Raw genomic sequence first — 280,372 nt, forward strand, 5'->3', positions numbered from 1 at the left:
ACTTAGGAGAGAGATTAAAGCTTAAAGGATTCCTTATATAAATGCACTTTAAGGTAATATAGGAAGAAGCGAAGCTGGCAACACCTATGGATTAAATAGCCTATGCAGGACTATTCTTAATAGGAAGAGCACTTAAATAGTTTAAGCCTTATTTTATAGAGATATAAGTAAACAGTATAATAACTACTAACTAAAAGGTACGGTTTATGTTCTTAAGCTAAAATAGATTTATAGAACGACTTATATAAATATTTAGAGACCTAGAGGCAGTAACTACGGTAAAAAGAAAACTTTAAGACATTACGTAATAAACCTTAGCAATTAAGTATATAATGCAGTTCCAGATATTAGTAATATAAGTAGAGTGGAATAATAGGGCGCTTATGGCACAGTATAAATAAGGACTTAAGGCTAAAGTCTAGGACGCGATTATCCTAATAAAAGATGCGGATACCCTAAGGGAACTAATAGATTAGGTAATTAAGATTAATAATTAAATCTACTAAAGGGAATAGGCTAAAAAAGGCTAGGATAGAGTTCTATAGTTATATAAGGCGTAGAGTATATAACAATTAAAGCTAAGTTAGAAATTATAGTATAGCGTAGAGCTAATAGACCTAAGTAGTACTAAAGAAGCCTATAAGAGATAGAGTAAAAAACCGTAGAAACCTAAAGGATAAGGATTAAGTAATTAAAGGTCTAAGGAGTAGAGGCCGAATTAGGGATCTTAGTAGTAGAAGACGTTTAGGCGGACTCTATAATAAGAAAAATAGTTTAAAGAGGGAGCTTATATAAATTACGGAAAATAGGGTTATTATATTAGAGACTATAGAAGTAGGCAGAGTTACTATATAGTAAAAGGAATAAGACTAGTAGATAATATATACGTATGGAGGGATAATAATATACTGCGAGGAATAAAGGAATGTTTAATTAAAAGTTTTACATTTTATTATAATAACGTATACCAAATTTATAAGGACATTAAGTATGGCGTAAGCTATTAGCTATAAAAGCTAGCACCTATAGAATATAGAGGAACCAATAAACCAGTTCGCAGATCGGATATTAAGGACGATAAATTTAATATAGGTAAAATATTTTATAACAATAAGGTAATAAGGGCGGTTTACTAGGAACACGTAGCTATTAGAGATATTACACTAGAGGTAAAGGATAATTCCACTATAAAATAGGGAATATTAGTAGGGATTAAGACCCTACTAAACACAATATCTATTGCTTCGCGAGACGCAAGAGAAGTAGGATAGTAAACTACTTTGGCACTTAATAAAGGCAAAAGACTAAAGGCTTAAGATTCTTAAGATAAGATATAAGACGACTAAGATTCTTAAGACGAGATAAGGTAAGCTTAAGGACCTATAACGGACGATAACCAATAGAGTAGAGTAATGGCTTAGTTTAGTAATATATAAATAAGCTTAGGATAAAGTTTCCTATAGGCACAAGACTCTTAAGACAAGATAAGTGAGATTTAAGATTTTTAAGACGAGATGAGAATACTAAGTAAGCCTAGTTAAACTAAGGCTGGAGCTAAGCTTAAGTTAGAAACAAGCTTAGGATTAAAGAATCTAAGGGACTAAAAATTCGGAGTATAAATTAGGACACCTATAAGCAAGAAGTAAGGAGCTTCTTTATAGATCAGAAAATCTATAGTATAAACAGCAATTAGACTAGGAGACAAATATATAAACTTAGAAGATTTACTAGTAAAATATAGTGTTCGGACTAAAGATTAAAAAGTTAATACCAAGATTAAGAAGTATAAAGACTTTAAAGATCTAGGCGCAAAACGCAAACTAAAAAAAACCATAGAAGAATTTAGGTAAAAAATCATCGTATAGCAAGAATAGAAACTAGATAAGAGATCTAGCATATTAGGACGTATAAGGGACAGAGCACTAGTATAAAGAATTACTAATAGGCCTAGGGTAGGCATACTAAGAGCTAAGTAGCTTACTAAACTAGAAGACAAAGAGGATCTAGGGATCCTAACTAGGTTTAAAGAACGATATATAAAGGGCTGTTATAATATAGTAATAAGAAGATACTTCCTTACGGATAAGCTATATATATTTTAGCAGCTATACCAAAAGTAGTATAGATAACGACACAACAATAAGTAAGAAGATTTCTATATATAGTTAGACAAGAAAGTTATCCAGGACCACCTAATTATAGAAAAGGCTATAACTTATATTAAGGGAGCCTTAATTATAACATTAAAGGATCTTAAGGAATAATTAGAGGACTAAAGAAGTAAGAGACGTATCTTAGTACCTGTAAATAAAGTTATAACGTTTAAATTAGTATAATAGAGGTTTAAACTTAAGGATAAAAATAAACTAAGAGTTAACCTAAAGTACCTAGCATACTATACGTTATTATAGATCGCGTGCGTAGACGATATATATATAATGCATAAAAATCTAAAGGAAAAGAATTAAAAATACCCTATAAGAATATATTAGATAATAAATAAGTAATAGTACCGGAATGCTAAATATATATATAGATGGCATCCAGTAGAGGTTTAAGAGGAAGGAAGTTTAGTACTTTAACTAGGAAGATTCCTTATAGAAGAATACTTAAATAAATAATAGTAGTAGAAATACCTAGAGAACACGTGTCTATAGTATATTAAAGATAAAAAGTAAACTAGGCACTAGCTAAAGAGTAAGCTAAGTGTAATAAGATTAAGCAGCTAATAGTTAGGAAAAGTAGAGGCCCATAGAACTAGAGGGAGCTAGTAGTAGAGCCTTAAACCCTTAAAGGAATTTAAGGATAACACCTAAATTTACGAGTTAATTGGTAAGATTAGTAGTTTAAAGCGCTAATAGATAGTAGAGCAACGCGGAACTATATTTTACTAGCAGTAGTTAAAAGAATAGGACTATCTTATAGATAAAAGGAGCAACCTTACCTATTAGTTACGATTTTAGAAGATCTAATAGCCTATAAAGGAGGAATCATCAATCTTAAAACAGGACCTATTTAGATAACTATTAAAGGAAGACAAATTGAAATATCTTTTAATATTCTACCATTAGGACAGGACGAGGCAGTATTAGGTATGCCTTAGTTATAGAAATACAATTTAAGGATTAATTAGATTACAGGTTAGGTTAATATTAGAGATACTTAACGCCATAAGTAGTAATAATAAGCTAAGCTAGTATAGTACTAAGTAGGAACAACCTATAAAGAAATAGAAAAAGGACTAAGTTACGTACTAAAGAGATACTATAAGTACGGCAAGAAACTATAGTTACTAAAAAGTAAAAAGCTGTTAGAGTATATAGTATAGGACTATAAGATAGAATTAGAACCAAGAATAAGTCTAAGGTTCTTTCTAATCTATAAGCTTACCAAAAAAAAAAGTAAAGCACTAAAAGAGTTTATCCAGGAAAACCTACGAAAAGGATACATTAGACTATCGCAGTTATTAGTAGGATATCCAGTACTATTCGTACTAAAGAAAAATAGTAAACTAAGGCTGTGTATCGACTATAGATAGTTAAACAGCATCACCAAAAAGAATAGGTATCCTTTACCCTTAATTAGCGAAATCTAAGATAGGATAGGCAACGCGTAAATCTTTACAAAGATAGATCTAAGATAGGCGTACTATCAGATCAGAATTAAGGAAGATAACAAATAGAAGGCAGCCTTTAGGTTAAAGGAAGGACTATATAAACTATTAGTTATACAATTTAGGCTTATAAACGCACTAGCAACATTCTAAAAGCGTATTAATAATATATTAGAAGAACACTTAGATGAATTTATTATAGTATACCTTAATATTATTATTATTTACTTAATGACTAAGGAAGAACACGGAGAATACGTCAAATAGGTTTTAAAGAGACTATAAGAAAAACAGATACTAGTAATAATTAAGAAATGCGAGTTCTTTACTAAGAAGACCGATTTCATTAGATTTATTATTAAACTAGGCCAACTTAGCATAGATCTAAAAAAGATTAAAGCTATAGTAAATTGGTAAGAACTAAAGAACGTTATATAGTTAAGATCGTTTCTAGGGTTTTGTAATTACTATAGAAGGTTTATAGCATAATAGTTAAAGGATATTAAGCCGTTTACACAATTAATAAAGAAAGAAGAACTATAGGCATAGGAAGAGGAATAAAGGGAACTCTTTAACAAAATTAAAGAGTTGTTTACTCAGGAGCCAGTTCTTAAGATCTATTAACTAGGATTAAAAACGGTTATAGAAATAGATGTATTAGACTACGTACTAGGGGTATACTTTATATAAAGGTATTAAAATAGATAGCACCTAGTAGCATACTATAGTTAGAAGATAACACTACTAGAGTTAAACTATAACATCTATAACAAGGAGTTATTAGGTATAGTTACAGCATTAAAGGAATAAAGAGTATTCTTATAAGGCACGGAAAAACTATTTATAGTTAAAACGGATTATAAGAACCTAATAGGATTCCTAACGATAAAAGAACTTAACTAAAGATAGGTTAGATAGGTAGAGATGCTTACAGAATACTATTTTAAGATTTAGTATACTAAGGGTATAGACAATATAAGGGCAGACGCTCTAAGTTAAAAGGCTAAACTATAAAACGATAAAAAGCCATTAGGGGCTTTACTGCGAAAAGATATAGACAGATTAATTAAATATAATTATCTGAAAATTATAGCAACTTAAGAGGAGTTAAGCAAAGTCTATAAGATACTAGAAAGCTTTTAGGTATAAAGGATTCTAGAGGCATAGCTAGAAGATCTATAAATAGATATATACGAAAATTAAGAAGTAAAGTATATCCTAAGAAGCATAGTAGAGCAATTTATAGAAGAATTCTATAGGGGATTAACTTAAGGACATAATAGAGCCATAGGCTTAGTGTTAAGACTCTAAGAGGAGTATATTATTAATAAAATCTAGAGGATAGCTAGAAGGGTTACTAGAGAGTATCTAGATTATTAAAGAAATAAACTAATAAGGTATAAGCNNTATNGAGGGCTANAACCTATTAAAANACCAGANAGACTATAGNAGGTTATATTATAGGACTTTATTATTAAGTTGCTAAANTTAAAANATCCTATTACCGGACAAGATTATAACGCGATTTTAGTAATAGTAGACAAGCTTATAAAGTGGGGATACTTTATAGCCTATACAGAAGAAATCTTAGTAGAAGATATTGCTAGAATTTATATTAAAGAAGTGTTTACGAGATATAGAGCACTAAATAAGATTATATCGGATAGAAATCTAAGATTTATAGCAGTATTTTAGGAGGTATTCTTAGCAGAGTAAGGAGTTAGAGTAGTAACTTTTACCGTATATTATCTATAGACAAACAGTTAAATAGAAAGATTAAATTAGATACTAGAATAGTATCTAAGATATTATATTAATTACGCATAAAATAATTAGGTATCGCTATTACTAGTTATACAGTTTACATATAATATAACACCTTAAGAAGGAATAGGTATATTACTATTTAGGGCAAATTATAGATATAAGCTAAGAATATCGTTATTACTATAGTAAGCGAAGAAAATAAGTAGCATAGTAAAAGAAAGAATAAAGATGTTAATAAATCTTTATATAGACCTTATAGAATTAGTAAAGAAAGTATAAGAGAAAATAAAAAAGTACTATAATATTAAGAGATCTAAGGGACTAGATCTTAAGGAGGGAGATAAAGTATAGCTACTATATAAAAATTTCAAGAGTCGACAACTAAGCAAAAAGTTAGACTATGTTAGACTAAGACCTTTTAAAATTACGTAGAGAATTTTACTAGTTACGTTTAAATTAAACCTACCAGCTAAAATAAAAATCTACCCTATACAGCACATTATAATACTAGAGCTAGTATACGAGAATATTAAACCACTAGTTTATAAAGTAGACACGTATAGAGGATAAGAAGAAGACAAATAGTAAGTTTTAAGGATCGTTAATTATAAGGACATTAACGATAAAATATAGTACGAGGTTAAGTAGATAGGCTATACTAAGACTACCTAAAAGCTACTAGAAAATTTAAAGAATGCTATAGGAAAGGTATAGGAGTATTGGAAGAAATTAGGTTAGGTAGTATTTAAAAAAAAAGATCGCTAAAGAATAAGTTACCTAAGGGGGACCTAGAAAGAGCAGTTGCCGAACTATTTAGATTTATTTCCTTCTCTATTAGAGGAGAATCTATTCTTTTATTACTAAGTTCCTATAAACCTTATTTTATAAGCTTCTACTCCTTAAAATAGACCTTCTTATAAACCTTCTTAAGACGAAGTAGACGAGTAGACGCCATAATGCGAGTATTTAGGGCCTTCTATTCTGTATCCCAAGAACGTTCTAACTTAATAAGGGCTTAAGATAGTTTACCATCTAGCCGCGCAGCAGTAGATTAAATATAAGACCCTAAGATAAATTAATTAGGGAACTAGACGACTATTAAGAGTAATAGGTCGCGCATATTTAGTATTAGAAGTAGAGCGAACGTTATAGGACGAACGAATATTCGCTTTAGTATACTCTAAATAAGAGGATAGTTATTGCGAAAATGGGTTCGCTAACGCAACGTAAACTAACCCCTTTTTTAAATAGCGAGAATATGGAAACGGTATAATCTTACTAAGAGACAATATTATAGTAATAGTGCGAGCACGACGTTGGGCGTATAAAGAAGAAATTGCTTTAGGTATAATAAGCAATAATATTAACTAAATTAATTAGACGGATATTACACCTCTAGTAAATAACTTAGAGATATTTTAAATCTTTAAGGACAAAGATAAAGAGGAGGAAGATAGTATTACGGACGCTTTAAGTACAATATTATAACTACTTAGAGAAGAGACGGAAGAAGCTAATTAGTTAATTTAGGCACGGTCTAGGATGGAACCGGTAGAACTATATAATAAGGAATGGTAACTAAGGTTATATAATATGCTACGTATTAAACGAGAGGAATAAGAGGAACTTACGTACCTTATATATAAGACGTATATTATATATAAGAAGGATTTTATAAGAGTATAGTTGTGTATTTAAGGACCCTTAGTCCCTACCTAGATAGTTCCTTCCTTATAGTGATTCTTAGAATATAATTAGAGTTAATCTATTAGGCAACCACTCTACCAGTTATTATTACATTGTTAACTTTTATACTTATATTTCCTATATACCTAGCCTAATAACAAGCCTACTATAGTTCCTACTATAATAAATATAGTACGTTTAGGGTTAGGGTTAAGGTAAATTAAATCGCTGTCGAATTCTTCCTTAGCTATAGCTATATTCCCTACTTCCTCTACCTTAAAAGCACCTTAATTTATCTTCCTAGCGTTATTAAATTGGAATTGTCTAAGCAGGGGATAGTCTTTCTAGTAGTAACCTTTCTAATAGTATACTCTACACTTATCTCTTTCTAATTATCTTAGCTCTTTAGTTACTTAAAATAATAAGCTATAATATAATAAGGAATAATTAAATCTACTAGTATAACCTCTGCCCCTTATTTAACCTTAACCTTAGTTTCCCCTTCTCCCCCTAGGTTCGTCTTTCCTCTTATATATAAGTATAGCAGTCTATATAGGGAGAGCAGTCTCTTACTTCTAAAGAAGGGTAATACAGCTCTTAAGGTCTTATTTATCTCGTAGATACTAGGTCTTTACATTCTACTATATAACATCGCTTAATAAGGCCAGGAGGAGTTACTCTTTAATATTATTATTAGTAAGTGCTCGAGATATTAAGGCTAGATTAATCTTAAATCAATTTAGTATATAAAGGAACTCGACAATTTATATCTTTATAGGGTTAAATATAGTGCTATAGAACTCCCTGCGAAGTCTAGAGATGTAAACCTTATTATTAGCCTTATTAAACTTCTTTATTCCTTCCTATATTCCCTAAATATTATACGCCTTTATTATCGCACGTATCTCTTCCTAACGATCGTTTCCTATCAAATTATAAATAATCTTATTTACTTCCCCCCTTCTTCTTCTCCCATTAGCTGAATTAACTTAAGCTGGGTCCTCTGTATCAGTGATAAAATCCCATCCTTCTGCCATAATTAGGGCTGCCTCGCAGGTGCGCTCCCAATCTGCGAAGTTGTCTCCATTGAAGATGGCAATTTTACCGGCCTTGTGATCGTATGTAGGCGTCGTTGAGGTTGAGGTAGGGGAGGTCATTTTGGGGGTCGATTTTCGAGTCAGGAGAGGTGTTGCTACCCGGGCTCATAACCTGTTGGAATTACAAGGTCATGGGGTCACAACGGAGGTATCTTGAGGGTCTAATTGATGATAGAGATGACGCAGACGATGAATATTGATTGATTCGTGATGCAGTAGATGCGGTTGATGTCTATATAGATTGCATGCGGACTTCGTCCTCGCAATGTGTCCAGAGCTTAGTCAGCATCTCTCGCTTAATTCTGACATCGTAGCTAGGGCCGAAACTGGCCTTATCAAGCCAGCGGATGCGGACGCGCCCTAGGCGTACGACAGGACACCCTTGGGCTTGCACTAGCTCTGAGATCGCAATGGCGAGGGCGTAGGGAACCTTTTCTTGTAAGAACCTGTTAAGGTTAACGCGTCGCAGATACCTCGTACGAAACTTGTTAAGGCCCTAAGGCCACCGCGAAGAACTTGTTAAGGCCCTGCCTAGAGAACTCGTTAAGGCCCCTCTACGAGGGCCTATCTGGTATCCGGTACACCCAGGTGACTCAGAAGAGGGTCTTAATAGGCGTGGTGCGCGCGACCTGGACGACAGCGACGCGACAGCGACGCGACGGCGACGCGACGGCGACGCGACGGCGACGCGACGGCGACGCGACGGCGACCAGACGGCTCGACGAGGTGGAAACACGGGTAAAGCTCTAGGCAGCGGAAACACAGGCCAGCTTCGACGGCCCCATGGCGTTCGACCAGGTGACTCACAGGAGGGTCTTAATAGGCGTGGTGCACGCAACCTGACGCGTATATATATATGGGGGAGGCTCTAAGGAAACACAGGCCAGTCGGACGAGGACTCAACAGTTAGAGACATAGGCCAGCTTATAAAAAGGGGGGATACAAGCTTAGTTAGTAGGAGAGGGGGAAGTAGGTTACCTGGCACGGGACCTAGTCTATAGCCCCCTCCTATAAGACACGGTCGGCCTATTATAAGGAGACTCTTATAGGCAACGCGAAACGGGAACTAGCAGTATATAGGGTGTTGCGCCCTTATACTACTACTAGCCTTCTATAGGGCGTAGTGCGTAATAGCCACTGCTGGCTCTAGGGACCTTATCCCTTAACTAGGCCCTAACCCCTAGTGCACCTAGTAGGTAGGTAGGATTACGTCCTAGCTAGAGAGACTACTATATAGCTTAAGAGAATGGATATACGTATTAGTATATTAATAAACGAAACCGTCCGTTTATAGGACGGTATACCGATAAGATATACTTATAGAGTAAACAGAAGTTACTTAGGCGGGAGAGGTATACTAGGCCTTAACCGTAAAAGGTATACCTAACTACATTACAGGATATAGCTATGACGCCCTTATAGGATTACGCTAATAAGCGCGTAAGATAGGAGTTACGACCCCTATAAATAGTAGCTTATGCCTATACTAGCAGAAATAATAAAGAGAGGTGTAAAACTAGAGGCTATATATCACGGCACTAACCTAACGCGTTATTATGGCTTGTGTACGCGTATGCATAAGCATGGACCTGACCCCTAAGCGACGTATATATATACCGCCTTACCTCCTACATAGATCCTTACACGACATCGTTTATCAATTATATATAGTCACCTCGTATATCGTACCTTAATAGTCCGTACGTACTATAACACTATAGAAGGCTCCTAAGCCGTATAAAAGCGTACTAACTCTAGAAGGAAACTCTTATACAAACTACTAGGGGGCGGACTAGTACTTAGGCTAACCCTATTATAAGATATCTATAAGAACTGGTGAAAATCCCTATATAATTGGTGGTAGTAGCTAACTGCTTATAGTTGGGATAAAGCACTAAAAAACTAAGGTAGAGGCCTAAATAAGTAGGCATAGTAAACTCTACTGTATTATTAGTACTACTAGTATATATAACTACCTGCCTCTTTTTTATATTAGAGCTATTAGAGGAATTTTAGCGCCCCAATAGCAGTACGCTAGGGTTTAGCTTTATAGATAATATAAACCTTATTACCTAGAGGGACTCCGCGGCAAAGAACTATTAATAATTAAAGGCCGCCTATAACTGCTATACTGTATAGGCAAATCAATATAGGGCGGCGTTCGCCCCTAAGAAGTATTAGCTTATACACTTTATAAGGCAACAGCGCTACGCCACTATAGACCTTGCGTCTACCGTGCGTATCGCTAGCTATAAGACAGCCCCCTAGAAAACTAGCATATAAGTCCTAGGGATCTAGGTAGACCCTAAGCTCTAATGGAAAGAATAGGTTAAAAAGGCCGCGAGTAAGGGCTTAGTAGCCTTTAAAGCGATGTTAAGGATCACCGCGTCTATATAGGGCCTATTAATACACCGCTTACGCCTCCTATATACAGCCACCGTCCGACTAGCGATGCTATATAGCGCCTAAGTATAGGGAGAACGGGACGACGGCGGAACGCTAGCGAAAAGCTTGCTTAAACTACTATAAAAAGTCCAGAACTAGTATCTCCGTAGAGTTATAGGGGCATACCGGCAAACACTAATAGCTATAATAGAGAAGGAAGCGGCTATTTCCCTAATCCAACTCTATATTAAAATAATAGCCCCCTAAAGAGCTGCTAAGACGGCCTTTAATAAAGTAGAAAAGGAATTAATAGAGGCACTTAACGGTATCTAAAATATATTAGTAAAGCGCTAGTAAAAAATAAAACGGCTACTAGTACTATTAGAAGCGCTTAGGGAACGTATAAAGGACTATAAAAATAAAATATAAGGCTTTCTTGCGCACTAAAAGGACTATATAGAGCGGGAAGCTATAATAAACCCCTATAAGTGTAGCTAGCGGAACGCCGGCAGAGTATAGGCAGAGCGCCGCTATTATATAGGAGGTCACCAGCACTAAAGGCAGGTAACTACCTTTATTGCGAAATGGGCAGATTTAGAATGGCGATAACGGTAGTAGGTAAAGGCTAAAAACTGCACAGAAACTACGTAGAAGACCCTATAGGGGAAACCTATAATCCCATTATATAAAGGCCTAATAAAAGTAGAGGCTATAGTACTATTTCTCCTTCGTATAAAGGTAATAGGGCTTAATGCATAGCTTATATCCGTCGGTGTACTAGTGGTTCTTCCGTGGTATAAATATAGCTAGATAAGGTAGATAGTCTACTATATACTATTCTAGTGTCTATACTACTAAAGGGCGGACTTTTTAGCAAAATGCGCCTCTAAACGCCTTTAGGATGTTTTAAATAATAAAGAAAGCGCCTAAGTAGCAGCAAAATGGCTAGTATAGTTAGGTGTTTTACCCTAGTTTTAGGTAGTAAAGGTAATAGATATAGAGGATATAAGTAGATACTAGCCCTTTTAAAGCCTAGAGGACTAGTAAAAGAATAAGGATAAAAGGATAAGGAAAGAAGGGGGTAGAGTAAAATTATCTGCGAAGCACGGCTAGTTGGCTTAATATACAGACTTAAAGGTAGGTAAAAGGTAAGCCGCAGGCGCTCCGATATCGGAACGCTGCTATCTCTCTAGCGCGGCCCAAGGTGGGGTTTTCTCTAAGTTAGAGTTTTTCCTATAGAAGGTATTAGCCTACGTGGACCCACTAGGGGGACTAGGACGGGCGGTAAATTAAATTTATTATTATTAATAAAGACTCTATATATAGAAGCGGGATAGATAGTAATGTAGATAATATCTAAATTGCGTAGATTTAACTGGTGTAGGGGAGAATATACTAATAAGATATAAGGTATAACCTCTAAAAGATATAATAGGAGTTAAAAGGAGTAATAATAGCGCTAATACCCTAGAAGCCCCTAAAGTCGTATACGCCCTTACTATTATATAGCCCCTCTATAGTAAATATTGCCGTAATTAACGCTATAGCGTTCCACTTTAATATATACTAGAAGGATAATAAGGTCTTTATAATAAGCCTATATAAGATTAATCGAATTATTAATAATAGGGAGAAAAGGCTAGCTAAGGAAACCGATAAGGAACTAGTTAAACGCCTTCTTTTTACTATCTACGCAAATTATAAGGACGTATTCTTAAAGACGGCTTTAAATATATTACTATCTTACCAGATATACAACTATAAGATTTAATTAGAAGCTAATAACTTACTAGGCTTTAGCCCCCTCTACTAATAATTAATGGGTAAGCTAAAATAATAAAGTAGTACTTAATTAATAACCTTAATAAAGGGTTTATTAAGCTAAGTTAAGCCCCTTTTACTTTATTTATTCTATTTATAAAAAAGCCTAATAGAGGCCTACGCTTCTATATTAACTATTAAAAGTTAAACACTATTACCTAAAAAAATTGGTGCTTCCTCCCCTTAATTAATAAGACCCTTATATATCTAAGCTAGGTAAAAATCTTTACTAAACTTAATATCCGTTAAGCTTTTTACTGAATTTAGATAGACCCTACTTCTAAAGACTTAATAATATTCTATACCTATTTATAAAGTAAGGATATAAATAGGAAGTTTAATAATAGAATAATAGGGTATATTATATAGACAGAGACAAATCCTTAAGGGAAAAGGAGAAGTCTATATGCGAGGTAAGAAGGGTTTTCCCTAGGTATATGCAGCGCATATACCTTATAGGCGAGTTACTCCTAAGTTGCCCTAGGGTCGCCCATACCTTACGGCTATATAACTATCTACTTAGGTTTTACCTAATAATGCCCCCCCTTTTAAAAAGGGTCGTCCCTAATCCATTATATACTTAAGCCTTAATAAAACCCTATAAAAAACCTTAGTAAGGAAAAAATTTAGAGGGGAAAGAGCGTTTTAATTTTGTATATAGAGAGACGGGTAGTATATATACGCGGCGCGAAGATATTAAGGAACTTTAACCGGCGGTTAAAGTTGCCTAATTAGTTAGATTTGCCTTACTAAGACTCCCCTATATTTAACTAAGCTAATAGCGATTTTCTATCCCTAGGATGGAAAATCCTAATTAGTCCTTTTAACGCCTAGAGCCTATAGCTTAATATTATCGCCCAAATTTAATAGACTATTAGAAGTATTCTAAAAGCTTACTTATATAGGTAGGTCGTTAATACCTTACGGGTAGGTTGTAGGTTATTTATATATAGCCAGATTTATAGACGGTAAGGCTATATACCTATTAAATCCGCCGCTAACCCTACTTTAGCCTTATGCTATACCGGCGTAGCGCTATATATACTTCGCGGGTAGGTTATAGGTTACTTATATATAGCCAGATTTATAGACAGTAAGGCTATATACTTACTAAATCCGCGGCTAACCTATGCTTTAGCCTTATATATTATCTATATAGTATATAAAATAGTATAAAAGTTATTAGTGCAGGTTACTACTAATAGGTTACTAGTAGGTTATAGACCTTAGTTAAATGGACCCTAGTTATAGATAGGCCTATTCTTTAATATATAAACAGTCTGCTAAGTTAGTATAAAGTAACGGACTAGGGTTAGGAAGGGTGCTCTCTAAATTAAGCTTTATTGCTAGTATACGCCGCAGCTTTACCTATAAGTCACTAGCGTAGCCAGGTTGCGTTAGAGCGTAGTTTATATAGAATAATAATAAATTACGCTTTACCCTATATATATACCGCAGTTCTTACTATAAGCGTTAGCTTATTCTTTAATCCCTTAGGATATCCTCTACTCCGCTTTAGTGCAGGTTATATCTTAGTAACAGTATTTACTTTTCGCCTACGCTTTAGCTGCGAGGCTAAGGTATCCCGCTTGCGGTACTTATCTAACAGTTATTAATAATTCTTAACTTCTATCTTATATTTCTATTTATTATACTTATTCGGCTAACCTAGCCATTTAATAAGGTATTATAGTTATCCAGTATAATCCTAGTAGGCGATAATTACTTCTACTTCCTAGCTACCTTTTTAAGCTTTTTTACTACTGGGGGTTAAAACCTAGGGCGCAACCTATAAGACTCTAGTAGGGAGATATAGAAGACTAGGTAGAGCCGTACTATAGTAAGTAAAAGCTCTAACTTATATACTTACTGCCCTATACACTCTAAAATCTAAAACGGTCCTATAAACTTATAGTTAAGCTTTTTATAGGGACGTTTTATATAGATGTTCTTAGAGGAAGGCAGGACTTGTTTACCAACGGCGAAGTGCTTAGCTAAATAGTAACGATTATAGTATTTTACCTAAAGCTTTTAGGCATATATTATTAACACCGCCGCTACCTTATATATAAGGCGTAGGCGTTATAGGTACATCTCTATAAGTTAGATATTTGTTAACTTAGACTCTTTCCTACCTTACTAGGCGTCCTAGACGCTATCTAGGACTCTATTTAGAATATTTAGCAGCTAGCTATAGGCGAGCTTAATAAGGGAACGCTTTATTATAGCATAGACCTTAGAGTTATAGGTAAAGGCTACTTCTTTAAGTAGGGAGGCCTAATTAGACTATTCCTAGTTCGTAAATATATATAGGTATACCTTAAGCTCCTAGTTCTAACGCTCTATCTAACTATCTATCTATAGGTAAAATGCGGTGCTAAGTTTATGTTAAACGCAAAGATAGTAGTATATAGTACTCTAGTACTTACTTATAAATATACTACCCCTATTAGAGATAATATTATCTAGAGGCCCTATTTATATAAAGACTCTAAATAAGAGTTCTGCGAGTTGCGTAGTATTAATTATCTTATATACTAGATAGTAGCGCACTAGCTTTATAAAATGGTCTATAAAGATAAGAATGGAGATATACTCTACTCTATTAGGAGTTTTAGACTCTAGGAAATCTATAATAAAGTTAAGTAAATAATATTACTAGGCTTAGGTGGGGACCTAAAGGGACTATAGCTTACTATAGGGTTTATAGCGGCGCAATTTAAAGCATTAGTAGGTATTATAATTATCTAGGTATTTACGGAGGTCCTAGGTAAGGCCGTTCTAAGTATACTTTTACGTAATTACCTTAAAAGTATGGTTAAAGCCATAGTAGCCGCCTATAGGATCGTTATAATTCCGCTTAAAGATCTCCTATTATAGTAGTATATAATTCGGCACCTAGACCTTATTATTTTACCTTAGAAGTCCTTAATTATTAAGGGTATAGTCCTTATTACCGGCAGGAACTTATTCCTAAGTTAACTAATTATATATAGAGCGTATAAAAGTGTCCCTTTTTTATACTCTATAAATAAAATTAACTAATAACTTAGGGGGGTGTTCTATAAATGCCGTTTTAGCTAAAGCAGTTACTACTACCTCTTGCTATAGCATAAGACTCTGCGTAAAGTCAGTGCTAGCGAAGTAACGTATAATGCGTAGGTAACTTATTAGGTTATCGCAGGGGATTATAGCCTAGGCTAAGGGGTCTTCCCTAGGGTTAAGTGCCATTAGGCCAGTTAAAGTAGTCTTAAAGAGAATAGTTAGACACTCTAGTCCGCCAGCGCCAAGTTTATAAGGGTCGCTTATATACTATACGTATACTACTTACTAGTATAGTATAGTAGTATTAGGGCCGCCTATAAGGCCTATAGCCCGTAATTTTTGCTATAATATAGGCAGTATAGCATTAAGGACTGTTCTCTTACTACCGTCTTTAAAGCCTTTAGTATAATCTAGGCGCTAAAATAGTATATTAGCGGGATTTACTTTACCTAGCTTATATTTAATCTTAAAATTAAACTTAGCTAGTTCTTTAGCGTACTAGGCCTAATAAGCAGATAAGCTTTTAGTGGTTATAAAGTACCTAAGATTATTATAATTGTAGAGTATACGCGTTATATACGCGGCGTATTTAAGGTAATAGCGCCACGTCTTAAAGTATTGCACTATAGCGAGCAGTTTTTTGTTATATATATTATACCGTACTTTTAGGCTAGTAAGCTTCTAATTATAATAAGCGATTAGGTACTAGTAGAGTTAGTCTTCCTATTCTAAAGGCTATAGAAGTATACCGCTATAGGCATAATTAAAAGCGTCAGTAATTACTATTACAGGTAGGTTTAGGTTAAAGTAATAAAGTAGTAGAGCCTATATAAATATAGCGCGTAGCTTATAAAACGCCTACTAAGCGTTATTAGGCTAGGACTAAGGTTAATACTATTTAGTAGGCCCTTTTAACTTATACTTTTACTTCTTCTCTTTATCTAACCTTAGGTCGTAATATACCTATATAAGATATGCGTATAGGGAGTATATAGTATCTAAATAGTTCCAGATAAATTACCTATAAAAGTTAGCGAAGCTAAGAAAGACCTAAATATCCCTATAGGACTTAGGTTTAGGCCATTCCTTAATAGCTTTTACGCGGTTAGGGTCTATTATAATACCCTTAAGGGTAATAATAAGCCTAGGAACTTAACGTTCTTAGTATAAAAGATATATTTTAATAGTTTAGCGTATAGGCCCTAAGCGCGGAGCTGTCGCAGTACCTGTTTAACGTGCTTACGTTAGGAAAAAATTTAGCAGCATTTTGCCAGCATTTTTAGCATTTCGCAGCATTTTGCAGCATTTTGCAGCATTTAAAACAGACTATACGCATTAAGCAGCATCTAGGCAGCTATATATATATATATTATATAAAAAATATATTTTTAGATAGATAATTGGATATAGTATATTATATAATAATTTTTTTATATAAATTACTTATAAAAAAAATTATTATATAATATACTATATCCAATTATCTATCTAAAAATAATTTTTTTATATATAATATATATATATAGCTGCCTAGATGCTGCTTAATGCGTATGGTCTGTTTTAAATACTGCGAAATGCTACGAAATGCTAAAAATGCTGGCAAAATGCTGCTAAATTTTTCCCTGACGTAACGTACTTATCCTTATTATTTAAGTAGATAAGAATATTATCTAGATAAACTATGTAAATAGTATCTACTAGTGTTTCTAGAGCTTTATAAACATAGCTTTAAAACATTATAGGAGCATTAATAAGACTAAAGGGCATTAGTAGGTACTTAAAGTAACTATAGCGTGTTTTAAATACGGTCTTCTATTTGTCTCCCTTTTTAATATAAATCCTATAGTCTATATTATAAAGATCTAGCTTTATAAATATTTTCGCATAGCTAAGCCTATTAAAGAGTTCGCTAACTAGTGGTAGGGGGTACTGGTTCTTAATCGTGGTCTTATTTAGGCGTTTATAGTTAACATATAGCCGTATTATACCGTCTACTTTCGGTATAAAGAGGATAGGCGCTTTAGTAGGCGACTTATTAGGCCTAATCTAGCCCTTTTTAAGAGCACTGTCTAGGTACTCTTATAAAATCTATAACTCTTTCTATAAGAGGTTATAGAGGGGCATTTATAGTAGCATCTTGCCTTTTTTTAAGTTGATTATATAGTTATACTTAAAGTTTTACGGTAGTATACTTACTAGCTTATTAGAGAAGATATTAATTTCCTCCTTATATATATCTAGCAGGCTAGGGGCCACGGAGGTTAAAGTAACTATTATATAGTAGTTTGCTTCTAGGAGCTAGTAAAGAGAAGGGTATAGCCAATATGCGTTTTATAGGTATACTCGCACTAAAAGTGTATATAGCTCTACTATAGTATACTTAATAGTTTTAGGGTTTTAATTACCTCCCCCTTATATATAGGTGATCCGCGCTAGCACTAGAGGGTCTCTACGGGTACTCACTACTAGTAACGGCAGGTCCTCTACTATGTTTATAACTAGTGTCTTTACGTCTAGAGGGTTTATATGGGTACTCGCTGCTAGTAATAACAGGTTCTCTATTATATTCACAACTGGCGTAAAGGAGTCTTCTAGCTATAGCAAATAGACTATTTTACTAGCCTTAATATCTACTAGGAGAGCGTTAAGGGTAACTATTTAGAGGCGTTTAAGGTCTAAAGTACCCTAGATAAACTATCTAGAATAGAAGCTAATTAATAGATCTACTTCCGCGAGCTAATTCTATCTAAGAACTATATTATAATTATTAAATAAGCTGCCCTAAAAGGTCTGCGGGCCAATAGTGCGAGAGGTACCCTAAGAGTTGCTAGTGGTAACTATTAGATTATAAGCATCCTAGATTATTATCTAGTTGCTATTAAGGAAAAATATAATAGGTTTACGTAAATATAGCGCGTAGCGTATAGGTAGGTTAAACCTATAGACGACGTCTTAATTAATAAGGTTAATTTAGCACCTATTATTATATAAAGTATATAGGCGGACTTTACCCTAGGGTATATCTATTGCAATATATACTATAATACGTTTCTTCTTTCCCTCTATATTAGGCCCTAGTTATAGTTTAAAGAGATACGCTACTAGGGCTTTAGGTTTTCTAAAGGCTAAGCTAACTTTTCTTTATTAGCCTACTTTTAGTGTTCCTTATAGTGGCTACCTATGGTCCTTTAACTTACATACATAGCACTAGCGTCTAGGGGGTCCCCTAAGCTGTCCGGCTTTTAGGTAGTCTCCCTAGGAGTTTACTTAAAGCGTTACCCTTTTTAGGTTCTGTTCCCTAAACCTAACTCTATAAAGCCTATACTGCGACCACGCTTTATACGCGATAATTTGCTTTTACTACTTATGCGATCTTCCGTAAGCTTTATAGTATTAAGCAATTACTCTATATAGCAAATTTTATTAAAAAGGTCTTTAGTGGTTTTTATCTATTAGGCGAAGTTCTGTCGGAAGAGCTCTGCTTATAGGTAGGCTAGGAGATATAAGAACTAAAAGTCTACCTATTATTTAGGATTAACAAAAGGGGTATATAAGAAGAGATCCTCTAAGCTATATATACGGGCTAGGAAGATATTAAACCTTTAGTTCTCCTTTATAATAGCTATATAGTATATTATAGCGTTATTAAAGCGTCTTACTATAGGGTTCCTAATCTGGTCTTAGACTATAGTCTTAAACTTATTCTATAGTAAAGGACCCTTATTTTTAGTACCTAACCGGCAATAAACTAGTTAGGTAATTATCTTTTCTTTTATAAGACCTTTAATAGCCTAGCGCGTACGTCGCTTATAGTTATAGTTAGCGTTATTAACCTTAAATCGGTTCCTAACTGCGGCAATTTACTAGTTAAAATGCTATTAAGTAGTACTGCTAATATTAGGTAGTAACTTTTTAACTAGGGCGTTAAGATTTGTTTAGCGTATGCGTTTACTATATAACTTATACTCTTTACTAAAGAGGTAACGGGAAGGCTTTGTTAAATTAATAATACTTTATAAGTTGGCTATTTCTTAGCCAGCTCATCTAGCTCCTTTATATTAGCGGTATTAGGTAGGACGCTAGTAACCTTACTAAACTTTTATTAAGCCTAGGTATATAAGTTAAACTAGTTTTTAGCGTTTATAGATATCTAATCGTTTTAAGGTTTAGAAAGTAGCTTAAATGCTACTAGTATACTTCTAGTAGTTTTATCTGCACTAGATTCTAAGGCGTTCTGCAGTTATATCGCTAGTGTATTACTATTAGGTATAGGCGTTAGTTTTCTTTTTAGAGGTATTATAGAAAAATTAAACCGGCTATCTTTTTAAGGGGATTAGTAAGGATATAGATAGGGAGTCTAATAATAGAATAATAGGGTATATTATATAGACAGAGACGAATCCTTAAGGGAAAAGGAGGAGTCTGTATACGAGGTAAGAAGGGTTTTTCCTAGGTATATATAGTGCACGTACCTTATAGGCGAGTTACCCTTAGGTTACCCTAGGGTCGCCTATACCTTACGGCTATATAACTATCTGCTTAGGTTTTACCTAACACTATTACAGGTCCTATAAATATAAAGCTCTCCCTTTTAGACTTATAAATAGGCCTATTACGTACTAAAGGTATATAAATAATGTCCTATTTAACTACCTTAATAAATTCTACACGGTATATCTAGACGACATTATTATATACTTAGACGACGAACTTAAGCACTAGGTTTATATTAAGAAGGTTTTAAAAAGACTTTAGAACGTAGGCTTATAAGTTAATATTAAGAAATATAAATTTAGGGTAAAGTGTATAAAGTATTTTAGGTTTATTATTACTATAAATAGAATTAAAGTTAATCTAAGGAAGGTTAAAGCAATCTATAACTAGAAACCCTATTACAGCTTATATAAATACCTCTAAACTAAAGCTTATAGAATGCTATATTACAAAGATACTAAGCTAAAAAGAAGAAAAAGGGGTTGCTAGGACTAATGTAAACAAATATATAGGGTAAGCCGCTAAGGCGCTAGCTTTGGGCGGGCTAATCGCAGGTCGGCAAAATATAGTAGAATTTAGCAGGTAATGCGCGATAGCGCCATTACATCACCCCCCGCTTTAAAAGAAAGCCTGCCTTTAGGCTTAGTTAAAAATAGGGTAGCACTAGGCTTATAAATATAGGATTATAAAAAAATATAAGATAAGAAGATAAAGGGGATATAAGTACGTCCAGACTAAGTATAAAGGGCGATTATAGGCTAAGTGGAAGCACTAGGCCAGAAAAAGTAACCGCTAAAAGTCTTAGCACGGATCTAACCAATTAGACAACTTTAACCGGCGATTAAAGTTCCTAGATATCTAAAATTTTATAGTACTAGCAGAAAACAGTAGAATATAGTAAGATTTGGCAAATAGCTGTATTAGGGCTTTAGGGCGTTTTTATCCCTATATTCTTCCGGTAACTTATTATCTTTATTATACTAGTATTTCATCTATTTATCTAGGTACTTTAGGGGTTTAGGTATATTAGGGTATTAGTTATAGAATTCTTTAAGCTTTTAGGGGTAGCCTATAAAGTTCCATATAGGGTACTAGGTTAGGTTAAAATTATAGCCCTTCTATTAGATACGGTATTTTAGTGTTCCCTATACTATCTTATAGGCTAATATTTTATTAACCTCCTATTTATTATTACCGTTTACTTAAACTAGTAGGGGAGGCTCGTTCTTTTATCCGGGTAATAAGTCGTTTATAGCTTTCCATAACTTATCTAATAAAAAGATAGGGTAAACCCTAATTAAATCTAGAAGCTTTATCTTATATAAGTTACCTATCTTTTTAAGAACCTTATATAGTCCTACTATTTAGTAATCTAGCTTACGGCTAGGTTATTTAGTCTTCTAATTCCGTATTATAACCTAGATTATATCGCTAGAGGAAAAATTAGGCTTTTAACGGTATTTATTCGCCTACTATTTTATTAACCTTTAAGCTTTTTTTAGGTTCTCGCGGGCTACTATCTAAGCTTCTTCTAATTGGATAGCGTACTATTAGGCCTTAGTATAGGATAGCTTCTCTTATATAGTCTAGGGTTCTTTTAGCCTTTTCTAGTTAAAGCTTATATGGGGTAAGTATCCTATTTTTAGCTAAATTAGGGCAAACCCTGTAGAGTTATAGGGTAGAGTTACTTACGCGTAGTTTATTAAGGGTAGTAGTTTAGACTAGTTGTTCTAGAAATAGTTAATAAAGGGCCTAAGCCTCTAGTCTAGGTGCTAATTTATAATCTCTGTCTAACCGTTTATCTAAAGGTAATAAGCCGTAGAAAGCTTTAGCTTAATACTTAGGATCTAGGTAAACTTATTCTAGAAGGCCAATATAAACTATAGCCTATAATTAGATATAATAGTATTTAGTAGTCTATAGATTTAGTAGACGTAATAAATAAATAGCTAGGCTACCTCTTTAGTATCGATGTTTTTATAACAGGGAATTAAAAACGGGCGTTTACTAAAACGGTTAACTATAACTATAACTATATCGTATCCGTTACGGTCCCTAGGTAGTTTATAAAAGTTTATAAAGATATACTACTAAGGGCGCTTTAGTATTAGGAGTGGCTTAAGTAGTCCTAGGGTTTTATCCCGTAGGATTATAGCTCTCTAGTAGTCTTCGCAGTTCTATATATATTAATTAATATCTATAACTATTCTTAGCTAGTAGTAGTAGTAGTTAATAATTTTACGGGTCTTATTCTTGCTAGGGTATACTATAGAGACTTAGTAATAAGCTTCGCGGATTAGTTTAGTTTATAGATTATTAATGTTAGGGACTATAAGCTACTCCTAGTATAGGAGCAATCCTTCCTCTATCTTAAAATTGGGGTTTTCTTTTACGGCTTATTTACGGAGGGCCCTTAGGGTATTAGCCGTGCGGTTTATAGTTAGGAGGCGGTTAATTAGCCCTATTAGCTTATTTAAAAACTCCTTTATTAGTACTAGCTTGTTTTACTAAAAGTCTAGCTCCTTAAGAATTTATAGGTTAAGCTATTCTAAATAGAGGAGGGCGCGCGTCTAATATTAGGTCTTTAGCTTATTCTAGGGTCCTATATCTTATTCTCTTTAGGTTAAAGTATTAGCCTTAGAGTTTTGCTTACTAGAACGATATATAATCGTAAAGAAGAATTAGAAGAGTATTTTAGCCTACTAGGCTTATTATTTAGTAAGCTGCTTTATAGTTATAAAGTACTATAGGGCTTTATAATCTGTATATATCTTAATCCGGAAGTTTATACCTTTAAGCTCTACACACTATTAGAAAAGTAATTAAATAATAACTAGTATTTCTTTATTGTATACTTTATAGTTATACTTAGCCAAGTCTATTATCTTTAAGAAGAAAGCTATAGGGTACTATTCGCTATTTAGATATAACTATAATAGGATTCCCGCTACAACCCTATTAGAGGCGTTTATTTCTAGTATTAATTTAAGGTCCGGGTTATAGTAATAAAGAATTAGAAAAGAAATAAGCCAATCCTTTATCTCTTTAAATACTTTTATATAACGTATTCCACCATCGAGCCGGCAAGTCCATTTCCCCACCAAAAATTATAAAAATCACAATATAATATCTTAACAACCACTTAATAATAAATTCTAATAATTTAGATTTAGACTTTTATATACACTCTACAGCTTCTATTAAAGTTGCATAGTAAATAGTTTAGTAGTTTTTAAGATATAGTAATTTGGCTATATTTTGGCCCCCAAATTTTAATACCTTAAAAACTACTAAACTATTTACTATGCAACTTTAATAGAAGCTGTAGAGTGTATATAAAAGTCTAAATCTAAATTATTAGAATTTATTATTAAGTGGTTGTTAAGATATTATATTGTGATTTTTATAATTTTTAGTGGGGAAATGGACTTGCCGGCTCGATGGTTCTGCCGGCTCGATGGTGGAATACGTTAGCTATTATTAAAAATAAAAGGCGTGTCCTTCCTAGTTAGTTATATAAGAGGTTTTACTATAATTCTATAGTTACGGATAAACTAGTAGTAGAAGTTATAAAAACTAAGAAAGGATTGGATTCCTTTTACTATATAAGGGGGCTTTTAGTTATAGATTACCTTTACCTTCTTAGGGTTAACCTTAATTCCTTTTATAGTTACGATAAACCTAAGGTATTTTATATATTTTACCCTAAACTTATATTTCTTAATATTAACTTATAAGCCTATATTCTATAGTCTTTCTAGGACCTTTTTAATATAAACTTAATACTTAAGTTCGTCGTCTAAGTATATAAAAATGTCGTCTAGGTATACCGTGCAGAATTTATTAAAGTAATTAAAAAGAACGTTATTTATATACCTTTAGTACGTAGCTAGTCCATTTATTAGTCTAAAAGGAAGAACTTTATATTTATAGGAACTATAATAGGTATAAAATATTATTAAATCTTTAGATATAGGGTTTATTCTAATTTAGTAAAAAGCTTAGCGGATATTAAGTTTAGTAAAGATTTTTACCTAGCTTAGACGTATAAGGGTCTTATTAATTAAAGGAATAGAATACCGGTTTTTTTAAGTAATAGCGTTTAGCTTTTAATAGTTAATATAAAAATTAAGGCCTTTATTAGGCTTTTTTATAAATAAAATAGGGGAAGTAAAAGGGGCTTAACTTAGCTCAATAAACCTTTTATCTAGGTTATTAATTAAGTACTACTTTATTACTTTTAGCTTATCTATTAATTAATAATAGAGGGGGCTATAGCCTAGCAAGTTATTAGCTTCTAATTAAATCTTATAATTATATATCTAGTAGGGGGGTAACTTATTTAAGGCCACCTTTAAGAATATATCCTTATAGTCTATATAAATGGTAAAAAGGAGGCATTTAACTAGTTCCTTGTTAGTTTCCTTAGCTAGCCTTTTCTCTCTATTATTAATAATTTAGTTAATCTTATATAGAGTATATATTACCTGCCATATTTAACTAATTAGGATTTTCCATGCCCGGTATAGAAAATTGCTATTAGCTCGCTTACTACTAGCGCCTTGGCGGCCCTCGCGATATATTTACCTACTGCCCCTAAATAATTCTCCTTCTTCTTCTTTTTTTTAGCTTAGTATCTTTATTAGATAGTAATCTATAAGCTTTGGTTTAGAGGCATTTATATAAGCCGTTATATTATACTAAGCTCTCCTTATACTGCCTGGGAAAGCCTTAATAATATTTTACCCCTAAAAAAGAGAAGATCTTTGTCTATAATGACGCGTCGACGCGCTATACTTAGATATTAAAATAACTTTATACTGCCTGCGAAGGCCTTAACAATACCCTACTTTATAAGTTAGATAGGACTGGACCTATACCCCCTAGAATTAAAACCGAATTGTATAATTCTAATAAACCCTAGGAAGCTAACGATGGCACCTAAAGCGAGCTTATTTAAAAGAGCTGCCCCGACCTAAGAAGAATACGAGATTTAATTGAGATCTAAAATTAAAGATAATAATGACATTATAGATATATACAAGCAGATTTGTGCCCTAACGGCTAATTAAGAAGCCTATTATCTCTAAGCTTAAAGTATATAGGAGACCCTATAAGAGATCCTGGATAGCCTTATAACTCTTTAAAGTAGCTTAGCTCCCCCTTTTAGAAGTTTTAGTTAACCTATCTACTTAACTAAGGATAATATACTAGGGAGTATAGAAATAATAATAAAGTAATTAAAGTCCGTTAAGCTCCCTAACCCCTAACTACTGTCTAATGGAATAAACCCTACCTTTAAGAATTAGAGGATTTAAATATAAGGAAAGCTCCGCGTTAACTATAACTATTTCCTTTCTAAAGAAGCTAAGATGCTTTACCTCTTTAGTTGAACTACTGGGGACGCCTAAAAGTACCTTTAAGCTAAGTTCGAGGACGAGTTACCTATTTAGTTTATATCTGTTAATAAGATACTATAGTACCTAGCGGCTATTTACGTGAACCCGAATAAAGTACGCGACTCTAGGTATAACTATAATTGCCTAATAATAAGACTAAACTAATCCTTTGCTAAGTTTTAGACCTAATTCTTATACCTAGCAGGCGAAGGCCAGGTTCCCCTTAAAAACTACTGATTGGACCTATACGATAAACTAACGGTTTAATTATAAGAGAATATTATGGTAGCCCTAGACGACCTACTAACCTACTAAAGACTTACAGCCCGATGTTTATTATTAGATTTAGAACTACGGTAAATTAATGCCCGCACTAATTAGTAGAAGAAATCCTATAGTAATTAAAAACTAATAATTACACCTACTAGGGCTGGCACTGGAAAACTAGTGGAAAGTACCCCTATACCTAAGGTAGGTATAACTGCCCTTTAGTGGGCCTCTCCTAATTAACTATATACTACGCCCCTAATTAATACTTACCGTAACACCCTAATCGACCCTACTATAGCCACGTGCTTTAACTGCGGAAAAGATAAATATTTTACCTTGTTTTGCCCGGAGCCAAAAGATATAGGCGATATTAAGGAGATAGAGGAAGGAGAAACGTCCGACGAGTTAGAAAAAGAAGAACCCTAGGAAAAGACTCCCTTTTAGGGTACCCTATTAATCTTGAAGAGATTAATCTAAGTTAGTTAATAGGTGGAAAATACTTTACGGTTTTATATATAGTATCTTAAAATGTATATAGAGTTAATATAACCGCCCTTATTAATATTAGAGCAAATGGTTTTGCCTTTATAGATACTGCCTATATAATTAACGTTACTAGGTTCCTAAATGTAAAAGCTACCCAGCTAGAGAAGCCTATTTAAGTAAAAGGCTATAACGGCTAAGCCGGTAAGCCGGTTACCTACGTATTAAAGTTATATATTTCTTTTAATGGATGACGCCTATATAGTATACCCTTCTATATCCTAGACCTAGGTTCCTATAACATAATCCTTAGTTAGAAGTAGATATTCTATTTTAATATCTGGCTAAATATACAATAAAGGTAGCTTATTTAGCCGAAGGATAGACCGAAATTACCCTCCTTTATTAAAGAGATCCGAACTAACCGTAGGATATTAGCCGCAGAGGCGGATCCTACCTATAAGTAGGATATTAGGGACCGGGACCTAGCCTTTATATAGAAAGACGCCCGTTACAAAGCTGGTAAGAACCCTATACTAATAAAGATACTCTCCTGTAGTGCTATGGTTAAAGAGGACTCTATATATGGAAGTGAAATAGATAGTAATATAGAAGTCGCCTAAGTTGCGAAGATCCGACCTGTATGGAAGAGGACCTACTAATAGGATATAAGAGATAGCCTCTGGAAGATATAGTAGGAGCTAAAGGGAGGAACGAGAAGGTTAATACCCTAGAAGCCTTAGAAATTATATACACCCCTACTATTACGTAAACCCCCTACGTTGGATATCGCGGCTATTAGTACTATAGGGTTCTACTTTAATATATACCAGAAGGATAATAAGGTTTTTATAACTAGCTTATACGAAATTAACTAGATTATTAACGAGAAGGAAGAAGGGCTAGCTAAGGAAAGTAATAAGGAGCTAGTTAAGCGCCTCCTTTTTACCTACCTCTTAAGCTATAAAGACGCGTTCTCGAAAGCAGCTTTAGATATACTACCCCCCTACCGAATATACGATTATAAGATTTAATTAGAAGCCAATAACTTGCTAAAATATAGCCCCCTTTACTAACAATTAATGGATAAGCTAAAGGCAATAAAGTAGTACTTAATTGATAACCTTAATAAAGGGTTTATTAAGCCTAGCTAAGCCCCTTTTACTTCCCCTATCCTATTTATAAAAAATCTTAATAAAGGCCTTTGTTTTTGTATTAACTATTAAAAGCTAAACGCTATTACTTAAAAGGATTGGTATCCTATTCCTTTAATTAATAAGACCCTTACACGTCTAAGCTAGGTAAAGATCTTTACTAAACTTAATATCCGCTAAGCTTTCTACTAAATTAGGATAGACCCTGTATTTAAAGATTTAATAACGTTCTGTACCTATTATAGGTCCTATAAATATAAAGTCCTTCCTTTTAGGTTAATAAATGGGCCGGCTATATACTAAAGGTATATAAATAATGTCCTTTTTAACTACCTTAATAAGTTCTGCATGGTATACCTAGATAACATCCTTATATACTTAAACGACGAACTTAAGTATAAAGTTTATGTTAAAAAGGTCCTAGAGAGATTACAGAACGCGGGCTTATAAGTTAATATTAAGAAATGTAAATTTAGGGTAAAACGCACGAAGTACCTCGGGTTTATTGTGAGTATGGATAGGATTGAAGTTAACCCTAAGAAGGTTAAAGTAATCTGTAGCTAGAAGCCCCTTTATACTATAAAGGGGATCTAGTCCTTTCTTAGCTTTTATAATTTCTATCGCTGGTTTATTTGTAACTATAAAGTGGTAGTAAAGCCTCTTATATAACTTACCCGGAAAGATACGCCTTTTATATTTAATAATGACTATATAGAGGCCTTTGGAGAGTTAAAGAATCGGCTTATCTCTTTTCTAATTTTGCGTTATTATAACCTAAATTTTAAATTAATGCTAAAAACGGACGCTTTTAACGGAGTTATAGCGGGAGTCCTATTACAGTTATATCTGGACGGTAAATAGTACCCTATCGCTTTCTTTTTAAAGATAATAGACCTAGCTAAGTGTAACTATAAAGTACACGATAAAGAAATACTGGCTATTATTTAATTATTATCCCAATAGCGCGCGGAGCTTAAAGGCATAAACTTTTAGATTAAGGTCTATACTAATTATAAAGCCTTAAAGTATTTTATAATAATAAAGCAGCTTACTAGCCGATAGGCCTAATAGGCTAAAATACTCTCTTAATTCTTTTTTATAATTATATACTGCTTAGGTATATAAAACTCTAAGGCTAATACTTTAACCTAGAGAGAATAGGACGTAGGCCCCTAGGACGAGCTAAAGGCGTAATATTGGATACGCGCCCTCCTCCGTCCTAAACAGCTTAACCTATATATCCTTAAGAAACTAAGCTTTAAAGAGAATAAGCTAGCATCTATAGAAGGAGAGTTCTTAGATAAGCTAATGGGATTAATTAACCGCATCTTAACCGTAAACCGTACGGTTAAATCCCTAAAGGCCCTCCGCGACTAGGCCTTAAAAGGTAACTCTAATTTAGAAATAGAAGAAGGACTACTCTTATACTAAAAACGGCTTATAGTTCTGGATATTAATAACCTACGGATAGAGCTAATCCGTAAGGCCTACTATTAAGTCTTAATAGCGTACCCTAGTTAGAATAAGACCTACTAACTACTAGCGCCCCGTTACTATTAGCGAGGACTCCTATCTAATATAAAATAATTTATTAGAAACTACTACGCCTATAAACGCGCGGATGCCCCTAGGAATTAAAGTCCTAGGTAGTTACGTCTATTGCCGGTTCTAGAACGCCTTTAGCAATATATTATAATAGACTTTAAGTCGTTTCTAAAGGACGCCTACGGCTATAACGCGGCCTTTATAGTAATTAACCGACTATATAAGTAATCCGTCTCCCTCCCTTACTTTAAGACTATAACTATAAAGGATATAGCTCTCCTTTACGTTAACAATATCTATTAATTCTACGACGCTCCCGAATTAATTATCTCTAACTATAGTCCCTAGTTTATATCGGACTTCTAGAATAAATTCTGCCGTATCCTTAGGATTAAGATTAAGCTCTCTACTATATTTTACCCTTAGACTAACGGCTAAACTAAGATTATAAACTAGTACCTTAACTAGCAACTACGCCCCTTTATAAACTACTATTAGGATAACTAGTTGGAATTACTACCTATAATAGACTACGCGCAGCTTACGCTCCCCTATAATAGTATAGGGATATCACTATTTAAACTGCTTAACGGGTACGTACTATAAACGTCCTTTAATTAGGATAGGCCTACTAAACCCACTATAGCTTACGAACGCCTTAGCTATAAAGAGGCCTAGGTATTTGCTAAGAGAATATATAGGGCCTAGGAGACTGCTTAAATAATTATAAAAAGGGCGTAAGAGAAGAAAGAGGCCGACGTAAATTAGTATTGTCGCGAAGTAGACTTCTAAGTAGGAGATAAGGTATAGGTGTTAATAAAGAATTGGAAAACCTAGAGGCTAAGCCGTAAGTTAGACTACTAAATGGCTGGTTTATATAAGATTTTAGAGAAGGTAGAACACTCCTTTAGGGTTAAACTATCAGATTTAATAAAGATCTACTCTGTTTTCTCCTTAGATTAATTATAAAAGGCTACAAACAACCCACTGCCTAGATAGTATAACGACCCTCTACCACTAATTTAGATTGTAGAGGATAAGAAATAGGAAGTTAAAGAGATCCTAGCAGTTAAGAAGGTCCGTAGTGTCTTAAAATACTATATAAGCTAGGTTAGCCACAATAAGGACCTAGAATGGTATCCTATATCTAATTTTAAGTACTCCCCCTATAAACTATAAGACTTCTACCTAGCCTACTTAAACCTCCCTAGACTACTAAGCAAGTTAGATAGCTGGATTAAATGCTAGGAAGAAGGGTTAGATAATTATAATAATCTAGACGATAATAAGGAACTCGGATAACGCCTAAGGGTAGGCTTTTTTAAGAGGGGGGGGTAATGTAACGGTGCTAGTACGTGTTACCTACCATATTTAACTAATTAGGATTTTCCATACCCGGTATAAAAAATCGCTATTGGCTTACTTACCACTAGCGCAGCGTGGTTTTTAATATCAATACTGCCAATAATATTGATCAATATTGTTACTAATTAATATTGGCGCGTATTGGCAAATATTGGCGTATTTATAATATTGGCACGGATATTCTTAGCACCCCTTAAAAAAATTTTACACTTTAATATTATATATATAGTTATTATAATAATAGCTTCTAACGTGGGTTTATCACTTTTTATACCTATATTAGACTCCCTTAACATAGAAGAGTCATTAAACTCCCAATAAAAGAAGACCTCTAAGCTATGGGTATATACCCGGCCACTATACGAAGATAAGGCTACACACTACCAGAGAATAAGGCTTATGTACTATAAGCATTATATAGAGACAGTACATTACTTAAAGTCTACTATAAATTTTTGATATTACCTAAGGTCTAAGTATAATATCCGTTCTAAAAAGCAAGAGGGCCCTATTCGTACGAAAACCAGTACTTAACTTTATAATCTCTATATACAGCTCCGCAATATAGAGTAGGCAAATAATATTAATACGCTTATCCTTCAATCTGCACTTAACTAGGAAGCTATTACTGCAGTACTTATTTTATTAATAACCGTATAAAGGCTACCATTTTAAATTGTTAAATGGCCAGAGTTCCACGCGTTTTATTAGGTCCTTAATCTAGAGGTTAAGGGTTATATTATAACGGCTTATTCTATAATTAATAAAATGGTTTAGAATATATTTGTAATGCAGAAGGACGTTATATAAAAGAAGCTTTAATTAATAATATCTAAGGTTTACCTCTTACTAGATATCTAGACGTCCCCAAACAGATATCTTCTACTCAGCATCTACGTATACTTTATTAATCGAAATAAAAGACTATAAAGAGGCCTTCTTGCACTTTATACGACACTATTATATAGCGGAGAGGACTAGTTCCAAACGCTGCTTCTAATACTTTAGGACTATGGTATCGTGCAAAGACTTAGTGCTATTATCGCCAATAATATATCTATAAATAATGTCTTATGTTGTACGATCTAAAAATATCTTTAGGAAGATTATAATATAGAGTGGAAATCTCTATACTAACAAATTTAATATAATAGCCATATTATCTACCTCGCTGTTAAGGCCTTCCTCTTCTAAAACTTAGTTTAAGAAGATAAGCTTTTATCGTACAATATTAAAGATAAAAAAGGAGTTAAAGTTAACCTAGACTCTAGGAGAAACCAATTTTAAACCCTTAGTACACTTAGCAAACTCTATAATATTATTATATACACCCGGAGCTTACCAGGTTATATAAGAGACTTTATTACTCTTACTTAAAGACGAATCCCATTAGATAATTATATAAGGTAGAATAGCTGGCACTAAATGCTTTAGGTGGCCTTAGAACTTAAGTTACTAATTAACCTTTATATAAAGAAGCATGCTAAGACCTTAGGCGAAGATTTCCTTACTCTATAGGATTGGACTACGCTTTATACAACGCATAATTTCCTTTAGATATTTAAGAGGGTTATATTAGAAACTTAGGGCTATAACGCAATAATCTTAAACATTCTCTTTTTAATAGATATTCTTGTAAGGCATTTTAAGTAGAGTTTTATAAGGAATCTTCTTCTCTTACTTTTAAAAGTTCTTCTAATATTATATAATAGGAACGTTATAAGAAGAATAGCTTCTTTTATTCTAGGATTTAAATTAGATGGAAGGTGTTTAATAAATACTACCTTAAGTTAAATGAATCCCTATTATATACTACGGCAATTATCTTTTATTCTAAACGTTGTACGCAGTATATCTAAGCAAATTAGGAAAAGAAGTGGCAGAAAGCTGCACTTAAAAAGGTTAAATAACTCTAAGAGGATTACCGATCGCAAGCTCTTGGGCCTAAAAGTCTTACTACTCTTTAGCCATCTGGGTTACTGTATAGGCAAGCTAGGCCTAAATAAGAACTTAATTTATACGAACGGATTATTAAGGATCTTAATAAGTTTACTTAACCTTAGAGCCAAGATAAGTACGACGACTATATTAGCGATCCTCTAAGTTATATTAGAAAGCTTTCTGCCCTTTAATAGTAGTGCTAAGAGCAATAGCGCGTACAATGGCCACGACTATCGCTACTAGCAATTACTATCTTATTAATTCTAGTAATAAGCGATAAACCTAAACAAACCTTTTTAGAAGTACGTTGTACGATCTTATAGGAGAGAATATAAATAGGTGTTAAGACTCTTAAACGGGTAGAATATATAAAACAGTGGCACCGAACTAAACTCTTAGTTAAGGAAACTTAACTTATTCCTTATACGAAGCTCTAAATTTAAGGACCTATCTATATACTAATCTGTTTTGGTTTTATTATATAAGACGACTACTAAGCTTATACAGCACGTTAAGCTACAGATTATATATAAGTGCTAGCAATACCCCCAACTAGCTAGGTATATATAGGTTGCTAATATACTAAATAAAAGCTTATACGTACCTAAGCCAGAATAATAGCATTCTGGGGGTTACCCCCTGGCTAGTCTTCCTCCTTATCCTTAATTAACAACGGCGCCGCTGCCGTGCTATTACTACTAGTACCGCCAGCCCCTGCCTGTGGTAAGCGCAGAGGTCCGCTACTACTATTTCTATCCTTATCTCGTACGGAGCAGCGAGCTACGTAATTACGCTACTTGTAATTCCTATATGCTCCGCTAAAGTGCCTAGGTACCCAATAATACGATAGAAAAGGGCGATAGCCCAGGCAAGCGCTAAGGCACGTAGCGTATGGGTTACCTACTACCCTACCCCAAGATTGTATAAGGATGGCGTTGATGTATAAAGGCCGGTGCGTTGCTATTTAATAAGGGGAGATCGCGCCTCATACGAACTCCATATCCTGCCCTAGAAGGGCCAGCAACGCCCGAGCCTGTGGACTATGGCAGTAGGGAGCTAGCTGCTGCTGTCCTATTATGAGGACGGGATTAACATTGGCACCGGCGGCGTTGGCGGCGGTAATGGCGGCGTTATAGAGAATAAGAGCCCTAAGTTAAAGTCAGCTTCGTACGAACTTCCAAAGCTAGGGTATAAGCTGCTCTAAAGCTGTGGCAAACCTATGAAGCTGCAAAGGGCGCCAGCTTCGTACGAGCTGTCCGGAGGATGTACTCACATTGTTGCTGCTGCTGCTGTTGTTGTTGTTGTTGTTGTTATTGCTGCTGCTGCTGCTGCTGCTGCTACTGCTGCTGAGGTGAAGTGAGGTAGAGTGACGTTTAGAATTAATATTAAAATACTGTACGAAGGCGCGCAATTATATGACAACTAATCACATAATTTAATTCGAAAACTTGCCAATATATGCCAATTCTTAATATAATCTTTTATTTTTAAAATAAATACATCACTATTAGAGCTATTTTATTAAAAGTGTTGCAAATATTGAATATTGGCACTGCAAATATTGGCATTTGCCGATATTTTATTGGCTGAATATTCGCTTATTGAAAACCACGCTGCACTAGCGCCTTAGCGGCCCTCGCGATATATTTACCTACTACCCCTAAACGATTCTCCTTCTTCTTCTTCTCCTTAGCTTAGTATCTTTACTAGATAGTAATCTATAAGCTTTAGTTTAGAGGTATTTATATGAGCCGTTATAATATATACTTATACTATTATAAGGGGGACAGTACTAGAAGGAAGGTTGTTACTCCTAAGTAAGCTAGTTCTAAAGCACAAGTATAATGCTAAGGGAGAAGTAATTCGCAAGAAGGCAAGACTGTGCATTTAGGGAGATAAGCAGACCTTTGATATCGACTACTTTGAAATATTTGCGTCTGTTGTATAATATAATACCTTTAGGTTTCTGATGGTAAAGGTGGCAGCTGAAGACCTTAAGCTTAACTATATTAACGTTAAAACTGTATTCTTAAATCCGCCGTTATAAGAATAGATTTATATGTAGATTCCTAACCTATTAAGAGACTTTAAACCTAACCTAAAGGGGGTAAAAGACGTCTATTTAAAGCTGAATAAGTTACTATACGGCCTAAAGCAGGCACCGAGAGAATGGTTTTAGATGGTTAAGAAGTTCTTTAAGAGCATAGGTTTAAAAGCAGCTGATGCTAACCCTAATCTCTTTATAGGAAATGAAGTATATATTTTACTATTTGTTAATAATATGCTAATTATAGGCAAGCGCCGATACCTTAATATTATAAAGATAAGAATCTTAAGAGAATAAAGATGTAAAGACCTAGGCCCTGTAGAAGTATTTATAGGCTTCTAAATTAATTGAGATTGTATAAACCGAACCCTTAAGCTATATTAGACGATGTACACTAAGAAGCTACTTAAACGGCTAAAAATGGACAACTGTAATCTGGCTAAGCTACTAATACTAGCTGGCACTATTCTAAAAGCGGATATTGAAAGTCTCTTTAAGTATGATAATGCGACGGTGTACTAATAGATTATTGGCTCTATAATCTACCTCTTAAATTGCACACGTCCTAATGCCAGCTACGCTGTTAGTTAGTTGGCTATATTTATAGCAGTACTAGGAGAATTGCACTACCGCCTGAGCAAGCAGCTGCTATAATATCTAAACGGCACTCTTGAAACTGGAATCACCTACTTAAATTAAGTAGTTTACCTTCCTCTATGCAAGCTTACGTTGACTGACCTACCTACTAGCTATAGTATCTTTATTAACGCTACGTGGGGAATAGAACACGATCGGATATTATTCTAAGGTATAGCAGTTATACGCTATGGGGGAGCTGTGATCTAGATAGCTTAAAGGCAGAAGTTGACGGCATTAAGCTTAATAGAAGTAGAGATTATGGCGGCATTAGAAGGAGTAAGGTTAGTAGTATAGCTTAAGAAGCTGATGAGAGATCTAGGGGAGAGAGATGACGGCAACCCTTTTATCCCTACGCTCTACTGTGATAATAAGGGTACAGTTAACCTTTTGTACAACACGAAGCACTACTAGAAAGCCAAGCATATTAAGATTTGATACCTCTTTATACGAAACGATATAGTTCTACGAGATTGACTTAAAGTGGTATATATACTAGGTAAAGATTAACCTGGAGACATGCTCATAAAATAGCTACCGATTGACCAATTTACAAAGCATTGTGTAACGCTAGGAATCGGTAACTGACGGAGCAAGTGATAGAGGTTTTTCGCCTACTAGGTTTTCCCTCTGTACGTAGGCCGAATGGCACTTGCAAGGTATTTGGGAATAGCTTCATAATTGCCTATTTAGGAAACAGACGAGCAGACGAGAAGAGCGTCGTCAGCATGGGGGAGTGTCAGAATTAAGCGAGAGATGCTGACTAAGCTCTGGACACATTGCGAGGACGAAGTCCGCATGCAATCTATATAGACATCAACCGCATCTACTGCATCACGAATCAATCAATATTCATCGTCTGCGTCATCTCTATCATCAATTAGACCCTCAAGATACCTCCGTTGTGACCNCATGACCTTGTAATTCCAACATACGAGCTAGGTAGTCGTACGTCGGGTGGTTTTCGTATCCCAGTTTCCCTTGATAGGCCTCCCTGGATGGTAGAACAGGAGCTGCAAGCGGAGGCAGTAAGGCTCCTGGTGTTGTTGAGGGCGATGCTTCGTACGCGTCGCGGGATCAACACCACAGAGCCGCAGCGACAGCGCTGCACGCGCTGCGACGGCTCTCTACCATCGCCTCTGCACTTGGCCATCATAGGAACGATTTCCTGATGATGTTTCCACCCGCGGCGACGTGGACGCGTGCAGTAGGGCTTCGCGGGCTAGAGTCTTTATTAACTATAGCGCTTTAGAAAAATATCTTTATTAGTATAAAAGAATTCCTTCTAGCCTTTCGATAAGCATTTTCTTAGGTAAAGGCTAGGTTACTATTAGTTACATCCTACTAATAGGTGGTGTTACGGGTCTAGTATACACTTAGTATATAAAGCCGTATATACTTATATTATCTTAGACTATAACAGCTAGGACTATATATAGTTAGTATATACACTTACGTTTTCCCCTAGCAAGAGCTGCTGCGGCGCGCGCTATAGTTATTATAAGTATATATCGTGTATATGTAATTATATAACTTACTAAGTATTACCTAATTAGGATTTAGATTTGGAATTAGGCCTATAAGGCTTTATAAGTAGGTATATATATATACTCCGCATATACTTACTATAGTAATAGCTAAAGGGAGACGGATTAGTAGTGGAGGCTACCTATAGGTTATTAAAATCCGTAATTATTAGATTATTTATAGTAAGCGTATATATAGTATATACAATTATTAAATTTATTACTAAAAGTTCGCCCTAGTCTTTCTGTTAGTATATATAAGGCCTATACCTACATTATACTATATATACTTATAGCATATACTATAATGTTATAGAGAAGAAGTTATAGTGCGACTGTTGTTATAGATATGCTACGCGTATATATAGGCTATATTTTAATAACTAACTACCATTATCTTATATAGCTATATTGGGGCATATATATAGCATATACCCTAATTACATACTATAATATTTACGATTTATAGATAATCAACTTTATATTTTCTATTTTATTTAAATTATATGTGCATTGTATATGTAGGGGCTGAGCGTGGTCCAAAGCTGAGCGTGGTCCGAGGTTAAATTTGAAGTTCGGACCACGTTGAACTTTTGGACCACGCCGAGCTTTTTTCGGACCACGCCGAGCTGTAAGCCCGATGGTAGAACGGGAGCTCCAAGCGGAGGCAGTGAGGCTCCTAGTGTTATTAAGGGCGATTACGCGTCGCGGGCTTAACACCACAGAGTCGCAACGACAGTGCTGCACGCGCTGCGACGGCTCTCTACCATCGCCTCTGCACTTGGCCATTAAGAGGAACGGATTCCAGATGATGTTTCCACCCGCGGCGACGTGGACGCGTGCAGTAGGGCTTCGCGGTAATATTATAATTAGTAACCGACGATTTAGAGGCTTAGTAGAAGGTAATCTAATTATAAGATAGTAAAAGAAAAAGAAGGCATTCTTTTGCAATTGTGTTGCTATAACTCTCTTATATACCCCCCTTACCTATAAGGTTTAAATAGCCGTCTTGCTGTGGGTACTACTTAATTAATTAGCCCTCTTATAGAAGGTGGTTTGGTGGTACAGTTCACCTATTAAGTGGGTCAATTAAACCACTATCCACTTCCTTGGTAAGAGTTGTGCAAGCCACCTTATATTACTATGCAAGCCTAATATTAGGGGGGGGTAGGGGGGGTGGCAAGCACCTTGCCCAGTCGGGTAGGTGGTATAGTAGGTAGTCCTCTAGAAAAACGGTCTAATATGCACGGACGACGACAAGGAGGGCGTTTGATCCGTTCTTGCTACAGGCAAAACTCCTTAATACGATACCGGGTATATAACGATATATTTGGTATTACGATCTACACGCCATGATCGAGCCTTTTTTGGTGTAACTAACGATAATCTGACTTTTGACGATATCGTTAAGCTCTACCACCAATATCGTTATAACTAGTTGTATGAGAAGGGGGTATGTCTGGCCCATAAAGAGGAAATCTATACCCTTTAGGCTTTAAGATCCACTTTTTATTGAAGTTTTACTGCTTATTCACCCTACACGTGATTCTTGATATAACAATACCATTGGTGTTACGATATATTTGGCACCAAAACCCATATCGTACGAAGGAGTTTTGCCTGTACCCCCTTGTATTTTTCGTATCTTAGCAAAGCGGCTTTCTAGGCGTCCAGTCCTCACGGGCCGCAATAAGGGCCTCGGCCAATCAATCTGTACGGCAACGGCGAAGGAGATTTGAGCGCGAGCACTGACGCGAGACGACTCGGTTGCCAAGTTACAAAAGATATCCCGGGTACCATAGTTCACTTTTTGGCCTTTCTTGGGATCATTACCGACAAGTGTACAAATAGTAGAACTGCCTCTACACCAATAGCGCTTGCATTCTCATTACTAGAGGTCAAAAATCACGGCTTCAATTGAGGAATCAGTAGCAATGGCGGGCTCTGAAGATACTGAAAAGCAACAATATCCAGAAGAGGTCACCACTGCACCTGACAATGCACCGCCTAGGCCTAATGCTCGCCCAGCAAGCTTCCGCTCGACAGCGCAGGAGATTCTATTCATCCTAACAGTGACAATGGGCGTAGCTATGCCAAGTGTCCTTCAAGGATGCACCATCGTCATATCCTCTTTTGTAGGAAGGGACCTTAACATGACAACTTCTCAGATAACATGGATCACAGCCTCCTCAGCGTAAGTTTCTCAGATTTTTTCCCCAAAACATTCGAAATACTAACAATGATAGCTTAACTTCAGGCTCATTCCTCCTATTCTTTGGCAAAGTTGCAGATCTGTTCGGTCGAAGAACCATATTCATCGTCAGTCTCTTCCTCTTCGCAATTTTCGCACTTGCGACAGGTTTCTCGCGCGATGCAATTACTCTAGACGTTCTGAACGGAGTTATGGGCTTGGTGTCTGCATCAGTTGTCCCTGCTACCCAAGGTATCCTTGGTAGCATATACAAGAAACCATCCAAGAGGAAGAATTACGCATTTGCCTGCTTCAGCGCAGGTAATCCGCTTGGCTTTGTGTTCGGCACTATTTTCTCAGGAATTGCGACACAGCTCTTTGGATGGCGTGCATCATTCTGGCTACTTGCTATTATCTACTTGGTAGTGACGATCATTGCTTGCTCCATAGTCCCCGTGGACGACAGCGAGAAACTTCCTCTGTCAGTTCAGTCGCTGAAGCAGTTTGATGTCATTGGTGCAGCATTGACCATCGGCGGTATTGGTCTTTTCTCAACTGGTCTCAGGTAAGGAAGCTGTCCTAAACGAGGCAACACAAGCTTACAGATACTGTCCAGTACTGGCTCAGATGCTCCCCAGGGCTGGAAGGCTCCATACGTGCTAGTATTCATCATACTGGGTATCCTGATGATTATTGCTTTCGTATGGTGGGAGTGCCGTTTTCCATATCCACTTATGCCAATGCATGTCTGGCGCGATAAGGAGTTTTCTCTAGTATGTTCGCTGACTTTAAAATAGTATTTGTGCTAATGCCATTCAGCTCATCGCAATTTTGTTACTTGGTTTTCTTGCTTTTCCGCCGATGACATTCTTCGTTGCACTGTATCTCCAGGAGCTATCCAGATATTCTGCATTAATGACGGCGGTGCACATGCTTCCTATGGCAATTAGCGGGATCATTGTGAATGTAAGTTCCCAAGTTCGAGCAAGACACGTCAATGTTATTGATGGTTCGTTCTAGGTCATCGCCGGACTGGTGTTACATACAGTTTCTAATAAGTTATTGATGGGCATAGGAGCTGCCGCTTACACCGTTGCCTTCCTCCTCATTGCTGTCCAGCGCTCTGGTGACTCGTATTGGGCATTCACGTTCCCGGCCCTGGCCATCGTTGTCGTTGGAGCTGATCTTGAGTTCAATGTTGCCAATGTGAGTACGAGATCTCTCCAGCTAGTTCCTGCAGCGTCACTGATTCACTACGCCCCAGATGTATGTCCTTTCATCGTTGCCCAAATCGCAACAGTCCATCGCCGGCTCTATTTTCCAAACAGTCACAAAACTCTCTGTCACGATTGGCCTCGGCATCTGCACAGCAATTTTCAGAAGTGTTTCCGAGAACCCTGGGACTTCCGGCTACTACACACATGATCCCTTCGAGCCATACGCTGCGACCTTTTGGTTTGCCATGGCATGCACCTTTATCAGCGTGCTACTCGTGCCGCTCCTCAAGATCGGGACGCAGGGTCATGAATGATGCGATCAGGAAAAATATCGCTGCTAGCATATCAATAGTATATCCACAGTCAAATTTTGACCGCCAGCAACGCCACTTTCTTAACACCCGCTAAGTGCTATGCATAGAGCTTGCTAAGCGCTTTCTGCTCGCACTAAGATGGCAAGAATTGGCCGCGAGTTAATGGAGATACTCGCGCAGTGTGGCCAACAGTCAGCGTCCAGCGAGCTTCGCTGACTGACTGTACCAATTGAACCGCTCGCTGTCCGCTCGCTGGGTAAATGTGTACGCTGACTGCACCGCTGACAGCGCGCTTATCCAAATCGGGTAATTTGTATAGATTTGATGGAGTCATAGAGCCAAAATTTAGATTTTTGACAGCACTTCTGTATATACAAATATTAACATTGCCCGATATCAAATCTACCTCAATCAACCTTGTATAGTATTCAGATATCGCCGCGCCGCGCAGGCTTTGAAGAAGTTCGTAGTGACGTCAGTAGTAGGGACTTGGGTTAGGTGGTTAAGTAGGCTCTGCGAGCTCTATTTTGAAGTTAGATTCTGTTAGGTAGAGAGCTCTAGTAAACGTACCTCTCTTATCTGGTGTTTTTACCACTATATCTAACCTGTAGCCAGTAAGATCGGTTTTCAAACTCGTTAACCAGGGCGTAGCTAAGGCTCCGTCAGAGTTAATGCAGTCAATTAAGCTACTTGGTAAAAGGCCTTTAAGTAGCCACCATTTTTAACATTGGTCTGCTTCAACTATATCGGCTAAAAGCCTATTGCGCTTATCAGTAACAATCTTCTTGGCTTAGCTAAAAGCTCGCTTGTATATAGAGCTTATTACTAGTATAGAGAATAGATCTAGAGCAATCTTGGCGAGAGTTAGATAAAGGATTTAACTAGTGGTGAGCCACCAGTTAAGAGGATCTAGAACAACATCGCTCACCTTACTGCCGTTTTTATCACGGATCTTAATCAGCTTAAGGCCTACGTCGTAGTAGCGATTAAGTTCAGTAGTGAGCTTAATTCGCTTCTGCGAGCGTAAGGAAGTAAGGTTCTCATTAACTAGTAGAGATTATAAATATTCATCGCCCGAATCGTCGCTAGATATATAAGGAACCTTCCTACGTCATGGTTTAACTACCTCCTCGTCTTCCTCGCCTACTTGCTCATTAATATAGTCATCGAATACTGTTTCTATGCACCTCTTGGCGTGCTTCTACCACTATGGCCACCGTTTCTACTTATCGCAAAAGTAGGCGCGTTTAAGAGAGGGATAAAGGATAACTATAATAAAGTAGTACGGGCTCTTAGCTTTTATTTTATCGAAATACTTATTAAGCTTCTATAGAGCTATATTAACGCCAGATTTAAGGAAGCAGTCGTCTGTATTCTTAAGATTCTGCTAAGTTTATATAAGGATCTAGCGAAGAAGCTCTATGTTTGTAATTGACTCCTATAAAGCTCCATATAAGCCCTTAACGCTATAGTTATTGGCATCGCCTTTTATGCGTTTAGTAGCTGATATAAAAGGCTTTAGGATTTTAATAAGCTGCTTAACTTCCGCCCAATTTTCTTTAGTAAGAAAGTCTTGCGTGAGGTCGTAGCTATTATTGGTAGGCTTCCTCCAAGTTAGCAGATATTTGTCAATCCCTTTCTTAAGAAGTAGCGCCCGTTGAAGCATAAAGTAGGTAGAATTCTACTAAACGCTACCGTCTTTAATGAGTATAAGTTCGGCTTAATTAAAGAGCTCGTCCTCTATATAAGCCTTAGCTTAATTCTTAGCAAAGTCCTAGCGGCGAGCCATAGATCGCATAATATATTTAATAATATTGTAAACTTTTCTAACGACACCTTTCTGCCGCATAAGGTTAAATTTAGCTTAATCGCTAGCACTAATCAGCAAGCGTTTAAGCTTGCTAATATCTTTGCTATATAGTAAGGCCTTAACGACAAGGTTTATAATATGGCTAATATACTAAAGTCGTTCCCTTTGTGCTACTATAAGGCTTTACGAGAGGTATTCGTAAAGCTCGTCATTATTAGTGGCGTTATTAGCTATTAGACAGCCAAGCTTATATTTAAATTAATACTTCTAAATAACCGTTGCTAAAGCTGTTATTACGTTCTCAGCTATATGCGATCCTTATATCCGCGGAAGTCCTATAAGGATTAATTGTAACTTACCATCTTTATTAACTAAGTAAGCTACTACACTAAGTAGTGATATTCCATTTATCGACGTCCAGATATCACGGCTAATGTAGATTTTACTTTGTAAGGTAAGGAGGAGGTCTTTAATATTAAGGCGTTGGCGCTTAAAGGCAGATTTTATCTAGTTACTTAGTAATATATACGAACGTATAAGACACTCTTATATCTAAGGACGGTCGAATATAAGCAATGCGCGGGTATAAGTACTTGTAGCTTACCGAAATGTAATATCCTATAGGATCGTCTAATTAATATAGGCTTGTATATAGCTAGCTGCCCAGAACGGCTGGCGTTCGCTGCCGCCGGGTGTAGGAGAGACTTAAGCGCTTGGTTTGGATAGTGCTTATAGAGTACTACTATGGCTATTGTGATTAAGAATAAGACTATATTTTAATTTTAAATGGCCAACGATATAATCTGTGCCGTTAATTATAAGTAATGCAGCTGGTCTTTAAGCTAGATGGCAGATTTTATATAACTAGAGTCTCTTTTTACCCTCTGGCCCATCCCAGAATAGATCTGCTCTATGCTTCTATATTATTGATATAACGGAGTTCTTTAAAAGGGACCGCTTGTTAATAATTCGGTATTTGTATTTACTAGTAAGCTTACCGTGCTTACCTAGGTAAAGATTGTCCTAGTTAATAGGAAAGATACAGCTATAGTTCTGGCCAATTGATGGAGGATCTCGTGATGTAGAGTCATTCTGCTTATTTAATTCGGGCGTGTCTTTAATTGCGAGGGGAGTAGAAGCAATAGATCCGCAACGCCTGTGGGATGCTGAAGAGCTTAATTAACGCGTAGATTGTAAACTTGATAAGGAAGGAGTAGAGGAAGAAGCTCTACTAGTTGGCTGGCTAGTAAAATGTAAGGTACGTTGCATTTTCCATGGTAATAAAAAGGTTAATATAAACGCGTGTATATACGCGACGGGGAATTTGGAGAAAACTATACTATTTTATATGAATATCTTAGGGGTTTCCCGCCCGAATTTTAGCCGAAAACCCTAGATCTTTGACCTCTACTAAAAGCTTCAAAATACTATCCTTTCTTACCACCTATGCAGCGAGCTGTCAGCTCGCTGCAGTCTTACCGCTGACTGACTATTATAACTATATACGCTGACTGACTGCTTATATAAGCAGCTAGCTGCTAGCGACGCTGCCAGCGACGCTGCCTGTTGGCCACACTGTACTCGCGTTTAAATTGCGCGCGGTTATTATATAAGTACCCCACTAAAATAAGCCCCTAAGGGGGCTATTAATAAAGGCTTTGATAGAGAACCCTATAGTATCTTATTAGGAGTTAGATCTAGATAATATATAACTATTTTAAAGCCTTTTTACCCGTATAAAGCCATTTACAAAGCTAATCTAGTAAGTGCTGTATCTACTCCTACTGTAAATTAGCCTACTATATAGCTACTTCCTTACTAACCTTTTAGGCCTATATAACCGTCTCAATCTCCTTAATAACCTTAAACCGTAGGGAGTACTATTAGACCTCTTTTTACCGGCCAGCCCGCCATTTACTATCCTATTTATTTTTAGAAAGAGCATAATAGAAAAGGGTAATTTTATAGTCTAGAGGGTACCTACGTATAGCAAAGACTAAAAAGTCTAATAGTACTTAGGCCAACACTAACACTTCAAATTTACAATAGTGCGTTTAGCTTTTTTTGGTTAATTTTATAAGCAAGAATATAAAGCAAATTCTAGAATAGTTGTTATAGAGGAGAGGAGGATTAATATTAATAACAAGACAGAATAGCTAGTAAAAAAAGGAGAAGATAGGGTATTTTAATAGACGAATAATAAGTAAAGAGTAAACTAACTACTTATAAAAATAAGGACGTAATAAAACGTATAAATAAGGATATAAGTCTATATACCTTTAAGTACTAGCTGTTTAGCGTCTTAAATATAAGTCCTTTATTAATATAAGGCAGATTAATAGGAGTTATTATACAGTCTATATAAGGCGGTGCTCTTATAAAGGGCTTAGCTAAAATGGTAATTAAACTACCCTAGAACGCACTAATAGCTCCTTTACTATAGATAGGGAGTAAATATATAAGATTAACTAGCTAAGATAAGTCTACTACTTAAGCAGTATTCTACTCTATAAAGGGTAGGTGTTAGGAGTAGATTATATAATACTATTTCTACTAGGTAAGGCGTTATTAGGAGGTTATTATTAGCTTCCGGTTCTAGTTTATAACTTTATATAAACGCCTCTAAACACTATACCATTGGGGCTACCTAAAAGGTAAGTTGTTTATTTACCTTATTTTAACCTTAGGCTAAGCTTATTAGCTATTAAGGTGTTAGCGACTTAGTCAATTAAGGTATAGGTACGGTAAAAGGGGACGCGCAAGCCTATACAATTAGATTGTCTATAAACGAGAATCTAAAGCTAAGGAAAGGAAGGGAGAAGAAGAGCGCCGTTTAATGTTTTATAAGATCTTCGCGTCATATAACCGCAATATGCGGTAATCTGTAGTAACTTGCCGGTATAAAGTTCTGCTAAGTTCTACTAAGTTCTACTAGTGCTGTAATATTACCCCCCCCCTCTAAAAAAGCCTGCCCTTAGGCTTTATTACTAAAAGTCTTAGTAAAAGAATCTAACTAATTAGATAACTTTAACCGCCGGTTAAAGTTCCTAGATATCTTAAGACCTTATATAACTAGGAAATTTCTAAAGCATTTTTATTCTTATATTCTTCTAGTAGCTTATTATCTTCGCTATACTAATATTCTATTTACTTATCTAGGTACTTTAGCGGTCCGGGTTTATTAGGGTAATAGCTATAAAACTCTTAAAGCTTATAGGGACTACCTATAAAGTTCTATATAGAGTACTAAGTAGGGTTTAGGTTATATCCTTTCTAACTAATATAATACTTTAACGTTCCCTTTACAAGTTTATAGGCTAGTATTTCTTTAATTTCCTATTTATTATCGCCATTAACTTAAATTAGTAAGGGAGGTTTATTCTTTTATTTGGGTAATAGGTTATTTATAGCTTTCTATAGCTTATCTGGTAAGAAAATAAGGTAAACTTTAATTAAGTCTGGGAGCTTAACCTTATACAAGTTACCTACTTTATTAAAAATCTTATACAGTCCTACCATTTTATAGTCTAGCTTATGGCTAGGCCGTTTTATTTTCTAGTTCTTTATTATAACCTAGACTATATCGCCTATAGTAAAGTTAGGCTTACACCTATACTTATTTACTTGCTATTTTATTAATTTTTAGGCCTTTTTTAGGTTTATATAGGCTACTTTTTAGGCTTCTTCTAAGCGCTTAGCGTATTGCTAGGCTTCCTTATAAGATAGTTTTTCGCGTATAGTCTAGGGCCCTTTTAGTCTTTCTTAGTTAAAGCTTATATAGGGTAGGTAACCCATTTTTAGTTAAATAGGGGCAAATCCGGTAGAGTCGTAGAGTAAGGTTGCTTAGGTATAGTCTATTAAGGGCAACGGTTTAGCCTAGTTATTTTAAAAATAGTTAATAAAAGGCCAGAGTCTCTAGTCTAAGTATTAATTTATAATCTCTATTTAACCGTTTATCTAGGGGTAATATACCGTAAAAAGCTTTAACTTAATACTTAGGATTTAAGTAAACTTATTCTAAAAGGCTAATATAAACTACAGCCTATAGTTAGATATAATAGTATCTAGTAGTCCGTAAATTTGGTAGACGTAGTAGATATATAGTTAGGCCGCCTCTTTAGCATTAATATTTTTATAATAGGGAATTAAAAACAGGCGCTTACTAAAGCGGTTAACTAGGATTATAACTATATTATATCTATTACGGTCTAGAGGTAGCTTATAAAAGTCTATAGAAATATATTACTAGGGGCGGTCGGGTATTAGGAGGGGTTTTAATAGTCCTAGGGTCTTATCTTATAGGATTATAGACCTATAGTAGTTATTGCAGTTCCGTATATAGCAGTTAATATTTATAATTATTTTAGGCTAGTAGTAGCGGTCGCTAATAATCTTACGGGTCTTATTTTTTTTAAAGTAGGCCGTAGAGACCTAGGTATGTGCTTTAGCAATAAGCTAAGTCTATAAGTTCTATTCCTCTACTACCACTAGCCGTTTACGGTGCTTAAGTAGTCTACTTTTAAGGGACTATAGGCTAGAAATATTCTTTACCTTTTCGCGGTACTCCTATAGAGAAGGGGCCGTACGGTTTACCTATAGTAGTTTATTAATAAGGTTTAGTTCTATAAAGTTAATAGGGTATATCTCGGCATCTAAAGAGTCTATATTTAGTTCTGCCTATATCTAAGAGTTAAGGTGCTCTAGTTATAATAGTACTTAGGTTTATAATAAGATCTTTACAGCTATCTAGTTATTTATATCCTGTTTACGCCTTATAAGGGCGTCCGCACGATTAGTGGCGCCTAGCCTATATATAATTAAAAAGTTAAACTAAAATAGGGTATCCGCCTAGCGCGCCTACTAGGCCGTAAGGGCCTTTATTATTATAAAATATTCTAAGGCCTTATAATTAGAAACTACTTAGATAAACTTAAGGGTACCTTTTAGTTAGGCTTGCTAGTGCTAATAGCTAGAAATAATAGCTAGCATTTCTTTATTATAAATTGGGTAGTTTAGCTTAGCATCTACTATAGTCTTTAAATAGTAAGCAATAGGGTGCTATTCTCCATCTATCTGCTTTTGGGAGTAAACGCTAGCTATAACGCTATCTAAGGCATCGGTTTCTAGCATTAAGGGCCATTTTAGGTTAAAGTAGGCAAGTAAGGGAGCTGTTACGGCTCAAACAAATGCCTCTAAACCGAAGCTTGAACGAATGCTATATTACGAAGATACTAAGCTAAAGAGAAGGAAAAGGGGTCGCTAGGACCAATGTAAATAAATATATAAGGTAAGCCGCTAAGGCGCTAGCTTTAGGCGGGCTAATTATAGGTCGGCAGAATATAGCAGAATTTGGCAGGTAATGTATAATAGCGCTATTACATCGCCCCCCTCTTTAAAAGAAAGCTTACCTTTAGGCTTAGTTAGAAATAGGGTAGTACTAGGCTTATAAACATAGGATTATAAAATATAAGATAAGGAGATAAAGGGGATATAAGTACGTCTAGACTAAGTATAAAGGGCGATTATAGGCTAAGTGGAAGTACTAGGCTAGAAAGAGTAGCCGCTAAAAGTCTTAGCACGGATCTAACTAATTAGATAACTTTAACCAGTAGTTAAAGTTCCTAAATATCTAAAATTTTATAGTACTAGCAGAAAAACGGCAGAATATAGCAGAATTGGCAGATAGCTATATTAGGGCTTTAGGGCGTTTTTATCCCTATATTCTTCCGGTAACTTATTATCTTTATTATACTAGCATTTTATCCATTCGTCTAGGTACTTTAGGGGTCTAGGCGTATTAGGGTATTAGTTATAGAATTCTTTAAGCTTCTAGGGGTAGCCTATAAAGTTCTATATAGGGTACTAGGTTAGGTTAGAATTATAGCCCTTCTATTAAATACGGTACTTTAGCGTTCCCTATACTATCTTATAGGCCAATATTTTGTTAACTTCCTATTTATTATTACCGTTTACTTAAACTAGTAGGGGAGGCTTATTCTTTTATCTAGGCAATAAGTCGTTTACAGCTTTCTATAACTTATTTAGTAAGAAAATAGGGTAAACCCTAATTAAATCTGGGAGCTTTATCTTATACAAGTTGCCTATCTTCTTAAGAACTTTATATAGTCCTACTATCTAGTAGTCTAGCTTATGGCTAGGTCGTTTAGTTTTCTAATTCCTTATTATAATTTAGACTATATTACTAGGGGCAAAATCGGGCTCTTAATGGTGTTTATTTGCCTACTATTCTATTAACCTTTAAGCTTTTTCTAGGCTCTTACGGGCTACTATCTAAGCTTCCTCTAACCGTTTAGTATACTATTAGGCCTTAGTATAGGATAGCTTCTCTTATATGGTCTAGGGTTCTTTTAGCCTTTTCTAATTAAAGCTTATATAGGGTAAGTATTTTATTTCTAGCTAAATTGGGGTAAACCCTATAGAGTTATAGGGTAGGGTTGCTTACGCATAGTCTATTAATGGTAGTAGTTTAAACTAGTTATTCTAGAAATAGTTAATAAAGGGCTTAAGCCTCTAGTCTAGGTACTAATTTATAATCTCTGTTTAACCGTCTATCTGGGGGTAATAAGCCGTAGAAAGCTTTAGCTTAATGCTTAAAATCTAGGTAAACTTATTCTAAAAGGCCGATATAAACTATAGCCTATAATTGGATATAATAATATCTAAAAGTCTATAGATTTAGTAGACGTAATAGATAAATAGCCAAGCTACCTCTTTAGCATTAATATTCTTATAACAGGGAATTAAAAACAGGCGTTTACTAAAGCGGTTAACTATAACTATAACTATATCGTATCTGTTACGGTCCCTAGGTAGTTTATAAAAGTCTATAGAGATATACTACTAAGGGCGCTCTAGTATTAGGAGTGGCTTAAGTAATCCTAGGGTTTTATCTTATAGGATTATAGCTCTCTAGCAGTCTTTGCAGTTCTATATATATTAATTAATATCTATAACCATTCTTAGCCAGTAGTAGTAGTAGTAGTTAATAATTTTACGGGTCTTATTCTTGCTAGAGTATACCATTAAAACTTAGCAATAAGCTTTATAGATTAGTTTAGTCTATAGATTGTTAATATTAGGGACTATAAGCCGCTCCTAGTATAGGAGCAATCCTTCCTCCGTCTGAAAATTAGAGTCTCCTTTTATAGCTTATTTGCGGAGGGCCCTTAGGGCATTAGCTATACGGTTTATAATTAAAAGGCGGTTAATTAGCCCTATTAGCTTATCTAAGGACTCCTCTATTAGTGCTAGCTCGTTTTACTAGGAGTCTAGCTCCTTAAAAATCCGTAGGTTAAGCTATTCTAAATATAAAAGGGCATATATCTAATATTAGGTCTTTGGCTTATCCTAAGGTCCTATATCTTATTCTCTTTAGGTTAGGGCATTAGCCTTAGAGTTTTACTTACTAGAATAATATATAATTATAAAGAAGAATTAGAAGAGTATTTTAGCCTACTAGGCTTATTATTTAGTAAGCTGCTTTATAGTTATAAAGTACTCTAGGGCTTTATAATCTATATATATATCTTAATCTAAGAGTTTATACCTTTAAGCTCTATACGCTATTAGGAAAGTGATTAAATAATAGCTCGTATTTCTTTATTATATACTTTATAGTTATACTTAGCTAGGTTTATTATCTTTAAGAAGAAAGCTATAGGGTACTATTTACTATCTAAATATAACTGTAATAGGATTCCCGCTATAACTCTATTAGAGGCGTCTATTTTTAGCATTAATTTAAGGTCTAGGTTATAGTAATAAAGAATTAGGGAAGAGATAAGCTAATCCTTTATCTCTTTAAAGGCTTCTATATAGCTATTATTAAAGATAAAAGGCGTATCCTTCCTAGTTAGTTATATAAGAGGTTTTACTATAATTCCGTAGTTATAGATAAACTAGTGGTAGAAGTTATAAAAACTAAAAAAGGATTAGATTCCTTTTACTATATAAGGGGCCTTCTAGTTACGGATTACCTTTACCTTTTTAGGGTTAACCTTAATTCCTTCTATAGTTATAATAAACCTAAGGTATTTTATACGTTTTACCCTAAACTTATATTTCTTAATATTAACTTATAAGCCTGCGTTTTGTAGTCTCTCTAGGACCTTCTTAACATAAACTTAATACTTAAGTTCGTTGTCTAAGTATATAAAAATATCGTCTAGGTATACTATATAGAATTTATTAAGGTAATTAAAAAAACGTTATTTATATATCTTTAGTACATAGCTAGTCCGTTTATTAGTCTAAAAAGAAGAACTTTATATTTATAGGAACTATAATAGGTACGGAATGTTATTAAATCTTTAGATATAGGGTCTATCCTAATTTAGTAGAAAGCTTAGCGGATATTAAGTTTAGTAAAGATCTTTACCTAGCTTAGACGTGTAAGGGCCTTACCAATCAAAGGAACAGAATACCGATCCTTTTAAGTAATAGTGTTTAGCTTTTAATAGTTAATACAAAAATAAAGGCCTCTATTAGGCTTTTTTATAAACAGAATAGGAAAAGTAAAAGAGGCTTAACTTAGCTTGATAAACCCTTTATCTAGGTTATTAATTAAGTACTACTTTATTACTTTTAGCTTACCCATTAATTAATAGTAGAGGGGGCTATAGCCTAGCAAGTTATTGGCTTTTAATTAAATCTTATAATTATATATCTAGTAGGGGGGTAACTTATCTAAGGCCGCCTTTAAAAATGCATCCTTATAGTCTATATAAATGGTAAAAATGAGGCGTTTAACTAGTTCCTTATTAGTTTCCTTAGCTAGCCTTTCCTCTCTATTATTAATAATTCGGTTAATCTTATATAGGCTTATTATAAAGACCTTATTATCCTTCTAGTATATATTAAAATAGAACGCTATAGCGCTAATTATGATAATGTTTATAATAGGGGGGTTGCCTAATAATAGGGGTGTACGTAACTTTAGGGACTTCTAGGGTACTAGCGTTATTATTACTTCTTTTAGCTCCTATTATATCTTCTAAAGGTTATCCCTTATATTTTATTAATACGTTCTTTTCTATACCGGTTAAATCTATACAATTTAGATATCGTCTATATTACTATCTATCCCGCTTCTATACGTAGAGTCCTCTTTAAACGTAGTACTTTAGAAGAGTATCTTTATTAGTATAGAGTTCTTTCTAGCTTCGCGGTGGGCGTCTTTTTAGGTAAAGGCTAGGTCACGGGCCTAGATATCCTACTAGTAGGTAAGGTTAACCCTTATAGCTAGTGTCTTACGGTTAGTTCGGATCTCCCTAATAAAGGAGGGTAACCTTAATCTATCCTCCGGCTAAATAAACTGTCTTTATTATATATTTAACTAAATATTAAAATAGAATATCTATTTTTATCTAAGGATTATATTATAGGACCCTAGGTCTAGAATGTAAAAGGGGATACTATATTAGCGTCGTCCGTTAAAAGTAATATATAACTTTAAAATATAGGTAACAGGCTAACCGGCTTAGCCATTATAGCCTTTTACCTAAATAGGCTTCTCTAGTTAAATGGCTTCTGTATTTAAAAACTTAGCAACATTATTTATATAGGCAGTATTTATAAAGGTAAAGCTATTTGCTCTAGTATTAATAAGGGCAATTATATTAACTCTATATCCATTTTAAGATACTATATATAAAACTATAAAATACTTTCTACCTATTAACTAACTAAGATTAATCTCTTTAAGATTAATAGGGTACCCTAGGGGGAAGTCTTTCCCTAGGGTTCTTCTTTTCCTAACTTATTAGACGTTTTTTCTTCCTCTATCTCCTTAATATTACCTATATCCTTTAGCTCCAGGCAAAATAAGGCAAAGTAACCCTACTTATTATAGTTATAGTATATAGCCGAGGCAGGGTTAATTAGAGTATTACAGCAAATACTAGTTAATAGCGTAGTATATAACTAATTAGGTAAGGCTTACTAGTATATAGTTATAACCGCCTTTAGTATAGAAGCAGTTATAACTTATCTTCCTACTCTAGCTCCTATAGGTATAGTTAGTAAGTTCCAATTATTACGGAGTCGCTTCTATTAATTCGGGTAGGCGTTAATCCGCTTTAGTTTTAAGTCTAATAATAGGTAATAAGCTATAAGTCTTTTATAGGTTAGCAGGTTATTTAAGGTTATAATAATCTTTTCTTATAGCTGGATTATTAGCTTATTATATAGGTCTAATTAGTAGTTTTTAAAGGGAACCTAGCCTTCTCCTATAAGGTATAGGAATTAAGTCTAGAATTTAGCAAAAAGTTAGTTTAGTTTTATTATTAGGCGATTATAGTTATAACGGGTATCCCGTACTTTATTTAGGTTAATATAAATAGCCGCTAGGTACTATATTATTTTATTAATAAATATAAATCAAATAGGGGAGTCGTCCTTAAACTTAGCTTAAAGGTGCCATTAGGCGTCCCCAGTGGTTTAACTAAAGAGGTAGAGCATTTTAGCTTCTTTAGAAAGGAAATAGTTATAGTTAACACGGAGCTTTCCTTATACTTAAATCCTCTAATTCTTAAAGGTAGGGTCTATCCTATTAAATAGTAGTAGGGGGTTAGGGAGCTTAACGGACTTTAATTACTTTATTATTATATCCGTGCTTCCTAGTATATTATATTTAGTAAAGTAAATAGGTCGGCTAGGGCTTTAAGAAGGGGAAGCTAGGCTATTTTATAGGGCTATAAGGCTTTCTAGGATCTTTTATAGGGTCTCTTATATATTTCTTACTTTAAGATAATTAGCCCTCCAGCTAGGTACAAAAGCACGAATCTGCTTATATACGTCTATAATAATATTATTATCTTCAATTTCTAATCCTAATTAGATCTTAGGTTCCTTTTAGGTAAAGGCAGCTCTCTTAAATAAGCTTGCTTTAGGTGCTATTATTAGCTTCCTAAGGTTTTATTAGTATTATACGCTTTGGTTTTAATTCTAGGGGTATAGGTTTAGTCCTATTTAGCTTATAAGGTAGGATATTATCTAGGCCTTCCTAGGCAATATAGAGTTGTTTTAGTGTCTAAGTATAGCGCGTTAATGCGTTATTGCAGACAAAGTTTCTTTAGGGTGGGATATTATTAAGGCCTTCCTAGGTAAGGTAGGGTAAGCTTAGTATAATGTCACGGCTTAAATAAATGCCTTTAAACCGAAGCTTAAACGAATGCTATATTACGAAGATACTAAGCTAAAGAGAAGGAAAAGGGGTCGCTAGGACCGATGTAAACAAATATATAGGGTAAGCCGCTAAGGCGCTAGCTTTGGGCGGGCTAATTATAGGTCGGCAGAATATGGCAGAATTTAGTAGGTAATGTGCGATAGCGCCGTTACAGGAGCAGAGACTAGTCGTTTCTTAAGCTTATTAAAGGCCTGCCTATATACGGTATTAAAGTAAAAGGGCTGGTCCTTATAGGTAAGTAGGCTTAGTAGCTAGGCAATTTTACTATAGTTTTTAATAAAGCGTTAGTAGAAGTTATAAAACCCTAAAAATAACTACACCCCCTTTACGGTCCTTAGGGGTACCTATTAGTTAATTACAGCTATCTTTTTTAGGTCTACCTTAATTCTATTTATACTAATAATAAACCCTAGGTACTTTATACGCTTAATACTAAATTCTAACTTTTTAATATTGGCTTAGAGGCTAGCTTCCTAAAGCCGTTATAGGACTTTATAGACATGCTTTTTATATTCTAGTTCATTTTTAAAGTAGATTATAATATTATCTAGGTATACTGTATAGAAGTTATTAAGGTAGTTAAATAGTATATTATTTATATATTATTAGTATATAGCTAGTCCGTTAGTTAGTTTAAAAGGTAGTACTTTATATTTATACGTTCCGTAATAGGTCCGAAACGTAATAAGGTCTTCTAATTTAAGGTCTATCCTAATTTAGTAAAAAGCCTAGCGGATATTAAGCTTTATAAAGATCTTAGCTCTACTTATTTGGGCTAAAGTCTTATTAAATAAAGGCAGTAGGTAGCGGTCTTTAAGGGTTAAATTATTAAGCTTACGGTAGTCGATATAGAAATAAAGTCCTCTATTTAGCTTTTTGAGCTATCCCAGTGATTGCCACCCCGTTAAGCAGGAGTTGGTCTGTGCCACAGCGCATGGGGGCTTGGCTTGAGTGGTAAGGTAGCAGAGGCCGACCCGGGAGTTGGAACTTGGTTGAAGTCAGTCATTAGCATGCTGCTTTAAGCACTATGGTTGGCGGCTTTAATTTGCGCCTCTAGGGATGCTTCGGATAGGAGGTTAAGAGGCGTACTTCTGTCGGCGAATGTTGGATAGTCGGCTTGGAAGTCAAAGCCGCTGTACCTCTCGTACTGCTACAGATTAGGGATTTCAGTGATGCAGTTTCGTTTTCCTAGGTGGGAACGTCCATACGCACCACTGTTGACTGCGGAGAATTCATGCCAGTAAGCTTAAGTAATCCACTTTATCGGCCTAGGCCGACTTATGTCTTCATGGCCTCCAAAAACAGCGCGGATGTCAATTGTCTCGATGAGTTCTGCCAGATGGAATGACTGGGCAGGGTTCAGCCTTGGCATATTTTAGCAATATTAGGTATTTACTTCTCTAGTCGCCAGGTTTCGGTTATATTTCTGGCCAGGAGCCAGGATACCTCTTGTTAGCGTATTTAAATTGCCCTCAAAGCGATACACGACGTGTTGAACTGTAGAACTCGTATGTAGATTGATCTATAAAGAAAAGAGACTATATATACATGATGTAGATGGCAAAAGGCTGACGACGATGCTGACGACTATTTGTAATTGTTGCCTAATTGCCACCCGATCGATATTGCCACTCAGTCGATAATAGGTAATAGAAATAGGTCGATAGGTAATGGAAATCCGATTCTGGTCAACACGACGCATTCTAGAACAAGGACGGCTCGTTCCGGAATGAGGCAGAAATGTTCCACAATATTGTGTGTACCAGTATCAGTCCGAACAAGTGGATTTGGATTCAAATCCGCTCCACTCCGATCCAAATAGATCACCGTTTGAAGGAATTCAGTGGTTTCGTTGGAGTAAAAAAAACCGTCCTGTACTAGGAAAAGGCTCGACGCACGGCTCAGGAACGATTTTCTAGGCATGGACTTTAGGAAGAAAACGTATGATGTTTTCCTCTAGCTTTTTAACAGCAGGATACCCAGTTTTACATAACATGTTAGAGCCTATTGAAAGTCTTACTAGTGCTCATCGCGGATAGGCTACAGAGAAATAGTTCGATGGAGCGTAGTGCCTTTCAGTGGGGTATCATTCCAAAAGGCCTTGAAGCTAAGTGAATGAGAGGGCTGAAATGAATGTAGGTCGAGCAAGATTCGAGGCGCACAAGAGTTCAGAGCTGTCCCTCCCGAAAATTTCTCAAGTTCCCATTAAATGACGATAATTCTAGCATAGGAAAATTCGGTCGACACACTCTCATATAATCTTCCCCGAAACTCCCTCAATTTTCTTCATTTTCGATCCCCACCCGCCCACACTATCAACGAACCCTTCCTGCTCTAAATATTCTCTCGCCTTTTCGCCTCGGAACGCGATCTGTCCACCAAGCCTCCACGGCGTGTCTTTCATCTCCATGATGAGCTCAACAATCTGCAGATCTGCTGGGTTGCTCATCTCAGGCTTCTTAAGCACATCTTCGAAATCAGCTTTTGTTGCTACGCGGTGAAAAGATGTGGCCGAATTTGGGTGATGAAAAAGAGGGAGAAGCGCCGAATAATTTGTTGGTACAATGTCGTTGTATGCTGCATTAACAGAACGTATGAGCTTAAATCACTTTCGATACGACGGGAAAGAGGTATGGTGGTACTTGCGCTGCCGTGCCCCCCAGATCAATCGTTCAACAGTGTAGCCATCATTGTTTATAATGAAAATTATCGGCTTTATACTCTGCTTCACCATGGTTCCAATCTCTTGAATCGTCATCGCTAGGCTGCCGTCGCCGGTAATAAGAATGGTCCTGCCATTGGATTGGCTATGCTCTGATTGCAATTCTCTTCGTGCAAGTTCAGCTCCTAGGGTTGCTGGGGTAGCATATCCGATGCTGCCATAATAGATTTGTGTAATGAAGCTGGGAATATAAATTTAGTCTCACTAAATCATCTCCGGGTTTTTCCATTGACGGTGAAGGAGATTTGGTAATTCCATACTGGATGTTTGATGGAAAAGTTGCATCGCATAAACCAAAGCAAGTAGTGCCAGTCTCCCCAACAACAACGTCACCTGGCCGAAAAAACTTTGCGAAGCGATGCCATATCCATGATTGAGTAATGTGCGTGGCTGAATCATCTTCGGGCTGAACAGGTGGTGGCAATTTCGGTACGTTGAGTTCGTGGATCGGATTCTTAGGCAGGGAACTGGTAAGTAGAGCGAGAAGTGGTTTTATAAAGGTACTAGGGTATTTTTGACCTTTGACCTGAGGAAAGTATTAGTGAGAATAGGGGGTATAATATAAGGTGATCAAATGCTCACGATGACGTTGTGGGGATTAATAAGAATGCATTTTTCCGGAGAAAGTTTCCTTGAAAAGCCTCCCGAATTTGTATCTGAAGGGAGATACCCTAGGATAAGGACTATGTCACTTGATTCGCACGCATCCGCAATACCTGGAGAGCTGATTTTCCCGTTATAAACACCAATGTATAGGGGATGCGTCTCATCGATGATGCTCTTACCGCAATTTGCGGCATAGAAAGGTATCTGCAACTTATTGATAAGTTTTCGCGTTTCTTCCACTGCGTCATGACGACGGACTAGAGCGTCGATGAGGATTGATGGATTTTGAGCATCGGTTATGGCCTGTTTGATTGCATCTACCGCTGCATCCTGTGCTTTTGGGTCGACCGGTAAAGAGAGATCGATTTTCGTGTTTAGAAGACTGGCTGGGACTTCTTCCATAGCTAGATCTAGTGGCATGAAGATATATACAGGGCATGACTGGAGGAAGCACTCTCGAATAACACGCTATTTATATTAGCATTCGAGGGGGAAAGAGGTTTCCATAGGCCTACGTCTATTTCGTCTGGAGCTGTTTTCACATCCCAAAGCTCAGCGGCAGCTGCTCGGAGTAACTTAGAAGATTTTTTGTACATCTGTATCTATATCAGTAATTTTGACAGCGTGGAGAGTTGTAAGGAGTGTACCTGATGGTCAGGCTTATCTCCGATTGAATGATGAATCATCATATGATCACTTTGCATCGGTCTCGTTGTCTGCCCGACAACATGAATCATCTTAACTTGTTCTGAGAGTGCCCCAGCAACGCCGTTAAGCGCGCTGAGTTCGCCTGGAAATCTAGTCAATTTTCAGTCAAGAATCCGGATTTAAAGCCCACTCTCACCAACTCCATGAGTGGTAACCACTGTGTGCGGGGATGAATATTAGTCCCATCGCTTCCCCAATTAGGCAAAAACTGTGGTACACTGACACACACCAGGGATGCCTTTAACCCGGGCATACCCATCCGCCGCGTATGCTGCATTTAGCTCATTCTGGTTCCCAACTACAAAATGATAAGCATGATTTGAATCTCACTGTAGGATCGGTGAAATCAGGAGTTACTAACCCCATGTCAAACCCTTTACATGGTAGATGTAATCGAGGAGTTGAAGGTTGAAGTCGCCCGGAACGCCCTACGAGCTGCGGTCAGCAATCGTGTGCGGAGTAACGAGCTCCTTGGGGTCAATGAAGCGTACAAAGATTGCACGGACACCAATCTGGCGAACCCTGACATTGTAAAGAGTTAATGGAGATCCGATAAAAGCAATGCCTAGAAGCTCATAGATGTACCTTTCCCAAAGATATCCGCCCAAAGTGATTGTAGCCATGAATGATTTGGAAGTCTGCGGAATTCGTCGCGGCGAATAGTAAAGATTATAAGTCTAATAGAAGGACTGAATCTAAACCACAGACATTGAACAAAAACTGGGATGGAAGTCAAGTATGCGATGCATGCCGAATTTTGCGGCGAAGCTGGAGACGCCGACGACGATATATAATTGTTACTTAATTGCCACTTAGTCGGTAATAGGTAATAAATAGGTAATAGAAATAGGTCGATAGGTAATGGAAATCCGACTTAGGCTAATATACCCCCCTAGCTATATAGAGCCTTCTAGGCTGCTATAAAAATACAAAAAGTCACGATACTAATTTAGTATTGAGTTAAAGAAATGCCCTATATAGTTACCTGACCCAAATATTATCTAAATTAAATTAAATTAGATCTTTAATAATAACGAGATTTAATTATTAAACGAACGTTTTATACTTTAAATAAGTTAGAGCCTTTGTTAAGCTGTCTGCTATTATATTAGTAATAGGTATCTATTTAATATTAATCCTTTATAAACTTCCTAGCGGAGCTGGTGGTAATAGATATTGATATATCGGAGCTAAGTATTAAGATTAGCGTTGCTTTTAGTTAGGAGTTAAATTATCTATATGTTGTTGTAATATATTACTTATTTCTCCTTAGTTTTAAATCTAACTTCTTTAAAGAATTACTGCCACTAAATTAACTTAGTAGCTGTTACTCAATTGCCACCAGGTCGATATTGCCACTCAGTCGGTAATAGGTAATGAATAGGTAATAGAAATAGGTCAATAGGTAATGGAAATCCGACTCAGGTCAACACGACCCGGGCAGAGATGGAATAATCGCGGTAGTGTGATTAGAAATTGGTGAGTCAAAGGGCGTGTGGGGTCTCAAAGTGTCCTGTCGAGCTACTAATGCAGATTCCTTTATTTTCGGCTAACAGCGGCTGATGGCCTGGGGTTCGTCAAAAGTGTCTGTGCAGAGGTCATAACAAAAGTGACACTTTTCGTCAAAATACTATATAAAGGTCACATAACTAATTCTAGAGCTTTGAAAATTATCTGAAGCTACTTATAGATATATAATCTAGTAATCGCGATACTTTCTTAGTATTTAAAATCTATAGTCCTTTATTAAAAGTCTCTAGTTTTTACCAACTTCCTACCAAAACTTACTATATTTAGTATATATTTTCTACTACGGAGGTCGCTAACAAAAGTTCTTGCACCTTCCTAATTAGGAAAGTATGCGACTGCGCANGCGCAATNACGGGTGCGCAGCTATCAGNCTACCNTACGTAAATTTAGACACGACCCNGCTACAACTGCGTAATTTTTAGCACTGCTACGTAAGCCGTGATACTTGCTGCGTAAATTATAGCACTAATAAATTTTTATAAATTTTAAGTTATAATAACTACGTCAATGCTATTAATTATATAATAATTTTAATTTAGAATTCACATGAAGCTTGTAAAATTATATATAAAAATATAAAAATATAAAAAAATTAATATACTAAGAGAGTTAGTAAATTACTTTCCTAATTAGGAAGGTGTAAGAACTTTTATTACCGACCTCCGTACTAGATATTAAAAATATTTCTTAAAAATTATATATCTTATTGAAATTATATATTATAGATTTTAGATTTTAGTAAAAAATTAATAGGATTTCTAAAAGAGTTATAGGTTTTAAATTTTAAAAAAGGTTATAATAGCTAGATTTTATATAAAATATAAACTTTAAATGTCTTTTAAAGCTTTAGAATTAATTATGTGGTTATTATATAGTAATTTAGCAAGGTAGATTGTCTTAAAAATGCGCTCGCACGGAGACTTTTGACGAGGGACTGTAGAGCAGCCATACGGCATCCAAGTCCGTCACTGTTCTGCTGCGTGCATGGCCTCTTCTAGGGTATCTAGGAACATAAAAAAGCTTTACTATATAAAAATGTCCTTGGAGTGGACGGATGCTGCTCGTATCACTTAGGAGCATGCCATAGAACAGGCCGTTGGCATATCCGCTTGCTAAGCAACATGCCAAAGTATACCTCCAAGAAGGGAGATCAGACTGAAATAGAAATGAGATGCTACAATAAGTCTTTCTGAGAGGCCACGAAGTCACGGACGTTTCCACCTCTCCAAAAACTCCATAGACACCTTTCAAGTGGTAAGATTTATCCTTGTGACAGCGGATTTCCGCGAGCATTATCAAGCACGCATCGATCATTTCCCGGAGAACCCGGAGGTACTTCCCTCAGCCGTCCCAGCTGGAGAATTCTTTGCTGGCGTCATCATAACTTGCTAACCTGAAGTCGTAAGGGAGCTCAAAATCCGCATTTGGGTCGCCCTTGTATGGGAGGAAGTCGACAACAAGGGAGTCCTTTACAGCAAAGACGGCGTCATCTGTGATGTGCTTGTCGCTACGGTCAAAGATTTGGGTTACGATGGGTTTGTAACCAGGAGCAGTGACCTTTTCAGGATGCCGTTAATTGGTATAATTCAAACTCTCTTATAGTGGTGAGACAACTTACGATAAAGTGTATGTGCCCCGGCCTCATAGGATGTCTGTCCAGCAATTGCAGTAATTTCCCGGCGGGTCCGTCGTACGGAATCGGGTAGCTTGTCGGTCTTAAGCAGTAGAAGTTGTATTTTCCATCTTTACCTGTTGTAAATCGTCCCCTTAGGTTCATATCGGGCTGGTCTGGATCCTGCTGTTCATATAGTCCATTGGGTGCTGTATGCCAGACATCGAGCTCTGCGCCCTCAATAGGCTTCCTTGTTCTATAATCCAAGACCTGTCCATGCATGTAAGTTCGGTCACCGTTCTCAATGCCAAACACAATCGTCTCGCCCATTTTGCGTGCCGGTGCGTCTTCTCGCCAGAATGGACCTAAGATCGCAGTGGCGGTGGGAGCGTCCTTAGCGTCGGAAGCAAGTTTGTAGGTTATTTCGTCGACGAGGGATTCAAGGCCAAGGACATCACATACAAGCTGGCCCTCATTGCGCCGGTCGGTAGACATACGGCCTGCTTCATTGATCTTAGATTTCATCAGATTCTCAGCCCTCAAAGAAAAAAGAGACCTATAACCGGGGAAATGAAGCTCTGCAAGTACTTACCAGTTCTACTCCAGCCATCCACTCATCAACGGTGATCTCATTCTCCCTCGCGAAATCATGAAGATGCTGTATCAAGCTTGCCATGACCTTCCTCATTCGTGGAGAAGCCCTCAGTCCCGTAGCGCTGATGACATTCTGCGTGAAGTTTGGATCCAATTTATGGAGACGATTCCTGGCCTCACTATCGATAATGCCGTTTGAAGCCATCTCAAATACACTCAAAAGTACCTCGGTGGTGGTTCAAAGGTAAAGGCTGTGATTTTGCTTTAGAAGTGGTATGTGATTTAAAGAAATGAACCTATTTCAAGTCCGTGGGCCCCAGATATATAAGTCCTCACTAATTGTTAATATTGGGTTTGATTATCCCGACCGATCTATCCGAAACTTCTACGAATTCTCGCAAAACCGCGTGAGGTGGTCTATGTCACCCCGGGGAGCGTTCGCGGGGCAGGTGCTCGTCGGATAGCGCACCTAAGTATATCGGGCATGTCGGATTTGAGCTTGACGAGATATTTTTATGCTGTGCTGTATTTAGGTGAAGCAAATAAGGATTGACACATTCCATGTCTCGGTGCCATGAGAAGAAAAGTGGAGCGAACAGAATGTCATCGTCTCGGAGGCGAATGGCGATGGTCACGACTAGCTCGTCCATAAAGACGGTAATGCTTGTGGGAGAAAGCAGGGCCGTTACCGCTCCAGCTAGTCATTGGGTTTGGAAAAGGTTGCAGTTGGAAAGTAAGTTGATATACGAAATCCTTCTGATACACATGCATAAACCACGTGACACTTTTGTGTACGTTGTCCGGTTAAACGAGGGGTCATTCGCTAGTCCTTGCCATGGCGTGTGAATTTTGGATGAGCATCTAACATGCGGATCGTTAGCCCCCTAACGAAAATTTTGACCCGAGGTTATAAGTAATAAGCCAATCAATTAACCCAAAGCTTTAATTTAGAGCTTTATTATATAGACTTTAATTAATATATATAGAGATAAGGTTTTCTAGGGGGAGACCCCCTGGGACCCCCCTATATAGAGCTTTTACTTAATTTAGAAGTAGTAGTAAGGTTAAGGCGCCTTGCGTTCCCAATTGTCGTCATATAACGTAATTTTTGGGTGACGAAAACCGCCGTTAATGTTGCTCGACTAACACCTACCGGTGTAACGGAACCTTGTAGCAAGAACTACAATGGGCTCGTTAATGGGCTAGGTGTATAGGAAATGCAAGTATAAAAGTCAACAACGTAATAACAACTGGTGGAGTGGTTGCCTAACAGATTAACTCCAATTATATTCTAAGAATTACTATAAGGAAGGAACTATCTAGGTAGGGACTAAGGGTCCTTAAATACACAACTGTACTCCTAAGAAAGTTGTTACTCTGTCTGCTCTGTCTGCTCTGTTTGCTCTATAATAGATTTTATAGATTATATAGATTATACAGATTATATTACGTGACTCTACTTACTATTCCTCGTTACATGGTTCCACGGGTTCTATTCTGGACTGTGCTTATATTAACTAACTAGCTTCTTTTATCTCTTCTCTAAGTAGTTATAATATCGTACTTAAAGCGTCCGTAATACCATCTCCCTCCTCTCCATCTTTGTCCTTAAAGATTCCTATTATCTCTAGGTTGTTTACTAGAGGTGTAATATCCGTCTAATTAATTTGGTTAATATCGTTACTTATAATGCCTAAAGCACCTCCTTCTTCCTCTACAGCCCGTCGGTCTCGTACTGTTGCTGCAATATTGTTTTTTAGTGAGATAATGCTATTTCCATATTCTCGTTGTGCGAAAAAGGGGCTAGTTTGCGTTGCGTTGGCGAGTCCTTTGTCCCGGCAACCTTTCTTTTGTTTAGAGTGCACTAAAGCAAATATTTGGTTGTCCTGTGACGTTCGCTCTATCTCTAATGTTAAATATACGTAACCTATTACTCTTAATAGTCGTCTGGTTCCCTAATTAATTTATCTTAGGGTCTTATGTTTAGTTTAAGGCAGAAAAACTTAAGGGTAATCTTGCCGCAGCGCTGGCGGAAGCCTATTGTTAATCTAAAGAATCTGCTCGTGCCCTTAAGGCTTAGTAGTCTGCCTTTATGAAAGTTTAGCGTCTTTAACGCGTTTATAAGAAGGTTTACTTTAAGGAGTAGAAACTTATAAAATAAGGTCTTTAGGAACTAGGTAATAAAAGAACAGATTCTCCTCTAACAGAGAAGGAAATAGATCTAAGTAGTTTGGCAACTGTTCTTCTTGGGTCCCCCTTAGGTGACTTATTCTTTGGCGATCCTTTTTTATTAATGCTGCCTAACCTAATCTCTTCCGATACTCCCGTACCTTTCTTATAGCATTCTTTAAATTCTCTAGTAGCTCCTAGGTAGTCTTAGTGTAGCCTATCTACTTAACTTCGTACTATATTTTATTGTTAACGTCCTTATAACTAACAATCCTTAAAACTTACTATTTGTCTTCTTCCTGTCCTCTATACGTATCTGCTTTATAGACCGGTGGCCTAATATTCCTATATGCTGGTTTTAGCATTACGATATGCTGTATAGGGTAGATCTTTATTTTGGCTAGTAGGTTTAACTTAAACGTNACNNGTNAAATNNTNTNNNTAATTTNAAANGGTCCTAGTNTNANNTNGTNTAANTTCTTNCTTAGTCGTNAACTCTTNAAATTTTTNTGTAGTAGCTATACTTTATCTCCCTCCTTAAGATCTGGTCCCTTAGATCTCTTAGTATTATAGTACTTTTTTATTCTCTTTTATACTTTCTTTGCTAATTCCATAAGGTCTATATAAAGATTTATTAATGTCTTTATTCTTTCTTTAGCTGTACTACTTGTTTTTTTTACTTACCGTGGTAATAACGATGTTCTTAGCTTATATTCATAATTTGCCTTAAATGGTAATGTGCCTATTCCTTCTTAAGGTGTTATATTGTATATAAACTATGTAACTAGTAATAGTAATACCTAATTGTTTTATGCATGATTGATATAATGCCTTAGATACTGCTCTAGTGTCTAATTTAATCTTTCCGTTTGACCGTCTGTCTGTGGATAATATGCGGTAGAAGTTACTACTTAAACTCCTTGCTCCGCTAAGAATACTTCCTAGAATGCTGCTATAAATCTTAGATCTCTATCTAATATGATTTTGTTTAGTGCTCTATATCTTGCAAATACTTCTTTAATGTAGATTCTAGCAATATCTTCCGCTGAGATTTCTTCTGTATATGCTATAAAGTATCCCTACTTCGTAAGCTTATTTACTATTACTAAGATCGCGTTATAATTTTATTCGGTAATAGGATCTTTTAATTTTAGTAACTTAATAATAAAGTCCCATAATATAACCTCCTATAGTCTCTCTGGTGTTTTAATAGGTTATAGCCCTCTATATGGCTTATGTCTTGTCGGTTTATTCCTTTAGTAATTTAGACATTCCTTTATAACCTTTTTAGCTATTCTCTAGATTCCGTTAATAATATACTCCTCCTAAAGTCTTAACACTAAGCTTATAGCTCCATTATGTCCTTGGGTTAGTCCCTTATAAAAGTCTTTTATAAACTGCTTTGCTATACTTCTTAGGATATACCTTACTTCTTAATTTTCGTATATATCCGTTTATAGATCTTCTAGCTATGCTTTTAAAATTCTTTACGCCTAAAAGCTTTCTAGTATCTTATAGACTTTCTCTAGTTTATTGTCTTCTTAAGTTACTATAATTTTCGGATGATTATACCTGATTAATCCGTCTATATCCTTTTGTAATAAAGCCCCTAATGGCTTTTCCTCATTTTGTAGTTTAGCTTTGCGGCTTAGAGCATCTGCCCGCGTATTATCTGTACCTTTAGTATACTAAATCTTAAAATAGTATTCCGTAAGTATCTCTACCCATCTAACCTATCTTTAGTTGAGTTCCTTTGTTATTAGGAATCCCGTTAGGTTTTTATAATCCGTCTTAACTATAAATGGTTTCTCTGTACCTTATAAGAATGCTCTCTATTTCTTTAATACTGTAACTATACCTAACAACTCCTTATTATAGATGTTATAGTTTAACTCTAGTAGTGTCATCTTCTGACTATAGTATGCTACTAGGTGCTATCTATCTAGATGCTTTTATATAAAGCACGCCCCTAGTATATAGTCTAATATATTTGTTTCTATAACCGTCTCTAGTCCTAGTTAATAGATCTTAAGAACTGGCTCTTAGGTGAATAGCTCTTTAACTTTCTTAAAGAGTTCTCTTTACTCTTCCCCCTATGCCTATAGTTCTTCTTTCTTTATTAATCGCGTAAATGGCTTAATGTCCTTTGACCACTGCGCTATAAACCTTCTATAGTAATTGCAAAACCCTAGGAACGATCTTAACTATATAACGTTCTTTAGTTCCTACCAATTCACTATAGCCTTGATCTTCTTTAGATCTATACTAAGTTAGCCTAGTTTAATAATAAATCCAATAAAATTGGTTTTCCTAGTAAAGAACTCGCATTTCTTAATTGCTACTGGTATCTGTTCTTCTTATAGTCTCTTTAAAACCTATTTAACGTGTTCCCTGTGTTTTTCCTTAGTTATTAAGTAGATAATAATATTATTAAGATATACTATAACAAATTCATCTAAGTGTTCTCCTAATATATTGTTAATATACTTCTAGAATATTACTAGTGCGTTTATAAGCCCGAATTATATAACTAATGGTTTATATAGTCCTTCCTTTAACCTAAAGGCTGCCTTCTATTTGTCGCCTTCCTTAATCTTAATCTAATAGTATACCTATCTTAGATCTATCTTTATAAAGATTTGCGCATTGCCTATCCTATTTTAGATTTCGCTAATTAAGGGTAAAGGATACCTATCCTTCCTAGTGATGCTGTTTAACTGTCTGTAGTTAATACACAGCCTTAGTTTACCATTTTTCTTTAGTACGAATAGTACTGGATAACCCGCTAATGACTGCGATGGTCTAATGTATCCCTTTTATAGATTTTCCTAGACAAACTCTTTTAACGCTCTACCTTCTTCTTTAGTAAGCTTGTAGATTAGAAAGAACTTTAAACTTATTCCTAGTTCTAATTCTATTTTATAGTCCTATACTGCATATTCTAATAGCTTTTTACTTTCTAGTGATTATAGTTTCTTGCCGTACTTGTGGTATCTCTTTAGTATATAGCTTAGTCCTTTTTCTATTTCTTTATAGGTTGCTCCTACTTAGTACCATACCAACTTGGCTTATTATTGCATCTTGCGGCGTTAAGTATCTTTAATATTGACCTAACCTGTAATCTAATTGATCCTTAGATTGTATTCCTGTAACTAAGGCATGCTTAATACTGCCTCGTCCCGTCCCAATAGTAGGATATCAAAAGACATCTTAATTTGTTTTCCTTTAATAGTTATCTAAATAGGTCCTATTTCAAGATTGATGATTCCTCCTCTATAGGTTATTAGATCTCCTAAAATTGTAACTAATGGGTAAGGTTGCTCCTTTTGTCTATAAGGTAGTCCCATTCTCTTAACTGCTACTAGTGAGATATGGTTTCGCGTTGCTCTACTATCTATTAGCGCTTCGAACTACTGATCTTACTAATTAATCCATAAATTTAAGTGTCGTCCTTAAATTCCTTTAAGGGTCTGAGGCTCTACTACTAGCTCCCTCTAGTCCTATAGGCCTCTACTTTTCCTAACTGTTGGCTACTTAATCCTAGTGCACTTAACTCGCTTTTTGGCCAATGCTTAGTTCGCTTTTTATCTTTAATATACTATAGACACGTGTTCTTTGGGTATTTCCACCACTGTTGTCCATCTAAGCATTCTTCCATAAGGAATCTTCCTGGTTAAAGTACTAAACTTTCTTCCTTTTGGCCCTCTATTGGATGCTATCTATATATATATTTGGCATTTCTGTACTACTGCTCATCCGTCATCCAGTATATCCTTATAGGGTATTTCCAATTCTTTTCTTTCGGATTCTTATACATTTTATATATATCGTCCACGTATATAATCTATGATAACGTGTGGTGTGCTAGGTGCTTTAGGTTAACTCTTAGCTTATTTTCGTCCCTAAGTTTAAACCTTTATTATGCTGATCTAAACGTTGCAACTTTATTCGCAGGTATTAAGATACGTCTCTTACTTCTCTAGTCCTCTAAACGTTCCTCTAAATCCTTTAACGTTATAATTAAGGCTCCTTTAATATGCGTTATGGCCTTCTCTATAATTAGGTGGTCCTAGATAACTTTTTCATCCAACTATATATAAAAATCTTCCTACTTATTATTATGCCTTTACCTATACCACTTTTGGTATAGCTGCTAGAGTATATACGGTCTATCCGTAAGGAAATATCTCTTTATTACTACATCGTAATAGCCTTTAGTGTGTCGTTTCTCGAACCTGGTAGGAATCCCTAGATCCTCTTCTTGTTCCAGTTTAGTAAGCCACTTAGCTCTTAGTGTGCCTGCTCTCGGCCTATTGGTAATTCTTTATACTAGTGCTCTGTCCTTTATACGTCCTAATATGCTAGATCTCTTATCTAGTTTCTATTCTTGCTATAAGGTAATTCTTGCTCTAAATTCCTTTATGGTTTCCTTTATGTCGCGTTTTATAAGTAGATCTTTAAAGTCTTCGTGCTTCCTAATCTTAGTATTAACTTTTCAATCTTTAGGCCGAACGCTGTGTTCCCCTAGTAAGTCTTCTAGGTCTATATATCTGTCTCCTAGTCTAATTGCTGTTTGTGCTGTAGATTCTCTAATCTATAAAGAAGCTCCTGGCCTCTTATCTGTGGGTATTTTAATTTATACCCCGAATTCTTAACCCCTTAGATTCTTTAATCCTAAGCTTGCTTCTGACTTAAGTTTAGCCCCTGCCTTAGTTTAACTAGGCTTGACTGGTGTTCTTGTCTTGTCTTAAGAGTCCTAGATCTCACTTATCTCGTCTTAAGAATCTTATACCGTTGGGAATTCTTGTCCCGAGCTTATTTGTATGTTTTTGAACTAAGCTACTGCTCTGCTCTATCGGTTTCTGTCTATTATAGGTCCTTAAGCTTGCCTTATTTTATCTTAAGAATCTTAGTCGTCTCTTATCTCTTCTTAAGAATCTTAAGCCTTTGGCCTTTTGCCTTTATTGAGTACTAAAGTGGTTTGCTATCCTACTTCTTTTGCGTCTTATAAAGCGATAGATATTATATTTAGTGGGGTTTCGATCCCTACTAATGTTCCCTATTCTATAGTGGAATTATTCTCTACCTTTAGTATAATATCTCTAAGGTCTACTCGCTCCTAGTAAGTGGCCCTTATTGCCTTATCGTTACGGAATGTTTTGCCTAGGTTAAATTTATCGTCCTTAATATCCGATCTGTGAACTGGTTCGTTAGTTCCTCTGCATCCTATAGGTACTAGCTCCTATAGCCAATAGCTTACGCCGTACTTAGCGTCCTTATAAATTTGGCATGCGTTATTATAATAAAACGCAAAACTTTTAATTAAATATTCTTTTGTTCCTTATAGCATATTATTATCCCTCTGTACGTGTATATCGTCTGCTGGTCTTATACCCTTTACTATATAGTAACTCTACCTACTTCTACAGTCTTTGACGTAATGACCCTATTTTCCGTAATTTATATAAGCTCCTTCTTTAAACTATTTCTCTTATTATAGAGTCCGCCTAAATATCTTCTGCTATTAAGATCCCTAATTCGGCCTTTGCTCCTTGGACCTTTAATTACTTAATCCTTATCCTCTAGGTTTCTATAGTTTGCTCTATTTCTTATAGGCTTCTTTAGTACTACTTAGGTCTATTAGCTCTGCGCTATACCATAGTTTTTAACTTGGCTTTTGTTGTTGCGTACTCTACGCCTTATATAACTATAGAACTCTATTTTAGCCTCTCTTAGCCTGTTCCCTTTGGTAGATCTAATTGTTAATCTTAATTACCTAATCTATTAGTTCCCTTAGGGTGTCCGTATCTTCCATTAGGATAATTATATTCTAGACTTTAGCCTTAAGTCCTTATTTATACTGTGCCATAAGCGCCCTGTTATTCCACTCTACTTATATTGCTAGTGTCTGGAACTATATCGTATACTTAATTGCTAAAGTTCGTTGTATAAGGTTTTGGAGTTTTCTTTCCGCTATAGTTGTTTCTTTTAGGTCTCTAAATATCTGCGTAAGTCGTTCTGTAAATCCTTCCTAACTTAAGAATATAAATCACACGTCTTGGTTAGTGGTCGTCATTCTATTTACTTATATCTCTATAAGGTAAGGTTTAAACTACTTAAATGCTTTTCCTAATAAGAATAGTCCTGCATAGGCTATCCAATCCACAGGTGTAGGTAACTTTGCTCCCTCCTATAAGACCTTAAAGTACATCTACGTAAGAAATCCTTTAAGCTTTAACCTCTCTCCTATAAATCTCTTAATTAATAATAGCTTAATCTTTGCTGCTTTTATCCCATTAAGTCTTTCTTCTAATACTATATTATTAGCTGTTAACTAGTTAACTATTTCCTGTAGCTATCCGACCGTCACAGGTTACTATGAGTTAGTATCTGCTATACTGGTATCACCTCCTATTCTTAAAGTAGTTGCTGCCGTTGATGGCGTCGTAGTGGCTGCTTTTGGTGGCATGTTGTTCGACTTCTTGTATTGATACTGTAACCGGGTAGTGATTGTGTAACGAAACCTTGTAGCAAGAACTACAATGGGCTCGTCAATGGGCTAGGTATATAGAAAATGCAAGTATAAAAGTTAACAACGTAATAATAACTGGTGGAGTAGTTGCCCAATAGATTAACTCTAATTGTATTCTAAGAATTACTACGAGGAAGGAACTATCTAGGTAGGGACTGAGGGTCCTTAAATACACAACCGTACTCCTAAGAAAGTTGTTGCTCTATCTACTCTGTCTACTCTATTCGCTCTATAATAGATCTCATAGATTATACAGATTATATAGATTATATTACGTGACTCTGCTTACTATTCCTTGTTATATAGTTCCACGGGTTCTATCCTAGACCATGCTTATATTAACTAACTAGCTTCTTCCGTCTCTTCTCCAAGTAGTCATAACATCGTACTTAAAGCGTCCGTAACAACCGGAGGTTCCTTCGTTCTTCCTGTCTCCTCTTTTACCTATCTCCTTGTCCGATGCTGTCTATATCGCTATATTAACTAATAGATCCCTTAGTGGAGACTAGGGAGGAGTATTAGAGCGCCTCTAGCTCTTATAAGGAAGAAGAAAGAAGAAAAAAGGAAGGTATAAAGGAGGGAGTATTTATAGACGGGAGGAGGCCTGCGAATAGGAGATTAGGCAGCTATAATATAGATATTAACGTTGCTTGACTGATACCTACTAGACGCCCCTCCGTCCTTTCTAACTCCTCTTTTACCTATCTCCTTGTTAGATGCTGTTTATATCACTACGTTAACTAATAGATCCCTTAGTGGGGATTAGGGAGAGGTATTAGAGCACCTCTAGCTCTTATAAGGAAGAAGAAAGAAAAGGAGAGGAAGGTATAGAAAAGGGAGTATTTATAGACGGGAGGAGGCCTGCGAATAGGAGATTAGGCAGCTATAATATAGATATTAATGTTGCTTAACTGACACCTACCGGACACCCCTCCGTCCTTCTTATCTCCTCTCTTACCTGTTTCCTCGTTAGATGCTATTTATATCACTATATTAACCAATAGATCCCTTAGTAGGGACTAGGGAGGGGTATTGGAGTACCTCTAGCTCTTATAAGGAAGAAGAAAAGAAGAGAGGAAGGTATAGAGAAGGGAGTATTTATAGATGGGAGGAGGCCCTATAAGTACGTGATTTAGTAAGTACTAATAAGTATAAGATTCTCGTATAAGATGGGCTTAATTACTTACTAAAATATAGGGTATCTCTGTTACTGTAGTGGCTACTATAGTAGTAGAGACGCCTTAAATATTTAATATAACTAACTACTAAGGCTGTTAATAAGTAAAAGGTAGGCTACCCATATAGTACAAATAATGTAGTTATTAATATTGTTTATAGCCTGTTTTTGCTTCTAGTGTACGCGTAGATTATCCTTGTATTTAGCGTAGAGCTGGTTATAGGTAGTAAGCTAATTTAGGTCTAGCTTTGCTATTAATATAGCCGTGGGTAGTATATCCCTTAGTATAGGCCGACTTGGTAGTTCTAGCTTTAGAAGATCGTCTTTCTTTTTAAATAGGTCGATATACTGCTATACCTTATTAGTTTTGGCTATGTTTTGGATAATAAAGAACTATTAAATCTAATTAGATAGCTTATTAAGGATAAGGTTAATTTTTAATTCGGCAGAGGTTGTTATTTTTAGAATTTAATAGGTTAGGAAGGGTCTAGGTTAGGGTTTAGCTAGCGTCTTAGTAGAACCTTATTTAGACGTTCCGAACTTTTAATTTAATTTATTAGTTTGTTTATTAGTTGGATTTTATTACAGGGAGCGCGATTAATAACCCCTACTAATAGCTCTAACCACTAATTTTTAATTTGTAAATTGGCAGATCTATAGGTAATAGTTATTTTAAGTAGCTCTAGGTGCGGTATATATAAAATCTTAATTATAGTATAAAGAAGTTATGGCTGCTAATATGCGGTCCCAAGTAGTATATATTCTCGGAGGTTACGTAACTCCTTATATAAGTGACATTTCCGCCCTTTAAAAAAAATTTGAAAAATTCCAAAAATTGATTAATGCTATAGACAGTAGTAATATTAATCCGGCAATACTACTAATTCTCCCTATATACTATTATATGTATATCTAATAGCTCTAGAAGCGGTAAGAAGGTAGGACGGATAGGGGGGTTAAAATTTAGAAAATTGGATTTCGCGGTTAAGCTGTTTAAAAGTTAGGAAACTAAAACAAATACTATATTCTCCGCTTACCTCCGAGCTAGTATATGATTTCCTAATTAGGAAAAGTCGTTTACAAGTAGTTGCTGCTGCCTTTATATAAAATCTTCTTATTATACCTCTTTGGTCTTATTTATAGATGACTAAAATTATTCTATATTGAACCTATATTTAAATATAAGCCCTAAAAGCTTCTTAACTCGTAAGATTGCTATATAGGTTAGCCTAGCTATCTTATTCTTTTCCTTAATATCTAGAACTACCTAGTTAAGTATTAGGCCCTGGCTTTTATATACGGTAAGAGTAAAAGCCAGAGTAATTAGAAATTAACGCCGTAAGTAAGAGCCTCTTACACCCTCCTACTTACGAAGTACGGAAAATATAGGGATGACTTTCTTACTATCCTGTTAAGTGAATAGGGCAGGTCTGTTATACCCATCTACTATAATTAGTAGTAACTAAGGCTGATCCTTTTTAATATCCGCGTGTCCCTTCTATATAATATCTTTAACTATACTAGTAGTACCGTTTACTAAGCCTAGTTCAACCCAGATATTTTATATTAGTATTACTTTCGCGCTAATATATAGGGCTAGATTCTCTATAGTATTGCACTAATTAGGAGTAACTTTCCGCATACCTACACTAGTATTAATTAACTTAATAGCCACCACTGGCTATAAAAGGTCGCGAAGCTAAATAGCGTTATACTTACCTATAGCAGCGCGTGTGCTATATAGCCGAATTGTGTTATTAAAGCCCGCAACCTTATTGGTAGATAGGCCCTGCTTATACCTAGTTAAAAGAAGCTTTTAAGTTAAATCACTTATAGAATCACTACGTAGCTCTATAAGGGCGGTCCTAAATGCAAAGCTTTTAAGTTAAATCACTTATAGAATCACTACGTAGCTTTGTAAGGGCGGTCCTAAATATAAAGCTTTTAGCGTTATTACCGCCCTGCCGTATAACTTAATCTAGGATAGTAGTTTGGTTAATTACCTTATAGGCTTCTTTTCCGTAGCTAGCGAGCTCTAACGGCCTAGTGGGTAGATTACTATATAAGGCCGCCTGATTTATAAGGGGAAGCTAATAAAAATCGCCTACTAGTAAGATGTTTAAGCCTTTAAAGTAGTCGTTATTATATATAGGGTAGATTTAACGGAGGCGGCGATCGATCTAGGCTAGATATACTTACTTGATTATAGATTTCTTGTTAAGGACGAGATAGTAAATATCCTTAAAAGCTTGCTGTAGAGGCGTAAGACTAGTAGTAGGCAATTCCTTAAACGGGTAATTTACTAGCAACCTTAATAGATTGTATATAGTTCTGCCGTTAATATTAAAGGCAGCTACCCTAGTAGGGGCCGCTTAAGCCAATGGTATTAGCTTGCTATTAACCCTTACCATATTATAGAGCGTAGTAGAGAGGACAGTAATAAGATATAATTTGCCGGTTCCTGCCTCTTTATTAACGTTAATCCGTAGTAGAGAGGGGCCAAGGCCCACTTAGATCTGCCTATAGTAATTAACTATAACGTTATAGATATAACGCTAACCTGGTTATAAGGAGGACGGAGTTACTATTTGGGATAGGCGGCTTTATAGTAGAGGCTATAGCCATACTTCCTACTAATAAGTCCTCTTATTAAGCTGCGGGTACGTACCCCGATATATACTCTAGTTGTAGTTATAATTAAGCTCCCTATTACCAAGCCTATTAGGATCCTTAATTTTAACTCCGTTGGTATTTTAAACGTAGGTATATAGGGCCTTAAAGGACTAATATAACTCTAAGTCGTCTGCGAAATCGCCCTTAAACTTATTAATATTATTAGTAGTTTCGCAACCTTCCTCTAGTTTCTAATTATAGAAGTAGTTAGGTGGGTGCTAATAAGAGTTAATATAAGCCTAATAGGAAGCTATATAATTAGGGGCCCCAAATCTATTAGTATAAGTAGCCACTTCCTTATACTCCCTCTACGGGTAATAAAGAATAAGCTTTATACGGTAGAACTTAGGATACTACAGATAGGAAGGATCGCCGTTATATCGCGGAAAGTATGATATAACTTAAGGCCTTGCTCTTAGTTAACGCTTATAAGTAAAGTAATTAAAATAGAGTAGAAAATTAAGGAAAGTAATATCCTCTACCCTATCTAGGCGGCGCTTATATTTCTTATAGTTAAACAGTCCGTACCCTCTTAGTTGCCTATCTATAAGCTTATATATAGCGCTTCGATTATCCTTTTAGCGGCAGTCTAAAGCTACTATAGTCCTTAAGCCTTTGGAAAGGGGAATGTTAAGAAGTAGATAGTATACCTCCTACGCCAATCAATCGCGTTTAGTAATAAGCTTGTTTATAAACTTAGCTACTACTAAACTAAAGGCATAAAAACTATTGGCGTGCGGCTATACTAATTGGAGTAACTTTTAGTAGGAAGTTAACTTCTTCTCCTCCTTGCTGCAATATTTGCCTATATAGTTAATTATTACTAATATACTTATAGCAGGCGACGTATTAATATTTACCATCTACGCTAGTATTATAGCTGCATTATAGCTATTAAGAAGCTTATTATTACGCTATAGATAGAACGTCTAGTAATATGGATTTTGATCCTTTAATATAGCGGCCTTATTATAAAGAGAGTGTGGAAAGTAAAAGCGGTACTCCTTTACTCTAGCGGAGCCTTTCTTTAGTCTTAAGCAGTAAGATTTAGTGCAATTACGGTGCCGTTAAAATTGATTAAGGTAGGCGGTAAGAAGCTTACTAGTGTTAAGTTATTCCTTATAACTAAGAGCAGAAGGATATTAAAGATTAGAAGGCCTAGATTAATTAGGATTTATTATGGATATAAAAGCAGCCTAGTACTTAGTAAAAGCCGCCCTTAATTCACCAGTTGACGGATCTGGCCTTAGGGCTATTAAACTCTATAAAAAGCTATATATATAGCCGCTACCTTGCACCTACCACTTATATTAAGACCAAAAGTTAGTGCTATTAAACAGACCTATAAGCATGTGCTTCCTAAACAGATTAAAGCGGCGATGTAACTAGTAAGCAGTAATATACGGATTATTGTTAAGATTCTAAGAAGTAATCCGGTAGCGTTAAGCCTTATTAGCAGCCTTATATTTATTAAATAGAGGTATATAAGAGTGTAGATTATACTAATATAGATTAGCTGCGCTAAGTATAAAGAATAGAGACCCGCTCTTAATATTTTTAGCATAAGCCGTAAGCTTATTTCTCTTCTGCTTTTAGTAGGGCCTGGTGCCTTTAAGCTTCTATATATGCCGTATAATCTTATTTAGAACCTAACTACCCCTACTACTATTTATAAGATTATTAAGCTTATCTAAAGATAGACTATTTTTATTTAATTAGCTATAAAGGAAGCGGGTAGTATTAAGGGCTTGCTCTCTTATAATCTAATTAAATATATAGTAGTAAAATAAGGGGTGGCAGCCAAACTGACCGTCCTAATACTTAAGCATATACTTAGCGTACGCAGCTAGGGTAACTATACGGCTTTATAGTATATTAAAGTCGGCTTTACTATAAGGAAATAAAGTAGGAAAGGCGCCGCGTATAATAAAACTAGCTAATTGTTTAGAGAGAGGTATCTACCGCATAGTAGAAACCTCTAGGCCCGTTTATAGGTCTTATTAGTATTAAACCTCGCGACCTAAAAGTTCCAATTTATTAAGGTTAGGCACTAGATTAGGAACTAAAGTATCCAGTATATCGTTATTAAATTCGCTATCCAGTATATTACTGCTAAGCTTGGTAGGCAGAGGATTAATAACAGGAGGACGTTATATAGGAGTAGTAGGGTAAGCCGTTAGGCCACTAGAATTAGACTTTAACTTATTAATATAAGGTAGCTAATCTAATATAGAGCTATTTTTAGGTAAGCTGGTAAGCCAGGTGCTATATATTTTAACATTATAATAATTAGGATAATTAACCTTTAGAAAGTAAAGCCACTATACTATAGTAAAGCGCCTTATAGTATACCGCTTAATAAACCGCCGACTTAGGTATTTACCACCCTCTACTACCATAGGCTTCATGACTAGTATATCGAGTTTAGTAGGTAGCCGTGGTAGCTACCTCTAAGTCTTTAGTATATTCTGGCTAAAGTAGTAGACGTAGCTAGTATAGCAATATTACTGGCCGTGTATACGCACGACTTGCAGATAAACGTATACGCGCGTAATTAGAAGCTCCTCCACTGCGGTAAGTATAGGTAGGAAGCTAGGAATAGGCCCCGGATTAAGCCCGTTGCTTTTACTAAACAGGAGAAAAAGGGTTAGATCTTTAAGGCTATTGGCGTCCTTAATACAGGCTTTATATATACTTATATTATTACCCTCCATAGCTAGGCCCATTTAGAACTACTACTCCTTATAATAACTGCACGTCTCTATATATTTAGCCTATAGTATACTCCTAAACTTCTTAATTCGCTCCTAATTAACAGCCGAAACGGGTAGTAGTGTAGCCGTAGTTAGAGCTTGCCGCAAGGGAGCTTGCCGTAAAAGAGCTTGCTGTAAGGGAGCTTGCCATAAGGGAGCTTGCCGTAAGGAAGGTGGTATTGGTAGTAGGGTAGGTATTAGCGGTAGAGTAGGCATAGGAGCTAGTTCTAGCAAGGACGCATTTAGGCCATCTGGAGTGCCTCTTCTACTATATAGAGCTTCATCTGTGGTATATAGCGGAGGAGTAGGCAAGTGAGCTTTACCCCGTTAATTAAGAATGCGGTGCTCCCGTTGTATTGCCCTAATTATCTTCCGCCGTTAAGCCATTTTAGGGGTATCTTAACTGTTCTAGCCGCGAGGCAGGAAGGCGTTCTCAGTATTATTTTTAGGTGGTGTAGTTCGCTAGCGCCTTATAGGACGATTCCTAGTAGTAGAACCTAACTCTATAAGAGCTCTCCGCTTATTTAAATTATATTTAGAGGCCTAGAAAAGTAAGTAAAAGTAGAAGTAATATATAGGGAAGACGCGCCTTTAACCGATATAACTGGCACAGCTTTAAAATCTTATTTAAAGGGCCGTCTTTAACAAAGTTAAGGCGGGGCTTATAGATATAGCACTTGCTATACTTAATTATAGTAGGATCTGCCATATTTATAATATATATTATAGTATTAATAGAGGTGTTAATAAAAAGGAAGGCGCAATACTAGGATATTTTAATGTTTATAATATTTTAATATTCGTCACGTGGATTCTGCCATAACTTACCGCGTGTAAGTTTTTTTTCTAACCAATCAAAGGCTGGCTTGGCGAGGGTTTGAAAATTTGGACACCTATACACCTGAAAGTAATAGACCACTCGTACCTCGGGTTAAAAAGACCGCAAACCTAAATACACAGGGACCTTTAAAAGTATTTTTAATATCTCAAGTCACTCACGAGGGTGCAACTAGGAAATTAAAGAAAAAAATTGAGCGAAGGCGTTAACGGCGCATGGGATAGAGGAAGTCTAAGAGATGCCGTTTGTTTTAGGAAATGAAAGTATATTTGTCGACCTGAATCAGGTTGTCTTGCTATACCGACTCGGCTACCTACCCAATGACTCAGTCATTGACTCGGTCACTGACTCGGTCACCTACCCCTTTGATTCCATTGCCACCCCTTACCCCCCTTGTCTTTCCTACTTCCTACACCTTTCTTATGTATATAGAGGCTTTAGAGCCACATTCAATAGACAGAGTCCTCATTCTTTAATATTCCGATCGACAATATTATATGTTGAATCTCCTTCGCTGTGTATATTCGATCTGTGGAATTTCGTATATTTTTAAGGTGTGGCTATGAGTGGTTGCTTCAATATTCGTACAATTATCTACCACACACCAATCCTCTTCGATAGGTAAAATCGTATAATTAGGTATCAAAAGTCAAAACAAGCTACAAAAATATCCCAGGTATCCAAGCTTGGCCACGAAATCGTAGTACCAATATACCATTGCAGAAGCCATCCCTAATCCAGGCCCCAACGCCAGCATCGGTTACCATTACTCTTACGGAACTTGCTCTCTTTACTTCTTCGATGCATCTTTGCTTCCCCCGCCCAACCAATCACCTAGGGAACCTCCCGCACCTTTGGCGCCTTCAACCAAGCTCCCTCCGCCCCTCCCTACGTTGCCAGCCAGAGGCACGGTATATACACCTAGAGGACCTTGTTTTTCAATAGGTCTCGTGTACTCCTCTTTCCCGCCCCTCTCTGCATGATTCACACCTTCCTCTGAGGCTAGGTTCCCAATGCTTTCGCTTAGACAACCTCTGCCTAGTTGGCCCGCAGCAAGGTTGTTGACGCCGTCTTGGAGGGTATTGACTTGCTCTATGCCTATGACTTTGATTCTACTAAGTTGCTCTATCGACGAGTTAGTTATTACTTATAATGAGAACAGGAGAAATGTGAGACGAAGATGTTAAAGGGAGATCGAGGGCGTAAAGAGAAGAGGAGAATACAGCTTAGACTCACCCTTAGCAACGTAGGATGTCTTGTTATCCTTGGTAAGCTACTTCAAATACTGGCCCTCCATTCACGGCACCTGAGATTTGTACTGCTTGTTGTAGTATTCCTTCATCCACTCCGTGCAAGACTATGACTGTGACATGATTGCAATATCGAATAGGGAGTATAACGATGTAGGAGCGTCATATGTGTAAACAATATGCCCGATTTCTGAAAACAAACAGAACTTCAACCGTCTAGTTCGAGATAGATGCAAACGTACCACACTGATTTTGCGTCAGAGATACTCAACTTTCTCAGTTGCTGAAGAAAAATATGCTCAATGCCCGCCGATCGGGCTATTTAATAATTCCCCGCGGTCGTCGAAATCGGACTCTGCACCTGTACGTGATGACGGTCTTCGAAGTTCAGACTCAGCAGAGCCAACGTAGAGACGTCGCACAGTGCGCGGGTAGGACCTGGTAGTTGTCGAAATGTCCGTGGGCGGTTGTGAAAAGTTTTCACATAGGATAGTGAGATCTCAAAAACTACTACTAATGGTTCCCTCCTTACAGTAGACAACTACTATGTTCTCCTATTTATGCCTGTGTAATCCTTATAGGTACGACATAGAATCCAATGTCCCCTAACCCCTAATGGAAAGCATCGACAGCCTATATCGACGAACGAGCGAACGAACGAATGAATATACCCCCCTTCCTCACCCCTAGGGCAGTCGCCCGCGGAGCATGTGGCACTCGCCATTAACTACTGTATAATACTGCCTGGCAGCCTAGATAACAACCCCACGGTTTACCTTGTCTCCTCCCTACGACTGGTTACCCTAGGGAGGGCCTAGCAACCGGGCCTAGGCACAAAGTATATACACATATACATCCCGCTCGCCTTTCGGTATTAAAACGGTGGTTAGAATGGATTAATCCCCCTTACGCCTTCGATGGGCCTTAAGGGGGGGGGGAGGGAGAAATAGGGCGTATATGGCAATAGTCTAGAAGAGATAGCACATAGGGGACGGTTAAGATATAGGAAATAACTATAAGTACGCAGCAATTAATTAACAACAAGGCCTAGCTGGGACGTAGTGGACCCTAGCAGTGTGGCCAACAGGCAGCGTTCAGCGAGCGATGACGCCTTCCGCTGACTGACTGTGGCCAATCAAGTCGCTCGCTGGACGCTCGCTGGAAAGGTGTATACGCTAACTGCAGAGCTGACAGCGCGCTTATCCCAATCAGGTAATTTATATAGATCTAATAGAGTCATAGAGTCAAACTTTAGAATTTTAGCAGTACTTCTGTATATACAAATATTGATATTATCCAATCTTAGATCTACCTAAATTGACCTTAAATAGTATCCAAATATCGTCGGATTCAATCAGCACGCCGCGTAGGCTTCAAAGTAGGTATTTGCATCGGTAGTGATATTAAAGGTAAGGATCTAGGTTAGGTGGTTAAGCGGACTCTATTTTAAAGTTAGGCTCTATTAAGGAATAGGCTTTAGAGAACCTACCTATCTCAGCTAGTGTTTCTACTGCTATATTTGACTTATAGCCAGTTAGGTCAGTATTTAAATTCATTAGCTAAGGCGTAGCTAAGGCGCCGTTAAAGCTAACGCAGTTAATTAAGCTGCTTGGTAGAAGGCCTTTAAGAAGCTACTACTTCTAACATTAATCTGCTTTAATCGTGTCGGCTATAAGCTTATTATATTTATTAGTAACGACCTTCTTAGCTTAACTAAAAGCTCGTTTATAAGTAGAGCTTATTGCTGGTATAGAAAATAGATCTAGGGCGATCTTGGCAAGGATTAGATAGAGTACTTAACCGGTTATAAGCCACCAATTAAGAGGATCTGGAAGGACGTTATTTACCTTACTACCGTTCTTATTACGGATTTTAATAAGTTTAAGGCCTGCGTTATAGTAGCGATTAAGCTTAGTAGTAAGCTTAATTCGCTTTTACAAACGTAAGGAAGTAAGGTCCTCGTTAACTAGTAAAGACTATAAATATTTATTACCTAAATCGTCGCCAGGTATACAAGGAACCTTTCTACGTTATAACTTAACTACCTCCTTATTTTCCTTATTAACTTACTTATTAATATAGTTATTAAATACTGTTTCCATATACCGCTCGGCATACTTCCACTACTATAGCTATTATTTCTACTTATTATAAAAGTAGGCGCGTTTAAGAGAGGGATAGAGGATAACTATAATAAAGTAGTGCGGGCTCTTAAGCTTTATCTTATTAAAATACTTATTAAGCTTCTATAGAGCTATATTAACGCCAGATTTAATAAAGAAATTATTTTTATTCTTAAGGCTCTGCTAAGTTCGTACAAGGACCTAGTAAAGAAGTTCTATATTTATAATTAACTCCTATAAAGCTCTATAGGAGCCCTTAAGCCTAGGGTTATTAGCGTTACCTTTTATACGTTTAGTGGCTAATATAAAGGGCTTTAAGATCTTAATAAGCTGCTTAACTTCCGCCCAATCCTCTATAGTAAGAAAGTCTATAAGCTTTACAGTGTGTGGAATTGAACGAGCGACTTAATTATAAATGTAGCTCTAAAGCGTCTATATATACACAAAGTGGGTAATAAGAAGATAGTAACGATGATGCACAATTGCCGAGGTAGACAGCGCTTACAGTCGGCAATAGGTAATGGAAATAGGTAGTGAGACATACGATATAAGATATACGAGGTGGTGAGCCACGAGGTAATACAAGCCTCAGTAGTCGGTTACAAAGTCCTACATAAGGTCGTAGCTGCCGTTAGCGGGCTTCCTCTAAGAAAGCAAATATTTGTCAATTCCTTTCTTAAGAAGCAGCGCCCGGTAAAGCATATAGTAGGTAGAGTTCCATTAAATACCTCTGTCTTTAATAAGTATAAGTTCAGCTTAATTAAAGAGCTCATCCTCTATATAGGCTTGGGTTTAATTCTTAGCAAAGTCCTCGTAACAAGCCATAGATCGTATAATATATTTAATAATATTATAAACCTTACCGACAGCGCCTCTCTGCCGCATAAGGTCAAATTTAGCCTTATCGCTTATACCAATTAATAAGCGTTTAAGCTTGCTGACGCCTTTACTATATATTAGAGCCTTAATAGTAAGGTTTAGAATATACCCAATATACTAGAGTCGTTCCTTTTTTGGTATAAAGAGGCTTTTAGAAAGGTGCTTATAGAGTTTGTTATTATTAGTAGTATTATTAGCTATTAAGCAGCCAAGCTTATGTTTAAATTAGTACTTCTAAATAACTACTGCTAAAGCCATTACTATATTCTTAGCAGTATATAAGCCTTATATCCGCGGGAGTCCTATAAGGATTAATTAGAGCTTACCACCTTCGTTAATTAAGTGAGCTACTACGCTAAGTAGTGATATACTATTTGTCGACGTCTAGATATCGCAGCTAAGGTAAATTTTGCTTTATAAAACAATAAGGAGGTCTTTAATATTAAGGCTTTAGCGTTTAAAGGCAGATTTTATTTAGCTGCTTAGTAACGTATATAAGCTTACTAGATATTCCTGTATATAAGGGCGGTTAAATATTAGCAACATATAAGTATAAGCGCTTATAGCCTACTAAAATATAATATCCTACAGGACTGTTTAATTAACGTAGGCTTATATATAGCCAGCTACCTAAAACGGCTGCTGTTCGCTACCACTAGGTATAGAAGAGGATTAAGTAGCCGGATTAACTAGGCCTAGGGTAGCTAATTAACGTAGAGTACTACTATAGCTTTTTAGGTTCAATATAATACTATACTTTAATTTTAAATAGCCAATAATATAATCCGTGCCGTTAATTATAAGTAATACAGCTAGTTTTTAAGCTAGATAGTAGGTCTTATATAGCTAGAGTCTCTTTCTTCCCTTTAGTCCGTCCTAAAATAGATCTGCTTTATACTTCCATATAGGTAATATAAAGGCTATCTTTAAAAGCAACCGCTTATTAATAACTTAGTATCTATAGTGACTAGTAAGCTTACCATGCTTACCTAGAAAAAAGTTCTTCTAATTAATTGGGAATATACAGCCGTAGTTCTGGCTAGCTAGTAGAGGTTCTCGCGATATAGAGTTATTCTACTTATTTAATTCGGACGTGTCTTTAATTACAAAGGGAGTAAAAGCAGTAGATCCGCGAGGTCTATAAGCTATTAAAAAGCTTAATAGACGCGTAGATTAAGAATTGGATAAAGAAGAAGTAGAGGAAAAAGCTCTGTTATATTACTAGTGGGTAAAATATAAAGTCCGTTACATTTTCCTGTTGTAATAAAGGTTAACATTCGGTAGACAAAACGCGTATATAGACGCGACGGGGAATTTGGAGAAAACTATACAATTTAGTATAAATATCCCAGGGTTTCCCACCCAAATTTTAACCGGAGATCTAAAGATCCTTAACTTCTACAAAAAGCTTCAAAATACTACCAAATTGGTCCTTCCTTACCACTTAAGCAGCGAGCTGTCAGCGCGCTGCATAAAAGTACGCTGACTGACTGCTTACATCAGCAGCGAGCTGCCAGCGACGCTGCCAGCGACGCTGCCTGTTGGCCACACTGGACCCTAGCTCTGGATAAGCTGGAAGAAGGAAGCAGTGGTTACCAAGGAGATCCAACATCCAATGGAGGCCAAGGACGTAGCTCGAGCAGCCGCAGGGGGCCGCAGCTACGTGCAGAGATGGTCAACGGGGTTTTGCCCTACTGAGGTGGCTTATAGGGCTTTTCTCCCCCCAATATACCAGGGGTTTTTTCCTGTCAATATTACTTTTCCCCTGCGTGTAAGGAGTAGTCTACGTGGGCCGGGATAGGATCCATATCAGACGTTAAACAATGAATAAATAATAACCCCCCCTTCCCCAGCGGCATAACGCCCAAGAACAGGGTTTCCCAAAAATTTGTGGCTTGCGGTGGATGTGCTACAGAGTAACGCCATGCACTGGCTCCCAAAATTCAAGATCTGGCTCGGCCGCGCTGCTGCATCGATCGGGGCTTGGTCCTATGCCACTCAACGGTCACACCTTTCGACGGACGTCTGCAGGTAGGAAAGCTAGGGGAGCCTTGTTTTGCAGTGCCATTAGTGCTTTTACGTGGAGGCTTTCAGGGGCCAAGAAGCTTAAAGCTGTCAAGGTGATGTCATAGCTGAACATTCCTAGTCCGCGCTACCTCTGTAACTATACGTAGGTTTCTATTTGGAGACGAACAGATGCCAGAAACCCGTCCAAATGATGCGCTGTACAGTGCAAGCACCAATACCAATCTCAACCCTAAGCCCTGAAGCAATACTAATATCACTACCAACACCTATGCTCATATCATGTTAAATGTTTGAGCAACCAGCAAAAACGCCTGGAAATACGCCATACTGTACTGCTTTGTTAAAGCGCAGGATATACAAGCTAAGGGTAAGAGCAAGATTCACAGATAGTTCTCGTCTCAATGTTCCCATAAAGAGGGAAGTGCTTTGTCCCTACTACTCGTCCGACCGAGATAAGCGCTGATATTCTTTCACGGCTCATCCACTGCCATTGAAATCCCGCTCTCTCATGTCGCAGTCACGACTGAGTTCCTTAAGAGATGACAGTGCCACGCCTCAATCCCCATTCCCATTACCGCCTCTATACCTCCTACCTAAGCTTCCGGTACGACTCAGCCCTCCCCCTCCTGTCGATGCCCTTACAACATTCGTATATTGCCCTAATACCGGCTGTGTCCGTCTCCTCTCTTCACTCGCAACACTTTCCCCTGGGACTGTCTTGTCGTACACTGGCGGTGTTTGTCGATCCAAATACCTTCGACTGCCATCCCGAAGCAAATATGAGGGGGTGTGGGCTCCCTCCGTCGCCGTCGCCGTGTTTGTACCGTTTGGACGCCGAAGTGACGATGTGTGTTGTAGAGATGGTGAGGGCTGTAGCTCAGGCACCGGGGTCTGTGAATTATAGTCTCTCGAGAGGCGGTTCGCACGGTTCGCACCATTTGAAGGCCGAATTTGGCTGAAATCTGTCATTGCGCGGGACGGAGCGCGGAGGGCTGGGTCCTCGTCTTCTTCATTTGTGGCCCGGCGAGTGCGAAGCAAGCTCGTGCCTGCACGGTTAAAGCGGTTGGGGACTTGGGATTGCGTAGGATTGGGAGGCTCCTGGCTTGGTTCGCGAGAGACGCTGCCAGCACCGTTGAGATTCATAATACTGCTTCTTCGGGCTTCGATGCGGGAGAGTGCGCGGCTAGGGCTGGAGCGTGGCACGGTGCCAACTTCAGGTTCGACACTCGCATGGATTTGTTGTGTATGATTCGGTGTATGAGAGTCGCTGTTGACTTGGATGCTGGGTCGGCGAGAGCCGGTAGTTGTGGCTCTGACAGCGGGGCTTGCGGGATTTGTCTTTACTTCGCATAACGCAATACAGAGTTCTGTCAAACTTCGACATAAGCTATCTGCCTTCCTCCGCACTTGCCGGTCTGGTACTGTAACACCATTAATAATTGAACTAGCGGAATAGAGAGTTCCCTGGGGGCCTGCACTGCCGGTTAAAGCGGCCAGTTCTAGGGCCTCGGAGGCAGTTGCCTCAAGAACGCGATAAATAGACGGTGAAAGGAGATCTTTAGCCTTCGCAAGAGCTGCATGTAATAAAGGATGTAAGTTAGAGCTCGTGTGAGCACCAACTGTAGATTCGGATGGAGATGTACTAGGTTTGCGATAGTGCTTTGGTGAAGAAGAAACGGTTGTCATTGTGGTTGTGGCTGTCCTTGGTCTTTCTCCTGAACCGTTTGAAATAGCTGCTCCAGATGTGGCGGGCAGTTTCCCGGTGAGTTCTAGTTTTCTTATTCGGGATTTTAGATCATCCAGTTCATCCCAGACTGAGGAAGGCGCTGCGACTGAATCGACTGAGTCAGTGCCATCAGCGCGAGAATACGCACGGTTGGTGGCTGGTTCAGGAGGGGTATCAATGTGGGGGGTAGAATCATTATCGCGAGAAGAAGAGTAATGTAAGTTGGAAGGACGGTAGGTGTGTGCACGGTTTGGTGGGGTTTGGATAGAATCAGGGAAAGAAGGTCTTCGTCTGCCATATTGGGGTAGTACTTGAGAGGCATCCTGATCCCTGGACTTTGATGAAGGGAAAGAAGGTTGAGGAGAGAGACCAAAAAAACGAGAGCGGGGATTATCTGACACATTTGCTGGTGAGGCGGGGGACTGCTCTCGCAGGGCTCGGGGGTTAAGTGATGGCGAATGAAGATGAGATGGCTTTCGGTATCTGGCGGCTTGCCTGGTGTCCATTGAGGAAGGGGTTTTGTTTGCATTAGGCGTAACTAAATCCGTTTCGGTGACGGGAGATGAGTAGGTATTGGTCGGCAGTGACTGTCGATTGCCTGCACGAGCGATCCGAGACTATAATTGTGGTCAGTCCTATACTTTGAAAGATCATCAAAATAGACACATCGAGAATCCGAGCAAAACTGAATAGACTACATTTCTAGGGAGGGAGCTTCTGCGTGATGATCTTCCCTGTAGTCAAGTAGACATGCGGAGTGTAAAAGGCACAGATATGACGCAATGAGATATGAGTGAGAGTCGCACAGTTGGTATCGCCGTCTCCAACTCTAGATAAACTCACAGCATCGATTTGCACTAAGAGACTCACCCGTCTTCGTTCGACTCGTGTTATGCCTTCCTCTGCATCCTCCTTCTGAGGAGGATCCTGCGCGATATTTAGGAATAAATCCTCCGTTTGATCTCCCTCAATGCCAGAGCCACCTTCAGTCCGGTGTTGGTCTTGTATCGCCAAATTACTTCCACCATGGCTCCGAAAGCTTGAATCGTAATCCGAAGAATCGTCTACTGAGCTCGCCATTTGCTCTTCTCGCCGAATTTCAGACTGCCTTGAACTTTGGTGTGAGCGACTTGGCGTTCGTGACACTGGATCGCCAGCGTTCCCAGCGTTCCCAGCGTTTCCAGCGTTTCCAGCGTTCTCTTTCCGACCTCCACCGGCACTAGAGCCGCCAGCACTGCTCTGTTTTGGTGAATGGGTTGCTCCTGGGGAGACCAGCCCAAACTGGACCAGTTGTTGTTGCGCAAAGGCGAAATCGGATGGTTTCTGGGATCGGCGCGCAATGTCTGCGGAGTAGGAACCTCGAGTTATAAGGGCTATGGGGGGACCGCGGGAGGTGTCTATGCCATGGCCACTGCGCGAAGCCGGCGGTCGTCGGTTTGCGGGCGATCGAGCGTCTGCGCCTGACGCGGTGGGTTGGGGTGAGAAGTAAGAACCAGACGCTGTTGAAACACCAGTACTAGGAGTCAGGCTGGGCGGAATCGGGTTACTCAGTCGACGACCACGACCATCGCCAGTCGAGGGGATTCGGACGATGGCTTCAGGAGCAGTGGAGGTTCGTTGATGCTTCGAGGGCGGGTGCGACGACGCGTTATGGGTAGAGGGTTTGCGACCATGGGAGTGATGTTGTACGGGACCCATGCTTGATTGCTTGCTTGCTCAGTGGGTCTGCAGCAGGTCGCAAGCAGGTCGCAGCGCCAGTCAAGAGGCGGCATCTACAGCAATGGCCATGATCTCACCAGATTGCAGTCTGCTGTTTCGAGTGCTGAAGTCTTTCAATCCTCTGAGTTTTCTAAAACTTGAGGGGCTTAAAGCTCCGTGCCGTCCTTCGCTGGTGTCCAAAATACAAAAAAAAGCTAGGGCCCACGGGGCCTATCTGCAAGAGAATCACACCAAACACAGCCCGTCCGTACGGTTCCTGAAAGAGCCCTAAAGTGACGTACAAAGGCTGTATTTCATGCCCACCACCCGAATTAACCGTATTTTAACTGGCCGTGGCCGTTACAATACCCCAACCCTCCTCCATCCGCGACTAACGGTGGGCTAAATCTTCTCTTCAACTCCTGCGCCTTGCTTCTTATACATGTACATGCGCGAGCAAGCTACTTGTCCTTTTGCGCAGACCTAGAGCTTTTCTTCTCATCGCCCTCCCCTTTTTATGAACTGCATCACATGGTGCCACCAAGCCCACAGGTCGATTAGCCGTTAACGGCCCGCGACTCAGTCTAAAGTGCCATGAGTAACGAGTCGAAAAGCCATCAGCTCTAAAACCACCTCAATCTTGTGGTCTCACAAAGGCATGGCATTGCTGGTACTGCGACTCTTCAATCCATGGCGGCAATCGTCAACCTTCTCCAGGAATTCCCCTTTGTTGAAGGGTCCCGCCTTGATAGGCTCAACCAAAGTAAGTCGCTTAATTCTGCCAGCCAATGAGACAAGGATGCAGTGTGATCACAGTTTGGTGGAGGAAATGTCAAGGATGTCGTGCATGGGCTTTCGCCATTCCCCTCTGGCCCGCTCCACGGCTGGGTGGCAATCAAATTTTTATTGCTTCGATTGGATACTCATTAAAGCTGATGGTGCCGACGACGAGGGTTTGGGCAGTTTGAGGAAACGGACCGAGTGGTCGAGCAAGCCCTGCGATCTATGAATGATAGAGTGTTTTGCCTCTACGTGACCAGTTTAAATAGCTGCTTAGGGCACTCCCAGCTCTGTCGTTAAGAGGCATGGCGGCCACGAGACTGCCATGTCCGGGCCCGTGCCACCTGGGGAATTGATCCACTGAGGTTACTGAATTGGCGAGGGCGCGTTTCATGTCTCGGAGATAGATCTGGAGCGAGGAATGACATTAGGCGGATTATGTTTACTGAGGATGTTATGTATTTTTAAAACTCATTATCGAAATTTTGTCTGTTTGCTTCGTTTGTTTACTAGTTTTGCTAAGCTTTTGCTCCGGAGCGGAATTTGCCGGAGGCTCCGGTGGAAAGTTCAACACCTTGAATTTATCTTCATGCAACAATCGCGCTCGCCGTCAACCACCACCCTCTTTTGACGATATACCCTTCTGAACCTACCCTTGTATTCTCGGCTATTCAACTCAGCATGTCAGCTTCCGTCACCTCACTCTCGCGGGCTTTGCCCAAACCTAAATACACGGGCGAAGAAGAAGACATGCCTCAGTCCAGAGGTTCGCGAATCATCGGCGCTGAAGAGCTTTCCTCGCAGGTAGTTCTCAAGGCAAGTGTTTTTTCTTCTTCAAGGAACAGTACCTGCGCTAACGATTCTGCATTCCAGCGCAATGGTCCCCCTCCGTACGGTCAGCGAACTAGGTGGCGTCCGCGAACTGCTGAGGACTTTGGCGATGGCGGCGCTTTTCCAGAGATCCTCGTCGCTCAATACCCGCTTGATATGGGTCGCAAAGGAACTTCAAATTCCTCTAACGCACTCCAGTTGAAGGTCGACGGTGAAGGACGCGTCAAATATGATGAAATTGCGCGGAGAGGACACAGCGAGTCCAGGATAGTACAGGCCAGCTTTAAAGACTTGATTCCTTTGCGGCAGAGGGCGGATGCAGGAGAATTGAACTTGGATCGCCCAGACTCCGAAACTGTGGCTCAAACGAAAGAACGAACTGCCCAGGCGCTCGCCGCCCTCGTCTCAGGACAGACTGCTGCACAGCGTCCTAAGCAAGTCCAAGGGCGGTCTAAGGCAGAACCGACATTCGTGAGATACACGCCGGCCAATCAGATGGGAGACACGTCGAAGAAGCAAGACCGCATTTTGAAAATTGTGCAACGCCAGCAGGATCCATTCGAACCCCCGAAGCACAAAATCAAGAAAATTCCAAGAGGACCACCAAGCCCTCCACCACCAGTTCTTCATAGCCCTCCCCGAAAACTAACAGCCGAGGACCAAGAAGCCTGGTAAGTCACAATTCCTAATCCTAGTATTGAGCCGACTGACCCCTTGTTAGGAAGATTCCACCGCCCATCAGTAACTGGAAAAATCCCAAAGGATACACTGTCCCTCTTGACAAGCGGTTAGCGGCCGACGGACGAGGCTTACAGGATGTTACAATTAATGACAAATTTGCTCAATTCGCTGAAGCCCTCTTTACTGCGGATAGACATGCCCGAGAAGAAGTAAAGCAGCGTGCTCAAATGCAACAAAAGCTTGCCGAAAAGGAAAAACTTCAAAAAGAAGAACACCTTCGAATGCTTGCTCAGAAAGCTCGCGAAGAGCGCGCAGGCGGCCGCGGCCGCAAGTCACGCGCCAGCCACTCGCCGAGAGGAAGCCGGAGTTCATCCCCATATTCCTCTCGCTCCGATAGCGACGATGATGATGCGGCCCGGGAAAGAGAGGAAATGAGGAAGGAGAGAAGGAGGGAGAATGAGCGTCAACTACGGCAGTCACGTATGGGTACTGAGCGCCGCATCCAGATGATGGCGCGGGAGCAGAATCGTGACATATCAGAAAAAGTCGCTTTGGGTCTCGCAAAGCCCACCCAGGGCGGAGAGACAATGTATGATTCACGGCTATTCAACCAGACGAGTGGGTTTGATACGGGATTCAACGAGGATCAGCATTACGATAAACCCCTTTTCGCCGCTCAGGATGCGATTAGTAGCATATATCGTCCACGGGTGCAGGAAGACGACGATGAGGATAACGGCGAAACCTATGATAAGATTACGAAGACCAGTCGATTTGAGGTGCTGGGAAGGGCAAAGGAAGGATTTAAGGGAGCTGCGGATGCGGAGGTCAGTTGAATTAGCGCCCTTCACATTAGTTTCCATCCCTCACTTCCGTCTCTGACTCTACTTATTACCATTCGAAAAGCTAATGGGTGTATACAGGAGCGTGAGGGCCCAGTTCAATTTGAAAAGGACACAGACGACCCATTCAACATTAACGAGATGATATCAGAAGTCACAGGAGGTGCAGCGGGTGGGACTAAGAGGTACGGGATTCAGGAGTCGGATGAAAGGGCTTCGAAAAGGGTGAGGGTGGATGATGACGACGATGACGACAATCAATAATACACTGATGTGAAAAAAAATTCGACTAGATGGCTTTGGTTGCTCCATTACTCGTTCGTGTTACATGGCTGGGGGTATTTATTGGGTGGGAAATCGATCTGGAATTTACCAGAAATGAGCCAGGCGAACAGAACCATTGAGAGCTCTGGCGGCTTTCAAACCTGGACTGAAGCATCTCACTGCAACTCGGTCGAATTCCTTGTCGCGGTGACTGAGACTGTTGTCCTACTTACTCAGCAGCGGCGAAGGCGAGTACCTGTTGTCATCCCGATGAAGACAGTGTTTTTAGGGAGCGAGAAAGGCGGTATACAAGCGTGCCCGGCTAAGGACAAGTTAATTCTAAGGCTGAAATCACGGCAACTGTTGATTTAATAGACCGTGTTACTTTAGGTACATTTATCATTTAGCCCCTTGGGGTTTTTTGGAACCGCGCAACGAGCGTCTTAAACTTCTATTGCATTGGCACTCCCGTAGGAATAATATTACGGCGCACCTCAGGCAAATCTCTAATTCTCCGACGGTGCAACGTATCTACAATAATGGTTATCCTGTACCATCAATAGGGAAGCTTCTTAATTCTCATTGGATTTCTCTAGTTCTAAGGCAAACACCAAGCCATTGCCAAGGTTTATAATTTATTACCGGGGCGATTAACAGCCAAATAATATTTTGCCGTTGTGTGTTATCCCAGCGAGGGTGCAACGCAGCCTATCTAAACAATGCCCGCCCTCCCATCCTCCCTGCTGCTCTCTCTGCGCCCTCGAGGCTCAAACCCGCAAACCCCGCGGCCCCCCCTTCTCGGTCCTTCTTATACCGTCGCAGTGCCTCACGCAAATGATCCGGCGTTAGCGGTCCCTTATCCCGCTCTTTTAATCTCTCACCTAAGCTTATCTCCGGTTCAACGGGTAAGAAAAAGGGAGCTTTTGGGGTTGGTAAATGCGATTGAGATAAGCCTGCCTGCTGCAGATCGCCTGGCTGGGGGACAGCGTTTGGCTTGTAGTTGATAGGTTTTTGGAGACCGGCCTGAAGGAGCGAGGGCGGGAGAGAAGGGTTTGAGACGAGGGCGCGCGAGGCGGCCCATTCATCGCGGATAGTGAGGGCGCGGTCAATGAGCTCGCCGATGAAAACTTTCGTGTAGCCGTTTATTGTTAGAATGACAGGTTGGGGGACGGATTGAGAGAGAGTTTGGTTTGTTATCTGTGTGAAGTTAGTGTATAGTAAAGAAAAGGGCGGTGAGCAGCAGAATACCTTCCGAACGATTTCCTTCTTTAACTTTACGCGTCGCCAGATTTCATAACGCTCGGTTTGGTCTTGGTCGAACGCTTCGACAAGAAGACTGCTTCTGTGTCAACTTTTGATCACCATAATCATCATTCCAGACCCGAAATCGCATCTCTGAGCAGCTAATCTGAAGCACCAGTGACTCCACGCAAAGATAGTAGCGGATAGCCTACCTCATATGCTCCCGTTCTTGCTTCTCAGCAGCCTCATCCATCTTGCCTCCCCCTTCTAACACGGCCTCCATACCCTCACCCTCTTCCTCCTCATCCTCGTCATCTTGCTCCCCTGCAGCAGCATTCTGGCTCTCAATCGCACTACCAGCCTTCCCACCTCTCACGCTTGTCCCTGTCGCGCTCTGTGCATCCTCCCCATTCGCGCGCCGCCGCTTCCTACCGCCGCCGGTGCCGTTCGTGATTGTGGTACCGGCAATGGAGCTTTCTACTGAGGGAGAGCGCGAGTAGCGCGGTGTGCTGGCTGCAGTGCCATTACCCTCAGGAGGGAAGGAGGCCTGGCGCAGAGCGGAGGGCTTGCGGCGCTTGGATGGTTGGCCCGGTGGCGCGAGGGAGGGCCGCTTTCGGGGAACGTTGAGGGAGGGAATATGAGGTGGTGAAGCCATGGGTCGGAGGACCGTTGGGGCCTGTTAAGTGACATGGAAGAAGTTCAGGGTGGGTGTTGTGGTGAACGGCGAAGCTGGTGAAAGTCGAGCCTTGGCGGCAAATTCCGTGAACAATGACATCGCTGCATTTCTGGCCGATCAGCGAGTCGAGGCTCATTCTCTGAATAATTTCCTTTGCTCTCCACGAGAATATAAAACGTCACGTTCACCGTCGTTTATCCTGCCATGCTAATGCTCTAATTACTACTCTAGCTCCATCTAGCATTTCATAACATATCAAGCCTCTAACTAAATCAACAATGGGTCTCCCCGCTACATCCAACCCAGAGCTCACCGAAGCTCCTTCCTCGTCCGTCAATCCAACTCCTTCCGCACCTGTCAACCCCTCCGCCCCTAAACCTGTCGAGTCTCTTCCTTCCGCCGCCCTCGATCTCGCCTCCAAACTCTTTGACTTGGCCCGGGCCGGTGATACCTCTACCCTAAACACATACATCTCTGCCGGCATACCCAAAAACCTGACAAACCATGCCGTAAGCTCCTCAAACCCTCGTTCCTCTAGATGCCATACCATTCCCACACCAGCATCGCATTCCTAACACTTTCCTAGGGCGACACGCTACTCATGCTCTCAGCTTATCACGGCCATGCGGAAACGGTCTCGATGCTACTAGCCGCTGGCGCAGACCCAAACGTGATGAATGACCGCGGGCAAAGTCCGCTGGCCGGGGCAGTATTTAAGGGATATGGTGAGGTAGTACGAGTGTTAGTGGAAGGTAACGCGGATAAGGAGTTAGGGACGCCGAATGCCGTGGATTGTGCAAGGATGTTTAAGAGATATGGCTATTTGAAGTTATTTGGTGTAGAGGCGGAGGGCGAGCTGAGCGTTTGATGATCGAGTGCTGGGCGGAGTTAGGAGTCAGGGTTGGTTGTTTTATCTGGGGCAGGATTCAGAGCATGTTAGGTTTTGGTGTGTAAGGGTAAGGGATGATAACAATTTATGAGATCAACTTTGAAAATGTGATTAATACAGCATACTTAAGAAATTTCTCATTCTACACTGATCAATTACGTGGTACGTAAACGTAGGTTCCTGGTCATTTCAATATCACAAATGCAATTATCAATGAACAAGTTGAAGCACATTAATCTGTGAAGCTTCCTAGTTATTTTTAGCTCCATAGATAGCTCTAACAAAAGCTACCTATCCCCTGATCGTCATCCCATTCAGCCTTATAGAACCCTTGCAAAACAAAAAACAGCCCACAACGCTAATTCTCATGCACAAGCTTGATGAACGTCTCACCAGTCTTCGCTGGTTTGCCGTTATCCACCTTTGACTGACCCAGCTTCTGTTTGGAGAACGCTGCTGCGTAGGGGTTCAGGCGTAGCTGCACCTGCTTGTTCTTCAGCGGGTTCTTCTTCTGTGTGAGAGTGCGCTTCGTCACGGAGCCCCCACGAACGGGCCGCAGCACGGTCTGGACTTCGGATGAGTTGATGAGCTTGCTAAGGTCGGGTTGCTTCATGACTGCGGACGGGAGGAGGAAGTCCTTCTTCAATGTGGATGGCTCGGCTGTCGAGCCGTAGATCTTGTCAAGAGCGGCGAATGCGGAGGAAGTCCAAACAATGAAGCGACCGAGATGACCGCCAGGCGCAAGCTGCAAGAGATTCAGGGCATAGACGGATGAAGTCTCAACGCCGGGAATGTTGCGGAAGGCGCGTACAAGCTCCTTGCCATCCTCCTCGGCGTTGTAGACCACAAGGGGACCGCGGCGCTGCTTGTGTCGTCGGCCTCGGAGCTTGCCTTTGCCAGCACGCAGTTTACGTGAGTTCTTAACTTTCTCAATGTCTGCGCCGGCTCCAACAGCCTTCAAGAGTGCGAGAGCAGTAGATGTTTTGGTAATTGCGGCGTCAGCAAAGGCGGTCGATGCAACGACGAGGGGGACCTCAGGAACACTGGAAATGTGGTGCCCACGGGCCATGAGGAGAGCAGCATTAGAAGAAGCAGCGAGAGCAGAGGCGGTTGCGAATCGCCTAATAACACCATTAGATATAGGAAAAATGCTCGGAAAGTTTTATGTACTCACTTTTGGGCAAGATTGATCTTTTGATGCCACTTCCTCCAGACCTTTGTTGGTGCGAACATGCGTCCAGAACGGCACTGGTTACCAAAAGCAGCTTGACCAGCACGGTGAGTACCACCGCCAGAGACACGAGGAATACGTGCAACAGCGCGGCCTAATGTTGAATTTCATCAGCTTAATTCTCTTGTAGATTCCCAATAGCCCTTGTAATTAATCCAAAAACTTGCACGATTCTAAATGACTAACGCAGGTGTACTAACCGGTACCCCAAGACTCAGCAGAGGTTTGATGGCCAGCCTTCTCGCTCACAGCATATGGCTGCCTCTTGTTCTTGGCCATGCCAGTGTGGACGGTTCTGTAGCGATATCAGCGAACACTCTCTCCAATTTCATGTCGCATTCTCATACTGGACAATGTCCGGGCGGATTGGGGCCTTGAACACCTCTGGGAGAGGGTGTGTGGAGCTGCCGGCAGAGCCATCGGCTGACAGGATGGAGACAATAGGCCGACTCGTCATTCTGGCTGTATATTAGTAGGCGACGTTGATGTTGAGGCTGGCGGTCGTGAGGTCCAGGAATTCGAGGTGCGAAATTCTTGTTGTGGGCCTTGGCAAAACTCGGCTCGCCATTCCTAAATAGGTTAGCTCCCAGCTGCAGTCTTTCATCGCATGAAGCAAACTCATTTATGCCATTGGTACCATGTCTGGGATGTCCTCAGATGCATGCCTAGTGAAGTAGGCTTGGTCGAGGTAAGCCATGTTCTTTGTCGCAATTCTGTTGTTATGGCTTTTGCACATCCTAAGTCCTCCAAGACAAAAGCTGTATCGTGAGAAATGGGGCTCAGCGTATATCGTCATTGAAGTGGTCATGGTTTGCCATTTTACAAAAGCTGCTGCTGCTGTGAGCGTGAAGCATACTTGGGAGTCAGCATTTGCAAGACATTACTAGGACCATCACGACGGCTTGATTGGCGGCGTGCTTCCTTCCTCGGAACAACAAAATGTACCTCGGATACGAGGCGCGGAGAGCTGAGAAAGCGGGCTGAAGCGCTGAAGCACCGCACCAGAGCCTCATTCGGGGAATTTTCTAATGGACGACACAATATGGCCCAATTTCCAGTCGTATATTCCTCTCGTTGTTTCTGTCGTGGGCTTTCGCTTCAATAAATGGTCGCCTGGCTGGGCTTGACGCCGATATGCTGGACTGATTCTCGACTGATTCTGGACTGCTGCTGATTTGCTAGGACTCTTGTGTCATGTTTCGTACCATTATTATTACCGCGGCTATAAATAAACATGAGAAATGAGGGTAGGCGAGGGTGGGCGGGAGCTCCCCAGATTTCTTTGTCCGATCAGGTTGACAGTTATATCAGTTATATCAGATAGATCTGCTCATCGTGATTAAACCATAGCCCTGAGTTCGTCAGAGAAGCGGGCATCGTGACGGGCATCGTGACGGGAATCGGGGGCACGACTCAACTGCCACCCTCTGCGCGCCTACACGCCCGTCGTGGCTGGCTGCCGGCTGCTGGCTGCTGGCTGGGCCAGCTCCCCCAGCGCAGCTAACTGCTCCACCCCGGCAGCAGCGACGCCGCCTCGCGTGACGGGGCTCTGATTATTCATTTCAGAACGATTCGGTTGGTTACCCATTCCATATGCCCAATCAGCGCCGCTGCGGCCCCCCTCCTGGTCCTGTGCGTTGGAGGCGGTGCTAAAAAAAGATCCGTCTACTCGCCATTGGCCACTTGGTGGGTTGTCGAGCCGCCCAGGCTCAGGGAATCCGTTTGCGACATCTCCAACACCACTTGCCATTCGACTTGTTGACGCTTTCCCTCTCGCCCACACGGCCTCACCTCCACCCTTCTTCCCCTCCTTGTCTCTCCCCCCGACGGCCGCAGCGCCTGCGACGACATCTCACAGCAGGTCCAGCGTGACTTCTGCCTGCAATCGCCATACGTTTGTCGTTGTTCTCGGTCTGCTCAACTTGCGTGTCTCTGGGAGACTATAGTTGTGCCTTTACGACTACTTCGCCGCCAAGCGTTGTCCGTTTTCCCGCTCTTCGAATCTTGCCTCAACTTTTCTTCCTTTGCGCTGCATTCAGGGACAGGCGCATCGCCTGACCAGTCGTTCCCTCTGGCGCTTAGTCGAGATCTGGTATCTCGTTTCAAGCTCCTCACAGCTTGACAGCCACCGCGTTGGCAATCCGGTACGTCTGTTCAATATCCTTCCCGTGCCCCAATTCCTCCCTGCGACTTCGTACTCCCACTCCTCTGTTGCCCATTATGCTTCGCCCATGATCCTTTGAAGTCGCTGCAGCACGTCGCTATGCTGCTATCTCTCGTGCCAGCACACGCGATGCCCACTACGCCGCAATCTTCTTCTCCACGACGCCTGAGCTTTCCATCACACGTCAGCAATCCTCACGCACACGCATACTTGTATTCACCAGAGCAAGACATGGCAACTACTACATTGGTCCGAAAAGCTGACAGTCCAACTTTGAAAAGGTCCTTCACTCCTGATTTAGTATCTAATCCTTCTCTTCACGCCAAAAAGCTCGAGCACAATTTCACCGAACATTTCTCTCCCCCTTCTTCCCCAGTGAGGCCATCGTACGGACCAGATAATCCACTTCAACAGTCACGCTGTCGTGGATTGGGCCCACACGGACGACCTGTTCGACGCAAGTCAAGTATGCCAGTGCAGACGAGCTCAAGATCATTTGTGCCAATGCCTTCGTTCATGTCGGTTTTCGACGAGGAAGCAAACACCACAGGGTTACGGGATTATTCGGAGCGAAACAGTATCGGATCTCATGGCGATTTTCTAAGAAGGCCTGCGTCAAGCGGGAACATCACTCATAGCCCAAGCTCGTCCAACGGCCCTTTCTCGGTTTTTCACCAGCACCGGGATAGCACATCGACTTCGGCTTCAGAATCCACAGATTCTTCGCCAACGACGACGATATCCACCATGGACTCGTCATCCATGACTGAACCTTCGCCTGGACCGTCGCCGGAATCCCCACACGCCAGAACAATACCCTCATCTTTTGTGGCGAACTTCAGATCTCGACGAGCAGAAGCAGGATCCATAGAACCACCCCAGACAACATTCTTCGAACTTCAGCGCCCTACCACACCAGCCAAAAAGCCCAGGAATCTAAAAAATCTAGCAGTAAATACGTCTAGCTTGTTAAATACCGGTCGAGCTGCTTCCTCTGCATCTTTACCACTTGTAAAGAAAGAATCGACATTTTCTGCACCAGGTTCGCCTTCTTTTGTTAAACCACCAACGCCACCAAGGAGGAAACCCAGCAATCTTGGTTTGACCATCCAAACTCCGGGGACTGATAATAAGCCCATGCGGTTGGTCATTCCATCTACTCCCTCATTCAATCGTCCTGCACTCCGTCACTTTCAATCTTCGCCTTCACTTCCTCTATGTTCGCCAAGTATAGCACCCTCGGGAGGAATGCGTTTTCCTTCCGTGCGTCCCCTCAAACCTAATCCGCATGGTTTTGCAGAAGTTCCAATAGAAGTGGAAGAGGAAGAGGACCAAGAGCCAAATTTCGACATTCCGCAGTCCCGCGAGGAGAAACCAGCGGCATACCCCAATGGACCAATTTGCATTTATGAATCAGGTGTATACCTTTATTTCGAACCTACTGCAGAACAAGCATCCAACTATGATGTTATTCTCAATGTTGCCAGTGAAGTCAAGAATCCCTTTACTGTGTCATCAGCGGATACAGATTCGCTAGAAGACTTAGAAACGCGACGGCGCGACGGGAAACCGGTAGCGAACCCTGGCACTAATGCAATCGATTTTGCACTTCCTATCCCAACGAGAGAAATGGCGCTGGATACCCAAAATAGCTCGCCTACTACACCTAAAGCCACCCCTATTTCCGAGATTCCGACAAGATCTGTGCTTACAGAAAACACCTCATCACTCAAGACTCCAGAGTACATTCACATTCCATGGGAGCACAACACCGATATTGTTCCAGATCTATATAGGCTTGTCCAAACAATCGACGATAGGGTACAACATGGTAAGCGGGTCCTCGTGCACTGTCAATGCGGTGTAAGTCGATCTGCAAGCTTGATTGTTGCGTACGGCCTGTATAAGAACCCAGGTATTAGCGTGCAGGAGGCATATGACGCTGTGAAGAAGCGAAGTAAGTGGATTGGACCGAACATGAATTTGATCATGCAACTTCAGGAATTCAGGAATGGCCTCTTAAGAGCCAACGGAGACCGGGCCTTCCATAACCAAGTCTATGGTTTGGCTCTACCAAGAAGCTCTGGAGCACTACCTTCAGCAGCATCAACTGGGAACGCCCGACGCTCTCCGTTCGAAATGGATTCTTCATCTGGATCAAGAACTCCGCGTACCGCACCTTTACCACCTGAAAATGATCCAGCCTTGCAAAGAGCAAGCACAGGAAATATGATCGAAATATCTCCGGGGCCGTTGACTGCGCCATCTGGGGTATTTTTCTCCCCTGGATTCCGTCGCTCATGGGGTTCAAGTCAAACCAATTACGAGCTGTCAACTGGGCCGATGTCTAATACCACTCCGTATGTGGACCCCAAAGGCCATGTTGTGCCAGTTGTAGCGGTATCCCAGAATGAGCAAATAACTCCACAAACTTCACAGAAAGAGAGCACTCAATCTGAACAGCGAGCGGAGTGGAAACCATTAGCAGTGCCCAATTTTTCTCGTCAGCTACCCGTTAAAAAGCAGAAGCACAATGATCACCATAACGATCAACACATGTCCGGGACATCACCATCAATCGTGTCGCCAAGATCAGCTGAATTCCACATGGCGCCTCTAAAACAAGATGACTTCGACGATTCCTTTGGTTTGCTATCACCTCGTGCGACTCAATTTGATTTGTCTCCTCCCACCGAACAGCACATTCCTGAAAACACGCCTTTCATGTCACCAAGATCCACCGAGTTTCATATGACACCTCTGAAACAGGACGACTTCGATGATGCTTTTGGCTTACTATCCCCTCGGGCAACTAATTTCAATCTTCCTTCATCCCCTGAACAGCAACCTCAAGAAACTCCCGATCAAGCACTACCCCAGTCGGCCTTTGATCTTGGTTCTCCTACGACGGCTGAGTTTCCAAGAAACGATTTTGCTCATCCTGAACCTTCAATTTCCCTGGAAGCCACATCACCGAGATCGGCAGAGTTTCATATGACTCCTCTCAAACCTCTTGTTGCCGATGATGATATATTTGGCCTTACATCTCCTCGAAAATTCGAATTCTATAAGAATCCCTTCGATGGTGCAAGTTTCACTGAAGACCGCAACAATGCTGAAATCCACGGCACATTTCCTCATCGACAAGCTCACCCAGTCCATCCACCACAACACTTGGCTCAGCCTCAAAGTTTCGGAGGCTTCGCCTCATTAAACAGTTCTGCTCATTCCCAACCATCTGCCCCAGCTCTGGCTCCTATTCCGAAATTTAAACTGGCAAAACCACCGGGAAGAATCGACAGCCTGAGTTCTTCACCAGAACCACATATGCAAAAATCCAACACTGTTGAACAGCCATCTACCGTGGCCCCTGGGTCAAAGATCTCATCACGAACTCACCTCCCGACCCAGCCTAGACAAAGTACTCTTCGGACTAGATTTTCCTCGCCAAATCTACAAGAGCAGCGTCGTCTCCATAAGCTGCAGACTGAAGTGGCCGCTTTGCTACCTCCCCGATCACCCAACCTCCCGCCCACGGCAGACGACATCGATGCGCTAATGTCACCGCGTGCTACTGAGTTTACTATGAACCCTTTCCACGTTGATCTCGGCAAACCCTCCGATGATATTAGCCCGTCTTCATCGAATGAAACGGTGAGAGACAACCATGAACACTATGACAAGGACAGCGGTGATGCTTGGATAGCCCCGAAGTCAGGTGATGAGGATCCTCGAAGTCCGGTACAGAAAGGCGTGAGCCCCATTGTGAGAAACATCTGGGATGTCTTATGATCGACACCGTGGCTTTCGGAACGCTCCTTCATCCTTGGCCCCAACGAAGGTGCCTCTGGACGGGCCTGACATCAACCCATCACCGCCGTGATACCATCCGGTCCCTCCCTCGGATAGTTGCTAAACGAGCAGGAAGACGAGACCGGCAATGGTGTACTCGCCCGTACAGACGCGAATCGAACCTTCCAACGAGACATTCTGCAAATCAGTGGGGCACGTTCCAACCACCCACTATTGGCAATTTCCAGACAGGCGAAAGATTTCCATCCACACACCGCCAAGCCACCGCTCGGAGCTCGCGATGGGCCACTAGAGACGCGCCACCAACAGCTCATCCCCTGCGCCACCAGCGCAGTGGCGGATAGTGGCTCGTGCAGTCGTGATAATTCAGCTCGAATGAGCATCTTCATCGGTTGGCTTTTAAAACCTAGCGATCCTTCCCTTCATTTTTACATACCTCTTTGCCTCGTTTCATTTGTTGTCTACATTGTTTTCGTTACTGTCCGAAACAAATTCCGACAAATTTACTTGCACAAGCATAGCCACTCCCTCCTTCCCTTTTGTATTCGGCGTTTAGATTTGGAAAGAATAATGCGGTGGATGTCTTTACTCACGCAATGCTTGGCTAGCTGATCAGGAAACTTTGGGAATCTGCGATTGATGGGATTAGTGTCTAGTCATAGTTATAGCTAACCTAACGTCTCCTCCGCATGTCCCCAACCTCTCATTTATCTCCTTGGACTCTCATTACCTATTCCTTTCCGTCCTTATTTCGAGTTAAAGTCACGACGATGGGTAAATCCCAGCGCAGGCTTATGAGCGGCGTTACAGACTAAACCGGACCACGCACGCACTCTCTTACGGGTACATATGTGGAATTCAAAGGGATAAGTGCCTGCGTGGCCGTGTCGTTGTCGAAGTTTATGCAGTCTCTTTTACTGCCCTGCCCGACAAGAGTCGGACAGTGAGTCGGGATATCTTGGGATGGCCCTACGGGGTCTCTGGAGTAACTTTAGGAATGTTTGGAATATTGATGAATAATTTGGGTTTCCTTTGTCATAGGAATTAATCAAAAGATTCGCTTGGTTAGCTCCTTAGCCCGTCCTGAAGCGTGTTCTATGTTGAAACTGAGATTGCTGAAAGCCCCCCACAGTGTTGAGACCCCCATGCATCTATAAGGGCCTATCCGGCAAATGTTTCTTTAGCAATTAATGATTTGTGAAGTTCAGTCACCAAAAGCCTCATTGTAATTGTGTTCCTTACCTCGGCTGCAGTGTTTATGGATTCTTTGTGGAACTCTTCATCATTAGACAAGGACATTTGATACCCTCCAGTCTAGCTAATACATGCTCTACCTAGAGCTCCACAGTTTGTACGTCTTACTGTGTAGCTAACAGTTTACCACTCCGCTGATAGGTGACTTCTCGACCGATTCCAATCTAAGAAGCTCAAGCATAAGTATAGTGTTTTATTTTTCGAAGTTCGTCATAGCCTTGGAATCACGTAGTTGTGAATGTAGTGCCTCTATACATTTAATCTACTGCATATCTTGCCGCATGCTGCCCACTGTACCAATACGCCCAGCCATAGATACCGTGAGCATCAAGATATCTCATCAAACATATATGTAATTCGAGAGCACCCATCGATTTCGAAACCCAAACGCCAGTATCCTTTAGCGGCTACTAAATTTTGACTAGCCACAGAAGCATTTTCCGCTAATGGATATAAAGCTCAGTTGCGGGTTTCTCTTCTCAACTTAAACCCTTAAAAACTCAACGAGATTAAAAACATGCTTAAAGAAACGGAACTGTAAAAGGAAGGAAATGAGCAAAAAAAAACTTACATGTCCCCTCCACCCCCGCTAGTAAATTTTCACCAAATGAACCCATCATCTCCAGCAGCCAACAATCAAAAGCGCAGCCTCACACAACCGCCTCCCATCTTTCATGTATCACACATCACCAATCTCGGCCAAATCACGCATTCTTTCGGATAAATAGTCGTTATCATTCCGTATCACAGTCATGAAGCGAAGACATATGCACAGCGTCCGCGACAACCGTCCTCGCCACCCCCCGGCACCGTCCAACCGCACCATGCGCGTGCAAGCACAAAGAAGAGAAGAAGGAAAGAGCAGCAGCGCAAGCCAGAGCAAAAAAGCAACTTGTCCGCCTTCCCGCCCATCCTCCAACTCCTCGTCCGCAGATCATGATCACGAAGAGGAAAGAACGCGCAAAAATAGGGAGATGGAGAGGTAGAGAGAGAGAGAGAGAGAGAGTTATGCAGTAGCCAGAAGTGAGTGAGACATGATACACTGGCGGGAAAGCGAGAGTCAGCCGCCAGGCGTGCAAACGCGAGAGAGACTGTTATGACAAGAAAGAAAATTGTACAATAATCACTGTCTTTATCGATGACAGCTTCCGTTTCCGGTATGTTTGGTTTGTAGTAATCCATCATGCTTGAAGATAAGCAGAAGAGAAAAACCCAGTAGAACGCCTGTGCCCCCAATTACGCCACTCCATTTAGTGAAAGAGTTGTTAAAAGTGAAAAACTCCCACCCATATCCACATTCCGTGAACCTAGCCGTCCATGCCCTTCCCATCCTAATACAGTCCGGCCCATGCCCACCTACCCCAATCCATCAGTTAAGTAGTAAACTCCGTTTAAACCTTCCCATGACTCTTCCATTCTCCAATTCACATCAACGGGGATGCATCCAGCATCCCTTTCAAAAAACTTTGATGGGCTAATAAGCAAAAGTCTCGCCTCTTCTAAGCGTTGGTTTTGCGTAGTCCCTCTCCCTCTCCGGGATAACTCTCTCACGGCCACGGCTACTCCAGCTAATATCTTCAGGGCCAATCTTCCTTTGCCAGTTGATTTGGTCAGGGTTGTAACTCGTTGGCTGTCGTGAACGCTCGCGCCGGAGGAAATCCGATCCGACTTCGCCGTACAGTTCCCGCGACCGACCCCGCTCCTTCGTATCCAGACTAGGCCGACGCTCGGGACTCACGTTCATTGTCGCGGAACGGCTGATTGTGGGACGTACGGTTGTATAGCGCGCTCCAGAAGTAGGCGCTGGTACGGTTCGAGCGGTTGAGAGCGGGTGACGATCGTGGTCCCGAATCGGGGATGGCGAGCGAGTTCTGCGATGGGTGCCAGGTTCATGGAGAACGGTGCGGTGGCCGTTCGCGATACGGATATCTTCTGCTGAACGACCGCCCACGCCGCCTTGGGGCCCTGAGCCATAATGATAAGTCTTTGTGGTAGTCGGTTGAGCAGGCTGAGCTGATTGAAACATAGTCTCTGGAGTGCCAGGACTCGAGTAACCAGAGTCGTTAGGTAAGACAGTTTCTGAAGCGCGAAGGGTAGAGGGCCGCACGGGTGTTGCTTCCTTTCTTCGTGTAGTTGTAGGCGACGCTGTTTGAGCTATCGGCGCAGTCTCTGCACGGCGGAAGCCAGGCGTTGGAGATGTCTCGGTGCGGCGATGATCGTACTTGGCTTCCATAGTGTGAGCGCGCTGGGGGGTTGTTCGTGGCACCTTAATCTCAGCTGGAGAGGAAGCTGAGTGCTTGAAAGATGGTATCCTCCTTTCACTATCCCATTCCACAATTTCGGGACTCGAGTATTTCCTTTCCCTATGGCTATCCCGACCCGATGAACCAGGTCGTGGTTCTCGGTCCTTTGGACGAGCAGAGGATCGTCTAACTGGTTCCGGGCGTTCTCGTCGAGAACGGTCGTAATAATCTCGAGGATCTCGAGATGAGTTTGTGCGGCTGGCTTGCGGCCGAGGGTCTGCATCAGCTAAGGCTCTAGCACGTTCGATGTAGCTCTTGACGCCGCTTTGCTGTTCGTCCAGCTTCCGCTGCCGTTCATCGACGTACTGCTCATGATCGCGGTCGTCGCTATGGCGTGCATGCCTTCCAGCTACTTCCTCGACTTGTCGTCGTATTTCCTCGGTTTGTCGTCGTGCATCATCAGCCCGTCGTCGGGCGTCTGCTGCTTGCCTCCGCACCTCATCCTCAGCAGCATATCGCTCTTCCCGGAGCTTCGCCTCTTCCCTCTTCCTATAGCCAGCCTCATAGCGGGCTTTTTCGTCGGCAGAGTCTTCCTCTGCGACAAAAGCATATTTGCCTTGACGATCTCTCCGCTCGTCCTTTTCCCTTGTCTTCTTCTGCTCAGACCTTGATCTGTCGCTAGTTCTTGATGTGACCTTGACAGGCTCTTTCTCCGTACGCGCGGTGCGTGGCGAACTTCGCTTTGAGTAGGCCTCGTAAGCCTCATATTTCCTCGACGACGACCTATCCTCGTAGTATTTGTCATCGTCATATGACTTGTTTGGTCGGCGATCTTCGTATCGTGGGGGTCCACGAGTAGCAAAAGTCGCCCCTGACGGTGCGGCGGTGCGAATATCGTAGCCTGCGGTTCGAATTTCCACACGAGGACCACTTCCGCCCCTCTCTAGCTTCTCTCTCCGCAACTCGGCTAATCTAACCTCCGCATCGTAGGTTGCGCGTTTATCTGCGTCGCCGATGATCTCGTAAGCAGTCTGAATCTTGTGGAATTCCTCCTGCTTTTGCTTCTTGAGAGACTCCTCGGGGACTTTGTCAGGATGACACTTGAGGGCCAGTTTTCGGTATGTCGACTTTATGGTTGCTTCATCCGCATTTCTGGAGACTCCTAACGCAGCATATGGGTCCGGTGGTAACAAAGAGGCCATTATTGTGACGAAGGAGTGACGGCGGGGGCTGAGTAAAGCTAGAGTAGGAGTTAAAGTTGGTTGAAGGAGTGAGGGATCCGAGGATTAAAGCTGGGAAGCAACACATGCGATGCAGAGAGGCGATGGTTTTCAATGAATGATGGTGCCAGATATAGTGGCGATAGTTGTACAACAAGATCTAGACTTAGAAGGTGTCAATGAAATGCGACGACTGGCGTCGGTGTGCAAGTGTATAAGTGTGGAGAGAGTGAGGCCGAGGTCTTGGCCGTGGGGAGATCGGCCGTCGGTGGTTAAGCCAGCGCTGAGTAAGGGTGGGAAGTTGAGATGCAGCGGAGAAGCCGGAAGGAGAAATGGAATGCGAGAGAAAGCGTGAGCAAACGTGAGCAAATGTAAGCGTGGCTCGTGGCGAACTCTTCTCTTTCTCTTGAGTAAACGCAAGCAAGAGCCCGTCAAGAGCGGGGAGGCAATGTTGGGCTTTGTTTTGGTGGTCTCTTGATCGGCCTGGCGGTCTTTTGCGAGCTTTGTCGTTGGCGATCTGGCGGTGTAATCAAAGCGGGCGGTACGTCACTGCAGGTTCGGCCGTTTCAGCGCTTGTCAGGAACAAAAGCAGGCCGACGTCCAGCGTTGGGGGAAAGGGGAGGGGGGAGGAGGGGCGGGTTAAAGGGAGATGTTCGCAGTTAATTATCCAAAATGCAGAAAAGGCTTCCAGCATACCCCGTTTCGTCTTGTAAGGCTGCTGCGCGCTCTGCTGTCGTTCTGTGCAAAGGCAGCTGATGGCGCAGGAGGCTGTTAAAGATAGTCCTTATCCAAGCAAGGCTGGGCGTGAGATGATGAACAACAGCCTGCAGCGCTCTACCTTAGCATTCCTCGATGGAGAGCAGGCCTCGTCACAGACGGCACCATTGGTCTTGCTCCCCTCCAAGCGGCCGATGCAAGCTCTCGCGCTCTTCGCGCACCAGCTGGGCACATGAGCCCAGCTGCTTTGGTGTTGACCCTACTGGCTGAGACGCAACTGGGTAGCCTCCGATGGCGACGTTCCCAGCGCGACGAGCCCGTGGCTTCGAGCCAGCCAGTGCTAAAAAGGCCTCTGCCTGTGCTACCCACGCCTAAGCCACGCTCCACAAATCGCGAGACCGCTGTGGGCCGACCTTGCAGCAAATCCCAGCAAATCCCAACAAGCGGTGCGAAACCACTCACCAATCACTGCCCGCGAGCCTTTCAGGTCGGCGGCTTGAGGCCTCCTGCAGCGTCTTCCAGACAGAATCCAGAAGACTCGGGGTAATCGCTTCTCTACATTATTATCCATCAAGAAACTCCCCATCCCTCGCCATCAGACGGGCTCCGCGGGACTTCGAATATGGAATACAAGTATGAGTGATCAAGCATCTTATGAAATCAAGGGAGGCGCCATGAAAATCCCCGAACACCAGAGGTCGCTTCTCGAAGCCTCTCCCTACGGGAAACAATAAGATTTCTAACGCAACAAGAGATACCACCTAGGCCGCTATAAGGCCGAAACGAAACACGCCGACATAGGTCTGCTCGTCACATCCCATCACGAAAGCCATGCTCGTAGCCAGGAAGTGCCGAAACTCCTAAAAGCCCAGACACAGGTCTGTGGGATTGCCTGTGGATTGGGTCGCTATGGTGTGACTTTCGGACTGCCATACAGGCCAGCGCTTACATGGCAGCCGACGTCTTCTGGCCCATCATATCCCAAGGCTTTCGCAAGGCGATACATTGGACCTATAATGGCCATGGCAGCCGACGTCTTCTGGCCCATCATATCCCAAGGCTTTCGCAAGGCGATACATTGGACCTATAATGGCCATGGCAGCCGACGTCTTCTGGCCCATCATATCCCAAGGCTTTCGCAAGGCGATACATTGGACCTATAATGGCGAGAGATCCTTTGCGCATAGAATAATGGGAGCTCTACGTGTTAATTCTCCAAGACTGCCTCGTCCAACGAGAAGAGGGCTCCTGATCGCCCTGCGATATTGCTTCAATTGGGCACTGAGGCAGCTCCCTAGGCACCCACTTGCACCCATTCGTTCCGTCCCGTCCCTAGCTGCAAACGGTCAATGGCGATAAGGGATCAAGGTTTGAATCGAAGGCGGGGACGTGACAAAGGCGGGGCATCACGAGCAAGGGCTGTTGCCAATCAATGCCCGAGACCACCTCAGCCGTAAACACTCTAACTGCTTGCGTGTACCCAGGGACCCGACGCCTTCCACTGCGCAACACCACGCTGTTTGCGTGAGAGGGCTTGGTTGCCCCAGATAATTCGAGGAAACACTTTGTTGAGCTTGAACCATCGAGAACCGCTTTTACGGTGATTTCCGAGCATACCGGAAACGTTGTGAGATCATCCAGCACCAGCAGAATTGTTACTCTGTGCGGAACCACTCTCTATGTACTCCTGCATCATTAAGCGTTTGTCGTGTCCACCCATACTAGTAGATCAATATCGACTACAATAGGCTTATTGAATCGCTTGGGACCTCCCCAGCTACTAGCCATAATAGCAGCGTTGATCACGCAAGTCTCCTTCCTTCCCGCTCTTCCCTCGAACGCCCCCTCCTTAGGCGTACCTGAGACGGCACAGTCGTCCTCAATGAGCGACCCCCCTAGATTCTCAGTTAAGCCTTGCTGCACTGCCTTCTCCTCCTTCGTCCCCCCACTGAGGCGTCCCCGGATGTATTCCGAGCGGAAGGTTGACTTGGGCACACTAGGCTGAGGGACCTGAGGGACCTGAGGCTGGCCCCCACCCTCGGAGAATGGCCACCGTGATGCGAGGCTTGAGGCGTCGTGACGTGTCGAAGCGCCGTCATTGTCTAACGAATTCCCACCTTTCGAGGTCAAGTCTACCAGTGATTGTTTGCTATTGCCCGCCCCAGGATCCGTCCAGGCCTCCGTTCCTACCTCAATATATCTGCATTGAGGGCCATCGAGATTCCATCGTACTCGCTCCGCCCCGCGCCCTTCGTGTATGTGCCCGCAAACCGCCAATCGCGGACGAACGCGCCATAGCGCTCTTCGAAGGGCCTCACATCCCGTCGAATGTCCCCTACCAGTTGCATCACGATGGTTCTTGGGGGGCGTATGAGTGATAACAACGTCCGTGTCTAAAGGGATATCATCCCAGAGCCTAACGCTCTCCGCTTCACTATATTGAAATGCCCATGTCCATAAGACAGGTGAATACGGGCTCCCAAACACACTGAACTGGGTATGAGGACCTGTCGGTGACTGTAGCCGGATAGTGGTAGCCTCGTGCCTCAGGTAGGTGATGGACGAGGACTCGGTGAAGAGTCTCTGGCATGCCTCAGGATCTTGGCGGTGTTGATTGTGGAAGAGGGGCCCATGTTTCTCGTAGAATTGGCTATCGAGAGTTACATCGTGGTTTCCTGTGGAGGTATTGTGTTAGATAGTTCTTATCTATTGAGTTGACAAGATTACCCGCAATAACAATCTTCACTTCAAAATCTGCTTTCTCCAGCCAGGCAACGGTCTTTCGCAGTTCGCTGATACTCCCCTGGTTAGACAAGTCACCAGCATGAATCAACACATCTCCTCGGGGCAGCTTAGGTGTCTGATTATGAGTATCAGATATGCAAACGAAACGCGTTTTCCGCATTACCGAGCTCATATCGAGCCATTATTAGTCATAAGAGAGAAATGCATAAATTCTAGATTAACAGGTGACTGTTCAACGCCATTCGAATCTCGCGAGTGATGCGGGTTTAATTAGTAAGCATGAGGAGAGTCCCAAACCCAACCACAGAAGATCCGCGTTTTTATGTTCAGGGTAAGAACCTAAACAATCCCCAGAAATAATCAGGATATCCTTTTACTTTGTGTGAGGTGGTCCATTCAGTTATTGCCAAGCTAAAAGCATTCTACACCCCAAGGACCTTCACGATGAGATATACAGAGAAGCTTCTATGGCTCTCTCAAGCAAGTGAACCCCATAGGGATTCTATTGCGATCGCTTTTAGGGGACATTAAGGAGGTTGAATGTACCCTCGGGGGCATAAATTGAATGACTGGTTGAGTGGCTAGCCACAAACTGCGCCTCGACATCCAGCCAATCACTCTCATCGTATTTTCAGCCTCAGGCTTCGCTGCCTCTTCTTGAACAGCCCACTGCTAGCATGCTCTAAACTCACCTGTCGCCGACACAGTACCGCGGTCACGACTTCGACATATACTTTTATACGATTTCAGGTTACATTTCACTGCCGAAAACGCCATGTCAGCCTCATCTTCCGTTCAAGAGGCGTTTGACTTTGCGAGAAGGGATTTTCTACAAAGCCTTGCGGATCCGCATGACTACGATTTCTCGCAATATAATTCCATTGAGCAAGTGTATGATGCGACGGAGAAGATCCAGAAGGAGCAAGAGAAATCAGGAACATTGCGGAACCTGAATAAAATACAACCGTACCTCGAGTGTATGAGACAATACGTACAAACTATTGACACTTTCGTGCAAGTGAAGCCAGAAATTCTAGCGATTATTTGGGTATGTAGCATAGCAAGTATCTTTGTTGGTCCATTACTAATGATCATTCGAAGGGTCCTATCAAACTTCTGCTGCAAGTGAGTCTTTGGAGCACTTGGATTATACATAGCTCCATATCACTCTACTGACAGCCAATCCAGATCTCCAGTACCTTTGTGCGAAGTTATGATAAAATTGTAAATGCTATGGCTCAGATAGGGGATGCTCTCCCTCGATTTCAAATATATGCAGACCTGTTCAGCTCAAATAGCAGGGTTCAGAGGGTCCTTTGTATTTTCTACAAGGATATCTTAGACTTCCACGCCACCGCCCTGAACTTCTTCAAGAAGAAAAGTAGATCTGACCTGTACTTTTTAAAGCAGTTATTCCGGCGTGACTAACCTTGAGCCCAGAATGGAGAATATTGTTTGAGTCTCTCTGGCCAAGATATGCATCTAAGATCACCTTGATCCTACGGAACATAGGAAATCATGTCACTCTTATGGACAGCGAAGTCACTCTGGCGAACATAATCGAGGCTGATGCAGCGCGTACAAAAGCGTATGAGGAGTACGAACGGAACGAGGAGGCTCGTCAAACCCAACAATTTGAGTCCATGAGACTCTTATTATCCCCGCATCTGTACGATGATGAGCTTGAGAGATTGCGAGGAAAATATTGCGCAAAGTCTGGTGAATGGTTGGAGAACGAGGACCGGTTCAGGAAGTGGCTCGATCCTATTAATCACTCCACTAATTTGTTCTGGCTTATTGGTATCCCTGGAGCGGGCAAAACTGTCCTATCTTCTACCATCGTAGACCGCGCAGAAAAACTCTCCAGAAATACTCTGTTCGCGTTCCTCAGTTTCCAGAACAGAGAACGCATAACTACCCTCAAAGTTCTACAAACCTTCATTTTCCAGCTCCTATATGAGCACAAGGATTTGCAGCCAATGCTATACCACGCAAATCCTCGAAAAATATCTAGCTCACAAGCGTTCGCCCAAAGCTTACTAGTGGACCTACTGCAGTGTATTGGCAGCACCAAACCGGAACAGAGTAGAGCGGCAGTGCTTATCGACCCGAATGACTCGAGCCAGTCTTCGTCGGTAAACCCCATTGAACCAGTCTATGTGATTTTGGATGGCGTTGACGAAATTAAAGAATACGAGAGAGGGGCCCTTATACAATCACTTCTGGAAATATTGGAGAATTGCGAGAACATGAAACTACTCATCAGTAGTAGGGCAGAAGTCGATATCTCTAAAATTATGGGACAACGCACTGAACCTATCCGCATCGATCACAAGAACAGTCAAGATATTGATTCATATGTCAGAGCAAGAGTGAACACATGGCTGTCCGGGCTTGGGTTTGATTCTGCGACATCCAACGAGATTCGTGACTTAATGAAACCAATCACAGGAAATTCCAAGGGTGAGTAGAGTGGTAATTTAGCTCTTCTCACGTCTGACCTACAACGGCAGGGATGTTTCTATATTGCAAGCTAGTACTAGACAATCTGGCTTCTCAAATATACCTTGAGGATATTCAAAAAGAAGTCAACAACCTACCCGAAGGCCTAGACGAAGCGTTTGTTTCTTCCCGTTACTTACTATCAAAGTTCATGCTAATTCTCTGGCGCAGATATGATCGCATCGTAGGTCGGCTCGCCAAGCAGCTTAGACCTAGGGAGCTTCTTGAAGCCCGAAAGATACTAGAATGGATTGGTTGCTCCCTAGTTCCAATTAGAAGAAACGAGCTTGAACTTGCGCTCAGAATCGAACCTAGAGCTAAAACATTCGCCTACAAGCAAAAATTAATTCGCGATATTGTTCATTTGTGTGGGCCAATAATAGAGAACCAAGGTGATGTGTTCCAGTTCGTACATTTCACCGCTAAGGAGTGAGCCTGCTGACACCTCCTGTGATACCGAAGTAGCAGAGCTAATACTCCCAGATACCTTTTCGGCAGGCAAAGCAACTTTTTCTTGAAAGAATGGGAAGCACATCGAAGCATAGCTTCAGTATGCATGTGCTATCTCACATTCGATTGTTTTGATACAAGCTTCCCAGAAGAAGCCATCCTCGCATCTATTTTATCTGGGGACTATGTATTGCAGGCATATGCGGAATCAACTTGGCTCGAACATATTAAAATATGTGCCCGGGCGAGGGATAAGCCCCCTACATTTAAAGGGCTTTGCGAAGAAATCAGCGCCTTTGTGGAAGCACGGAGCAACTTAGACTTTGAGGAGCCTTCCGATAAGGAAACTTCTCCGTCATTCTTCCAAGCATTTAAGGACTGGCCAGAAATGCACCAAAGACTTTCAGCGGGAAACTATTTCATAGCTAAACGAAGGAAGCTGAGTGCTAGTGATGGTCGGTCATCATCCCGTTGTAAACCCTTTAAAAGAGCATCACTAACCAAAAAATATACAGGTGATGATTGGAAGAATCAAGACCCTTTAACGATTTCGACATCCTCGCTGCAGATCTACCGACTCTTCGAATCATTACTCTGTCCATCCAGGCAGCATAGATCCGGTTGTCGCTGCTCTACCCTGGGCATCCACTACGGAACGCGACTGTACAAATGCGACAGGCTAGGATGTAAATTCTACCGAATTGGGTTTGAGACGTACGCTGAAAGAAGGTCTCATCTATTGGCTCATGACCGCCCATTCAAATGTATCATCAGAGCCTGTGATTTCGCAGAGATTGGATTCACCTCCGAGCCTGCCCTGACACGGCATATGTCGGATTGCCATAAGCATGAGCCCAGGTCGTCAGCAAATGACTCGTATTCTATTGACTTGGACATCAAAGGCTTCAAAATAGATTTAATTGCTGACGCAATAGAAGCTGGCGAGGTCGATTGTGTTCGCGATCTTCTTCAACAAGTCCCTTCTAACTCGTTGCCACCTTTGATCTCCAAGGCAGGAGGAGGGTCCGTCGAGATTATGGAACTCCTTCTAGAACGAATCTCTACAACATACAGCATCTTGCCTGAACCCGTAATAAACTCCTTGGTACGGTCCTTGACGATTGCCGTGGAAGCTAACAATGTGGAATTGGTCAAGGTTCTTTTGGACTATCGAAATGAGAGCGCTGGCTTTGGAGCCTTCGCTTGTGCCATTGAAATTAAATCACCTCCAATGATACGTCTTTTACTTTCGGCAGACCCATCTCTCAGCTCTTACAGTCATATGCTTGTAAGATTGTTTAAAGAGGGAAGCCCAAACGACGAACCAGTTATAATCGAGTGTCTTCAAGCATCATTTGAGCTGGGTGCGCGCATTCCGGTACAGTATGTCCTCGAGATCGCTGTAAAACGGGATAGCTCGATCGGAATTGCAGAATTTCTACTAGAGAATGGAGCAACTGTTGATGCAATATCGGGAGGCAAGGGATATACAGCACTCCATTTGGCTGCTAGAAATACCACGGCAACTGCAGCTGAAATGGTCAGGTTTCTCCTCCGGCAAGGAGCAGATCCAAATGTAAAAAGGAGCGGGAAGCTTCCAGGAGAACTTCTAGGAGCTAAAAATATCTCTAAATGGTTGGGGCTTACTTGGGATGAACTAGTGGAATCTACGCGCGCCGAGAGACTTGCGCAGTCCCAGCAGGAGTTATCTCATAAATCAGACTCCCGGGGAGAAATTGCGCCACGGCGTGACGCCAAGGACCTAGTGCCACGCTTGTGGACTCCTGTAAACTCCTAAGCCAATCAAACCACTATACCCTAGTCCTGTAAAGTCCTGCGAAGTCCTAAACTAATTATATTATACTAAGAGGCATTTCTCCCTAAGAGTCTAAGAGCTTATAGGCGCCCAGTGTGTCCAAGAGTCAGCGACGCTGTCAGCTTCGCTGCCAAGAGGCTGCTAATGTAAGCAGTCAGCTATAAGACTGCAGCTAGCTGACAGCTCGCTGTCTTGGCGGTAAGATTTGGTGGTAAGTTAAAGCTTTTGGTAGAAGTTAAGGGTATTTGGATGATCTGGTTGGTTAATTATACGCCAAGCAATGGGAAACCCGTGGGAATCTCTCGTTTAGCCATAGTAAATAAAGCATTTTCCCCAATATCTCTATTGCGCGCCGAAACCCATGCTAAAGCTTACCATTTTATTACCTATACAAAATGCAACGTATATTACATTTCACGCGTTAACCAGGCAGTAGAGCTTCTTTATCTGCTTCCTCCTCTACTTCTTCCTTATTTAATTTACGATCTACGCGTTATTTAACTCCTTTAGCACCGCGTAAGATTCGTGGATTAACTGCTTCCTCCCCCCTTCTAATTGACGATGATACCGAATCGGGTGATTAAGATGATTCCGTATCGCGAGAGCCTCCTCTAGCAAATCGGAACTATGGCTGTATCTTTCCTATTAATTAGGATAATCTCTACCTAATAATATACGGCAAGCTTACTGGCAAATACGGATACCGGGTTATTAATAAGCGGTTGCTATTAAGTAAAGCTCCTATATTACTAATATGGAAGCATAGAGCAGGCCTTTTTAGGACGGTTCTTTGGGCAAAAAGAGGCTCTAGCTATATAAGCTCTGCCATCTAGCTTAAAGGCCATTAAAGCAGATTAATGTTAAAAGTGGTAGTTAATTAATCGACTGTATTAACTCTAATAGAGGTTTAACTATACCTTGGTTAACGAGCTTAAATATTAATCTTACTGGCTAACTACAGGGGCAGAAAAGCTAGCTTGGTAAGATATATTTAATAAAGCTTCGTATTTAATTAAATCTGACGTAGAAATAGAGCCTCCTAAGTCCTTACTAATGCCTTCTTTCTGACCTTGCCACTAACGTTACTACTAAACGTTCTACTTTTTTAAAACCCTGTAGGTGCGCAGGACGAATTTAGCTATATTTAAATACTATATTAGGTGAATTGGGGTTAAATTTAATTAGGCAACGTTAATATTTATATATAGAGAGGTGCTGCCAAAATCCGCAATAGAACACCATAAAGTCTATATCACTTTCCTAATTGGGACAGCTAGCTGACGGCGTGACAGTCAGCCTACGTTACCTTGCAGTCAGCGGACAGCGAGCGGTCCAATTGATGCAGTCAGTCAGCTATAAAGGCTGAAGCTCGCAGCTAGCTGACTATTGGACACACTGCTCACTTGTGAGTGTACCGAAAGCATCGGAAAATTTGATACTGGCCATCCTATTTTTTTAGGGCAGCCTTCCAATTCTGGCCTAGCGTATTAGCCCAAAACATTTGGAATTCGATAAGAGCACAATTTACCTTTAAGTATTGCCCAACAACGTTATGCCCCTTTGTTGACTCGCCATGGAGAGAGTTCTGGATCAATTCCAATTTCTTCTTCTGAATTGAAGTCACATACTATGTCGTCACATTAGCAACTAACTAGCCCTAAATATCTAGGACTCTTGGGCTCTTCTACACACTTCCTCAATAGAATCTCTAACAATGTAACGAGTTGCAATAACTTCACGAGTCTGACCCATCCTATGTACCCTATCCAGCGCTTGCTCTTCGGCCATGGGGTTCCATTGCGGTTCCATGAGATGAACGCGGCATGCTGCAGTGAGGTCCAAGCTGTCATTGATAAATAGTCAGCTAAGCTACCTCCCGTTGGCTAGCTGGTCAGGTAATGTAAAGCTGGGGCTTACCCTACGCCAGCGCTTCCGATGGAAGCAAGTAGAATCGTACAATCTGGGTTTGTACGGAAAGCTTCGAGAGCCGCTCGCCGTTGTCTGTCTGACTTTGCTCCGTCGATCCTTTGGAAAACAAAGCCGTTCGATGCAAGGGATGTGCCTATCAAATCTAGCATCTTGGTCCAGCAAGTAAAAACAACACTACCGCGAGTTTAGAAATTTGAACTGATAGACTACTTCAAACTCTGACATAAATTACCTTTTAATTGGATATGCTGTGGACTGAGTGCGATACGCATGCAAAATTTGTAACAGAGCTTCAATTTTCGAAGATGAGCCATGATTCATACCAACATCCATGATGTCGTCCTCGCCGAGTTCGTTTGAGAAAGCCGTGCTGGGAGATGCATTCGTAGCGCTGTCGTCCTTGCCCTGGGACTTACAGTCTGCACAAAGGGCACCTGCGCCCGCAAGAAAATCTTCATAAGTATTCTTGGACTCGGTAATTACGACCCTAGACCCACAGCTATTGCAGATTTCCTGTCCATTTGACACAGCGTCGACAAAGTCTTTGTTATAGACCTGATTCAAAACATTAGCCGGGAGTAAGCTCGTATGATTGCAAACTTGTCTGAGCCTTAAAATTAGTTTGAACACATTCCCAACTGGCTTTTGCTTGTCTTCAGAACATGACATGAAATCCATCACCTCGATACAGTTGTCCTTCAGGGCGGCGTATATTGACCTTTCCTCTTCGTCGAGTTCGATGGTTATTTCCTGGTTGATTCGCGAAGGAAAGTCGAGAGTACCAAATACGGAAGCTTTGGTCCTTCGCAATGAGGTAGAGTGTACCAGCTTTTTAAGTTTCTTGAATCCAGATTGATCGCCATTTTTGACTGGGTTGGCGATATGATGAGTGAACATAGGCTGGGAATCGAATGGCTGAACACGTAGGAAATTGATCAAAGCACCGAAGTCTTCTATGCGATTTTGGATTGGAGTTCCCGTAAGACACCACCTAAAGCGAGCATGCAGAGCATACACGGAACGGTGATTTAAAGACGATCGATCTCTAATGTAGTGAGCTGTATTAAGAGTGTTAGCCAATGTAGTTCAATCTTAGCGAGCTAGGATAGGTGTAATTTAGTGCCTTCGTCCAGAACCACACGGCGCCAATGGTACGAGTGGAGAGATTCAAATCGCCCGGCGGAACTTTGCAGATTTCTAGACCACTCTGTCGCAAGCGTGGCATAAGTTGTGATGACTATATCATGATTTTGTAGGTCCGGATGTCTTTCTGATCGGTTGGGACCATGGTAGAGGCAAACGCGGATACTCCCTGGGTGGATATGTCTACGCTATAGTGAGTTTTACTAACTCATATCTATGGACACCTACTCGAAGGCTTCACCTCTTAATCTGCTCATCCCAGGTAGATAATGCTGCAACTACTTAGCCCTTGTATAAAACTTACTCTTGGCTAATATACCAAGGTTTCCCAAGAGGTTATGACATACTTGAGAGCGGGGTGACAATCAGAGTAGTTCTAATTGTAGTATGTTGGCTGGTATTCGTCTTTAGTGTGTCGCCAACAGCTGAAGCGTCACTAGACTGATCAATAGATCCTGCGACAAGGGCCAGTGCTGTTAGTGTTTTGCCCAGCCCCATTTCCTAACGCAATTAGCCGCAGTGTCACCAGAAAGGTAGCATTGGCCAATTATTGGACCCATACATCAGCAAGCAAGCCACCAAGACTCATTGTTGGACGCTCTATGGCACTCAAACCGGTGATTAGATTATAGTATCTATTGATGCAACATGAAAACATCAGTATAATATAACGTAAGGAAGAAAGGACCGCGAAAACATGACCCAACCTTTTCTGCCCATTTTTCATCTTCCGAAGTTCCCATACCGATCCGAACTCATTACCCTCAACTTTCCCGGATTCTTTCTCTACCATCATGGCTAGAGCTTTTCTCTGGTGGCTATATATGTGGTATTAGAGATTAATATGGGTACTTGAACGCTTCACTAAGGGTATACGAGGTTCAAATATAGCAGTGAATCAACTAGTCGTCCACAAATAAACATGGTGGGAATATATTACATACCTCTTTAAAGGAGTGCATAACCTCTTACTTGCTTCAATCTCGGAGAAATGCAGCGGACCCTGGGCAGCATCGAATACCTCGAGCACCTGATTTTTGGTAGCGCCATCCCGCCACTGATCCTTCTTGAGTATTGTGGTGGGTTGCACCGGCTCCTTCGAGTCGGATACTTGGATTTCACATCCTGGCCTAGCGAGATAGTGCGGATTTTTGTAAACAACACAAGTATCATAGAATTGTGGACGCTGAAGATAGATGCCAGCATCTGAGAGCAGAGTCCCAACAGACCGACCATCTTGGCTAAATCCGTATACAACAATTTGTAATCTGCGCTTGGTGGTTGACTCAGACTTGGACTTGGTATATCGATTCATCTTCTGTATAGGTATAGTAGCAATAAGTGTTACTGATTGTGTCTGAGTAAGCCTCGCCAGAGCAAGTGCCGTGTCGTGGTCAAGGAGGCCTGCATACTCCATAGAGCCCTGGTAGTGCACTGTTGCCCAGTTGCCGCATATCTTCAACTCAACATCAATAATTTCATCTTCTGAATTATAAGGTATTTCCTTTGATAGTTTGACGGTGCTTGAACAGATCTATTGAAGCGATTAATATGCATTCAGCATATCAATAATTTAACTCACCATCCCAAAGCAAGTGTCGTAATTGATAGAGAGGGGCTCTTCTGGGGAAGTATCGTCGGGGTCACACTCAACAGATCCATGGATTTCCCCTGAAGATCAAAATCGATTTATTAATCACAGCGTCACAAATTAGGTTCTTGCGTACTTACGAAGTCCCTCGCTATTTCCAAGTGGGGTATTAGCTGAAGTATCTGTTTGACAGGTTGATGAGATGGTTAAAGCAGGGGGGGTGGCGTCGTGACTGCCTTCGTGTGAATCAATACACATTCCAGGCTGAATTGGAGTGTTTCCTGGCGAATATGATTGATCCATGGGTTCCTGGGCCATTCTAGTCTCGAAAGTAGAAGTGGCCGGAACAGGTTGGTTCGTCTCTGAGCACGCAGAAGATAGCTGCGAAATGTTGTTTGGATCCTGACTTGTTCCAGCAAGGCAATTTGAGAGCCAAGCGTATCTATTACCATGTGCCACTGTTTGCATTAAATCAGTTGATGAATTTCCGAATTCCGTCTGCTGAAAGTAATAGCTCTCTTTCCCGGTATTCACCTCGTGTGGGAAGTACGTCATCGTTCTGTTGCAAGTGGGTACATCATCGGAAAGTTCGGACATGAAATTTCCATAACTCGTTGATAGAGGAGCGAGGGTTTCCCGGCATTCTGGACGCGAAGTGGGAGGCGGAAACCAAGGGAGCGATTGAATGCCGGGAAGCGAGTGATTTGCAGTTCCGTCTTGAGGAAAATGGTTGAATGCTTGGTCCTGAGCGAATAAATGGCCTTGGGTTTCTTGATATGTCCCAGTAGAATTAACAGATGCCAACTGATATGCTTGGATAGAATGAGTGGGATATAGAGCCAGCGGTGAGTAAACCATGAAATTTGTCTGCTTTGTCTGCTCCGAGTTAGGGATTGTAATCGACATATCTGGCGTAAATGAGGCTCCTCCGCCGACACAGAGCCTCTTAGCCTGAGGGAAAGTCTCAAGCTGCTGATTGCTGAAACTTTTCTCATCTTGTTCTCCATCCCATAACCGTTTGATACCATTCAATTGCCAGTTTTTATTCGTAGTACCGTCTGAATATGCCTGGTTCATGATTGGCCGTGATTATGTAGACTATTACCGGGGCTCCAGATAGAAACAGCATAAAGATTCGAGTGGTAACTGCATTGTAGGTAGAAAGTATAAGTCTACGGGGCTTCTGGCGGGTAAGAAAAAAAGGCGTTTCAGCCTTGCAGTGACAACATGGCTGGCAACCTGCGCTTCGCCTCACGCTCAGCCTCAATTCACGTGTCAAGACCTATCGATTCTGCCTTGCGCCACATCTTCACCGACATTGACTACGGTTGATTCTGTCTTCTTTCTCGAACATCTGGCATCCACATCTAGCTTGTGGCAAGTGCGTTACGGAGTGCTCTGATGGCTTACCTCTCGTATGCGGGTTGCGACTAGAGAAACAGTAAGCATGGAAGGTGATGTCGAAGTACACACCTCTTTTTGCTTGGGGTTATTGGCTGGGAGGGCTAAGTTATTGCTTGCGGGCTCTTTTCGTCAGGGGGCTAGTGGCACTTTCAAATGCTCTGCTGCAGTCTAGTAATTCTTGAAGAAGTCTGAAGACAACAGAATTCATTACGAGGTCCTGTTCTGGAGGCCTTAAAAAGCCTGTATATAATGCGGTCCCACTATTTGCGAAAATCTGCTTCTTGCCATACTAGCGTCTTTTTTCGCTTCGCCTCTCCTCTCAACCGAAGACTACAGCTAGTCCCCAAACTCGCAACCAATTCCTCAATATCGTCCACCCCAAAACAATGTGCTACGCCCTATTCCTTAGAATTCCCCATATGCTCTCTTTTCGCCAGTCCTTGTCAGGGCACTGAGCAGGCTGATGGAATGATACATATGATACTCTATGAGGAAGAATCTCAGGGGCTCGAAGGCCCCGAGAAGATATCTACACGATGGCCCGCGCGCTGTCACGTGACACGTCGCTGAGCTCAAAGAGACTGCCCAAGTACCCCCCCCAACCAACAGTCCTCATTGTCGGCGGTACTGCACGATACGTAGCTCTAGAGGATCTAGATGTGTCCTCTTCCGTAGGGCTTTACTTCATTTGAACCAAATAATTGGGTTGGAGCTTGCGATCGCGCTTGCGATTGCATGTCAACTCTAGCTCTAGCTCTGGCTGGTACAACGTTCTAGAAACGGAAATAAAATCCAGTGGAGTTAAGGTTAGTTTCTGAGTATAGTGATGTTAGAGGGTTGATTTCGGCGACGTGTACGTGATAAGTCACGTGACAGTGCGCGGGCCACATTGTAAATATCTTCTCCGGCCATGGAGCATCATATATTCCATGCCAGCCTAGTCACTGCCCTGACAATTTCTATGGGCCTTGCTAGGCTAGTCCCTCGGCAGAATTACGAGGCTTCGGCCCCTATCTAATTGGATACGCCCTCCTGTTTGACTAACATGCCTAGCGTCGGTGACATCTCGGATTCAATTCGTCCTTGCGTTGTGGCTCATTGCTTCTACAAAAAAACTGTTACATTTCTTTATATTTCCATTTTGTTCAATTTTATATCCGAGCGGTCTCCACACAATGGAGCTTGTATGATTGGGCTACGAAGAATTTCGGGCTATTAGTCGGTCAAACTTAAGTCGCACGCCTTCTAATAAGGGAGGGACTGGAACTTGAAAGACAAGCGAATACTGAGGATAGCAATCAAGATGGCCCTCGACACGAGATCAAGCGTGTTACTTATCCACCGGATATTACTCTTGGCCGAAGCATTACTATCAGCTTTTGCAATACCTCTCTACTTCTCCTTTTGGTTCGAAAAAGAGCGGGAGCCTGTTCGATATTCTCTTGTCGACATCATTGGCAATGGAGTTCTGATACTACTTCTCGTAGTCCTTAACAATACGCGCTCGATTTTTGGCGGACATGGTTCTTTCAAGCCTACGATGTTTACTTTGTTCCTTTGAGGTTAATTATCACGGTGACGTGGGTTATCGTCCAGCATTTTTTTAAGAAGGATCTGGCTGTCTCCATATCGTTGGTAGCGGCTTGCTTCGTTCGAGCTATTCGCTTCTTGGTCCGCTTCTATGGGGCTAGGGTATTATATGACCTTTTCAGATTCGGGAGGAAGTATGACGAAGAAGGCGGTCTGCTGTACATCGTAAGGGCACTCGTCAACGTCCGACGGCAGCAGTACGGCTCCGTTGTCTTTGCCGAAAAGAAGAGTAAGACGGACTTCCAAGCAGACGATGAGAGGAATGCTTCTATGGAGTTAGGTTTAGGCTAAACATCTGGAAATCTCTCGGGTGTTCTATATACGCCTCAAGCGTGGGAAAAGCATCGCAACGTCAGATTTCGATAAACGCAAGAGGCACGAATTCTTACATTTCCTTAGGTGCTCATGCTGTGTCAATGCCTAGATGGAGAGTCCAAATGGACAAACTAAGTCTGACTTGGAGTCTGGCAGATCGAAACCTAAGGCCTACGTGTGCTGGCAAAAAAATCAGCAGGAATTCCTTAATAGGCCGCGTATCAGCAACGGCCTTGGCTATACCCCGGAATCGGGGATAACTTTACCCCGCATGAGCTGTGCAAAATGTGCGAGACAATATGTTATCGCTTGGATATGTGGGAGTTCTAGTTCGGTTTCCTACAATCTGTGAAGAATATATATACCCTTCGCCCTCGCATTTACTATAGCTATGACCATTGGGATAACCCTCAACAGCTCTGCGACTCTGCGCAATCTGGTTGCCACCTATGCACTCTCATATGGTCAGCCCTTAGCATAGAGCAACAGCAAGAACTTCTCCTTTGGGATAAGAGATTGGCAAAGAGGCTTAAGGCCGAATTATTTGGGAGAGAGGAAAAGCAGAAGGAATGGAACTCAATACAGAAGGCATGTCGGAAACGCAGGTGTATAAGAATTATCCTACGGAGTCCAGATTACATGTTAAAATCACGAGAAATAGAACTGATACCTTATTTCGGGTCAGCAAAGGTACCTCGGCGCTTGATGAAACCTTTTCGTGGTTTTGAAGAGATCAACCCCAACGATTCTGGAGAATTCGCGAGTCCGATCCGCATAGACTATGCTGAGCCTAAATGCGAGTTGCTTAAGAAGGTTGATTGTCAAGCTCTTGTGCTGATGACAATGCCGCAGATTGCTCCGGGCCTATAGTACTCCCTGCTTCATTCAGTACCGGATCCCGGGCTTCTCTAAAGCTAATCTCCGGCTGGCTCAACAAGAAATTACAATCAGTACCCCCATCAACGTACATACCTTCGAGACTCCTTGATGTGTCCGCATATCCCCGGACCGGGGTAGTCCGACTTCGCTCAGCCGCAGATATCAAAGCCGAGAGCAACCCAGACCATCGTTATCTTGCTCTCAGTCATTTTTAGGGACTGATAGATTTCTGACCCTGAACAAGTTGAACATTGAGAGTTTTCAGCAAGGGCTGGAGGCTGGAGGCTTAACGAAAACTTTTCAGGAGGCAGCCTAGGAGTTCACTTGTTGAACGGACAATGAGGTTATAAAAGAAGGACTCGTGTGTGGGTTGATCTATGAAGAAAAGAGACTATATATACATGGTGTAGGTGCAGGCAACAGGAACAGGTACTAGGCAACTGGAACAGGTAACAGGCAACTGAGACAACCCGTCTCAGTTCGAAATCACTTCATTTGGATTGACAGCGTGTGTACCATCTAAGGTTCTGCTGAGGACTAGGCTACTGAAGCTGCATCAATGGCCGACATGTATCGGTTCTGTGTGTTTACCATTGCTGCTGCCAATGCTTGGTCCGGTGCAGAAGGGTTCCTGAGACTGCAGAAGCCCCTTGAAATGACATCTTGTCTTCTGACGGTCCAAAAAGGTGGAAAGTCTACGAAACCTTGGTATGCAATTCCACCGTCGCTAGATGCTGTCATTGCTTAGGAGAGGGAGGTTCAGATGTCGAGGTGGAATCGTCGTGGCTGGTGTCTTACGTAGGCCTCATGTCAGAATGCTCCAAATACCTACCATGCTCACTTGTGGTGTGTAACAGGGTACCTCTCACCACGTACAATATACTTTGACGAAGGACAGATCCATTTCGGCGAGGAGTACATCAATGGCAATGGCGTCAAGAAGAGCAAAATCAAGTCTCAATGTGACGAAAGGAAACTGCTCCTAAATATCTCATCGCCACACTATCTGACTAAGAAAAACAATGCCAGATCACGAGGTGACTGACACAGTGTGTGGTGGAGTTGGGTAAACGAGTACTCACAAAGAGACCTAACCCATGGAAAGGACAAGCTCATTGCCATTGCCAGCCTCGCATCTTACCTTCAGAGTTGGCTTCGGTCTCACAGTGGATCATCGACATACAACTATATCGCTGGACTTTGGGAGCTGGAATTACCTGCTGGTTTACTCTGGTACGTCGATATGGGACGACGGGAACGAAGACCCAAGCCAAATCGAGCGCCTTCCTAGTCTTGGGCGCAGTGTGTCCAATAGCCAGCGGACAGCGAGCTTTGAGGCCTTATAGCTGACGACTGCAGCCAAGTGCATCGCTCGCTGTCCGCTGCGTCAAAATCAGGTACGCTGACTGTCACGCTATCAGCTCGCTGTCCGAATTAGGCAATTTGTATAAAATTCATGGTGTTTCATTGCGGATTTTTGGCAGCACCTCTGTATATACAAATATTGACGTTGCCCGATCAAAAGTTGACCTTAATTCACCCAATATAGTGTTTAAGTATAGCCAAAATCATCCTCCGCGCCCCAGAGGCTTAAAAAGGTAGATATTAAGGTCGGTAGTAACATCTGCGGTAAGGGTGGTAAGGGCCCCGGAGGCTCTATTTCTATATTAGATTTGATCAAATACGAAGCTCTATTAAATATATCTTACCAAGCTAGCTTTCTGCCTCTATAGTTGGCTTATAGCTAGTAAGATTAACATTTAAGCTCGTCAACCAGGGTGTAGTTAAGGCTCTATTAGAGTTAATACAGTCGATTAAACTGCTTAATAAAAGGCCTTTAATTAACCACCACTTCTAACATTAATCTGCTTCAATCGTGTCAGCCAATAGTCGATTACGCTTATTAGTAACAATCTTTTTAGCTTAACTAAAGGCTCGTTCGCATATAGACCTTATCACCAGTATAGAGAACATATTAAGAGTAATCTTAGCAAGTATTGGATAAAGGATTCAACCGGTTTTAAGCCACTAGTTAAGAGGATCTGGAACGACGTCGTTCCGCTCATAGCCGTTGTCGGAACTAATCTTAATAAACTCAAGACCTACGTTATAGTAGCGGTTAAGCTCACTGGCGAGCTTAATACGCTTTTAATTGCGCTTTAAGGAAGTAAGGCTCTTATCCACGACTAAGGACTGTGTATATTTATTAGCTAAATCGTTATCAGATTTATAAGGAACCTTCCTGCGTTGTGGCTTAGCTGGTTCCTTATTGATATAGTTATTAAATAGAGTCTCCATGCACCGCTCGGCGTGCTTCCACCACTGGGGCCACCGTTTCCACTTATCGCGAAAGTAGGCGCGTTTAAGAGACGGATGAAGGATTACTGCTGCAAAATAGTGAGGGCTCTTGGCCTTTATTTTATTAAAATATTTGTTAATCTTTTGGATAGCCATATTAATGCCCGATTTAAGGAAGGAGTCGCATTCGTTCTTAAGGCTCTGCTAAGTTTGCTGGAGAATTTAATGGAGGAGCTCTATATTAGTAATTAACTCCTATAGAGCGCCATATGAGCCTTTAACACTAGGACTGTTGGCGTCGCCTTCTATGCGTTTAGTGGCTGATATAAAAGGCTTTAGGATCTTGACGAGCTGCTCTACCTACTGCCAATCTTCATCAGTAAGCGCGTCCTGAGATAGATCGTAGGTATCGTTGGCGGGCTTCCTCTAAGTCAGTAGATATTTGTTAATCGCCTTGCGAAGAAGTAATGCACGGCGGAGCATAAAGTAGGTTAAATTCCACCGAACACCTCCGTCCTTGATGAGCAGAAGCTCTGCTTGATTAAAAAGATCGTCCTTAATGCACGCTTTAGCCTGATTCTTAGCAAAGTCCTCCCGGCGTCCTGTTGATCGCATAATATATTTAATAATATTATGAATCTTGCCCATAAAGCCTTTCTCCCGTATAAGGTCAAATTTAGCTTAATCGCTTGCATTAATTAGTAAGCGTTTAAGCTTGCTTACGCCTTTGCCGTATATTAAAGCTTTAATAATAAGGTTAATAATATAGCCAACGCACCGAAGCCGTTCCTTTTTGGGCACTAAGAGGTTTTGTAAGAGGTGGCTGTAGAGCTTGTTGTTATTACTAGCGTTATTAGTCATTAAGTAGCCAAGCTTATAATCGATTTGATACTTTTAAATTACCGTTGCTAAAGCCGTTGCTATATTCTCAGCAGTATATAATCCTCGTAGTCGTGGAAGGCCTAAAAGCACTAATTAAAGCTTGCCGTCTTTGTTAATGAAATGGGCTACTATACCAAGTAGCAATATTCCGTTTGTAGATATCCAGATATCGCAGCTAAGGTTGATTTTACTAAGTGCGGTAAGGAGGATGTCTTTAATACTAACGCGTCGCTGTTTAAATGCGGCCTTGATCCAATCGCTTAAGGATATAGGCGCCTTTAAGAGATACTCCTAAATCTGAGGACGGTCAAATGTTAGTAGAGCGCGCGTATGAGGACTTGTAGCTTAACGGAAGGTAATATCCTGTAGAATTGTCTAATCAATATAGGCTTAAACATAGCTAGCTGCCCAAAACGGCTGGCGTTTATAGCTGGTAGCTAAAGTAGAAGCTTAATCGGCTGGCAGTTGTATACTACTACTGTGGCTTTTTGAGTTAACAATAAAGCTATGCTTTAATTTCAAATGGTTGCTAATATAGTCGTTGCCGTTTATTGTGAGCAAAGTACCTGGTCTTTGAGCCAGATGGCAGAGCTTACACAGCCAGAGCCTCTTTTTGCCTAAAGGACCGTCCTAAAAGATATCTGCTCTATGCTTCCATATTGGTGATATAGAGGCATTACTTAATAGTAACCGTTTATTCATAACCTGGTATCTATATTTGCCAGTAAGCTTGCCGTGTAATGTTAGGTAGAGATTATCCCAATTAATAGGAAAGATACAGCCGTAGTTCTGATTAGCTGGAGGAGGTTCTCGCGATATAGAATTATCTTGATCGCCCGATTCGGTATCGTTATTAGTTGGAAGAGGGGAGGAAGTAGTTAATCTACGAAGCCTGCGCGGTACTGGAGGACGCGTAGATGAAGTTGATAAGGAAGAGGTAGAGGAAGAAGCAGAGGAAGAAGCAGAGGAAGAAGCTCTACTACCTTGCTGGGGCGTAAAATGTAATATACTTTGCATTTTGTATAGGGGAATATGTTTATACGCGTAGTGGAGATATTGGGGAAAAATGCTTATTTACTATGGCTAAGCGAGAGTTTCCTAAGGGTTTCCCATTGCTTAACCAACCGGATTTCAGCCGAAGATCCGAATTCTATTAAAAGCTTCAAAATACCACTAAATCTTCCTTTTCTTACCACCAAGGCAGCGAGCTGTTAGCTTGCTGTAGTTTTATTACCGACTGACTGTTGACTGACTGTACTACCCTATACGCAGACTGACTGCTAGCTGACTGCTTACATTATCAGCTTCTTGGCAGCTACGCTGCCAGCGTCGCTGGCTATTGGACACACTGCTTGGGCGTCCGCTGGCGGTGCAGTCTCCAATGACTCTATGGACTTGAGTAACGCTACATGTGGCGCCAATATCTCTGCCGTAAGCATCAAGGCGCCAGTAAAAGCGGCCGGAGACGACACAATAACGATGGCGACAAGACCCGATACCTACCCACTCGGTGACGTCTCCGAGGGAAGCCCCATCACAGTTCGCGGACAGCTCCAGGAGGGTTTCCGGTCCGAGAGAAGGATTCTACACAGCAAAGATATTACATTGCACGAAGCACAGTCCGCCGCTGCCGCCACGACTTTGACTCCTTCGGCTACGATCACTCTTTCTCTCCCGTGTGTTCCGATAGCCATGCCGGACCACTCGCACACATCTTACAGAACCAAAAGCGAGAGAAAATCGGCTGGTTCTCGCCCGACACGCACGAAGGGGTGCCCCAGAAGCTTTTCTGCCTTAAAGTTGCCGTGGAGCCGGAGAACGCGGTCGACAAAGATAATCCGACGAACCTTTGGGTGGTGAGAAGTCTAGCCCTTACACCGACGGATGATGCATCGACTGCGTTTCGGAGAGTGGGATACTTTGAGCTAGACCATAGAGAGTTGAGGCTCTATTGGGATACGATCAGGACGACCCATGGTGGAGATGCCTCGAAACCACTTTGGCCGAATCTAGACCCGTTTGGCTTCTTTAATTCTGAGTGTCTAGTGAGGGAGGTATTTTTGGCGTGATGATGTACATCACGCCGTCGAAGTCATGACCAGAACATATGTCCCTTTTTGGTCAGGAGTATTTCATAACGACGCCCCGGCGGTTGCCATTCTAGGATCTCTAGAATGGGAAGGATGGGCAAGAATATTCCTGGCTGACAATAGCTGTCCCGTTACCAGCACATGCTGACCAAGTTGACGCCACTCCGAAGGTAAGTCCTCTGCATCCAGACTTTAATATCTTTCATCGAGGGCTTGATTAGTGCTAACTACCACTTAGATACCCTCCGGGGCGGGCGGGCTGATACCGAGTACAAACCCTGAAGGCCCAGCTGGTTCGATCTGCGCTAGCTGACTTACATGAAGACCAGGAAGGGCATTTAGAAGACTTTAGCTTTGAAAGGGAAGGTTATAGTCTAGTCAATGGAGGATGTGACCCCGCGAGAGTATCACTAAGCATCACATAGACAATGCAAACTTAAGTTTGAAGTGCCCAACCCATAAAATTCATTCATCATTATGAAATCTATGGAAGTGAGCAACGCCTGTTCGCCCTGACTATAATGCTACCAGTAGCCGCTGGGAAAGCTAGAACAGCTTTTCACCACTTCCTGAGACCATCCCCACAATCTTACCTTCTGTTGCAAGCACCACAAATATACCGGACAGCTTATTTCTTGGAGGCCCTGGAAGCTGTTAGCACCGAGTATACTCAACATCTAGCATAAGCTTACTTCTGGGCAGCCTTGGTGACTTTTCCGGCACCCCTTTGAGACTGTTAGTATAAGTACTATTATGGTATAATATGGGGATACTTTCTTATCGCTCTTAACCACTGATTTGATCACACCCTGTAGTTAAAAAAAATCGTTAATACATCTCAACTCAGCTGAGGAGGTTTTGGGGGGGAGCTTACGACTGCGACTGTCTGCCTCATCTGGAAGGGAATTAGCATAGACTCGCAAAGGGGAATGTTAGGTGATACGTACGTCACGGACGGCGAAACGACCGAGAGGAGGATACTCAGTGAAGGCCTCAACGCACATGGGTTTGGAGGGAATCATCTTAACGATAGCGGCATCACCAGACTTGATGAACTTAGGGCTGTTTTCGATAGACTTGCCAGTTCGGCGATCGATCTTCTCGAGGAGCTCGGCGAACTTGCAGGCAATGTGGGCAGTGTGGCAATCCAACACTGGAGCGTAACCAGCACCGACCTGGCCAGGGTGGTTGAGGACGATGACTTGGGCGTTGAAGGAATCGGCACCCTTGGGAGGGTCGTTCTTGGAGTCGCCAGCAACGTTACCACGACGGATTTCCTTAACGGAAACGTTCTTGACGTTGAAGCCGACGTTGTCACCAGGGAGACCCTCAACGAGCTGTTCATGGTGCATTTCGACGGACTTGACTTCAGTGGTGACACCGGCGGGAGCGAAGGTGACGACCATACTGCAAAAATGATTAGCTGAAAAATATCATTCAGAGTCAAAGATTCAAGTACATACCCGGACTTAATCACACCAGTCTCAACACGGCCGACTGGTACCGTGCCAATACCGCCAATCTTGTAGACATCCTGGAGAGGAAGACGGAGGGGTTTATCGGAAGGACGAGCAGGGGGGTCAATGCTGTCAATGGCCTCGAGGAGAGTCTTGCCAGAAGACTTGGTCTTGCCCTCCTTCTCCCAACCCTTGTACCACGGGCAGTTGCTGGATGGCTCGATCATGTTGTCACCGTTGAAGCCAGAGATAGGAACGAAGGGAACGGTCTTGGGGTTGTAGCCGACCTTCTTAATGAAGTTAGAGGTCTCCTTGATAATTTCGTTGAAACGCTCCTCGGACCACTTGGTGGTGTCCATCTTGTTGATGGCAACGATGATTTGCCTGACACCAAGAGTGTATGCGAGCAGAGCGTGTTCACGAGTCTGGCCATCCTTTGAGATACCAGCCTCGAATTCACCGGTACCGGCAGCAATAATGAGAATGGCGCAGTCGGCCTGGGAGGTACCAGTGATCATGTTCTTGATGAAATCACGGTGACCAGGGGCGTCTGCAAGAAAGCGTTAGTAGGAGTAGCCAATAGGGCGGCTGGTGAAAACCTACCAATGACGGTGACATAGTACTTCGGGGTTTCGAACTTCCAGAGGGCAATGTCGATGGTGATACCACGTTCACGCTCAGCCTTTAGCTTGTCAAGCACCCAAGCATACTTGAAGGAGCCCTTGCCCAACTCGGCGGCTTCCTAGAGTCGTTGTCAGCATGGTGCGGAAGGGTAATAGCAAATAGCAACCTCGGAATGGAGCGAGAGGGGCTTCTTTGGCGTTTTTGCTGCGTTGTTCAGCTCTGCGTCATGGTGTTGATTTGCCGAAAGCCGAAGAGGGCTTAGCGTCAAAAATTTCCACACCCCACCAAAAATGCCCCTCCTCAGCGATAAGCCAAAAAGTAGAAAATTGGCCGGCTGTTCGATGTATCGCGGAGAAATCAAATTAAACGTACCTTCTCGAATTTCTCGATCGTACGCTTGTCGATACCACCGCACTTGTAGATTAAATCTGTTATTGTGTGAGCTTGTTACCCCGCGATCAAGGGGCAGTGAAGTAGGCTTACGTCCGGTGGTTGTCGACTTGCCGGAGTCGACATGGCCGATGACGACGACGTTGATATGAGTCTTTTCCTTACTGAAGGAAGTCGTTAGCAGATGATCTGATGAGATGAAAGCAGCGCGAGAATGATTGCGGTCGCAGTGAGGGGTTTGTGTTGTGGCCCGCTGGAGCCTTCTGAGTCACTTACCCCATGATGTCGGTTTGATTTTTAGAAAACTGGAAGTTGAAAAGAAGTAGATTGAAAGCTCCTGAGCAGATGTTAGTGATGGCGATAGCGCATATAAATGCGATGTGCTTACAGGCACAAATACTTGATTTGAGGTATGAGGACAAAGATTGGAAGAGGGTCTGGGGATGGGGAAGAATTTGTAGCGGTGGATGGCGCTAAAACTGCGTAGGTAAGCGAATCCTCCAAGGGTGAAGGTTCGGGCAGGTTCAGGCTTTCCGCGGCCCAACGGTGAATTCTAAACACCTATGACTGTTGTTGTGGAGCTAGAACAATGGGGCCACTCAGGCAGAACGAACGCCTTCAGATTCATTCTTGGCCACTAGTTTCTTCACCGCATTTGTGGTGGTGCGGATCGAATCGCCACAGAGCTTCTGGAGCGGGTCGAAAGCGGACGGTTTTTGATATTGAGCAATTCTCATCAAGAAGTTAAACCTGAGGCTCTTCTAATTTTCCCGAGACACTATAAATACCTTTTTTAATGCTGTACAATCCGTACTAGTCAAGCCCTTTAAGTTTTAATAGAAACTTGGTCAGTGGATGACCTGAACGGAGACATGTCATCCTGATATACATTAAAATATTTCCGTGGCTAAGGCGCAAGCCGTTTCTCGCGTCCAAACTTCTCGAGTCGCTACTAAACCGCCAGTGAGTGGTTCCACTGTTAAGGGGCCAAAGCTCTTACAGGAAGTCACATTTAGCAGTGTGGAGTTGGCTTGTCCTCAATCACCAGATTGGTTTCGGCCAAAATGGTCCGGGGAGCAAAATACGGCGAGGGCGCTAGGCGGCGGCTGCAGCGATTCGTTCATTATGTAATTACGGCATAGAGTACAAATATACAGACGAATGCCCAAAATGCTTGCAACAGGCAGCGAAGTCTACCAAAACGCTACACACGCGAAAACAAACATCTCTATGTAGACGATTTAAACTTGGTCAGATGTTTCCTGGCCTCACCTGTGGATTCCATCTCCATTGGAAGAAGCATCAGGAACAAAATCCCGGGAAAAAGGGTTGTTTGCAACATCAACAACATTTTCGGAATCTTCAATGACAACGGAATCGTCATTTGTCGTAGCGATTTCAGCCGTTGAAGCATTATTTTCGGTAGAGGCCTTTTGCACATCCCCTGAGTCATCATCTTCGCGCTTTGCTGAGTTCGGGTTGGGAAGTGTCGACATATCTTCTGTGGATCCTGGGTCGGCCTCAGTCGAAAAGACCTCACCTCCATCCTTACTGATAGGCTTGGTAGTGTTCTGAGATTTTGAGCCTGTTACACTACTCAAATCAATCTTCCTAAAAGTGGTTCTTGAGATATGCTGGGCGGCCCGGACCCTCCGCAGAATTCCCAACTCAGTCATGGACAGCCTGTTGAGAGCGGAGTCGTTGATGAGATCCGCGAGTTTGAAAGCTGACTTCACAAAGCGAGAAAGCACATATTTTTGACCCTTAGCGCCTGATTTTTCTTCAACAGTGTCCGACTTGCTGTATCGCAGCTCGAGTTCCCCTCGTTTTCCGCCTAATTGCCCTGCCTGTACGGCCGTATATGTGAGACTGTGGCCCTGAAAACCCATGCGCATGATCTGTCGATGTTCAATGCCAGCGAACAGATAATTCATCTCAATGAAGTCCTTTTTTTCCCACTCATCTTGAACTGTTGTTTTAGGGTCACGAATAGTCCATGTAGGTATCTTAAGTTTTAAGACCCGAGGAGCGGTTAACCGACCGCCACCTTGAACATCCTTCTCTATGGCATCCAAATAGACGCGGACATTATCATCAGTAGTAGCATAATACAACCAGACCATTTGTTGCTTCTTGAACCTGATATCCGTTGCGAGGTCCGGTATGATAGCATCCGTGATATGCTCCCCGAGAAATGCCCCCAAGCCTCGGAACCGTGTCGTTCCATTCTGATTGATCAAAAATCGCAATGACAATCTTGGATATATCTTGCCGGAGTCATTGGCTTGTTCTTTCGAGGGCAGTGGTAGGAACTTGTATTCAAGATTTTCTTCGGTGAATAGAGAGTTCTGGGGGATTTTGAGCTGCGTGAGCAGGCGGGATAGGCCAGGAAGGGTGCTGGAGAACACGGCCTTTGACTTTGTCCTATTCACGCCTCGTATATCAAACTTGGACCTGATAGACATATCTGATGGTCCATCTTGCATAGGGTGGAGAACATGACCAAAAGCCGCATGTACCTGCGTTTCCGCTGTTCTAGACCATATCGGCTTGGGTCCAGCTTGCATAAACTTCTCATTTTGCAGTAAAGCGACGACAGGACGTTGTATCGCGCGAATTACTTGCATTTGGAGATGATCTGTAGACTGACCCGCTTTGGTTTGCTCGTCGGCTGTGGTAGACTGGGTCGCAGATCCTTCATCCGAAGGAGATCTGACTACTGGATTAGTCCATCGGCCTAATCTGTGATCTCGATCCCGATAATCTAGGGCGCTTTTGAAGGCAGCCGAGAGAACAACACTTTGCTTCTTGTCCTTTTCTTTTCTAGTGTTCGAAAGAGCCAAACTATTATCTATAGGGTATAAATGAAGCATTGAAAGCAAGCAGCGCTCCGCATCCTCTACTTGGCTTTTATTCACCCCTCGGATCATAAGCTATACGTATTAGCTAGGTACTATGCGTATAAAGTGGCCTCATACCGTATCTTTGCTGACAGGCTGAATAATGGCACCGCTCATCTTTTCAGCCAAGATAATATCTTTCGGTTTGAAGAGATCAACTAGGTTTTTTTCATCACGGCTATCTTCAGGAAGAAGTGGCCTCCACAGCTCGAGCTTGAGCCTTTGAACCTCGGTGTGTTTGAGGTAATTCTCAACATCTTGCGCGGCATATTCAGCGGTGCTTTTGTCTGCCGTGATCCGTATGACGTTATGGGGCCAGAAGATCTCGATTTTAGCATTTCGTGCTTGTCCAATTTGATCCAGAGATGTAGGAGTTCCTAAAAGAACGAATTAGCGATAGTAGTGGAGAGGAAGGCCGATTGGGAGGAGCCATACCACCAGCTGTGAGAAGAGACAGCTGCCAGTGTTTGAGAGATACTTCAAGTTCGCCCAGTGATTCAATTTCCTCCAGGAGAATAATATCCCAAGCTTTCCGCAGGATTTGATCTGCGAGAATGTATTTACCAACAGGTCCCTGCCTTTTCCGCAACACTCCGATATTCCCTTCTGGCAAGCGTTCGTCAATAGGGCTGGTGCCGGGTCGCCATTCAGATTGATGGGCAGGCTTTTTGCCCTTGCTTGAACCTTTTATTAAGCCTTGCAACATTTCACCCTCTACACCATCCTTTGTGACACCTGTACAGCTGGCAAAATAATTCGACAATTGTTTAAGAGTAAAACCATCATAAAGGAGTGAGTAAAGTTTCTGAAATTCAACTTGAGAAAGGTATGTGTGCTCGTCCGGGTCGAGGGTAGGTTGTGGTCGAAGGCTTTCGATCTGTTTATTCACTTCGTCTTGAGCTGGTGTCGTCTTTTCATCTTGGAGGGAGGCGAAGATTTCTTCTTTTTTCAATGCCTTTCCTTTCTTGGTTTCTGGAACTTCCGCGGTATCTTCTCTGACATCGTCATGTTCCGCATCTCGAAGAATAATTACCTCCGCAGGTGTTCCCAATGATTCTACACCTAGGGATGCGGATCCCTCCCTCACCCGCTTGCCACAGCGCCCTCGGAGCTTCCCAAGAGGATGAGGGTTGACCGGTTTAGGGGGACTGCGGAGCCTCTGTTTGGTGGCATCTTGTTCTGTCGTTTGTAAAGGAGTAGATGGGAAGCTCGAGTACGGTCCTAGGTGCGCGATTGAAGGGAATCGTCGAGGCTGTGCGAGTTTAAATTGACAGCGAAGACATACGAAGGCGCTGGATGTCCGAGGCGCCAACATGAAGAGGAGAGGCGTTAAATACACACAAGGAGACGATTCTCATCTACCGGAGTAGAAAGTTTTGGACATGGCCTTCACCGCCTACAGCCCTACATAGCTCGATTTTGCTAGCCGATAGCGATCTCTCCTCATGTCATATATTTACTGGATTTTCACAGAATTAAAAATATTGAGCGCTTTATTACTCGCAAATTTAAGTTTCAGATCGTATCTTATGTTGATCTGATTGGTTTTCGCTGCATTCTAGTTCTAGTTGGTATTCGACTCGCTGCTTGTTCAGCTAGCTTTAGTTGTACCTTCTCAGGGATATGTTTTAATATTAATATTAGGATTACTTATAGCAGTCTCCAACTGCGTAAGTCCTCTCTTACGTCGAACTCATTGACCTCATGAGGTGGTTTAATCCGTCTCCTCTCAGCTTCAGCTTTCATCTGATGAGCCTGTTGTTCTAAGCTTCCTCTCCCGCGCACCCCACCTGTTCCGCTGTGACCCACATCTCCAGGCCTTAAAGTCTCATGCGACTTCCGGAGACCATCGGCGCCTCTCCGCTTACTTCGGTGTATTGATAACGGTTCGCTTTCGCTCATTGACCCGCTGCTATCACCACCTGCTAGTTTTATGGAATCCCGCGGCGTATCATACGCCTTCTCTCTATTCCCCCATCCGTCCCCACCTGCGAAAATGTCTTCTATACACTCGTCCGCCTTGAGCTCGCCCGGCTGGGCCGCCCAGTAAGCTGCAAGTGTCCTCCTGTACATATCTTGCAACTCGCCCGCTTCTCGTGATTTGCTGCTTAGTGAAGGTGTGGCTATCAAATGATTAGTACGATTTGCAATCACTAATTTAATCCACACAATGCATACTTCCAACGTCATCGGAGTCACCCTGTTCCCCAGCCATAATACCGGCGATGCCACCGAAGACTTGTGCTGTCTTCAAGGGAGGACTAATTTTGTCAGTAGCACTTCAGTATGTAGTCATGAGAGAAACACACGCTATGAAATTCTTATCGCCTTCGGTCTGCTTCATGTAAATACTAATCTGCAACCCGGTTAGCATATATCATGAGGTCTGATCCGTGACATACAAACCTTCAGAGTGCTATTTATTTTGCTATCCTGCATCAAATACCTCCTGCAAACCCCGTCTTCTCCTTCAGCCTCACTCTGCTCCACATACTCTGCCAAATTCAACTTCACATTTCCTAGAGAAATCCGCTCCCCATGCCCTCCAGCAGAGTATTCTTGCAAAATCTCAAATAATATGAATGATTCCTGCAGCATGCTGTTTTTGTCAACCGTGAGCCGGACGGGAACATGTTTATCGTAGTCGTAGGAAACTTTATGTTCTTTAATGGCACGCTTCTCCGTCCGCCCCCGGTGCTCTGCTGCTGTAGAGGATGGTAGATGCCATTTTATAAAAGAGGTACCGGAAACGAGTGGGACGTTGTTGAGGTCGATGATCTGGATGGAGTGTGAGCGGGGAAACGGAGGCAGCGGGGGAGAGAACCTCACTTTCAGATGGAGGTCAAACTTGGGCTATTTCCATGTCAGCAAGACGTCGAGGGAGTACCCGAGGGTAGATCTTTCTTTTCCAGCTTACTCTGCGAGTTTTGGGTACTGTGTGGGTCAGTGTATGGGACGCAAAAGCGTGCACCCGCCGAAGAGACATTCCTCACCAAAGGCTTGCATGATGACAATGGGAAAACACCAAGTGTATATATCAGTAGTCTAGGCTTGGAAATAGCCCTGGATTCACCTAGTTGAGATGACCCCGTCAGCCCGTGAGTGAGGGCGATGAAGGACACCAATGGTGGGGCCGGGAGCTTTCATCAAGCCACCCGCGATTGGATAAATCTGACAGACGTCCGATCCATGTAACCCTCCCCCGTCTATTGCGTACGCTCGATATCTGCATTTCTCAGCATAATGTCTGCGGATGCAATTGCAGATTGCGTGCTTTCGACCTTCGATTCTCTTCCTGCAAAGCGAAAGCCCCGTCAACGTGACGACGGCGCGCGAGAATGGGTTCCTTTGAGTGGGATAGCATTGTCTAAGGGTACAACACACAGCATCCCTTCAATTCCGGCTTCCAACAGCTTACCAATTACCCATCAAAGATGGCGAGCCCTTGATATGTGCTTCCCTAGGGTATGTTCCCGCACTCTCAGAACTCCAAGTTTTCTTTGTTAATATATTGACACTTCCCAAGGACTGGCATGAAATGCCTCCCTGCCTCTAAACTCCCTCTCGCACACGGTACCGTCCTCCACGACTGGCATGCCGAGATCCTCGCAATCCGCGCTTTCAACCGCTTCCTAATCCAAGAATGCGCCGACTTGGCCGTGGCAGGCCTACGCTCTTCGACATTTGTACGCCGCCGTGAGGGCACCGAAATAACGAACGCGGAGTTTCAGCCCTTTGCGATAAAAGAGGGTGTTAAGATACACATGTACTGCTCTGAGGCGCCATGCGGAGATGCGAGCATGGAGTTGGTTATGGACGCACAGGAAGACGCAACGCCGTGGCCTGTACCTCCACCAGCAGCCGCTCCTTCTCAGGAAGTAAACGGAGGAGATGGGACGAGCGATGTGTCTCTGCCCAGCCTTCGAGGCCGATCCCATTTCTCCCTCCTAGGCCATATCCGTCTCAAACCCTCCCGCTCAGACGCGCCCCCCACACGCAGCAAATCCTGCACCGATAAGCTCGCCCTCGCCCAAACAACCTCTCTCCTGTCATCTCTGACATCACTTCTCCTGACCCCACGTACCGCCTACCTATCGACTCTGATCCTACCAGCCTCACAGCACGTACTAGCTGCCACGACCCGCGCGTTCAGCGCCTCCGGACGCATGTCAGGCGTTGTATCTGAAATTTCCTCGAGATGGGAGAGCCAAGGTTCGGGTTACAGCTTCCAACCCCTCAAAGTCGAGACCGTAGACCGGGAATTCGCGCACTCCCGCCGCAACCTCTCATCGTCTAGGCCTCCCATCGCTTCAAACTTGAGCGCAGTCTACACTCCGCACTTCCAAGAAACCATTATTGGTGGCGTGCTGCAGGGTCGGAAACAGTTCGACCCGCGCGGGGCTAGTAGATTGTGCAGGAAGTCGCTGTGGAGAGCTGTTGCTGATGTAGCAGCGCTGCTTGCAGTCCCCGTGCTTGTTAAAGCGACCATGGGCGTGCGGTATCAGGACGTGAAGGCTGTAGAGTTATTGTCAGGAAGGAGATGCGTGGAGGAGGATATGAAGGGAAAGAATGGCTCATTGAGGGGTTGGCGGAGAAATGAAGGAGACGATGATTTTCGGCTTGACTGAAGTAGCCAGATCTAATTTACTTAACTCTGCATTTCGTCTCAAAAGCCGTTGACTCCGGGCTTCGCTTTGTCCGTATCTTCCCTTCTCCCCTCCATTGTGTGAAATGAAAAGAAAGTCCAAAAGAAATTCAGTCTTATTTCCCCCGCCTGTTTCAAACTCACTGCGAAAAACAAAAAAATTCAGGAGTACACCCCCTATAAAAACTCCTGTTACAAGCAAGAATCTTTGCAAGAGGGTGCATTTGCGCGGACATAATTGTGTCGACACGTACAGCTCAAGGTCCCGGATGACAGGGGCGGTCAAATATTGGAATATAGCTAAACAATCATCTACTAACTGGTCGAACATCTTGCAGGGAGGAGCGCTGCAGGTGTCCCTTCCGCGTTCCTCAAACTAGAATGTCACGCAGACCTCCCCTCCAAAAATTACTCACCACTCTCCCTCACTTGTCTAAACCAAGTCTGTGCGACGCTCTCACCAGACCTCAGGACCAAAAAAAAAGAAACAAATCGCCCCAGCGCAGTCAGATTCGAATTCATAGGCAAAAAACTCAGGGCGCACCCCTACAAAAACCCCTGCTGCAGACGGGAGATTTCTCTGGCCTCATAGAAATCTCTAGTCCGACCAGGGCCCTGAAGGACGGTAGGGGACGCAAAGGTTTGAAATATATGTCATGTGTTGATTAGAGGAGTTGATCGGGTGAGTTTTCCGCAGTGGTGAGAAACCGCAGCTTCCCTCATTGTTCCCCCGCAATCTCTCATTTCACTCAGCATTAGCTAGCTCACTTACTGCCTCGCTATCTAGAAAATAAGGATCTTAATGAATTTAGTGTGAAACCTAAGCCACTAATAGAGAAATTAGAGTACATCGAATTTATGTATCTCAATAAGTCATAACACCGCTCGGTTAATGATACGAAAGCCTAATATGAGAAGTTACAAGCACACATTGAAGCTCCTCACGTCTCTAGCCTCTATGATTCAGAAACAAGCAAACAAAACCACTACTGCATATCTATATTATCTGATCGCTCAATTCCACCACCTCTACAATCATTTTATACAACCTCCTCGACCTCTGCTCCTCCACCCCCCAAGAATTCAAAGGCGCCCCACTGCCCAACCCTTCCTTCCCATCGGTCACTCAGCACCTCAATTACATTTACCATTTCCACATCCCGCTGCCCCTTTGCGTGATCTGCGTTTTGGTTTGAGTAGTAGATACGCGCGTCACCCCGCCGTCTAGGTAGTTTCGAGAGTAGCAGATGCAGGTCTAGGAAATAGGTGAATGTTCTACCGAGAGCTGGATAGGCCAGGTTGGATGCAAAGATTGAAGGGTGGTCAAAGCCTTGGTGACTGGGCAGGGGATTGGGATGATGTTCGGAGGGTGGAGCAAAGGGGTTTGGGAGGTGACGCGGGGATATGGCAGAATTGAGGAGGATGGTAACGAGAGTATGGCTGTGTGTTAGGTCGGTGAGGCTGCGGAGGAAGGTGGTTAGGAGGGCATGGGCTGCAGAGATGAAAGTTAGATAGTTGTAGCCCATCTGGACAGAACTTACTAAGAAGTGAGGGGATATGCGGACCTTGAACATAATTACTCTTCAACAGAGGATTTAAGACTTGCGTGAGGTTGTCTATGACAATTGTGGAGATTTTGCCTCCCTCATTTTCCGCGACTTCCTTTGATTCTGAATCTTCAATTCCTGGTCTGAAGGTTCCTGGAGCCGTGTGTGGTACCTCAGATTTAGATACGCCGCCATACAGCATGTCCTCTTCTTCATTGTCTAAACCACCATCCTCATCCTCACTATCCGCCACCTCTTCTCTTGGCCTCCTTTTTTCAGGCGATAAGGCAGGATGTAGACAAGGCGAACCTGTAGGCTCTCGAACGACTTTCTCAAGCTCCTCCCTTACTTCCCCAATTGCCTCCACAACTCCATCGAAGTCAAACACCCGCATGATCCTTACTCTTTCTAAGATGTTCGCAACTACATCTTCAGGGGTTGATGCAGAGTCTGTAGATACAGCCTGTCCGACACTCTTTGTAGCCTGTTGCACTCTCTGAAGAGTTGCATCTTTCCGTAAGCGGGCCAGAATAGTCTCATAAAGCCTGACGACATCAAAAGTGCCCGTTGTATCGATTATGGCGGCATGGGAAGTTGGATTAGCTAGGAGATGAGAGACAAGAAAAACGAGAGAAAGCTGGATTAAAAGTTAGGTAATAGACGAGTAAACACGCAACGGAGAAATAAGAAAAGGCGATGGAAGGCAGAGTAACTAGCTGTAAATTTGCGCCGATTATACAACCCGATTTAGTTTTTTTTTTTTTTTGAAAGAATTGAACCATGCGAGAAGACCAGTTAGAAAGCTTCGGTCGCAACCGGTAAGGACACAACGAAATAACACTCAGCCTCAATCAAATACCTAAATCAAACCTCTAGCTTCTCACGAAGCATCATGTTGCAACAAGAAGCTCCACCAATCCCGGTGAAACGGCAAAACAGCGAACTAAGCATGAATGAGAAGCTCACCTACCCCCGTCTTCCCGACACCCTTCTCTCCACTAATACAACACATACCCCCTTTCCCATGCACGATTCCTCCATCTAGCGCACTATCGATGGCCACGCAGCCTGTACCTGTTCGTTTGCGTTTCTTGCTCCTGCTTGAGATCGGCAGATCAGCAGCAGACTCTTGATCGGAATCAAGGCTAGCGAACAGAGACGACGCAAGCATTGCGTTTGCAGGCAGGGAATTGGCCAGCGGCCACTGGGGTTGTGCCATATTTCCCTCTAATTCTGCCTTGCTTGGCGTATTGGTTTTTAGGTGTCGTTTTGTGGTGGTAGATGCAGAAAGCATGGTTGCGTTGGGCGGGAATGGTTGATTGGTGGCTACCTTGCCTATGGCGCTCAATGTTTCACAGGTGGTCAAGTATCACAGGCCTCCACTCCATCCCCTTAATATTTCTCGGGCCTGGAATCCTTGACAGAGGCAGAGACAGATTGAGCAGAGTGGGGTCATTCCCACACAAAGCTGTGATGGAATTTGTTGACATGCATGATTTTCTGAAGCTTCCATTTAAGACGAAACTCTCGGGCTAGAAACGGGCCAGCCAGTTCGCTAACAATGAAACTTAACATGCACGATTTCTAACGGTCTTAGCAATGGTTAAACCTAGTGTAAAATGCAATGTTTAATTCTATGAATCAAGCATACTCCCTGCTTTGAGTGGTACACTACTATATCCACACCACTGTAAACAATGTTACGCATTAGTAATTTCCCAAGATCCCACTTTGTACGCCCATGCAGCCCGTTGCAGACCCAGCCAGCGTCCAGCCTTGCCAGCAGCTCCAAGAATAGAAACTCCAATCTGCGCCTCCCTCGCCCGACTCTCAAGAAGAGATGAGAAAATGGAAAAATACAAAGGAGATGTGCATGTGAGCTGTGTGCAGTCGTACCCAGCTAATGGTTCATGGGAGACCACCGTTCCATTTGGCCTCTGAAGCCCTAGACATTCATTCCAGTACCCTCTTCATTCAACGTGAATTTGGCGAAAGTGCGAAAGACATCCCTGTCTACCGTGTGCTTAAAAATATGCGTTCATCACACAATCTAGAAGAATAGACGGAAAGGTTGTGCGGGTTAGACCAATGCGTATTGTGATATCCAAGTGACGTCCAGATTGGGTTCGCAGCACAAAGTTTGAACCTCTTACGAAGGCCTCCTCTCAGGTCTTGTCTTCTTTCCCTTAAGGCTCTTGACGCGGCTTAGAAAGCCGGCATTAGCTCTACCGCCATCAACACCATCCGCGCTGTCAGCTGTCAATCGTCTTTCCAAGGCATTTCTTATAGGAGAAGTTGGAGATTTAGCTGGCGGAGTAGGTGCGCCTTTGGCGTCCGCCTCAGCGGTTTTGATGCTTGCTCCTTTCCTTTCATAGGCGTCGTCGTAGTCATCGAAGAACGGATTCTTCTCGAAAGCCTTGGTACTGCCTCCCGCACTTTGCGGGCCCTTGGGAAGTGCTTGTGGTGGGCTATCAGGCATTGGGATTCCGTTTGCTCCACTAGGGCGAACCTCGTATCGCAATTCAGGGCTTGTGATACGTGGGGCGAATTCCGGTCCAAATCCACGGCGAGGTTGAGAGATACCACGAATGCGCTGTGCAATGGATTTCTTTCGTCCAAGACCTGCGCTCTGAAGAGCAGCGGCTTCATTTTCGGATTCACGGCGCTGGATAGCCGTGCGAGAAGCTGGTGCTCCTTCAAGAAAGGTGGAGGTACCTAGACCGACAGTTTCCTCGCCATGGATAGGCTCAACACGATCTTTGGGGTTGAACGAGAGGGATCGCCCTTCAAGGGATGGCCGCTTCTTGCCGTAGGATTCGTAATTATCAGCTCCGCTGGTTGCGAAGTCTGTAAAACCTTCTGCACCTCGGCCGTGGAACTTCTCGAGATCAATGTTTTTATTCACCGGTCCAGTTCCTCCGATGGCATTGTTCGCAGAATTGGCAGGGAACGCTTGCATGGGAGCGCGGTGGTCCTTCCTTCTGTTACGGTGAGGATTGCAAGCATCGAAGGGTCCGTCGTGGTGGAATACTGAGACGAATGTCAGCAGAAGTCAGTCTGAGAACAGGGGCTGTACACTCACAGCCTGGTCCGTAGATACCAGTGACGTCCAACTTGTCGATCAAATCAAGGCCATTAGGCCTCTTTGACCTTCCAGATCGCGACTTGCCATCCTTGGCTCCCGCCTCTCTCTCCTTACGCCTTTCTCTGCGTTTCCGCTCCTCCTCTGGATTCAAGGATCCCTTGTCTATCATCGACGATTCAGAGTTGCGTCTTGGGCGTCTGTTCTCGCTCCTTTCAGGGCTATCAAGCAGACTCTTTTGCCCAGGCGGCCCCCTTGGCCTTGGCGGACCTCTTGATCCATTGCGCAATCGCTTCTCATCCTCCTGTGATCGCGACGGACGATGACCTTGCAGTGGAAGAGTTCCAGACCGCTGGTTCGGTGGACGAGGAGCTGTTGCTACTTATCAGGAAGTTAGACGAGCTGGTCGTGCAGGCGTTCTTGGCTCTACTGACCATTTTGTTTGGCGGACTCATTAATTGAGAGATTACTCTGTGTGGAAGGATAGTCAGCAAACAATTTCGAAAACTGTTCAAATTTTGAATCCATAGCACGAATTGTACGAATTGCACGTCGCGGTCGCAAGGTCGGGGGAAAGAGCCGGTGTTGGCCACAAAGTGTGCGACAAAGTATGCGACAAAGTATTGACCGCCTTATCTAAAACCTTGCTAATGAGGAGCTGGGGCTTGACGTACGAAGAGTTCCTCTGCACTTGTCCCAAATGTCGCCTTTTTAAGTGACCCTTTCACCGTCGCCGACATGTCGATTAGCATGGGAGAGTTCGAAGAGTTGGCGGGCTCGTCCTCAAAGGCAGCGAAGAACGGGTTCCTTGACACTGGGCGATTACCGCTTGGCGGGGCTGGCGAGGGGATGACAGGCGATGCAGCTCTGTCGCGAAAGGGATTGTTGGAAGACAGATTGAGCGACCCAGGAGAGGGGCGCCGCTCTATTTTTGTATGGGATATCAGCGTTTTCGTCCCCAAGAGCATATTTGAAACAGGCGAAAATGAATTACCTGGCATTGACGGCTCAGCGATCATGATTGTGCCGCTTGTCTTATCCTTGCTCCACACCCAATCACAGCAGACCAGTCAGGAACCTGAAGGCAGGATGCGTCGGTCGCTTGAGTTTGGTTGTCGAGGGTTTCCTAAAAGGCTGGGGGTCCCACAAGATCGGAGAGACGAATCCTGTTTGCTTAGCGACGCCCGGGAGAGTCGCAGGAATGAAGGGAGCTAAAGTGATATGCTGGGCGTTTCAGTATGGAGGTAGGATGATGGTAAGGAAGTGAGCCCTTTGGGTTTGGCGGATGGGTTTGAGCTATTTACAAAGAGATGCAGAGGAAGAGTGGGTGGGCAAGGGACGTGTTTTGAAGAGAGCTGGCCGAAGGTGATGCTGGTAACAGCCCTCACTTCGGTCACGGTGCCGGCTCGTGGCTTGCGGTTGCTAATATTGCTAACGGGGGCTCCCTTCTCTGGCGGTCCTTCTAGCCACCGTCTAGGGCCCGTCTCGCGCTGGATTCACTGCTTTCTCCATCCAGCCCACAGCCACCGCGCTCCCTTTCCCTCCCCATTTGCGCCGGATATGATCGCGACTCCTCTTTAAAGGCTGCACCTGCATGCTCCCACACCACCTGATCTCCCCAAACGGTATCGCGTACCGTCACCGCAACTCGTTAGCAGGCACTGGGCACGCAACCCACCCCCGCACCAGCTGGCCGCTTGGCGCTTTTCTAGACACCGTTCCAGGCCAGCCCCCAGCCTCCCCCATCGCGCCCCAAAAAGAGGCACCCGAATCACGCTCTCGCAGTGCTGGTTCCTGCTTTTTCGTCAGGCTTGCCTAACCGCTGACCAGCACCATGGCCAATGCTCCCACCCCTGCTGAGCCGCATTATGGTGGATATACCCGCTTTGAGCTTGAACTTGAGGTGCGCATAGCTCATCCTCGACGTCACAAGTCCCCTTTTGCTGATCACAATTCCCATAGTTCGCACAGTGCCTTGCAAATCCTGCCTATCTCAATCACCTGGCAACGCAGAAGCTGCTAGATAACCCCGAGTTCATTGCCTATCTTAACTATCTCCAGTACTTTTCCCAGCCAAAATACGCCAGGTATCTAACGTGCGTCATGACTGATAAAGATACGTGGTACGCGCTTATTGATGCTGAGATATAGCTATCCCGGCCCAACACTTCGCGCTTTAGAATTACTGCAACAGGAACAATTCCGAAAAGACATTCTCATGCCTGGCGTTGTCCACCGGATGATGGAAGAGGGTCTGAAGGCTACGACGGGAGATCGACCTTGACAGTTCCATGTTTACCTCCCCATTTCTTCGGGTTTAATCTGCATTAGCGAGGCGCCTGGCGTTCTTAATATTCACTTCAATTTTAATCTTCAATATCTACGTATTGCAGACTTCAATTAATTCCCCCTTATCACCCGTATCTCTCCAGGCGCCTTGATTCTCTGAAACCGCCATGGGTGCCCCGGTTCCTCAACTTCTGCCAGACTCAAGCATCAGCGGTATTTAGCGTGAGCTTAGTATGAGGGGTTCAGAGAGAAGGTCAACTGTGGAAGAACATTCCTCTGGAATATTGGGTGAATCTGAAGAGTGCAGGATGAGGTACAGTTTTCATGGACATTTATATGGTCAGGACATTGACACTCCATGTGCACCACCGAAGATGCTAGCGACAATGGTTAAAAAACTAGGTATCTATCTATCCACAATCTTCGAGTAGTTGACTCCACAAACACCTGTACGAACACCATTGCAATGCGTATGAAAACATCTCCAACGACATCCACCTACTCCCTCCATTGCTTCCCACACTTTGTACACTAGCAATTCGTTAGCACTGTTCACAGGTTTAGCAGAACCCACAAATTCTCCAAATCTGAGTATCCCATTCCCCTTAAAATTCCATGAACATACCTTGTAGAACGCCGTCATCGGCTCATCCGCACTACGAATTTGCAGCAAGTAGAAAAACGCCTCATTGTTATTACACCTCTCGTTTGGACATTGGACTATCACAGCAGTCAGCATCAGCCCAAGGTCCGGTTCATCGGGCTTGTGCCTAATTCCGAGATATATACCGTTTGTCTTGTCCACATTATCCCACGAACCCTTCCCGCCCATGATGTCCTCGACCTCTTTCCGCTTCATCATCTTGCGCTCGTAATACCGCTTGTCTAGCACGTATTGGTAGGGACAACTGCGGCATTCGAAACGGTTCTTGCCAGCAAGATGGTCATCGGAAGGGTCATCCGAGTGTGGGATGGTAGAGACTGTGAGCATGTTGCTGCAGGCGGGGCAGACTAGGCGCGGTTGTCAGTTACAAAATGCAGAGGCAAACAAATACAGAGATATTGGAAATATAAGAAAAATATCATACAGAGCAGCATTTTGAGCCACCAGGCTCCGTGTACCCAGTCTCTAGTTATGTGATCTTTGAAAAACGAAGATGTTCTGATAGGTGATTCAATTCACAAAAATCAGTGGAGTGGCAGAAAGTAGGCGGTGAACTGACGGCGATCTCTTAATGTCCGAGAGTCTCTCAGCCACAGCGACACGCGCCCAGCAGACTTGCTCAGGGAGGATTTGAAACACGCGCTTCTTGGGTGATGTGCTGACCGTCAGGCTTATTATACCTCCCTGCCTTCCGTTATACTCGTCCGCTCATTCTATCACGTCTATAGCAAGATTGATGCGCCAGCTGCTCTAAAAGGACCCCACACAGGAAATTACTTTTAGCTGAATACGACGCCCGTGAACGATTACAAATCTGAGAGATATTCTGAGGAATTTCTGGGCTCTCCAGTGAACACGAATTTCCCAGGATACAATACAGAAGAACAAAATGGCGGATGAAGAGGTAATTGCTCTGCCATACCACTCACTGGTTCCTTCCTTGTGAGATTCAACTTCAGTTCGCTGATCTATTTATGTAGGGCGCTTCCCCACGCGAACTCATTCTCGAAGCCTGTCGCCGGAACAATACCTCACTCCTCGAAGAAACGATAGCGGATCTTGCGTCTGAAGCCAAGAAGAATGGAAAGAAATCTGCGGTGCATGTAGCGGAAGTGCTGAACAAGAGCTTTGATGGTGTTGGGAACGGGTGTTTACATTTAGCTGCGACTTATGGGAGCTGTGAGTTTACGTCTCCATCTTTATATTATTCTTGAAGAGTGGGAAAGGCGGGAGAGAAAGAGTGAGGTGGCTCGGCCAAGGATACGGAAGATATATGGGCGCAAGACTGAAAATTAAAAACATTCGGATGTTAATTCATACTAGATGAAGTCCTTGACATCCTCCTCGACCAAGAAGGTCTCGAGATTGACGAGGTCGACCGGATGGAACGCGACACTCCCCTCCATAAAGCCGTTCGTTACGTCAATTCCCTCTCCCAAGACGAGTGGGCCCCCGTTGGCCATCCCATAGTGGATATTCTACTAGACGCCGGATGTGACCCCAGGATACGCAACAAGGCGAAGCTGAAGCCGGTAGAGCTGGTTGATCCAAGGAACAAGGAGCTCAGGAATATATTGCAAAAGGGAGAGTTCGCAATGATGGCAGGAGATGACGTGGTGGTGGATGATGATGACGGACCGACTGGGAGCGCAAGCGATAGTGATTGAGTTTCTGCTGTTGGGCAACTCGTAGGTCGAAGTATTACAACGGCCTATGGGACTGTTTATAAGACCCACGTTCCGGCGTTGGCGGGTTAGTGTCTAGACTGAATGAGCAGAGGCTGGCGCGTGGTGAGGTATATCAAGTCTGCCGGTGTCTAGGACTGTGGCATTATAGGTTTTAACTTAGATCGTGTTGAACTACGACAGCACGGCATATAGATGGCATTGCAAGTTGCAAGTTGCAGCTTACAGCCGCGGAAGCGGCTTGCGCATACTCATACGTTTGACGTTCAGACTTCAGTGGTGGAAATCACTCATCACTTCTGCAAAAAGAAGTTTCTCCAATAAACATTCTCTAATTGATCCACTTCTTGCCAGCTCTCCTGAACTTGAAGGCTTCAAAGCCATTTCACGGAATGCGCCATCCCAAGGCCGAGTCAACATCCCATCATGCGAAATGGTAGCAAGCTTCTCTGTAGCATTAGACCCTCGACTCCAAACATCCATGCTAGGACGGTCTGTTGTGGCTCCTCACATCGCCAATATCATTACCAGACGCTCCAATCATCCATCTCAGAGTTCAACGAACGGGCGAAAAGGCTGTCACAGTTGCCAAAATTATTGCCCTCAAACCACTCTATCAATCTTGCACCTATTTCATAATCAGCACCGTCTTCATATCATGCTCAGACACCTGCAACTTTACCTCCGGTGGCTTTCCCACAGGCTGTATCATCTTCTCAATCATCTGCGCCCTGACCTTCTCACGCGGCTCGCCCAGCCCTAGCGCAATGTATTCGAGAACAGGCGGGTGCCCTATATAGCTAGCGAAAGTGTCGCGCGCAATATTAGACGTCCATTCGAACTTTGTCGTGTCGGCGTGTCCAGTGCCAATATAGCGCGCTTGAAGGGCTTCAAGTTGTTGCTGCGCACGGAGTTTGTCGGCCATGGTAGGTTGTATAGAAGGGATACCAGGCTAGGGTTAGGTGGAAGGGTACAGATATATTGGCGATGGAAGATTAGGTCGGCTTTGCGGAGGAATATTTCCCGAAGGCAGAAACGTCGTATTGCAGCTTCAGTACCTGAGCTTCAACTCCAAAGCCCCATTCACAACCAGTACATATACTTCGCAGTCTTCAGCTCTATTTGCCCCCCGGATCCCCAATCAGCTTCTTCTACCATCACACTCATGTCCTACCAACCCTTCACGCCCATGGGCGAGCCTCACCAGGAACCTGCCGTCCACCCAAACTACACACCCCACGATCTACCCTATTCCGAGTCTTTCGAGAACTCCCTAATGCGCACAATACTCCCTCCAAGCCCCCGTAATTCCCCTTCTCTCCCTTCTCCGTCTCAGCCTCTACCTTCGATCTCTCCCTCATCTCTTCCCCTCCCCCTCACATCTCCACTCCGCAAGTACCCCTCTCCCATTCCCAACCTTCTCCTTACACACCCTGCAGGCTACCACACTGGTGGACCTGGCCCTTCCGCGGGCACTATCGCAGAGTTTACGTCGCGTTTTGTGGAGGATAACAACATCAAATCAAAAGAGGAGCTAGAGCGGAAGGTGGATGAGACAATGAAGGAGAGACTGGACGAAGTGAGAGAGAGGATGGTGAGGCGGAAGGAGGCAGTTCGGAGGAATAATGGAGTAAAGAGAGAAATTGAGGAGTTGGAGGCGCACAGGAGAATGGAGGAGAGGGTTGAGGAGAAGATTAGGAGTGAGAGGAGGGCGAGAGGGAGGTGTTGAGATGTAGTCGTTAGGACTGAGACCTTCATATTTCCTCAAAGGATACTACAGCTCCGCGGCAGGAAAGATTTGAATTCGGATATCGATGAGGCTATGCATTGCTTTCAAGGTAATGAGGCAAGACCTGGCTTTCGTGGACTACGGAACGGTACGGATTGCGAATACGAGATAGAGTCTTGTGGTGAGCTCTGTCTATTCCCTCGGCAGATGTGAGGAGCTAACATCCAAAAGCTGAAAGAGAGATGCCGTTTTTGGGCTGTTGCTGCCCCTAGGTATCATCAACTCTCAAATCTCAGCACCTAGACAAGGCACATTGAGCGAAATCGAATATCACCTAATTATCCAAATGTGTCCCTATCCTTAGACATATTGAAGTTTAGCTTAATATTTTTGACATTATTAAGCTCGTTTACCTAAACTTAGTTGCACTTCATTTTAACTGTGAGAGAGCATATTAAAGGCTGTGTTACAGAGCGAAAAAAGGAAGGGGAATTATGCGGCTTAGATCGTGCTACTCGTGGAACTATTTTCATCAGGGCACGATGTGAGCGGCTGGAGAGTTTCATGATTGGATTGTGCCTACTTGTATCCTCATCAAAGTTAAGATTGTTCGAATCTTTTTCATGTCACATGTTTATTTTTCTAATACCCTATCCTATAGATGGCGTGAGGGCAAGCTTTCTGCGCGAAGTGCTAGGTGATATGAACTATTTGCGGAAGCCATGTCAAACACGAAAGTATTCACCCAGACTTGAGGGCGCATCCTGAGCTGCCTTTCCTAGGGCATGAACAACCGAAACACTGCTCAACTTTCTTGTCATCCATTATAGTGTTAGGAAGGGATAGTGTTCAGTGTCCCCCGGTGTTTTTCTGCATATGTTTATATGCTCGTCTTTGCTTCCATGTCTCGCCCTCATGACATTCAACTCTATCCTTAACCAGTGGCCTAATTGGATTGGAGCCAATTTAGACTAGACTAGAGCTGTATTACTAACCTTTATAGGTAAACCTTAGTCCTATTTATGTTTAGCTTTTGTGGACCTCCTGGAGCTTTGGAGTGGATTTGACCCCCAAATTCACTCCACTCCAATCCAAGTATATCACTGTCCTTAACCGCCCAATCATCCAGAACACAACACTCAAATGAAGACAGACTAAAATACAAACCCCCCCCCACCAGACAGATGCATCCGTAACTTCAGACTTTCAGGACAGTATGAAAAGAATCGAGAAAATGAGGAAACTCAATCCGGTCTGGATTCTGGACTAGCTTTCCGTACGAAAACATCCTGGCGAAGGCAGACAGAATCTCTTAAGATAGGAGACACCAACCCTTACTATGCATAGGGATTCGTGTTCAAAAGTAAGTCTCCCGAACTTCTTCAAGCACTGCTATGTGTGATTTGTCTCTAGATTTAGTACCATGAGCCATGCCATTCGTGGGATTAAGCAAAAAGACACAAACATGCTCTAAGGTCCAACATATCGGCCAATGTTCCATGAGACTAGCTACTGCCCTTAAATATTTGTCTGGCTCCAAGCCCTTCATACCCCCTCTTTAATGTTTTTGGTGTAAGGGCTAAGATATTCATTGATAAACTTGCGGGCCTCTTGTTTGTTCGATACGGACTCCCACAGGTCCGTTATACCCTTTGTCAAAAACAACCTCTTTTTAGGTCCTGCGAGAATGCCTTATACCCAACTCAAGCAAGAGATTCGGTGGAAGTTCTCCTCCTTCTCAGCTAGAACTATTAGTCCAATGTATGCTCTTTACGTTGAAAAGCTTATTTAGTATAGTTCCTACGTTACAGGGCCATTCAAGGGATGGGATCAGTGGAAAACTCTCTCCCCCTTCTGGAATACGTTAAATGTTGGATATTTACTTTATCGTTTACCCAGGTGGAGGGGTTTAGATAGCTCCTTAGGAAACCCATATATTCACTAGTTGATGTAAGAGGGTTAGGAGTTAGGGTGAGGTTGGAAAATATAATTCACGACACTCTCCTAAGGGGCATGTTTTTGGAGAGATGACTTTTGGTTAAAAGTGCAATGAATACGAGAGGATAATAGTGGCTGTAGACCGCTGAGTATGTATTAACTAATTGTCGGTATCAGTGTAGGGGAATTTACCTGGTGGGGTTGACTTGGAAGAAAAGAGGGCCTAGTAACCCAGCACGACGCCACTACGTCGTGGAAACACTATCTAAGCGACTAGTGAATACATACAAAAAAACCATCCCACTACTGATAATCACCCCCCTTCTTCTTAGCAGCTTCCACCTTCCTATCCTTTAACCCGTTAGAGTCCTACGCTAAGGTCGCTTAAGTTCACGACTAGATTTCATTGGGTGTCTTTCGCTAATCCAGATACTTTAATTTGCTGATAATCATTGGACGAATTTCAACGGGTCAAGGGATACTTTGCCTAGAAGTCCAGTTCGTTCTGATTTGACACATTGATTGCCCAACTACAGCCCATAGTCTATACCCCTTCATCTAAGAGGTTGCTCAGCCATCCACAGCTTACAGGGTTTTGAAAATTGACAGCCTTACATTATAGCACTTTCCCAGCACATCACGGATCTTGTGCTCTCCCATGNCATACCAGTCAACTCATTCTGACTACCTTGTGATCCACCGGCTTCTGGCTCATAGCAGACGCGCTCCATCATCGCCCTCTCCAACGCCCCCCTGTCTCCAATCAACGGGAAGAAGTCTAAATTCATTCAGGTCATCAATGAAAAGTCTAGGAAGGCACTCATAGACAAGAAAATTTTGGATTACGAGCATGTTCCTTTAACACAACGTCTGAAGTGGCAGATGTCACTAGAGGAAGCTTTGGTAAGTAGCAGCTGTACAAGGTCACTGAACCGAGACCTTGGGTTGACTGGCCTATGTAGAAGATGACCTTCTCGGCCCTACGCGAAAATTATACATATCCCTTAACCCGTAAGGACCGCATTGAGGAAGATCCGTGCACGAACATTACGTATTGTTTGGCGCGAGGCCTTGATCTAATTGATCCAATTGGCTAGCCCTTATCGATAACCGTACGACCCATTTTGACGGGTTAAGGGATAAAGAGGCCATTGGAGCTTTGCTCCGATGGCATTGGGATTGGGATGATATGCGTTGGCACCTGCCACTATGCTTTGAGGGTAAGAGATTCCAGTGGGGCAGCCTCTTCTGATTAAAGTTGTCCCAGGAGGTGGTTATGTTCCTTCCCGTCAAATGCATGTTTGCGATGAGTTCGAGTTCAAGTCTCCTAAACCTATAGTTCTCTTCAACCTTAATGTCCCCATTAAACTAATGAGGGGCTGGGAAGGATGTCGAGAACTAACTCGTCAAACCACTCCCGCTCCAGGTGTAGATAAGGAGTGGGAAATGATCGAGCGCTTCCTGGTGAGAGTTTGAACAGCGAAGATACGACCGCATGGATACGGAGGACGGAGCAAAAAGATATTTCCCTTTCCCTTTTGGAACCAGTGGTTGCCCCTCATAAAGGCCCAGAGTTACGGAGGCTTTATCGCCTAAGCAACAAGATTTTGGGCGGTTTCTGCCCCCAAGACCCGCCAAAGGCCCCTAAATATCAGCGTCCCTACGGGCAACCTTATGGGGAAAACCGCTAGTCCCAAAAAAGAAAGAGAAATATCTTTTTGCTGTCCTCCGTACACGGTTACCAACAAGCAATTTGGGTAGCACGACGAACTTACGAACTTAGCTCTCCATTGGCAATAACTTTGGATAATGGATGTGTATTTCTACGGGAAGGGTTCCTAGTAGTTATTGTGATTTTTTGGCGGACGGTCAAAAGAGGCTTTAGGGTTTTTGGACACCACCGCTGGTGGATAAAAAGTCATTTGCCCATTGAAAAAGGTACAACAAAGCAGACACATGTGGGCCTTTATATTAAAAAAAGACGAACTTACTGGAATTCTGGCGTGCTATCCCATCGCTCCTCAAATAACAAGACAGCTTGCTACCATCTGTTATTCATCGCCAGCGAATAGCATCTAGCCGTCTCTCTCACGTAAGATTCGAACACAGCACACCCCTTTTGATCGTTTCTCGTAGCTAAGAGCGCAAACGAAGACTAATACATGTCGTTATCTAATATAAAGTTGGGTATATAGTCTTTGAATCGACGTCAGTACACAAAAATCAACCCACAGCTTTCAGTGCAGATTCTACGGGCATTTTGCTCAAAACTTCCGCCCTGTCATAAAAATTATCCTGTGAGTTATTCTACAGCCCACAGAGCTTAAAGAGTGACCTTCACTCTCTCTTCAGATATCTTTCGCACAATACTTCGCCCCCAAAGATCTTAACAAAATCCCTACCTCCTTTTCATCGCTCATCTACAAAGCTTCGCGGAAGCACCTTCAGTCTGTTCGACTACATCAAAGACCCCGCTCCTATTAAGACCTTAAAGTTCCTCTTCCTCCAAACTTGATAGGGTAACTACAAATATACCGAGATACAAAATTTCCGGCTAATAAGATCAGACCGGCCAGCTACAATATTAAGAGTAACTCCACCTACTGCGTCTGAGGACGACCCTTCTAAGAAGCCAAGGATTGGCGTGGACAAGTCGAAAAAAAGTCAACGCAGCAGGAAGGCCTCTATGAATGATAGGAAGAAGACTTCTGTTAGTGAAGTGAAGAAAAAGGAGGCTGCAGAGGAGGGGTTCGGGGAAGTTGGGGAAGTTGGAGATACTAGGTAAGTTTTAGTGCAGGTATTTCAGAACAATAATAGTTGATAGACTCAATAGCCCGGCAAGTGGCGCTAAGGCTGGACCATCCTATACCCCTACGCGGTGTATTAATATGCTCCCACCGAATAGTAAGCCGGCGAACTCGCCTTCTTGAATAATGAGGTCATAAGAGCTGAGACTCCGTCTGCCGCGCAAGGCGGTGTCGCAGTATAGATCCCACGCCCAGACACCCAACGGGGGATAGTCAGCGTGGCGACGATTGGGTGTTCGTAGTCTCATCGGATGATGATATGGACAGCGAGGGCGAGGCGACGTATCTCTATGCTGTCCTTTATGAGCCTAAAGGCTAAGTTTGGTACGCGATAAAGCAGCGTGGCCGTTAGGATATTTTTAATGGGTAGAATATAGGCATTTTGGGAGAAGTTTTGGTAGCTTTTGCCTCATTGGATGGCGTGTTGCAGTGTTGGGCCTCATATCTAGCTTCGTTCTACCGTGGGATTAGATGGCCTCTGAATTTGAATAGGAAAATATAGACACTAGAACTTATATAGCGCTAGAAATGATTCAGGATAGCATCCTAAATCAAAACTGGCACTGACATGGTGCTTGGAATCAATCTTGACTCCCCACTTACTGAGGACACACTATAATTGCGTAGTGAAGTGAACAACAAACCGGTCAGACTGAATTTTATAGAGAAACTGTATGTGGTATCTATTCTTTACTTCTTCACCCGTTTCGGCATTCCCTTCTTCCTCTTACCAACAACGTCCCTGCCCTCCTCAATCTGCAGCATCGCTTCTCTCTTTTTCTCACCAACAATCTTCAAACCATCCCGCACAACTCGGCCCTCGATACTCACGCCTTCTTCTTCATATTCCACCGTTTTCTTCCCAACTCGTTCCTCGATGGCAAGGATGAGCTCCACATCTCTCTGGCCTACAATCGTCACGCTCTCACCTGCCCTGCCCGCTCTAGCTGTTCGTCCAACGCGGTGGATATAGTCGTCCGGATCGCGTGGAACGTCATAGTTGATGACAAGCGCAACTTCTGGTATATCAAGACCACGGGCCGCGACATCAGTTGCGACAAGGATCCTAGCGGCCTTGGCACGGAAGCGAGCTAGGTTCGATATCCGCTGTGGTTGCGGGAGGCCAGAGTGGAGTGATGTGACTCTGTGTTCGAGTAATCGGAGCATATGTTCAAGTAGTGTGGCCGTGCTTGTTCTGTTACAGAATATAATGACAGATTTGGACAGATTTGCAGGTGTATTAAGGAGGATATGGAGATAGCATTCCCGGTGCGTAACTGGTGCCTGGAGATACTTTTGTTGAAGTGTTGGAGGGATGGCAAGGACCTCCGTGTCGACTTCGCAGACGAAGACAGGCGGACGGCCCACAGAACGTGGGAGCTCTTTCAGCGCTCGAACTTCTGGAGTTACGGTTGCAGTAAAAAGGCATGTTTGGCGTTCCGTTGAAGGTGGGAGTACGGAGAGGCAGGTTTCAACATCTGGGAGCATGCTGCCGTGACCTGCGGCAAGTAGTCGATCAGCTTCGTCAAGGACTACAAATCGTGTTCTTCGAAGACCACAGATAGTGTCCTCTCCGGAAGTGTTGATGTGGTCGGCTAGACGGCCTGGCGTTGCGATGACTACGTGAGGTCGCTGTGCTAGAGCGAGGGCTTGGGTACGCATGTCGGAACCACCAGTGACTAGAATGGGCTTAAGAGACTGCGGCGCTGAGATGGCCTTGAATTGCTCGAAGATTTGTAGAGCTAATTCTCTGTGATTCAAAAGTCAGCCGCGGATGGTGGGATAGGAAAATGGTGATGCTTGCCTCGTAGGTGTCAACACCACCGCAAATATCCCAACAGGGTCCTCTGCCCATCTCTGGAGTACTGGGACAGCGAATGCGACTGTTTTACCAGATCCGGTTCTGCTTCCACCAATGCAATCTCTACCCATTAGAATTTCAGGTATGCAACCCTTTTGAATTCCTGTAGGCCTTTTGATCTCCATAGCTGCCAACGAGGCAACTAGCCACGGCGCAACACCAAGAGACGCAAAACTTGTTTTTTCCTGGCCAACTAGAACAGAAGCTACAGGGTCTAGTTTTCCTGAATCTTGCGAAAGTAGGCCTATTTTCTTGGCTTTTATGCGCGAGAGCGAGGAAATGGGAAAATACGGTAGGGAATCGAAAGGCTCTTCAGATGCTGCGGGAGACAATTTCCTGCGTTTCCTTGACACATCTTGATCCACTGGAATGTGAGAAACCGAAACGGACTTGCTTGATTCTTGACTTGAATGAGATTCTTGATCAGAAATTTGAGAGGATGACATAACTCGTCGTCCTTTTATACTGACCATGACTCGGCCTTAATGTTAAGAATAAATGGTATATTTAGAGCGTTTAGACAGCTTAATTCAATTTCCAATTTTTGGAGGTCACTGATCCTCTGGTGAAGTTGAGGATTTTCTATGCGGAAAAACCAAATTCCGCCTAAGCCTTTCTAAGTAATCACTGTATTAGAGCAAGTATGTTTCATCTATTCGTAGAATCTAGCAATGTATAACAGCCGTGAAATTTGTCTAACGAGCTCGAATCCTTTTGATCTAGTTGAGTCGCTGTTAGATAGAGGAATTATTTAAACAAATTAATGTATTCCTAGTTGTTTCCTGATCAGCCGTGAAGAGTGCTTCTGTAGCGAACTGTCCAGCTGCAGTAGCATCTCCTAATACATCTCCCGGATATGCTTTGATATTCCATTCTTGCTAGCTCTAGTAAACCTAGCGAATATCTTCACTGCCCATGGCTCTTGCCCAGTTGAGGCTGAGTTGAAGACTAGATAAAGGGACTTCTGCATGAATTCCGGGCGTACTTGCTTTATCCCTTTACCTCTTGGCGCTAATTCGGGAAAACAGCATTCTCTAGCTTGGAAGTCTGAGGACCCCACGCTTGAAGCGGAAGAGGGCCAGTATCATGCGTTATGCGGATTAGCATGCCAGGGTTGCAAGGAGCACAAGTGTGCTTCGAGAAAATCGCTGCGGACGGAGCTCTATCACAACACGTAGTAGTAGATCAAGGGAAGTTATTATTAGCACAATCAATGCTATACGCCGTGTTGCCTATTATGCACTAGTCGTGTTCTACGCGATATAATACGGATGCTGTCTTGGAGTTGAGGCAGAGTTCAAGCATTTGACCAATGAAACTGTAGCACACTTTCACCAATGCGGATTGGGAAAGGTTGCCACAATCACCACTCCAAAATAGAACCATGGACCCCGCAGTAACGTTGTGCCCCTGAGCATCGAGCACCTCCAAGATCTTCTAAGTGTCGTGCAAGCTAGTCTAGTGGCAGTGCGCAGCACGCTGCCCACGACAGCGCATGTTCTCGCACCCGCATGGCCGATAGTCTCGTAATATGTACCTGGTAGCATTCTTTATCGTCCAATAGAGGCATGGATTCTAGCGAGTCCATGTATATAGAGGAACAGAAGCCGTATTTAGCCAAAGAAAAGATTATGAAGGGTGGGAATTTAGTTCGGAATATTTTCAGAAGTTTCTAATATTGGAGGTGGTATGCAGAGGGGCTCTGCTCCGTGGCCCATGCAGTGAAGATTTATTCACCCACCAACCAGCTTGGCGGCGTCTGCGAAGCGCCCTCTTGCATTGAAGGGGTTCCTGACGGCAGCACCATTTTGCAATAGATTAATGCAAAACTGGGTCGGCAAAAAGATGACAAAGCCCGCCGCGCCTTCTCAGACAGGTAATTGCCGACCAGCCTCAATGACAGAGGGCAGCTTCGGGGAATTTCCAGGTTGCAAGGGGAGAATTCGGCGCCAAGGTCGGTTTCCCTTCAGACGTGGTAGAGACGTGGTAGCGATCCACGCATGGGCGAGTGAGTGCTGCAGAAAAGGTCGACCACAGCGAACTTGCACTTAAGCACTGCGCCTGGTGCGAGAGGAGCTTCCCAATGAAGTCGTGCGTGATGCAGAAAAACCCCGCTGGTACCATGGGATAGAAGGGCTCTCTGGCCGCATTTCTCTTCAGCTCTGCCCCTCTTTCGAGCATGGGACGCGGCGTGGGACAGGCTCAGCCGCACAAATCAATACAATCTGGCAGCATGTCTAACGTCAGCGTCCGCGAGACTTTTGACATTTCTAGTCGCAGGTCGCATGCTGTTAGCCAGATCCGGCCTTCTTGACGTCTCTCCTGCTCTGTTTCGTGTGGCTCAAGGGGGACTGAATCCTTCGGAGAATGTTCTCAGCCTTATCGTGGCACATGCATACGACCCTTGAAAACCGCTTCTGAGAACGCATCGTGAGCGGCATGCGCCGTGACAAGCCTGAAGAAAGCGTGGCTTTTGTGTGCGCAAAACCCTCTTTGCCAACAGCTATGCCTGTCCGACCTGCTCGAATGAGAAGACTATACGTCGCTCAAGCGGGTTTTGAAACAAGGTCTAAGGGGACAGGATTCGCTCATAAACCACGCCTCGGCGGCAAAGGTGAAGGATTCCCACCGTTGGAGACGCCAGCGCCAACGCCAACGCCTCGTCCCGCACCTGGCCTACTCCAACAACCTCTCCCAACCTAACCTCTCTCCAATTCTCTCACCCCATCTCTCCTACCTCAACCGCAACAACGCCTCACTCTCTGCTGGCCTTGTGAGAGGCCGCTTTGCTGTTGACTGCTCTGTTTTATCTGCCTGTCTTGTTCGGTAAGGCTCACACGCGCCTCACCCACCATAGCGGCCCCCCCTCTCCACACACGCCTCGCCTCTGCCTGTCCGGACGGTTTCATTGCTTGCTGATATCTCCAAGGCAGAAGACAAGGCGATAGAACAGCTGGAACTTGGCGCTGCGATCAACTCCAAAGTCCGCATCTGTTGGCCTTGGGCCGTCACAGACCCACTTTCACACTGTAGAGACACATCCGATCGCCTGAGTAGCAGTCTTGCACTATCTCGAGTCACCTACAACATTAAAGACGGACCGCCAGGTCCCCGCGTTCGAGTCGGTCAGATTCCTCGGCTGAGTGCAGCAACCCAAACAGCTGGAACCAAGCGAAGTTGGTTTTCTGGTGCACAACGTGGATTCCTGCACCAACGCTCCGCTATTCGCTCTAAAAAGCAACCTGGAGCTTTGCACTGGACTGCGGGTAACGGCAGCTTGCCCTGTTCCACGGTCACAGGACGTGCCGCATTCTTCTTAGTATACCGCAAGGCAAGCTGGCTATCGGAAAATAAAATTACCGTCATTGACCTCGAGGATTTCTTCTAGTTTTGAATGCAACCATCCCCGAAGGATAGAAAGAGACTGAATTAGTTCAAACATATATCCTGCGCCTAAAATGTCTTCCCCTGCTCCTCTATTACGCCCTCCGATGCCTGGAAATCGATCTGCTAGTGGTAGCCGCACACCCCGCCTCGGACTCTCAATTCCTCCATCCCCCAATGTCCGACCCGTTGTGAATGACTCCACCGACGCGGGTTCACTCGCTCGACCTCCGCTTCCCCAGCTCCGTCTAGCAACGCCCATGGGCACCAATCATACTCCACACGAAGGCCGTCCTCATCCTAGAGGTCTACCGCCATTACAAATCGGGGCGGGTCTGTCGGCAGGAGGCTCTAGTGATGCAAGTGGACATTCAAGATCTGGGAGCTTTGGAGAGGCTGGACAAGGAAATGGATCAACATCTGCAGCTTCATCATACTCAGCCGCTCTTGGCTTTCCTATGATGCAAAGATCGCAAGGGTCGGACCCAATATCAGCGATATCCCAAGGCGGCAGTGAAGGTGCTCCTGCCATGGAGAGGGAGAATAGCATGGGCGCCATGCCCGATCTTGACCAGTTAGCCCGCGAAAAAGGACGACCATTGGACGTGGAGGATTTGGATGACGCTGGTTGGAGAGCTGCGAGCTCTAAAGGGCTAATTGAGGAACGAGGTAGTTTAGGAGAAGGTGCAGGAGGTGCAGTGACGAAATGTGTTCTTAAAGGCGGGAAGACAGTCTTTGCATTAAAGGTAATATTACTCATTGAACCGGATGAAGGTTAGGTTTACTAACAGCCTGTCTATCAGATCATCACAACAAATCCAGATCCGGATGTCAAGAAACAGATCGTACGAGAACTTTCCTTCAACAAAAACTGTGCGAGCGACCACATCTGCCGATACTACGGTGCCTTCATGGATGATAGTACCGGGACCATCAGCATTGCCATGGAATTTTGCGAAGGTGGCTCTCTCGATTCCGTGTACCGTGAAGTGAAGAAACTTGGCGGACGCACTGGCGAGAAAGTCCTTGGGAAAGTAGCTGAAGGCGTGTTAAACGGTCTCACTTACCTCCACTCTCACCGCATCATTCACCGCGACATCAAACCAAGTAACATCCTGCTCTGCCGTAACGGACAAGTCAAACTATGTGATTTCGGTGTTTCGGGCGAATTTGGAACGAAGGGCGACGCGAATACTTTCATCGGTACTTCCTACTACATGGCACCGGAGCGCATCACCGGCCAGAGCTATACCATCACCAGCGATGTGTGGAGTTTAGGCGTAACTCTGCTCGAAGTGGCACAACATCGCTTCCCATTCCCTGCCGACGGCACGGAGATGAACCCAAGGGCAGGATTGATCGATCTACTTACTTATATAGTGAGGCAACCTATTCCAAAGCTCAAAGATGAGCCAGAGAATGGAATAAGGTGGAGTGAGAACTTTAAATACTTTATTGAGTGTTGGTACGTACATTCCGTTTATCTTTATTTTGCTCCTCAAAGAGGCAATTTCAAGTAGCGAGAGCTCACATTTCCCCTCATAGTCTCGAGAAAGAACCACCTCGTCGTGCCTCTCCTTGGCGCATGCTTGAGCACCCCTGGATGGTCGAGATGAAGGCCAAGAAGGTCAATATGGAACACTTCCTAAAGCAGGTCTGGGACTGGAAGGATTAGAGGCTCATTGAATTGATGTTAAATGCCTATAGCATTTGAATGACGTTTATTCTTTTGTACCACATTCTTACCCTTTCGTTTCGGATACTGACGCTCGGGTCGTGTGCTGGGCATAGACTGACGGGGAGAAAATATCATCTTTTCTTTTTTGGGTATGGGAATTTATGAATAAGTAGGATGAAAAGAGAGGACCGATATCAATTGGTACATTGGCATTTGGAACGATTTTGCTCAGCATTTTATATGAAGGAAGGGTAGTTGTCGAAAGATGTTGAGATATGATTAGGCTGGTTTTATTGGAGAGAATTGGGCCTGGAAGATTTGACGTGGGCAGAATATCCAACCGGCATTGGGAGGGCGTTGGGCTTAGTTTAGGATACCGGCGCTGCTATGCAATGTATCTTTGGCTATGTTGGATCCGCTAGTAGCGGTAAAGATGTTTGATACCTATCATCTGTTGCTCTTGTATATGACATGCGCGGTTGATGACTTGCTTGGCTTCACACCGTTCCCTATTGCTTAAACCGCCCCGGAAAAATGGTTGCAACCCTAAGTCGGCAGTACGGGCCGCGATATCTCCGAACAGTCATTGGAGCTTTACTGCAGTTTTCAGTTCTCGGTTTCATGACATAAAAAGGTTCCTAGCCGAACAACGTTGTCTTTTTGGCATATTCAACCCCCGAGACACGCTCAAAGCGACTCATCGTACGCGTTCCGAAACCCTCGTCCTCGAGAATTTCGTTGTACAAATCTCATATAGCCCCGCCATCCACCCCACTACGCCTATATAAAAAAAAAACTGAAAGGAAATCGAGCGGGTTAGCACAAGCCCTCGGCTTCCTACAAGATGCCTACAGTTGCGGTGGGCAAGGCGGAGCTTTTCAAAGCTTTAGGAAGAGAGTATACAACTGAGGAATTCGATGAGTTATGCTTCAAGTTTGGAATAGAGCTGGACGAGGACACGTCACAAACCAAACGGCTTGTTGTTGACGGCGTGGAAGAGCCTCCTCAGCTCAAGATAGAAATTCCAGCGAATCGATATGACATGTTATGCTTTGAGGGAATTGCGCTTAACCTAAAGGTATTCTTGGAGCTGACGAAGTTGCCTAAGCTTTCACTCACCCCACCACCTGGGGGAGAGCTGCAGAGGCTTATCGTGAAGGAGGAGGTAATTTTACTAATACGCCATGTCATATATGCAAGAGTTAATGCGGAAATAGACCATGAAAGTTCGCCCGCTGATTTCGGGCGTTATATTGCGAAACATCACGTTCACGCAAGCGCGTTACGACTCTTTCATCGCACTACAAGACAAGCTCCATCAGAACCTAGCTCGGCAGAGAACTCTTGTCTCAATAGGCACTCATGATCTCGATAGTGAGTTCAGAATAGTAATCCCTGAAAGTTTCAGAAATTAAGACGAAATAGCTGTCAAAGGGCCTTTCACATATGAAGCTCTTCCCCCGGAGGAAATTGAGTTCATTCCTTTGAACCAGGCGAAGAAGATGAATGGGTTAGTGGTCAAGCCATTGCTCTGGAAATATAAACTTAGCTGATGGCTCATAGGAAGCAACTCATGGAGTTTTACGAGGTATGGTGTCTCCTAACTCCCTTCGGTAACACTGCTGATACACTCACTAGAAAGACAGGAACCTTGGGAGATATCTCCATATTATTAGGGATGCCCCAGTATATCCTGTCATTTACGACTCGAACCGGACAGTTTGTTCACTTCCGCCGATCATCAATGGCGATCACTCTAAGATAACTCTCAAGACTCGAAATGTCTTTATTGAGATAACTGCCACAGATGCAACCAAAGTCGAGATTGTTAACCACATGTACGCGCTCGGAAGTTCTCGATACCACTCTTCATGCTGATACGTTGCCCTTGCAGCCTCGTAGCGATGTTCGCGCAATACTGTGAATCCATAGAGCCTATAAAGATAGAATCTCCCCATAACCACCAAACTCGAGAGACTCCAAATCTCTCTCCGCGCGAGGTAAGAGCTGACGCTATTACACAGGTTTATAGCAGACTTTTTTTGGGGTTAACATTTCTGTAGATGCAAGCTGAGGTCGGGTACCTTAATCAAGTCTGTGGTCTTGAGCTTTCTCCTCCTGAAATTTGCAGGCTCCTTGAACGGATGGGATACTCCGTCAGGCCTTCAGAGGGCGACAACAAACTTCTTGACGTTAGTGTTCCAGTTACACGTGCAGATGTCCTACATCAGTGCGATGTGATGGAAGATTTAGCAGTAAGTCATACAATTCTCTACTCTCCCTTTGCTGATATCACTAACTAATTCATCGTCTCTTCCATCAGATAGCTTATGGCTTCAACAAGCTACCCCGATACTATCCCAACAAGACTGCTGCGGTTGCAGCGCCCTTGTTAATAAATAAATTAGCCGACATCGTCCGCCAGGAGGCTGCCATGAGCGGATGGTCAGAGGCCATGCCCCTTATCCTTTGCTCACATGATGAAAACTTCAAGTGGCTGAATCGTTCTGATGACGGCACTACTGCAGTCAGGTTACAGAATCCGAAGACTGCAGAATACCAAATAGTCCGCACTTCTTTGCTGCCAGGTCTGCTTAAGACAATCGGTTCAAACAAGCATCACAGCGTTCCAATGAAGATCTTCGAGGTCTCAGATGTGGCCTTCAAAGATATGAGCCAGGAGCGAAAGAGCGTGCGTGTACCTTTACTGCGATTCTAGTTATGTAATTGCTAATTTATCATGTCAGAGGAATGAACGCCATTTTGCTGCGGCATGGTTCGGTAAGACGAGCGGCTTTGAGGTAGTGCACGGATTGCTAGATCGCATAATGGTGATGTTAAAGATCGCATTCATCACGCGGGAAGAGGGCCTGAAGAATGATAAAATTGAGGGTTATTGGATAGAGGAGGTTGATGGTGAGGTTTTATATTCTTTGAAATGCGGCTCGTGAAAATACCATAGAGCTCCCATTAAGCCCAAAAGATTGCTGACGAGATATCAGATCCCACCTTTTTGAAGGGCCATGCAGCCTCCGTAAACCTCCGTGTCGGGAGTAAGCATCATGTTATTGGTGTTTTCGGTATCTTGGCGCCATCCGTGCTCAAGTACTACGATTTACCGTGAGTACCCATATTCATAAGTCATTTGCTCGATATAGGTTGTAACTGACATAAACTATTATTAGATACCCTGTTAGTACTCTGGAGCTCAATATCGAGGTCTTCTTGTAGGTGATGAAGCGTTTTGGGCTGCCGGCAAGGCGTATCTAAAAGCTTTGTCCATTCAAAACATAGATATCTAGATTCAACAAAATGAAACATTCTGAGAGTACCAATCGGTACACATTGATGTAAAATATAGTTGTATAGGAATTTGTAAATACGCGTTAGTCCACCTGGAAGTAACTAAAAATGAGCGCGGAGACAGGGGAAAAAAGGAGGTACTGACTTAGGATAAAATCGGTAGGAGATTTGCCCTGCAGGAACAATTCGAAGCTTCTAACGAATGTGCACATCTGGAAGCCAACTCTAACCATCCCATAGACGGCTTGATCATCCCTTCTTTGTAGCTAATTGTCGGAAGTACCACAACCGTTTAGGGGGCGGTTTCCACACCAATGCTAGTTTGCACGGGCGGGCCTGTGGTATTTAATCCGACAACGATGAAATTGTCGCATCGTTGTCATTCTGCGACCTCGTTGATGTATCACGAGTACATGACTGTTCGGTCAAAATTGCAACACCAAGGGCGCATTAAGAAAACGGCAAGGGTTTTGGAACTAACCCAATAACAGCAAGTACAGCCGAGAGATCAACCACTCCCTGGTTCTGTAAACGGCGGTTCATTCGACGATGCCGGACCAGAGGAGTCATATTTCAAACATCCAATTTGGTAAGGTATATAAAGCCTCGAAAAGCCCCACTGTCCCAACACCAGCACAAACGCATTTAGAAAAAATAACATCCACAATGGCGTCAAACGAATACCCAAAAGCGCCTCTCAGTACAGTGAAGCGCCTCAACAACAGGGGTGAGTGTTCTGAAGATTTATGAAATCTCAATTAAGCTGGTTATCTGATAAATCCATAGGTGTATATGACTACAAAACAATCCACAATATCATCAACGCCACTTCAGTCCTCCATGTCGCCTTCAACCCTGCCCCATCATCCGAGGCGGACCCCTTCCCCGCAATCCTCCCCATGCTCGGCTGCACCGGCTCCTTCAACTCACCCAACGCCGATCCTGCCGCCGGCCCGCTCGACCTGTACCTGCACGGCTACGTCTCGTCGCGCCTGATGAAGCAGCCCAATGCGCCGGACGCCGCCGCAGAGGGTACGCCCGTGACCGTGGCCGCGACGCTGATGGACGGTCTCGTCCTCGCGCTCACGCCGAACCACCACAGCTGCAACTACAGATCCGTGGTCGCGTTCGGGTATGCCGAGGCCGTCACCGACGAGGCCGAGAAGCTGTATGCCATGGAGCTGATCACGGACAACATGCTCCCGGCCCGCTGGGCCAACTCGCGCATCCCGCCGAACAGGGCCGAGATGCAGAGCACGTCCGTCCTGCGCGTCAGGGTTGCTCATGCGAGCGCGAAGGTGCGGGCAGGTGGGCCTGGCGAGGATCGCGGGGATTTGAAGGATGAGGAGTTGAGGAAGAGGGTCTGGACGGGCGTGGTGCCGAGCTGGACGCAGTGGGGCGACCCGACGCCTGCGAGGGAGAACAGGGCGGGCGAGGTCCCGGAGTATGTGGAGCAGTGGCGGAATGTGCAGAATAGGGATGGGAGGGTTGGGGCTTACGAAGCGGCGAAGGAGGCGGAGGAATGATTTCGTGGTCTTGTTTTTGATGGTAATCTTAAGAATTAAAAGTACCTGAAACGAAACGGCGCTCTAAAGCCATAAATTCATCTTTGAGCTTCCATTGCAGTGGCTCGGAAAAAGGAAAACCTAAGCTATGTTTGGAGCACTCAACCGCCATTTAGATGCGACACAATCAGGATACCGAAATAAAACTTCAGTGAGAACTTCAGTGGCTTATCGCAAAAAAAGAAATACAACCGTACAACTTCTTGAATAGTCGACTGCTAGTTACGCTCTCAATAGCGCTCTATGATTTCCAAGAAAAACTTCATAATATTTCTGATTAGAGGGGATAGCCAAGCCATCAAGTTATACCGAAGCTCATAGGGATGTCTTGGTATATCATTAGTAAACTATAGACTTACTGCGGAAGGACGTCCTCTTTTTTAGTGTCCAAAAGATGGCGTAAGGGTGCTTCTGGATTGACGGAGATGTAATGTCACTGCGTTGAAGGCTGTTATTTAGCCTTTTAAGTCTGAAAAGGTTTGCAGAACTGTTCTGTGAGGCCACAATAGCAGTTCTTAAGTATGCTGGTAATGCGTCTTGGAAAATTATGCAGACTTTCCATGCACCTCATATACGCGGGGCCAGTTTAACTTCGCAGTCTATTAACCAATGAACCTAGTGCGAGCAGCCCAACAATAGTAGCAGCTGGAAGAGGTGCAAAAATGGTAGATCTAATGATTATGGCAATGCCAGCGCAGGAAAAAACAATGGGTATCGCCAACGGTGGTCGATAGGGTCGGCGCAATTCAGGCTCACGGAAGCGGAGGATAATTAAGGCTACGACGGTAGAGACGTAGAATATCCATGTAGCCATACCTATAGAAGCTTATTTAGCATGACAAATCTGATGAAAAGAAAAACGTTTAGGATGAAGCACGTGGCCAGCCTTACCAACAAATGTGAGCAAGATCCGAAAATTGCCTGTTGCTATGTAGGCAGCAGTGACGAACGAGCTTAAGAGCATGGCATTACTACAATGATTAGCTATAGTGTTCCGATCGAAGTTCCCGTAGCGGAAAGTTGTAACTCACATTGGTGCATCCCATTCAGTGTCTGGAGCTGGAGCTGGATCGTTAGAACCAGCACTGTTCGCACCACCTTCGTCAGAGTGTCCCGATATTAATGGCTCACTCTCATCGTTTTGTGGATTTTGAGGTGCATTCTCCTCGCTACGAGCCCTTCGATTCGGCCAGGAAGCCCAGCTTGGTAGTCCCATGACACCAAGAAAATTTGGTAGATAGCCTCTATGCGAAGCCGCAACGGTCAATCTTCCTACCGCAAACAGAATACTTGTGGAAGCTCCTGCACAGGAGATTGCTACAAGCACAGAAATTAAAATTCCGGCGGGGTATCCGAGAAGGGATTTAGCAGCCATCTAGAATCCCCGATGAATATTTCAGCATGCTGTACTTCAAAAATAAACATTAAGTAGAGCGACCAGGCATACCACAGCTACCGCATTACTAGAGCCTACCATATCCCACGGAAGTAGTATATAGTAGGAGATATTGACAAGCTCAAAACAATTTAAAACCACAGTCATCGCAGTGTGAATTGCGAGCGGAAGTGAGCGACCAGGATTTCGTATTTCACTTGCGACGAAGTTGGCCTTACGGAAGCGTTAGTGATTAGTACCTCTAATTGACTACGTGCAGTATGCGAAAGAGACAGAAGACGGCGGGATTGTGCTTGGTGGAATGCTGTTGCTGATCGAGCAACTCATGACATAGTTTTTGCGCGACATGACGCCTTCTGGATGATTCTGCTCAATATTTGGAACCGTGGCAGGACCCACCGTTGTTCGGAAAAAGACATGATGTTGGAGAGTTATGTAAAATAGACTTACATTATCCCATCCATCGTATGCCCATAGTCCAGCATAAAGAGCCTCGGAGTAGTGCCCAAGCAGCTCCCACCAGCCTATATTAGTCCAATCAATAGGGAAACCACCAGAAATGCTAGGCCGCGAGTGAAACCAATTCTTCGAATACCAATCAGTAGCCCCGGAAAGCGACGAAGTAGGATCAAAAATATGAGCAATAAGAACACAAATGCCTCCGAAAGCAATCATGGTTACGGTGGCTAGTTTGAATATCGTAAAGGATTCACTAAGCCGCATCGTGGTCTTGGTACTTATTGAATTGAACAGCACGATCAGAACATGCGCGGATATAGCCAGCAGTTTCAGTTGCCAAGAAGCTAATGGTGTACTGTCTACAGAAGCTGTTGCAGAAACTGCAGAATCCACGAGCACAATACATTGGATGGCCATGGCGGATGGTTTGGCAGCAAAGATATATATCCAGGCCATCAGAAAGGCAACTGTATCCCCATAGACATAGCGGAGATACTCTTGCATTCCACCGTTGAGTGGGAGTGCAGCTCCGAATTCTGCAAAAGATGCCGCACCAGCCCATGATAGTAAGCCTCCGACGAGCCAGATGAGCAAGGCTGCTCCTGGCGACGGCACATTGCTATCAACCTGAGCCGGAGAAGCAAAGATTCCAGATCCAATCTGAAGGCTGACTAGTACTGCGAATGCATGGCGTGCGGATAGTTGTTTTGCAGAGTCATTGTGGCTGATACCTTCCGGCGGAGGAGACATCAGGGGGGCGGTTGTTTTCGTGGTATCATGATCTCCGGGTGAAGATTGAATGTCAATATCATCTTCTCTATTCGAGCTGGTGCCTTGCTCATTGCCGTCTCGTCGGGAAGAGGGTGGGTTTTCCTGGTGTCCAACCATTTGCCTAACTGCTTGTGGGCGAGGTAGTTGGATGGATATGTAGTTTGGATTTTCGTCACGGAAGGGATTTATTTAGGGCATATAGATAGGCTAGCTTCAGCGGCGAATTGTGACTTCGTTCTAGATGTCTCGGTAATTTCCTTTGGTGTTGTTCAGCAACTCATTGTTAGTGGCAGTCTCGTTTCTCAACTGAGGTTGGGAGCCCCGCCCGCGCCACAAGCAGTGGCTCGTATTCTCTGCAGGTGTCGACGCCATAACGACCAACGAGACCAACTTGAAGAGCCCTACAACCTACTGCATCACCACCAGCAAGACACCACACATCCACCGTGCATCACCTATTACCTTTACACAACCCGCCTAATTGGGGTAGACGGCTACCTAGACCTAGCTACGTCCCTACTAAGCCCTGCGACCAAGCCCTGAATTTCCTGCCCTGCCTGCCTTATCACCAACATTCAGGTACGGCGAACACAACTTTGCGCCCAGCTACTACCCCTTGAATCCCAAGAGGCTTTCTGTTTACTAAAATCCACGGAGCACAACTTCTCCGTTCCTCTGTTTCTAGGAGCCTTCCTAATCACCTCTCCCGTAAACACCTCAACCCCAGAATAGCAGACCATGGATAGCGCAAATCAAAATGACGAGCTATACCCAATCGCTGTCTTGATCGATGAGCTTAAACATGACGATGTTTTGTTACGATTGAACGCCATTCATCGCCTTTCTACCATTGCTCTGGCTCTGGGGGCCGACCGAACGAGAGATGAGCTGATACCCTTTCTTGATGGTATGTTATGCATGGTTTCGAACTGCAAATGTGGGCATTGCGCTGATATTTGGATTAGAGTCTGTGGAGGATGAGGATGAGGTCTTGACTGCATTGAGCGAGGAGTTAGGGAATTTTGTTGAGTATGTGGGGGGACCTGAATATGGGCATGTTCTGCTTTCGCCTCTAGAGAATCTGGCAGCGATAGAAGAGCCTTTGGTTCGCGAGAAAGTATGTCTCAGCCGGAAAGAATTTATCTGGCTCTGGGCTAACGAGGGGCAGGCTGTGGAGTCACTGAATAAAATTTGCGAACAACTTTCCCAACAGCAAATCGAAGAATTCTTCATTCCTCTCGTAGTTCGACTTTCAAAAGCAGACTGGTTTACATCGAAAATATCCGCGACGGGCCTATATAACGTCCCATACACTCGTGCTACGCCTCCATCTCAGGAGGGGCTAAGGCAGCAATATGGACAGCTCGTTCACGATGATACACCAATGGTTAGGAGGCAAGCGGCGAACAATTTGGCAAAGTTTATCAAAACTATGCCAGCGGCAATTGTAATTGAGGAAATGATCCCGCTTTTCCAACATTTGGCAAGCGACGATCAAGATAGTGTGAGGCTCTTGACTGTGGATATCCTCATTGCAATAGCCGAGGCGGTTCCAAAGGAACAACAATCGAGCCATGGAGTATTGCTCACGGCGTTGAGAAGTTTATTTGAGGATAAGAGCTGGCGAGTGCGATACATGGTAGCAGATCGGTTCGAAAAGGTCAGTCCTCAAAATATTGACACGGAAAAGGCATTTGGCGACTAATACGTACATCTAGATCGCAAAAGCTGTTGATGAAGAGGTAGTAAATAGGGATTTAGTTCCCGCTTTCGTGAAGCTGCTCAAGGACACCGAGGCGGAGGTACGGAGTGCGATAGCGGGGCAGATTCCTGGTAAGCAATCCCACTCATGTGTCAGGTCTTGGCGTTTGGTCGCTTACAACGAATAGGTTTCTGTGCTTTACTTGAGAGCGAAACTCTACTCCACGATGTTATGCCAAGTATAGAAGAGCTTGTCTCGGATCAATCTCAGCATGTCCGAGCTGCTCTTGGTACCCAGATTAGCGGGCTGGCCCCGATTCTCGGGAAGGACGAGTATGACCTGCAAGCACCCCTTGCCTTATGTTCTATGCTAACATTTGCTTAGAACAATCTCACATCTCCTACCTATGTTCCTCCAAATGCTAAAGGATGAATTCCCTGACGTCCGACTGAACATAATTTCAAAGCTCGAGCTTGTCAATAACGGTACGTCCATTGTCACGCGATCAACTTCCGAAACCGACTAATTTCCCGCATAGTTATCGGTATCGAGCTCCTTTCTCAATCCCTTCTTCCTGCAATCGTACAGTTGGCAGAAGATAAGCAATGGCGCGTCCGACTGGCCATTATTGAATACGTTCCTCTCCTAGCAAGCCAGCTAGGCGTCAAGTTTTTCGACGAGAAGCTCAGTAGTCTGTGCATGAGCTGGCTTGGTGATACCGTTTTCTCAATCCGAGAAGCTTCCACGCAGAACTTAAAGAAGCTTACTGAGGTTTTCGGGGTGGAGTGGGCAAATGACGCTATCGTTCCTAAGGTCATGGCTATGGGCCACCATCCCAACTACCTCTACCGAATGACAACCTGCTTCGCCGTCTCCGTAAGTTTTTTTTTAAAACGTATCCCCGGCATAAGGCCAACTCGTTCTCTTATCTTTATAGCGTTTCTATTACGTTTTGAATATTTGTATGGTCAATTCACGGCTGACAAACGAGACAGACGCTCGCCCCGGCCCTTAGCATGGAGGTGATTGAGACTTCAATCCTGCCCATGATGGATAAACTAGTTAACGACGACATTCCCAACATCCGATTTAACGTTGCAAAGTCTTATGCCATTCTCATCGAAACTCTCAAGCGGCTTCCTGAACACAGCACGGTTCTTGCGCTCGAGAAAGCTGGACAGCCCGCCACAGGCTGCCAGAAGGGCCAAGATCTCATCACTAAGCAGATCCTACCTAACCTAGAGAAGCTGCAGCAAGATGACGATGTCGATGTCAGGTACTTCGCGACTACGGCGGCACAGGTCTACGCAGACGCTATGCAGACGTAGGATTAGGTATGCGTGAGCGACAAGAAGGTTGTGATTGGACAGCAGGAATCGCTAAGAAGCATTGAATGACACTAATGAAACGGCCGAGTTGGCTTGATAGAGGGAGCGAAAGGAGAGACAGGCATGGTGTGCATAAGGCAGGCAGTTTGAAGGCGAGATCATGGAATACGTGGCGTGCATTCTTCATAATCCTTTGTTCTGAAACCAACTGTCTCGTCCGCGTGTGCTCGTTGCCCTTTCGTCTTCTAGCTCCGTGTACGAGGTATTTGAGGGCTGCTACAACTAAGACTACCCCTTTTTAGACATGGCCTTTTTGGAATGCATCGTTTTTGGGGTTTTGCAGATCAGATCGTATGAAAGAATGGAGACACGTGAATACCGCAATGCTCTATTGATACCTAATTCCTCACAACCACCATTCCCAGCTAACATGCCCATATCATCAAATAAAAGGGTACTTCATCTATCATCCCCTGAGGGACTTCCCTCTCCCAAATATTCCCGTGACTTCGGGGGTATGAACTCAGACGGCACCAGCCTCCTTCAACAGATTGGGCAGCTGGGCCTTCCGAGCCTGCAGGTCCGAGTTGCCGCCGATATGTTTCTGAGCGATGAAGATGTTCGGGACGGAGCGCTGGGACGTCATTTCCTCAAGCGCATCCTGAATAGCGGCGCCATCGTCTGCGATGCACAAAGAACACATTAGCCTCGGTTCATCCTCCACCAATCACAAAAACTCATCCCCCAAAAAACTCTAGCAAGCTCGTAGAACGAGAGTCGGATGGAGTTTGTAGGGTTTCACGTACCGACTTGATCCAGCTCGATGGTGTAGAACTTTGCGCCCAGTTCAGTCAGCAGTGACTTGGTGGCCTTGCAGTAAGGGCAGTAGCTCTTGCTGAAGACGGCGACGGTGTTGTCGTCGATGATGCCTTGGGCCTTCGTCTTTGCGGCGGACATGGTGGCGGGGCTGGGGGCGCGTGTGAAGAGGGCGCGCAGGAAGGAAATGGTTGCGGTTTGAGCCTTTTAAGCTGGTTTCCTTTGTAGTAGGAGTGTTGGTGTTTGTTTGTAGAGATGCGAAAGAGGGGTGGTGGAGTGAGTGGTTTATGTAGCTGAGAGGTAGGGATGTGTCATATAGATTTGGAAGGTGGATTTGGAATTCGAATCGCCTTTTTGGGGTGATTATTGATACGCCACGCCCCCGCAAAGAGAAAAGAAGATGCGATGATGCAATAACGAGGGCTTTGATGCTTGCGAAGATTACCCGGTTTTAGCTGCCGCCCCGCTGCCATCGAGACAGGGGGGTTGATTGGGCTGGCGCTCAGGATGGGAATGCGAATTGAGTCTAATGCGATTCATCATCATATCACGAGAGTCGCAAGTCCAGTAGTTCCGATATCCGTGGACCCTTAGTACTTACTAAACTCTGCTCCCTTACGAAGGTTACGACGACCCACGACTCACGACTCTAATTATTCTCTCCTGCTGATTCTCTCCCAGCCCATCACAAATACCAACTCCAATGGGGCCGCTCTGCTCTTCTCCCTAAGCCTCTTTCTATTCTCGTCCTCGACAACCCCATTGTCCTCTCTAGCCATCGACGCCAACACTATGGGGAGCTCTTCTGTAGGCTCCAACATCTTTTTCATTTCCGCCCTCCTCGCGATATGTCTCGTTGTTCTCCTGCTCCTGCGGTATTACCTCCCACTCCGGGCGACGCCCGCCTACCTCCTTGTTCCCGTCTTCCTCGCCATCGCACTACCTGCGAGTATAGTGTTGCTCGTACCTATAGATCTTGCGTCTATCCCTGGAACGGATACTGAGGGGTCGAGGGGGGTATGGCTTCCGGAAAGGGTGACATTAGTATCGTGGAGGATAACGTACTGGCTGACGTTCGCGCTGACTTGGTGAGTTGTGGACCCGATGGCTTCCGCCGCGCTCCTGTCGTAGTGAGTGCTCGAATTCATACTAATGTTAGAGTTAGGGTGATACTACCCCTTCTTGGAGAGTATTGCGATGCTGGTTATCGCGAGCCCAAGGACTGCTTCATGTACGCCCTCCGCTCTAATGGCCGGTACCAGTTGATAACGCTTGGATCGGGTATCGTGGGCGCCATATACTTCTTCGTGCAATCTGGATTTCACCTTGAGAGTTTCAAGGCCCTGGTGATGGCCCTGGCATACTCATGGGGTTTAATCATGGCCATATACCTCATGGGTCACGGCCTAGTTGCTCTCCCTCGTCAGCTCTTCCGAAATGCGAGTGTCAGTGGCCGTCTCCGACGTCTGCAGTCTCAGGCACCGAAAATCCATGATAGACTCATGGAATCCATCGACAAACTAGACCAATACGAGTGTCAAGTACTACAACTACGACAACGTAAGAACGGCACTGCAAGAGATTTTCAAGAATGGATAGACGAACTCGCCGAGACGTCCGCTCTTCCTGAATCACGAGCCCCCTCCACTACCGCCTGCTCTTCAACTTCTATAGTGCCTCCCGTAATAACAGAACGCTACCTCGCGGACCTCACCCGCAAGCTTAAGCGTGCCCGCCATGCCAAAATGCGCTTCTCCGACTCTTGGGACCGGCTGGTCCGCTCCGCTCTTAATACCCAGGCCATACTCGACTCTGCCGCCTCTAAGCGCCTTGAGTTCCGCAAATCTCCATACGATACCCCACCCTCGAACTTCTTATCTCGTATCCCATTTCTAACGCCATATACTCGCTACCATCTACATGCACATCTCATCCCACTCCTCTACTATATCTCCTCAGCAATCTTTGCCCTAGCCTCAGCCGCCATAATCTGGTCCGAAGTCGTCAAATCGCTCGAAGCAAAACTCTCGCTCGTCGGACTCACCGTTGTACACCACCCGCGCTCGGGCCGAAGCCAGATCGGCTTCACAGGCCAGCTGATCGCGGGCGCCTGGCTCAGCTACATGTGCGCCTGCACGTTCTACTCGCTGACCGAAGTCAAGATCTGGGGCAACCGCGCACTGGTGAGGCGCGGCACGTATCCGGAAAGCGCAACGTGGTACAGCCTGCAAGTTGCCAAGCTGACCGTCCCGCTCGCGTACAACTTCATCACCTTCCTGCCGCTGAGCGTCTACCACAAAGCCAGTTTCTACGTCTTCCTGGGCCGCCCGATCGACCTAACACAGGCCTGGGCCGGCTTCTCGGCCTACTTCCCCATCCTCATCCTCGTCCCCGTCCTCGCTACCTCCTTCAACCTCTACGGCAAGGTCAAGAACGTCTGCGGCTTCGGCGACCTGCTCGAGGACGAGGAGGACGCGGCGGACGGCGCCGTCTTGGGCTCTTGGCGCGAGGGCCGCGCCCTCATCGAGCGCGAGGTCCAGGCCGCTGCTGGGAATGCCCTCGGTTTGGCGCGGCGGCCGGGCGCGGGCGACCCGTCTGTTGCGTCGTCGGCGTCAGCGGCAGTGGGTGCGTACAGAGATGACCCTGTGGCGGAGGCGTCGGCGCCTGCGGCGGGGCGGCCTAGGCCGAGGCCCGAGAGGAGGCCCAGGGTTGTGGTGGAGGAGGAAGAGGAGGCCGGTGGGTTTTTCGCGGATTTCGCGGATAGGGTCCGGAATACGTTTGATTCGACGGAATTCCGAAGACCGAAGTGGATGGGAGGCGGTGAGGCGGAGGGTGGGAGCGGAGAGAGGCTGAGCGGGGCGGAGAGGAGGGAGGGGCTGGCGAGGTGGTTTGGGGGGCGGCCGGCGGAAGGGAGATTGAGGCTTTGAGGGTGAGGGAGGAGAGGGGGCGTTTCGGACTTGCTGCTTGTATTGCATTGCATGGATGGGCTGGGTGGTTGGATATGTTTTTGCGTGCGAGCAGTGCATTAGTCTTGTATGAATAGACTGCATCGAGCCGGCTAAGCTAGATGGGCGTTTTGGAGGTGGCTATGACCTGGTGATTCGAATGGGGAAAAAAGTTTGAGTGGTATTAATTGATTTTGGTTGGCTCTGCGCTTGTCTATCTAGATTAGCTCTAGTGCTTCTCCTTACTCATTATATAATATTGGGCGTATAGCCGTTCGTACTATTCGATAAATTATAATACGTTCTATCTATCACAGGACACCCCCGTGACACTTACACACGTCCATCTATTTCCACCGGCTCAGTAATTAGAGACCGACCACGAGACGGCAATCTGCCGTTCTCCACTGCAATCTACGGCAATCTGCCATGTTCTGCCAAGTCCGCCGAATCCTGCCAAGTTCTGCCAGGACCGCTCCCCGAATCCTATTCTGCCCCGTGCACGTGTTGACTAAGCAACCAAGTTAACGATAACTACAGTTGAGGAATCTGTTCTAAAGGGTAAGGAGGTTAAGTGTGATGTGAAATTATATAATGGGTTCTAGATACAAGCAGAGACCTCAGGTAAACTGCTGCTGGAAGCTCGAACAATGAGACCATCCCGCGGCGAACACGGCCCCGTAGCGTGCACGCCAAATTATCAATGAGCGGAACCACCCGAGCATCAGTCTTTCAGGCCCGCCGCCCTCACTTATCTAGGGATCCTTAATTCATTAGGGGGAATTCAGGAATTACTACCTGGTTGTTGTTGTCCAGGACGTATACCGAAGAATAATCAGATTTAAAAACCGCTCGCCAAAGCCTCGTTCCCGTTACCCCTGTTACCGTTAGCTGTATGGTCCTAAGGGCAAGAATAAAGCAATCATACGGTATTTCCGAGGACGCGAATGCCTGCAATCTAGTATAATCCAGTCTTTTATCCAATTATTTGCAATCCACCGGTAGTAGGCACCTGTAGCTGAGAACCTATTGCAATGTTCGGCAAGTCGGTCCCCATCCCGTAGTAATTCAATGCCCCATGCAGGGCCCACAATCCTAAAATCGATCCTTCCATCTCTAGACTGCGACCATTCACTTGAGATCGCATGCCCATGGCCGAGTAAGGAGTTAAATGCACGATACCACTCATCCTGAAACTGAGCCTCTGGAGGCCGAACCTGCGCAGATGCCCCTAATCGTTTAGTACGGCTTAAGAGCAGGCCCGTTCTAGAGAATTTTCGGAGTACAGCTTCACAAAATACCGGGAGAGAGGGGTACTCTTTAAATGGGAATGGGAGAGGGTTACGCAGGCCTAGATGATACTCAATAAATCTAGTAATATGTTAGAATATAATATAAATATAACCTAAAGGGAATTCTATTACTTCTCGTGAAGTTTAGACGGTAGAACACAAACAATATGATCTGCAAGTAGATCCGTTGCCTCTGAATGAACCCACCCCTCCTCATAGCAAAGGCGAATTCCTGGATTATTAAGTTGACGACGGATGCTGCCATGTTGTAGAACCTCTCGTAGCACATTGGCTGCTTCAACGGTGAGTTTTTTGTCTGAGGGGAACGATCTTTGCACTGGACTATTTTGTAGCAATTGAAAGACCTTAGACTCGTCGTCCAGCGCCTGAATAAGAAGGTCCTTCGTAACACATTCAATAACGTGATTCTTAAGGTCGGATCGGTAGGTCTGTAGTGTTAGTTATACTCTAGTATATGCGGTTTATACGTACCGAGAAAGTAAACTTAAGTAGTGCGGTAGTAGCGCCGGGGTGTCCGCCTGTAATAGAGTAGAGGTACTCACAAGCAGCGGGGTCGAGGGCAAATTTTCTAGTTGGGATTGAGCATGCCCTACTAACCACGTCTTTAAACTCTTGTTCACTGTAGAATAGACAAACACCGTTTTCTACAAAAGGAGAGGGGGTAATAGAAATGCGTTGCTCAGCGCCAAAATGGATCGGGGTACTTCCAAGGGGATAATTAGTTGGTCCCGTGGCAGGGCTCCCATATGATGAAAAGAGACAAATTTTCGGCCCGGCAAAAGCACCACTCTGCGTCTTAATAATTCCAAGCCATAGATCCAAGTCGTAATAGGATTGTTGGGCTTCATCGAATATAAAGACAATATTTGTGCTTAAAAGGTTGTGACGGTCTATTCCAGAATAGCCGTTTGCCTCGCATTCGCGAATAAGATGAGTTGTTGGTTTGCTAACATTATGCCAGCCATTAAGGAAAACAACAGGCTCCCCACACTTAATGTAATAACTCTCTAGCAAATGTGCAAGTGTAGTCTTTCCAGAGGCTGGCGTGCCTCTAACATGAGCAACCCTTTCCTCATCCAATATCGTGGCAAGCTTCCGGATAGTGTCGGTACGGGGACAAATGTATAAATTATCCTCGATAAAAAGCTGCCCCTTCGATGGGGGAAGAGAAGGCGGCACTATAAATGAGTATTAGCATCGACATGTTTTAATAGAGGCAATGCCCTTACCATAATCGGCATGTATTGACATCCGATGGTCACAGTCTTCGCAGCGTTCTTCGGTTGTATTGGCACCAGTCTTTGAGGTGCAAGACCCAGAAGTGCAAGGGCATACCAACCCATTTTTGAGCGTAAACGTGCAACAGCCCATAGTAATTAGGATGGTTCGTGGTTGAAGCACGGTCGAAGGAATAGTAGGGGGAGCTCTAAGAGGGGGAGAAAACCACGAATTAAATATCCACGGAGTCATATTTGTTCGCAGAGTTAAGAAAGCTAAGATGAAGAAGGTTTAATGGTAGGCAACATCCATTACTTGGGCCAAGGTCGCATGGGCTACTGTCCCACGGTACCGGAAAGTTAGACCACAATAGCCTTCACCAGCGAATCCTAATTGTGATTGTCTGGAGAGTCACTGTTAGCTGGATGGACGATATGAATGGAAACATGATGCGAGGTGGAGATGGAGTTCAGGAAGAGCGCCGAATCATCGCCATGACTATACAGGGCTTCCAATCACCTGCATATTGGAAGAATACGTAGATTTAAGGGGTGTTAAAACATGCGTACAGTCAGCAACTTACCTCCCTGGCCAGACGTTACCTCAGAAGCTCAGACCAAGAAATCGATTGTGCGGATATAGGAATATCCGCACCGTCCGCTAAGCTGATTTAGGACGGCAATCGTTTTCGTGGTCTGAGAGACTTTGGCGAGATTTGTAGGAAAACCTAAACACGGTTTATATAAGAAGACCTTATTAACTTTAACGAAATTGATCTACCCTCCCACAATACCTATCGACATAAAAATTACACTAAATTATAGAGAAAAGCCTACTCTATAAGTTATGAGATCTTCAACTCCTTATACGCCCGCGATGTTGAGAGGAATTCGTCGCCGTAGAGGCCCTAATTCTACCTCTGCAACGCCGAGCCGCTCAGTAAACACCAACGCTGAACGCTTGCGCCCACGCCGCCAGCCCTCTGCGTAGAGCTGTGGAGCTTTGCGAGAGCTCTGCGGAACGAAGCTCAGGGGGAGACCTGCACGGAGCTCTGCACNGAGCTCTACCAAAGCTCTGCAAAAGCTCTGCAAAAGCTCTGCAAAAGCTCTGCACGAAGCTCTGCACGAAGCTCCGCACGAAGCTCTGCTCAAAGCCCTATATAGAGTTCCAAAGCTCTACTAACACGCAGCACTAATATACTAGGAAGGTTCTACAATCGCCCGTACAAACGCCCGTATGAACGCCCATACAATCAATCGATCAATTGCCCATACAATCGTCTCTACAAACGTCTCTGCAATTGATCGCCCGTACGAACGTCTGCACGTCTGCACATCTACACGTCTGCACGCCTGCACGTGGCTCTGCACGAAGCTCTGCGGGAGGCTCTGCACGTGGCTCTGCACGTGGCTCTGCACGAAGCTCTGCACGGAGCTCTGCACGAAGCTCTGCACGGAGCTCTGCACGAAGCTCTACACGAAGCTCTGCACGAAGCTCTGCACGAAGCTCTACACGAAGCTCTGCACGAAGCTCTGCACGAAGCTCTGCACGAAGCTCTGCACGAAGCTCTGCGTACAGAGGCTCTGCATGAGGCTCTGCACGAAGCTCTACACGAAGCTCTGCACGAAGCTCTGCACGAAGCTCTACACGAAGCTCTGCACGAAGCTCTACACAAAGCTCTACTGAGGCTCTGCACGAAGCTCTACTGAGGCTCTGCATGAAGCTCTACTGAGGCTCTGCACGAGGCTCTGCACGAAGCTCTGCACAAAGCTCCGCATGAAGCTCTACACGAAGCTCTACTGAGGCTCTGCACGAGGCTCTGCCCAAAGCTTACCCCCTAGTAGTAGCAGAGGCACTCCGGGCCAAGGGAGGATATTTTTAAGGAAGGACCGAGCTATAGCACCTGCTAGGTGTTACAATAACTTCGAGTAGTGGATATCTATAGATCTATATAATTTTATCTATATTAGTTGACTATTTAATAAGATATAATATGTGCTTAGGCTTTTAATAACGCGTTTTTTAACTTTAACGAAATTAATATCAGGACTGAGCAATAGCTATACTATAAAATTTATACTATTTAGAAGCCCTAAGTCTTAAAAATAATGTATGAACTTTTGGTAATAATAACGCGTTATATAAATAAATAAATTAGATATCCGCAATCTCCGTTTTACGGATTTTGCTTAGGATTTTAACAAATCTCGCCAAACCCTCTCAGACGTGATTTTGCAATTCGGAAGACGGCGTAGGTTATTCCGACGCTAGCTAAAAAATCACGTCTGAGCTCGCTGAGGTAAGGCCAGACGACTTTTAGAGTTTGCTAGAATTTCGGGCCACCTTGTGCACGGACCCACACTCGTGCACGGTACTATCACGGAGTTGATACAATTTGGAATATGCTTAATTGCTAGCCATTTACTCATGCTATTGTATAATTAACGGTGTAATAGGTCAAGGCATTCGGATAAAGAAGAAGAAAAGAAACTTCGGATACTGGGTGCAAATAAATAGGGGACACAGTGTTAGGAACACGAGAACGGCAAGTCTCGTGACAGTAACCCCCTCTTACTTCTTGTCTCGTTCCCAGACCTTCTTTGCCAAGGCTGACCTTGCCAAGACGCTATCCGCTTTTGGCAAGACCTTCGTAAGAAGGTCTGGTACACGGTTCGGATTTTTGTTAGTCCCGCGCGGGGTATTTAGGCCTATATACACCTACTTTAAGCCAAATTATCTTAACTTCCACAGCTCCCTAAGCTATTCCTAATAGCCAGAATTACCGAATTAAACCTAGCAAAGAAGACTACGTTGCCCGATTTGCCCGATTCCAATTCGTTATCTCGTTATCGCGCCCGACGCCCCTAAGTCATAGCAGCCGCACCTCTCCCACAACCACCGCCGCCCTCTTCCTACCGCAGCTAGAGTACCTAAACTAACAAGCCAGCTTTAAATAACAATTGAGGACCATAAGTCTTTCATTTAGAACGCGAAAGAGTTAATTTAATATTAGAATAGCTATATAAGCACCACTAGAGCTTTATAACTTTTATTAAGCATTATATAACCGCCTCCGGCCCTTCTAATTATAATACGCTAGAGTAACGTGTAAATAGGCTATAGAAGGCAATATTCAAAGAGCCAGAGGTTAAGGAACGGCTTATAGTGCATGGTAATCGCCAGCTAAGAAGGCTCTATTAAGAACCTTTATATAAGCAGATAAAGTAAGAGTTAAAGGATCTTATGCGCCTAAGAGAAGAGAACGGAGTTATTATTCCTAGTAGGCTTAGATAGTTTAACGCCAAAGAACTAGTTAAAAAGCTTAAGCTTAATACAATTACTGCTAACGTATAGCGCCTTGCTTTAACGCTATAGAGCTTCCTTATAGCTTTAGTTTAGTAAAGGCCATATGCCAATTCTTATAATATTACGCCTTACTACAATAAGCTCTTTATAGTGTGCGCAATCCTAGTAAATATATAAGCCCTTTAAGTTAGCTTCTAGTTCCATACTGCTTTAGGGGTTTATTTATATAATATAGGTATTAAGCAAAGGTATATTACACTTCTTTATAAGTTGGGAGTTATAATATTATATACTAGCCTTACTAAAATATAAAGGAAGCTAGAGGAAGTTAGCAGGGTATATACTTCTACACTAGAGGGTTTAGATAAGATGCCTCTATTACTATAGGCGGAGGGCACAGTTAAGGTATCTTAGCTATAGATTGCGCGCTTAAGGCGTCTTAGCCACTACTAGTGTAATAAATAGTAACTTTCTTATAGCATATAATTAAGGTAATTGCTTTAAAGAACCGGAACTAGCTAACAGTTATATATAATAACTTTAACTAAAATAAAAGAGTTTAATATAAGACTATGTTAAACACTAATAAGCACCTCTCTACCACTACTTTTAAGCTTATACTTAACCCTAAGTTTCTAAATAACGGTTTTTATACTTCTATACTTAAACCTATAGAATAGCTTACTTATAGCGCGATCTTTAATTATCCTAGTAACTAGGTAGACAGCTATACGGAACAATGCCAGTTATATTAGATTGCTAAGGCTATTATATATATAATACTAGAAGTTAAAGAGCTTAATATTACCGTAGACTTCTAGCCTAGTATGCCTATTATAGATCGTCTCCTTCTACAAAAGCTACGCCACTTTATATTAGGTCTAATTCTAGAGAATAAAGGCACTTTAGAGGGTATATATAGTGTTCTTAGGAATATATTTAGTGGCGATAATAGCGAATACGGCTTTTAAGAGGGCTAGCTAGGGTATAAGGATAGATCTTTTAACAATAGTAAATTAGTCTTAATTAATAGCAATTAAAAGACTATAGGCCTCCTCCAGTCTATACAGCAAGAGCGCTATCTTAAAGAGCGTTACTATAAATAGCTAAAATAGTTTCTTCCTATAGCTAGATTATTCCATTAGCAAACTAACTATATAGATATAATACACGACATTTACCGCGGACCATCCAATTGCTTTAAATTATTAGATTATAGTGTAACGGAACCTTGTAGCAAGAACTACAATAGGCTCGTTATTGGGCTAGGTGTATAGGAAATGCAAGTACAAGAGTCAACAACGTAATAACAACTGGTGGAGTGGTTGCCCAACAGATTAACTCCAATTATATTCTAAGAATCACTATAAGGAAGGAACTATCTAGGTAAGGACTAAGGGTCCTTAAATACACAACCGTACTCCTATAAAATCCTTCTTATACGTAATATACGTATATTCTATCCACTCTATTACAGATTATATAAATTACACAGATTATATAGATCATATTATATGACCTTGGTTACCATTCCTCGTCACATAGTTCTATTGGCTCTATCCTAGACCGTGCCTATATTAACTAACTAGCTTCTTCCATCTCTTCTCTAAGTAGTCGTAATATTGTACTTAAAGCGTCCGTAATACCATCTCCCTCCTTTTTATCTTTATCCTTAAAGATTTAAAATATCTCTAAGTTATTTACTAGAGGTATAATGTCCGTTTAATTAATTTAGTTAATATTATTGCTTATTATACCTAAAGCAATTTCTTCTTCCTTAACTGCTCGTTATGCTCGCACTATTGCTATAATATTGTCTCTTAGTAAGATTATGCCGTCTCCGTGTTCTCGTTGTTCGAAAAAGGGGTTAGTTTATATTACGTTGGCGAACCCATCTTTATAATAACCGTCCTCTTACTTAAAGTGCACTAAAGCGAATATTTGTTTATCCTATAACATTCGCTCTACTTCTAATACTAAATATACGCAACCTATTACTCTTAATAGTCGTCTAGTTCCCTAATTAATTTGCCTTAGGGTCTTATATTTAATCTACTACTACACGGCTAGATAATAAACTGTCTATTACTCTTACTAAATTACGCTAATCTTAGGATGCTAAATAGGAGGCTACTAATACTTAGTAACGGGCTCTTAAGTCTTATTTAGCGGCGTCCACTTAACTAATCTGTCTTAAGAAGGTGCGTGAGAAGGTTTGTTTTAAGGAGTAGAAACTTATAAAATAAGGTCTATAGGAACTGGGTAATAAAAAAACGGATTCTCCTCTAATAGAGAAGGAAATAGGTCCGAGTAGTTCGGTAACTACTCTTCTTAGGTCCCCCTTAGGTGACTTATTCTTTAACAATCCTTCTTTATTAATACTACCTAACCTAATCTCTTCTAATACTCCTATACCTTTCTTATAGCGTTCTTTAGATTTTCTAGTGGCTCCTAGGTAGTCTTAGTATAGCCTATCCACTTAACTTTGTATTATATTTTGTTGTCGGTGTCCTTATAATTAATAATCTTTAAAACTTACTATTTATCTTCTTCCTATCCTCTATACGTGTCTGCTTTATAAACTAGTAGCTTAATATTCCCATATACTAGCTCTAGTATTATAATATGCTGTATAGGGTAGATTTTTATTTTAGCTAGTAGGTTTAACTTAAACGTAACTAGTGAAATCCTTTACGTAATTTCAAAAGGTCCTAGTCTAACATAGTTTAACTTTTTACTTAGTCGTTAACTCTTAAAATTTTTATATAGTAGCTATACTTTATCTCCCTCCTTAAGATCTAGTCCCTTAGATCTCTTCGTATTATAGTACTTTTTTATTCTCTCTTATACTTTCTTTACTAATTCTATAAGGTCTGTATAAAGATTTATTAACGTCTTTATTTTTTCTTTAGCTATACTACTCGTTTTTTTTACTTGCCGTAGTAACAACAATATTCTTAGCTTATATCCGTAATTTGCCTTAAATAGTAATATGCCTATTCCTTCTTAAGGTGTTGCATTATATGCAAACTATATAACTAGTAATAGCAATACCTAATTATTCTGTGCATAATTAATATAATACCTTAAATACTACTCTAACGTCTAATTTAATCTTTTTGTTTAGCTATCTGTCTATAGATAATATACGGTAAAAGTTACTACTTAAACTTCTTACTCCGCTAAGAACACTTCCTAAAATACTACTATAAATCTTAAATCTCTATCTAATATAATCTTGCTTAGTGCTCCATGTCTTATAAACACTTCCTTAATATAGATTCTAGCGATATCTTCCGCTAAGATTTCTTCTATACATGCTATAAAGTATCCCTACTTTATAAGCTTATCTACTATTACTAAAATCGCGTTATAATCTTATCCGGTAATAGAATCTTTTAATTTTAGCAACTTAATAATAAAGTCCTATAATATAACCTCCTATAGTCTCTCTAGTATTTTAATAGGTTATAGCCCTCTATATAGCTTATACCTTGTTAATTTATTCCTTTAGCAATTTAAATATTCCTTTATAACTTTTCTAACTATCCTCCAGATTTCGTTAATAATATATTCCTCCTAGAGTCTTAACACTAAGCTTATAGCTTTATTATATCCTTAAGTTAGTCCCTTATAGAAGTCTTCTATAAACTACTCTGCTATGCTTCTTAGGATATACTTTACTTCTTAATTTTTATATATATCTGTCTATAGATCTTCTAGCTATGCTTCTAAAATTCTTTATACCTAAAAGCTTTCTGGTGTCTTATAGACTTTCTCTAGTTTATTATCTTCCTAAGTTACTATAATTTTCGGATAATTATACCTAATTAACCCGTCTATATCTTTTCGCAATAAAGCCCCTAATGGCTTTTCCTTATTTTATAGTTTAGCTTTACGGCTTAGAGTATCTACCCGCGTATTATCTGTACCTTTAGTATACTAAATCTCAAAATGGTATTCCATAAGCATCTCTGCCCATCTAACCTATTTTTAGTTAAGTTCCTTCATTATTAGGAATCCTATTAGGTTCTTATAATCCGTCTTAACTATAAATAGTTTCTCTATGCCTTGCAAAAATACTCTCTATTTTTTTAATACTGCAACTATACTTAACAACTCTTTATTATAGATGTTATAGTTTAACTCTAGTGGTGTTATCTTCCAACTATAGTATACTATTAGGTACTATCCGTCTTAATACCTTTATATAAAGCACGCCCCTAATATATAGTCTAATGCATCTATTTCTACAACCGTCTCTAGTCCTAGTTAATAGATCTTAAGAACTAGTTCCTAGGTAAACAACCTTTTAACTCTCTTAAAGAGTTCTCTTTACTCCTCCCCCTATACCCATAGTTCTTCTTTCTTTATTAACCGCGTAAATGGCTTAATATCCTTTAACCACTATGCTATAAACCTTCTACAGTAATTATAAAACCCTAGAAACGATCTTAACTATATAACGTTCTCTAGTTTTTGCTAATTCACTATAGCCTCAATCTTCTTTAAATCTATACTAAGTTAGCCTAGTTTAATAATAAATCTAACAAAATTAGTCTTCTTAGTAAAGAACTCGCATTTCTTAATTACTACTAGCATCTATTCTTCTTATAGTCTCTTTAAGACCTATTCAACGTGTTCCCTATATTCTTCCTCCGTCATTAAGTAGATAATAATATCGTTAAGATATACTATAACAAATTCATCCAAGTATTCTCTTAATACATTATTGATACGCTTCTAGAATATTACTAGTGCGTTTATAAGCCCGAATTATATAACTAATAGTTTATATAGTCCTTCCTTTAACCTAAAGGCTACCTTCCATTCGTTGCCTTCCTTAATTCTAATCTGATGGTACACCCATCTCAGATCTATCTTTGTAAAGATTTGCGCATTGCCTATCTTATCTTAGATTTCGCTAATTAAGGGTAAAGAATACCTATCCTTCCTAGTAATGCTGTTTAACTATCTATAGTTAATACACAGCCTTAGTTTGCTATTTTTCTTTGGTATAAATAGTACTAGATAACCTGCTAATAACTACAATAGTCTAATATACCCCTTTTATAGATTTTCCTAAACAAACTCTTTTAACGCTCTACCTTCTTCCTTAGTAAGCTTGTAGATTAAAAAGAACTTTAGACTTATTCCTAGTTCTAACTCTATTTTATAGTCCCATGCTATATATTCTAATAGCTTTTTACTTTCTGGTAACTATAGTTTTTTACCATACTTATAGTATCTCTTTAGTACATAACTTAGTCCTTTTTCTATTTCTTTATAGGTTACTCCTACTTAGTACTATACCAACTTGGCTTATTATCGCATCTTACGGCGTTAAGTATCTCTTATATTAACCTGACCTGTAATTCAATTAATCCTCGGATTATATTCCTATAACTAAGGCATACCTAGTACTGCCTTATCCTGTCCTAATAGTAGGATATTAAAAGACATCTTAATTTATCTTCCTTTAATAGTTATCTAAATAGGTCCTATTTTAAGATTAATGATCCCTCCTCTATAGGTTATTAGATCTCCTAAAATTATAACTAATAGGTAAGGTTGCTCCTTTTATCTATAAGGTAGTCCTATTCTCTTAACTACTACTAGTAAAATATAGTTTCGCGTTACTCCACTATCTATTAGCGCCTTAAACTACTAATCTTACTACTTAATCTATAAATTTAGGTATTGTCCTTAAATTCCTTTAAGGGTCTAAGGCTCTACCACTAGCTCCCTCTAGTCCTATAGGCCTCTACTTTTCCTAACTATTAGCTGCTTAATCCTNNTACACTTAGCTNNCTCTTTAGCCAATGCCTAGTTTACTTTTTATCTTTAATATACCATAGACACGTATTTTCTGGGTATTCCTACTACTATTATCCGTCTAAGCATTCTTCCGTAAGGAATCTTTCTAGTTAAAGTACTAAACTTCCTTTCTTTTAGACCTCTACTGGATGCCATCTATACATATATTTGGCATTCCTGTACTATTACTTATCCGTCATCTAGTATATCCTTATAGGGTATTTCCAATTTTTTTCCTTCGGATTCTTATGCATGTCGTATATATTGTCTATACACGCAATCTATAATAATATATGGTGTGCTAGGTGCTTTGGGTTAACTCTTAGCTTATCTTTATCCCTAAGTTTAAACCTTTATCGTGCTAATCTAAACATTATAACTTTATTCGCAGGTACTAAGATACATCTCTCGCTTCTCCAGTCCTCTAAATATTCCTCTAGATCCTTTAACGTTATAATTAAGGCTCCTTTAATATGCGTTATAGCCTTTTCTATAATTAGGTGGTCCTAAATAACTTTTTCATCCAACTATATATAGAAATCTTCCCACTTATCATTATGCCTTTGCCTATACTACTTTTGGTATAGCTACTAAAGTGTATATAGTTTGTCCGTAAGGAAGTATCTTCTTATTACTATATCGTAACAGCCCTTTATATATCGTTCTTCGAACCTAGTTAGAATCCCTAAATCCTCTTTATTTTCCAGTTTAGTAAGCCACTTAGCTTTTAGTGTGCCTGTTCTTAGCCTATTAGTAATTCTTTATACTAGTACTCTATCCTTCGTACGTCCTAATATACTAGATCTCTTATCTAGTTTCTGTTCTTGCTATACAATAATTCTTTGTCTAAACTCTTCTATGGTTTCTTTTAGTTTACGCCTTACGCCCTAATCCTTAAAGTCGTCTTACTTCTTAATCCTGGTATTAAACTTTCAATCTTTAGGCTAAACACTGCGTTCCCCTAGTAAGTCTTCTAGGTCTATATATCTATCTCCTAGTCTAACTACTATTTGTATTACAGATTCTCTAATCTATAAAGAAGCTCTTTACCTCTTATCTATAGGTGTCCTTATTTATACTCCGAAATCTTAGTCCCTTAGATTCTTTAATCCTAAGCTTACTTCTAACTTAAGCTTAACTCCCGCCTTAGTTCAACTAGGCGTCCGTAGTATTCTCATCTCATTTTAAGAGTCTTAAATCTCACTCATCTCGTTTTAAGAATCTTGTGCCGTAGAAAACTCTTATCCCAAGCTTATTCGTATGTTTCTAAACTAAGCTACTGCCCTACTCTATCGGTTTTCGTCTATTATAGGTCCTTAGGTATACCTTATCTCGTCTTAAGAATCTTAGTCATCTCTTATCTCGTCTTAAGAATCTTAGTCGTCTCTTATCTCGTCTTAAGAATCTTAAGCCTTTAGCCTTTTGCCTTTATTAAGTGCCAAAGTAGTTTACTGTCCTACTTCTCTTACGTCTCGCAAAGCGATAGACATCGTATCTAGTGGGGTTTTAATCCCTACTAATGTTCCCTATTCTGTAGTAGAATCATCCTCTACCTCTAGTATAACATCTCCGAGGTCTACTCGCTCCTAGTAAGCGGCCCTTGTTGCCTTATTATTATAGAATGTTTCGCCTATATTAAATTTATCATCTTTAATATCCAATCTACGAACTAGTTCGTTAGTTCCTCTATATTTTATAGGTGCTAGCTCCTATAGCTAATAGCTTGCGCCGTACTTAGCGTCCTTATAAATTTGGTATACGTTATTATAACAAAACGCAAAACTTTTAATTAAACATTCTTTTGTTCCTTACAGTATATTATTATCCCTCTATACGTATATATCGTCTACTAGTCTTATGCCTTTTACTACGTAGTAACTTTACCTACTTCTACAGTCTCTAACGTAATAACCCTGTTTTCCGCAATTTATACAAGCTCCCTCTTTAAACCATTTTTTTTGCTATGGAGTCCGCCTAAATATCTTCTACTATTAAGATCCCTAATTCGGCCTTTGCTTCTTAGACCTTTAATTACTTAATCCTTATCCTCTAGGTTTTCATAGTTTGCTCTATCTCTTATAGGCTTCTTTAGTACTACTTAGGTCCATTAGCTCTACGCTATACTATATTTTCTAACTTGGCTTTAGTCGTTATATACTCTACGCCTTATATAACTATAGAACTCTATCCTAGCCTCTCTTAGCCTGTTCCCTTTAGAAGATCCTATTATTAATCTTAATCGCTTAATCTATTAATTCCCTTAGGGTGTCCGCATCTTCTATTAAAATAATTACGTCCTAGACTTTAGCCTTAAGTCCTTATTTATACTATACTATAAGCGCCCTATTATTCCACTCTACTTATATTACTAGTGTCTAGAACTATATTATATACTTAATTACTAAAGTTTGTTATATAAGGTTTTGGAGTTTTTTTTCCGCTATAGTTATTTCTTCCAGGTCTCTAAATATCTGCGTAAGTTATTTTATAAATCCTTCCTAACTTAAGAACATAAATCGCACGTCTTAGTTAGTAGTTATTATTCCATTTGCCTATATCTCTATAAGGTAAGGTTTAAACTACTTAAGTGCTTTTTCTAACAAAAATAGTCCTATATAGGCTATCCGATCTATAGGTATAGGTAACTTTACTCCCTCCTATAAGACCTTAAAATGCATCTACGTAAGGAATCCTTTAAGCTTTAACCTCTCTCCTATAAATCTCTTAATTAATAGTAGCTTAATCTTTACTACTCCTATCCCATTAAGTCTTTCTTCCAATACTATACAGTTAGCTATTAGCTAGTCAACTATTTCCTATAGTTATCCAACCGTCACAGGTTGCTATAAGTTAGTATCTGCCATACTAGTATCACCTCCTATCCCTAAAGTAGTTGCTGCCGTCGATAGCATTATAGTGGCTGCTTTTGGTAGCATGTTGTTCGACTTCTTATATTAATACCATAACTAAGTAGTAATTGTGTAACGGAACCTTATAGTAAGAACTACAATAGGCTCGTTATTAGGCTAGGTATATAGGAAATATAAGTATAAGAGTTAACAACGTAATAATAACTAGTGGAGTGGTTGCCTAACAGATTAACTCTAATTATATTCTAAGAATTACTATAAGGAAGGAACTATCTAGGTAGGGACTAAGGGTCCTTAAATACACAACCGTACTCCTATGAAATCCTTCTTGTATATAATGTACGTATGCTCTGTTCGCTTTATTATAGATTATATAGATCACACAGATTACACAGATCACATTATGTGACCTTGGTTACTATTCCTCGTCACATAGTTCTATCGGCTCCATCCTAAACCGTACCTGTATTAACCAACTAGCTTCTTCCGTCTCTTCTCCAAGTAGTCGTAATATCGTACTTAAAGCGTCCGTAATATATAGTAAGGTCTACCTTAGCGCGCATTAGGGTTATAAAACGCCGTTCCATTATAAAGAGGAGGTCGCAATTAAGTCCTTTAACGCCTAAATTACTGCCTACTTCTTTAGTCTTCTTCCTTAAAATATTAGGGACTAGGGTAATAAGGGGGTTAATAATTAGATTACCGGATAAGATATTAAAAGAGGTAATAAAACGGCAGTAGTAAGAGTAAGATTCCTTACTACCTTATAGCGTATTTAAGAGGAGTTCTTCTTGCCTAGCTAATGGTCTTATGGTAATAAACTAGTTAATAAGGTATTTTAAAACTATGTTTAATTTATACAAAATATAGAGGTCTACCTTATATTAAAGTTTATTATTAAGCATGCTAATATAGGGCTTATTAAACAGGTAATTATTCACTGCTATTTTCTCTTTGCTAGTAGTACAAAGAGTTAATATATATAGTTAGCTTTATATCTTACTAAATTACTCGCAACTAAAGCCGCGGATTAAGTCCTCTAAAGATTATTACTTACTAGTATATTGGTTAATTATAGAGGCCAGTAAGATAGTTAGTTTAAAATAGATTGACTTAATAAATATTATAATCTTATTTTTAAGCTTCTTCTTTAAGGCTAATAGAGAACTAGCTTAGATATAACTAAGTTATTTACTTAAGTATTACTTACCGCTAGTTACTGCCTAGATCTGCGGTATATTATAGAGGACGCGTTTAGCTAGTTTAATAGTATATATTATACGCTAGCTGACGCAGCTACTAATATATATCACCTTATGCTTAAGCTGTTAACTACTATTATAAGGCGGCCTAGTAGACGAAAGAGTTACCTTAGCTACAAAGATATTGTTAATATTGAAACTTAGAGGCTCTCTAGGGGTTTAAAGGAAGGACAGCCTATAAAGCTACCTTCTAAATTAACTTTGTTATAATTAGAACCTTCTAGAGCTAAAAAGTAAAGAATCCCAAAGTAACCAGCTTACTATAACTCGCTTATTAATAGCTTTAATGCAAAGCTATAAGGGTATATAACTATAGTAGAAGGCCTTAACAATATTAATACAGATAAGCCTAAGATAATACTAATTAATACCTTACTTAATAGAGCTGCACTTAATACCTAATTTTATGGACTTCCTATCTAGTTCTAGTGTTTTGTTTAATTAGTAAGTTAACTACCTACTTATAAGGTATAAATACTAACTAATATATAACTATTTAGGTACTTACTATTTACCACTACTAGCTCTCTATTATTTACTACTATAATTAGATTAGTATCTATATATTACCTTCCCTTTTAAAAAGTAGCTAGATCTAATTAACCTATAGCTTTACCTATAAGCTTATTAAATATTAGATACTTAGTTTAATTTTAATAATATTCTTAACGAGATTCTTAAATCCATTCTTCTTCCTTAGCTTCTACTATAGCTTCTGCCGCTTCCTCTACTACCTCTATAGCGGCCTCCGCAACAGCCTTCGCAACTACTATCCTCTACGCTAGCGTTATCTGGCCGCTTATCTCGCCCCTTACGCTTTTACTAAATAGCCAGCTCTAGAGACGTGTGGGATATTCCTTTTTAAATTAGGAAAATCTTAAATATAGCGGGCCTGCTAGCGGGCTTAGGTATATTATATTATATTAACACTAGCGTTTTACTATTAACTATACTTCTAGAGCTACTACTACTAAAGTAATAGGGTCCTTCTGGATTAAAATAGTGTTAGAAAAAGGGTTCTATAAAATTAAGAATCTTAATAGTACTAAAATAAGAGGCCACGGTATAGAAATAGGCTAAAATAATTCTGTGTATAAGATCCTAAGGAAATTAGGCCAGAAAACCACATAAATAAAAGCAACCGTGGTATAGAAGAGGCCTTTATAGAAAAAGAGACACCTAAGGAGGAGGCCGTAGCCCAGGCAGAGAAATTAATAACTAAACTGCCGTCACAATAGACTAAAGCGTAGAAGCGAGTACAAAAACTAGAGGAAGCCCTATAAAAGAAGAGGTTAATATAAGAGATAGAGATAACTAGGCCGGCAATATTTAATAAAAGTGAGTATAAATGCTTTAACTAGGGGACAGTTAAATTCTTAAGTAGGGAAGGGGGACTTACTCTATATCCTATAAAATATAAAGTTGGGCTAAACTCTAGCAGAGTATAAAGTAATATCAGCTATTGGGAAAGGTGTTCTCTAGAAAGAATTAGCTAAGCCCTTGCCTATAAAGCCCTTCTACCTTCTTATTTAAACAACTTAATCGTCCCTACTTATTAAAGAGTTTCTTTATACTTGTCCTTTATATATATCCCTCCCTTCTAGCCACACTACAATCTTACTGCGCCTTAAGGATCACAGTCCTACTAAAAGGCAGCCTTTTATAAAAATCCTTCTATAAGCAAGCTATTACTTAAAACACCTATTACTATAAGCAGCAACTCGTTTTCTTTTTTCTCTTTACCTCTATAATAAATATGTAAAGCAATTATAAGGACTAAAAATCTTCTACTATAAGCCTATTTTATCTTATTGCCACAAGGAATTAGGAAAAGAAGTTTAGTTCTTTAAAGTTAGTTTTAAATTCTGTCTTAACAACTGTTCTTATAAAAAATAACTTTACGCGTAGTTTTCTTCCTTCTATCTTCGTTACTAATAGCTATCTTTTATAAGTATTTTACATTCTTACGCCCTATAATCTTTAAATTAGCATTTTTATTTCTTTTTAAGTTAAAAGGAGAGCTACTTTACTTTAAGAAATTAAAGTTAAGTATATCGGAGGTTAAAGTTAAGTATTATCTAAGTCTCGTCTATCCTTTTAAAAATCGTTAATCTTAATGTTATTATTATATAAAAGTCTTAGTAAGGAAAATCCAACTAATTAAATAACTTCAACCGCCGGTTAAAGTTCCTTAATATCTTAATATTTTACATAACGACCCTTTTTTAATTTACCTTTTTAGTAGATACCACAAGATCTTTATTTTAATTTCCTATTATCCTATCTCGTTTAGTAATACGCGCCCATTTACCTTTCTTTCATATTAAGAAGGCACTATTATTACTCTTCTCTTAAATTGCTATCTATACGCCCATTACGTATATAGAATTTCACTATAAAAATACCTAGAACTATGAAACTCCATTTAAAAGGAAAGCTGCTACCTCTACCTCCTATCTAGTTAATAGCCCTCGCATACTAAGGAAAGGCGCAGACAATAGAAGTTATCCTTAAAGCTACTTTAAACCAGGAGCATAATATAATTAAAGCTATAAAAAATGCAATAATTAAGATTAAAAAGGATAGGGAGCTTAAAAGAAGTTTAGAAAGTAAAGAGTAGGAGAACGCCTTTACGGACATTAAAAAGCTCTCTAAAATTACTTATAAGATTAATAAAATTAAAGCGGTGCGGGATATAATTAAAGAGTAGGGAGATAAGCTTTTAAAAGGTCTCTATAAGCTCTTCTACACATATTACGCACTAAAAAGCATCCGTATCTTTATCTATCAGGTAAAAAGAAGTTAGATCTCCAAAAAGGATATGTTAGAAATGGTTAATAATATAATACTAAACCACCTAAAACTCTTAAAAGCCGGGATCTTAAGGACTCTATACCTAATACCCTCAGACTTTCTTACCGCCTATAAGTTTAAATTGGTAACTAATAAGAAGCTAATTAAGAAGTAGAAGCTCGTTTATTATCTAAGCCAGGACCATAAGCTCTTAGTACTAACCTTAACTATTAAAACTAAAGAAGAGGAATCTGCACCAGAGCTAGTTACCCTAGCACCTCTACTATTACCTTTTAAAGAGGTTAAAGGCTTAAATATAAAGATGCTGCGTAGCTTATTTCTATTTAGAGGCAAGGTACCTAAGGTATAAGGAGTAAACTCTAAATCTAATAAATCTACGTCTTTAGAGGATAACCTTATTATAGGCTCCCTATAGAAACGCAGGGCTAGGAAAGCCTCTAAGAAATCTCCTAAAAAAAAGCTAAAGATAGGGCCTGCGGAACCTCTGGCTTCTAGTAGAGCTAACAGGTAGAAGGAAAAGGCGGCTATAATTGCCGAAGCTAATAGAGAGATAATTGTTAGGAAACTACAGCCGAAGTAAAAAATAAAATGCTTATATTATTCTAAAACACTAGCCAAACTAATTAAGACTTTTAATTCCAAGAAAGAGCTAGAGGATGGTATCCTTTCTATTTTATAACAGTTTATTACAGCCTAGCAATTATCTAGTAGACCGCGTAGGGTTAAGAAAGCTTATATTAAGCTTAAAGGGAGAACTTAAATAGGACTTTCTTAGAATCCACTATGCCGATTTATTTAAATGGTGGGAAGACGCTAGAATTCTAGGCATCTTTAAGAAAGAGTTTAATATATACGCGCACTATTTATAAAAGACTACTAGGAAAAAAAAAAGATGGTATCCTCCGGACTATATATTATTCTTTACTATAATAGGTAGTTTGTATAGATCTAGAGCATTATAGATACACTATAGCTTTACGCACTAATAATATTACTCGTTTTATTGTATATCTAAGCTATATACTCTAGTTTCTTAATAGCTATCTCCCTAAAAAACGGAACTTAGAAATTAATCTTCTCTAGGTACACGAAGGAGTGCTAAATTCTAGGGAAAGCTGGCTTTGTTCTTGTTTCCTTAATTAATAAGGGGAGTTAGTTTTATGCGGAACTCCTACCCAAAATACATTAGTATATACCAGAATAAATAGGCTTGCTTTAAGAGCGCAGGGAACTTAATAGTAGAGGGCGTATTAAGAATATAGAGACAGCCTAGACTAAGTCTAATGCTAAAAAGTTCAAACTTAACTAGATGCCCATTACGTTAAAAACTAGAGAAGTATAATTTATAAAAGCTATTATTACATAAGGAGCATCTCAAGCAATATTAAGCCGCTTAATTATTACTCTAGATTTAATTATATAGAAATCCCTAGGCTTAAAAGCTAGTAGGAAGTTATATAGATAAATCTAGCTGGCCTTCCCCTAGTATTAGCTCCTACTGGCAAACCTATTACTAATACTCCTCCACATAAATTCCTAGCCTATATACAACTGCGGGCAAAGAGTGCCATTTTAAATGCTTTAATTGGAAGACTTCTATAGGATAATCCTTAAAAAAGGACAGAATAGCGGATAATCCTAGATTCTACCTTAAACAATAAATATAAAGCATTTTAGAAGAGACATAGGGCGCGTATTACTAAGGCTGTTTGGGATATCTAGAAGCGAAGATAGAGCTACTACGCCTTAGAATACTAGGATTGCCACCCTAAATCTTAGTCCTAATATCTTTAATAATAGAGCAGTGCCTATAGAAGTTGACTAGGAGCTAAAAGATATAAGTAAGCCTAAAGAAGGTGGCTTCTAGAGTACTATTTCTAAATATTTACTGGCATTTTTTAATGCTCCGGAGGTTGCTAATAAACCAGTAGTATTAAGCCGCCTAATACCTTCGCCAATTTCAGAAAAAGGCACTATTTTAGGAGAATAGGTAATTAATTCTAGCGTTCTATAATCTTTTACGTAGAAGGAGATATAGGCGGAAATAGATACTGTTTAAGAAAGAGTATCTTTAAGTCTCTAAGCTGGTGCTGTTAGTACGAATAATAATGTAAGTATAGAGCTTAAGGCGGAGGGCGTTACGGATAAGAATAATACGGAAGAAATAAAAGTAATAATTAAGGAGGTAGTATAGGCGACTTTAGAAAAGTTAAAGGAGTGTTAGGCGTTAGGGTATCTTCTATCCTTAGGTATTTATTACCTACTAAGGGGATTATAAGAAAACGTTAGGGGACAACATTTTAGGTAGGGGTGGTAATATAGTGGTGTTAAATACCTTAGTTATTTAGTTTATTTTTTTATTATATATAGGAGGCTTAGGTTATATATATTATAGAAGGAGCTTAGGTTTTAACCTTACCTTACCTTAATATAATATAATTCTTTCTCCCCTCTATTTATTCCTCTACCTCTCTAGTATAATAAAAATGTTTATTAGTAGATTATAAGCACCTACTACTTCTACTAATAACATTAGACTTCTCCATTTTAAGCTATACGGCTTTTGCTTTTATATATAACTTATTCTATAATAAATAACGTTGCCTATAGGAGGTACAAATTCGGTGGCCTAGTTTATATAGGTAATTATAAAGATCCTAGAGAAGCATATCCTAAATATAGTAGTTGTCACGGGACTCACACGCTCTTACGTCCCTGCGCGTTTTGACGTTCTTGACCCGTGCTTACGTTCGTCCCGAGACACCTACGCACGTTCCCCTATAACCCCTATTTATACCCGACCTGGCACATAAAGAATCTTTTTCTTCATCTAAATGTCTTTGTATTAACTACGTATAGTTATGCGTACGTAGCCTTCTTTAATTACTACCCTGTTTAGTATATTGTATTCTAGCTCGTGCCTACTTCCGTAACACTACATTTGGATCCCTTTTTAACGTACCTAGTGGGCCTATGGGCTACTGGTCGCGGAGCATGCCTTTCTACGCCTACGGGGTAGATATAGAAGCTGCTGGCTGCGGGTAGACTAGGACGCTAGGGTTCTGAACTAGTACAACAAGTCTCCGCGCCGATTTGCATACGGACCTGACGATAAGACACCACGCCGATACGCCTATGGAATCACGACCTGCCGACAAGATATTGCGCCGATACGCCTGCGACCTTAATGGCTTGCATCCTACTGCTATTACGAATAGGCATGTTACTGCCCCTCGGTTTAACCTGATGGCTTGCATCCTACTGCTATACGAACATAAACACGAACATGGAAGCTGGTACCTTACTACTATCCTACCGACCTGTACGCACTGCCCTACGTACTAATAAGACCTCGCGCCGCTACGCCTGCGAAACGAACCCGATAACCTATTGTGCCAATAAGCCTACAACCTGACCCGAACACGACTAGGTAGAGCCTCGCTCCCTAGACCCCCGAACCCGTCGCTTATATTATACTACTGCCTGAACCGACAAGCCTCGTGCCGATACGCCTACGAGACAACCCGTTGCTGGCATCGTACTGCTACCTACCCGAACCGATAAGCCTCGTGCCGATACGCCTACAAGATAACCCGTTGCTGGCACCGTACTGCTACCACATGAACTAATAAGCTCCGTGCCGATTCGCCTACGGAACCCGAACACGTCGCTAGCACTATACTGCTACCCGAATCTAATAAGATCCCGTGCCGATATGCCTACGGAACCTACGCTGGCACCGTACTGCCACTAATAAGAACCTGCCTATAATACAAATACTGTACCGCACTAATAAGAACCTGCTAAGAATATGCCTTACCACAACTATAAACACTGTACTGACCGTACTATACTGCCGTTTAGGCCGATAAATACTGCCTAAAACGCCCATTTTAGACCAAAAATTAGGGTAATTTTTTAGGGGGACCTGGAGTATAGGAAGGGAAGGCCGTAGAGCTGCTAGAAGCGAGAAAGGGACTATATAAGCTTTAGCAATGCGTCTCTAAGCGGCAAGGATAGGAGTATAGCTAGCAACGGAAGCTAGGCTATGCTTTAGGCCTAACAAGTTAGTAGCCTAACAATTAAACATAGAAGGACTAAACTGGAGGAGCCTGTGCAATAAAGGACGTAGAAGGGCGGAGAAGGCTAACGAATTTTTTTTTCCCGTATTGGGTTTTTTTTTCTGGTATATATAACACGACACGCCTCGCAGGAGCTTAGAAGTAAGGGGGGGGTACTATTACGGGACTTACACGCTCTTACGTCCCTACACGTTTTAACGTTCTTAACCCATGCTTACGTTCGTCCCGAGACACCTACGTACGTTCCCCTATAACCCCTATTTATACCTAACCTGGTATATAAAGAATCTTCTTCTTTATCCAAATGTCTTTGTATTAACCACGCATAGTTACGCGTACGTAGCCTTCTTTAATTACTACCCTGTTTAGTATATTGTATTCTAGCTCGTGCCTACTTCCGTAACAGTAGTACTCTTTCTTAATAATATTACGGTAAAAGGAGCTAAAACAACCTATAGAGGTAAGGAGGCTTTACTAGGTATATACCGCTATAATAAACGACTACTAAAGGCCTTAAAGGTAGTAAAGATTATTCTATAGGAAGAATGTAAAGACGTCTAGTTAGTTAGAGCATTTTTAGGGGTATATACGTACTATAGGATATAGGTTATTGACTTTTCCATTACGGCGGAGCCTCTGTTACGGTTGCTTAGGGAAAGCGTAGTGCTTTACTAGGAACTAGAGCAATTATAAGTAATAGTAACTTTAAAGACAGCCATTACTATAGCGCCAGCACTAATCTAAATTAACTATTCGCTTAGGGCAGAAGAAATTATATTAATGGTAGACTTAAGCGGTGCTAGATGGGGAGTAATGTTAAACCAACTTGATAAAGAAGATAGGCGCTACCTATATAGGTTTAAGAGCGGGATATAGTTAAAGGGAGAACGAAAGTACGACTCTAGAAAGCTTAAGTATAGAGCTTTACTTTATACGCTTAAGAAGTTCTAAGTCTAGCTATACGGAGCGCGATTTATAGTTAAAATAGATACTAATACCCTAGTAGCCTAGCTTAATAGGTTAGTAATAGATCTCCCTAGCTTATTAATAACTTATTAATTAGCTTGGATTTAGTTATAGGATTTTAATATACGGTATATACCTAGAAAGAAAAATAGCGTAGTAGACGGCTTGCCCTAACAACCTATATAAGAGGGAGAATTAAAAGACAAACCTAAGGAGGATCTGGAGGACTTTATAGATTTAGAGCTTAGGTGTATTACGTACGCAATAAATTTAATAGTACTGCGAAATAAAGATCCGAACGACAGCCTGCTTAATAATACGTACTCTAAAGAATACTAGAAGATTATATGATAGCTATTAACGCTTTAAAGACCTTAAGAAATAACTATAAAAGAGTTTAAAAGCTTGAAACGTAAGGCAGTTAAATTTAAGATTAAAGAACAACTTCTGTTTAGAAGAATAAGCAAGAATATACTATTATAAAGAGTAGTAGATAGCGAGGAACACTAGAAGGAAATAGTATAATAGATATATAACGAGAACGGACACTATAGGAAGGAAGGAACGTATATAAAGGTATTAGTATAATATTGGTGGCCTAGACTCTATAAAACGGTTAAGAAATATACAGGAAAATATCCTAAGTGCTAAAGACATTTACTAAAGTGAGAGTAGGAAGCCTTATATCTAATTTAAACAGCTACTCTTTAAGAACGGGTCTTAATGGATATTATTTATATACTAATGGCTAAATCTAGAAAGCAGTATCTAATAATAGCTAGAGAGTACTTTTAGGCTAGCCTACTATCTATAAGGACAAGGCCTGATTAAGAGAGGACATTAACCCCTAGTAGTAGCGTTAGTAAAGTACGGAGGCGGCTAAGTATAGAACCTGCTGAAAGCCCTTTAGATTAATCGAATAATAGTTAAGGTAATAACGGGAATAATACCGGCGTAAATAGTCTGTAGATAAGAATATATACTCCTAATTAAACTCTATCTCCCTATATAGCAGATACTCCTATAGAATAAAGTAAAGATAATAAAAGAACTAATTATACTAAGAATAAAACAGTTTAAGCGGCAAGAAATAAATAACAAAAAAGCTTAAAAGAGGGTATACCGCTATTATCTAGCTAATAAAGAGTACTTTAATAAAATAAAGAATACCTATAAAAGTGAGCTTAAGCCTAGGGAGCTTGTACTAGTATAGGATGTAAAGAAGGTAAAAGATATATTATAATGGCAAAAGCTACAGCTAAATAGCAGGGCCCCTTTTAGATTAAAACGGCGTTAAAAAAAGGTTTCTATAAACTTAAGGACCTTAATAGCACTAAAATAAGAGGCACTTTATATGGGAATAGGTTAAAACGGTTCTATATATAAGATTCTAAGGAAATTAAACTAAAAGACCGTATAAATAATAATAACTGCAATATGGAAGAGGTCTTTACAGAAAAAGAGGCACCTAAGGAGGAAGCTTAGCATACATCAGGAAAATTTTTTTTGGGCACGTTGTCGCAAGCGAAAATCAGGGTCTGCAAAACCTGCGTAAGTCGCGATTTTAGCGATTTGCGGCAACTTGCGGCGATTTGCTACAAATACATAGGCTACCCATNTAAATCGCCGCAAATTGCGACTTAAGTAGACCCTAATTTTCGGCTGCAACAAAAACGCAACAAAAATACTATAAAGCTCTACACGAAGCTCTATACAAAGCTCTACACGAAGCTCTACACGAAGCTCTGCACAAAGCTCTACACGAAGCTCTACACGAAGCTCTGCACAAAGCTCTACACGAAGCTCTGCACGAAGCTCTGCACGAAGCTCTATACGAAGCTCTGCGTATAGAGGCTCTGTACGAGGCTCTGCACGAAGCTCTACACGAGGCTCTGCACAAAGCTCTACACGAAGCTCTGCACGAGCTCTACACGAAGCTCTACACAAAGCTCTGCACGAAGCTTTGCGCGAGGCTCTACACGAAGCTCTGCACGAGCTTTGCGCGAGGCTCTACACGAAGCTCTACACGAAGCTTGCACGAGGCTCTGCATGAGGCTCTACACGAAGCTCTGCACGAAACTCTGCACGAAGCTCTATACACGAAGCTCTACACGAAGCTCTGCACGAAGCTCTACACGAAGCTCTACACAAAGCTCTGCACGAAGCTTTGCGCGAGGCTCTACACGAAGCTCTACACGAAGCTTTGCACAAGGCTCTGCATAAGGCTCTACACGAAGCTCTGCACGAAGCTCTACACAAGGCTCTACACGAAGCTCTACGTACAGAGGCTCTGCACGAGGCTTTGCGCGACATACGGAGGCTCTACACGAAGCTCTGCATCGGGTCCCCACAATATTCCCGATAGCCTCTACACGTGCCTCTGCCAAGTGTACCCCTTATATACCTAGGTAGCCACCTTATTTTTTACCCTTCCTTCCTTACATTCTCCCTACCTAGGGAGGCACCAGAACGGCAGCCAGCTGAGGACCGTCGCCAGAACCAGACGACCGTCGACCGTCGCCAAAGCCAGACAACCGTCGCCGGAGCCAGACGACCGTCGCCAAAACCAGACGACCGTTCAAATATACAGCCAGCGAACGGCCATAGAGAACGATTCAAATTAATACGATTAATTAATTAATTAATCGATCAATTAAATTAGGCGGAGCCTTTAATTAGGCCGACCTTTCCCCTAAATTATAGATAGGTAGGTATAGATAGTAGCATAAATAGGAGGCATAGACAGTAGATATAGACGGTAGGCATAAACGGTAGGTATAGATAGGTAGGCATAGACAGGTAGGTATAGACAGGTAGTATAGACAGGTAGGTACAGATAGGTAGGCACAGATAGTAGGCATAGATAGTAGGCACAGACAGATAGGTATAAATAGTAGGTATAGGTAGGTATAGATAGATAGACAGATAGATAGATAAATAGGCAAGTAGGTAGGCAGATAGATAGGTAGGTAGGTAGGTAGGCAGGCAGGCAGGCACTAGGCCTAGTTAGGAAATCAGTATATAGCTAGCGGATTATTAGGAACACCACTAATTAATAATTTAGAGCTTTTATAAAAGGCTTCCCCCTCCTAAGTAAATAGCTCTGTATTTTATATAGTTATAATATAAATATATTTAAAAGTATATTATAGCAATCTGTAGTAATATATAATAATTTAGTTACGATTTATATAGTTATTACATTATAAATACTACTTAAATATTTACCTTAGTAAAAGCTCCTTCCGTTTCTAGAGGTAAGCAGGGCCGCTTTAATAAAGGATCCCAGGTAAGATAAGGGGTAAATGGGATAAGCAGGGGTAAGTAGGGCGAGTGATTAGGGTGGGCCGGGTTATAGAGCATTACTGGTTGCAGAGCACATTTTAGCTGTATAGCTATCCGGTTAGAGTTGCATTTCTAACGAAACAGTTCTAGGGTCCCCTTATATACTTGCTAGCGAACCTGGCTCCCCTTTATATGCCGCATAGAGGAGACTTAATAGTAACTCAAAGTACATTACTGCTGCCTTGCGGTAGTGCGGCCAAATAACAAGCCACTATACCCCCACCCTAGGGCCGCAGCTGCCCTATTAGTCTGGATAATGCGGCTACTTCTAGCCTAAAAGAGCCTACTTTACCTACTCTTTATAAAGAGCTTCCATAGCTTTATATAAAGTACTCTTATATTCTATTATAGTTTCCTCTTCTCTATTTTAGTACTATATAATAACTTCCTCTTTACTCTTCCTACCGCAGGAGCTTTTTAACTACATTGTTAATTACCTACTTAGGAAATATGCGAGCATACTTCTAGCGACCTCTAAATCCACTTACGCGAAAGGTATATGCGCTTTTAATAAGAGTTGCTTTTATATTATACCAGCCAAACTTTTATATAAAGGGCTACGTAATACTAAGAAGATCTTAGATAATATATACGCTAGGCACATCCGTACTATTTACTTTAAAAATACTAAGTATTCTTGCAGATAAAGTAGAAAAAAACTTTAACTTGGTAAAATAGGTCTATAAGGATCTGGCTTAAAAACTTAAATTTATACAATTTAAATTTTTTAGATAAATACCTAAAATTCCTTAAACTTATATTTTATATAGAGCTTAGGATTACCAGTAAGGACAGTATAGGACGTATACTAATCTAGCTTATTTGGAAACCTCTATCCCTTTTATTAAATCTTAAGGAGTTATTTATTAGCGTGGATGATAATAGGCCACTCTACTAATTTACCGTCCGACATATTATAGTAAGCCTTAATTTAATAGCAGAATTAGAAAGCCTAACTATTAAGGGATTTTTTGCTTCCTCTAAAACGGTTAAATAAATTCTATAACCTTTTTAAACTTTTCTAAAGAAGTTAATTTTAGAAAGGGCATATTTTAAGGATAATTCCTTAGTAGGACTTATTAGTTATATTTAGAATCACTTCTCCTTAAATTATATACATTTTAGTAATATTGGTTAAGGAGAGCATTCCAAATTAATTTAAGAAGCTTAGCTCTATAGAGGCTTTATAAAGGCTAGGTTAGATATTTTAATGTCCGATATACTTAGTTAATTATAAACTTATCTTTTAATCTTAACTCGCTTATATAAATATTTATGCGTCTATATTAGTGTATTAGAATAGTAGTAGAGATCTATAAACGGTCTAAGACCTTTATTTAGAGCCTTTTTTAGAGCCTCCCTTAAAGCCTCTCTTAAAGCCTTCCTCTAAGCCTTCCTTAAAGCCTTCCTTAAAGCCGTCCTTAATACTACGCTAAGCCTTATAATAACCACCTTTAAGCAACTACACTATAATTACTACAAGTCGTGGCTGCGGAGGAACTTTAAAGTGGCTTATAACCTTAATTTTATATATAATACTAAAAATTCTATACAAACTTAATTAAGCGGTTAAGCAAGCCAAGTCAGTAAGCTTAAGGTGCCTAAAATTGCAAGCCAGCAAGCTAAGGGCTCTTAGCTTGGCTTGCTTACTTATTACCCACTCTACCCGACATAAAGAACGTATAAGCGCCGCAAAATGTTAAAAAATTTAGAGAAATATTAAGTATAGTATATATACGCGGATAATAAGATTAGGTTAAGAACAGAACGGTAATTAATATAGTACCAAAAATTTTTAGTATTAATAGTGCTAGTATTCCACCCTAGGCAAACGGCCCCTACGGCCATATTGAGAAAACATATGCCGGCGGCAGCCACTAATAAATAGCGTAGACTAGTTTAATAAATAACTATGCATCAACCTATAGTGTAATAGAAAAATTAATTTACTAAGCTACTGTTTTATTTTGCCTAACTAATAAACCTTGCTTTCTAGTTCTTTAAGGATAGCGGACTAGGTATCTTTAATAAGCTCTTTATATTCCTTAAGGCATTCTCTAATAAATATAATATTGCCTATAGACCTATACTAGTGTTAGCTCTAGTCTATATAAGTACGCCTTTAATATATAACGCAACATCTATCATCTTTATTACGATAGTAGATGTGTATATTTTCAAAGTATATATAAAGCCAAAGATATCCTGGCCTATATACTTGAATATGGCCCAGTTATAAGCACCTAATTAAGCCGCCTAACTGATCTGTTTACTAAGCTCTTTGTAATACTTGCTATAACTTTATAAAGGGAGCTCTAGTGCTATAAATTCGGTATTTATTGTGGTTAATATCTAGGCAAGCTTTTCTAATGCCGTGTTAAGGGCTTTAAGCAGTTCTATAAGTTTAGGTATAGGGCTTTAGCTTAAAAGGCCTCTAGCTATAAGGTACAGCAATCGACTTAACTAAAGAGTAGATGTTACTAGGTCCGCTAAATTAGAAGTATTTTTTATTAAACCTGTTATTTTATCGCTTGTTATATATTAAGATAGGGTATAACTTACTAGATTTACCGCGTTAAGTTATATATATAAAGCACGCTCTTATCTTTAGTTATTATATTATTCGGGCCAAACTGCCGTAAGAATAAGTTATACTAGATATAGAGATAGTAAGTATAGGAGCCACGAGAATAGCTAGTAGGGTTAAGTAGGGTTATGGTATAGATCTATGCCTGTTAAGAGCGAATAGGAATGTATATATATAGCATAAACGACATTGCCTATTCTAAGTTAGCCTAATTAGAAAGCCTGCTGGGCGCTGCTTTAGTATAGCTTGAGGCCGGTATATACTAAGGGTCTTACCGCTCTTTGTTATAAAAGGTTTTAAAGGTTACGAATTATGCCAACTTAAAACCTAAATTGGTACTCTTTACTAACGTAATACCTTAATAACAGTAAGGCGCAAGCCTAGGTATGTAATTGCTATTACCTAAGTAATTTAGTTAGCTGTTAGCATTTGTAGGTTTAATTATACTCTTATATAATAATAGGCTACGGTTACTAGGAGTTACGGTGTTAATAATAATCTAAGTTAGCTGATTTAGCGGCCTCCTTAAAGACGGGCTCCAGTAGTCTCTTCTTTCCTTCTCCTCTATAACAGTCTTAGGGGGAGGGGGTAGCGGTTCTTTAACCTTTACGGGCTCTCCTTTAGCTCCCTTTTTGCCTTTCTTCTTTTTTAAAGACGTTATTCCCTATATTAAATCGCCCTAGATATTATCTGCTAGTTTCTTAGGCTCTTTAACTTTAAATAGCTTTAGTTCTAGTTCTAGTTCTAGCTCCAGCTTCTTTTTAGATAGATTACACTAGAAAGAAACAGTAGAGGACGGGGCGGGATAGGGTAAGGTTCAGTCTATTAAGAACGGACTATTAGAATATAGATATACTACCTAGGATATAAGAGAGTTATACCTACTAAGGGTCTTAGTGTAGATGCGGCGGCGTGGTGGTATATTAGCGTCTAGATATACCCCTAGACCACTATTATCTTCTCTACCTTTGCGTTATACTAAAGGTTCTTAAGTGCCTTCCTACCTCTTCTGGCCTAAGAGTCGCCTAATATAGGTAGCGCTTTACCTAGCAACTTTATCTATACTCCACACCCTTTAATAGTAAAAAGGAGCGCCTCTTTAGTTTTATCTTATATAGATCCGGCATTAATTACCGCTATTGTCTATAGAGGGCATTTAGCAGTACGGGCAGCTTAGCTTTAATATAGTAGAATGTTTTAGCTAGGTAGGTATTACGAATAAATGACTTAAGCTAGCTAGTAGGTAGAGATATAGAATTGAATAATTGATCTATTTTATTTAAGGTAGCTCTAAGAGCCCTAATATATATAAGAGAATTGACCCCCTATAGGGGTCCCTAAAGGGTAGTATAATAAGACAATATTAGGCTAATACTAATATCTAATAGCCGTCATTATAGGTCAATATTACCTATAGGTAAAGCTACCTCCGTAGCTAATAGAATGCTTCTAAGACCTCTCCTAGTAGACTAATATTCTTTAAGACGTTTTAGAACCCGGGAGCTGAAGTTAATAAGCTAGGTTATGTTGGCGACAATGCCAACTATGGCTAGAGCTTTTACTATCTTATCGCAACAATTTTTAAAGCATGAGGTGGACTGCTTCTATATAAAGAAGAGAGTAGTTATATCTATAGGAGGGTATTAAGGATGTAAACGGCATTTGGCAGAGCTCTTTAGATAGGTAATTGCTACGCAAAGGGACGCTAGGCTAGGTTGGGCTGTGCTAGGCCAAGTAGGCTATCTCTTAACACGCTAGTTTATATCCTGCCGTTATTAATAAAAACTAGCCAATTAAATTAATTAAATAAGGCTATATATATTATTTTAACACCTTATATATATATAAAGCTCCTAGAGCCACTTTAAATAGATAGAGTTCTTATTCTTTTCTTCTAATCGACTTCTAATTAACAGTATCTGTATAATCACCTAGTAAGCAAATTGATTCAGCTAATTATTTCGCGGTGTAAATGCAGCCCACTACTTTGCTGCGACGCCACCGACTAGATATGGATATAAATACTCATTCTTATCCGTGGGAAATCTATATAAACCGAAACCTGCATATTCTATACAATAGCTATCGTTTCTACTTTAGCATACTAAGCAGGTCGGTTAGCTTTGGTAGAGATAATTGAACCAGCTAATACGCTCCCTTAGAGCGTTTTTCCTTTAATATTAGAGCAGTGGCAGTACCGTAAATATATAAGCGAATTTTAATATATAACTATCTATAGAGGAAACACTATGTTAAAGAAAAATGTTAACACCCTTAACTAAAGCATAAGGCCGGCATAAAGCTGACTAGGGGTATGCTAAGATAAAAGATGCTCTTAGGATGCCCAACTAAGCCTAAACCGGTTAGTATTCCTTGCACTAATAATAATATCCTATAAAATGTGGCCCGCGCACCAATTATATATAGGCGGTAAGTCGTTCTACCGCATCACTATAGCTCTTAAATAAAGTTATAAATATTAAAATATTGGTGTATATTGTATATAGAGCCTTATTCTTTAGAGCTAGTCGATCTACATACTCCTGCCAATACGGGCCGTCTTTGCATAGTGGTATTCGATAGTGTTTATAGCGCGAGAAAGTTAATATTTAGACCTGCGGAGGATAGGCCGGATAGGCCTCTTAGATAATAAACCTATCAGCTAATAGTATCCGGAGACTATCCGGATAGTCTCCGAATAGTCTTAGCAAAATCCCCTTTATATACTTACACTTATAATGCACCCCCCAATATTATATAAATAATTTTTCTATTTGTATAGATTAATCCAGCTTGTAAAGCGCTTTAAAATAGTACCACTTTTATCTAAATATCCTAAGGATAACTAATATTATATAGATATAAAGCTTATAAGAGCTCTGCGGAATAAGGCTTAAGGGGAGCCCCGCACGGAGCTCTACCAAAGCTCTGTACAAAGCTCTATACGAAGCTCTATACAAAGCTTTGCACAAAGCTCTATACAAAGCTCTGCACGAAGCTCTATACAAAGCTCTACACAAAGCTCTATACAAAGCTCTGCACAAAGCTTTATATAAAGCTCTACACGAAACTCTACACAAAGCTCTACACGAAGCTCTATATACGGAAGCTCTGCACGAAGCTCTGTATACAGAAGCTCTGCACGAAGCTCTATATATAGAGGCTCTGCACGACGGCTCTGCGTATAACGGTTCTGCGTATAACGGTTCTGCGTATGACAGGTCTACTACGGAGGCTCTATATAAAAGCTTTGTGCAGAGCTTCGTATAGAGCTTTATGCAGAGCCTCTATATATAGAGTTTCGTGTAAAGCTTTATATAGAGCCTCTATATATAAAGCTTTGTGTAGAGCCTCTGTACGTAGAGATTTGTGTAGATCCTTATATAAAGCCTTATATAAAGCTTTTATACGCAGAGCCTCTATATAATATAATAATATTTAATTAAAAATATATATAACGCTATAAATATAGCTAGTACTAGGCTTTATATATAGAGGCTCTACTTATAGAGGGTTTATATAAAGCTATATATATAGAGCGTTATAGTATATTAGTGCTACGTATTAGTAGAGCTTTAGAGATCTAGGTAGGGCTTTAAGTAGAGCTTTATACAGAGCTTTTACAGAGCTTCGTATAGAGCTTTTACAGAGCTTTATATAGAGCTTCGTGTAGAGCTTTATATAGAGCTTCGTATAGAGCCTCTACAGGGCTTTATAAAGAGTCTCCGCAGAGTAAATTTCACTAGTACTAGCTATATTTATAGCGTTGTACAATAGAAATAAAAGATAGTTTGAAATTCTACGGATGCTAAGCCTTATCTAGATATATCTAGATATTATCTAATATCCGGGCTATCCTTAGATAGGATTATTATCCGCCCAACTGGATAGAATAATCTATCCTCTATAGGTCTGAAATTGATGTTCTTAATATATATGTACGGGCCACATTTTATAGGAATAAGCTACTACGCCCTAACCTTACCCTAAGGCCCGCAGTTGCCGTCTACATAACTTAAAGGGGAGCCCTAGCGACAAGAAGTATCGTAGTATACCAAAAGGGGATAAGTATAATGCTAAGCTATAATAGTATCTTTTAACCCTCTAAAAATAAATCCTTTAAGTTTATATAAAGCCTATTCTCTTTAAAAGATATAAGAATATACGTTATTATTATCCATATTACCCTAAAGTAAGTATTGGATACAGCTCTACATTTCCTAATTAGGCCATTAGGTATTTAACCAGGCCAAAAATATATCAGAAACTTCTACCATAGCTTTATTCCCGCCTTTATATACTTTTCTAGATAATAAAGTTAGAAAAAGTTTTTTATTTAACCCTATTATTATAGCGGATAGCAATATTAATCCCTTATAAAGATACTACTATTCTCTTAAATTTTAGATAGGCTATAGATTTATACTTAGCAAAACACAACACTATAGCTATTATCCAACCGGAGCTAAATAGCCGTTTCCTATTAGTCATACCCTTAGAGAAATGGAAAATCATCTATTTAAATCTTTAAATCTTAGTACTGGGGCTATAGTACTAGACGCGGGATGTAGAATAGGGCACGTCGCAATATATATAGTAAAAAAGGGGTTACGCGTTATCGGGATTAATATTATTAATTACTATCTTACTAAGGCGAAGAGGAATATTAAGGTAGCAAATTGTAAACAGTAAATCTCTATCCAAAAAATGGACTATTATTGTCTAGACCGGCTTCCGAGTAATTTATTTAATAGAGTTTATATAATAGAGACTTTGGTATATATAACAGACCCTAAGCTAGTCCTACGCCAGTTTTATTAAGTACTTAAACCTAGTAGGTCCGTTGCATTGCATAAATATAATTTTAAATTTAGTAATGCACCTAAATATCTTATAAACACTATAAATAAGATTAATACCTTTGCGTTTATGCTAGCAAATAAGGGTTTTAACTAAGAAGCCCTACTATAAATGTTAGAGGATATAGGTTTTTAAAATATTAAAGTACAAGACTTATTGCATAATATTAAGCTAATATTTCGTTTATTCTTTACTATCGCTTACCTACCTTTTCTAATTATTCGGTTTTTTAGCCTTAAGAGGTGGTTTATTAACACTATTTTAGGTATAGAAGGTTATAGGGGGAGAAATTTTTAGAGGTATATTATTATAACTTATACGAAACCTAATAATATAGTTAAGAATAGGAGTTTTGGTATTTCTAATATAGTTAAGGAGAATAAAAATGCTTAGTAATCCTATTAATATAAATATAATTATAGAGAGATTATTCTATATATTAATATATACCTTTTAGATAAATAAGCGTAGTTATTAGGTTAGCTACTTGTCGGGGCAATCCCTACAGAAAATATCTCTTTAGATATCCTCACTAGCCTATAATGAAATGGTTAAAGCTTAGTATACCACCATCTATTTAAATTAAAAGAGAATCGCGCTTCTATTACGTAGTTATTTTTTATACAATATTAAGACCGGCAATGACTTAAACAGGTTTTCCGTTTTCGTTATTGGATTCTTGGCGCGATCGGTTATTTAGCAGCCAGTAAGCCCTTAACTAGCACCTTAACTCCCTAGCTTACGCTCTACTATATAAGTGCAACGACTTTAGTATATATAAGTGCGATTATTGCGATCAATCCTTTAGTAGTTAGCATGCTTTAATCTAGCGCCTTAGCTTACCAGTCTATGTTGCGGCGAGCGTAATTGGTTATTTAGCAGTTAGCAGTCTCTTAAGCAGCACCTTAACCCCCCCCCTCCCCCCCCTAGGGACACTTTTAAAGTGATATAGCGGGACTAGGTTATTTTGTTTACTACACTAGTAGGGGGGGCGTCTAACCTATTTATATTACCCCCTTATACTTATACCTCCTTCGCAAAGTAGATTATAACTTTAACTACGCTAACGTCTAAGAAACGCCACGAAAATTGTTAAGGTGACAAGAGTGTAACTAAGGTGTTGGATGGACTTCGAGAGCGATAGTTGCTATAGTAGCGTTAAGCCACATATAGCGTTCTCCAACCCGCCATTTCCTAATGATTACCCGTAAAATACTACCTTTTACGCGAGCAGGAGCATATCTTCTGGACCTTAATTAATTAAGCAGTTATCTCTCCATGCTAATATTCTCTAAGGGGTTATCAATTACATTTATACCTTTATTATCTTCTCTTATACCTAAGCAGGACTTCTTAAACCAACCTATAAATATATCTCGTACCTAACAAGTAAGGAGTTAAATAGTTGTAACTACTTAATAGACGCCGAGCAGAGATAAGGTGCTATTAAAATTAATTTTGTAATATATATATTAATAAAAGGTTAGCTAGTATATATAAACGGGCTGGCGAGATTTATACAGTTTGCTTACCTAGTTCCCTTATCGCGATAAGAAAATTCTAGTTATAGCCAAGTATAATAATAATAGAAAGGAAGGGCAGAGAGACCTTAAGTTCCTATAAAGCTTCTCCGCGCTTATCTATAATCTCTCTTACCTCCTTAACCAGCTCTTTAAGTTTAGTAAGTTGCGCAGCTATCTATATACCCACTTATATTATTACCTTATCCCAGTTCTAGCCTATATACTTTATCTCAATACTAATGCCAATTAGCCGCCAACGTAATAGTTTATAAAGGGTGTAATTTATAGACATAGGCAATATACTACGCTAAGCACGTTTACGAAGAGCTCTTTAAAAGCACTCGGATGGTTTAATATAAATGGCAAAATCAACCATTTTTAAGTTTAGCACTGTGCTAGCTTAGCCGGGAGGAATAAGGGAAAGTGGCGAAATTCGAGCAGAAGTACTAATTACTTTAGTAGGTACTAAGTCTATTAGCCTAGAGAGTTAATAAACCAGTTTAGGAAGTACAGCTTTTCTTTAAATTTATTATAGTGTAGCGCCAGATTAAGGACAAAGTTATATATACTACTGTTTTAAGCCGCCTTATAATATCTCCCTTCTTTATAGCGCTAGGTAAGCCAGACTGCTTTTATATATTGTTTTAAAGTTAGTGATGGACTAGAGAGCTTTATTAGCTTAGTATATGCAAAATCATTAATTGCGCCGAAGGTGTCGTCCGCTAGCTTTTTAATTTTAGTCTTATATACTATATTAGCTCTACTACCTAATATATAACTATAGGGTAATAGAGCCTTTGGTTATACCTAATAAGTATCTAATACCATAGCAATGCCTCGCGAGAATCGCCTTTCTATCGTGTAGAGAATGGTATTTAAATCACTTAGGAGCTCCGTAGGCCCGCGAGGTATAAATTATTTGAAAAGTATGGGCTATAGCGCAAAGAGTATCTTGGATATTTGCTTAATAGGACTTCGAGACTATAAAGATATAGCGGAGCTGTGAGTAAAAGAGGTTAAGTGCTATAAAGCATTGTCTTATAAGGATAATAGAACCGTTAAATTAAAAGGCCGTGGAGTATTCTTAGTATCATTGCCGTGAATATTAGTATCTTATCTTCTACGTCTCTTTAAAGGCGAGGGCGTGTGCGCTAGAAGGTAATTTATTGTGTTTAGATAGCGTTCGGTAAGAGGATATCTCTTATGCTTCTTTCCTCTCTGTTCCTAATTAGTAGTATTTAGTAATTTTATAAGCTATAAGAGAACTAACTAGCGGGGCATTGCAGCATATAGTATATGTAAGTAATGGCTATGGGTTATTGTTTAATCGTAAATAAGTTATGCGGTTAGTGGCGATTATATAATCTTACACTATATTACGCGCGATAACAGTAGTAATAGCGATATTTATTATTACTGCGACTGTATAAATAGTTAAAAGACTTCTAGTATAGTGTAATATTGGCTTCTTATTAGAGGCTATTCTTGCTTAAAGCTAATATAAATTAGGGGCGAAGTTCTAATTCCTTACTCTGAAGTTATTTAACTTTTTAACGGGGTGTATAAACGCTAAATTCGCCATATATGGCTAGGGCTTAATTGCTACTATATCGCTCGGCGCTATCTAATAGTAAAAACAACACTCTTATCTAATATCTTAGTTATGCTCTTGCTATCTCCACGTATATATGTATATATTCCGCTATCTTAATAACCCTATAGCTAGAGCGGGTTGGCTGCCCTCCCTACTAGCGTGGGTGAAACGCTAGAACCTTTTACCTAGTCTAAGTAAGTTTATAAAATACGGCAAAGAAAATATTAGAATAGCTTTACCACCTTATATACGTATATGCTTTAAGTATTATATAATAGTAGCGTGTTTAAACCTAATATTAATTACTAAGTTAACACTGAATTTATAATATAGCTTAAGTTTAAAGTAATAGATCTTTAACTAAGATCGGATATTAGCGGTCTCTACTACTATAAAAAAGAAGTATAGTTTTAGGTAGTAGACGGGAAAGCGGAAAGTTTAAATAAGTAGTTATTAATTTCACTTTGGACCGCCTTATACCTATAGCGGCGTCTAGCCGTCTATATCCTTTGAGTTTTGTTAACCTAAATCGAAGTTCCTTATATATAACCACACCCCTTTTATTGCTTTTTACGCGTTAAATATACTAGAAGCATTAAGGCCTAGTTTATATCTTATATTTCGCCGTTAAGGCAAACGCTGTATCTCTAATACTACTTAAAAGATTGCTATTATTATCCTCTATATTTATAGCCCTTAAATATTATAGTTCTTTAGACTAAGGCGGGCACGTAATAGAGAATTATCGTCACTACGTCAATTAGTCTGCACTGAATTTTCAATTATATTATATAAGAGGTATGTAGAAGCGGGCAATATCCTATATAATAGCGGCCCTATAATTATAGATTTCAAAAGGGTGGAACTTTATAATTATAACCTCCTAGTTAGATATCTACGAGGGGAAATATATATTTAGCTCACGAGCTAGAGACCTTAATATACTACTTATCTAAGAATAATTACGTAGCGTATAATATGCCGAATTTAGCTTCTAAGGTCTATATATTTTATTATAACTATACACCCTTAGGGTATTAGCTATTACCCGCCACGAAAACGTATATATATATATATATTCTATTATAGTTATATACTATTTAGAGTATAGGCCGTTATAGAGTGCTAACTAAGTACTTCCTAACCGCTATAAAAACAATAAGGATCTACTTTTTAAGGTTAAAGAATAGAGGAAATAGGTAACTATAGTTGGCGTTAGAACTAGCAATGTCTTAAACGTAGCGTTATAGCGGATAAGCACCACCGCCTATTATATCTGTAACGCCACTAGCCACAAACCCCTTTAGCTTAATCCCCTCGCCTTTACCTCCGCCGTTTATCCCCTAGTAAGTAACCAGTAGAATATTACTAGCTTTATAGCATAGCGGGGACACCAAAGATTTAACGTTATTACCTCCCTATATATATTTAACCTACTACCCTAAAAAAAGCGGGACGAGCCTATTATAAAAGTGGTGCATTATTACTGCAGGTAAAGGAAGCCTACGAGTAGAGTTTGGGAAGCCGTCTATTAGTTCTTTAATATTCCTAAAATACTTAGATAGTTAAATAGGAAATTAAATTTTATCTCTACTATTCTATTTAAAGGAAAAGATTTCCGGAGGGACATCCTAGGACGAAGATATATCTTAAGATACGCTAGCTAAGCCTAATCCTAACCTTTCTATATATGCGTATAGTTTGCTATACTAACTAGCGTATTTAGATACTCCTTCCCTAGCATCTTCCACGACCTTCTAGCGCTCGCTAGTGTAGCCAATCTACCTCTTTACTTCCCTTAGTTTTGCAGCACTAACGCTAAGATTAACGCTCGCGCTAGCTCTAAAGGCTATAACTATTATCCTAATGCTAAACCAGGACCTATCTACCTATTAGTGAAATGTTAATATTTAGTGGCTCTTTCTATAGTGTGAATTTATGGACTAACTTAACTCTACAATTAAGAGAGAATATAGAAAGCTTTTAATCTATACTTAATAAAAGACAAGTGCTGCTTATAAATAGTATTACTAGCTTTTCTTTATCCTTACCCTACTCTTAAACTCTAAAGCTAATCTTAAAAACAGTGATTTAATTCCTAGTATTAGATACTATAACCATAAGGTGTCCCGCTAATGCCTCTGCCTTAATAAGTCTAATAATTATATTAATGGTTATATAGGTCAAAGGCGAACCTAGTTAAAAGTACTAATTAAACTTTCTATTCTCTTTATTCTTTTCAATCTTAAGTATCTCTACTATGCTTAAAATATCAATAATAGCGACCTATTTTTTACTGGAAGAAAACCGGATATCCCAAATATTACACTCCGCTGCGTAGATTGTAAAAATTGGTATAAGAGGACCTAGGTAGTCAGCCTACTATACCTTAAGCTTGGTCTTTTTAGCTTATATAAAAAGGCTCTTAAATACAATTAAAGCCTAATTATTATAGACTTCGGAAGAGAATATAGAGGAGGTATATTTAGCTAGCGGTTAAGGTTAAGGTGAAGTGGAATTAAGTAGATAAGTAATAAAATATCTACCTAGCTTTAGATATAGCTCTTCCGCTAGCGTGTTAAGGAATCTCTCTTAAAAGAATAAGTAAATATCTTACTTTAGGAACTAACCGAGCTCTATATAAATCCTAGACTAGTATATTACCTAAAAATTGTTATCGTTAAGTATTCTAAATACTATCTACTATATTAATCCTCTTATTATAAAATAACGCTCTTTAGCTTCTTTAGGGTATTAGGTAATGTAATTAACTAAAAAGGTCTAAAATATAATAGGTTTAGGGATAGTATGCTTTAAGAGATTATAGAGGTAGATCTTATAAGTTAAGGCCGCTACTAATTTCTTACTAGAGGGAGAAAATAATATAAGGGTAATTGCTGTGCTATACTCCGTCCCCGAATATAGTAAAGGACATTCGTCCTATATATTAAAATCCTTAGGAGAAGTAAAGGATAAGAGAAGATTATAAGTATTTTAAAAGTAGTGTGCTAACGGCTACTGCCTAATGCTAGTATGGGCCAAATTCCCGTTATAAAAGAAAAGTTGTTAATTGCGTAGGTAAAAGGTTCTTACTGTATAACTTAGTGCTATATATAGCCCCTAATGCCTTAGGTTTGGGTTGGAATTCAATTGCTAGAAGTAAAGGCTAGATTATATGACTTAGAATATACTCCTTTATTATATTACGTACTATATTACGCCTTAACCTATAGTTGTAAGCGAGCTAGCCCCTACCCCTAACGCCGTTTATATAACTTAAAGGGGAGTCCTAGCGATAAGAAAGTAGCGTAGTATACTAAAAGGAGATAAGTATAATGCCAAGCTATAATAGCTAAGCATTATCTTTTAGGTAGTAGTAAGGGGATGCCCCCTAATTAATATACGGACACCCCCCCTTACTAATTAAGTTTAGTTCCTTCCTAATTAAGTTAGAGTATTATATAAATTTAAGTTGTTTATATCTGTATCGCGAAAATTAAATCGTTAAAATGTATGACTATAACACCTTAATTAAATCTTTAATTTTAACTATAGTATAGCTAGTAGAGTTTAAATTAAAGCTAGAGTGTACTAAAGGAGCCCTTAGCAAAGTCCTTGTAAAAGGGCAGAGATGTTTAAACTGCCGTAATATTTAGAAACACCTAACTAACATTTTTGTTTCTATTTTTATCAACTACTTCTATAACCTTTTTTTAATCCTCTAGCTTTAACGCCTAGCCCTTTCCTCGCTAGCTTCTTTTGCCTAGACTCTTATTACTTTAAATGTAAATAGTGTCTAACAGTTTCTAAAATTTATAGAAATAACGGTAGGAGTACTATTAAAGCTTATTTTTCCCTTCTGTTATGCTATTATTACTTTTCATTTGGTTATATAATTTCCTTATACAATATTGAGACCGGTGATGACTTAGATAGGCTTTCCGTTTTCGGCAGCGTTAAGGTACTTAGATATGTTCTAGTTCTTAAGCTATTTAAAAGTAGAAATGAGGTCATATAATTAGGGTATTCCGCTAAGAATTTTAGAATAGAGTAACTCCGTATATTAACTATTATATCGCTAGTTAGAAGAACCGTGATACTATATAGGAAAATATGTGCTATTTATAAGCTCTAAAGCCTATTATATGCCACTGAAACTATTTTTAGGAGAGCTAGGCTTATACTTTAAGTCTAGAGTATAACGCTTAATTTTCCTTTTATTGGAGTCCGAACTATCTAACCCGTCTTCCTCCTATAATGTCTCTAATTAGGGACGTTTTATAGTTCTAAGATGGAGGGTATGCTTTAAGCGGTGTGATATAGGAGGTCCTTGTTTATATTATTCGGTATTTACTAAATACTGGAATAGTTATGCTAAAGAAATAGTAATAGTAGAAATAGAGGATTTATTACTAAGGTCTTATGCTATTTCCTTATTAGCGAAATCTCTAAGCAAAAGATATAGTCCTTCGCTATTAGTAAATATGCTATTATCGTTCCTAAATAGCTGGTGGAAGTTAGTAACTATATCTTAAAAGGCCTTTATAGGTTTACACTAACCTCTTTATTCTTATCTCGTACTAAAGTAAGTGCTAGGCGATCCCTTTCCTTAATATAGTTATAACGCCATACTAATAGAGACGCTTTTTGAGAACTAGAATATTCGATATTAAGTCCTACTATAGCCTGAGTGCTTCCGTTAGATTTAATTAGATAATCATATGTAAGGCGATATAGGGCTTCTCGTTTCTAAGAGTAGGATACTTTAATAATAATACTGGGATACTCGGCATCTCTATGCCGAAATAATGTATTTAGGCTACGTTTCAAATAAGAATACGGTGCGGTAGGACCGTAAAAGAATCTTAAAGATTAAAGCGCTTTAACAGCATTTGAAAACTCTATAGCTTTACCTAAACTATTAGCTAAAGCGGATAACTAACTACTAATATCCTTATTAACAAGATTGATGAATCTCTTATGTAGTATGCTCGCCATATAGATGATAAACTGTTAAGTGCGTAAGTCGTAATCCTATCTAAGTATAGTAGTAAGCGTGGGCTTAGAGAATTAAAGCGTCTTTCGAATATATATATACCTAATTTTGTTGTCTATAAAGCACTATAGCGACTTGTCCTTTTGCAGAGCCTGCTAGAGTTTGTTAAATTAGGTAGTAGTAAGGCAAAAAGATATCTAAGGTTTGTATATTCTTGCGGCACTGTTCTAAGCGTCTATAAGGTACTAAATAACTTACGCAATATAAGGACTTGGCTTCTTGTTAGTTGGTAAAGGAGTTAATAAAAGGTTATTAGGAGCCGCTAGCGGAGTAGTATAAGGGGAAATAGGCTTATCTAAGCCGGTGAGTATAGATATAATGGCTAAATAAGTGTTAGGGAAGGTACTAAGCGCAATACCTTTTAAGGTAGAAGAGAATAGAGAATGGGAAGTTGCTGGTGATATAATACGAAATGTTATCTCAGTAGGCTTAGACGTGATCCCGTTAGTACGGATTTTTAATCGGCCTGTAAGCTAATTAACTATATTTATACTGCACGGAATTACGTTTAAGGCTGTTCCGTAACACTTATTAAATAGTATTAACGCTTTTTATAACCTTCGCGGTTGAATTACTTAACTATAACGGCTTAAAATACTACTAAAATTTAATTGATTAGAGAGAAGACCTAATATTTTATAAATATTGAGTCTGAATTAAACTATACTATTGTTAAGCGTAACTATGTTTCTATTATATACTATCTAGCCTATTACCCTTTTAGTTATCTATAGCTGGCTTAAAAAAGCCGCTAAAGACCAGCTTATTTAAGAACTATAGTATAGTTAGATATACGGCTCTATATAATGCATCTACTGTAATATTATTAAAGTCTACCGCGCCGTCCGGCAGCGGAAACTCCTAGCATTGCTATTAGTAACCGCTGGTAATAACTAGGCGTTTAGCTTATGTTATATAGCGCTAGCAGTGTTTTCCTAACTATTTCTAGATATGCTAAAAAGTAGAAAATGTTTTTTATATTTACTAGCTCGTCTAGCTTAAAGCTAAGAGGCACTTTTTGTATTACCTATAGCCACTAAAGTTAGATAAGCAGACTAGGTAAAATTCTATACTTACTTATAGGAGACGCTCTAGTTAGGTTCCTAGCTTACCCTAAAACTCCCCTACTAGCTCTTCGTCCTCCTTACCCTTTAGTAGTTTAGAGGCAGTAGTTAGTGCCGGCACCCTATAGCTAGGAGGACTATAGGCCTACTCTTTTATACCACCGACTTAGTCTTAAAGATCTCTTACTATAAACCTAATCTTGTGTAGAAGAGCCCTCTAGGGGCTGTATAGATTTTTATTAAAGCTTAACTTGACTAGAAATTTAACTAGTTTATTTATAACAGCCTATAGAGTTAGAATAGACATTGTAGAAGTGTAGGCAGCTGTAGAAAAGTGTAAGAAAAGTAGTAAGTAGGAGAAGAGGTAAATGTAGAGTATATTAAGAGAGAGGGAGGGTTAGACTATATATTTGCAGCTAACGTCGCAGCTAATAGATAATAGCTATAATAACAATAGCTATAATTAGCAATTGACGTAATAATAATAACTGTAATAATAATAGATATAATTAATAACGAAGGTAGTTAATGGCTATAATAGATAATGGCTATAATAAGCAATGGCTATAATAGATAACGGCTATAATAGACAATAGCTATAATAAATATATAATGGCCATAATAGACAATAATCTAACTATAAAGTTTAAGGTATTTAGACGTAAATACCGCTAAGTAGTGTTACGGTACTAGCAGAAAACGGCAAATTATAGTAGATGGCCTACCTTAGTAAGCTTAAACGTAATTCCGTTATTAAAGAAGACGTTAGATTTATAAATCTCCCTTTATCTTATAAAGGTCTAGTTAGTGCGGCTTAGCTACCCTCCCTGCTAGTTTCTGCGAGCCCTTAGTAACTTATATTACTAGAATTTTAGTCTTATCTTGCTGCTTTTATAAGGAATAGCGTTATAACCTTATCCTTATAGGCGCCTTATAAATATCCTTATCCTCCATTGTAGCAGATAGGCTAGGTGGTTTAGTAAGACGTTTACTATATTTAAATAAGGCACTAATAAGGTCTTCGCGGAAGGCTTTATAGGCGCTATAGGTGGGCTAATGGCTAGGAACTGATTAGTAGAGAGTTTATAGCAATTAGCAATAGTTATATTAAAAAGGAAGTAGTAAAGAGACTTCTATAACTTTAAGTACGTCCTCTATATATTATAATAAGACCTTAGTTAATTGGCTTGATTAACGCCGCCTATAAAGTGGTTGTATATATTAATGAACTACGGTATTAAGAGCTCCTTTATGGCGTTGTTCCTAAAGACTTTGCGCATTTATTAGGCTCTAGATACTATAGCAGTAAAATATTATTGCGTTTATTAAACCTTAACTCTACCTAGTAATATATAACGTCACCATCCGTAGAGCCTTATTTTTTTAGTGGCAAAACGTACCTAAATTAACCGTACTTATAAAAAGTACTACATTAGCGTCCTTCTAGGCAAACTCTATAATAGAGCCGTCTTTTAAAAGCCTCCTATATAACTTCCCCTATTTAATCTGCCCTAAATGTACTAATTTAAGATCTATAAGCGACCGATTAATATGCTTAGGAGGATCATTTTTAGGGTATAAAGCTAGCTTTATTTGTTCGGCTTCCTATTTATTAACTACCTTACGTCTTGTTTTAGTCGTTTGTACGGTTCCTACAGCTCTAATTCCTTCCTTATAAAGCTAATAAAGTAGCTTAATGCTTATAAAAAGATTATCCAGCTATATAACATGCTTGTTCTTATTAAAATATTATTTACTATTAAGTTCCTATAGCAGAAGGTCCAATACTACCGCCTACGTCTTAGAAAAGCCCTTATCTTTCGTCCAATACTCGTCTAAATTAATAGGTCCCTTTTTATCACCCTTTGTATACTAAAGCCAGTCTAGTATATAGCCTTAATTGGCTATAACCTATACTTTAAAGCCTTCTGGTATTGGCTTGCTTAGAATAGTAACTGTTTTAAAAGCTCGGCCAGTAAATTAAATAACTGTCTCGTATAGGATACTTAAAAAAAATTAAAAAATGAAATATCTTGTATTTCTTTTATCTACTGTTAATTGTAGTAGGAATGATTATAATTGTAGAGCTTCTCCTAGGTGTAATTCCCGCAATGCCCTCCTCTAAATTCACTATCTATCGAGATATACTTTGCAAACGGCCCTTTACCCCCCTTACAGTTCTCACATTTTTCTCCGTTATCTTCTCCCCTGTAATTTGTTAGTGTTTTATATATATAATTTTGGGGATATTATAAGATCTTTACCTAGACTGTATAATTATCGCTAAGATCTACCTACATTTCTAAGGAATATTCTATAATGGCTTAGTCAAAAGAACAAGAATCTATTAGTAGCCAGTAAACGAGAGTTCTAAGACGAGGTCTGGAAGAAGGTTGAGGAAAGGATATGTCTATATATATGGCGCTAAGGCTCGGCCGAGCCCCTAACTAGGGTCTATATCAGTGCCGTAATATTACCCCCCCCTTTAGTAAAGCCTGCCCTTAGGCTTTGTAGTTGTCCTCCTAGTTAAGAAAAAAAAAATATTACAGTTTTCCTTCTTAGCTATAGATCTATTCCAAATAGTCGCTATAGGTAGAGCAGTAGAGGTTAGTCAGCTGCAGGTAGAGCAGTAGAAGTCGGTAGCAGTACGGTGCTAGCGTTGGGCCGTACGGCACTAGTCCTAACGTCGGGTTGATATGTATGGCAGTCCTGCAGTTCTGCCGCCATATAGCCCGGCCCGGGCCAGTAATACGTATTGCTAGAAGCCTTCCGTTCTTTGTCGTTCCTCCTAGAACTCTATTGTCTCCTAGCTCTCTATCCCCCCTTTTAAAAAGGCTCGCCCCGAGCTATTAAATATCCCCCCCTATAGGGCCCCCCTAGGGTCCCCCAGGTTATATAAGAACGAAGGTCAGGAGAAAAAAAATTTAGGGTAGATATTGTCTCGTTAGGTGGTCCGTAGGGTTATAGCAGTAGGTATATTAGCGCTGTCGTCTGGTTGTGATAGTAGGTCGAATATTTGGAGCTCGGTCTATTATTTAGTTGGTAGATCGTAGGCGTATCGGCACGATCGTTTGGTCGGGTTTGGTTCGTTTGGTGGTAGTACGGTGCTAGCGTTTAGTTCTTAATTTATGGCAGTACGGTGCTAGCGTCTGGTTCTTGTTGATTCTTGGTAGTATGGTGCTAGCGTCTGTTCTTCTGTAGGCTATTGGCACGGTTGTTGTTGGGTCGGTCCTTCTGTAAGCGCATTGGCACGGTTGGGTAGTACGTAGATAATTGCAAGATTGGACGTAATATGCTGTACTACGCGCTCTATAGTAAGGGATAGGTTTAGGTCTAGTTCTCGCACTCCTTTAAGTGGCCGGCTGACTCCTTTTTAGGCTCTTACTGGAACACTACGCGTCCGGATTATAATGTGCTTTCTCCCTTACTATCTTAAGCTATAGGCGTATCTTTCTATATCTTTATTTTGATTGTCTAGGAATAGCTTCTATTGGTCGGTCGTTTGGTCGGGTGGGTGGGGTCGTAGGCGTATTGGCGCGATCGGTTGTCTGGTCCTTAGCAGTACGGTACTAGCGTCTACTGGGTCGGTCGGGTTAGGTCGGTCCTTTTAGGCTACAATGAACGTATTGCCACTTGACTTGCCTAAGTAAGCGTCGGCGCGCTTGTCGCAAGGTAGAATTGTTATTAGTCTTAGAATAATGTGATGGCTTAGTTAAAAGAACAAGAATCTATTGGTAGCTAGTAAACGAGAGTTCCAAGACAAGGTCTGGAAGAAGGTTGAGGAAAGGACACGTCTATATATATGGCGTTAAGGCTCGGCCGAGCCCCTAACTAGGGTTTGTATTAGTGCCGTAATATATTTTTTATCTTCCTTCCCTCCCTCAGCTTGATATCCTTGCCGGCATTGTTGTTAAGAATGCTAAGCTAACTTGGGAAGAATTCCCACCCGTAATTCTGAACCTATATAGAAATTAGTATAGCTATTGTAGTGGGAGAATGGGGATATACTTACTTTGTTCCTAGAAGTTATAAGCTATCTCCCTTTTTGCTCGAAGGCCTATATTGATAGAGTTAGTTATAGTAGATCTAAGAAATATTAATATATTTATATAACCGTATTGGGAATTATACCCATAGCCCTTATAGTTATTTTTAGATCTTGCCTAACTAAGCTATATAACCAAGGATATTAAAATGCTAAAAATAAACTATATATATGCTATGCTATTGTTACGTAATAAACCCGTAACACCTTATACGCTAAGGTAAGTGCCTAAAGGCTGCCCACCTTCTGATAAAGGTTTGGCCCTAAATAGCTTAGTATATAGCTAAACCTTGGAAGGAAGGTCTAGGGTGAGATAACGCGTCGCGACAGAGCGTAAGTTAAATTTATTTATCTAATTTATAGACTAGACCTTACATCACACGTGTTATGACGATAAATAATGTAGGTAATGGGGTTTTAACTAATCCCTGGGTTTTGACCGATTTAAAAATTAAAGTTTGCTAAAACGCTAACCCGCTGACAAATAACTAGTAAAACTTTAAATCGGTTAAAACCTAGGGATTGGTTAAAACCCTATTGCCTATATTACTAGATAACTATAAATAACGCCCTTCGCTTATTGCTCTTTATACGCTTTAAGCAATTATATAATTTACGCGCTTTACCCTCCTAATAGCTCCGTCCCATCTTCTAGCCTTTAAGGGTAGTGCTTTAGACTTGCTTGCTTTTATATCATTGTTTATAGACCTAGGCCTTATAGCATAGCCTTATATAAGTTCTTTATATAGCCTTTAGTTGCTTAAGTTGTATAGAAATAGGCTTAAATCTTTAATCCTAACCTTTATTCTGGTATATATCACGCAGTTATATTATTTAACTTCTTAAGTAGTTACTAGACTGCCTAGTATACTAGTAAGATAGTAATTAAAGTGAGGCTAAGGTCTAGGGAGGTCTTTATATGCCTAGAAGGTATTAAAGTTCCTATATAAGAACCGCGTTAATTTCCTTTTCTGGGCAGATCTGGTTAGTATAGATAGTTTTATTTAGCGATATCTTATATTTAATATTATAGGAAAGCCAGGTAGGAGATGTCGGGCACCTTCTAAAGGATCGTCATTAGGATTTTTAAATGCTATTAATACTTTCTAACGCCCTCTTCCGCTAACGATGGTCTGTAATGCCGGGTTTTAACTATTAGGGAGTGTAGGCAGATCCGGACTAACTAAGGATTAAGCGCGGCTTATAAACCCTAGCAATAGGATCTAGTTTAATAAATAGATTACACTATCTCCTAATGCTGCTAAGATCTACTCGTTAGAATGGTGTTACTTATAATATCTAGTAAGGTCGTGCAGTACTAGAAGATAGTTGTGGTCCTTCTTGCTATAAAGCTTAAAGCTATATCTAGCCGTTATACTTTAGTTTTAAAGTTTATAAAGGATGCTGCCTACTGTATAGTAGCTCGCTAGCACTGCTTCTAGAAGTATAACGTATGGATTGGACCTAGTATATATTAAAAGACTATATAAGAGGCCTAACGATTATTATTCCTAGTGAAAACTTTTTATATATCTCCCCTACGTAAGTAAAAGCTTGCTCCCTATCTCTAACCTCTAGCTTATAGCTAAATATGTTGTCTTAAAACCTTAGCTATAGTAATAGCTACTTACCTCCTGGCTAGGATCGAGATGTCTTAGGCAAGCTATATTACTACTAGTCTATATATAGTAGAGAATTAAAAAGGCACGGAGGTGGTGGTTTAGGGGTCCCTATAGTGTCTTACGCTAGCTTATTTAATGATAATAAGATAGGAACTTAAAAAGGGGAATAAAGTAAGCCCTAGGGGCGCTTTAAGTATATATATAGTACTACTAGCAATAGAAATACAAAATATAATTTAATTGCTAGAAGTCTAGGCCCCTCCGTAATAATAATAATAATGTCCTATATTTCGTATCCTTAAAATTAATACACTTAAAGCTGACTGATTTCGGTAGTAAGGCCTAGGGAGTTAGCGGCTACTACGGCTATAAACTTAATATTAGGTCGCTGTAATTATAAAACCCCTTTATTTTAGTACTTCCTAGAAAAATATTATATAAGAGCAGTATTAGTCTAAAAGAACCGGTCCTATTGGCGAAGCTAAATAGGACGTATTTTATAGGCTAATATTAGGCAAGTTTCTTTTTACCCTTTTATGTATAACTAATAATCATCTCCACGTCGGCGCTTGTGTTAATTAAGTACGCTAGTAATAATACTACTTCCCTTAGCTTGTCTTTATCGTTCTTTCTAATCTATAAAGTTCCGTCACTAGTTTTAACTAAAAGACCCTTAATTTTAATGTCTTAGGCAATAAATGCCTCAATCTCCTGGATCTTATAAACGTTTTTATTCTATTTCTTTAGCGTCTAAAATGGACTGGGCTAATCGAATTCCTTATTCTGGACACCCTCTTTTAGATCTCAAATAGTGCTGAAAATCTGTTATGTAGACTTCTAATAATCTTTAAGTCTTAGCTCTACCTTATAAGGAGAATCTTTTAAATATAACCTCTAAGTTTTCCCTATAATTATCCCAGTAAGATAAGCATCTAAAATTTCCTTCTTAACTGGCTTAGTATTAATTTGCTTTATATAATATTTTATTTATAAAATTTAAAGGGTGTTGTAGTTAATAGTCCCTCTAACGGAGACGAAGATCTACTAAAGTAGCTCTATAGGTATGTCCTTAGTAGAAGCTCGGGCGTTTGCCAAATCTATATAAAGAGAAATATCCAGAAATAACTCCCGAAGCTTTAATCCTGGCATGCTATATTCCCAGATCTAGTATAAGGTATTTACTGAGATATTCGGCCCTTATAATCTCCATTTTATAAGCAGTATCTTTATAGCCTTATTTTGGAGACTAATAATATAAATTTTATTAGCGAAAACCTATAGCTTACTAACTTAGAGCTATAACCGACTGGGTCCTTCTTTTTTAAGGTCGAAATTATATAACTATAAAATAAACATCTCGATTGTGTACTAGTCTTCAATCTTTGTATCTCTTAAATTAATGCATCCTATATCTGCTTTATAAAAGTTTTTAGTAAAAGCTTTATTAAACTAAGGAGCCTATAATAGAAGGAGTTTACAATATACGCTTTGGTAAAATCCAGAACTGATTATAATTTTAACTATTTCACCAGGAAGGGAATCTACAATCTCTTTAATTGTCTTGGTATAGGTTTTGTTCTAATTTAAATCTATAGTCTCGTTTTACTATAGGGCGTTATAAATAAAAGAAGCACTCAATTATAAGGTAAAATGTAGTTAAATCTATTAAAAATCAAGATTTAGAATAAGAACTTAAGCCTTTATATATAGTTACGATTAGCTGCTAAGATACCCCTAATCTATACCTAATAAGCTTAAACCCTTACTAAATTGGTTATTACCACTCTAGAAGCTATCTATACCTAACTAAATTAATTTAATTATTTACCCTTATATACTATTTAATATATCGGCCTTGGCCTTTCTACCTAACACCTTTTAAGGCTTTAATTTTGGCTCCTTTGCCCTTATTTCGGCCTCTATAGTAATAAGTTCTTAAAGTATCTAGCCCTAACTAAACTACCCCACTATATTAGAAGGCTGGTTTCTATATATAGTAAGAGGATAGGCTATTTCCGCTAGAGCTACATAGGGCTACTATATATCTAAAACCTATACTTCTAGTCTCCGTAATACTCGTCCACTCTTTATCTTTATAACTATAGGCTATAGCCGTTGCGGGGACTGCTAGTGCTTAGATCGTGCTTAATTTGGCACTTGTTTTAGCCTAACCCGGCGAAGCAACGTCGCTAGTAATAATTTCGCGCTAGAACTAGCAAATTGTTTATCGTTAGACACCCTTTATAGACGTATTTAACTAAGAGCCGTCTTTTTCTTAGTACTTTAAGGCTTGCCCCCTTAGCTATCCGGGTTCTATAAGACGCTACTCTATAGAGGGCCTAAGTCCTTAACGGTAGGTTAAGCTTCCGGTACCTTACGCTTTTGGCGCTATATATTCCGTTTCTAGGGCTTGGATTTTAAAACCCTTACCTTACCAAGTACCTTATAAGCCTTTAATCGGCTCTTCTGGCGGTCGAATTTGGAGGGCATCTAGATAGCCTTTAGTCTGCCATCCTAATTGTTATAGTCTCCTTTAACGGATAGCGGTTATATAGCATCTATTACCATACGCTCCTGCTCGATCTACTATAGGAGATTCTCGTAGTATCCCAACTTCTGTTTAGTAGTCTCTAGCATGTACTGAAAATCTAGGCCTTCTGCTATATATTTAACGCCTACGGCGTCTACACCTTTGGCTTTCTTCTAAGTAATATCTAACGCTTCCTTCTAATTATCTCTCTTCTTCTCTAACTGCTTATAGTTTTGAAGATAGTAGTTCTAAAACTCTATCCAATTCTCTAGCTAACTTTATTGTCCTAAGTTAGATTATAGACGTACATTTCCTCCTAATTAATGCCTTCGCCGACATTTCTGGACCTTCTCCTTAAAATCACTAAAAGGTTTATGTTAATACTATTGTTAGGTTTTCTTTTAAGATTAACGAAATTACTCCTAGTCTAATAATTAGGTATAGAGTACTAAGTCATCTATTCCGGCAAACGATTTCTAGTATAATATTATTCCTTAGTATTACTTAGGGATGTCTTGTAAGGGAATCTTAAGATTAGTTAGGTAGTAAGGAGGATAGCCTTCCTTTTCTAGAACCTTACGCGCCTAGTTCTCTATAAAGAGAGACTCCTTCTCCTCCGCTTTAGGGTTAAGGGGTAGTATTAGGTCTCTACGTTATTATATTATTAGTGTAATAAAGGGATAAATAGGGTAGGAGTATTAACTATAGCCTAGATAGAAGAGTATTATTAACCTAATAAGATATAATTAGAAGTTAGCTTCTAAGCGCGAAAGAAAGTATTATATTAGCTTGACTTGCCTAGGGCAATCTAAGGGGTTTCTGGACTCGTACTCTAAAGTCTTTAATTTGGCGTATACTTTAGCTTCCTTTAGCTTAGTAAGGGTCTCCAAGCCTAGTACTATAACGATGCTTTTTAAGGGAGAGGTATTGGTATAATTAGCTGCAATTATAGGTGGTAAGCTAGTACGTACCTAAAATCGCTACTAAAGTCTTTAATAGTACGGCGGGCGACTAGGTTATTAATGTAAGAGTTATCTAAATCTATGGCGGATAGGGAAAAGCAAAATTACGGTAGTGCACGCGGTAGTAGTAAAGTAGTTATTCTATAACGTGGGCTACTAAGCGGCAGATATAAGACCTATATAGGATAGGGCGCAGTCCCTTAGATAATAGTCGGGCCGCCCTTTTTTAGCGGCCTAAAGGCTAAAGAAGATTAAACCTAATAATAATTAATTAAGGGCTAGATAGCTATCTAGCTAACGTAGGTAATAGGGTTATAACGGCGATATAGTTATAACGGTCGGCTATTACCGCCTTCCTAATATAAATAGAACACTAAAATACTACTAAAATGCCTTAGAAGTTGCTGTTAGGTCGTATATACTATTAGGTCGTACACGCCGTCATATTATACACAACCCAACCGCAATTTATAAGGCATTTTAGTAGTATTTTAGTGTTCTATCTATATTAGAAAGGCGGTATTAGCTAACTATTATAACTATATTACCGTTATAACCCTATTACCTACGTTACCTATAAAGAAGAGATAATAAGAAAAGACGAGGATTAGAGAAATCCCTAAGAAAATTCTATAGGGGCTCCTACTAGTTAGTGCTTATACTATCTTCCGTTAAATACGGCCCCCCTATAGCCTATTAGCCCCTACGCTTAATATAGTATAATACGAATTTATGCACCTATAGGGGTACCTAAGAGTAGAAGTGCCTAGGTATATTACCTATATTAGCTACTCTTCCTAAGTGCTTCTATCTAGGACTATTTATTTCCTTTAGTACTCCTATTAAGGTCTATTTCTTATCCTACCAATCTATCCTATTATAATTTATTATTCCTACCTCGCCATTTAGCATAGACAACCCTAATGTATTCGCAGTTCTAACCCTACGCGATAGGAAAAATAGGGCTATGACGGCCTTTTATTTGCTGGAAAACGCGAATCGCTTTTATAGTGCTATAGGGGGCGTTGCTAAAGAGCCCATAATTAACAGTTGGGAGCCTACGCCGTCCGTATTATCGCTATCTAAGGAAGAGAGGGAGGATACTATTAATTATATTATTCTAACCTTTAACAAGCTACCTAAGGACCCCTTAAAAGGGTAGTAGTTTGGCACTAATAAGCTTTCTAATATCCTCTTAGGGCATTAAGGAACTAGAGGGATTAGTGGCCGGTAATATAATATTAACGTTAATAAAAGGGGTTAGATATTTCTTTATAATTACTATTTATCGTATAAGACTGCTGTTAGCTATAATAACTAAAAACAAAATAAAGTACAAAAGAAGGAGATGTAGATTCTCTTCTACAGGCCTAGCACTAATTTAGAATAGAAGGATATTACGATCTATATAGGTAGTCTAGTAATTAAAATTAAGTTTCCTAACTAGTAAGCAGGTTAACCTAAATATAGAAAGAACTTATAAGCATTCTTTAAACAAAGCTAGATAGCGCTCCTATCCGTTAAAGTACTTAAATTTGACAGCTATTAGTCTACCGTAATACCTAGTCAATATTAGACTCCGACGCACCAGCCTATCTACTTAGACAATAAAGTAATTAGAAAGGGCTAATTTGGTAAAGTTTACAAGGTTATTAAAATGCACAATAGGCTGTACTATGCCGCTAAGACGTTTACCCCTCTATTTAAGGCCTCCGCTAGCGACCTAAAGAGGAAGTAAGATAAAGAAAAGTAAAGGGATATAATATAGAATGAAATTAATATTATAAGGAACAATACTTATATAAGTATGCCATTACCGCTACCTAGGTTAGCTTCGGTTATAGCTCTAATTATTAAATAGCTAAACGTTATATAGGTAATTGACTTTCACCTTATACCCGAGCCTACCCTTATAATACCGTTTTACCCCAACGGCCACCTTAAGCGATATTTCCTTACGGACAAATAATACGTCTCCGCCCTTCGATAGATACTCCTCGGCCTTCATTACCTGTATAGATGTAGGATAATCTATTATAATCTCAAGCCTAAAAACCTATTTATCGACAAGGACAAGGACAAGATTACCGTTATTATTGCTAATTTTAGCCTTTTTAAGATTGTAACACCAATAAATAACCTCCTAAATACTTTCTATGGGACACTGCTATATACTACGCCAGACGTTTTCCCTGGGAGGACTTGTATAAGTAACGGCTATAGAGCTAAAGTAGATATCTAGTTGGTAGGAATTATTATATTTAGTATATATAGCCTTCTAGAAGTTCCGCCTCTTCCTAAAAAAAAAGACCCTAAGTAATAAGCAGTTATAGTAGAGAAATAGATCTTAATATAGACCGAGTTACTCCTTAAAAGACTTAATTATAAGGATGAAAACAATAACAAGTTAGTAAAACTCCTCTTTTATATACTTGATCCCTATCTAGAGAAATAATACTTAGTAAATTAGTGTTTAGAGACGGGATATTGCAATAGTTTATTTAAAAAGACCTATAATAGTCGTATTGTAAATACGGATATAGACGACATAGTAGATAATAGGGTAGAGACGTTAACTCCGCAATTCTCCTAATTGTTAGAGATAGGCATAAATAAGGCTACCTTTATAGCTAGAAACCTTTGGGGTTATTTAGAGAGAGGATATTATAATAGTTTGTTTAGAAAGACTTATAATAGTTATATTATAGGTGTAAATAATATAGGAGTTAACACTTTAAAGGATGCTACTTTATAAGCTAAGAAAGCAGACGACGGGATAAAGATACTAACTCTATAATCACCCTAGTAGACAGAAGTAGGTATAAATAATACTAGCTTTTTAGTTAGAAACCTTTAGGGAAGTATTAATAGCAATAGAGTAGGATTAATAAATTTGCTGTTAATTATTAAGGGCTTTATATCTGGGGCCCTGGCGCGCCAGCTAATGACGTTAACTTCCATAGGATTAAGCTGGTCTTTAACAATCGGTCTATCGAATTCTAACTTAAATAGCGGTTTTAATTTAGATTCTAGGTCTAGGCATAAAGGAGGTCCCATAGCAGGTTTATTTATTAGAAGGGATTGTTTTACTAATAGCCTTAAAAGCAGACAATTTAGCAATAACGCAGCTAAGAAGTAAGTAGAGGAAATAGGCCCTAGGTAACAGAACCTGATAGTGACTAATTAACTAGGGCTAGGGAGTATTGCAGTATTAGATTCCTTTAAACAGCGTCTTATTAAGTTGCTGGCTAGGTAGGATGTATTATTATATAATAAACTTAAGTATTCTATAGAGTTTTCTCTAATAGTAGACTGTTATACGGCTAACGATAAGTGTTTTTATTTACTTGACCGTTATACAATACGTGTTTAATATATTTCTTTTAAAGCACTAAGTAATTACTATTACTAGCTAATCTAGTAATACAATGCTAGGGATAAAAGGGGATATATTTAGGGGCCCTATTTTCTATTAGAGCTTATTATAACCTTGTTTTTATCACCTAAAGCTATGTTAGATAAGGAGAAAGAAATAGAGGGGAAGTTAGAACACCATCTTAACTGCGCCTAGGTAGCTCGCACTTAAGTACCCTCCTATTATAGGACCTGTTAGATATAGTTAAGGCTATTTTTATAGCGCTAAGTTATAGTACTAGCCGTTTCTATCTACAAAGTATTAAGTTACAGCCTTGCTTTTAAAGCGTGTAAATATAATTCGTCGCAGATCGGGAACTAGGCGCTTATAGATACGCTAGTAGAAATACATGTTTTAGGTATTTAGCATTTATAATTTATTAAAAAAGAGCTTTCCGCTAGCCTATAATACTAACTATATATATAATCTAACAGCTTATCTATTAGGCCGATAATCAGATCCTTTATAGTGTTTATACAGACTTTTATTACTATAGAGGACTGCTTTAGTTAATGCAGGACTCTTAATAAGGCGCGATTTTTGTACTGCTGTCTTTACTAGTTAATATTTGCTAACGAACATTCTGACTATATCTATTTCAATATATACGATCTATAATACGCCGTAGATTGCGCCTCCTTTTACTACGCTTATAAGCGTTTTAATAAAAGCCCGTCTTATCAGATCCGATTCAGGAAAAAGAAAAGTTAAATAAATTTATAATACCCTTTTTAATACCCTTTATAATGCGTAAAATTCATTTCTTTAAACTATCTATTTATACTAAGTATAATATCTAGAGCTGCCACACGAATATAAAGAAGTAGTAGTGTTTATAGAACTGTATTACGAGACTAATAAAGCGGAGTAGATCCTTTAAAGTTTATTATATAGTAAAGAACGTAAGTATCTAAGCTATTTACAGGCGGCGAACTTTAGGAGGTAGGTAGTATAATTCTTAGAGTAACGTTCTTTCCCAGCGTTAGTAATTTAGAGATTATAAGATTGTAATAGAATATAATATATGCTACTATACTAATAAGGAAACAAACTCACCGATCTATAGAAGTTAAACGCCGTTAATACGCTTTATAACGGAAGAAGCTAAGGAATTAGCTATTTCTAATTTTTTATAATCGGCGAATATATAAATAGGCGGGATAGTAAACAAACTGTAAGACCGGCTAATAAGTCGTGGCCTATTATAAGCAGACTACCCTATAACCTACTAAGCTAAATCTTGGGCTAGGTTAGGAATTAAGCTGGAGAATTAGATGCTAAGATCTAGTAACAACTTTACGGGCCAAAAACACTAGTCCCCTTTCCGTTTGGTTTTATTATAGGAATTGATTATAAGTTACCTAATAGTAAGGGTATCTGTCAAACCCCCTTAATACCATTTTACTCTTAATATTAAATACCTACAATGCTACTTTTATAGTAGGCCTTAATAAGCCTTCTAACGGTATTATGTCCATTATTTGAGGCCAGTTAGAGCGCTTTTTTGTACTATATATATCTATTTCCATAAAGGTCAGCACCAGTATCAAGCAGCAACTATACTATATCTATGCGCCCATGCTCTATAGCTCCTTTTAAAGCGGTTCTTCCCTATTTATATACTGGCGGGGCGTTAATATTAGCACTAGTATTAAGTAGTATTATAGTAACTCTAATATAGCCCCTAAGAGCAACAGCCTAAAGTGATATTACCCCTATAATATTCGCTGCTAGGGCGTTAATATCTATACCGGCGTTAAGAAGAACTTAAACTAGCTTAATATTACCCTTCTTAGCTACTGCTTAAAGGGCGGTTCTTCTATACTTATTTACTAGTAGGGCGTTAATATTTATACCGGTATTAAAAAGAACTTAAACTAACTTAACGTTATTCTTCTTAGCTGCTGCTTAGAGGGCGGTCCTTCTATTCTAACCTACTAGTAGGGTGTTGACATCTATACCGGCATTAAGAAGAACTTAAACTAGCTTAATGTTATTCTTCTTAGCTGCTATTTAGAGGGCGGTCCTTTTATCCTAACCCGCTAGTAGGGTATTAACATCTACACTAGTATTAAGAAGAACTTAAACTAGTTCAACGTTATCATTCTTAGTTGCTGCTTAGAGGGCGGTTCTTCTACCCTAATCCTTTAGTAGGGTGTTAATATCTACACCGGTATTAAGAAGAATTTAAACTAGCTTGATGTTGTCGTTCTTAGCTACCGCTTAGAGGGCAGTTCTTCTATCCTAACCCGCTGGTAGGCGGTTAATATCTATACTAGTATTAAGAAGAACTTAAACTAGCTTAATGTTGTTATTTCTAGCTACCGCTTAGAGGGTGATTCCTCCCTTATATACTGATGGGACGTTGATATCCGCGCTAGCATTAAGAAGAAGTTAAACTAGCTTAATGTTACCCTCCTTAGCTACTACTTAAAGGGCGGTTCCTCTATACTTATCTACTAGTAGGTCGTTAATATCTATACTAGTATTAAGAAGAACTTAAGCTAGCCTAACGTTATTATTCTTAGTTATTGCTTAGAGGGCGGTTTTTCTACACTTATCTGCTAGTAGGGCGTTAACATCTATACTAGCATTAAGAAGAACTTAAACTAGCTTAATGTTGTTATTTTTAGCTGCTATTTAGAGGGCAGTTCTTCCATTATAACCCACTAGCAGGGCGTTAATATCTATACTAGTATTAAGAAGAACTTAAATTAGCTTAACGTTATTATTCTTAGCTGCTGCTTAGAGGGCGGTTCTTCTATTCTTATTCGCTGGCGGGGCGTTAATATCTATACTAGTATTAAGAAGAACTTGAACTAGCTTAATATTACCCTCCTTAGCTACTACTTAAAGGGCGGTTCTTCTATACTTATCCGCTGGTAGAGTATTAATATCTATACTAATAGCGAGAAGAACTTAAACTAGCTTAATATTTTCGTTCTTAGCTGTCGCTTAAAGGGCGGTTCTTCCATCCAAATCCTCTGGCGGGGCGTTAACATCTATACCAGTATTGAGAAGAACTTAAACTAACTTAACGTTATTGTTTTTAGCTACCGCTTAGAGGGTAGTTCTTCTATTATATACTAGTAGGGCGTTGATATCTACACTAGTAGCGAGAAGAACTTAAACTAGCTTAATGTTATTGTTTTTAGCTGCTGTTTAGAGGACGGTTCTTCCCTTATATACTAGCGGGGTATTAATATCTATACCGGCATCGAGAAGAACTTAAACTAGCTTAATGTTATTATTCTTAGCTGCCGCTTAGAGGGCGGTTCTTCTATCCTAATTTACTAGCGGGGCGTTAATATCTATACCAGTATTAAGAAGAACTTAAATAAGTTTAATGTTATTATTCTTAGCTACTGCTTAGAGGGCATTTATTCTATACTTATTTACTAACGGGGCGTTAATATCTATACTAGTAGCGAGAAGAATTTAAACTAGCTTAATGTCGCCCTTTTTAGAAATATACTAAAGAGCAGTTCGTCCTAGTAACCGTAAGTTAGGGTTTACTTCTATATTAAGACACTTCTATATAATACTAGGATATCTAGATTCCGTTACGCTTAAGAAAAGCTTTTCTATAAACGCTTTAACTATTAGATTCCGTACTAATAGTAAAGACCTAATAAACTGTACATTTCTCTTATCTTGAAAAATTTCAGCTATAATAGTGGCTTTCTCATTACGTAATATATTGTTAGTTAGTAAATATACTACTAGGCTAAGATATTAGACGTTCCTATTTATCTTAATAAGTCCATATATCATTTTAGTGCCTCCCCTCAGCTCCTGATTAAAATCTTCTAGTATTATAGCGCGTAGATAATTATAGATATGCTAGAGGGCGTTTGACCGACTTATAGGAGTTATAGTAGTAGCCTAAGTTAGTAGGTCTAGAGTTACCTTTTCTAGTAGTGTAGGCACTAAATCTAATATTTAGAGGCCTTTCAGTTTTAACAGAAATGTACTACTAGTAGAAGAGCCGACTATATTAATAGCAATAGCGGCTAGATCTAGGTAAAAGTTAACTAGTATAGTATTAGCTTAATATATATATAACTAAGACTTATAGTATACGAGCCTTTAAACTTAATTATAGCTAGAAACCGGAACTAAGGGAGATTATATAATAAACGCGTATTGGCATATAAGGATAAGGGGGTATAGACGTAGAATTCTTTAGGTGTCTCTAGAGTTGGCGCTATAAAATTATAAGTATTTTAAATCGGAAGTTGGAAAAGTTTAGAGAATATAATTACCTTGCGGAAATGCTACCCTGTAGCTATATCGCGAGACTTTCTTCCTTAACTTTTTTATAGAAACGACTTTATTATTAATCCACACCTTACTCTCTTTATTATCTCTCTTTCTTTTTATAACCTTAAGTATAATAGCCTTCTAGTCTTCTATCTTCTTATTTTTTTAAAACCCCTACTTCTTAAAGCGTCTCTTATACTAGGCTTTTCTTAAGGTATTATTAGCGGACGTTAAAACGAAGACTTAGAGGGGAGTTTCTTACGTGGCGTTAAACCTATATTTCGTTAACATTTCCTATATTACACTATTAGGTCCTTAAAGCTTTCTATTCTTAGTAAGATATAGGGATTAAATAGTAGCCTAGTACGAATTCTAATTATTATTAGTAAGGTTAGTATATATAATAAACTATATATATAAAGATAGCGAGGAGTAAATATAGATTTCAGTTTATATAGACCTCTTAAGGGTAAGAATAAGTATTTATATCCGCGCCTGGTTAGTAGGGTCGTAGCAAAAATATTTAATAGGCTGCAATTATACCGTAAAACGATTAGCTGATACTAGAATCTCTGCTATACCTCTATATATTATCGTATTGTTTTATTACTTTTATCTTCTAGTATTGGATTCGCTCCTATTATATATTTAAGGAGCTCGCCTAAGACCGCAGGCTTGGCGCTTCGTCTTTAACTAAAATTTAGTTTAACTCCTTAGCTATAAGCTCAGATTATTCCTTTATCTTCGCCTGTGATTTTATTAGAGAGCTAGAGCGTAGGCTATAGTAGTGGAGGAGCGGGCGGGTCCCTAATTTGCGGGTTATAATGTAGCGGTATTAACGGTACCCTAATGTAGACATTAAACGCTTAGCTAGATAAAGTTAAAGATATATAAAGGGGTCCCCGCTTAATAAGGCGTAGTAGAAATTTTATAAGGTAAAGCTGGTTTTATAAGTAACTGTAATAAAAAGCGGTATCTCTAGGCTATAAAGGCCGTTATTTTTTTAAGCGATATTTATTCTTGCTATTACTGTTTAACAACTACTATACTATTAATTTTTAGCTAGTATAGAAATTTGGCATCTTTAAGCGTTCTACTAATTAGTTAAATAAGATAAGCTTAGGCCCCTAGAACTCGGTCGCCTCTAAAATCAATTAGGTAGGGTAGTGTATTAGCTTCTTATTAGTCTAGATAATACGGCTGCTTTTGGTTTAGAAGAGCCCGCTTTACCTACCCTTTATAATAAGCTTTATATTTAGCCCTATATAAAGTACTCTTCTATTCTATTATGGTTTTCTATTCTCTATTTTAGTACTATATAATAACTTCCTCTTTACTCTCCCTACTATAGGAGCTTTTTAACTATATTATTAATTACCTGCTAAGGAAATATACAAGTATACTTCTAGCGACCTCTAAATCCACTTATATAAAAGGCATATGCGCCTTTAATAAGAGTTGCTTTCGTATTATACCAGCCAAACTTTTATACAAAGGACTATACAATACTAAGAAGATCTTAGATAATACACACGCCAGGCATATCCGTACTATTTACTTTAAAGCGTATAAACGTCGATTTAGCAATAACCTTATAGAAATTAATAACCGTCTTGTCGCAATCCTTATAAAGACACTTTAAGTTTCACCGAAATTTAAAACTATTACATATTATTAAAACCTAAACTTATTAAGTAGGAGGTTTACTAATGCTATAATACTAGGCATTCTTACGGGTAAAGTAGAAAAAACTTTAACTTAGCAAAATAGGTCTATAAAAGTCCGGCTTAAAAATTTAAATTTATATAATTTAAATTTTCTAAATAAATACCCAAAATTTCTTAAACTTGTATTTTATATAAAGCTTAGACTTAACGCTAAGGAGAGTAAAGGGCGTGCTCTATCCTAACGAATTTAAACGCCTCTGTCTCTTACATTAAATCTTAAAGAATTGTTTATTAGCGTAGATAACAATAGGCTACTCTACTAAAGCACCGTCCTGCATATTATAGCAAGCCTTAATTTAATAATAGAATTGGAAAGCTTAACTATTAAGGGATTCTTTACTTCCTCTAAAATGGTTAAATAAATTCTATAACCTTTTTAAACTTCTCTAAAGAAGTTAAATTTAGAAAGGGCATATTTTAAGGATAATTCCTTAGTAGAATTTATCGATTATATCTAGGATCACTTCTCCTTAGATTATATACATTTTAGTAATATTAGTTAGGAAAAGCATTCTAAATTAATTCACGAAGCTTAGCTCTACGGAGGCAGTATAAAGACTAGGTTAGATATTTTAATGTCCGATATATTTAGTCAATTAGCTTACTAATTCTCTATAGACTTATCTTTTAATCTTAACTCGCTTGTGTAAATTTTTATACGTCTGTATTAGTGTATTAGATAAGGATATTCACTAGCAATAGTAGCTCTTTACTGCTATAGTGGTATAGCGGAGGCTAAGTATAGGCCCACTTTAGGATTTAGGGAGTAGTAAAGCGACTCCTAGCTTCCCGATTTTATATGCTCTTTACTATTTATAGTGCTTTTAGCTACCCGCTTACCTACACACTAATTAGTTATAGATATTTCCCTAATAGACTATTTAAATGCCTATCCCTTTTATATTTAGGCCGTGTAAAGAGATTCTCACTAAGGCTTTAGAATTCCCCCATACGCCCCCACCTAAAGTCGACATTTACTATGTTTTTCCCTATAGTTTTACCAAGAGCCGCCAATTCCTAGAGCGCGCTCCCAGTAGAGATTTGTAATAGAATTTATAAAGAACTTTACAGATTTAAAAATGGTGTTTATATTACACAAGATCTAAATACTCTATTTAGAATTAAGTCCCGCGAGCCAATCCCGCTAGAACTAGCGCGGACCAACTATTAAATATACTACGAGGTTATTAGCTACCTCCTTAAAAACAACATACTCTACCTTAATATCTATGCTATAGTTGCTTGGGACTTTCTTTAATCTCTTTTAGAGCGGAAACATATTAAATTAATTATATTAGAGCCGCTGTTAACCTATAATAGCAGCTATTTATTTAACAAAATGCTTTGCGATTGTCTTGCTAACGAAATAGCTCTTAATACTCTTACAATTAAAGTAGGTTATAATAGCTACGTATTTTAGCTATAGGAGAGCTGCGACTATAATTTATATATTATTAGCGCTATTATATAAGCATTAATAAAAGGAAAGATTAAGAAAGTACGACTTATATACCTAATATGGTATAACTATAGGATTAATATCGAAAAGCTTATTTATATTAAAAGTATGCGGGATTCTGAAATTGATTTATGGCTATAGTGCAAGCTAGAGCACTTCTGGCGAGACGGAAAGCTACCCTATATCGCTACTACGTAGGAGCTTAATATATATATTAAAGAGCAGGGGAAATTACAACGCTATAATTTCGCTGCCGTGCTTAGAAGCGCTAAGGATAATAAAAACGGAATAGTGGTAGAAATTATAAAGGAGGCTAAGAAAAGAAAGTGTAAGGTAGAGGATATAAATAGGTATTAGGCAAAGCGCAGGATTACTTACTTATAGCGGCTAAATAGGCCGGATGGGAAGTTAAATAAGAGGGAAGAGTTGGTCTTTTAGTAATAGTATAGTAAAGAAGCTTCTTAATAACTTTACATGCATAAGGCCCCAATAAAAGTTTTTATTTAGTTATATTAATTATATTATATATTATTAAAGACTATATATTAGAAATTAAACGGCCTCCTAACTATATAGCAAAACTTAAGTTAAATTATAAAGCCCTTTAACTCCTAAAAGAAATAGAGAACGTTTTTATTCCTTTTTAGATTTCCTTATATTACCTTAGCTCTATATATTAAGAAAAGAGGAAGAGAATAAAATGGAAAAGGAAATGTCTTACCCCGCCATCACAGCCCAAAAGCCGCTTAAACGTGGTGCATGACGCAATATCTAATACCGCGCTTTATAATCTACCTATTTGTGTATGTCGTGCTAGCAGTAACTGGCTACTAGATAATAGTATTAAAGTTATAGAGGCCCTATTAATCTAGGCCATTGTAAATAAGTACGCCGTTAATACTATAGGTTGCACTATTACTAGTAGATAGAGTAGCCGGAATAGGAGTAGCGGAGACTACTAGAGTGGGTTAGACGGTGCCGGTAAGCATTAAAGGCGCGGTAAAAGAAGGCGCTATAGAAGAAGCGGCGGAGGATACTATAGAAGAGGGTGTAGCGGAAGGCGTAGTAGAGCTTATTAGTGGGTACCTAGTTATAATACCTAGGTTTAAGGTTTATATTAACAACGCCACTAGGTTCGAAGTAGTGCTAATAGTAGGAGCACTACTAGTAGCGTTATAGATTGAAGTGAATAGTCTACCTACTAAAACTATCTCTATATTAGAACCTAGATTGGGGTAGAAGTATATAAAGGTCTCCGGGGTTTTGCATGTCAATTAAGGTATTCCTAAGTTAGTAACTACTATATCTAGCAGTTTATTATAGAGCGAATTATTACTTATACCTCCTATTACTATAATAGGTGCATAGTTTATATATATCTTTCGATTGCCGATTTTGTTAAACTATGTCTAGGCAAGTGTAAATTGGCTATTTAGAATGTCTGCTAGTATAATAAAGTTGTACGGTAACGGGCCTAATATAAGACTAGGACACGCTCCTTTAATCAATTTAATAACCTTAAAGGTAGAGCTAGCAGTAGGCTCCTTATTGAGGCTAATGCTAATTTAATAGCTCCCTCTACTATAAACAGCGCTCCTAAGAAAAGTTAGAGGTTATAAATCTCCAACTTTTATATTATTTATTTGTGAAATGGTGTAGACACCCAGACGCTGCTTATAAGGATAATCGCTACCGCTAGTATTAAGAGGAGAGTTATTTATAGTATTATTACTATAAGGAACTAGAGATCCCATAATTATATAGCTTATTGCCTAGGTTACAAGAAGGCTGGTAATAAAGCCTACCAAAAAGAAAGCGGTACTATATATTTTTATAGTTATAATATTAGACCTGCTAAAATTATCTTTAGATAAGTAGGTTTTTACTTTAAACTTTTAGTAACTCTTATAAGAAGGAAGTTCGAGTGTTATAGAAAGGGAGAGAAGCTCAAATCTATTAGTTTTTATAGATAGGGTTAACTAGCATTATAAATCCTATAGTTATTGTTAAATAAAGAAAGTACTTGACTATAGGAGGAATAGTAGATCCAAATCTTATTCTTAGGAAGAGTTAAAGCTGTAACAAATGCAGTAATAAATTAATCCTTAAGATTATACCGCGTAGAGAAGTTATAGAGGTATTAAAAAGCTTCGTCTAAGGTTAGAGGTGTGATAAGGGTAGGGTATAGGGTTTTAGGAGTAATAAAGTCTAAAAGTTAGGTTTTAGTTAAGGTGTATTAACTATAAGGGGTGATATAAACGGTTAGAGCGCCTTATAACTGCCTTTTATCTACAACTTAAAGCGAGGAGTGCCGCCTACTAGTGTGCCTCTGTATTATCAACTTCTCCAATTATAATATTAGTAGTGCTACTCTTTTCTCTCTAGCGGCTTTTCCTGTAATTTAACAAGTTTAACAGATAGAATGTATACCTATTTAAAAATCAGTATAGTAAGGTAATTTGTTTTAACGGAGGTATTAATAATAGATCCTAAACCCCTTAAGTTATAAATAAAAGAATCCGCCTATATGCCGGAGTCTATATAGAAATTTTTAGAAACTATTAAGTAAGGTTAGGGAGCAAGCTCTATTATATAAAGACTACTACTTATTTTAGCTCTTTTTTAAAACTTTTATAGAATATTAAGCGCTTAAACAAATAGAGTCCTGTCCTTTTATAGCGTTTTATACAGTCTAGCGTCTATTATTAGTTACCGTAGGTATTAAAAGAATAATTTACTTGCTGCTGTATATTTATTTAAGATCTAAGATAAATAAATGTTTTAAAAGTGCTAGGAAAGGATTATAGGAGTCTTTAAGAGCTGTAGAAAAGGGTAGTTGCTACTTAAGGATATGCTAAGATAACGATATCCCTTAGGATGCCCCTACTAAACCTAAAATAGAATAGTATATGGCTATTACAAACGTGTCTAGCACGACTACCTTAACTACCAAAATTATACCCTATACGATCTTTAAAATGAAGTTAACGCTAAAATCTCTTTTTATAGAGATTTTTTCTTAAATCTATTATTATCTAAAGGATCGGGAGGATTAAGAGGAGTTAGGCAACTCTAAAGATAAGAAAAGAAGTAAAGATAAAGGAATTAGAGAAGATAATAATATAAAAGACCTAAAATATATAGCGTATAGTAATATAGGGGGGAGCTTAACATGTACCGGACTGGCTATATTAGAACTTTAGCTAGTCTCTAAAGACCTAAATAATAAATTAATAAAGATATTCTAAGACGAATATTTTAATTATAGGAGCCACCTGTTCTCGACTAAGAGCATTAAATGCCTTCGTGGCATTTCCGAGAACGACAAGCTGGGCCCTTCCGTGCGTAAACTCAGCGTGCACCCATGTCTCATAGAAAGGGACGGCATCGATAAAAGTCGATATACAGAGTATTTAGATAAGTAAAAAAGCGCAACTACTGGCGGTACTAACTTTAACATATTTAGCGCTTCCTTAGCGAACCTTTATAATTATAGGTTAATCTATATATCTAATAATAACGGAAGGCCAATCTAGGGGTTAGGGTTAGAATTTTCGTTATATATTAACCCTAAGTCCAGCTATTATATAGAAAAATTCTCGTAACTATTTAACGTGGTTCTCTCGGCTATTAAGAATGCCGCATTGCCTTTAGAAACGTTTAGTATAAGTCCCTTAAGAGGTGGAGTTAATATTAACGCACTCTGTATTCTAACTTCTTTATAAGATAGCTTAGCTTAAGCCTTTATTTCCTTAAAGACCTTATAAATGCGGGTTTTCTTACTAAATAGGAATATGTAACAACTCTCTAGCCTAGCTTAGTTTATCTCGCTATACCTATAACTTACTTCGCTTAACCTTTCTTTTAAAGCTAGTAGCTATGAAGCCTACTCTAATGGAGCTATTACCTTTAAAAGGGTTATATAGGACATTTACCTATAAAAACTCTATAAGGTTGTCCTGCGTAAAATATATATTTAAAGCCACTATTTTCTTTTATTTCTTTAGAAATATATAACTTTAAAAGTCCTTAATATCTAGAGGGTAGAACTAAGCTTAGGGATATAGGTAGACTGTTTCGCGAACTACAAGTATCTTGACTTAAAGAAACTCGCCTTAGTTAAGTGCCTAGAAGATAGACACCTAGTAAAAGATATTAGAGTTAAGAGTGAGAAACGGCCTAAGGGAACTTATAACTTAAAGGTTTAGAATATAGATATTTGCTATGGGATGTAAATATATACAAAGGATATATAGCTATATTTAAGCAGCTCTAATATAAATATATTAGTTTACGGAAGTAAAAGCAAGTATACTAAATATGTTTTACCTATTTTTAAGCTATACAGCTTTTATTTTCATGTATAATATATTTAATAGAGAATTTATTTATTTGGTCTATTATATTATAACGGTCTCATTGTCTTACTACCGCATCTATATATAACCACACCCCTTTTATTACTTTTTACGCGTTAAACGTATTAGAAGCATTAAGGCCTAATTTATATCTTATATTTCGCTTAAGTAAGCATTTAGCTATCGCAATATATAGCGTCTCGCTATTATCGCGTTAGGTTGTCTTACCCTATAGTTTTTAACCACCAGCCCCTAAGAGCAGTCTTTACCTAATTTCTCCCTACCTAGTGGCGACTAGGAGGGTTTCTAAATAGGTTTTATATTAAACGCTCTCTCCTTTACCCTCTACTTTCGCTGGCTATGCTCCCCTACCTTTACTAGCGCTTTTTTTGGCCTCTAGGCCCCCTTTATACAATAATAAAATATTTATACTGCTAATTTTATATTAGTGTTGCTATAGTGTTATTATACGCAACTGGCATAGCTTAGGAAGTTAAAAAGAGGCTACTATAGGGCTGCGGGAGCTGGTAAAGCTTACCTTTAGGGTGGCAACCTTCTCTAGCTCCTCTTTTTAAGCGGCATCTTTATAATCGCTTATATCAGGAGCTCTCCCTATTACTTTAGATAAGCATTTTAACGTTATGTATCTCTTATATACTCTTCTTATATCCGCCCTAGCGCGCCTAAGTAAAAGTTAATATAGTCTAAAGGTTGGTATATAGAGTCGTCTGCTTTAGTAAGCTTATTATTATAGGTTTATTTCTATCTAGAAGATGCCTGGAAATAGTGTAATAAAACACCTACGCCCCTTAGCGAATATGTTGAAAGGACTAGGCCAAATATATTAGGACGCTTATTAGTATATTCCCTTCTTTATACTAACAATTTTATAGTATTAAATCTATTGCTATAGACCTAGGTCTATGTTGTTAGTTCTTTAAGTAAGGCTACTTATACCCATTAAATGTTTTACTATTACTAAATTTTCTATATAAGTGGCCCTAACTATAATTATAAATGGGATTAGCACCCTATAGGGCACTGGTTTCCTAGTTTGACCTAATTTATAATCCCTGGACAATATATATACTAGCTCGGGTTATAAATGCCAAGTTAGCGGTTATCTACTATTACCCTCTTAATCTTTAATCCTAGCTTCAATATTAACTTTAAGAAATAGCTAGCTTGTAGGATGAATTTAAATTGACTAAAAACTTATAAGAAATATCTTTATAATTAAAGGTTTATTGCGTAATATTGTAGTTTACCACCATTGGTACCTAAAGAGCCGCCCAGCGGTTAGATAGATTCTTTTTAGTTTATAACGGAAATATATAGCACTTTAAGTCACTCCCTATAAGCACGATTGCTTCCCGACTCCTATAAATATTCTAGATAACTTACCTATTAAGTAGGCATTTCTATCCTATGCGTCTTATAAGCGCTCTAAAACTCGCAGAAGGCTAAGAGGTAGAATGGCATTTCTCCGTTAGTTAGTAGCAGGCCTTTAATCTATAATTAATATTGAATATTAAAGCTTTTCGCGTATTAGGTGCTGTCGACCTAAATTGGACTTTCTTACCACCGTCTTACTACTGTCTTAATGCTTACCTTCATATATATCAATCTATTAAACATTAGTTTTATCTTAGTCTTAACCTAATTTCGACCTAGTTTTACTACTCTCTAGGGACCCCTATAAAGGGTACTACCTTATATATATATAGTCTCTTTTCTTTATAATTTTCAACTTAAATCGGAGTTCCTTACTATTATTGTAATACTATCTGACGACCTAGATCGTCTATATAAACTATGTCTTAGTTATCTCTTAACTTATAACTAAATGTCTTATTAAATGTCTTATTACCTATTTTCTATTACTAATTTTAACTTAGTTGTCTAGACCTACCTAATATATATAAAGAGCTTCTTACCTATTAGTCCTGCATAAATAAGACAGTAGGTAATTTTATATTTTCTAGGTACGTGCTATAGTCGTTTTATTGTCTTCTCCTTTATAAGAATATATACTTCTGCCTTATAATAGAGGGCTTAGACTACTAAATCTGCCTTAAAAGAGTAAGCTTTAGAACAAGGGAATATAAGTCTCTCCCTCGCGAGTTTGCGAAGTTGTTGTCAATATATTACTATTCTTCAGCTATTTCTCCCCTAGGAAACTAGTCTGCAACGAGAATTACTACAGTCTTGGTTATGCTATTAATTGTTTCGTTAACGCTATTAATTACCGCTTTAGCTATTCCCCCCTGCTTAATCGCGACTATTAGAGTCTCTTTAAAATTTAGAGTACTTAAGGGGAAGTTCTATTAAGAATAAATATAGCTTTAAGTTTTAAAGATACACTTCCTTAAGGAATGTATATTCCGGGATTTTCGCTAGGTAGAAGTAGGGGCCTTAACAGCTTTCTGCTTTAGCGTAATATATTAGTATATATTAGCGTACACTAACGCACACTAGCCTATATATATTATACTATATTTAGCCGTATTTTACGACGTTTCAGAATGATTATGGCACATCGCATTAGGTTTTCTAAAAAGTTTCCATCGGCGGCTATATAGCCCGTTTATTGTTGCCTAGCACTACCGTAGAAAGAGAACGCCGTTATAGCTTCTTAAAAAGTGATTAGCTATTTATATAGTAGCAAAGAGGTCTAATATACCTTTTGTTATACAATAGCAAGAATCTGGATACTATACATAGTAATAGTGCTGTAAAGTAGGACCGGATTTCTAACTACGGCCTACTTACTTTATAGTTATAGCTAACCGTCCTATATAGTATTTATAAAATGCCTATTCCCACTTCTAAAGAGCAATTCTCTAATATTACGTTGGATTAATATAAACAAGAGAGGCAATAATATATTCTCTAGCTCTTTAGCTTTATTAATAACACCAAGTTAATAAGCTAGCTTAGTATTAAGAGGACTATAAAAATCCTTAATAACATTAAAAGGGTACGTTAGGTTAGAGCCTATAAGACATAATTTTAACGGGCAAAGGCTAAAATAATAGTAGTAGTCTATCTCCCGGACGCCATTCTTAAGGATCCTACAATCGCCTTAAATCTCGCTTTAATTAAACCTACACTCCCCACGCTGTATAACTGTGTCTAACATCCTAATGTGATATAGATATACGAAAACTCTCTAATAGATAAAGAATCTTTCTGGATTGCTATTGGAATGTTTAAGGAAATATATTAGCTAATACGGCGAAAGGGAACGTACCTAGTTGAGGTGTTTAATGGAATAATTTACTTCTTTTACGACAACAAATAGAACACAATTCTCCCTATTAGTATAGCTTCTTTCCTAAATAAAGCAATTTAAATTCCAAAATGGAATGAACTAAGCGTAGGCTTCCTTTCCACGTTTATATAATGGCTTAAAAACTTATAGAAGTATTTATCTAATATAAAGTATAATTTCTAGTTTATCTAAGGTTTTAATGTTATTAAGGGACAATGCCACCTAATACTTGTTTGTTAATCTTTTACTACTTAGTAGAGAAGATAGAAGAGCTCTAGAAGAGTCGCAAGATAGTATTCGTAAGGGGGTATTTAGAGCGCATTACTAGGAAAAAGCTACTATATAAAATAGTGGCGCGACTATTAGAGATATTCTGTATAGTGTAGGTAGAGGTTACTAGCTAAATTATACCTAATTAAATAAAATATATACTTATATAATTGATAGTCAAGGCGCAATAAAATATGGCCTATGCGCGAATACTAAAATATAAGTAAATGTCTCCACTATAGAAACTATATAGCTTTCTACCCTAATTATATCGCTACAATAGGTCGCAAATGTGCTTTTGGCGATGCGGCTTTTATACGACCCTTTAGTTATATTACTATAATAGGGGGGAGGGTATACGTAAGGCGCCGGCGGGGGGGCGTAGGCAAGAGCCTGTTTGGATTTTCTCTAAGCAACTAAGCTATATAGCTTACGTCGCTATACATAAAGGCTCTATAATAGAGAAGAAGGCATACTAGCAGCCTCTTATAGAGCTTTTAGTAAATACAATATAAGAGTTTGGCGATAGTAAGTGGTAGGCAAGGCTCGTTAGTTATTACGCCTATTATAACCGCGTATAGAATAGACGCTGGTTAACGTCGCCTAAAAATCCTTTACTAAGTATATAAGTTAACTCCTATTTTAGTAGAATAATAAAGGGAATTAAAGCGCGATATAGAAGAAGCTATAGTAGTTAATAGTAAGCCTAGTTAGAAGTATAAAGCCTCTACACTAAAAGTACCGCAGGCTATAAGGATACGGAAGAGTAAATTAAAAGTCACCCTTTTTTTAGTTCCGTAAATGCGTTAGTAAGAAAAAGTAAGAAAACGCGCAGCTATAGGCCTAAAGCTATAAGGGAGATCGCGCATATTATCTAAAGTAAAATACCCTATAATTAATTTTGCGAGATATACCAAGTTGTCTTACTCTAATTGGAGGTACTAACCAATATGGCGACGTTATATATTACAGCACGCCACGGCCGCTATAAGGCTAATAATAACTTCTTAGGTTTATATGGGACTCTTAGGCTTAGATAAGGGTTACTTATAAGTTTTATCAGCGGTATAAGCTTAATAGTGGTGCTATAGAGGAGAGCTGTTTTGTATAAAAAGATAGCTCTCAGCAAATTAGGGGGGCGGCAATAATGCGACTATAATTTTTAGGTAGCTGAGGTTAAGTGTATTTAGGATTGGTTATAAGGCACGACTAAAGCAAAACAACGTAAATATTAAGACGCTATTAGAGTTTCTATTACTTCGAACTTAAAGTACCTATGGTTTATCTCGTCATAGTATGCGTCTCGGGACTTAGGGATAGACATTACCAGCTCTTTCTCTCTCGAATTCTACTTCTGCCTTTATAATACCCCTGCTTTAAGGCCCTACCTTAGGTGCCCTACGCCCACTCCTTAATGCCGACCTTCCAATTACGACTAACACTGAGATGTGCACCCTCTTAGCTAACTTCTAAATGTTTAACTGTTATTTATCCCTAGCTATACACTCCTTTAAAGATACAACTATCTCTCTTATATACTTCTTAATATTGTCGCGTTGGTTCTTTATAGCTTCCTTTTAAATTGTAACCTTTCTTTCTATATAACTCTTAATTTTGTCATAGTCTTTCTATACAGCGTCCCCTACTATTATAATTCGCTTTTTAAATCCACTAAGAATTTCTACGAGCTATTACTCGTTCGATTTCTAAAGCACGTTAAGCCTTTACTATAGTGCAGTCATTCTAAAGTTTAAAGGGGGAGGAGGTAGGGGAATAGGAACGTCCTTATGCTTTTATCGCTAATTTTAGGCAATTAGTAAAGTACTTATGCTTTAGTGGGCTTAGGTATATACCTTATTACTATTAAACCCCTCTATAAAACCACTATCTATATTTAGAACTATTTTCTTAGTCTTTAAGGATTAGACAAGTTACGAAGTATACTTACCCCCTTACCTCTAAGTTTCCCTTCTTAGTATTTAATTCCTCCCCTAGCGGCGATATAAGTGGTATAACTAGGGATAGGGTTCCTTCCTATAGTAGTGTATTAGAGGCTAGTATAAGCTGACCCAAACTAAGATTAGAATTAAAAGCGCTCACTATCCTTAGCTATTCTACGTTTAACTTATTAAGCTCTTACTCTTATACCGGCATTATAGTTATTAGAGAGTTTTCTACGGCTATATATTAGGGGTTAGTATTCGCTAACTCGGTTAAGAGGCTTAATGAGTAGTATCCCGCCATTAAGAGGTATAATAGCTGTAGAGCAGCGGCAAGGTAATAAGTAATTAAAGGCAATTATATACTCTCTAGGGCAAAGAGCAGCTCTATATATTAGTGCCCTATACTATACCCTTAATCTATTAAAATATTCTAGCCTTTAATCCTTTATAGGAGACATTATTACAGCTTATATATCTTTAAAAAAGTATATTAGTAGTGGCTTCCGGGCTTTAGAGTAGTAGGTAAGCTTAGTTTACTTAATTAGGGGGATAACTACCTATCTAGACTTTAATCAGCTTTAGTCATAGATCTCTAGTAAAATACAAGTTATAGTAGTGAAGTTTAGATAAGCTAGCGTCTTAGGGAATAATAAGGCGAGGAGGTTAATATATACTAAGCTAAAATTGTAGGGGGTTTATAATCCTTAAGGATCGTAAACCCCCTACAGCTTTTATACTTTTTTTTTACTTATACCCTATTACCTTCTTTCTTAGGGTTAATAGCCTATAAAATCCTAATGCCCTAGTCTTAATAGCAATCTAATAAAGCGCGTGGCGGTACCACGGTAATTTAAAACCTTTTATACTTTTCCTTCCCTAGGCTAACCATTCTTTTGGTATAAAAGGGAGAAGTAAAGCTTACTAACAAAGTGTTGCAGTTCGCTTGCGCGCTTTATCTATATTCTAGTATAGGTTAAACTTATACCCTTCGCTTAGGTGGTTACTTATATTAGATAGTAATTATTAAATAATGTTAAGAAGATTATATAATGGCTGCGTTCTATAGATAAGGTTATAGGAGTTTAATATCTTAAAAGTGGGATATAAAATCTTCTAAACTTCTTACCTAACTATGCTAATTGTTTAACCTTTAAATTCTTTTCGTCTTTCTAAATTCTTAAGGGAGGTAAAGGAGACGCAGTTTATAAGGAATTAAAAACCCTACTTTAAGGAAGTTTAACTAATGATAGAAGCCTAGCCTATAAGGGAGTAGGAAGCCTAGCCTATAGTAAAAGCACAGCCTATAACAAAAGTATAGCTTATAATAAAAGCCTAGCTAGTGATAGAAGCTTAGCCTATAAGGGAGTAGGAAGCCTAGCCTATAAGGAGGTAGGAGACTTAGCCTAGGACGGACACCTTACCCTAAAGGCTCTATTCTAAGTGACCACTATTAGCTCGAAAATTCTACTTTTAGAAGACGTATACTTGGACTTATACAGACCGCCTAGAGGACTCTTAAAGCCACCTTTAAACCTAGTACTAAACTTAACCTTAGTTTTATAAAGTCGCAATTATACTATTATTTGTAGTCTTTTTAATAGACTTTAAGGAGAAGAGGTTAAAGAGGTAGAAAAGGTAGGAAAGGTAGGAAAAACAGAAAAGGCGGGAAAGGTTAATAATATATAAAAGATTAATAATGCGATTACTTAACGGTTAATAATGTCTCTCCTTTCTAATGGGATAGATATTAAAGTAAAGTAAATGTAAAGGTAAGAGGAAAAGTAGCTACCTAGTAAGGACTATAGGAGTTTAGTATAGAACCGGATCTGCCCTAATAGGGGTATCCGCTTTAAATAACAGGATGTTGCTAGGTAAAGGTAGAATAGATTTAAACTTAAAGCTCTAATAGGCCTTAGCGCCTTAGACTGCTGGATAATATAAGTTTACCTTTAGCCCTTTTTAAATTAAGTAGCTAATATATTATAGGTTTAAGAGATATATAATGCCTATAGAGTTTATTATATTAAAAGCCTAGATGGAGAAACAAGATAAGTATAAAAAGTGGAGGGAATTTTCTCCTATGGCGAAAGTGCTAAAGGTACAGCTTACCCGTTAGATTCTCTCTAGCTCTATAGTGCTATTCGATATTAGTAGTACCTACTAGAGTATTAAAGGAATAAAAAGGCTAAATAATATTCAATAGCTTCTGAACAAGTACCCTAGAAGAGGAATTTTAGGGGAAATAAACAGTATGCTAACTATCCCCAATTAAAGCGCGAACCGAACCTCCTAAATAAATCCTAGTAATTGAAAACGCGCTGTCCTAGCATAAGAAGGGTTAGTAGATACTGCAAATTGTTTACTAAATGGCTCGGATTTTTGGAACACGCATAGTAATCTTTAGGATTCTTTAGATGTATTCTCCTAGGATATATAGGGCGTCTAGGAGTAAATTCCTCCTAGGAGCTTAGAAATCCTAGGATACTCACTACACCGCCCTCCTCATGTGACCGATTTTCCTGGGATTATATATCTCCCAAAACTAGCTCTTTTTAGAAAGTGTGTTCTCCTAGGAGCTTTAAACCCCCGATATAAAATACTACGGCACGTATACGGATGCTATATCTTGGTATTAGCCTTAGGCTTCTAGAAATAGTTCTCCTAGGAGCTTCTGGGTCCTAGGAATGGTCTTCTAAGAGCTAAGTACTAGTAATGGCGGCCTATAGAAAGGCACAGATTTTAGGTTGTCTCTTATAGTGGTATTCTCTTGGCGGGGGCATCCGGAGCGGAAATATCCTCTTAAGATACTCCTTACTAAACCTATATTGGAATGACCTGCTTGGCGCCGTCTGTCAAATACACTATTTCTACATCGCAACCCGCGTGCTACCCTACTGATATAATTAATATGTTCCTATATTACGTTATAATCGTATAGGGGGGTCTTATATACTATATCCAGGTTGTCTTGTCGGCTCAGCCAGTCTTTAATATATACGTAATCTAGGCAGTTAGGCAACTAGTGGCCCGCATAAATCTAATGGCCCGCATTATCCACTACCAGCCTATAACTAGATTAGCGTAAGCAGCAAAGCAGATACTCTAATATTTGCCGCTTATGCTAAATACTAGATTGTAATATGGTGTATTTTTTCTAAGTGCTATTAGATCGTGATTACCCCGCTCCTAACCTCACCTTAGACACAATCTTAATTTAGAGCGGATTATTTTCGGTCTTATTATCATTAGAGCCTATTTTAGACTTGGCAGTTAATACTAATATTCGGGTCCCGTTTTTGGCACCCTAGAAGTTCGCCTACAAAAGTTAGACTAGTATAAAAGGTAGGCTAGTATATAAGATTGCTAGGTAAATAGAATACCATATAGGAATTCTAAGTATAGAGTTTCTCTAGTCTCCATTTCACGAATTTAGTACAGCGCTACGGGATTAATATAACTACAGTTACAAATCGTCTAAGATTATTACCACTAACTATACTAATATATATCCAACCCCAAAACATCCTTATAAAACGAAACGAACTATTAGACCAGTAATAATATAAGTGACCTTCACGCCTATTAGTTTTTACGCCTATATAACTTTATATGCTCTTAAAGAATCTCTTTAGATGCTAAACCCTTACTAGCGAATTGTTTATAGCCGGATATAGGGCATTTATATCAAGGGCCGTAGACACGGTTTATATGCCCCTAAAGAGTTCTTTGCGAACGAAACTCTCGGCTAGTAGCTTATTTGTAGTTAATATTAGGGCAATAATAGGAATTAGAGCTGTAGACCATTATTATATAATTTTAAAGACTATCTTTGCAAGATAACCCTCTTCCAGTAGCTTTTTTATAACTGGGTATGCTACAGTGGAATTAAAGAGAGCTATAAGCCCTCTTTTTATACATAGAAAGAGCTTCTTTAGTACCTAGCCCTTTGCCCCTAGAGAATTTGCAACTAGTATAAGGGCAAAAATATAATTTAAAATGTCCGTCTATATAGCGGCGAAAGCGGGATATATTATAAAAGCCTTTACTAGTGGCTTATTTGCAGTTGGGGTAGGGGCATTTCTTTTTATCGCTGTAAATATCCCTAATATAGCGGTGAAGAGTAACTTTAGAGGGCAGGCCTATGCCTCTAGCTTAATTATAGGTAACGTAATAGTAAAAATATGCTCTAGAACTGTGGGAATCTTTTAAGTAGCGGGTAAAGGCTTTTTTTAAGGATAGCCCTAGACCAGTTAATTGTCTATAATCTTGGTAAGAACAATAAATTCTTTTAAGGCCGTGGTAGTCTTTAATGTGGCCGCGAAGATCTTTTTCCAAAGGTAAACCCATCCTAATAGCCTTCTTATAACCTAGCAAAGGGTATAGATATTTTATCGGTTCTAAAGCGGCGCTATACTAGAGAAGAATTCGTGGTCTATTCGAAATGCTTTTATAACGGTTTAAATCGTAACGCTTAATATAAGCGGTAAGAGCATTTTTGGAAGAAAGGCCCTTGCCCTTAGCATAACGGCAATCTATATAATTGCAATAATATCTTATCTGACCGTGTTTCATTCGTCTATGTAATCTAAGATAGACTTTATAGTAGGACCCCTCACAACTGTTGTATAAATGTTAGTTCTTAAGCGTAGAGCTATAATACTTACGCATAAATTTTACTCTTGCCCTAGGAGAAAGAACTTTGTCCAGAAGGCTATTTATTTCATTGTTAGGTGTTTGGAAACTAGGAGGCTCTAATTATCCCATTATTGAGTTATGATTCTCTTAGGCAAGATAATTGTTGGGAGCTGTTTAATTTAAGATCCTTAGGTTAATAAGATGCGGTAGTATTACTACTAACTTTATAGTAATACTGTAGGTAATAGTAGCTAAGCTTTGCTGTTCTTCCATTCCGGGAAGATCTTAGAGAAGTTAAATGTTTCCCTCGCTGACGGTTTTACTAGCAGTTTCTCTGTGTATTGTACCTGATAAATCTCGCTCTTTAAAGGAGGTTTTAGTCGTTAATCTTAGTGTACGGGCAGGCGTTTACCCCTTGCGTATAAGACATGCCCTTTAGGCTGAGGAAGTTTGTTAGGTAATTGGCGACATTTTTATAAAGAAGTTTAGATAGCTATAGTAAGAAATATAGTTAGATATAGACGGCTAATGCTAAAGAAATAGAAAAAGTGGTAGGACCTTCTTGATTGTTATAGGGGCCCTAGCCCTCCCTAGCTCTCCTAAGCCCTCCTAAGCCCTCCTAGCCACTTTACAGGACCTCCTAAGTCTTACCACCCCACCTATACTTATAGCACTTACCTAGACTCTAAAGCCTTATGGCCCTAAACTACTTATCTAACGGAGGTTAGCTGCAAGCCTTATCCGCTTTAAAAGATCTAGTATAGAAATGGTTATGTATTCTCCACCCCGGCGTATAGCAATACATTTTACAAACTTAAAACGGCGACACCTTATATATGCTGCAAATGTTGTAATCAACGTGCGCAGATAAAAGGGAGCCCCTAACGTGGGCGCTTTTGCGTATGAAGCTGGCGTATATACCTTTGAAATAATAATCGCGTATTAATAGGCGTCACTGGGGGATTAAGGTTTTATTTAGAGATGATGATTTATTTAAGCGCTTATATCAACGATTGTTCCGGACGCATCTTCTCGCATATCCACCACCTATATCCCACTCTTTAAACAGTTCTAACCCAACTTACCACTTATATGTCTCTTATAGGATTATACTATAGATGCCATTCCTTAGGCTGATTAATTAATTAGCTTAATTCCCCTTAGGGTTTTTAACTTTCTGTGGTTAAAATTTAACTAAGGAATTCCGTACTAATTATAAGAAAATTTTAAACTAACCAGCAATCTTTTTAAGGGCTTTAGGTATATGCTAGTTTATAATATCTCTATCTACTTTAGGTATTTGATTAAGCCTTAGCTGTTGGTTTATACGTTCTCTAACTACCGCCATCTTAAATAAAGGGACATCACTCCATTTACGCCACTGATTGATAATATTTCTGGCTTTGTCCTTTATGAAATTCTGCTAATCTTTATTAATAACTGTATTCAAGCTAGTCTTATCCGCACTTGCTAGGAACTTTCTCCATTAATCTAGGTTATATTACGCATATTGCCGCACGTTCTCCGACTTATTATTAGTATTGAGACCTATAATGCGTAGTGGCGTTATAAAAAGGGAATATCGGTGAAACCCCTAGGACTGATGTGTTCGTAGTAGAAGCGGGGTTTCGCCATATGCCATCGGACTTTCTTAGCTTAATGCAGGACCACCCCTGCTAAATATGGTTGGATAAGAAGCGAGCACTTAGTCCTGCCGCCTTCCCTAAGTCGCACCAGCCAGATTATCCATATGGTCTATATAGTCTATATAGTTCACGTGGTCCGTATTGGGACCTCTTAGGTAAAGCCACTTGTTTCACAGGGGTTGGGATTGTCCGCGTTGGTCTGCATGGTCTGCATAGTCTGTATGGTCTGCGTGGTCTATATGGTCTGCGTGGTCTGCGTGGTCCGTATGGTCCGGAGGGTCCATATTGGACCTCTTGGCCGAACGCCACCCCTTTCAAGTCCCTGCAGCTAAGCCCTAGGTCAGCATAGATAATGCGACAACTAACGATCTACAGGCAGTTCTATCTTTATCGCAAGTGCCGTTAGCTAGTTTTATATTGCTAGTAGTTGATTGAGTCCATATATGCAGACGGGGCTGACGGGACGTGACCCCGGCTCGGCCCCGCCTAGCATACTTGTAATGGGTTCTGTGGTCCGTGTGGTCCACGTGGTCCGTATGGCCCGTATTGGACCTCTTGGCTAAACGCCCCTTTCCTGCGTCTCCCTGCAGCTAAGTACTAGGCATATGTCTCGCCGTTTCAAGTTTTGGCTTCATTAAATACAGCGTCTGGGGAGGACGTAAGTGAATAAGAAGGAAGCTGAGAAGGAGGGAAATATCATTATATCTGGGCTCTGAGCGCAAGGTTCCTGCTAATAGTGTAACTAACTTTCTGTCGACCTAAGTTAGGTGTCATGCCGCCGACTCAGTTACCTACCCTTGACTTGGTTACCGACTTAGTTACCGACTCCCTATTACGTACCCCCCCCCCCTGTACCTGCATCTACCTTATGTATATATAGCCTCTTTTTCTTCATAGATCAATCAATATACGAGTTCTTCTTTTCTTATAATTGGTGCACGGACTTCTGATTAATACTTTCCTCTTAATGCCTTACACACCCTTTATAATACCGCTTTCTTGCTCACAAGAAATCCTACTAGCCGTCTAAAGTGCTAGCCTAAACTAGCTGTCATAAATATTAATCTATAGGTCCCAGCGGTCTTTAAGTCTTAGACACCACCATAAATACTATAGATATCCTTGCCTATATAGTTGCTTACCAGTCCTAACCTGCATATATAGCCGAGCAAGAACTATAGATGCAAACGCAAAGTATTAGAAATCTTAATGGCATCCTCATTAATACTGCAATTATCCTCGCGTAAGTAATTACTCCCCGATATAGAGCCTAATAAGAATCGTTAGTGTAAACGTAGATATAGAGAAGCGTAAAACCTACTACCTGAAGAGAAATGGACTCTAGCTAAAGATACCCTACTTGCTATACTTAAGGGGAAGCGAATACCGGGGAGAAACTTAGAAAGTTGCCGTTCGCGATACTAAAACTACCTTGAAAATAATCCCTGGGATTTAAAGAAAAAAAATAAGTTAGCTAGGATATATTATTAGTAAGCATACTCTTAACTATTTTCCCTTTAACCTTCTAAAAAATTAATAAATTGATAATGCCCTTAGGTTTAAAAATAAAATATAGTAGAAGGTTGCTACTGAAATGTAAATATCCCTAAGGGCCGTGGAATCTATAGCTAGGTAGCTAGGAGAGTAAGAATTAAGTATGCGTGCGAATGCTTTAGATGGTCCTATCTTCCTTTGCTCCTATAGATGTAATGACTTTTTACCGTTTAGCTAGATTAACCCAGTATTCTATAGAGCGGTGCCAACCGCGCTATGCTATAATTGTCGTCACGAATAGAGGGCCCACGATAAGACGGTTGTTAATTTGTAAGAGGGTGGTGTTTTCCTTATATAAGTGTATTTTAATCTATATATAATGACACCTAACCTAACAGCATTGTCCACCGTTGCCTAGGACGTAACTCGCCCATTCTAAATTCCGCTAGAGCCCGCCCCTAGCGCGCTAAAGAGGGAACTAGTAGGGGAGTTTCCTCTTTTGCGTAAGCTGTAGGAGCTTTAAACTAGTATAATATAATTTAGGACGTCTAATAATAAATTCCGGCTCTGTGAAATTAGTCTAGCTGCTTACCAATTGCCGTTAATATATATACATTCCTTTAGGTGATTAAAGTGTTAACACTTACAATCCTAATCTAATCGCAGTCGCAATTAATTTATAAGGTAGATAATTTAGATAAACTTATTAGACTTAGTGCGGGCTAATAAGGTTTAACTCCTGTAGACCAATTACTAGATTATGTTATAAATTATAGCGTGGAGATTAGAGCTAAGTATCCTTTTATATTAGTCTATAGTTATATAATTTCCGATTATATAGGAGAAAGGGAGCATTGTTTATAAGATAGATTTGCTAGTCGCTATTATAAGGGCATGGAATAAATATGTCTTAACGTGCATATAGGGCGAAAATTAATAAACTTGGGTAGCTAGGGTAGATAAGGGGCTATATACCTAGTCCTAGAAGTAAGGACTCTAATAGTATGCATTCCTATAACGCATCTCCTTTATTATCTCCCATCTTGGCTGTGTGTTAAGTAGTATATATATACTATAAATTCCGGAATAGCTCTAATATTAGAATCCATATATTGCCTATACTTTACCTAGACGGAAAATTGTTATTACTACCTTATAAAATATGCGACCATATTTAAATAATGCTTAAATGCGGCTATTTTATTAATAGAGTAAAAACGTAGTGCCTAAAATATTAAGAGACCTGTAAACCATATCCTCCTAATATTATAAAAATGTAAGCACAGAGACTTTCTAATCTAATCTAGGATTATTGCTTACGGCGTAATTTAGAGATAACTATCTAGATAGAAACTGCCGTAAGCTTTAAAGCAGCTAAAAAGATTAAGCGGTTGGCTTATTAAAACGCACAGCGGACTGTTAATTAAAATTATAGATAGAGTAGAGGATATAATTTGGCTGAAAGGTGTTATAAGGAAGCTGTTTAAACTAGCCAGACATTCTTATATTAGGATATACTTTATAAGTCTAAACCTTTGGAAATTTACCTTTTATGTTAACTCCTTTTGTAATCCCTTGGTAATTTCTTAGTAATCCTGTTATAGCCCCGTAATAACCTTATAGGACTCTTATGGGACTCCTGCAGGACTTCTATAGGACTCCTATAGGAATCCCCTAGCGATCTTACGGTAATCCCTAGAACCTCTATCTCTAAAATCCACTTGTTGTTTTAGAGGATAGACGTTAGCACCTAAACTAGGTTATTTTTTGTCTAAACCTAATCTTCCTTATTTTTAAACTAAGAGTTTGATACCTACTAAACCTCTAGTTGCCCCTAGTTTAATTAAGGTACTGATTTTATAGCCCCTGCTTTATAACTAGCACGCTTCTTTAGATTTTACTACTAGTGTTTTACGGTATATAAGAATTTAGCTACTTTCCTAAGGATATTATTTTAGCTTAAGCTTAAGCTTAAGTCTTCTTTAATCTTGGCCTAAAGTAGTTAAATCTAGTAAGCGTTACCTAGAGGGTTAGCAAAACAAGCTTATATGCATTTAAGCCAGAGATATTAGATGTTAATAGTTAGTTATTAAAGTCGATGTGCGATAATATTTATTAATCTTACTAGGTAAAGCATTACGTGTACTAGAGGCTTTAGATTATAGCTATGCCCTGCTAAACCTGCCCCGCGCGGCTTAAAATTTTAAGTAGTAAAATAATAATAACCTTAAACTAACGGCGGAACGACTAAGTAATAAGCATATGGATATTAAAGTCGTTAAACGTAGTAGGTAAGGGCTCTTTATAAAAGAAGATCTTGGTGAGGCTTTATAAGCTTTTACAGAAGACGGGTTTCTTATTCTTAAAAGAGCTATAAGCATTAAGCCCCCTTTAGTAGAGTTATTGGAGTTATTGAGCTTTATTAAAAGGGAGATTGTTTTAAATAAGGTAAGCTATTTCTGAAGTTTATAAGTAAGACTAATATCCCTCTAGGCTATTAAAACAATACTTTTCTTAACTTAAGATAATGGCTTTTGTATTGCCGCCTGCCTTTTATCCAAACCTGCTCTAACCCGTAAAGAGTTAGGGCACGATTATAAATAGGAAAAAATGGCTTCTATTAAAGATCTTATAGGGGCTATATACTATTATTTAGGAGGAGATTAAAATATTATATAGATATTCCAGGTTAATATATATTCTTATAGAGTAGCTACTAGAAAAATAGTAGATATTAAGGCTAATAGAGGTAATATATATATACTCTTAAACCCTATAAATATTTTCGCATTTACTAAACTTCCTCTAGCTTTATTTACTATTACTAGCTATTACGGTTAAAACCTTTCCTTAAGAATAAACTACCCTCCCTAGTATACGCGATCGTGGTTTTATATATATAGACCGGGTATCCTAGGCGTAAAGTGCTAGATAATTAAACTGGTAATAAGATTCTAGAGTAGTTTAAAAATGATTGCTCTAGAAGTAGTAAATATATAGTTTAGAAGCGGTAACTACATTAAGTGGCACGTAAAAGAAATAAAGATTATCGCTTATAGCTAGCTATAGATTCTTTTATATTTCCCTCTACCGAAGTATTAAATATTGCTCTAAGCCTGGATGAGAACTAGTAGTATATAATTAAAAGTGGATTTAGTTTAGAAGGGGGGGGATTTAGTGAGCTTAGGAGGCGGTTCTATAAGTCACGCTAATATACTTTAGTTAGTGCTAGGCTATAGCGGGGATTTTAAAAGGCTTACGCTAGGCCTATAATGTTTAAGTCTAGATTAGAAAGTAATGCATTTGTTATACTAGGACCCTCTAGGGAGAACAACTGCTGTATTAACTTTAATAGAAGGTTAAAGGGTGTTGCGTTAAATATGTTCTAATAAAATAACCATACTTCTGCCGGAGAATTAGAGGGTGCCGTATTTAATGGGTTTAAATCGTCCTAGGAGGATGGCGGCTGCATTGGTTCTAGTAAATCGTTAAAGGGCGTGGCATTAAACGTATTCTAGTAAAATAACTGTACTTACCCTATTGTATTTAAAGTGTTCCAGTTATCCTATAGGGGCGGCTACTATATTGGCTCTTATAGATTGTTAAAGGGAGTAGTATTAAACGTATTCTAATAAAATAACCATATTTACTCCGCTAAAGAATTAGTGGCTACTGCACTTAATGAGCTTAAATTGCCCTAAGAGGATAGCGGCTGTATTGGCTCCGGTAAATTATTAAAGGGTGTAGCATTAAATATGTCCTAATTATGGTTAAAGGGTATAGCATTAAACGTGTTTTAATTAGGTAGCTATACTAGTTCCGCTAGAGAACTTAAGGGTGCTATACTTAACGTACGCCCGAATAGCTCTCTGTGTGGCTATAATGCCAATTACTTAAACTCTACTTAAGAACTAGAGGGCGTTACCTTAAATTTATAAATATTTATATGCCGGGTAAAACTTAATAGTTTTTAGAATTCTTATTTGTATATATAGCAGTATTTATCCAGTTAACTCTTTTCTTTATAGAACTTCCTTATATATTTCTAGATATTATATGACTTACTAAAACGGTGGGTGCAGAATAGATATAGAAATTTCTTTAAAGGCTCTCTCTCCTTTTTAAGAGATAATATATAATCCGTAGCTTATATATTATTCTTAGTCTAATAATGTCTAACATTCCGCTTACTTTAGTGAGGTTCGGAGATTACAGAGTAACCGCGTTTTCGCATTAGAGGTATTGCGATATATAAGGTTATACTAGATTCCTAAGTTTTAGTAAATGGAGATTAGATAGGTTCTGTTACTTATAATTCCCGCGCCTTTAAATACGTGTTTTGTATAGTATAGGAGAAATATCTATAGTTCCTACTATATAGGGGACCGAAGGCTTTAAACTGTCCCTACTGCAGTTAATAACGGATACTTGTTATTTATATAGAAGGCCGCTAGGTACCGTAGGGGAATTAGCGTAGATCTCTAAGGTTACGGACTTTATTAAGCTTTATTACTAAGTAAAGAGGCTACCTATAATTAGGAGGAATTATAATGCTAAAGGAGTCGTTATGCGGATACTAAGGAAGGTAAGACTAGGGCTTGTTATACGGCGAGACTATAGAATAGGGAAAGATTGGGAGGAACAAGAGAGATATAATAAGCGAGAATCTAGGTAATGCGTATGTTATATATAGGCTATAGGGGTTAAGCTTATTAAATAGAGAATCACGAGCCGCTAGGGCTGGAGTACTAGAAATAGAAAGCGTACTAGGTAGGCCTGTGCCTTAGTTAAAGAGGTACTTGGAGATATTAAGGCCTAAGAAGGTGCATATAAAAGAAGGCGGTATTACAGATACGGCTTATTAAAACCAATCTTAAGACCCTAGCCACTCTCGCTACCTTTTTTTAGCTTAAGGAGGCTAGTTTCCTAAGGCGCTATAGGAGTTCTAGAGGAGTCCTATATAAGTTATATAGGAGTTCTAGAGGAGTTATAGAGGAGTCCTAGAAGATTCTTAGAGGATTGCTAAAAGATTGCCATTAAGGGGCATAATATTCTATAAAGGTAGTTGGAGGGAATTAGGCTGTAACCTAGCCTTATAGCCGCCCTATTGCCCTACTACCCTATTATACTATTGCCTTATTACCTTATTACCTTATTGCCCTTTTTTACTTCAGTTAATCTCTTTATTAGCAGGATACCCCTATATTTTAAAACAATGTATAAACTTCCTATTGTAGCATTTATTGGCGCTAAGTTTATTTATTTACTTATTCTTAGTTAAGTAGTGCTTTTATAGCTTTATTCACCGACTATATTATAGCGTTCTCTCTGCTTTTAAATAATTTTTTGCTTCGTCCCTCTCTAAACTATTTTTAGAGTCTCCCTTTATTACTAGCTTAAAAACATCTCTCCTACTTTAGCTAAGTTATTATACGTATTATTAGAGTTGTTCTAGTGTACTAGACTAACTATTAAGGTTTATACGTATAGCCTTTTAAAGTAAATTACTAACTAAAGATTAGGCTCTATTTTTATGGAGATTCTATATAAATATTTCAAAAACTGGTTTTAATAAGTATTTCCTAATTATTGCCAGTATTACTATACTTGCCTTTCTACTCCTAATTTCCGGCTTCGTACTTATATTTTTCCTACAGCATTAGATAACAGGGCGTTCGTTAGCTTTTTTAGGTGGTCTCTTAGTAAATACATTATTAGGTGTAACTTTTACTGCTTCCACCTAAATAGTAAGAAAACATATAAGGTTAAAAGTGTTATAGCTCTTATGCGCTACGATAATTCTTATACCATATTCTGGTATTTATTTTGCATTTATTAATATATATCTATTCCTTTTAGTAAGCTACTATAGTAACGCTCTAATAACCTCCACTAATATAAATAGGGATACTCTTTTATAGAATGTGTTATAAACGTTACTGTCGTTTTGCTATAAGCTTAGTCGCTTTATATTAAACACTAATAGTATAACGCGACATCTTACAACACACCTATTAGCCCTAGTAACTCGGAGAAAGCTATATAGAGATATTTGAACCCTAAATACCCTAACCAACCTATTAGCCCTAATAACTTAGAGGAAGCCACGGTATTAAACCCTAAATCCTCCTATACTAAAATTAATTATGGGAGGAATAGGTTAGTTCTTAGTTATCTTAGTTACTTCTTAGGCTAATACCAGCTTAGTAGTTTTAAAATTTATATTAGCCGTTCTATTAGCGTGACCTACAAAGCGCGGAGAGAAGGCAAGACCTTTCTATCTAAGAATTTTAAAGCTGTAGATAATCCCCTGCTAGATAAGGGCCTTTAATCTGAGGTATATGGCCTATAGCAAGAGTGGGGAGACTTTATGTCCCGGATGCTAGAGCTTGGCGACTTAGAAAGGGAGGCTATGGAAAAGCTAAGGCTGCGAGAGGTACATATAAGGAATTTTCTTCCTAGGTAGTAGCTATATATAGACTTTGTTAAAGCTCAAAGCCTCTCACTGCCTTCAAACTCGGCTAAGGTGCGGCTCCTCCTTTAAAGGCACGTAATATTATCTAAAATTGCCTTATATGGCTAGGGTTAAGATACACTCTATCAAAGCTACTAAACGCATCTCTAGCTTTATACCTTATTACATAAAACCAGACTATAGTTTTCGTTTATTTTTAGGAGGGAAGGCCTTACATAGAGTCTCTTGTCATTATATAAAACTTTTATACTAGAAGTATACCAAATTTTTAAGGGCTAGGAGCGGGGGACACGCCAGCGCTCTACAACTTGGCTAATTACTCCCAGTCATGCGATAAAGCCTTAATAAGTAACGGTCTAAATATCTATAGGTTTTATTGTAGATAGGTAACTAGAGTAATTGGGGGAATATATACCCAAGTACGAGCTAGAGTGTAGCGTATTTGCTTTGCCCTTCTTAAATAGTTAGACTTTTATATTTTAAAGTCTGAGCCGCGATTTATAGGGCAAACTACTAATTTAAGAAAGCCCTAAATACTACCCGCTCTCTTACTCGTTAATCTAAAACGTGCTAGCTCTTATATATTAACTAGCACCGGAACTAGGCCCTTATATATAGCCTATACCTTAAGCCTATTACTTAGCTTAAAGTTAGGAGGATATTAGTATAATCTAGCACTCTAGGGCTTGCCAGCTTAGTTACTAAAACGCCTCTATATCTATAGTGGCCTACTAATAGATTTTTTTTACAGGTAATTGGTGTTCCGTTCTTGCTTTCTAGGTTAATTAACGCCTCTGATTTTAGGCCTATATATACTTTCACTGCTTCTAAATAATCAGGGTTAAACTATATTACAGTTAGCCCTCTACTAACCTTCGCTATATATAACTATATATCCGCATTAAGTTGCTAACGTCACCTTTTAATATATTTAGCATACCGGGTTTAGACCTGCGTATGCCCTCGTCATTCTAGCAAGACATTGGCTACGTATGGCACGCTTAATCTTTGACTGGTCTTTGATATATATATAGCATAGCGTATACTATTGTTTTATCAGCTAATATATTAATAGACTACTAAGTCCAGACCTCCAGAGCTGACATTCTTATCACTTACTATATTACATCTTCCTAGAAAGGTTCCCAATCCTAAGGATACTCTTATAGCCGCTCTTATAACTCTTAAAGCCGCCCTAGTAGCGGTAAGATTTTAAGTCCTTACCGCTAACTTTAATGAAAACGTTTGCACGACCAATAGCAATTACTCTGTGCTCGTTTATATTATAATACTTCTTAGTAACCACACTATGTTGAGTTTAGAGATCCTTTGTAATACGATTTACGAAGAAGGTGTTAAGTATATAGTTGGTGCGTATAATATTTCCGGTAAAGCCTATAAGAAGCTTCCTAATAAACTTGCAGTTTTACGCTACTGTCTAAGTATATATCCTTTAATAATATAAATTTCTAGATTAATTGCAATGTAGAGTGAGGGGCGAAAATTAGAAGAGAAGTACTTGAGGAATATATAGCAGAGTAACGGAATAAAGGATAGATTGTATAGATGGCTGGAAAGCTTGGGCTATAGGGGTAGGTAAGCTGGCTTACTTACTGCCAAATTAAGGGTGCTATGTGTTAGAGGTCTATAGAAATACTACTATCTAATTATATAAAGGAATGTTTTGTAGGTGTACGGGAATAATTAGAAAATTTTATATAGACTATTAAGGAATGTAGAGTCCTGTAAAACATTTTCGTCGTTATATTTTTAAGATGAGGTTTAGAATAAATAAGACTTAGTATAGCTTAGACGGAGGACCTAGGGTTGGTGTATCTGCTATAAAGACTAATCTCGCCTAAGAATAGCGTCTAAAATCTAGGGTGAATAATAGATTAGTTAGCTAGACACTGGGATTTTACCACCCCTTTAAAGCCCTTTACTACTTTAACACTTATAGACCTTATTATAGTGCTACCCCCTAGCTGCAGCTGTGAGAATCTTATTAGCTAGGGAATTTTAGGCACTATATATCGCGATGAACTTCAAAACAAGGTTATTAAAGCTCTAAATAACGCGAATTCTTAATGCTTTATTAAAGTTAAAAAGGAGATCTATAAGAGACTCGGTTAATATAATAGACTCTTATAATACTATAGCAGCGAACTTTTCTAGAAGGATAATTGCACAGTAATACGTCTAGAACGTGCTCTAAATGGCTAGCTCTATGGGTTTCTTTAGAACAGAAGCAATAACGTTAATTAAATTTTATAAATGCGTTAGATTTTATAGCTTATAGACGTTCTTAAATATATTTACTCTAGATATATTATACACGGTAATATTTCGTGCCATAACATTCTCTTAGATGAATACTTAAACGCAAAGCTAATTAACTTCGCTAGTTTATTAATTAATAGGTCTCCTCTTTTTGCTTTATACTCTATTTAAGCCTAAGCTCTATATTTAAGCACGCCTTAGAAGGACAAAATTTTTGCCTTTAGATTGGCTTATTATTATATCTTAATGCGTTATATTGCCTTTTATAAGCTTTCTAATAATAATATGGAAGATTGTTATAAATAAGGCATATTTCCCGAATTAAAGTCCCTAGGGGCCTTTAGAGTCATTATTAGAGGCTATTAGAACGGCAAATATAACTATATAGATAACGTTATTAAAGAAATGGATAAGTAAGGTATGTTTATAAAACTAGAAATTTTAACTATCTAAACTTATTTATAGGTTTACGGAATCTATCCCTAGTAATAGCGCCGCGGCATTTCCTCTATACTCTTAAGGCTTTCCTTTTAATATTTACGAAATCTTATCTTTAGCTTAAAAATCTAAAGGCTTCTCTATCCAGATTTATACTTTACCTATTTTTTAGGCGTTATTGGCGTTAACAAAGGTAAGTTTTGTGCTTTATAAGTCTATTAGTCTTACTATCCTTATATATAGTGTAATATACTAACTATCCTTTATTTAGGATATACTGGATAATTTCCGGTTGCTAGTAAGCTCCTAAACTGCGCCGTACTCTATATTATAGGTATTAGGTTAGGATACGCTTACCCGCCTTATATAATGGCGCTAGGGTAGGGGATAATGCGATTTATCTTTAAGGAATATTTTAGTCTCTTCTAGCACTTTTTATATTTAACGGTAATCTTAGTAGATTGGCATATTTTAAGTATAAAGAAGTTTATAATTTAACAAATTCTTTTAAGTATGTTAATAGTAAAAGAGAGGATTCGTAATATAAACGAATAGGTGCTATAATGCCTAGTAATATAATAAGTCTTACTACTTATAAGGCTCCGTTTTAATTAGATATATATAATATAAATAAGTTAGTAGCAAAATTTGGATAAAAACGGCTGTATATAGCAACACCGCCTTAAGAAAATGTACTTAAATAATTAGACCACTAAATGCAAACCTTGGCTTCCTATTTCTATAGGATTAACTAAAATATAAGAATACGCCCAAGCTACTAGCCCCGTCCCTTCTACATAGTAACTCTGCCCTTTATTTCCGTAACTTTAGAAAAAGAGTACACCTATGACGATTTAGCTTTGGCTTATCGAATGCGTCTTTAGTAAGACTTAAGGGCATCTTTAGAATTCGAAAGCCTACTTTTATGAACCCAGGTAGGCTTCTAAGCTAGAAATAAAACTTCAGGCCAAAAAGAATAGCACTATCACCACCGGTTCTTCCGCCTAGCAGGCCGCCCCCGTTTCTTCTATATAATAGGCTAAGCCTTTAATTTTAAATAGTAATGCCCCTATAGTGACCTAAGACTTTTTATTAGAAAGCTATCTTTAATCTATTCCCATGGAAGATTTTGTTTCTCTTTTAGGTTAGTAAGCAGCGCGTCTTCCTCTTTAGTAAATTTTATTCTAGACTTTAGCCTTTAGGGCTTTAGCTCCTAGGGCTGCTTAACCAAGTTAAAAGGTAAAGGAAATTGTTAAGGAAGGATATCTAGCATATATAACCCGTCTTCCTGGCGCCTAAAAGCTGCTTAGATTAAAATTTCTTCTAAATTAGTATTTAAGGCGGCTCCTAGTATTGCTTTATTAGAGTTAGAGCTAGAGGCGGGGCTTAGCAGCGGTTTTTAGGTACGGAGGCGATTATATATAGGGGATGTAACCCGCTTACAATAATTGCTAGTAAGCGTAGTGCTTTAGTCGGACGTATGCGTGGATGAAATTAAAGGGGAATAGTAAGGCCGCTGGAGATGATGCTTTATAGCACGCTTTGTCTTTAATTAACTAGTGATAGGGGTTAGTAATTCTCGTCGCCCTACATACCCGCGGGCCTTGTTACCCTTATCGCTATTGCTACTGTCACCGTCCTTAGAATCGTCATCATCTATATCGTTACTATTATTACTTTTGTTGCTATAGTTCTCGGTTTTGCCTTTATCTATAACGTTCTTACTATCCTTATTATTGCTTTCTATAGCTAAGCCATTTATAAGATCATCTAGAATATAATTATAACTATTATTAGCCCCATCTTCTGGTGGTCTAGTATTGTGAGGAGATATATAATGCTGGGGGGAGGGGCTGGTAGGCCGTGTAGTAGAGACCGCTCGCTCCTTAATACTGTTACCGTCGTTAAGAGACTAGTTGTTCTCTAGACGTAACTGCTCTAGATATAGCTATTCTAGATATAGCTGTTAGACTTAGCGTTCTTACTCTCTAGATATAACTATTCTCTAGACATAGCTATTCTTTAGTAGCTATTCTCTAGACGTAGCTATTCTCTAATAGCTGTTCTTTAGACATAGCTATTCTCTAGTAGCTATTCTCTAGACGTAGCTGCCCTCTACATAGCTGTTCTTTAGACGTGGCTATTCTTTAGACATAACTAGGATCCCCTAATTACGGTTTAGCTAAAAATAGAGGGTCCTAGAATTGGGTTCTAAGGATAATATTTAAAGCCTAGTAAAAACTTATATAAGTTATAATAAATAACCTATTCTCCTATAGTAAATATTATTAAATAGGCTATATAGACATACAAAAGGCACGATCCCTTAAGCACGAACGAAGATTTGCAGCGGAGAGGAGGATTAAGTATAGAGGTACTGCTAGTATTAATCTCGAAGTGCTGTATTTTGCATGCGAAAAGGATAAGGGAAATATAGTAAGACTTAAGAATTTCTTCTAGAAGAATAGTTAAAATTATCTTCCTACCGTTATCAATTAGGAGGGTAGGGGGAGGGGGGAGGGGGGGGGCTTTATAGCGTCTAAATACCTATACACGCCTGTATACGTCTACGCATAGATCCTACTTTATTAGGTGCTTTAATTTTATATAAAGGCTTAGCTTAATATTTAATATTTAATAAAATGTTAATATAAGTTGGCGGTTTAATATTAATATTAATACGACCTTATATTAATATTAAATATAGATAACCTTACTAAACTAGGCTATAGAAGGCGCTTAGAGTTAAGCTTAGGTGTACTTAGCACTGCTTTAGTCTAGCGTAAGCATATATAACTACGCCTTAAGGCTGCTTACTTATTGATTACGTTAAAGCTAGGAATTGCTTAAACAAAAATAGCATTTGGTAAGGTTAAGATTGGGGTATAAGTATATTAGTATTTAGAGCTTTTAAAAACACGACTTAATAATAATAAAAGTTAGTTTAAGTAATGTATAATATAGAACTGGAATTCTTAAGAAGCTAGAGTAAAGGTGCTAGAAATAGAACCTAAGGTAGAAATTGACCTTTAAGCCCAAAAAGGGCACTACTATCTTAAGGATGGAATCGTTGATGCCTAAATATTAAGGCATATATAGCTTAGTTTTATTAAATGCTTAGGAGAGAATAATATCTTTCCAAGCCTTAACTACTATTGCTATTAAGTAGAAATATTGCTGCTAGTTTTAACCTATATAACTAATGAAATTTCCCGCGAAATAAAAGAATAGTATAAATATCTAGGCTATGATTCTTTTCTTAAGCTCCCTCCACCATCCTTAGTAACTGTTATATTGGCTTTAGGAACCGGATAGATTTCAGGAATCTTTACAGTATCTTTATTAACTCGGCCGAATATCTTTATCTTCTTTTAGTTAAGGCTGGTGTTTACCGAACCTATAAGCGCCTTGTTAAGGAAATCCTCTAATATTACTCTCTCTAGAATATTAAGGGGGATAATAATGGAATTAACGAAATCCTTACTTCTAGAGTTCGCGTTATCTACTTTTTATAACTATATACTTAAATCCCTGACTTTAATACACATTATACTAAAGAGATCCTATTGCCGCCTATGGAGTTCTTTACCTACTTTATATTCTCCGATATATCCGCCAATATAGCTAACTTCCGATTTCAGCTTCCCTTTTTCCGATACCTGTTATAGTTAAAGGAGCAATTATAATATAAATTGTACCTATTGGACAGTCTGTTATAGTAAATGTTATTTCGGCTTCAGTAGAAAGATTGTTAAATATGCGTATAATAAGATCGGTTAGCGTAGTATTTATATTCTGCTTTATTATATTTAAAAGTTGCTAATATTTCTCTAGATACTACCTCCTAGACTATCCTTTTTATATACGCTAGAGTATACTTTTAGCTAACTAGTAAATAGTACGCAACTTTTAATACTCGCCGGCTCCCCTTTTACTATCCAATTCTTTAATCTTCTTATTAATTTCCTCTACTACGGTATTATCCTTGCTACTAATTTCTACCTTAATTTCCTGCTAGGCTCTCTTAATATCTTTTTAGCTATTAAGTAAAGCTAAACCTTTTAGCCGTTTACGCTCTTTTATCTAGTGTGCGGTTACTTTATCTAGATTAGAGTATAAGGGGAAATATATATCTACAGAGCACTCCTTCTAGACTAGAGCGAGTGTGAATATCTAGGTAGAATGTTGCATAGCGGTAGATTAGTCCTCTGCTATTTTGGATAAAAGAATTAGATAGAGTATATAATAATATTCTAAAGCATTATTTAGTTTCGCTACCTAAGCTTTAATGGCTTTACTTATAGAACTGAATTTATAATATAATAGAGGCTTATCCTTTTTCGCCGCCCGATCTATTTAGGGTTGCGGTAGCTTAGAGGATACGCATCCCATAATTAAGAATTAATAGGTATACTAATTGGGACTTTAAATGTATATAGAAGGCCAAGCTTAAAGTTTAGATATGCGGTGGAGGAGGTTATTAATTTTAAAATAAAAGTATTATAATGATTACAGAGCGGCTAGATACTGCCTAGAAGTCCTTTCTTAAGGCCGATTTATTTAATTACTTAATTAGAATGCGAGACTTCGCCTAGTAGGGTTTCCTATAGTTATTTAAAATACTAATAATACCTACTATATATCCCTATAGTGGCGTTTATAGGCACCTAGGCTTTAACCTAGTATAATATCTGCATTACTTCAGTTAAGTATAATAATAGTTATTAATTTTAGCTCTATAGGCGCTATAGTGTATAGGAGGCAAACTATAAGCCTTACTAGGGAGGTGGGATAAGAAAGCGAAGGCACTGCTAGCGTCAAGAGATAAGCGATATTTTAAGCCACTTAGATACTAAAATAGGTTTTCCTAGCTATATTCCCTCCTTTAATCCCACTCTTATGCCTTATAGGGTACCTAATATACGGGCTACTTATTATATATCTTATATAGGGTTAAATAGCCGCTTGGTCAATACCTGGGGTCAATTAGTTAATTTGCTTATTTCCTCTATAGACGCTATATTTAATAAAGCTAAAACTTAAATAAGTATAAGTGTCCTAACTATAATATAATAAAACTGACAATGGGCCTTTCTAACGGCTTATGCTATACGCCAATCTAGGACTTTAGTAGCTACTTAGGGTATATTCTTAGCCGCTAGTAACTTATTTAGGCGCTCTAAAAGCGCCTCCTATTTATCTATAGAAACCTTAAACTAAGCAAAATATATTAGATATAATAAGCAAAGTCGTTTAGCTTTATCCTATATAAGTGTCTACCAATCTCTGTTACTAAGAGTTAAAGCTATATATAAATCCCTGCTTACTAGGAACCGCTTCCATTAAGTCTTAGTATGTCCGGCAATAGCCTATACATTACTAGCTTTAGACCTAGTAGTAAGACTTATTATACGTGGTGGCGTTAAAATAAGAGGTTAGTGTCGCTGGGCGGAGTACTATTTACTAAGGCGGGGCTATTAACTGTTAACTCCGTTAACCCCGTCAACCCTATCAACCATATTAACCTAATTAACTACTAGCAATATAAACTAATGCAGCTAATAAGGCTGTATACGTCGTAGCGCCTTCTAAGTGTCCTAGCCCCGGTGTTTTAATAGGCTTATTCTACGGGTAGTTCTATATCACTATCTTCGTCACGACTACCCTGTCTTATCGTAAGGCGTTTTAAGTTCCGTCAAACTTTCCTAGGCTCCGCTCGCCCTTTATTAGCATAATGGATACGGCGGCTAATAACAAGATCGGCAGGTTATAAGTACCTCTACCTTTTGCCTCGTCTTTAACACCCAATGATCTGGAATCACCATCGCCTATATCCTACTACATAACTATCGATAAAGCCATGCCTAGAAAACACTATGCGTAACGAGGATTAGTAGAATACGAAGTGCGCCCTATATATCTCGTTAGAAAGGAAATAGTATACGCTAGTTAAAATCCAGCCTACCTAATACCTTAGAAGGCAATTTTAGTAGTCTATTATAGATAGAGAATAAAAGGATAAAGGAAAATGCAGCTATTATTTAGCTTAGAGTTGGGAGGATATTAGTATAATCTAGCACTCTAGTACTTACCAGCTTAGCTACCCGAACGCCTCTATATCTACAATAGCCTACTAGTAAATTTTTTTACAGGCAATTAGCGTTCCGTTCTTGTTTTCTAGGTTGTTTAACGCCTCCGATTTTAGACCTATATATACTTTCGCACGAATCTCTTAAGGTCGAGGATACGGCATACGGTTAATTGAAGACAGTTATATACTCGGCTCTAAGAATACTCCCCTAGCGTTTCTAATATCCACAAAATCATATCCCTAGTAATGTGTTCCGTATGTAATATATAGAACGACTGCCAGCCTTTATATGTAAGTTTTTATAGCTTTATATATTGCAGCTAATCTAGCTTCTAACGCTAAAATAGAGTAAAATCAGCGACGACTAGAAGAGGGAATTCGAGAGGCAACGCGATATTATTCACTTTTATTTTAAAGACTATGGGCTGATAAGAGATGATGAAGAAGATAAGGCTTTCTAAAACCTTATTAATTACTATAACGCTTATAACAATCTAGAGAAAATTCGATGTTTAAAGGAAATGCTGCTTAACCTTAATTGGGGTGAGACCTAATAAGAGAAGTTTACTAAGAAAAATATGGCATTGCTAGCAAGACTTAATCTCAAAGGGAGGCATGTAGGTATAGAAGGGATATTAGGTTATTGGCAAAATATTTATACCGATAGGTATATAGCAAAGCAATTCTAAGGCGCCTTAAGGGGAAGTTAGCGCCCTTTCTATACTATAAGGCATCTGTTACCACAAATGTATTAAAACGACCCGTATTTATTAGAAGACTTTTACACTAATAATACCTAGAAAAAGTAGGGGGAGCCGCAAGCTTGATATTATATATTTAGCTACCCTAAAGTAACTAAGTCCTTCCTTACCTACTTTAAGATAGACTTTATCTGGGTATATAGCTGTTAGTGCTCTCTTAGCCACCGCCTTCTCCCCGGAAAGACGACCTTTCGCAGCTCCTATATATAGGGGATTAAAGCTTTATAGTGGGCCGTAAAATTCCTATCTACTTCTTTGTTAAATTTGTCTTTCTTAAGTACCTTACCCGTTTTAATTTCTGCAAGTTTCTATATTGGCTTGTAATTCCAAGATTTATATTCTGTTTTGCTTTTCTATAGGCTAGGCCTATTCTAATAAACGCAAATCCAGAATAGCACCCAGAAAAACGACTTAAGATTATGCATAAAACTGTGATCTTTATTGCTATAAAGTGTACTTTAAATCGAATTGGAAGATTTTTGTCTTCTTTAAACACTTCCTTTTCTTTTTTAGGAATCTAATATTCCTAATGGCCAACTACTTTGTCCATATTATATAATAGTAGCAGATATACCAGATATAGGCTATAGGGCTCAAAGTATGCCTACTAAATAAAGGTATTAATAATATATTATAGATAGTGAAAGGTAATATATTACTTACCTGTAAAGCTTATATTAAGCGTCAATAAGTTAAGACTGGAGGCCTTTGGTGTTTTATTTATGCAATAGTTAATAGAACCCTAGTATAACTATACAACCTACGGTTTGTATATCGACTAGACGCTATACATAAAGAGGACTAGCAATTAGGCGGATCTAGATAGTAAGGGGGCCGCTAATTACGGTGTGCTTAGCTAGTAAAGATTAGCCTAATATACCTATACGCGTGCGGTGTATAACGAAGAGGCATTAAGCCTAGATTGTAGATAGAGTTTTACTAATATATATTTAGGAATACAAGACGCCATAGAAAGCTAGTAAATGCCGCCTCGCTTCTAGCTATACTTCGGATGCTAATAGAATATAGGGTTACTAGTGATTGGTAAAGGTTAAGGATTACTTATCGCTTTTCTAGGAGGCTTTAAGCATAGATTAGAAACGCTAGACAGCACAAAAGGCGCTATTAATACCTTATTGCAGTGCTAACCATAGCGTGCCTTAGCTTAATACTTAGGCAACGAGGGGTGCGAATATTATAGCACTTTATGTATAAAATGGGGCATCTAAATCCTTAGCGGCACTAGAGTATAGGGCGATGTTTATATATAAGCTTCTAATACGCATTTATTTAAGGATTTACTTCCGCTACCTTATAGGTTCGTCTATAAAGCAGTAAAAGATAAGGAGAGCTAGATTAGGGGGTATATAGGAGTAGTATAAGAGTATAAGAGGACTACTATATATATTGAATAAAAGCTACGTATCCGCTATGCCGGAGGCCTATAAGTATAGATAGTGCTCTAAATTTTCCTAGTAGACTTAGACGTCTTTGCTCTTAGTTCTCTTACGCCATTTATCTTTTAATTTATTAAGTAAAAATAGTTGTTATAGTTTGTATAGGGATACTTACCTATAGCGCCTTTTGCTCTATTAAGCCTAAAACCATACGTTTTAGGGATAAGAAAATCACTAATTACAAAATTTTTACTTTCCTCCTAACTAAGGATTATAAGAATATATTAATTAAATGTCTTAAACTCTAGATAAGGGACACTAACTCTAGCTAGCATTATTTCTTAATCTTTAGTTAAGCCTAGCTTCTTACTATCTAGTTAGGGAATATAGTTAAAAATAGCAAGAAAAGGGCTAGTAAGTTTAAAGCGTAATAGATTTAATTCTATTACCTAAAGGTTGTATAATATAACTTTAGTATCTAGTAGTATTATATTATTAAAAGGACCTATAATTATAGTTTTAAGTAAATATGACTTAGGTTCTAGAATTTTAAGCTATAGCTAGTGCTAGTGTTAGGAGTTAGCTTATAAAAGAAGTGTTTATAGTAAGAGAAAATATATATCTACCCATAATTCGTTTCTGCGCGGAAGTTATAAATAGCGGTTAGGTATAAGTTAAAACATTCCATATACGAGAATTCCGTCCTTAGTGTAGGCAATAGCTATTACGCCACTTCTATTTCTAAAAGAGGCCAGTTTATTAAACAGAAGGATAACTCCTACGTATTTAGGTGCTAAAGAGCTAAAAGACTTACCGAGATAAAGTTCGGTGATATGAAAATAGCTGAAAAATTGTATCATTTTTCTTTAACTGCTGATATTATATTCTTCTTTTTTCGGAAGATCGCTTATCTCTTTATTTAGTGTGGAAAGTATATAGGTATTTAATTGCCTATCTTTAATGGTCTCTAAGAAGTATATATACTAGGGTTTAGATTAGCGTATAGTGCTATAAGGCTGCCCTTAAAACCAATAGACGGATTATAAGGTGACGTAGTTCTTAAATAAGTAGTAGAATGGTTTAGAAGGCGAAGATATAGAGAGTTATTAGGGCGGTAGTTGCTTGCCTTAAGAGGTGGTTTGCAGTAGCTAGCGCCGCAGTTATTAAGTGGTGTAGGTCCTAACGTAGAGGTTTTTACCGTATAGGACGTGCGGTTTTTAGTAGCTTATTTATATTGTAATAAAGACCAGATCAGCCTAAACCCTAAGAGTTTTAGTGCTTAATTGGCGGCGGAGTGTAGATTCTGGGGTAGTTAACGAAATATATACGGGCAATTAGTAACAAAGATTGGCGAATGCCTTTCTAGAGGCATTAAAGCCTAAATTAAGAGTAAGAGGGCGTTATAGCTTATACAGAAGCTATAAACCACCATTTAAAGCGGGCGAATACTACCTTATTAGCTATGCTTTAGGAACTAATAAAATATAGGCCATGCTAAAGATGACTTAATGCCTTCCTTGGGGGCCTAAGGCCTGGATTAGAATTAGTAGATACCGTATAAAAGCTGAATATACAGTCCCGCTTCTTTGTACTAAGAGTATACCTAATTCTCGTTGCTAATTCCTCTTCGTTTCGTAGGGATATTGCCTATATTTATTTAGGAAGCCTGTTCCTAATCGGGCATAGATAAACTGGACTAGTGGGGAGTAGGAAGGCTATAGATTAAATAGGTAATAGGGGTGTATATAGTTAAAGGTGAGACGGTATAGAATGTCTATAGGTATTAGCTTGCCTTTAATTACTATTAGCGCTGATATTAACTCTAGAAGTCTTTTAGTGGTCTATTTATATATTAGTTAGTAAACTGTAGCTAGCTATTAGCTATATGCTACTATGACGAAGACTACTACAGGTAGCTAAGCACGCGAATTATATTAATTTTAAAGTAATAGGGCCATAAACGCATTATTAAGGTAGGAAGAGGGCACTATAGAGTAGATCCCTTGAGGATTAGATAAGCGCGTATAGATTTAATAAAAATGGGCGTCGCGCGTATATATTAACGGCCCGTTATAGGTACGTTGGTTAGGTAGCTTGTATATCTTATATATAAAACTATAATTTCCCGTAGCTTTCTTACCGGAATTTATAGCACTACTTGTTATTTCTTTAAATAAGATAAGTAATAAGAGGTGGACTTTAAAATAAGAAGCCTTAGAGGGGTCTCCCTTATACTACTAAAGAATCTCCTAACCGCCTTCTTATATAGTAAAAAAAATTCCGTTATAACTTCTACCCCTTAATCTTACCCCGTGATTGAAGCCTTTGTAAACTCTACACTTATTATATAGTGGTAGCCTATAGCCTTACCGCCCTTTATACTATAGATATTAAGTTATAGCTATTATAGCCTACCCTACTAAAAAGCCTCCCTAATGGCGTAAGTAGTTGAGCTAACCTATTCTCTGAATAAAATAGATAAAATAGATGAAACTACTAAGCTAATAAAAGACTTTATAGAGTGGCTAATAATAATAAATCTAATTAACTAGGATAAAAAGAGTGATGGAATATATGTATGCAGTTATTTGTAATTAGTAAAGGAGATTTAAAACCTTAAAGAAAATCTAGTAAGCACAAAATTAGAGAAAAAAGGAAGTATATACTTATTATATTAGAAATTGCCTAACGATATAGTAGTGCTTAGAGTTGTCGGCTTAAAGACTCGTAAATTTACCTTATTAAGTCGCCGTACCGGACTTTACCTTCTTTGTGGTCGACCCTAAATAATATTAGGGAAGTATATAACTATAGGGTCCGTTATTACTGTAGAAAGCGGACCTATATAAATTGAGCTAGATTTAAATCTGCTTATATACTTATTAGAATGAGTATAGGCTAGCCTCCTTAATATCTGGTAGAGTAAAAGGATCTAGCTGCTTTTAGGGGGGGTTAGGGCTTTATACCGGGAAGAGGGTTGTAAGGTTAAACGCTATTTAATAAGCTGGTTAACGGAATAGGGTTATAAGGTCAAACGTTAGTTTAAAGAGGCTTATAAGATTAAATGCCGGGTCGTTAGGGATACCATTAAATGCTAATTATAAGTTATTCACCAGATTTTAAAAGTAATTAGTTTAGTTATACGTACTACTTATATTATAATTCCCGTGCTCTGCGTATACTTTAGTTAACTAGGCATTTAATAAGCTTAAAGTGCTATTATAAAGCTAAGAAGGTGCGATTACTTTTATAGAGTTTGTTGTAGCTCTATTATTATCTCCTTGCTATGCCTTCTTATTAGTAGTTAGCTCTTCTATACCTAGGCTATTAAGAGATTGCCCACCTAACCTAGTGCTTTTAAAACCTAATTGAACTTATGTAATGTTTTCTTTAGAAGGTAGAATAGGGTAGCACGGCGATTTTAGAGACTGTTTGGTATTGCTAGCGTTATTAAGGTGTTAGGAAGGGTTCCCGTCTATAATAAAAGTGGGTTAGTTAAGTATATCTATAAGGATGCCTTCTTAGAAACTCACTATAGCGTAAATCTTCTACGCCCGTTGTAGTATTAGGCATTAGCTTTATATTTTGCTTATCCCCTTACTAAATCTACTATAACGGATACATGTACCTATTTCCCGCTACTTAGCTCCTGAGATTTGTTGACCTAGTAATACTAGAACGACTTCCGTCCGCTTAAGGATAGGGGTCTAATATATATATATTAATACCGCTAGCCTCTGTAGATTTGACTAAGAATAGATAACCCTAATTTAGCTTATATACAACTCGTTTTCGTAGAAGGAAGGAAAGCTTACTGTTTATAATGCACTACTAGTTATCTTTAAAAAATCGATTATAGTTACTTAAAGTAATGTCGAAATTATACTTTAAAAGGGTGTATATTTTTTGTAAGCTAAAGACGGAAATAAAATGCGGCTCTAGATTTCTAACAATTATAGCTCTTATAATATAAGGAATGTCAAAAGGGCGCCATTTAGGTTCTTTATATGGCTTTGTATAGCTCTTATCTATTAGCTAATTCTTTAAATAGAAGGAACTAATTGTAACGTTTTTGTGAAATTGATAGTATTGAGATAACTTTATGCTAGCTAGTGACGTTAGCAGTGCCTTATTTAAAATGAAAGTAGGTAATACCTAGGAATAATCCTTCTGAAATCCTATTACCCTAGCCTACGCCTATTTTTGTTTTGTTTTAGAGCTCTAAAATTATCTAGACTACCCAGCTATAACTAAGACGAAGGTAATATAGGTATTTAGCCGAATATCTAAACCGCTTTGCTATAAAAGAATCGACTTCCATTTTATTAGTCCCCTCAAGTTCTAGCAAATGGTAGAACGTCCTATAGATAAGGTCTTTAAAGAGAGAAATTTTTGTAATAAGATGATGGAGCTCTATGGATAAAGTAAGCAAGTCTCTAAGCTTTTTAATCTCCTCTATAGAAGTATAGTAAGCTTTAATAAATTCTGCCAGATTCTATAAGCGGTACTCTATAGGCTTTTAGTAGGTATTGCTATTATAGATAGCACGAAGTAAAGATATTACAGCTTCTTTATGGCGCTCGAGTAGGAAAGATACTCTAGCTTTATTAAAATTGTTAATAAGAATAGATATCACGATATCGTTTTCTGTAGAAGAGTAAAGCCCTATATTTTGTCTTGCTATATACTAGTTATCTACAGTAGTGAAATCGTTAATAAAATAATTAAGGGCTGTAAACTATTCGCTTTAGAGGGTTTCTGTTATTATAATAGCCGAGTACTTTGCTATAGTAGTAGCTATAGTAGTTAAGTTCCCTTCTAGAGTATTAGAAGTTAACTCCTATACCTTCCCCCCTATAGTAGCTGCTTAAGCTAAAGCATCGGAGTTTTGTTCTTATTGCTATTGTTTAAAGGGAGTATAGACATATTTAATAAGCTTTAGATATTGCTAGTGGTAAGATTAGTGACTAGGATTTTAAGTAAAAAGACGGACAGGATAGACAGGTTTGTAGTGAGGTAGAGGCTAGTAGAATTAACTTAATAGAGAAAGGGCATCCTGCTACAATTGCGGAGACTAGTGTAATAGCGAAAAGGCACGCATTAATAGATCTTTAAGAAATAATATATACTTAACGTTATCTCCCCAGAAGTTATAAGCCCTTAATAAGTTGTTTATTTTTGCTATTATTTAAGGCATTATAGTAAATGGGCAGAAGGGGACTAAAGTTAGGGCTGCTTTAGCTACTATACCTAATATAGCTGGCTCTATAGGGTATCCCTATAGAGATGGCTATATTAGGCATAGTAGGACTGCTAATTTAAGCGATCATCCTCTTCCCTAGTAGGACGCCACCGCGCCTTTAGTGATTGTAATCCCCTATAATAATCCTAACTTATTAATAAAAAGCGACTATAATATTCTTAGAGTTATATAAGCCTATCCCCTATGCTTTAGATTAATCGTTTAATCCCTAAATACCTGTTTAAGAGAGAGTATAGGGATTTTTAACGTCTTAATAATGGATACTAAGTCTAGTATAGTTTTATTACTGCGGCACTTAGTTTTAAAAGGGGGAAAGGGTGCTTATATTATTATAAACTAACTTAAGTTTTTAAGACGGCATATCCTAATAGTTTTCGGATATATCTAAATTAAAAAGCGTGGTAAGGGGATGACCCGGATATATAGAGCTGGTTTTACCCGATTTAAGTATATATATATATTTGCCTTGGGCCTTTCTATATAGCATTTATTACCTATATTTATAATCTTATTGCCTTAAGGCCTTACCAATTACTTACTGCAGCTACGCGTATTACTCCTATTATTATTTCGTTAGAAGTCCATACACTGGTTCTCTTTCACTATATTTACCTTTGCTATTATTTATTATATCCTTACTATTATTCCGTGTATATTCTTATAGCTTTTAATATATAAATCTCTTTCTACTCTTAAACGCTAGCCTTATATAGTGGCTTTTTCTACTCTTTTATATTATTCCCTTAGGGTTATTATAGGAGTAATTAGTATTTCTATCGCGGAAATATTTTACTAAGAAATGGTCATTTCCTAGGCCTTATCGTAGACCGTAGTATATGCTATCTATCTATTTAATATAAGCTATACTATGGGTTTTTTATACCTATACTAATCTTTTTATTAGACTATAATACAGTATAGAATTATAGAGGAGAAATTATATTGCGTTAGTAGTATAGTGCTAAAAGTGAGTAAGCAAGCAGCTTAAGAGTTGGTATTTTAGATGCCTCCTGCGATCGCCTTATTAAGTTTCGTTCTTATAGTCGCCTTAGCCTAGTAAGCACGTAACACTCTAATTTGCTCGTTATATACTAAATATTATATAGGTTAAGCCTAAAACTTATATATGCCGTACAAATCGTACTGTTAGCCTTTATATTTGTACTTCCCGCATATTATATAATTAGGTGCTTTAGTATCTGTAAAAAGAGATAAAGTTAGCTATAGGTTGCTATAGATATAAGGTTTGCTATAGATATAAGGTTTGCTATAAAGATAAGGTTTGCAATGCGGATAAACTTTATTATCCTTATTCTTGAAATTTCTATTATTATCTTTTAGATTATTAGTAATGGTGTCTAGGGTATTTAATTCCTGTCGGAATATAATATTCTTAAAATAAATATGGTACGTCTGTTAAAACAGCCACCTATTTATAAAATATTGACGATTATAGGCCTATCTCCCTCTATTAGGTCTTTTGACTCTTTAGTAATCTTGCGCTAGTTTGAAGCGCGTTTTAGAGTATCTTATCTTTTTCTAATAAGACTTAGGGGATTTTAAAGACCACCCCTATTCTAACAACATTGAATACCCCCCTCCTCCTCCTCCTCCTCCTCCCCCTTTATATATTCTATATCCTTATAGGCAGCAGTCAACTTATTTACTACCCTTCGTCTTAGAGTATAGGCGTGCTAGCGGTTGTATTTACTCTAGGACTATTTAGGAACAACCCTCTAATTCGCTAAACCTTAGTAATTATCAATATTCGAAGATAATATATCCCCTGCTGTTAGTTATCCTAGGGTTTAACACTTCCCTAGGACTTGATGCTTAGTGTAGCCTTCTTAAATATATCTATTTATATATACCCTTCTACGAAACTCGGGATGGCAACTTAAAAGTATAACTTATTAGAAGGACGGGCCTAAGAATAATTGTTTATTTTACTCTTAACTACTAAATCTTACTTAGCACTCTTTATAAAAATAAAGAACAAGAAGAATTACTCTATAATTTTATCTTAAGTTTAGACAGGTATATTACACCAGCAAAAAATATTATAGTGGCACTAGAGCTCGAGGTAAGTCTAATTTTACTATAATGCACCCACGCTTTTAACGAAATTTTAGACTATATATAGGCAGTGCCTTAGTGACTAGGGTTAGCATATTAAAGAGAAAGGCTTAGAGGATGCTGTAAATATATAGATGCCGCCTTTTTCTAAAGTATTATAGCAGCTACGGATTATTTGTTTTAGTATTAGAACTC

General features: G+C 40.1%; 43 protein-coding genes across 43 annotated transcripts; 19 read left to right on the forward strand and 24 right to left on the reverse strand.

Moving 5' to 3' along the window:
- Positions 1–7,900: 7,900 nt before the first annotated feature.
- K441DRAFT_658035 (uncharacterized protein) lies at positions 7,901–8,389 on the reverse strand. Its single transcript, XM_067648275.1, has one exon. The coding sequence runs from the start codon at positions 8,221–8,223 to the stop codon at positions 8,056–8,058; it is 168 nt and encodes a 55-aa protein (XP_067505486.1). The 5' UTR covers positions 8,224–8,389; the 3' UTR covers positions 7,901–8,055.
- A 29,929-nt stretch (positions 8,390–38,318) lies between these two features.
- On the forward strand, positions 38,319–40,088 carry K441DRAFT_704790 (major facilitator superfamily MFS-1). The gene is made up of 6 exons (XM_067653553.1): positions 38,319–38,468; positions 38,521–39,030; positions 39,082–39,238; positions 39,285–39,431; positions 39,486–39,671; positions 39,730–40,088. Exons 1-6 carry the CDS (start codon positions 38,353–38,355, stop codon positions 39,994–39,996), a joined length of 1,383 nt encoding a protein of 460 aa, XP_067505487.1. The 5' UTR covers positions 38,319–38,352; the 3' UTR covers positions 39,997–40,088.
- Positions 40,089–55,099: 15,011 nt separating this feature from the next.
- Positions 55,100–58,058, reverse strand: K441DRAFT_64169 (pyruvate decarboxylase-like protein). Its single transcript, XM_067646661.1, has 11 exons — positions 57,634–58,058; positions 57,540–57,570; positions 57,410–57,476; positions 57,272–57,346; positions 57,185–57,205; positions 56,988–57,130; positions 56,856–56,936; positions 56,317–56,808; positions 55,995–56,260; positions 55,659–55,915; positions 55,100–55,589 (listed from the first exon to the last, which is right to left on the reverse strand). The coding sequence occupies exons 1-11, from the start codon at positions 57,669–57,671 to the stop codon at positions 55,264–55,266; spliced, it is 1,797 nt and encodes a 598-aa protein (XP_067505488.1). The 5' UTR covers positions 57,672–58,058; the 3' UTR covers positions 55,100–55,263.
- Positions 58,059–59,919: 1,861 nt separating this feature from the next.
- K441DRAFT_676345 (catechol 1,2-dioxygenase 1) lies at positions 59,920–60,989 on the reverse strand (the record flags this gene model as incomplete). The annotated part of the gene is made up of 3 exons (XM_067650940.1): positions 59,920–60,135; positions 60,197–60,703; positions 60,783–60,989. The coding sequence occupies 3 exons, from the start codon at positions 60,987–60,989 to the stop codon at positions 59,920–59,922; spliced, it is 930 nt and encodes a 309-aa protein (XP_067505489.1).
- A 16,751-nt stretch (positions 60,990–77,740) lies between these two features.
- On the reverse strand, positions 77,741–78,199 carry K441DRAFT_508876 (uncharacterized protein; the record flags this gene model as incomplete). The annotated part of the gene is made up of 2 exons (XM_067642077.1): positions 77,741–78,051; positions 78,163–78,199. Coding segments are annotated over 2 exons (348 nt in total), but the record flags the coding sequence as incomplete, so codon positions are not given.
- A 5,093-nt stretch (positions 78,200–83,292) lies between these two features.
- Positions 83,293–86,630, reverse strand: K441DRAFT_695407 (uncharacterized protein; the record flags this gene model as incomplete). Its single annotated transcript, XM_067652811.1, has 2 exons — positions 83,293–85,549; positions 85,776–86,630. The coding sequence occupies 2 exons, from the start codon at positions 86,628–86,630 to the stop codon at positions 83,762–83,764; spliced, it is 2,643 nt and encodes an 880-aa protein (XP_067505491.1). The 3' UTR covers positions 83,293–83,761.
- Positions 86,631–88,091: 1,461 nt separating this feature from the next.
- Positions 88,092–90,364, forward strand: K441DRAFT_704793 (pre-mRNA-processing protein 45; the record flags this gene model as incomplete). Its single annotated transcript, XM_067653554.1, has 4 exons — positions 88,092–88,226; positions 88,284–88,912; positions 88,963–89,749; positions 89,846–90,364. The coding sequence occupies 4 exons, from the start codon at positions 88,092–88,094 to the stop codon at positions 90,026–90,028; spliced, it is 1,734 nt and encodes a 577-aa protein (XP_067505492.1). The 3' UTR covers positions 90,029–90,364.
- A 372-nt stretch (positions 90,365–90,736) lies between these two features.
- Positions 90,737–91,925, reverse strand: K441DRAFT_676348 (TAFII28-domain-containing protein; the record flags this gene model as incomplete). The annotated part of the gene is made up of 3 exons (XM_067650941.1): positions 90,737–91,225; positions 91,277–91,364; positions 91,483–91,925. 3 exons carry the CDS (start codon positions 91,923–91,925, stop codon positions 90,737–90,739), a joined length of 1,020 nt encoding a protein of 339 aa, XP_067505493.1.
- Positions 91,926–92,065: 140 nt separating this feature from the next.
- K441DRAFT_658049 (ankyrin) lies at positions 92,066–93,022 on the forward strand. The gene is made up of 2 exons (XM_067648276.1): positions 92,066–92,455; positions 92,533–93,022. Exons 1-2 carry the CDS (start codon positions 92,225–92,227, stop codon positions 92,812–92,814), a joined length of 513 nt encoding a protein of 170 aa, XP_067505494.1. The 5' UTR covers positions 92,066–92,224; the 3' UTR covers positions 92,815–93,022.
- Positions 92,845–94,642, reverse strand: K441DRAFT_64340 (60S ribosomal protein uL4). The gene is made up of 4 exons (XM_067646718.1): positions 94,414–94,642; positions 94,267–94,361; positions 94,010–94,160; positions 92,845–93,956 (listed from the first exon to the last, which is right to left on the reverse strand). The coding sequence occupies exons 1-4, from the start codon at positions 94,521–94,523 to the stop codon at positions 93,194–93,196; spliced, it is 1,119 nt and encodes a 372-aa protein (XP_067505495.1). The 5' UTR covers positions 94,524–94,642; the 3' UTR covers positions 92,845–93,193.
- A 1,017-nt stretch (positions 94,643–95,659) lies between these two features.
- Positions 95,660–100,022, forward strand: K441DRAFT_695412 (uncharacterized protein; the record flags this gene model as incomplete). The annotated part of the gene is made up of 4 exons (XM_067652812.1): positions 95,660–95,698; positions 96,112–96,210; positions 96,321–98,061; positions 98,146–100,022. 4 exons carry the CDS (start codon positions 95,660–95,662, stop codon positions 100,020–100,022), a joined length of 3,756 nt encoding a protein of 1,251 aa, XP_067505496.1.
- Positions 100,023–104,523: 4,501 nt separating this feature from the next.
- On the reverse strand, positions 104,524–104,742 carry K441DRAFT_422410 (heat shock protein DnaJ; the record flags this gene model as incomplete). Its single annotated transcript, XM_067641554.1, has 1 exon — positions 104,524–104,742. A coding segment is annotated over one exon (219 nt), but the record flags the coding sequence as incomplete, so codon positions are not given.
- Positions 104,743–107,190: 2,448 nt separating this feature from the next.
- K441DRAFT_508481 (Metallo-dependent phosphatase) lies at positions 107,191–108,382 on the reverse strand (the record flags this gene model as incomplete). Its single annotated transcript, XM_067642070.1, has 3 exons — positions 107,191–107,409; positions 107,488–108,152; positions 108,205–108,382. Coding segments are annotated over 3 exons (1,062 nt in total), but the record flags the coding sequence as incomplete, so codon positions are not given.
- Positions 108,383–108,585: 203 nt separating this feature from the next.
- On the forward strand, positions 108,586–113,162 carry K441DRAFT_608632 (uncharacterized protein). The gene is made up of 9 exons (XM_067645478.1): positions 108,586–109,270; positions 109,324–109,347; positions 109,411–109,603; positions 109,663–110,264; positions 110,349–110,685; positions 110,736–110,841; positions 110,896–111,153; positions 111,208–111,629; positions 111,690–113,162. Exons 1-9 carry the CDS (start codon positions 108,998–109,000, stop codon positions 112,970–112,972), a joined length of 3,498 nt encoding a protein of 1,165 aa, XP_067505499.1. The 5' UTR covers positions 108,586–108,997; the 3' UTR covers positions 112,973–113,162.
- A 1,275-nt stretch (positions 113,163–114,437) lies between these two features.
- Positions 114,438–117,479, reverse strand: K441DRAFT_554249 (uncharacterized protein; the record flags this gene model as incomplete). Its single annotated transcript, XM_067643219.1, has 10 exons — positions 114,438–114,617; positions 114,683–114,833; positions 114,908–115,093; positions 115,152–115,977; positions 116,061–116,245; positions 116,304–116,334; positions 116,410–116,563; positions 116,625–116,697; positions 116,770–116,880; positions 117,007–117,479. The coding sequence occupies 10 exons, from the start codon at positions 117,477–117,479 to the stop codon at positions 114,438–114,440; spliced, it is 2,370 nt and encodes a 789-aa protein (XP_067505500.1).
- Positions 117,480–117,498: 19 nt separating this feature from the next.
- On the reverse strand, positions 117,499–119,018 carry K441DRAFT_64547 (uncharacterized protein). Its single transcript, XM_067646798.1, has 2 exons — positions 117,645–119,018; positions 117,499–117,596 (listed from the first exon to the last, which is right to left on the reverse strand). Exon 1 carries the CDS (start codon positions 118,728–118,730, stop codon positions 117,774–117,776), a length of 957 nt encoding a protein of 318 aa, XP_067505501.1. The 5' UTR covers positions 118,731–119,018; the 3' UTR covers positions 117,499–117,596; positions 117,645–117,773.
- A 1,101-nt stretch (positions 119,019–120,119) lies between these two features.
- On the forward strand, positions 120,120–121,049 carry K441DRAFT_658059 (uncharacterized protein). The gene has a single exon (XM_067648277.1). The coding sequence runs from the start codon at positions 120,361–120,363 to the stop codon at positions 120,616–120,618; it is 258 nt and encodes an 85-aa protein (XP_067505502.1). The 5' UTR covers positions 120,120–120,360; the 3' UTR covers positions 120,619–121,049.
- Positions 121,050–127,620: 6,571 nt separating this feature from the next.
- Positions 127,621–129,919, reverse strand: K441DRAFT_658063 (translation elongation factor EF-1 alpha). Its single transcript, XM_067648278.1, has 10 exons — positions 129,859–129,919; positions 129,676–129,746; positions 129,565–129,620; positions 129,172–129,310; positions 128,575–129,118; positions 128,059–128,518; positions 127,986–128,006; positions 127,889–127,920; positions 127,804–127,836; positions 127,621–127,755 (listed from the first exon to the last, which is right to left on the reverse strand). Exons 1-10 carry the CDS (start codon positions 129,861–129,863, stop codon positions 127,740–127,742), a joined length of 1,377 nt encoding a protein of 458 aa, XP_067505503.1. The 5' UTR covers positions 129,864–129,919; the 3' UTR covers positions 127,621–127,739.
- A 750-nt stretch (positions 129,920–130,669) lies between these two features.
- Positions 130,670–133,839, reverse strand: K441DRAFT_658064 (uncharacterized protein). The gene is made up of 3 exons (XM_067648279.1): positions 132,918–133,839; positions 132,561–132,859; positions 130,670–132,515 (listed from the first exon to the last, which is right to left on the reverse strand). Exons 1-3 carry the CDS (start codon positions 133,795–133,797, stop codon positions 130,851–130,853), a joined length of 2,844 nt encoding a protein of 947 aa, XP_067505504.1. The 5' UTR covers positions 133,798–133,839; the 3' UTR covers positions 130,670–130,850.
- Positions 133,840–134,021: 182 nt separating this feature from the next.
- K441DRAFT_695420 (uncharacterized protein) lies at positions 134,022–135,468 on the reverse strand (the record flags this gene model as incomplete). The annotated part of the gene is made up of 5 exons (XM_067652813.1): positions 134,022–134,605; positions 134,661–134,743; positions 134,792–134,838; positions 134,889–135,335; positions 135,400–135,468. The coding sequence occupies 5 exons, from the start codon at positions 135,466–135,468 to the stop codon at positions 134,133–134,135; spliced, it is 1,119 nt and encodes a 372-aa protein (XP_067505505.1). The 3' UTR covers positions 134,022–134,132.
- A 203-nt stretch (positions 135,469–135,671) lies between these two features.
- On the forward strand, positions 135,672–137,309 carry K441DRAFT_64806 (uncharacterized protein). The gene is made up of 2 exons (XM_067646877.1): positions 135,672–135,947; positions 136,009–137,309. Exon 2 carries the CDS (start codon positions 136,016–136,018, stop codon positions 137,108–137,110), a length of 1,095 nt encoding a protein of 364 aa, XP_067505506.1. The 5' UTR covers positions 135,672–135,947; positions 136,009–136,015; the 3' UTR covers positions 137,111–137,309.
- K441DRAFT_554588 (uncharacterized protein) lies at positions 135,726–135,989 on the forward strand (the record flags this gene model as incomplete). Its single annotated transcript, XM_067643233.1, has 1 exon — positions 135,726–135,989. The coding sequence occupies one exon, from the start codon at positions 135,726–135,728 to the stop codon at positions 135,987–135,989; it is 264 nt and encodes an 87-aa protein (XP_067505507.1).
- Positions 137,310–137,951: 642 nt separating the features above from the next.
- Positions 137,952–139,947, reverse strand: K441DRAFT_658069 (uncharacterized protein). The gene is made up of 3 exons (XM_067648280.1): positions 139,645–139,947; positions 138,693–139,311; positions 137,952–138,619 (listed from the first exon to the last, which is right to left on the reverse strand). Exons 1-3 carry the CDS (start codon positions 139,891–139,893, stop codon positions 138,168–138,170), a joined length of 1,320 nt encoding a protein of 439 aa, XP_067505508.1. The 5' UTR covers positions 139,894–139,947; the 3' UTR covers positions 137,952–138,167.
- Positions 139,948–140,823: 876 nt separating this feature from the next.
- Positions 140,824–142,775, reverse strand: K441DRAFT_554783 (Pal1-domain-containing protein; the record flags this gene model as incomplete). Its single annotated transcript, XM_067643246.1, has 5 exons — positions 140,824–141,704; positions 141,757–142,134; positions 142,191–142,263; positions 142,431–142,681; positions 142,751–142,775. The coding sequence occupies 5 exons, from the start codon at positions 142,773–142,775 to the stop codon at positions 140,824–140,826; spliced, it is 1,608 nt and encodes a 535-aa protein (XP_067505509.1).
- A 734-nt stretch (positions 142,776–143,509) lies between these two features.
- K441DRAFT_658072 (SOH1-domain-containing protein) lies at positions 143,510–144,225 on the forward strand. The gene is made up of 3 exons (XM_067648281.1): positions 143,510–143,659; positions 143,719–143,852; positions 143,908–144,225. Exons 1-3 carry the CDS (start codon positions 143,591–143,593, stop codon positions 144,038–144,040), a joined length of 336 nt encoding a protein of 111 aa, XP_067505510.1. The 5' UTR covers positions 143,510–143,590; the 3' UTR covers positions 144,041–144,225.
- Positions 144,226–144,386: 161 nt separating this feature from the next.
- K441DRAFT_633905 (uncharacterized protein) lies at positions 144,387–145,183 on the reverse strand. Its single transcript, XM_067646386.1, has 4 exons — positions 145,134–145,183; positions 144,835–145,056; positions 144,671–144,765; positions 144,387–144,576 (listed from the first exon to the last, which is right to left on the reverse strand). The coding sequence occupies exons 1-4, from the start codon at positions 145,141–145,143 to the stop codon at positions 144,544–144,546; spliced, it is 360 nt and encodes a 119-aa protein (XP_067505511.1). The 5' UTR covers positions 145,144–145,183; the 3' UTR covers positions 144,387–144,543.
- Positions 145,184–145,318: 135 nt separating this feature from the next.
- K441DRAFT_658073 (ankyrin repeat protein-like protein) lies at positions 145,319–146,713 on the forward strand. Its single transcript, XM_067648282.1, has 3 exons — positions 145,319–145,613; positions 145,690–145,888; positions 146,033–146,713. The coding sequence occupies exons 1-3, from the start codon at positions 145,599–145,601 to the stop codon at positions 146,374–146,376; spliced, it is 558 nt and encodes a 185-aa protein (XP_067505512.1). The 5' UTR covers positions 145,319–145,598; the 3' UTR covers positions 146,377–146,713.
- Positions 146,714–146,819: 106 nt separating this feature from the next.
- Positions 146,820–147,319, reverse strand: K441DRAFT_633910 (splicing factor 3B, subunit 5; the record flags this gene model as incomplete). Its single annotated transcript, XM_067646387.1, has 2 exons — positions 146,820–147,022; positions 147,077–147,319. 2 exons carry the CDS (start codon positions 147,317–147,319, stop codon positions 147,011–147,013), a joined length of 255 nt encoding a protein of 84 aa, XP_067505513.1. The 3' UTR covers positions 146,820–147,010.
- Positions 147,320–147,461: 142 nt separating this feature from the next.
- Positions 147,462–148,430, forward strand: K441DRAFT_64918 (uncharacterized protein). Its single transcript, XM_067646929.1, has 3 exons — positions 147,462–147,698; positions 147,834–148,304; positions 148,355–148,430. The coding sequence occupies exons 1-2, from the start codon at positions 147,560–147,562 to the stop codon at positions 148,121–148,123; spliced, it is 429 nt and encodes a 142-aa protein (XP_067505514.1). The 5' UTR covers positions 147,462–147,559; the 3' UTR covers positions 148,124–148,304; positions 148,355–148,430.
- A 5,069-nt stretch (positions 148,431–153,499) lies between these two features.
- Positions 153,500–155,269, reverse strand: K441DRAFT_633917 (ATP-dependent RNA helicase-like protein dbp8). The gene is made up of 2 exons (XM_067646388.1): positions 154,673–155,269; positions 153,500–154,618 (listed from the first exon to the last, which is right to left on the reverse strand). Exons 1-2 carry the CDS (start codon positions 155,200–155,202, stop codon positions 153,559–153,561), a joined length of 1,590 nt encoding a protein of 529 aa, XP_067505515.1. The 5' UTR covers positions 155,203–155,269; the 3' UTR covers positions 153,500–153,558.
- A 749-nt stretch (positions 155,270–156,018) lies between these two features.
- K441DRAFT_64953 (uncharacterized protein) lies at positions 156,019–156,413 on the reverse strand. Its single transcript, XM_067646949.1, has one exon. It carries the CDS (start codon positions 156,274–156,276, stop codon positions 156,061–156,063), a length of 216 nt encoding a protein of 71 aa, XP_067505516.1. The 5' UTR covers positions 156,277–156,413; the 3' UTR covers positions 156,019–156,060.
- Positions 156,414–158,187: 1,774 nt separating this feature from the next.
- On the forward strand, positions 158,188–159,788 carry K441DRAFT_676368 (MAP kinase; the record flags this gene model as incomplete). The annotated part of the gene is made up of 3 exons (XM_067650942.1): positions 158,188–158,859; positions 158,917–159,578; positions 159,659–159,788. 3 exons carry the CDS (start codon positions 158,188–158,190, stop codon positions 159,786–159,788), a joined length of 1,464 nt encoding a protein of 487 aa, XP_067505517.1.
- Positions 159,789–160,383: 595 nt separating this feature from the next.
- K441DRAFT_633924 (beta subunit of phenylalanyl-tRNA synthetase) lies at positions 160,384–163,046 on the forward strand. The gene is made up of 11 exons (XM_067646389.1): positions 160,384–160,956; positions 161,009–161,165; positions 161,217–161,301; positions 161,355–161,379; positions 161,430–161,629; positions 161,686–161,791; positions 161,855–162,046; positions 162,115–162,483; positions 162,539–162,707; positions 162,794–162,911; positions 162,977–163,046. The coding sequence occupies exons 1-11, from the start codon at positions 160,636–160,638 to the stop codon at positions 163,020–163,022; spliced, it is 1,788 nt and encodes a 595-aa protein (XP_067505518.1). The 5' UTR covers positions 160,384–160,635; the 3' UTR covers positions 163,023–163,046.
- A 651-nt stretch (positions 163,047–163,697) lies between these two features.
- K441DRAFT_633926 (uncharacterized protein) lies at positions 163,698–165,096 on the forward strand. Its single transcript, XM_067646390.1, has 2 exons — positions 163,698–163,821; positions 163,881–165,096. Exons 1-2 carry the CDS (start codon positions 163,761–163,763, stop codon positions 164,618–164,620), a joined length of 801 nt encoding a protein of 266 aa, XP_067505519.1. The 5' UTR covers positions 163,698–163,760; the 3' UTR covers positions 164,621–165,096.
- Positions 165,097–165,245: 149 nt separating this feature from the next.
- On the reverse strand, positions 165,246–167,402 carry K441DRAFT_676371 (amino acid transporter; the record flags this gene model as incomplete). The annotated part of the gene is made up of 5 exons (XM_067650943.1): positions 165,246–165,475; positions 165,551–165,630; positions 165,691–166,034; positions 166,107–166,268; positions 166,506–167,402. The coding sequence occupies 5 exons, from the start codon at positions 167,400–167,402 to the stop codon at positions 165,246–165,248; spliced, it is 1,713 nt and encodes a 570-aa protein (XP_067505520.1).
- Positions 167,403–168,023: 621 nt separating this feature from the next.
- Positions 168,024–170,315, forward strand: K441DRAFT_554542 (protein phosphatase PP2A regulatory subunit A; the record flags this gene model as incomplete). The annotated part of the gene is made up of 8 exons (XM_067643231.1): positions 168,024–168,192; positions 168,251–168,402; positions 168,454–168,945; positions 169,004–169,118; positions 169,175–169,319; positions 169,372–169,472; positions 169,526–169,863; positions 169,983–170,315. 8 exons carry the CDS (start codon positions 168,024–168,026, stop codon positions 170,313–170,315), a joined length of 1,845 nt encoding a protein of 614 aa, XP_067505521.1.
- Positions 170,316–170,838: 523 nt separating this feature from the next.
- On the reverse strand, positions 170,839–171,272 carry K441DRAFT_676373 (putative glutaredoxin Grx1; the record flags this gene model as incomplete). The annotated part of the gene is made up of 2 exons (XM_067650944.1): positions 170,839–170,996; positions 171,122–171,272. 2 exons carry the CDS (start codon positions 171,270–171,272, stop codon positions 170,839–170,841), a joined length of 309 nt encoding a protein of 102 aa, XP_067505522.1.
- Positions 171,273–171,758: 486 nt separating this feature from the next.
- K441DRAFT_633937 (uncharacterized protein) lies at positions 171,759–174,381 on the forward strand. The gene is made up of 2 exons (XM_067646391.1): positions 171,759–172,219; positions 172,297–174,381. The coding sequence occupies exons 1-2, from the start codon at positions 171,924–171,926 to the stop codon at positions 174,056–174,058; spliced, it is 2,058 nt and encodes a 685-aa protein (XP_067505523.1). The 5' UTR covers positions 171,759–171,923; the 3' UTR covers positions 174,059–174,381.
- A 256-nt stretch (positions 174,382–174,637) lies between these two features.
- On the reverse strand, positions 174,638–177,171 carry K441DRAFT_695436 (uncharacterized protein). The gene is made up of 5 exons (XM_067652814.1): positions 176,619–177,171; positions 175,861–176,567; positions 175,501–175,817; positions 175,005–175,447; positions 174,638–174,954 (listed from the first exon to the last, which is right to left on the reverse strand). The coding sequence occupies exons 1-5, from the start codon at positions 176,857–176,859 to the stop codon at positions 174,842–174,844; spliced, it is 1,821 nt and encodes a 606-aa protein (XP_067505524.1). The 5' UTR covers positions 176,860–177,171; the 3' UTR covers positions 174,638–174,841.
- An 18,357-nt stretch (positions 177,172–195,528) lies between these two features.
- K441DRAFT_658088 (uncharacterized protein) lies at positions 195,529–196,340 on the forward strand (the record flags this gene model as incomplete). The annotated part of the gene is made up of 4 exons (XM_067648283.1): positions 195,529–195,717; positions 195,895–196,014; positions 196,115–196,118; positions 196,277–196,340. Coding segments are annotated over exons 1-2 (167 nt in total), but the record flags the coding sequence as incomplete, so codon positions are not given.
- Positions 196,341–220,314: 23,974 nt separating this feature from the next.
- Positions 220,315–220,617, forward strand: K441DRAFT_658094 (uncharacterized protein). Its single transcript, XM_067648284.1, has one exon. The coding sequence runs from the start codon at positions 220,454–220,456 to the stop codon at positions 220,604–220,606; it is 153 nt and encodes a 50-aa protein (XP_067505526.1). The 5' UTR covers positions 220,315–220,453; the 3' UTR covers positions 220,607–220,617.
- Positions 220,618–239,389: 18,772 nt separating this feature from the next.
- Positions 239,390–239,548, reverse strand: K441DRAFT_554283 (uncharacterized protein; the record flags this gene model as incomplete). Its single annotated transcript, XM_067643221.1, has 1 exon — positions 239,390–239,548. A coding segment is annotated over one exon (159 nt), but the record flags the coding sequence as incomplete, so codon positions are not given.
- A 24,615-nt stretch (positions 239,549–264,163) lies between these two features.
- On the forward strand, positions 264,164–264,322 carry K441DRAFT_554878 (uncharacterized protein; the record flags this gene model as incomplete). The annotated part of the gene is made up of 1 exon (XM_067643251.1): positions 264,164–264,322. A coding segment is annotated over one exon (159 nt), but the record flags the coding sequence as incomplete, so codon positions are not given.
- Positions 264,323–280,372: the final 16,050 nt, after the last annotated feature.

Source organism: Cenococcum geophilum, assembly GCF_001692895.1.
Source record: "Cenococcum geophilum 1.58 unplaced genomic scaffold K441scaffold_15, whole genome shotgun sequence".
NCBI lineage: Eukaryota > Fungi > Ascomycota > Dothideomycetes > Gloniales > Gloniaceae > Cenococcum > Cenococcum geophilum.

What these genes read in the sequence shown, in the direction of transcription:
- K441DRAFT_658035 (XM_067648275.1), bottom strand. Translation starts at nt 8,223, where the DNA reads ATGACCTCCCCTACCTCAACCTCAACGACGCCTACATACGATCACAAG.
- K441DRAFT_704790 (XM_067653553.1), top strand. Translation starts at nt 38,353, where the DNA reads ATGGGCGTAGCTATGCCAAGTGTCCTTCAAGGATGCACCATCGTCATA. An exon ending in TTAGCGGGATCATTGTGAAT is followed by an intron (nt 39,432 to 39,485) that starts GTAAGTTCCCAA and finishes GGTTCGTTCTAG; the next exon opens with GTCATCGCCGGACTGGTGTT. An exon ending in TTGAGTTCAATGTTGCCAAT is followed by an intron (nt 39,672 to 39,729) that starts GTGAGTACGAGA and finishes ACTACGCCCCAG; the next exon opens with ATGTATGTCCTTTCATCGTT.
- K441DRAFT_64169 (XM_067646661.1), bottom strand. Translation starts at nt 57,671, where the DNA reads ATGGCTACAATCACTTTGGGCGGATATCTTTGGGAAAG. An exon ending in GGCGGATATCTTTGGGAAAG is followed by an intron (nt 57,571 to 57,633) that starts GTACATCTATGA and finishes TTACAATGTCAG; the next exon opens with GGTTCGCCAGATTGGTGTCC. An exon ending in GATCTGGGGGGCACGGCAGC is followed by an intron (nt 55,590 to 55,658) that starts GCAAGTACCACC and finishes CTGTTAATGCAG; the next exon opens with CATACAACGACATTGTACCA.
- K441DRAFT_658049 (XM_067648276.1), top strand. Translation starts at nt 92,225, where the DNA reads ATGGGTCTCCCCGCTACATCCAACCCAGAGCTCACCGAAGCTCCTTCC. An exon ending in AAAACCTGACAAACCATGCC is followed by an intron (nt 92,456 to 92,532) that starts GTAAGCTCCTCA and finishes ACACTTTCCTAG; the next exon opens with GGCGACACGCTACTCATGCT.
- K441DRAFT_64340 (XM_067646718.1), bottom strand. Translation starts at nt 94,523, where the DNA reads ATGACGAGTCGGCCTATTGTCTCCATCCTGTCAGCCGATGGCTCTGCC. An exon ending in ATCCGCCCGGACATTGTCCA is followed by an intron (nt 94,362 to 94,413) that starts GTATGAGAATGC and finishes ATATCGCTACAG; the next exon opens with AACCGTCCACACTGGCATGG. An exon ending in AAGATCAATCTTGCCCAAAA is followed by an intron (nt 93,957 to 94,009) that starts GTGAGTACATAA and finishes TGGTGTTATTAG; the next exon opens with GCGATTCGCAACCGCCTCTG.
- K441DRAFT_608632 (XM_067645478.1), top strand. Translation starts at nt 108,998, where the DNA reads ATGTCAGCCTCATCTTCCGTTCAAGAGGCGTTTGACTTTGCGAGAAGG. An exon ending in CTATCAAACTTCTGCTGCAA is followed by an intron (nt 109,348 to 109,410) that starts GTGAGTCTTTGG and finishes CAGCCAATCCAG; the next exon opens with ATCTCCAGTACCTTTGTGCG. An exon ending in GAACTTCTTCAAGAAGAAAA is followed by an intron (nt 109,604 to 109,662) that starts GTAGATCTGACC and finishes CCTTGAGCCCAG; the next exon opens with AATGGAGAATATTGTTTGAG.
- K441DRAFT_64547 (XM_067646798.1), bottom strand. Translation starts at nt 118,730, where the DNA reads ATGAACCAGGCATATTCAGACGGTACTACGAATAAAAACTGGCAATTG.
- K441DRAFT_658059 (XM_067648277.1), top strand. Translation starts at nt 120,361, where the DNA reads ATGGCCCTCGACACGAGATCAAGCGTGTTACTTATCCACCGGATATTA.
- K441DRAFT_658063 (XM_067648278.1), bottom strand. An exon ending in GTACTATGTCACCGTCATTG is followed by an intron (nt 129,119 to 129,171) that starts GTAGGTTTTCAC and finishes GCTTTCTTGCAG; the next exon opens with ACGCCCCTGGTCACCGTGAT. An exon ending in TCAGTGGTTAAGAGCGATAA is followed by an intron (nt 127,837 to 127,888) that starts GAAAGTATCCCC and finishes ACAGTCTCAAAG; the next exon opens with GGGTGCCGGAAAAGTCACCA.
- K441DRAFT_658064 (XM_067648279.1), bottom strand. Translation starts at nt 133,797, where the DNA reads ATGTTGGCGCCTCGGACATCCAGCGCCTTCGTATGTCTTCGCTGTCAA. An exon ending in GTCTCTTCTCACAGCTGGTG is followed by an intron (nt 132,860 to 132,917) that starts GTATGGCTCCTC and finishes TCGTTCTTTTAG; the next exon opens with GAACTCCTACATCTCTGGAT. An exon ending in AGCCTGTCAGCAAAGATACG is followed by an intron (nt 132,516 to 132,560) that starts GTATGAGGCCAC and finishes TAATACGTATAG; the next exon opens with CTTATGATCCGAGGGGTGAA.
- K441DRAFT_64806 (XM_067646877.1), top strand. Translation starts at nt 136,016, where the DNA reads ATGAAATGCCTCCCTGCCTCTAAACTCCCTCTCGCACACGGTACCGTC.
- K441DRAFT_658069 (XM_067648280.1), bottom strand. Translation starts at nt 139,893, where the DNA reads ATGGCACAACCCCAGTGGCCGCTGGCCAATTCCCTGCCTGCAAACGCA. An exon ending in AGGGTGTCGGGAAGACGGGG is followed by an intron (nt 139,312 to 139,644) that starts GTAGGTGAGCTT and finishes CTTTTAATCCAG; the next exon opens with CTTTCTCTCGTTTTTCTTGT. An exon ending in GAAGAGTAATTATGTTCAAG is followed by an intron (nt 138,620 to 138,692) that starts GTCCGCATATCC and finishes TCATCTCTGCAG; the next exon opens with CCCATGCCCTCCTAACCACC.
- K441DRAFT_658072 (XM_067648281.1), top strand. Translation starts at nt 143,591, where the DNA reads ATGGCCAATGCTCCCACCCCTGCTGAGCCGCATTATGGTGGATATACC. An exon ending in GCTTTGAGCTTGAACTTGAG is followed by an intron (nt 143,660 to 143,718) that starts GTGCGCATAGCT and finishes CAATTCCCATAG; the next exon opens with TTCGCACAGTGCCTTGCAAA. An exon ending in AAATACGCCAGGTATCTAAC is followed by an intron (nt 143,853 to 143,907) that starts GTGCGTCATGAC and finishes GCTGAGATATAG; the next exon opens with CTATCCCGGCCCAACACTTC.
- K441DRAFT_633905 (XM_067646386.1), bottom strand. An exon ending in TAATGTGGACAAGACAAACG is followed by an intron (nt 144,766 to 144,834) that starts GTATATATCTCG and finishes CTGCTGTGATAG; the next exon opens with TCCAATGTCCAAACGAGAGG. An exon ending in CGATGACGGCGTTCTACAAG is followed by an intron (nt 144,577 to 144,670) that starts GTATGTTCATGG and finishes ACGAATTGCTAG; the next exon opens with TGTACAAAGTGTGGGAAGCA.
- K441DRAFT_658073 (XM_067648282.1), top strand. An exon ending in AGCTGCGACTTATGGGAGCT is followed by an intron (nt 145,889 to 146,032) that starts GTGAGTTTACGT and finishes AATTCATACTAG; the next exon opens with ATGAAGTCCTTGACATCCTC.
- K441DRAFT_64918 (XM_067646929.1), top strand. Translation starts at nt 147,560, where the DNA reads ATGTCCTACCAACCCTTCACGCCCATGGGCGAGCCTCACCAGGAACCT. An exon ending in AATACTCCCTCCAAGCCCCC is followed by an intron (nt 147,699 to 147,833) that starts GTAATTCCCCTT and finishes CACACCCTGCAG; the next exon opens with GCTACCACACTGGTGGACCT.
- K441DRAFT_633917 (XM_067646388.1), bottom strand. Translation starts at nt 155,202, where the DNA reads ATGGTCAGTATAAAAGGACGACGAGTTATGTCATCCTCTCAAATTTCT. An exon ending in GTGGTGTTGACACCTACGAG is followed by an intron (nt 154,619 to 154,672) that starts GCAAGCATCACC and finishes TTTGAATCACAG; the next exon opens with AGAATTAGCTCTACAAATCT.
- K441DRAFT_64953 (XM_067646949.1), bottom strand. Translation starts at nt 156,276, where the DNA reads ATGCTACCAGGTACATATTACGAGACTATCGGCCATGCGGGTGCGAGA.
- K441DRAFT_633924 (XM_067646389.1), top strand. Translation starts at nt 160,636, where the DNA reads ATGCCTACAGTTGCGGTGGGCAAGGCGGAGCTTTTCAAAGCTTTAGGA. An exon ending in GGCTTATCGTGAAGGAGGAG is followed by an intron (nt 160,957 to 161,008) that starts GTAATTTTACTA and finishes ATGCGGAAATAG; the next exon opens with ACCATGAAAGTTCGCCCGCT. An exon ending in TTGGATAGAGGAGGTTGATG is followed by an intron (nt 162,708 to 162,793) that starts GTGAGGTTTTAT and finishes ACGAGATATCAG; the next exon opens with ATCCCACCTTTTTGAAGGGC.
- K441DRAFT_633926 (XM_067646390.1), top strand. Translation starts at nt 163,761, where the DNA reads ATGGCGTCAAACGAATACCCAAAAGCGCCTCTCAGTACAGTGAAGCGC. An exon ending in GAAGCGCCTCAACAACAGGG is followed by an intron (nt 163,822 to 163,880) that starts GTGAGTGTTCTG and finishes ATAAATCCATAG; the next exon opens with GTGTATATGACTACAAAACA.
- K441DRAFT_633937 (XM_067646391.1), top strand. Translation starts at nt 171,924, where the DNA reads ATGGGGAGCTCTTCTGTAGGCTCCAACATCTTTTTCATTTCCGCCCTC. An exon ending in CTGACGTTCGCGCTGACTTG is followed by an intron (nt 172,220 to 172,296) that starts GTGAGTTGTGGA and finishes TGTTAGAGTTAG; the next exon opens with GGTGATACTACCCCTTCTTG.
- K441DRAFT_695436 (XM_067652814.1), bottom strand. Translation starts at nt 176,859, where the DNA reads ATGACTCCGTGGATATTTAATTCGTGGTTTTCTCCCCCTCTTAGAGCT. An exon ending in CCGTCTAAACTTCACGAGAA is followed by an intron (nt 175,448 to 175,500) that starts GTAATAGAATTC and finishes ACATATTACTAG; the next exon opens with ATTTATTGAGTATCATCTAG. An exon ending in TTCGCGTCCTCGGAAATACC is followed by an intron (nt 174,955 to 175,004) that starts GTATGATTGCTT and finishes TAACGGTAACAG; the next exon opens with GGGTAACGGGAACGAGGCTT.
- K441DRAFT_658094 (XM_067648284.1), top strand. Translation starts at nt 220,454, where the DNA reads ATGGCAGTCCTGCAGTTCTGCCGCCATATAGCCCGGCCCGGGCCAGTA.